We start from the raw sequence: 243793 nt of genomic DNA, 5'->3' as shown, positions 1-243793 counted from the left end.
GTTTATGTCTCTTCAGTCTTTAGTTGGATTCACACACACACAGGCTCCCTGTCATTAAAAGCTGTAGCTACTCATGTGTATATAATACAACTGCATGCCCTGCTAAAGCTCACAGGGAATTATATTACATTTCCCACAGAGGATAGGTTTGCAGGATGGGTGCTATTGATTGTACTCACATAGCACTGGCACCCCGATCCATGGAGCCAGGGTGACAATGCCGATAAGGAAGAGAATTGAGGCTACATCTCATCAATCAATATTTCTTGAGTAAGCAGAACAAAAAGAAAAATATGCCATTGCACAACATGACTTAGTGTATATGCATTAAAGGAGAAAGGCTTTTTTTTTTTTTTTTTTTTTTTTACATCACACAGGAATACATGCTGAAATTAGAAGGTAAGCAGTGCCTGTGCCTGTCCCCTGCCGAGCGTTGTGTTGTATATTCAGTCCAATTGTTTTTCCTTTTTGAAACGCAAATTAGAAAACAGGAAAACTAATTTTTTATTTCAGCTTTCTGAAGAGAAATAAAAAAAATAAAAAAAAAAAAAAAACAAGAATCAAGTTGTTTTCTGATTTACCCGGCACCTTTAATATATACGTACAGAATACATATTCATACATTAGGCTTCCTCACCCCACCCAGTCAACTTTGCAGAAAGCTTTACTGAGTGTTGTAGTTAGTCTCTCTCTTGTTCATTTAAACACCAGTGACATTAAGACATCAATGTCTCTGCAATATCTCAGTGTTGCTAAGATACTGTCCACTTTTTGGTGACGTTCAGGTGGTTGAGGTGATCGCCCAAAAACGTGTGCTGTGGAAAGTTAGCTGCTTTCGAGCTCTTGATACCGACCCACTTCTGAAGACGGCGCTCTGAGGCGTGGCCCTGCTCCTGCTCCCTGGTCATGTAGGGCCGGCTCAGCCAGTACTCGTTTGCAGCTTCGATCTCCAGTCTCTCAATCATATTACGTTTCATCTGCCAGGTCACCTGCCGCGGCCTCCGGTACTTTCCGATCCACTGCTTGCCAGGGATCCCCTTCTTGAACAAAGCTACCGTCAGGAACATCTCAGAGACGTGGCCTTCAAACCTTTGTGAGCAGACAAACAAACACATCTTAGTGGAAGAATTACATGTTAGTTGAGTCACATTAAAGGTATAAATGCAAAGTTTTATATGGATTGACGCAAGAACACTGAGACGGTCATTTTTCCAGTGCTGCGTATCATGCAATCAACCTGCAGTAAATTTCTCAAAAGTGGTGCTTGGAATTTTTTTTTATAAATATCTGAAGACAGTAATAGGATAGCAGAGTTGTGTGCTGCAGAACAGACTTCATGCTACATTAAATCCAACGCTGAACAGTGAGTAGAATATTATTCTGATGCTTTTTTTGAAAAGCTCTCTTCTTTGAATATTTAAGACTCTGGAGGGTTCGCTGCCCCGTGCTGCTCAACACTCTCTCTGCATCCGAACAGCAAAACAAGTCCTCTTAGTTAAAGCAGACTGCAATTGTCCCCGCCCCTCTTGCGGAAATCGTGAAATTGAGGGGTCACCGCGAAATTCACCTCTTTCAGGGGCCAAAGCATACTTATCAGGTACAGACAGGAAAAATAAAAGAAACCTTGTTTAAATGAACTACTGCACAACGCAAGCGATGCAAACTATGTATCTTCCTTCTGTAGATAGTGCTTTTTTTATTCCTTCTCCATCCTGTGTGCATTGCACTTAATCAAAAAAAAAAAAAAAAAAAAAACTCCACAAATAACATTTACAAAAAAAATAATAATAAATTCAAAAAGCGGTTAATGTCCTTGTTTACTACTGAAATGACAACAACGTTTTAATCAGCCTATCAGTGTGTCTTTACTACTTTTCTGTGACCTGTACTGTGCAGTAGGGGGTGGGACAAAGTTGGTGCTGCAATGTTTTCATTTAGTTTGCTAAAATCTTTTTTTTTTTTTCAGCATTGGAGGTAAAATAGTAGAAATGTCAACTGCTGGGCGATGCTGCACGCTTGCCTTTAACACATGACAGCACTCTGTTTTAGTAAGGAAGCAAACACCACTATTTTGATTAAAATACTGTTTTATTTTGACTCTGACATCATAATATGCAGCCCTACCTGATTATCTTGGTCAATCAAAGTCTGATTATTGTGGCAATTACTGGGCATGGTAACTACTAGCTTGATCAAAAACTAAGTTTAAATACTTACACAAAAATATAGGGTGCATTCACGGAGCTCATTCTGAGAAGATTCTGTGCAAACCTGACCAATTTAGCCAATCATCTTCTAAGAACGATCTCCGTGAACGCACCCATTGGCTAAATTGGTCAGATTCTGCGCAGAATAATCTCTGTGAACGCACGCATAATGTTTTTAATGGATGAGGAATAGGGAGAAAACTTAAATCAGTTTATGAAAATTTAAAAGAACACAAATATTTAAAGCATACAAAAAGCAAAAAAAAAAAAAGTGGGTCAGATGAGGCAGAAGACGCATAGCACTGCAAATACTGTTGTACTGAGGTAGATGTTCACGCTGACAATAAAACAACATACAGAAAAATAAGCTACACATTAAACAAACAATAAAGTGAACTGAGAGACACGCAATCCACTTATGAAGCTTTTACATGCTCTTTAATAAAAAGAGGGCACAGAATGACTGTGTTAATGAGTTTGTCAGAGCACTGTGCTTTGCTGGGCAGCCATTGTTTATTGCAGACTGGAGAGAGGTATGTGTTGGTGACTTTGTGCAATGGTGCTGTCCATCAGCTAAAACACTGCCGATCTTAATCGTAAATATTTGACAGAAAATGGTGATGCTTTGGTAAACTTATGGAACGCACCGATGGAAATGTCCAGTGTGATTTTTGACACATCTCCCGATGGCTTGACCCGCCCAGTTCTGTCAATTTTCTTTTCTTTTTATGATTTCAAGGCGAATAAACCTGGCTTGTTTTGTGCTGATGTCATGTTCATACTTTCTGCAGATTACTATTTCCATCAAGCACAGCGGTTGCCCAAACGTTTGCAAAGTACAAGCAAACTTGGGAAAATGCATGTGGACTCGATTCTGCTTCAGTATACACGCCAGGGGCATTAAACTTAATCAGAAACCAGAACTGTAAACCAGGGACATTAAACAATCAGAAAACAGAACTAGAAACCAGAACTGTATTCCACATGTAAAGTGTGTTTACTGAGATTGGGTTTCATCAGATGTTGTTTTAGCTGATTTATGTGCTTTAACATTCCACTTTTTTTAGCCTGAAATTTTTCAGGTAGGAAGGGGATGGCCCAAAGATGGTGCTTTTACTGGTAATACAAAAATATTAATAGTTGATGTTTAAAAAACACTACATTTATAGGGAATTTCTGCAAATGTAAAATGATGAAATGTCATGCATTGTGCAATAGTTAAACAATGCAAGCTCTCAGAGTTCACAGCACTCGGCTTTTCAGGAAGCTTGCTGTAGAAACCTCTTCCATTCACAGTTTATTAAGCACAGATTGTCTTCTCTGTGAAATCATTAAATTAATCTTTTAAATTTGACAGCAGATAGTACTTAAAAAACTAGGATTAGGACTAGGATTTTTGTGAATACTGGCGGTGGTGTTCTTGAAAATCAGATTTCTCCAGCTAAAGTGCATTTACAAAAACTATTATGACATCATGCATTAATTAATAAGAGGGGCTGTTTTCTACTTATTCTTCTATGGGTCTTGCAAGCAGCTTGAAGCATTCTTTCACAAAGGGCAACGTACACAAAGATAAACACATTTGTATTCATGTTCTTTCTGCACCTTTACCAAAATTATTTTTTGTGCATTGCATTTAAATCATCTCATTTTAAATGCATTTGCTTGAAGCAGTGTATTAAATCAAATTTATTACAATGTGAATGCCCAACTGTGAATGTCTTTTTCTTGCTTTGCTTTATGTGTGATGGTGCAGACCACTTAAGTTGAAAATGTTTTTACAACAGTTTTTTTTTTTTCATTACTATTTTATTTATTTATTTGTATTTTCTGTGTGGTCCAGTGGATAAAGAAAAGGTTTGGAACCAGGAGGTTCCTGGCTTTAAATCCCAGCTCAGCCACTGACTCACTGTGTGACCCTGAGCAAGTCACTTCACCTCCTTGTGCTCTGTCTTTAGGATGAGGTGTGAAACCGAGGTCCTAGTCTAATAACCCTGCAACAGTGATTGTTGTTGCATTGTTCACAGCTTAACCTCTGTAAGTTGCCTTGGATAAAGGTGTCTGTTAAGTATACATTATATAATTCTAATATAGTTATTCATTATAAATAACATGTTTAATCAGGAAACCTGTTTTCATGTCTTCTACAATAAAATAGTTTTATAGTTTTTACCCAAATCATTAAGTTATGCTTGAGTTTAAACCGAGTATAATGAAATAGTTTGCTGCTTTACACGCCATGTGTATACATTTCAAACATCTTCAATGTAAGAGCTGTAGCTATAGAGTGGCACATCAGCATTCTTCTATACGTACAGCAGCTGTACGCATGTTAGAATAGAATTCTTCTAACTGCTATGTTTACAATTGTTTTAAGTATTGGTGATAAAGCATGACTCTTTTTTCGTACAAGTTCCTGTATGGTTAAAATAAGACGCGGAGACACTAGCTAACGTGTATTCTTACTTTCCCCTTGCAGTGCAGCACACTATCGTGCTCTGAAGATAATCTAATCGCTGCCTGGAAATGATAAGGATGTCTGCTGCTATCCGTACCTATACCGGTTTAAGTCTGAGTTGTAAAGTGTTATAATTATTATGCGATACGACATTACCACGACTAGTTTTAAACACTGCCGGGATTCACACAAACAACAACATTAATGGACCCTGCATGAGTCAAGTAACGTGTGTCGTTAGGTACTATACCCTAACAGCTAATCCCATTGCAGGATTACATTAGTCAGCGGCAGCAGTTCGCTTCTATAAAGTAAAGAATATTACAATTTTAAGCCAGCTCTTACCTTTACCACGCTGATACAAGGTGTTCAGTGTTGAAGATACTGTGGTGTTTCAACCTGTTTCACCTTCCATGCAGCTTTTGACCTGAACTTCCTGTTTGCTGGGAACACTACGGATAGCGTAAACGTTCAAGCCGTCTCATGAAAGCTCTTGCTGATAAGCGAAAGGAAACTAAGTCAGCGCTATTGCTAATGGCAGCACAGTAACTTGGTGTGTGTGTGAGGGAATGTCACTAAAACTAACCATCCAAGAAAAAACGCAAATTGACATTAAAACCCGTAGAACAGCGACAGTATTTGTACAATCCATAGAATAAAATCTATATGTAAGATCACTGTTTGGAGTGATGTAAAAAAACGGAAGTTTGTCATTATCGAGATATGAATGTATGTACACTCCATTTACTGTTGAGTTATTAATTCAAGTAAATTAACCAATGTTGTTTTTTTTTTAATAAGGTAAGTTAACATTTTTTCGAGGAAGGGGGATAACATGAACGCCTCTCCTCCTCAAATAGTCTATCAGCATTCCAGTTGATGAAACTTGGGACTTCTGCTAGTCTGATAATGTTTACAACACATTTTAAATTAAACCAAACATTCCATTATACAGCCAATCAAACTAAAAACCATCTTATTTTGTGACTAACATTTTAATAGGATAAGTAAACAATAAAATACTTGAGTGATTAATGTGCTGCAATCTTACATTTTAAATGTGCATCGATCTGGGTCATGGCAATTTCCTCTCATGGTATTGATAGCTTTAATTTTCTATTTAACAAGATGAAGCCAGATGTGGGCCATACTGTACTTCTTTAAGTTGCAAAATTAAACACATTGAAATGTCAAGATTATCGCTGTAGGAGGGAGAGCAGAAATATTTTACTTTTTTTTCACGCGATGGTAGTTCATCAAACCTATAACCACAGAATTTGAATCATTGCAATTATGTGGAAGTACTCTAGAGTTCCCAAAATGCCCTGCATCTATTCTACCTTGGTTCTTGTGGCATTTTGTCCTTCTCCCAGTACAGCACAGTAGTAGCTGGGAACTACCTGCAGATCATCTTGTGAAGGGACTGCTTATGTGCAAATCTAATAAAAAAGGTATCAGTGAACATTAATCGTAAGCTAATGAGGAAAATTAACTTTAAAATCTTGCATGAACAAAGTTTAAAAAAAAAAAAAAAAAAAAAAAGCATTGACTTCAGAATGTATATCAGTTTCTTCTCATATTGAGCAGATCCTGCAATGATGTTGATCATTAAAGCTATTTTTGTGTACAAGATTGTGCTCCAAAAAAAGATTTAATGCAGTTAAAATTGTATTAAGGGGAATATATTTGGACTTGTTTGATAAGCTGATTTAAATGGGCCCGTCGCTGTCCTCATAAATGCTTATAGTACATCTATTAAATAGTTTTAATATGTGATTGAAGTTCAAGATGAACAACATGATTATTTTTTTGTTAGGACATTTCTACAGATTCATTGGGGTTGTCAGTCAAGATGCCTAATGCAATGAAGGAGTGCAAGTCAAGAATGTTAAGGAACCCCTGGCTTAGTGTATGCTGTAAAACATCAAACATGTTATTCTTATGTTTTTAATACTACTACCACTACTACTAATAATACTGTGGTGGTATCCTAGAGTAATACACTGGTGTAGAAGTTAAAATATACATACAAACAGCAGAGGAAGTTGTTATTCTCAATATACTATTAAACAGTGGCATGCAATCCCACAATTGAGGACAGTATTTAGATCCGTTGTTGTTTAGATCATTTAAATAGACCCCTTCAAATGAACATCAAGAAACAACTTGAACTGACACAACACACAGCAACACGTTCAGCCTGAGACTCCTTTCAAGTAAGTTTTAATATAGTGCACCAGTGAGACTGAATCAAGAGGACTTGCATCAAACTCCCTTGAATTAACATTGGGTAAAGGGGGTACAATTTACCTTCTTTTTTTCTGAGCATTATTATCAGCTAAGGCAACAAAATGAACGTCCATTCTGAAACAGAACCATCACAGGAAAGAAGCTAAATCACACACTACAATACAGTATTTACAGTCCTTCTCATAGTGTTACAGTGCCACTGCGGGATGGCAAGATCCATGTCCATTCTGATTTAAATCATGGTTCCAAAGATTATCACAGCTTTTTTTTTTTTTTTTTTAACATTAAAATGATGTTCCTATTCTTCACAATGAAGTGTGCTGATGGGGCCCATGTGTCAATATTACAGTAATTACAACATGAAATACCATTGCACAGTTAACCTCTATGGTCAATTAAGTACAAAATAACAAGTATAAAAAGTACCAGCACTAGTGGTTTTTACGTACTTTTATATCACTAATTGCGAAGGGAAAAAAAAAAAATTCTTAAATCATAATTTTGTATAGTGAATGCCTAATAATTACAAAGCTGCACATTACAGGCATAATGTTGTGGAATACATACAAGAAATCTGATAAAATATTCAGAACAAACAAGTTACACTGGGTCAAAAAATCGTACAATCACTGAACAGGTGATTCAACAGCTATTGTAATAGTAGACTGATGTTCCACTGAAAACGGGTTGAGAGGGCTTTGCTGCCAGTTGGTTTAACATCGTGGGGATGCTCCTGAATTATGTGGGTTTTGCTACTGTATTCAGAGTACCGGCTGTAATAATACATTAACACTACTGTATGAGCATGATAACACAGGCCAAATGAAAAACATGAATCCTTTCAAATCAGGCAGGGGTGATACTAGAAAAACTTTGTGGCGTTTTAAATTTAGATCTCTTAATATTTTGACAATTTGTTTTTTTATTAAAAAAAAAATAAAATAAAAATTTAAATAAGTTTAAAATGAAAATAAAAACTTCACAGAGGAGGTAAACAAAACAATAATCTAGCAGGACGCAAATAATATTAGGGAAGGACTTTGTTCAACTCAAAATTACACAGTATTAGACATACAATTTTGTACAGAAATCAAGACAACTATACAAGATGTTAAGCTATAGGATTCTTTTCATATTATACAACTATGAACATAAACTATGAACAGAATGCTCTATTTACTTACCTGTACATGTGAAAAACAAAATGGGAAAAAAAAACTAAGCTACTGCAGTTCGGCATACAGAACTAAATTGTACAGATTAAAAACAAAGTTCTAACTTTATTGCAATGAGGGTCATTTTCTAAGTACAGTATTATTTTACATGGGGTTGTGACGGACGGAGGAGGTTAGACATTTGTTTTTTTTTTTTTACTGGCCAAAACACACATTAGCCGCAATACCAGTACATTTGAATACAGTGGAAACTGTACATAGTGTCTGAATCTATACCCTGATCCCATGAATGAATGCAGTTATCCTGTTTTTACAGCTTCAGCTCATTAGCGATTTTGGATGCAATGTTTTTGAAGGCAATGGAGGTGCCAGATATCCTCTTGAAGCGGACCCCATTGAGGGAGAGGCGGGGCAGCTTGCAGACCTCCATCTCCCATTGGACCAGGTTGTCCTGCCGGGCGTCGCCGTGCACGCAGAACAGCAGGAAGCGCTCCCGCTGCTCGTAGTCACAGTTGTTGGCGTCCAGCACTTTCCTGATCTCCCTCATCATGTCGTTGGGGTCCATGGAACTGGTGGTCTTCATGCTCCAGGTGAACCTCAAAGAGCGCGGCTTCGGATCCTTGCCATCCTCCTTGTCCCGCTCCTTTGGTTCCCCTGAGGTGCTCCTAGAGAGAATCAAACATTTAGTTTTAGGGAAGAAGGAAAGAAAATTCAAGCATCACCTAAACTGTACAATTCAGAAGCCTCATCCTACCCTTTTTTGGATACTGCCTAATTTTAACAAGTGGTTAGTAGTGCCCAAGAGCTGATATTGAACTGTGGTAACTAGGATTTAGTTTAGAAATGTGAGGTACAACAGACAGTTCATTGAGAAGTTCTGCCGTTAGATCAATAAGTAACTTTTCTTATGTGATCTATTAATATGGAGACAACTTAAGGGGTATGGGGAGGAAAATAAGTTAAGCTTGTTAGGCACAAAGTAACTTGCTCATTCCTTTCATCTGTAGTACTTGTCACATTCTATCACTAAGTACGTCATATGCCTTCAAGAAATGACAGGTAAACATAAGTTGCATCTGTCTCCAAAGCGTCTTTGTTTAAAAAATAACATTCAAGTGCATATTGAAGAGGCTGTACATGTCAGATTGAAGCCTAAAGAGAATTATAACCTGATAAAATATTTGAGAACATGCATCAGAGAGTGATGTTTTCATGATGCAAATAAAATACCCAAGCAGAGTCACAAAATTCCCTTAAAAAAAAAAAACCAAAAAACACGATTTTAGACCATAGTTTTTTTCAATTATGGAATCTTTGATGATATGTCGTTATGTTGACTTGGAAATACTATCCCAACTTCTGTTGATGGCATAAGGGATGGCCTATTGTGTTACCCACTACATTGCAACAAAAGAAATGCTAAATCAGCATTAATGAAGGGGCTCCCGAGTGGTGCATCCTGTAAAGGCGCTCCACATGGATAGCAGGATGCGCCCTATAGCCTGGACGTCTGTGGACGAGAGCTCCCAGGGGACGACGCCCAGGGGGACGAGGGCTTAGGTCAGCCAGGGTGTCCATGGCTCACCGCTCACCCCTGTAGAAGTCATGCTGCTGCTTCAAAGCTTCAAAGTTTTGAAATTGTGCTTTGATTTTGTGTCCTCCTTTTCTTGGCTTTCAGATGTCACTATCTTCAAGCAATGGCTGTAATATATGCCAAACCACCTTTTATCACAGGTTTTCAATTTCATCAGTATCAGCATTAACCATTTTATTATCATTGTTATTATTTGTTTAAATAACACAAACATAGGCAAATGTTGACAACAATGTGGCAGGGGACCTAAATAGGACAAAAGGCAGTATTTGTAGAACACAACACAGAAAATACCATGTATTCAAATATAGCACAGTGATTGTATTACTGTAAAGCCAGAAATATTTGCGACCAAAACATTTGGTGAAACACAGCCATGAAACCTGTTTTGCTCTAGAAATATTGGCAACCTGTTGCAATATACAAAGTATGTATTGTTAGTGGAATTTAATATTCGTGCCAAAAATGTTTGAGTTTATTTTTAATAAAAGGCTTGCAAATATTTATGGCTTGCAGTATGTAATTCAATATGTACCTGAAGCAAAAAACAAAAACAAAAAACAAATGTCAGACACCTGTATGGATGCTTTGATTAGATCTATGAGTGTGCCATCTATTGCACTCTCATATGAAAAGGTTCAGATAATGCTACCACTGTTTTGTATACAGAATACCCAGCTTTCCTGAATAGCACTCAGTCATACTGCCACTCCTTCATAAGTGCTGTGGATTACTAAAAATGAACAACTCGCCGATAAACAAGAGAGGCACAGACAGGTCTATTAGATTAAATCACTACCAATCATTTAAAAAAAAAAAAAAAAAAAAAAACACACAACTCCTACATGTACTGCTATTTTCTTTCAGAAATGAATATGAAACAGATATGGCATTTTTATTTCATTTAGCTACATTTAGAAGTGCCTAATTTTAACATAGCCTGACTGCTGCAACCAATTTACCAACTAAGACAACAGAAGATCAGACAACCTTCATTCCTGCTGCCAAACCAAATCCCCCTTTTTCACCAGCCGAACCAGAGCCATGACGTTACCAAGGATGTTACCAACCTACAGAACCCCGAAAGTAATTGCCAAACCTGGCCTGGAATCTGTGGGTGCCTAACTAGCAGGGCTTGGTGAAACGCAATGGTGAATTTGCCCCATCTGAAATTCCTCCCTAACCTTGCACAAAGGCCAATCAGCACTTCCTGTGAGCCTCCAGCCAAGATTGGCACAAGCAGGATTCAGGGCCAAACTTGCACAACTCACCCTGTGCTCCAAGCAGTAGTGTTTTAATAGGGAGCCACTGGGGTGATAGATGGTTACAGGCAATTGAATATGTTTAAGTCAAACTGTTCCATCAGAACAAGATACACCACTCTGTTGTATGGAGTAAATTAATTCACCTCAGAAAATTCCCATAAAACAAACATACTGCATTATTCAGCGTAACAAATTAAGAGGTTTTAGAACACATCTCAGACAGTAATCAACTGCATATTAAAATAAGGAAAAAGAAGCTGACCACCTTGCCTCCCTGGCAGTTCAGAATTTGAAGTTAGGCATGAGAATGCTAAATTTCGACAGAAGTTAAACGTTCCTGTTCTTACACATTTCTAATCTAATAATCTAAATTATTTCCCAAATAATTCCTCTTTATACCTTGCTTCCATTCCACTTATATTGCAGAATGGCATATTTGTAATAAATAAACAATTTTAGATTTTATTAAATCAAATGTTTTAAAAAAATAAACAGAATTTCTGTGATGGGTGTAACTAATTTCCTGATGGGGGTGTTTTTTTTTTTCCTTCTGCTTTTTAAATGGAATGGGACCTAGTAACGAAGTATTAACGGCTTCTCACCTTGACGTGTCAGTTCTGCCACTGGCTTCACCCTCGCTTTGACCCCTCAAGAAACAATCAGAACCAAGGTTCAGTATCAGTGCAGTTATAATCTAGAGAAATGGGATTCAAGAAAACCTGGACAAGCTACAATATTAAACAACAAACATACATTTTTCAGAATCGATTTGATCAAATAATAGTTTACAGAGTTTGTATTTTATTTTAAATATATATATTTAACATCACCTCTAACTCAAAGTCATATGTTAAATGCATTACTGAATTTGATTTCTAATCTGATTTACATTTATAACCAGAAAGGGGGAAGTTAATGTATAGGCTTATATATATATTTGAAAACAAGTTCTCACATTAAAAAAAAAAAAAAAAAAAATTACATGAAACATTACATAAAATGGAGAGAAATGTGGCAAGCAGAACAAAGAAATGGCATTTACACAACTAACATCATCATACCACAAGGCCTTGATCCTAAACTTCCTGTACCAAGCTCAATCCAAATACAACACAGCAAGCTTTCAGAATAAAATAACATTGCTTTCAGCACAAGATTAAGTATCACTTTCCTGCACCAGGTGGTTGGTCTACATTGTCATTTTACAAGGAATGCGGTTCACTGTAAACAAAATTACTGCCAAGCGTTGTCAAAAATACTTTACACAAAAAGACTATTTTGAAAATCATACAAATGGTATCTTCCACACCTCTACATAGACGGTATACTGTATATTCCAGTTATTCAACAGTTATATTCTTCTGCTTTTATTTGTGCTGTAAATGTTGTATTTTAAAGCATTTCAGGTCATGACATGTCAACTGATACTACAACTACAGCAAAATATTACGACTGTGAAAGACTACAAAATAATTTTGCTTTATGAGGATGATTGCATGGTGGAAAATATTATACATGTATGTGGCGTCCGATGTCAACTTTTGTCCCTGTTCACCAATTTTCCATTGATGCAAATGAGCATCTTGAAGTCCTGAACTGCAGGAATCGCAGACAGACAGCTAATTAAAATTACATTTACGTATCTAAGAAGGTCTAACACAAAGAACAAAAAAACCCTTAAGAGGCAGTTAAACCCTTTGTGGTGACGTTCATGGAGTCTTTGACTATTCCAGCTACAATATCCAAAATAAAAAACACACAAATACAAATAAAACATAATATAACCAACCTTTACCTTTCACAACTGCCACACCACATGCTTCAATAAGGGGTTTTTCTTAGTACATTAAGACCGTTAGACACCATGGATATCAGCCTACAGATCCATGCTAACAAACCCCACACTTCTCCCAAAAACGTGTAAAAATACAGAAATTAACCGTTGGGAGCCATGGAATGCATGGAATTAAAAAAAAAAAAAAAAAAAAAAAAAAAAAAAAAAAAAAATCATCAACTGTTCATTAAACCTGATGAATCTTCAGAAGTTTAAAGAAAAACAGCAGGGTAAATAAAAATACTTGATTAAGCTATTTTAAACAATTCTGATCTGTTTTCATTAATGAAAAATACCTTTGCTGCTTGAAGTACGTTAAACCCCTTGAGAATATACCACCTGTTTTCATAACATGACTGTATTTGCGATTTATTCAAATGCAACCTTTTAGGAGCTAAAAATCCTCCAAAAGACACCTGTGTTAGATTCCCTCTTTGGTTCTTGACAGTATACAAATGACTTTATATGTTGTTAAAACAAGACAGAAAGACGAGTAATGATACAGAATGGTTATTAAGATACTACAGAGCATTCAGTGACCATCTAATAACCGTGCAGATCGGGGGGGGGGGCGCGGACGGACGGACGGACACACGGGATATAGTCAAACAAAACCAGGGGTTCTGAGTAAGTTCAGCGCATTGCATTTATTTTGGGAAAGTGGAAGCAAACAAACAATATTTGCTCCTACCTTCTGGAAAACCTGAGAGACATATTTCTACAACAAAAAACAGTAAAATAAATAAATAAATAAAAAATAAAAAACTAAAAAAAAAATATATATAGAGAGAGAGTAACACAGTAGGGAGGGGGTTAAAATCCTCCCTGCCAGAAACATAATTGTTTTTTGTTAATTATTGTTAATTATCACCTGCACCTGGCTGTCATTGTAAATTAGAGCCAGGTGCAGGATAATTAAGGAAGCAGTCAGTCTGCTCAGGGCTGTTGCTGTGTAGAGCGCCCGCATGACAGTGTGCTCAAGTGTATGGGGAAAAAGGTACTGTGTGTAGCCTTTTTGTAAAACTGTTTTTTTGTTTAACAGGTAAACAGCTTAGCTGTCCTGTTTTACAGTTTAGGTTCTTCTTTATGTTTAGTTAGTGCTCAAAAAGAGCTAGGCGTTTGTTTTTGTTTATTTTGTATTATTAAAAATAGCACATCAGTGCTTTAAAACTCAAGTGTTGTGTCCTGGACCCAGTTAAGTTTTTTTCCGCAGATAGGTTTGCGTCTATCCATTACGCGGCCTAGTCACATATAACACACACACACACATGTATATATATATATATTATATATATATAGAATATATATTATTTATATATTAAAGGAAACAATAACAATGTTCCACCAGAGCCAGACTGTTGCATATGCATATAAATAAAAAGCCCTGTAAGCGTAATGTGTTTTTAGCGTTTGATTTTATCGTTTCATTGGTTCCAGTTATTGAGTAGCAGTTTAAGATGTTACATAGTGGTGAAATGGTACCTATTTCAAACCTGAAATTGTCAATATAATGCACACATTAATTTTGAACTTCATAACGCTCAAGTAAAACTTACTAAAAGTTTTACCTGTCAAAATAAATTTTGCTTACATTTTACCTGGACACTAAAAAGAAATCAGGCATTGCATATACAGGGCCGTATGAAATCCGCGTTGCAGAGAACACGGGCGGAAACGCAAGAAAAAAACAGAATTAGGCATCCGAGGACATTACCACAAAATCAGTTTAAAAAAAAAAAAAAAAATATATATATATATATATATATATATATATATATATATATATATATATATATATATATATATATATATAAATGTTTTTTTTTTTTTTTTCTCAATTTAGAATCGGCGATTGTGTTATTATTAACCCTGGTTCACTGCTGCAACCCCGGGGCGACTCGGGAAATGGAGGCTGAAACACGGGTTGTGTTTCTGCTAATCCATCATTTTTCGCACTGCGGATCCACAGCGAAGCCACCAGACCTATAGTGCTGGAGGACAACACAGATCTGAATGATTCCACTGCAGACCCGCAGGCACCATGTCAGCCACAGGGGTCGCTGGTGTGCGGTGAACCGTGGATTGCCCTACCGACCTAAACCCTCCCTACCCAGGTGGTGCTCGGCCAATTGTGCGCCGCCCCCTAGGAACCCCCGATCACGGTCGGCAATGACATAGCCAGGATTCAAACCGCGATCTCCAGGCTATAGGGCACATACTGCACTCCACGCAGAGAGCCTTTACTGCATGTGCCACTCGGGAGCCCCCACCCGTATAAATTTAAAAAATGAAATTGAAATAGCACAGTGTTTGTATGACAAGAGGCCTCAAGAAACACACATCATGGGAATGCATGAAAAAACTATTTTTGCACCTCTCAGCCACCATACTGGACCATGAATTTAACTGTAAAAAAGCCCTGCCTCTTATGCCACCTTACTGCTAGCTACTACTGCAGAATGTAGGGTCTAGTTGCTGCATTTTTTCTACAAAGTTCTCAGGGAGATATTAAGTGCCTTTTTATTAAATTAGAATAAATCAAAATATTTAGGCGTTTATTTACATTGTCATTAACTATTATTTTTTAATTATTGTTCTCTGAATATAGAAATGCTATAGTTCAGCTTGTATTGAAAAGAAAAAAACTAAAAAAAGCCTACATTTTGATTTCTCTAATTTACAATGTTCCTAGTTTGTTTCTATTAGATTGTGCCAATTTGTACCCTTTTTTCTGACTTTGATTAAAACCATTTAGAAAAGGGTTTTTTCTCCCTAATTTTTCATGCATTTCTAGCTTCACTACTGTCAATGTATCAAACACTTGTGGTTATAAAAAACAAACTAATTAACTAACAAAGTAAAGATTTGTTTATACCGAAAAATCAGAAAATTCAAAATAATAAAACAGATTTCATAGGGCCCTATATATGCGGCTACCGAGAGGAACTTTGGTGAGCAAATCCCTGAGCCACTCCATGGTTAGCCCTCTTCAACTAAGGTTCTCTTGTAAAATGTCTTTGTGTTTAAAAGGTAGACCTACAGACACAGCAAACCCAGTTCTAAGGAAGCTGACCTGGAGTAACTGCAATTTGATTAATGTTTTGCAGCCTCAGCTCTGCGCATGCCTAAAGGTTATTGGTCTGCATCATAAACCAGCACAACTGCTGGTTGAGCAGACACAGCAGAGGCCCTGGGATGACAGTGCAGTCACTGAACTCCTCCTCTCTTGTGAAAGGTTCACTCAGGTCACAATGAAACATGTGGTGCTGTACTACTTCAAAGCAGATGCATGTGGAAAAACTAGTCTGCGAGTAATTAAAAAATATAGCATTTTAAAAAAGGATTTTAAATCTGCAAGGTCAGACAAGACAACAAGCAGGATCATTTGTAAATCTAAGCAAGCCTCAAAACACAAATATTGCCAGTTCCCTTTTATTTTATGGTGGTATGATGCCTTTACATTTATTTATGTATCCAAACCATTACAGCTACAGGTTTTACTGTTTTAATTGATAGGCTATTGCTACTCTTAAGGGGTGCTGTAAAAAAGGAAGTGGAAAGTTAATGACCCAACAAAATCTAATTTTGGAAGACTGCTTTGGAGCAAGAAGGTTGTGTTTTTAAATAAACTTCTAAGGGAGTAGTGTGCTTGATTCTCCTGCTGTGACTATTTGTTGTCATCTCAAGTGTAAGGGCTTCCTAACTGGCTGATGAGTTTTCATTTTTACAAACTGTCTATACAGATCTCATCCATCTAAACCCACTCTGTTGGCCTCTTGCTTTGAACATGCCCTTTATACTGTATATTAATTCACAAAAATGTGTGGTCATAAGATACAAATCCAAACACTTCTCCTGCATTTCATCTGTACTGTATGTAGGACATGCAGGGAACAGGCCAGTATACAGAGATGGCATCGTTCGCAACCAGTCCTCCTCCACAGGAACTGCTACACAGCAAGATTTTTATTATGCCCTGCCATTCGTTATGATCTTTTAAATGATTTATTTATAGTACATCCCACCTTATTCCTGTTAAATGCATTTTTTTTTTTAAATCAAAATGCCCAGATTTTATGTTCCTGTGTTTGTCAATCTGAATGTGCAAAGGACAGGAAAGTACTGGATTTGTTCATCAAATCAAAACAGCTAACCTGCGTCCAAACTTGGAAGTGATCTTGCCAATGATGCCGGTGGAGGTGCCCCTCCGGGCCTGTGACAGCGCGGCCGTGTCATGGGACAGAGTGGGCGAGGCGGGCGGTCCGTTGTAGGTGGCGTTGCGGCGGTCTCGGAGCTGGGCCCCGTGGAAAGTGCTTCGGCTGGAGCTGCCGCGGGGGAACCGGGTCCGGTCCGGAGTGGTGCTGCTAATACTGTGGGCAGATGGAGAAGCGGCAGGTGCCCGAGGAGTTGCAGTGCTGGAGCGGAAAACAACAAACAGGATTAAATGAAACGCCACGGTTGGCAGTTTCTGGTGGATGATTTTATTTTTGTTGTAGAAACTGTTGGTTTATATAATCGTTTTTTTTTTTTAATATAACTCTTCAAAACTGCAAAAAAACCCACACTTCAACTATTTAAACAAGACACTATATTTAAATAGTTAATCTTAGGGTTCTATTTAAATCTGTTGTTCATACCAACAGGTAAAGAAATTATAATGAGAAGCGTATGTAAAAGGTGAAGATAGTTTAAAGGTGTCGGACAAATCCATTTAGTTGGCCTGGCTTACAGTACAAATATTTATTTGTCTTGGGTTCCATGCATTTTAATATTGGCAACCGTAAGAAGTATTAATAAAAAGTGTCATGCATTAGTTGTCCTTACTATGGGAATGAGGTTCATCTGACCCCCCTTCCACTCCCTGGATCTCAATTTGATTATTATGCTACAGGTATGAAATGTAAATCACAACATACCGCAATTCATTTAGACAACACTGGATGAATAAAAAAGCTGTTCTGATTAGAATTTGATCACTCCCATGAAGTTAGTGGAAATGTACAGCTATGAATTTGTTTGTTTTTGTTTTGTTATGATCTCTAGCAGCTGCTGCTCCGTCTGGCAGAGTGCACATGGCATGCCAAGACTGTGCAGAGTAACTGGGCGCACACCTCTCCTGGAGACCATCACTGTCCCCTGCAGCTTGCCTGTGCAACTCAAACAGGGCGACACAAAACACAATGAAAACTAAGGACTTTAAGGAGGCAAAAAAAATAACAATAAGTGAGTCATTGTTTTCAATAATTATTTTACCTTCACCATATTGGAGTTCTTAGTTATAGATTTACCTTGCAATAAGTCAAGTAGATACTAGTTTTACCTTAGAATTCTGATTGAGCGTTTTGAAGTTCTGGGCAAGTTCATATTGCAAACAGTATTTCAGACTACAACTATTTGTTTTTACCTCCTGTCCAAACAGGTTCAACTTTTAGGCATTAATTTTTTTGTAATCGACTTAAAATAGCCAAAATCAGACAATAGCCAAAATGCTTTTCTATCTTCTACTGTAACCTCCAAATTATGGACCACTCACTCACGAAATCATCAGTAAGACAAGTCCTTACCTTGGTCTGTAGGCCTCCGTGCCATCCTCGATGGGAGGCAGCGTGACTTTGATGGGGTGCCCGGAGGCAGACATGGACTTGACGTGGCGCGGTCGGGTAGAGGGCATGGCCGATGCTGCTGCGCCAGTACTGCTTGCACAAGTGGACATTTCAGTTAGGCTTTTGGAAGCAATCAAAAGGAAAACAAACAAAACAAAAAAGCGAGCCAAAAAAGTAACAAGAAAACATAAAGAACACAGTTAGTGGGCAAAGTGTCTTTTTATAGGAAAACATCTAACACTTTAGAGCGCTTAATATTACCAGCTGGGTGTGGATATACAATTTTTACTTTTTGAGTTGGCAAATGCCACATGCAAGTAAAATGAAAATCTGATAGTTTTGGCCTTTGCACTGTATAGCCCTTAAATTGTAATGTGAAAGAGTTTGCTATTGATTGAAATATAGCTTAAGGCTGACTTTGGATGCCAAAAGTTACATTTTATAGCGTTTCTCAGTGCTGGTGTGTTTTGGCTGTCATACTGTCTTTACTAAAATTCCCCTGCCAACTGGTAAGATGGCTTGGTGCGTTTAACCACAACCATGATCCCCCAACTGAATTTTATTTCAAGTTCTTGTCTTATATACTTTGTTCCCCTCTAACCCACCTGGGAACTGTCTTAAACCTCAAGTAATGTGTAAGCTTGATGGCATAAAACTGTGAGGCACCTTTGAGAAAGATGTTCAGATTCTTGGCTGTACTACCTGCTGTCTTTCCCATTTGGTATAGCGGAGTATCTGTCAGTGCTGGAGCGCTCGCACACGTAAGTGTTTCTTCTGGTCATCCCTCCTCCAGGAAGCACATTGTTCTGCTTTTTATTGAGGGATTGAAATAAATTAGTCTTGCACAGTGTGGACAACTCCTTCCTCTCAAAACACACTGACAATAAGAAAGATCTGTAGCTGAAGCGCTTCCCACGCATGTGAAAGCCACAATCAAGAACAACTGGATACGCTTCCTTAAATCACTGTTTACCACGTCTTGGGCTGCCCTTTGCAACTCATTTTGGAGCAACGTAGAGCTTGAGAAAGGTGCTGAAATAGAGAGGTCCATGTAAGCCTCCCTGCTCTATCTTGCCTTGTGCCACAAACCTGCCCTTATTAGGTGCAAGGGCAGTTTGGTTTCTTGCTCTTCCAACCACTTTGAGCTCTCTGTGATGCATCAAGCAAATTGCAAAATTCACATCTACATTACAATACTATAAAATAAATTAAAACAGTACAATGGTTAAATAATTTCACCCCCCCCTTTATTAAAGACAGCTATCACTTACAGCAGTGGCAGTGGTAGACTTCTTCCGGTCCGGACCGACCAGTGGACTTGCAGGCATATCCCCTTTGGAGCTTGCAGTCGTGGTACCGAGCTTGCGGGAAGTGTCCCACTCTTCTTTCTGGTCACTCTCCACGCTGTTTGCTTGAGCTCGTTTAGTGTATGACACGGCTGGAGGAATGGTTGGGCCGGCTGCAATGAAAAAGGACAGCTGCTTAAAAACATCTCATCACAGCACTTTCGTTTCAATATTTAACTGCAAAAAAAAAAAAAAGGATTTGTGTAAGCTTGGCAATTTATTTTAAAGTGCAAGGGGGTGAAGCATAAATGACATTTAAAAGTCTTCAAAGAATTAATTCTAGAAACTATGAGTCTTGTTCTTTTCTGGTAACCCTTTACATTTAGTAGCATCCATGATGCAGATGTCTGTGGAAGTAAACTTGAACATTATACAAATGTATAATGCACACTGTACCAGCCCATTCTGATTCATATGAAATCCTATTCCAAGCCCTTATACTTGGTTAAAATTGTATTGTCAATGTTTGTTTGCTCAGCTGTTTACAACACTGTTAAAAGGTACCTCTCTCGTGAAGCTAAAAACAATAAGAAGTATCAAGTCAACATGACTTACACAGTGCTTAAAATATGCCCACAACACATTGTCCAGTTATCATATACTACAGTACATTGGGCAAAAGTTTACAGCATAACCTCCTTGATAAATAGTAGAAACTATTTATCTATACCAAGTTATTGATAAAGAAAATGTTTTCACTAAACAATCTTTCATATTGTTTTATTAAACATAGAAAAGTGATATTCAATGAAAGACAGAAAAAGAATCAATAATATTTTATCAACTAAAGTGGGAGGGAGGGATTGTTACCAGCTAATAAAAGCACCACAGTATCTGAAAGCGAAGCTATTAAAGAAGCAGATTGAAACTTATTACATTGGCATTGCACACAGCCAACTACAGTAAAGAGCAATGCAAACAAGCAACCCAATCCACATGCACAGAACTACTGCTGTCAAAGAGCCTGTACACCACAGGGAGACAATCAAACCACCACAACATGGACATAGAGTAAGCTGGATCAGCAGGGCTCACTAGGACACTGCACACTCAAGTGTTGAAATTGTGCTTGTTACTTTACTTGGTTGAATGTCATCCCCACCATGATCACTAAACCGCCGTTGCTTCTGATTGGCTGAAATGCTGCGCTGGACCTTTGAGTGTGCTGGGGACTGTGTGGAGCTGTTGTTGAGGTCACTGCTGGGCCGTGACCTTTGACAAAGGTTGCTGCTTGATGCTGACTCGCTTCCTTCAAACTAAAGGGCAGAAAAATAATAGAAACCAAATCCTTTACCTCCAACTTCTAAGGAGGAACTGACATTTAACACCAAATTGAGTCCAAGACCACAATTAAGTGCACATTCTGTCGCACCCCCCCCCATTGTTAACATCCCGACAACTTTTTACACTCATAACTTTAGTCTTTTTCAAAGCTCTTATCAAACTGTCTGCTCTAGTGCATTGATAGGGCAAGGATTATTGCCCACATTGTCAAACAAGTAACAAAGCAACAACGATCCATTATGTGGTATGGTAAAGAAAAGCCAGAGCACTTGTTATGCCTTTTTATTTATTTTTTTTTTTTATAAAATCGCTCTTCCTGCAATGATTCGGAAGACAGATCTCAAACCACAGTGCACTAGTCGGCATTTGAAAAGAGCTTTCACACAGACTTTAAAAAGTTATAAGTCAGGATGTGAACATTGAAAAGAAAAAATTACATGTATGTTATTTAAACAGTTGTAGCAACACTTGGGGACGTATAACGCTATATTTTTCAGAACCCTGTTACTTACTCACTAAGACATTTCAATGAGTTGTAAGACTCAACTACTTAGGCACAGCGCAGCTGGGGAGGGGAACTGGTTTAAACTGAATATAGTAACAAATCACTGGAAAATGAAAGTAAGCTAAAGAAAAAAAAACACACAGGTCAGGAAACTGCAATTCAGCATAAACTTGAATCCACCTCTACTAAATGCTGATTGCAGATTGTTAACACTGTGAAATATTTCTAGTTGAGAGGTGTGTCAAAATAATTTTACTGAGCTTCTTCCACTATTCCTACAGATTCTACCACCGACTGTTTTATAGATATGGATGTACTGCTATCCGTCGCACTGTTGTGTGGAATGGTGCACGGGTGTGGGCGTTTGCCTGTTAATAGATGCGTTTAAAAGCTGTAAGTGCAGCTGTTTTGTGTGAGTGTGTGTGTGCGAGCGAGCTCAGTCTAGGAGAGCAATCCAGCCTGTCTGCCAGTGTGTCTGCAACTCCTCTTAACTTAATGTGCATTAAGAAAAAATCACTCCCTCAGTTGCATCTGCTGTGACTGAATCCTTCAGTTTGATCAGCCTCACTCTGAGCCTGTGGGGGTCTCCCTGTTTGAGATCAATATCTTTCTGTTTGTATAGATGTGTGCATGTCACATATTGCTAGATTTTACTTATATACTGTACTTTCTGTATGAAGCGCATTGGATAAGGTACTTAACATGTAGTAATGAACTTGCCTCGGGAGGTTTTCTGCCTAGTAGAAGGTAAGTGGCCATGACTTCATCATACTTCTGACCAATTAAAGACTCTGTAATTTCATCTCTTGAGAACCCCATAGTCACCATTAAATCTGTATCCATTAAAATAAAAAAGAAAGAATATTAAATCAACACAATACAAACTCAAATCTCAGTATACCAGATACACATTTCATTTTTAAGCTACATTACATCAGCTGGAACGCTACCTTGATATTCAGCTAGCATCCAGTAAGGTCCAGTAGAAAGTGCTCTCCTCATAAACCAACTATAGTTAAGATTTAAAAGGCAACGTTGCTATACAAGGGATTTTTGTGAAATGTATCTGCTGGTTTGCAAACTGGGAACAGTGAAAGCAATCTGAGAAGTCTCCAAGTACAAGGCGTTTGGCTTTTACTGTAGAAAAAAGTAGTGCACTTAAATAAGGTAGACAACTGTAAAATTACATTACAGGAGTAATCTGAACTGTTCTTGGCACAGAGTGATTACTGAACACAATAGCTGCTTTCAAGCTTTAAGTATTATGTGCCCTTCATTTTTACACCTACAGATCTTCCTGGCTTAACTTGTTTATCTTGTGTCTGTTATATCTCCTCTTACAATTCCTAGTAGTTTAATATCAATTCCCTAAAAGTCTAAGCTGCACTCAGGCATTTAATTCAATTATACAGAATGCACCGTATAGACATCCAGCTTGCAGAGTAAATGTGGAGCCCTGTTTAAGAAAACAATAGTTCTTATTCATCAAGTTCTACTACATTTGTTTCATTCCCCCTAGATGGTATTTTGTTAGTGATTCTGTAACAAGCAATACAATGTCTCAGTTTTAAAGATAGTTTAGTTTACTAGTAATTGCTATACACTTTTAAAAGTAGCAAGTAATAATGCAACAGCTTGGAAATCCTGTATGAATGAATGACTGATGGAACAATTTAAAGTGTCTGCGTGTCTGCTATGCAATATAGCTGGTTACCACTGCACATAACATTAACTGAGCCTAACCTATCCTCTTAGTGTCACTGAAGTCTGGCTCTGGTTCAGTATGCGGTTTTAACTCCTCCTCTTCGTGACCAACATTCATCCACCGGTCCTTCATGATTTGCTAAGAGAAAAGAAAACATGTTAATTTAGGTCACATTTCTACTAGGGTTATGGTAAAGCCTAACGTTCCCTTTCAAGTACGAAACATAACCATTACCGAATGGGCGAGTGTACCAAAGCTGTCGCAAGGGAAAGACTGCAGATGACTGGAATTTCACAAGGCTGAGCCGAAGGCTGCCCTGTGCGTTACCATTCAGAACCCCAATAACAAGTAGCTAGGGTGAAAAACACTAGTTCCAAAACCAGGGTTTTGAGGACCAACTACATTAAGTCTGTAGAACCTAGTAAAGGTATGGGGAGTAGCCCACACTGCTGTACTGCAAATGTCTTTGCATCTAGCTAATGAATAAAGCCAACGAAGTTCCATGTCCCTAGTGAAATAGCCAGTGAGCTTTTCCGAAGAAAGCAAGTTGGCCAACTCATAGGCAGTCCTGACCATGTCTGCTATCCACTTGGACAGCCGCTGCTTAGGACAGGGCTTGACAATAGCAGTCAAAAAATAGCTCCGACTGCCTCCAAATTTTCGTCCTGTCAACACAGTACGCCAGGGCCCGAGTTGGGCAGTTGCTCTCTATCAGACTGGAAAGGAGGTAGATGGAAAGCCTCCAATTCCACAGACTGGTTGATATGGAATGCTTGGTTGTATTCGGCAAAAAGGCAGGATTGGTACAGAGTGTGACCTTTGTCCTGGCCTCTGTAAAAATTAAGCATGCTTTCGCTATCAAGAATGCCTGCATCTCACTCACTCTGCCCAGGTGACAGCGAGCAAGGAAGTTGCTTTAAATAAGAATTTCAGCTCTGCTGAATGCAGGGGCTCAAATGGAGGCTTCATGAGTGCATTAAGCGCCATGTTTAGCCTCCAGCGAGGAACAATGTCTTTCATATGTGGCCAAAGCTGCCGAACCCCTTAATGTAGAGGAGGGTCCCGCAAAAACTGTAGTATTACTGCCATGGGACAAGTTGTAGGTCGAACCCACGAGGCAGACACAAAGTCTAATAGACGCCTCACTTGTACCCATACTGGGAACACGTGGATGCTGCTCTGGCATTTTGTAGTGTGTCAATATCCCTATTGAACAGACCTAGACAGCTTAAATTCAGTCCCTCCGGGGCCAGACCCAGAGCTGCAGGCTCAATGGGTCAGGATGCCATAAAGTCCCCCGTGCCTGACTTGGGTTGCAGTGCATCAGCAGTCTTCAGGGCTGGCTGCTCAGGAGCTGCATCAGGGTTGAAAACCAGTCGCCTGGGCCAATATAGGGCTACTAAGAGCACCTTGGCCCGGTCTGGCTTGATTTTCTCCAGACACAGTGGGAGTAGGGCAAGCGGTGGGAAGGTGTATAACAGATGCCTTTGCCACTGGTGTGCCAAGGCATCTTTTCCCAGTTGTTCCTTGTCCCCTACTATGGAGAACCAGAGGGGACAATGGGTTGATTCCCAGGAGGCAATGAGGTTTATCTCTGCTCTCCTGAACTTCTCTCATGGTTCTCGTGCACCCACAGCAAAAGCTTGCGGGCCACACATACATAGAATGTACAAACAGCCTTTGCAAGGCTAATGCTAAAAAGCAGTCACCAAAACAGTAACAACAACTGAAGCAAGTATCTTAGTCCTGTGCAGTGCTGCCGAGTCCAGCAGCTGCTGTTGCTGCACATGTGCGGCACACTATGTTGCAGACAGGCCTGCGTGTAGTATCTGTAAAATACAGAAAAAAACACAGAAAATCAACAAAAAACAGTAATTAAACAATTATATAAATAATATAAAACATCTCGTGTGGTGCTAAACAGCAAAAACAAGAAATAAAATAAGCTTCAGCCAGAGCGATGCAGCCTGGGGGGAAAGCAGTCAGCCGACTGATGTTGCTGGATCCCTGGGTAGGAGCGACAAGAGCCACTGGCTTCACGCAAGGCACAAAACCGCAGTGGGACATAACTAGCAACAGGCTGAATTGCACCCAGATACGCGTAATTAGTTAAAAACCATTACAGCAATTAGTTTAAATATCACATAATTTGTGTAAAACACCAAAAATGTGAAATATATACAGATAGAAGCAACAATGTACTTATCTGAACCAGACTCTCTGATCAGGTCAGTCTTGAAAGGAAAAATGGCCCTGAGATCTGGGAGCACAGTCCTTTTGTGCCCTCGGGGGCGGACCATGACTGCGTCACAAACTCAAAGAGCAGCTGTGGTATACAATTTTCAGGATTAGGGTCTTTAAAATACCCATCCAGTAATGGTTACATTTTGTACTTGAAAGGGAAAGCATACATACCTTCAACATGCAATAAGAAGATACAATAGAAATAAAAGTTGACTTCTCAGCAGTACTTTATGATTATTAAAGGAATTTTATACTTACTTCCAGACTGCCTCGTTTCACTGGGTTTAGCACTAGGAGTTTTTTAAGCAGGTTTTCACAGTCTGTGGACATGTAGAAAGGAATACGGTATTTCCCTCGCAACACCCTTTCCCTCAGTTCCTACAAAGAAGACGACATTTACTGTAAATCAACAGATTTTCAAGTATTGTTGCCTGATGAGATGACTTATAAAAAAAATCCAAATGTTAACAGATTGTTTTATTGACTGTGATGGATGTATTTTCCAAATGACCAAACAAGTGAATGGCAAATGTTTGTGAAGATGGAAGGGAGAAAGGCTCCAAAAAAGAAAGAAAAAGAAAATAAACTGCAAACGAAATGCCGCTAAATCCACAGTACTCTGCCAGGTCACATAGGAAGATAGATTAGCTGTCCTTAAAGAGTAAGTAGTGGGGTTCCGAAAAATACAGCGTTATACATCCCCAGCTGTATAAATAACGTAGCTGTAACTTTTCTTTCCTGACAACTTTTTACACTTATAACTTTAAACTCTGTTTAAACTCTTTTCAAAATGGTTGCTTAGTGCACCGGGGATTGAGATTTGTCCTCTAAAATCATTGCTGGGTGATTAAAAAAAAAAAGTTTAAAAGTTCTAAGTATATATCTTCATAAAAAACTAGATTTCAAAATGTCACTTGTCAGTTTTTCGCTAGTACAGTACAAGCCCGGTGATCTGAACAGCCTGGGGGACATAGAAATAGTTTGTATGAATGAACATTCGGATGAACGCAAGTCTACAAAAAAACAGCAATACATGTACATATACTGTACTCATATACACAGACTAAGGTTTATTTAAACATTAGCAATCTTCTCGTAGCCTCAAACACTGTGTTTCCTTAGTGTTACACTGACGCATTTTCTGACGAAATGGTGTTGTATCTGTTTTACCCCTGCTAAGCAATGCTGCCCGATGCCGTGTCTTTTAAAAATCAGTACAGCCTTTCATCACTAGCTTTAAAACGTGCCCTCTAGTCGTCTATAGAATAGCAATGCTTTCTCTTGAAACACTGGTCCTGAGATCGGAGAGCCCTTTTCTCTTTCTTGCAAGAACCACATGCATCTCTCGCATTGTTTTGACAGAGTCGCATAGTTGTTCGCAGTGTTGTGGTGGTGCTTGATTCTATGGTACTCGACAATGTCTCAAGTCTTTGTTTTGCATTTTGTGTCAGTAACTGCTGTCTTTCCCTTAGAAAGCTGAACAGCACGTTCAGCCTTTTCCAATTGTTCAACTGGAGTAGGTACTGTCCCTTTTCATTTGTCAGCCATTTGAATGTGTCAGGGACATGCTTGCAGGGCGATTAATAAGGGGTTTTGGATCAATGGGATTTGAAGTAACATGCTTCTACTGTATATGGAAAATTAAAGAGGTAGATATGTAATTCAATATATTAACATAACATTATTCAGCAGGTTTCATTTGACTTTATGAAGCAAAATTAGTTAATTATATAGGGGATGCTACACTTTTCACCATAGCTGTATCATACACCACCCTGCACAGGCATATTCACTTGCAAAAGCTGACTGACGCTGATCCTCTTTGGAGCATTTCAGATGGGGCTTTCTGCCAGTCTGAGACTCTTGACTCTTGCTGAATATGATACGAGACAAATCTGCATAGTCAGCACAAGGCTCCGTTCTATACTGCAGAACCCTAAGCTGCCTTACCACGAACGTAATGATTAAAAACTAAACGCTTCTTACTGCAGACTTAATGACCCCGGTATCATCTCCATATTGTGTGAATAGCACCCCTGGGAAGAACACCAGAACAAGTAGGATTAGTCTTAACTCATCATCAAAGACACTACTTACACCGAGGGATAAAGCTTTAAAAGGTTCAGCTTTACAGTTTTTGTCCAGTCAGCGGTGCTTAGCAACAGAGTAAAGCAAGCCCGTTTCTGCTACACCATGGGTTTATATTGGGAACGTCATCATTTACCCAGCTTGCACTATGCCTAAGCATTGAATGAGAATGTAAGGTCTGTACTGCCATACTATTCTACACATATGACATGGTCCAGAAAGCTGCCTTTTTTGTAACATAAATAGCAGAGGGCTTTCAGAGACTCACCTTTAGGTTTTGGCCATCGAAAGGCAATGATCCGCTAACTAGTGTATACAGAATGACCCCCAGACTCCACACGTCCACCTCTGGTCCATCGTATTTTTTTCCTTGGAATAGTTCAGGGGCAGCATAGGGCGGGCTCCCACAAAATGTGTCTAATTTGTTACCGATAGTAAATTCGTTACTAAAACCAAAGTCAGCAATTTTAATATTCATATCAGCATCCAGCAACAGGTTTTCCGCCTATAAAAAGTACAGGCATTGAAAAGTTAGGAGACACAAAATAAATTCAAAGAAATTCTCACATTAAATTGTCAACCAAATGTTTTTTTTATTTTAAGGAAACAAAAAACAAACCAACAGCTTCTGTTAGTCCACTGTTACTGAAAAATGTTTCCCAATCCTGGTCCTGGGGGAACCCTGTGTCTGCTGGTTTTCATTCCAACTGAGTTCCCAATTATTTAATCAAACCCCTAATTGAACTAACATGTGCTTAATAAGACATTTTATGTCATTCATAAATATTAAACCTACTGTAAATGTAGAAATACTAAAACAGTGCTCTCCTGAAGACAGACGGGAGAAATATACAGGTTGGGGGAATCAAAAATCGAACAGAGTCACAAGTTTCTTCTGCTTGCTCACCTTTAGATCCCTATGTACAATGCGCTTCTGATGGCAATACTGCACCGCAGAGACGATCTGAGAGAAAAAAAAGACAAGATTGCTAGAGCATTCACCTTCACAGTTAGAAATACCTGCACCATAAAACTTAAGTCACTGAAGAAAATGAAAGTAATATGTACATATTGTTCTCAATTACTGGGACACTCCAGCTGGTTTGTGGCACTGTTTTACCCAAGTCAGATCGCTAACTTAATAAGCATCTTGGGATCCCTAAATAGACAATAGTCAGCTCTTTAATTAAAGAGCAATGATACTCTGAATTGTAATCCCTTTTGTAGGAATGAAGAGTCAGGGGGCAGGGTGTTTACTGCCCTCTTAATTTAGTATTGCGGAATAGTTAATTGTCCCCTGTATGACAACAGACAAAAGATTTTATTAAAAGCAACATGTCCCACAAGTGTACTGGCACCCCGAAAATCACCTGTTTAGTATTAAAGCAGAATGACTAGGTTAGACACTTGTTGTGCTCTTTACACAAAACATGTTTCTATAGTGCTGACTGTCCAGCATGTCAATGTTGTAGCTGTCTTGGCAATCACAAACGCAGAAACTCATTTTCTGGGGTAAATAACAGAACAATATGTGACTTTTGAGGCACAGCAAACAAACCAGTACTATCCATATTCCATACAAATGCTGAAAAAAAGATAGAAAATTATTAAGCAACAGCAAACAGGAATAATTATAATAAAACACGCAACCAGTTCCTCATTGCAAAACATTTACAAGGATTCTAGGAGAACAGGGCTGATAAACAAATTACTTCATCATGTTAAACCCAATGAAACAGCACTTGTACAAAAAAAAAAAAAAAAAAAAAAAAAAAAGAGTAATATCAAAGCCACTCTTTTTTGGTCTGCAATAACAACTTTTGCCACCAGGAGTCAACAGTTAGTGGGCAGTATTCATTTGAGGGTAAAGCTTTTAGCTGAACACTTTACTGAATTCCCTGCATTTCACTAATTGATTAATAATAGGTGTCAGATTAAAGTGTCAATGAATAAAAACAGAATGCCATGACCTGCAAATGAATAGTTTGTTATTAATTGCTCGTCATCCATTATATCCACATGATTTTTTTCTCTGCAAATCCTTCTGCTAAGTGTGGCTCTGTTCTCTTCCATTTCCAAAAACGTTGCCATACCCGTTTTTTTTTTTTTTCGATTTAAGGGGGTCTCAATAGGACATATAGGTATTTTCATCTAGTTATCCCCTAAGTCGTTTTGTGCAACGGTTAACTAACTTAAGGGAAATACTTAAATACAAATATTACTTAAGTAAAACATTAGGGAAAACTAAGGGGGAATTTCACTTAAGGTGTTATGCAACTTGCCTTTATGTTGCAGTTCAAATATTCCAATCTGCAGCATTATTTCACTACAAACCTTGCCCGCATTGACAAAGAATTTCCAAAGGATTCTGAACTTTTGTCTTGAAAAGTTAACGCTAGAACCACCACGATAGTCATGCATTATATGTGCCAATTTCCATTTAAATATGGTGTTTCTGCTAGCAAATGTTAGATATTATGTTCATGAATTCATCTTTTGAGTTATATCTGAAAGTTTGTATTTCATTTTCATATCAGAGCTGATTAAAATGTACCCATTAAAATGACTGCTGTCTGTAAAAAGCAAATGGATAAACAGACGCAAATGTTGACCAAATTTGCCAAACAATCTGAGACTGCGACTCTAGCATTCTCCTAACAAGTAGGAGAGTTTGTGAAAACTTGCCTTAGGGATGTTATTGCTATCCTATGTCCAAACAACAATCAACCGCACAAGCTAATTTCAGACCTGCAGCTCTCACATCACACGGTAGAACGTACTCATCTCAGATCTAAATAGTGACACTGAACTACAGCTGCATTAGAACAATGCGCGTAGTAAAGAATGTCAAAAGTCACACTGAGTACAGATCCTGCCTGCATGTGTTATAAGAAAATAAATGATAGTTAGCTACTCACCCAAATAAGAAACAAAAACAAAACTACACTTTTATATATAGTGAAAATGTATTTGTTTGGATATCAATTTTACATATGTACTGGAAAAAACAAAGGGTCAGCTTCGTTTAATATAGTGTGTGTGTGTGATAGTAACTGTAGTACAAAATAGGTTGGTAGGACAGAATGGTACTTACCTGCCGAAACTTTGCCCTGGCCTCCTTCTCTTTCATCCTCCCATGTGCAACTAAGTAGTCAAATACCTCTCCTGCATCATAAATCAGATATGGATTTAACATTGAGATTTAACAAACATGTTACTGGAGCTAACACTGTTTAGTGCTTTTTCAAACTCACCCCCACTGGCATATTCCATTATTAAATAAAGTGTCTTCTCCGTTTCAATTACTTCAAATAATTTAACTGTGGGGGAGAAAAAAAAAAAAATCAATTTTCACTTAACAGTTCACATCTTCAAAAACACATTTTTACCCCTTGGGCTTATTTAATTCAACATTTCTTCTGTTATAGCTCATACAAGTCCAGTTCATGCCAAGTCACACACAGTATTAGCAGCTAAAATAGACACTTTCCTTTTGACCTCCACTGTTTCCACAAAACATTACGTGGATGTGATTTTTTCCCTGGAAAACTGCCAATGCATCTCAATCTAGCTCTGAACAGCACTAGGTCTCTCAGAAGCAGAGACTGGCAAAAGTGTCACATTGTGCACAACTATTTAGTCATTTTGTAAGGCACAATTATTTTTTATTTTTTATAGAAGTATTTCATATGTGACCAGAGCCAGATTTGAAGCTAGTGTTCCTCAAATAACAAATGGCTAGTTCACTGCAGTGCAAGAACTATACTAGCCCCTTCTGTGCCAAAAACTGCAAAACCTTATACTGTACATATATCTTTTGGCAAAATACTGTAGCAGTTCTATAACAGAGCGAATGTGATGCATCTATCGTGTTAAAAAGTAGCTGGCACATTTTTGTTAAAGCATCTTTCTTTTGACATAAAATCAAAGGGGTTGGGGGCTTTACTGCTAGTAGCGCAAATCAGTGTAAATAAATCGTTCCTGCAATTTGACCTCGTTTTGTTGAACAAATGAACAATGAAGGAAGAGGGTTATTTTTTTTCACCCATCAGTCAACTGTCTCTTAGAAAGAGGGAATATTGTTAAGGACAACAGTAATGATTATATATATTTTTTTTAAACAATCAAATTCAATGTACAACCTGCTACTTATCTCCCGGCACAATCTAAGCCTATGCAGTCAGGCCCTTATTATGTGTTAATAAGCTGTCAGGACGCATGATGAAGGCAGAGATGAATAGTTTCCTTCACAAGGGCTTCAATGAGCTGAAGCTACTAGCACTGGGGAACATGAAAGTAATATTACAGATCAGGGATGCGACAACAGAAGCATGATGACAGCATTAGCAACGGAATATGGTTCAATCCTACCTATATTCGGGTGATTCAAGATCTTCATTATCCTTACTTCTCGGAAGAGCTGTTGAAAGAGGGAGAGAAAGAAAGTGAGGTAAAAAAATAACTAAAACATTAAAGTTTGTGTGTTGGTAAAGAAGAATATGCCATGATTAAGGTTCCAGCTATCTGACCCTCCTATTCATGAGTGTAAGTCTCAGACACGGTATTCTGCAGCAGTTTCAACTTCTGCTTAAGGTCAAGGTGCATACTGTTTCAAGATATGCTGTTCACGATACTTGTGATGGTCCTGGTGGGGTACTTCTTTATGATGTTTAATAATATCAAATTATCATTAAAGATAAGACGAAGATTATCTATAATATGGTTTCTTCACAGGATTATGAATTCCAGAGTGAACTCCCAAATCTCCATTTTGCTTGGTTCAGAACAAACAGATCTCTATCCTAGAAATCATTGCAATATAATCCTCTTTAGTGCCAAAGTACGTACCCTTCCCCCATAAAACCCCCTTCCAATTCAGCATTGTTTTCCAAATTTTGAAGATGGTAAAAATAAAAAAAGGTGGGGAGGGGAGGAGTATACAGGTGTGTGGAGTTCATCATCCTACGAAGAAACCATATTACAGGTAATTCTTTGTCTTCTTGCCTCGTCTGATGAACTCTACACAGCAAACTATACCACAGCAAGTACAGAAAAAGGGTGGAAGGTTAAATATTAGTAGACGATGCCACGGATAACACTGAGTATAGGTTGAGAACAAGAGACATCAAAGTTATAACGTTTAATAAAAGTCTCGAAGGAGGTCCAGGTCGCAGCATTGCAGATGTCCTGTATCAAGACCGACCTTAGTTTTGCACAAGCAGTAGCCAATCCCCTTACTAACTGGGCTTTGATAGATCCTGTTATCAAGGTTGTACCAGAATAAAATTCATGAAGTAATCCAGTTTGAAACTAGTTTGCCCTGGTTTTGTGAGTTAAAAGTGATAAATAGTTGCCCTGATGGTCTGATATCATGGGTCCTGTACATGTAAAAAATGTAAAGATCTCCATACATCAAATCTTCCTTAGATTTATGAGGTTTTGGGTGAAAATCCTGAAACTTAAACTCAGTTGCCACCTTTGGTAAAAACTGAGGGTTAGGTCTGCAAACTATCCTATCCTTAAAGGAACAATGTGTTTACCTGGGGGACTTAGATGGTTAATCCCCCTAATGAATCTAGGTATCGTAGGATGAGAGCCTACTGGATGGCCTTCCCAGCCAGGTAAAATGATGGGAATTGCAACAATATAAACCTTGATGGAGGAAAGAGAAATACCCCTATGAAACAGGTGACTTAAATAGGAAAAAAAGCTCTGACAGAGAGACTGCTGTATGGTGCATGGATTTTGAATTGCACCAGCAGAAAAATTTGCTACATTTGCCTGTATAAGCATGGAAAGTGAAAGGTTTCTTAGATGCAAATATTACTTGTTCTTTTAGCAATTGTTGTTCAAACTCCAGGCAGTCAGTTGAAGTACTGACAGATTGAGGTGGAGTATCTTCTAGTTGTTCTGGGACAGCAGATCATGGTTCCCTGGTAAGAGTAGCCACTTACAGGATTTCTGAAAACCAAAACCTTTTGGGCCAGTAAGGTGCTATCAAGGTGAGGCTGGCCTTATTGTTTTCACATCTGGTTAAATAGGTTGCATGGACTGTAATGTTCTGTGTTCTAAGAGCTGCATGAACAGGAGGCAATGCTCCCAAGACTTGGTGCCCTCCTGGTTGTTGATGTATTTTACTATTGTGGTGGTGTTGGTAAAAATCTTTATCTCCCTTCCTCTTAAAACTGGGCTGAAGTGTCCCAGTGCTAAAAAGACTGGCAGAAGCTCCATGTTATTTATGTGGAGGTGTGTCTGTCCTGGTGTCCAGGTACCCTGAACCTACGTCTCCGACAAGTGTGCTCCACACCATCTCAGGGAAGCGTCTGTGTGAAGACGAAGTGTAGGGGGATTTGGAGATAGTGGCAGCACCATACTCACTGGGGTGAAAGTCGCCACCAACTGCTTTCTGTTGCAGCTCCCGGGGTGACCTTGATGTGAAAGGAATCTGGAAGGGAGGAGTTCCATGAAGAAAGGACTCAAAGATGTCTATACCTCATGTGTAATCTTGTACCACATGAGGGAAACTGCTGCTGCCCTAATACTGCTGGAATAGCAGTGCTGTTGGTCAGGCTCCTATTTTGAAGTGACCTGCCAGTTGACTACTTGTGGTCACGCTCTCCTCCATGAGGTACACTCTTCCTGTTAGTGTATTGAACTGGGCTCTCAGATTGAGCTGGGGTGAGTGATGATTTTTCCTGACTGACCATCAAGTCCAGGTTTTCTAAAAATAGAAGAACCTTGTCCCTGTGTTCTAAGGCTTTTTCCTTGGAGGAAGCTCTCAAGGTAAGGACAGATGTGGATGCCAATACCTCTGAGATGTGCTGCCATCTCGGTCATCACCTTGGTGAACACTCTTGGAGCTGTGGTAATCCCAAAAGGAAGTAACCGGAACTGTTACGGACGGCTCTGGATGGAGAAACTGAGATATCTCCTGTAGCTGTTGTGTATAAGCAGATGGAGTAGGCATCCTTTAAATCTATGGAAATCAACCAACCAGTCTCCTGGTTGGACCATCTTGGTAATGGTGGCTAGTGATACCATTTTAAACCTTTCTGACAGGATGTACTTGTTCAGACCTCTGAGGTCTAGAATAGTTCTGAACACCAGTTTTTTTTTCTGAATTAAAAAGTATTTTGAGTAATGACCCTGCTCTTGTTGTAGGAAGTCTCCTTTTGGCCATGAGCAGTCCATTAGTGTTTTGATGTTGCCTGTTACTGGAGGATGAGGTTGACCCAGGGATCGGATGTTTTGCCAGCTTGTTAAAAAATGAGAAACCCACCCCCCACTGGCACAGACAAGGGAGGGAATAGGCATGGGATGGAAAGAATTGTCAGGAAGAAGTAGAGCGCTTACCACCTCCTCTGAAATGACCACGAGGGTCTGGCTCCTTGTCCATGTTGAAAATGGTCGTCTCTCAAATGAGGAATGTTGTGGCTGATGTTTAAAGAAACGTCTGTTTTGAAAGAGCCTCTCCTAAATGGTGTGCCTCTCATTGCTGTTCAACAGGACTGAACAGCCTGTCTCGCCTCCTTCATCTGGAACACTGCTTCCCTGAGTCCTGTGCCAAAGAGCAAGTCCCCCTCAAAGGGTAGCTCCAGTATCTTGGTCTGTGCATCTGGAGTTAGAATCGATGTCTTCATCTGGATACACCTCCGAGCAGCCACCGCACTTGCCACAGCCCTGGTGTTGGTGTCAATAGCATCACGGCCTGCCTGATATATTCTTGCCTTTCTCTGCTAACTGCATGGCCAGTTCAATATTCTCTGGGGTAGGCTCCTCTGAGTCCTCGTCAGGGGCGGAGTTGATGACGTCACCCCCCACCAGGTCGGTTGCCTCTGCAGAGTAATGCTGACTGTACACATCTCTAGCCATTGGAGTACCAGACCCCACCGCATGGGTTACAGGCTGTGGAAGTCGAGCCTGTTTAAGATTTTTGAATTCCCTCATCCACTAGAGGAACTGGTCCCTGGTCATAGGAGGCATGTTTTTCTGCCTGCTGCCGCACCCAAGCACAGATTTACTGGTGTGCTTCCTTGGGAGAGACATGGCGGAGCTTCTCTGTTCCTTTGGGCTGCCAGGTCTTTTTGTAGCCCTCTAAAAGGATGCAGCGTGGACTCTATCAGATCGCTGAGAAAGGGGTGACCCAGCTCTTCCCCTGCAAGACAGTGATAGTGGAGAGCCACACAACGTATAAACAGAGGTAATGGAGAAGACTAAAGTTTTTTTTTTTGTAAAGAGTTAAAACACAACAAAACTAGCTGACAGCAAAAAGGAAGCAAAATGACTTACTTTTTCTCTTTTCCTTTCTAAACAAAAAAACTCACAAACGCGAATGCCAATACGGAGTCCGCACCCAAGCAATCGCAGGAGAAATTTGGACTACAATGCTCAATTGGAGGGGGGGTTTATGGGGGAAGGATACCTTCTTTGGTGCCAAAGAGGACTGTATTGCAATGACCTCTGGGACAGAAATCCGTTTGTTCTCCTGACCCAAGCAAAAAGGCCGGGAGTTCACTCTGTGTGGAGTTCATCAGACTAGGTAAAAAACTATTTTGCAGGGAAAACTTCAATGGGAAAGGCGGAGCATATCTAGGGGTTGGAATTTGGAGTAATTTAGTCCTCGAGTACTCAAGTGTTAAAAATTTCAAGTACTCGAACATAATGCCAGACAATATTATTCTACATATGCGCCACAAAAATTACCAAGTTAACACTAGAGCCGTTGCGGCTATACTCATACCTAAAAAACGCCGCTAACAGTCATTGATGGTTACATTTTAAACATCAATATTAAAATGAAAGACAACTATCCGATACAACTCGTGTTATTCAAGCACATCATATCAAACATCTGCACAGCTGAAACACTATTTAAATGAACAATTAAACATAAAAGGGTTTATTTTCTAACTTCCCACATATAAAGCACTACTTAAAAAAAATTATAACAAAATAAACATTTTAAAAAGAAACTAGTGCGTAAACAGGTATATGTACATACAAACCTGTAAAAACAAAAGTTTTTATTCTAAAACGAAAGTAACATAGGATTTCTCTTGCGTGTGTGTCACTGGCAGCACAGAATCCAGGTTGGGCTGCTGCAGCCTGCTGCTTTGCAGTTATCTGATCGAAATGTTTCTACTGAAGCTAGCTTCATTATTTATATTTAAATAAACACAAAAACTGACCAGAAAATGATTTATAACAAAGAATAAAAAATGAAAACATTCTAAACCAGGACAAAGCACCATTTAAATGAGGGTTCAAAAGAACACAGAAATGTACGTGCAAGCATTTCTGCACTAGGAAGATGGATGCTTAGTATCAAACAAAGTAAGACCACAACAGGATTAGAATCTGCGCTGAGAATAGCCTGGAATCCAGACTGATGCAGGGCTTTATTTCCTTTATATTATTTATTAGTCAACTGCCAAGATAAGGAGTGTTACTGTAGCACTGCTGACACATTTTTGTTCTTAGTTGCCAGTTATTCTCATGCTGGTACAAAGACTTTAAACAGAATGCACATTATTCTACTGTATGTTTGAGTATATCAGTGCATTAAGTGAACTTTGAAGACAGGAGAATTTTTTTCCTATTTTTATTAAATACTAAAACACTAAATATAACCCACTTGTTTTACTCTGTCATTTACTCAAAATGTGTATAGTTACTGTTGTGTACACATATTGTACACCTTACCATGAATTATAACTCACATAACACAGAATACACCTCAGGGTTTAGACTAGATCTGGTGAATCTGGATGGCTATAGTAGTCATCTCGGATCATCTCAATGGACATTAGTGCAACAAAGCAATACAAAAAATAAAATAAGAAAAATACAGTAATCTGTCGTGTATCCACATATCTGCCATGATCAAGTGAGTGAGTGACAAAGAACCAGAACCAGGGCTGGAAACCGAAGAATGAGTAAGCAAGTCGAAACCGCCGACAGCCGGGCGGACAGCCGGAGGTTTGTTTATTATTGAACAGAGAAGACTAGTTCAGATTGCAGATTCCACCAAGGTTTTCGTACACTGTACTGTATGTGCTCAGTGTGCTGCCATTGCTGATGGTGTTACAGCTGTGTATAACTGTATTTAAAACAGGACTCATTTGTCTGGCTTTTTACATATCCACCCTGACTCTGGTCCCATCGCAGTCAGAAACAGGATGGTTCACTCTACCACTGAACTATTCTGAACTAACAAACAAGTTTGTAATGCTTATTTTCTGATTGCTTGGAGAAATTGCTAAACCAGTACACAACACAAACTAGTGGAGAAAAACATTTAAGACAAGAGGCTTTGAAAAGCACCTTCCTAGTGCTTGACATTTTGGAAGGGTATTCCCTCACTTTCCCCCTTCGAGAAGTAGCAATAAAGGTCCACAATACACAAGCAAAGAATCGTTAGAGAAAGAAACCAGGCATCTCTTGAGTGATGTATCAGCCCAAAACCTAATTCAGAGCAGAGAGATTAGTTTTAAAAGACAAATACAGCATCATCTTCCTAGGTTGATAAAAGCATTGCTTATCTGACTGTGTGCAGTTACTGCAAGTGTCCAACTTGCATGCTTTATGAAATAACTTGAAGGTGCTCTGTTGGGCAGAGATGACCAAGAAATCATTGTATGTGCAGCCAGTAGAAACTCACTGAAATGTATACTGTAATTAAAGACATACTTATGGATATTCCGTTCTTTCACAGGATTTATCCAAAGATGCAGATGAAAAGGCAAAGGCAGCAACAGATGTTCCCTTCTAAACAGATATAAAAGGCAGATTCTCTCAAATGAGATAAGCGGTTCTCTAGATATATTCAGAACTTACATAAGGGGTTTTCACACTAGCCATTTCGACCCGGGTAGACCCTGAGTCGAACAGCAAGCGCTTTCACATTGCCAGTTTCAACCCAAGACAAAAATGTTTTACCAGGGTGAACTCACCCCCGACAGAAACAAGGGTTGAAAATGTTCAACCCAGGATGAAGCGCTCACCTCGGGTTGAAAAATTAAATGTGAATGCAACAGGGTTACGCTAGCCATAGGGTTGAAAACATGCATGACAGTAGCCAAAAACAAAACATCAAAGGGGCAAGGTTCACGCATCAGAGCGCAGTTGTAAATAAAACATTTTTAAAAAGTGTTACAGAGAAATGATGAGGTGCTCCAGGACCAGGACTGGTATAGACAATAAGAAATAACAAAAGTACTTTTGATTGCACAATGAACCCTCTACAAATATGTAGCCTACACACAAAATTAAGTAAAAATAAAGCAAATAATATAAAAAGAGAGATCGTTTTGGGATTGTTGTAGTAGTAACCTGAAAAGGTCACGTCTTGCACAGAGCACACATTGCCTGCTCTTCCTCAGAGCTTGTTGTACACGAGCCCTCCTTCGCAAAGTAATCAAAAACAGCTTGCAATAAAGCAGAAAGAAATGAGCGCCATGTCGGGAGCCATGTTGGACATTTTGTAGAGCACAGCAAATGTGAATGCATGCAGGGCTGAACTCGGGGGGGAGTCACCCCGGGGTGACCCCGTGTCGACTCAACACCGGTTTTGGTGGTGTAGTGTGAAAAGTCCTACAGTTCTGAACAGACAGGCTCATCCTATGCATACGCAGTAAAGGATAATAAATACATTTGCATTCTGTATAGTACTGAATCTTGCCACAGAACACTAATCCTCCTAAATAACAGGGAAAACTAATAATTTGCACAAACCAAGTCACTATTATCAAGAGGCAATTGCACTGCACTAGTACCGTAGAACACAATTGGCCCTAGAAAAGGGATCGTTGTTGTTGTTTTCTATGTTATCATCCTCGACTGACAAAACCCCCTTGGCCATCTTGTAACTTTTGAAGCTGCCAGGTGGAAACCCAATGAAGGCTTTTGATGACAGCAGCAGATGCTCACTGTATGAACCAACAAGCAAGTGTGACTTAATGACATGTCTTCAAAGCCCACTGTGAAAACATCTCCTGACATCTGAGTGTTGCTGTTGCACTATGCCGCTGCACTAGCTAGCAATGATTATTTCTCAAGGGGCCAGAGCCTCTTTGTGTTGTTGGCTCTTCCTGAGGCACAAAAGAGTGAATATTTTAGCAGACAAATGCGATGAGCCACAGCTGATGAAATCTCAAGTGACAAGCTCACGATCCAGGTTGCAAACGTAATGCAGGTCTTTTGCATCACTGCCTCTGTGATGTAGACTCATTTTTCTAAGAAGCACTTTGTTCCTAGATAACTGTGTGTTCTTTACTTTTCTACAGTACATACTGTAAATTATTACTCTTACAGTACTCTTGCAACCTGTAACCACACAAGTTAAAAAAAAAAAAAAAAGCATATTGTAGCACCTGTGAGGAAATCTTACTTAGCTTAATGTGAAATTGTGGCCTCAAAAAAAAGCATGAAAAGGATACGAGTAGCAAAAATATTGAGCATTTCAAAGTTAAAAGGCATCAGTGACTACTAGAAAAAGAAATAATTGAATTGTGCAAAAGAGGTCATGTCAGTCTATACTGCATATATAGGCAAATAGGCTTTTAAATGAATGGATAGGTCACATGCTGCCGCACCTCGCACAATAATTAAGAAGTTGCCTGATATGGAGAAAGTTCAGTGACACACTGATCGCCTGCCACATTTATCTGCAGTGTAACAATCACTTTTCTGCTAAAGTCTAATTAGAGGCTTAGATGTGTTTAGAACTTCGCCCGTCGCTCTGGAGTTCACAGATTAGGCAGCATATTTTTATGGCTTTGTTACTGACTTCAAGCAAAAATCAAACTTCACCTTACAGTAGTTTGCCCTTTGAAAAAAAAAAAAAAAAAAAGTAAACTACTGGCCTGCAAGCAATGGAATACAAAGAGCAGTTTAAAACTTTTCATAAACAGTTTGGCACACAAAACGCAATATTTCATTAAAAAAGTACTGCTAACAAATTATTTAATATCAAATCTTGGGAGCACTATTTCTTGACCCCTTTGTTTCTGTGCTTGGATTTCATACTTTAAATTGGAATATGCAGACACTATAGAAGTAAAGGTTTCTGCTACTTAAATAATGTAGCTTTCTACTTGAATTTTTATATCCTGATTGAAAGAACGTAAAGACAATCAAAGTACCAAAAGAAACGAAGGACCTGTGATAATGCCAATTTGAGGTTTTTCTTTTGTTAAAGAAGTCTTGAATATTAATAATTACATTTTTACCAACTCAGTTAATGCAGACAATAAAAGTACAGCAATTTAAAACACATTCCAGCTATCTGTGTGATATTGTGTTCAGTGATACAACAGTACAGTTTTAATATTCTGGGATTAATAGCAGTGCAAGTGTCAACTTGCATTTACTTTACTGCAAAACACATATAATTAAAAAGAAACTTAGGAAGCACATTTACTACGAAACAGCTGGTTATCACAGCTAATTAATATCCTTGCTTGGGACAGCTGGAATTTGTTCTTTTAATTAGATTTAAAAAAAAAAAAAAAAAGCTTTTTAGGCATTTATGACTCAAGGCATCTATTTGTACAGGGTAGTCTATAACTAATCCATCATACAGTACTTTCTAAACATGTCGGACACAGCTAAAACATAGGGCTGCAGTACAGTCTAGTTTGTAAGCCTGGTTGTCCTTGAGGAGCCTTCAGCCCAGCAGTCGGAAGAAATTTCACCTTTCTCTTTGGCTTTCTGGGATTGCAGAGCTTATTGAACTCAAGTATTGATCTGCCAAGCAAGATAGCAGCGATAATTCAACTGCAAAACATTACAACCCATGCAGAATGACAATGAACAACACGACCACAATTACAGCACTTACTATTATTAAACCCTAAATGCTGTAAATTGTACAGTGTGGAAACAGTTAACAGTACAGTAATTAACCCAGTATTATATAGTTCATACAATACCCTGACTGAAACCTAAAAATGGTTATGATAACCAAGTGTACAATAGTTTGTACATGGTAGCCCACAAAGACAGCTCTGACTAAAGCAATTGCTGTAAAGAATACTCCTAGTACTTGCGTCTGATAGCAGAGGAAACTGATGAAAGCCACAACATAGCTACCATTTTAGATCACACGAAAATAACGTTGTCTATATCTCCAATGACTTCTCAGATAACAGTTGTTGTAGAAGTGGGAGTGGTGATGGATTAACCGAAGCATATAAACTCCCCTTAGAGGTTTGCTTATATAACACAGGAAAGAATGCTAAAAAGTAACATCTTGTTTTCAAGTACTTCCTGTGGACAGAAAGCATCATTTCAACATAATTAAATAATGCTGGTGCACATTACATACACATTAAATTCGTTTCTGATAAGGTATTATATGCCACTGGTCTGGATACTGGCTTTGGTACAAACACCGATCCTGAGACTGGAGCATCTTGGCTGATCAGAAATGAAAGCACTACACCAAAGCAGCAACAAATGATCTGCCACTTTACCCCAGACTTCATATAGAAAGTGTGGGGTAAAGCTGAAGCTTTATGCTACATGAATATGGTACTACTACAGTACAGCATGATTGAATGTAATCAACAAATTGCAATTCACAGTGGAACTCCAAAAACAGACTAACGTTGTGTATAAAAAATAAAAAATAAAAAAAAAACGGTCACCATGGCTTATTGTACAGATGGAGTAACGCCTGGTAAAAAATGGTAATGCAAAGTTTCCAAATTTAACAGAGTACTTCTCACAATGTAGCTGTCCATAGCTCAGTTATTCAGAGGTGAAAGCTCATGAAAAAAGTAGGCCACTATGAGCTAAATTCACACCCTCAATAACTGGTTCTAAAGAATACCCATACTAAAATTCTCCTCATAATATAAATCTAAAAGTGTTAACCATCCTTTTCACTGTGCACATTCATCCACCTTGGAGTACAATAAAATATGTAGATAGACATCTCTGTCTATGCTACCAGGGAAAGAGATTATTTATACTGCCCTGATTATATAATTTACTGAATACAAACAAACACAAACATTTGTGTTGCTTAATGGGATTCCTAGATAAAATGCCTTTGAACAATTATCTAGGAAACAAGAGAAAAGAAACGAGAGAAAGAAATGATCATGCACCTGAATTTCAATTGTACCAGTGACCTAGTTACTGTATCACCATCAGCCAATGGGCAGCCAGCTGCTTGTTCTGTTACTGGGGGGAGATTTGGCCGCACCAGCTTTCATCATCAGCTGCTGATATTAATCAATTCAGTATTTAACAAGCCAGTTACTACTACAGCAACGTGTGGTAATAAGGTATACACTCTTGTACAGTAATTACAAGGGTAATTAATTGTAATAAAATTAGCATAGCATGTTCACTTTTGTAGTTCCCTGAAGGAATCTCAGTTTTCAGCCTCAGCGTTATCTATAGTATTGTAGCGAACCTCGGTTCCTGCAGGCAGGTGCATCACACAGGGTGACGCAATCCACACACAGGCGGAGGGCGAGCATGAACCCAGGGCCTCTCGCACTAATGCATAGCGCTGATACCGCTGTACAAAGGTGCGAGAGGTCCTGGGTTCGCGCCTGCCCTCCGCCTGTGTGTAGATTGCCTCGTCCTGTGTGATGCACCTGCCTGCGGGAACCGAGATCGCTACATTGGTGTCAGAAGTGGACACAGGTACCCTGGCACGCACTCGTCAGACTATAGCCTGGTGAGCAAGTCGGGGACGGACTTGAGGCTGGCAGGGGAGAGTGTAGCGTGCACGGGGGAAGGCAGCAGCAGGGCTGGTAGGTGACGTAATCACATACAAAGCCATAAGCCCGATATACGCTCCTTGCAAAGGAGCCGGCTCTTTTGTACAAAGGTATCGGCGCTATGCTTTAGTGCAAGAGGTCCCTGCTTCGTGCCCGCCCTCCGCCTGTGTGTGGACTGCCTTGCCCTGTGTGAGGCGCCTGCCTGCGGGAACCGAGATTGTTACAGTATTACACCAAATATGCTGGATTACAGCAGCATTGTCACTGAACAGTACTTGTTTGGTTCTTTAGGTTAAAATATTTTAATACGTTTCCATGAATGTAAGCAAAGCAGCTATAGAATGATAAATTAGAATGAGAGCTTAATTAAACAAAAAAAACCTGTAGACCGACTTGTGGGGAAGTGGGTTAGGGAGGTAACCCTTTGAGGAAACAGACAAGCAGAATTAACTGATGATTAGTTTGAATCCATCCTCTCCAACCTATTACAAACGTTTTTTCTTTTTGTTAAATTATGCACCTGGAGACAAACTGCCTATCCTACTTAGCAATGAGGTCACCCATGTAAAGCATTATCCGATCGATTAATTAGTGCAGTAACCTCCAAAAAATGTCTAATCCCTGTATTGATCCAGATGTGTGTCTTTAGCAAAGGCCCGACTGCCTGCTACATCTACCAACATAGTAATGGACAGAAAATGTAACAAAACGTCTACAGAACTAGTCAGACTCGCATCACGGTTGGTGATTTTTTTGATATTTAAATGATTATTATAATATATATATATATATTATATATATATATAGATATATTGGTCGTGAATTTAATTGTAAAAAAATAAATTGACTAAAAAAGTTTACATAAAAAAAATTTAATACCTTCACAAAACACATGGACAGGCATATAATATATAAACAGACTTAAATTAACATTTTTTTTTATTTAAATTGATTTTTAAAATGTATTTATTTTTAAATTATGGAATTGTTTTTGTAGTACTGTAGTTGTAGCTCTACAATACCTCCAAACTGTTTATTTAAGGATGTTGTAAATGGTGGTTTGTGAATAGTTACATAACAAACTAAATTACTCAATCTTAAATCAATACATAAGATAATTATTCATCATTGTGTCATCCTCTAAATGTGAACGAACAAGAATTTAGTGATGAAGTATGCCAGAGAAAAATCCCCCTCACTCATTCCAGCCATTCTTTTACTTTTCTTTCTTTGATTTCCTCTTTCTGCATCAGTCCAAACACACGTAATTGTTACTTAGGACTACTTTACTTTTCACAGTGTGTTCAATTGATGAAGTTCTTGATTGCACCACTAAATAAACCTGGTTTCAGCGGGTCTTAACACACTGCTCTATTGTCTATTTGGGACGCCACTGCACTGTGATCAGAATCACTTTGGCGAATATGTTAATGATGAGGCAGGCGCTCTATAACTGGGCAATACAAAGCAAGTCTTCAAAATAACATTTCAACGCAGTATATATTTTTTTACATCTTCACTCCATTTATGCGTCACAGTCAGGGGTAAGCGCTGTTCGCGCTTGCACTCGCATTTGCGCTGCGATCAGAATATAGCCCTAACAGTTTTAGTTTATAGACAGTAAAAGTTTAAGATAATAAAAGATTTTTAAAACATACTTTGCATGTCTTTTCCTTGTGACACTATATAAAATAGGTAGTAAATAAAACAATGATTCAAATTAAAAAAATATTATTTATCTATCTCTTTTAAATCAAGTGATTTAAAATCAGCCAACCCTGACTCACATATCTGACCCTATAAAATGTTGACTTCAGTGATGTTTAAAAGAGTGTGAGGCATATCTGATTAATTCATTTTGGCCCGTTCCAACCCTTGTCTGTTTTTCAGGGAACAAAAATACAAAGCTGAAAGTAAGTAGGCTTCCATTTAGATGCACAGTAGTTGGTTTTGTTGGTATAGTATTATATTTTCAACAGAAGTGTTTTAAATAAAGAACAATATGATTCTGAAAATATCACTTGCCTAAAGAGACGACTGGACACATGAACTAATACAGTACACACTTTTAAATCCGGTATTGTAGCAGTATGCAAAATTCCTCATTAAAACAATCCAACAGCAAAATTAAATCAAAATGTTACCCGTGCACAGAACTGTGTAAAATGTAAAAGGCAATGTAATTTAGCAAAAGATTCAGAAAAAAAGACAACACAAAATTAAAACAAATGTCCAAGTTAGTATTCAAAAGTACTATAGAACTATAGTGCTGCTTAAAAAGGCTCTAATGTCACAGTTCACTTGCAAATGAAAATGCACAGAAGCAACTAAAGAGCACAGATTTAAAAAAAAAATACATCACAGTATCTGAAACTGTTTAATGATCAACTGTTTCACATTACCGCAGATGGAATCGTTGTTCTAGTTTTGTTGTTGCTGCATTTTCATCAGTTGAAACTGGAGGAAGCGCTGTGTAACTGCACAGTAAAGACAGCTGATTTGCACATGTGAAAAAAACACAATAACCAAATGATAATCAAATAAATTGTAACATTGAACAACTGAGCTTTGTATCAGAGTCGGAAATCGCGCGTGACCGATAAGTGCATATATATATAGTGATCCCTCTTTATACGAGCGTAATTTGTTCCTTGAAAACTGTGTTAGGCGAAATCTCGTATAACGGAAATGAAATCCCCATTGGTTTCCTTGTTATAATCTTCGATTGGTTCCAGAGACCAAAAAATGTCCTCCTCAACACCTCAAATTCCCCTTAATAAAGGACAGAACGGTACCTAAATATGAAATCACTAAAATTCTGTATTAATTATTTAAAAAAATTAGCCTAAAGTTTTTAAGTAAATGGAGCAATGATATACCACCACAGGTTTGAGCCACAATAGGTCTTCAAATGCAATTTGCTTTTAAGGAACTGTGCCTAGTACAGTGGCTTGCGTAAGTATTGACCCCCCTATTTTTCCTATTTTGTTGCCTTACAACCTGGAATTAAAATGGATTTTTTATTTGGATTTCATGTAATGGACATACACAAAATAGTCCAAATTGGTGAAGTGAAATGAAAAAAATAACTTGTTTAAAAAAATTCTAAAAAATAAATAACAGAAAAGTGGTGCGTGCATATGTATTCACCCCCTTTGCTATTAAGCCTCTAAATAAGATCTGGTGCAACCAATTACCTTTAGAAGTCACATAATTAGTTAAATAAAGTCCACCTGTGTGCAATCTAAGTGTCACATGATCTGTCACATGATCTCAGTATATGTACACCTGTTCTGAAAGGCCCCAGAGTCTGCAACATTACTAAGCAAGGGGCACCACCAAGCAAGCGACACCATGAAGACCAAGGAGCTCTCCAAACAGGTCAGGGCAAAGTTGTGGAGAAGTACAGATCAGGGTTGAGTTATAAAAAAATATCCGAAACCCACGGAGCACCATTAAAGCCATTATTAAAAAATGGAAAGAATATGGCATCACAACAAACCTGGCAAGAGAGGGCTGCCCACCAAAACTCACGGACCAGGCAAGGAGGGCATTAATCAGAGAGGCAACAAAGAGACCAAAGATAACCCTGAAGGAGCTGCAAAGCTCCACAGCGGAGATTGGAGTATCTGTCCATAGGACCACTTTAAGCCGTACACTCCACAGAGCTGGGCTTTATGGAAGAGTGGCCAGAAAAAAGCCATTGCTTGAAGAAAAAAATAAGCAAACACATTTGGTGTTTGCCAAAGGCATGTGGGAGACTCCCCAAACATATGGAAGAAGGTACTCTGGTCAGATGAGACTAAAATTGAGATTTTTGGCCATCAAGGAAAACGCTATGTCTGGCGCAAACCCAACACCTCTCATCACCCTGAGAACACCATCCCCACAGTGAAGCACGGTGGTGGCAGCATCATGCTGTGGGGATGTTTTTCATCGGCAGGGACTGGGAAACTGGTCAGAATTGAAGGAATGATGGATGACACTAAATACAGGGAAATTCTTGAGGGAAACCTGTTTCAGTCTTCCAGAGATTTGAGACTGGGACGGAGGTTCATCTTCCAGCAGGACAATGACCCTAAGCATACTGCTAAAGCAACACTCGAGTGGTTTAAGGGGAAACATTTAAATGTCTTGGAATGGCCTAGTCAAAGCACAGACCTCAATCCAATTGAGAATCTGTGGTATGACTTAAAGATTGCTGTACACCAGCGGAACCCATCCAACTTGAAGGAGCTGGAGCAGTTTTGCCTTGAAGAATGGGCAAAAATCCCAGTGGCTAGATGTGCCAAGCTTCTAGATACATACCCCAAGAGACATGCAGCTGTAATTGCTGCAAAAGGTGGCTCTACAAAGTAGAGACTTTGGAGGGGTGAATACTTATGCACGCTCAAGTTTTCTGTTTTTTTGTCTTATTTCTTGTTTGTTTCACAATAAAAAATATTTTGCATCTTCAAAGTGGTAGGCATGTTGTGTAAATCAAATGATACAAACCCCCAAAAAATCAATTTTAATTCCAGGTTGTAAGGCAACAAAATAGGAAAAATGCCAAGGAGGGTCAATACTTTCGAAAGCCACTGTGTGTGGTGTCCCTGAAGCTGCTCACACTGTCTCTCCTCTGAGCCTTTGTGGCTGGTTTGGGGACACAATAACACAACACCAAGACACACAGTTGGAATGTTAAAATTACATTTTTCAGGCAATTAAAAAAAAAAAAGGTTTATTGCTCAGAACCAGCAATAATCCACATTTGCAGGGAACTCTCAGGAGAGTCAAACAGTAAAAGGGGACATGCTGACCTAGATTAAAAAACCAGTTTAAAAAAAAAAATGCTTGCATATATATTTCACTGCTTCAAGGGAGTGGTGTTTGTGAAATCTACAGGTTACACAGAAACAAAAAACAAGCTGTATCATAACAACCTACACACAAATAACAGATCTCTAAACACGGTCAATTCCTTTTAATATCAGTTGATTTAATAAGAAGTTGCCCATTAACAAGCATTAAATAACTCAAAAGTGTTTGTAGAACTAAAATACTGCACACATTACTGCCCGGTTCACTATAACACTTCTCTTAAATATAGAGTCCATCACACTGCACATGTACAACACAAAAAAGAAAGCTGTATGCAAACCCATTGTATGTTACATACTGCTGTACTTTATATCTGGAACACCAATACACTTTAGGCTTTTATTTCCCCAAGTGATATTAGGTGGGATGGAAATCAGTTGTAACTCTGTAAAGGTGAATATTACTAGAAATGTGACAATAACCAAAGTGATACCAGAGGCTTGTCCCCATTGACTCCCAATATGTAATATAATATGTCCAGGACATTTCATCACAGCAGAGGGGGTCATTCACAGGAATGATATTATGTGGGCTTGACTGTTTGCCATTGTAAAGGGATTAGGCCCCTTGTAAACCATAACACCAAAACCATGTCACTGTTCACTTGAAAAAGCAGTTTTGTTATTTAAAAGGTAGGTTTTTGGTACAGTCTCAAATAACAACCTTAATGCATGGTCATGCGTGCTGTGTGATGCACTGCCATGTTGGGTTCTGTCCCCCGTCAGTGAAATGAGATGAGGTAGAAAGAGTATCCCACCACTTTTGCATAGTGGTTAAGATAAATACACTACATTTACATAACTGATTTAAAGTAGTTTGTGGTGTATGCACACGTGCTGTGGTTTACCTAGCCAGGGTAGAATGTAGGTAGTACCACAGAAAAACCCACGGGAAACAATACAAATGCAAATAGGGGCCTCAGTTGAGACCCAGATCACCTGGTGAATTAATTATGTATTAACATCACTGAGTGATATGAATGATGAATGAATGAGTGGAGGCCTCAAAACACAGGTTTAGAATTTCTTATAGTTAATTAACCATGCACATATGGGATTCAACTGGGCTTCGTATGGACAAGTTTGCATTACGTAGTTTTGTTACCCTGGCTGGTTCCGAGGCAGCACCAAAATTCAGTACATTTAAGACAGCTAGATTAAGCCAAAGGATGGGTTCATATACTTCAAGCGACTAGGACAGCACCATAGCTCAGTCTGCTGTTCTGAGATACCTTTTCTTCACTGTAATAGCGCTCTGAAGTTATGAGTGGAGTTATCTTTCTTCAACCTCTGGTTTAGATAAGCAATGGTGACATTTCTAATAAAACGTGGTCTGGTCCTTCCCTATCTCCTTTTAATATTGATAATACTGAAAATACAGTACTAATTATTACTACACAGAGATGTGGAATCCAAAAGTCACACCTGCAAAACTGACACACTAGGTACTGGACACATTTTGGGAGAAAAATCAAATAAATAAATCAGACAGCGAACCATGACGGCCAGGCTCCCAGGGAGTTGCAGGGCTGGTCTTTGTCCTCCAGAGGTCGGATACTCGCTGACATCCGCCCTCGAGTTCCCGAGTGAAAAAGGAAGCTGGTTGTGGGATCAGAGGATGTCCACTGAACCTTCAGGTCTCTTGAGCCACGTGAACCAGTGCTCTAGTCTGTATTGAGCATAACAAACTGAATAGACTTCAGTCCCTGCTGGTTTTGCCTCCCTAATCCACGAGAGGACCAGAGCCAATGTGACGCTGCCTTCAGAATCCCCAGCGAAGACCTGCTACTCCAAATACAAACTTGCTTGCTGTACGACTCGCCCTGCACACCTCGCGGCTGTGCTTTTACTTGGTGAGCCACTCAGGGACACCCCCAGAAGATGAAGATTATCTGTAATATGATTTCTTCGTAGAATGATGAACTCCACACAGTGAACTGGTCTCCACTTTGCTTGGGTCAGGAGACTAAACAGATCTCTACCCCAGAGATCATTGCAATATAGTCCTTTTTGGCACCAAAGAAGGTATCCTTCCCATATAAAACCTGTTATGCTATCAAGGTGAGGCTGGCCTCGTCTCTTTTTACTTTGAATATTGCTGAGATTAGTGGAAGGGTTGGGTATGCATACATTAGGTCCTTTACCCATGAAATGGACAGACCATCTGTTGCCATGGCTGCTGTCTGGTAAAAGCGGGAGCAGAAAAGTACTTTTGAGTGTTCTGAATACCCAGTCTATTACCCTTGGGCAGATCTGCCACTCGTGGGGGGGTATCATGTCTCTGTAGGGTGAATCTGCAATATTATTTTGGGATCCGGGTAGACAAGTTGCCTGGACTGTGATGTCCTGCGTTCTTCACCAATTCAAGATGTTCATGGATAGAAGGCAAAGCTTCCAGGACCTTGTACCCCCCTGACGGCTGATGCATTTTACCGCTGTGGTGTTGTCAGTAAATATCTTTATCTCTGTTCCTCTTAAAACTGAATAGCCTGTCCTACCTCCTTCATGTGAGAGAGTGTGCACTTGAGACCGGTGCCAAAGAGTAAGTGCCCCTGGAAGGGTAACTCCATTATCTTGGCTTGTGTATCTGTAGTTAGCGCTGATGCCTTAATTTGGAGACATCACCGAGCAACCACTGCACTTGCCACAGCTCTGCATTGGTGTCAATCGCGTCACAGCTAGCTTGAAGTTGTATCTTGGATACATTTTTACCTTCCTCCGCTAACTTCAAGGTCAGTTCAACATTCTGCGGTGTGGGTGTCTGCAGAGCAGCAGACAACTGATTCCATACCTTATGTTGGTATTTTGCAGCATACATTTGGTAATTGCTGACTCGCACACCGCATGTTGAAGCCGTTTAGCTCCTTTTCAAGAATGTATCAACCTTCCTGTCTGCGCGATCTGATGCTGGGGGTCTGGAGGATGTAACCACCGCTGGTGTAGATAGGACGGAATCTATCCTGGATAGTTTAAACAGATGGTTGTACTGACTGGCAGGGACCCTATAGAATCTATATACCTTTAGGAGGTATGCTGTAGCAGAGGCCAATCTCTCTCGTATCGCCTCAATGGACTTCCAGACTGCCACATGAAAGGGAAACCCTTCAAAAGGCTGTTTTGTCCTTTGCATCAATGATGCTCAGGAAATCACCCACATCCTTCGTAGCTGTTTGGATATTTATACTGAGAGAGGATGAAATCCTCCTCAAAACAGCATCAGCATTCATATATATTGGCGCAAGAGCCTCTGCATACTCCTCAGCGTCATCATCAGGGGAGGAGTAATGCTGACTGTACCTCTCCATTTGTATTGCAGTATCCCCGGTTGCCGCATATGTTACAGGCTGTGAAGTCTGAGCCTGTTTAAACTTTCAAATTCTTTCATGTGCAGATTTACTGGATCACTTCCTTGGAGGAGAGACGGAAGAGCTTCGTTGTTCTTTTGGGCTGTCTGGTCTTTTTGTAGCCCCCCCCGAGGAAGACGCAGCGCAGATTCTATCCGCTCTCTGAAGCAGGGGCGATGGAGGCCTTCCCCTCTGTGTCGTAGTCTCTGACATGTTGCACATAAAAGAAGCCACTCTGCACTACAGTGATAGTGGAGAACAAAAAGCAAAATGGAGACCAGGAGTTCACACTGAGGAGTTCATCAGACGAGGTAATAAACAACAGTTTATTTTAAAGTTCCTCAAATGGCTGAAGTTTAACAGCCAAATAGCTGAATCAAAACGTAGGAGGTATTTATAGGTTTTTGATGTCATGACAACTACCTGTTATTATCTATATTCAAATCCAGTCTATAATAATAATATATATATATATATATATATATATATATATATATATATATATATATATATATATATATATATATATATATATATATACACACACACACACACACACACACACACACACACACACACACACAGTGGTGAGATTCTATCTATTTTCTTCCCATTGAAACCTTGTTGAGAATGTTACGCATGTGCTGGGACAGAAACGTCAAAACCAAGCAGAACTGAAATAGATTCCATTGGATTGGATTCTGTGAAACCGGGGAGGGGGGAGGGCAGATGTTGCTGTACAGTTTAGTATTACTTTTGACAATCGGCATAAAAACGGCACAGACACACACACCCAGAAAGATGAAATGAAGGGGTGGGGTTTAGAAAAAAAGGTGGGGTGTCACCTACCTGTTTAGAAAGCAAGGTCATGGGAAACTAAAACAGAGGGAGAGACATGAAAAAACGAATTATTGGGAAAACTGCATTGGCAAAACCACCCAAAGCAATGACAAAACATAACCAAAAGGTATTGGACAGGTACAAAAACAGCTTTAATTGATCTTCCCCCATGTGATCCTGACTAGGCATCTCTCCCAGCAGGAGTCAATATTAAATGGCAGTGGTGTAAACAATCACTTCCTACTGTAGCATATGATGTAGTGTTGCCTTACCTTTAGTAAGCTTTATTATTCACTCCTGCACAGTTAGAATTAATGGGCTCCAATTAGTATTGGTTTAGGTGGCTGATTCTCTTTCTCTGGTTTCCAGCAATTCCGAAAATGGATACAGTAAAATAACATCATTTTTTTAATGTAGTTTATTCGCATAAAGCTTTGTAACCAAAATAAAAAAAAAAAAAAAAAAAAATACATAAAAAAATATATTTGAAATTCACTAAACTCTTTCCTGCAATGCCTGAGGCATCCGTTTTCACCAGACAAATTATGGTAGAACTGCACTAAAGAGAGTCAGTACCGTATTACATGATCTGTCTGCTGTAACATGGTCAATCTAGGGCAATAAGATGAATGCAAAGATAAAACCATTAAGAAATACAGTACAGCAGCAATATCTCAGTGGTAGCAGGATGGCTGCTCAGTGTATCTTTAAATCCTCTACACACTACAGAATTGATTGCTATTTTTACTATGTAGTCCTATTTCGTTACTAACAAGTAACCAGGGCTATAGATTACTTGATCCATCTTCCCTTCTGAATCTCTTCCACGTTACCCACATCTATACCTGCAGAGATACAGCAAAGCAGGGGGAGCAGATGGGCTGTCCACTAAAAATGCTGTAGGACTTCACATCAACAGCCTTATTTCTGAAGCGAACACTGCAGAAAGCCGTACCGGAGTCCTCTGATATGACTTAACAAACTCTACACCTGATTCAGTCTCAGTTTAATTTACTTCGGATTTGGCTCCAAACTGGTTATGAAATTGGGTACTTAAATAAAGCAGCTATGCTTTTAGGGCTATGCTTGACATTTCCTAACATAATAAATTGCTGGAATTATAGTGGCACGACAGCAGAGCTGTAGTTATGGCTTCAACTTAGTTTCCATGTTAAACTTTGATTTTCAACCATTAATGTATCAGCAATTTTGTGGTGTGGGGCAGTGTTGTCATTTGGAACATAAACAAACAGATTTGTGACACTGTCTCTTTAAAACAGTCTTTCAATAACATTAATATTTTAAAATTACAATAATGTGTTTTTTCACCAGACCTGGAGGAAAAACTGCAATAACTACAGGTATGGTACAGGGTCTCTGAACAGCAGTCTGCCTCGTCACAAGGGGATATTGATTTTCTGCAACTTATCTCCTGCACAGCACTGCCAGATTATTTTTTGCAATGCCCCACCAAATGTTCCAAGTAACCAGGAAAAAGATGCCAAATTGTGTTTTTTAAAACCAGCTGAAAACAAATATGGTAGTCTCTGCATATAGGAGCACCTCCCAAGAAAACACTTAAGGGAACACCCTTGTGATGAAACTGATTTTTCCTCATTGTAAATGCTCCGGCTAAAGGAACAGGAACTTCGCTTAAAAGAACCCCTTGGTTGGCACTGACAGTGATTCGTTCACAATGGATACAGTAATGTTTTGTAAAAAAGCAACTTGTCATCGCGAGAGTGTCTTGAAGGACACTTACTGGTTTATTAAATCCAGAACCACCGTCATATCATTGAATTGTTTTGTATTCTGATTTCCACGAGTGCATCTCACTGCTATAAAATGGCACGTAAACAAACGGATAAATGCGCCGCTGTTTCTCTTGCTACACAAAAGTTGGAATCAGGCGCAAGTTGCAGAGTAATTTGGCGTTTCCCTTTCTGGTGAGGTGCTTCATCAGTTCATCGTTCTGTTAAACAATGTGCATATCTTGTATATTGCTGCTGCATTTTTTTACATGTCAAGAGGTGCTGTGTTCATTTAGTTTATTAACATTAAGTTAACCCTAAGTAATGGCCATTATTTTTGTCTCTGCCATTGTGATAGACCGAAATACACCCGCCAGCTAATTTCATAGTACATAGTGATTTAAGCTTTGCGGCTAGACATATCTTGCTGTGCACACCCTGTCATGGGTTATTGCCTCCACAACAAATACTGGTATTACTGCAGTTTACAAAAGCCAGGAAATTAATTACAAAAATGACAATTAAATTCAATGGCGCAGCTTGAAGCTACAAAAAAGTCAGGGAATTCCATACCACCCATAACTCAGCAGCATGACAGGGAGGGTAGCATTCAGTGGAGGGGAACAGTGAAAATGTCAGGAGGTAATTAATTTCATTTTCAACCCCTAGCAACAACACCTTTAACAAGGAAAAATTCCACTGAATAAGAGGAGCAGTGAAAATATTTGTGAAATATTTACAAACGCATAGAAAAGTTAAATTAAGAAATACTGACCAGGTATCCCTACGAAGGATGTAAATAACACATTACAGGTATTGGTATAATAAGTAGGTCACCGTGATCTACATCATGTAGAATGTAACATAATGAATGTTAATGCAAAATGTAATCAAATTGACAGAGTTTCCAAGATATTGCCTTAACTGTGCATAACTAATTTAACTGTGCAGGCACAGTAATGATCAGAACTCACTGGAAGGATATTATTTTATTACGCATTCTTAAAATCCCAATTAAAATATTATGTTTTCTACTTTGGTGGAAGGTTCATATGACGAATACAATTCTGCTCAGTCCAAAGCAGTGAAAGTTCCCTGATGTTCCCAGGGGAGGGGAGCATAATAATTTACAGAGATGACAAAAAGGTTAAAACAAACTTTAAAACACGAATTCCTGTGCAAAGCCACATCCATAAAGAACATATCACCAGACTTTTAAACTGAAGCACAACTTCATCATACACAGCACATGAACAGTACCTTTGACAAGAACTTGGTGCTTAATTGATAGCACCCTCTGTTCAATGCTTTATAGACTGCTTGATGATTCCCACTCCCCCTCCCTGCCAGTGAAGTCTTTGTAAGAAGCCAGCAATAAGAAATATCTTCTTGCTTTCAACAGGCTCCGGTTCCCAACGGTTCGAACAAAATTAAATACTGGTTACGTTTTTTTTTCTAGCTAAGTAGGCTAGAAAATTGGTGTTCACAGGTCTTCCTTTTCTTGAATCTCAAAAGGAAAATGGTGTGACAAGTTATCCGTCTGTAAATGCATCCATCAATAAATGTAAAACAATGCCCACGATGCAGCCTTTAAAAGAAAATTACAGCAGTCAGCTGATTTTTTTTTTCTTTTCTCATTTGTAACTTTCTTTTACCTGAGTTCGAGTTTACAACTTGTTTATTTTAAAAAATTCAAAACAACGACATTTCCCAACAATCTCAGTGGGTTAGCTGACTTACATTCAATGTAATAACTTAATGTGTTGTTTGTCTGAAATAAACTCTGCAGCTAATTCGAGAGCATGGCTCCATCAAATAAGCCACTTGCTTTTTATCTCCGTTCTGATCCACCTTTAAAAACTTTGTGGTGTTTTTAACTTAATAAATTGTCCGCATGGAGTGAAGGGAGCGCCCTATAGCCTGGACGTCGCCGTTTCGAGTCCAGGCTATTCCACAGCCGACCAGAGATGGGAGCTCCGAGGGAGCTCAATTGGCCCGGGTGGGGTTTAGGTTGGCCAGGGTGTCCTTGGCTCACCGCGTACCAATGACCCCTGTAGTCTGGCCGGGCGCCTGCGGGCTTGCCTGTAAGCTAATCAGAGCTGCTTTGTCCTCCGATGCTGTAGCTCCTGGGTGTTTACATGGTGAGTCCACAGAGTGAAAAAAAGTGGTCGGCTGACGGCACACGCTACGGAGGACAGCGTGTGTTCACCTTCGCCGCTCCTGAGTCAGCACAGGGGTGGTAATGGTGAGCTGAGCCTAAAAATAATTGGACATATCAAATTGGGAGAAAATAATAAAAATAAATGGCAATGACTAAATTAAAAAAAATAAATTAAATTGTCCAAGGCTCTACACATCTGCCGTATATTTGAAAGGTAATACCAAAAAACATTTTTGTGACAAACACCTCCTCAAAGCATTATGTATTTACCATAATCTACATATTTCTTATTACATCACTACTTAGTTTTAAATAGAAGATATGGCTCGGTCATTTTTAGTACATTTCACGGGCAAGGTTAGAAAAAAAAAAGACGCTGTCTGCGTCTCTACAGAAAACAACTCACTCAATTCTTTTTGCATTTTAGCTATCACCAATTTACATGCTTCCTCGCTCAGCTATCTCATTTGCTGACCTATATAGCTAAACATAAACGCTGTGTGAAACAACCAGACAATTTACAGATACTCTGATGTATATTTTCAATGCATGATAATGCATGTTTTAAAGGAAATAAAGGAACTGCCTAATCAAAACTGTTTTTATATCAATTTTTCAAGATTTCACTGACTTCAACTGACTGACAAATTCATAATATCCATGACCTCAGTGACAAAATTGTAGCCTTGTGCATGAACACTCTTTACTATTAAGCACTAAGGGAAAACTATTATCGGTATACACATTCCACAGTAAGGACATTCCACAAATGCAACATGTGCAACCTCTACATACTTCTTTTAGATAAACAATGAAAATGAAACACTGAACAACTAAACCATGAATCGCTGATTGAGAATACAACAAAAGAAATTCGCTACACAATAAACATTGTTGTTTTTTCACGTCGACTATGACAATGAAAAAAATTGTTTGTAGTTATTATTGTAGTTATATGTATAATATTATAATTATTATAATAATAATTCAAAACACACTACAAAGTATTTCCATCTTGTCAAAACTGAGATTCGCATCATATCCTAGATATGGAAACCATTTTGTTTTAAAAAACCTGTTTATTCCAAAAGGATGAATTAACATTATTACTGCAGGTGATGTACATTAGCAATTAAATATTTATGTAGAGTGCAAACCACAAATGTTTATAGCATACTCTTTTTAGCAGACAGCCAACATAAATCACCTACCTCCTCTGAGATTATTACTTACTACTTAAAATTGCAGAAAGCAACTTGTACTCAGGAGACTGCTACAGCACGGTTTTATAACCTCGTCACTGGGGGCACCTAAAAGTCCCCTCTGCCAATCCGTTTGGGTTGGAAAGTTGCAATAATCTTGTTCAAGCTTGCCGGCTGTAAATACGCAAATCAGTATAATGAAAAAGTAAATCACCATGGTCTTCAGACATTTGCCCTGTACGTGGCAAAATGTACTGAAACTGCGACATTGCAGTACAAAGACATATCATATACTGTACATATGCACACACCACATACAGACAGGACATCAGAACATGAAACAATTACGAACAAGGCCATTCGACCCATCTAAAGCTCCAGTACCTTACTGATCTCAAAAACTGTCAAGCTGGGTATTAAAAGGATCCAAGTGATTCTGTCTCAATAGCTTGCCTAGGTAACCCATTCCATACACTCACTCCCCAAGTCTGTCTACTAAATTTCCAACTGTATCCTCTGATACTGGTTTCTGTGCAGCACTGGTTATGCTTAATGATGGCCACTTCAATCATGTCCCACTAATAATTCTTTGTTCTAAGCTATCTTCATACCTCATTTCTTTTAACCCGAGGATTACCGAGTGGCTGTTTTGTGTCATCTGCAAATTGGAATATGTGGCCTCGGCTACTCCAGTGGTTTCCCCTCTTACAAGTCCTCGCTGCTTTCTATTTTTTAACCAGGTATGTATCCACTTACATGCAGCACTTTGTCAAAGGCTTTTTGGAAGTCCAAGTTTATGATGTCATATGCTCTTTGTGTACACATATCCATATATACCAGATTCTGACTTCCATAAGTTAGTAAAGGATGCCTCTCAAGTTTCATCACAAATAGATTGCAGTTCCCTGTATATGCAGAAATGTAATGTGCCATATGGAAGGACAGCTCCATATGCAGACAGTGACACAAGAATGTGCACATGAACAGATGTCTCAACTATATCCCCTGTGGGTGAAATCATATAAACCCCCCAAACCGCAGTGTATTCTCATTCTGTTGGTGCAACTTCACCAATTGGGGTCAATAGATCATGACATGGATTACCAGAATACTACTCAACAACCTTATACTGACAACCTACCTACAGCAGCTTGGAATTCTCTGCTGAAGCAAGTAACAAAACCCAACAGGCTTATAATCTGCAGCACAGATTGTAACAGCTTGGATTTGACTGGAGGGTACAGATATGAAGGACCAAAGCTGACCTGACAAGAAGAGTATTAAAAGTCATATCCTGGATTCCTACCATGTCTCATTTCTGTAGGTGCTCCTGCTCAATATGATTTAATCCAGCACTACAGCAGTGACCACCACCACATACTGCTGTCATTTTCTGTTTCCACACACAATGCCATAAAGTCAAAGAATCACCTATAAGTACTAGTCAGGCACCTAGATACCAGCTCATACTGCAACAGATGCAGTGTCCACAAAATGTAACCCCTGTCTAACGGCCCTGCACACAGCGTTTTGGCTCTGTGTCGCTGCTTGTTAAAAGATAATACCGGTGCTATATAATCCTCTCTCTGTAGAGCAAAGATCGAAGAGACAAAGCGGGTCCAAAAATCACCACACACTGCAGGCTTTGTGGCTTTAAATAATACATAGCTATACGATGAGCCCCAAAGATGATGTGTACTTCAATCAATCAATCAAATCAATCTTTATTTTATATAGTGCCTTTCATAGTGGAACATCATCACAAAGCACTTTGCAGGATGCAATAAATAAAAGAAAATCCATAATACTTCAAATAGAGAAATGCATAATACATGACATACAGTGAAAGGTGCAGAATACATGAAATAGTACTTCTGAGTAATGATACCCTAATAACATATATTCAACTACACATATAGGCAGTTCCACAAATCAGGCAACCTCACAGTCTAAATTTCAAGATCATCCTTATAAGACACGGGGTGCCTTTAAATACATTTAGTGTGTCTGATTATTTTTCCCCACGTTTTTCTCCAAATTTGTAAAACCCAATAGCTTTTCCCCTCATCGCAGGAATTCCCCACATGGCTCAGTGGGCATCCTCTAATATCACAACCAAGCCAGCTTCCTTTTTCAGGAATGACAGTGGATGTCAACAAGCTATCGACCTCTGAAGGACAAAGATGCCTGGCCAACAGAGTTTGTTGTAGCGCTATGAAGAGAAACGGTCCCTGCCGGTTTTTGCCTCCCAAACCCACAGCGACACTCCCTTCTGAGTCCCCAGCAAAGACTGGCCTACTTTGCTCAGCCAGGATGCAAACCTGCGTTGTACAACTCACCAGACCACCATGCGGCTGCACTTCTACCAGGTGAGCCACTCAGGTAGCCTGAGGGGTCATTTTTAAGGCAATTATCTAATTGTTTGACAATATAGCGGTTTTAGAATTAAGTTAATGGTTTTACACATACAAAAATGTAACCATATCACACGTATCCAAAGATATCCTACAAAACTGGTCTCCAAGTAAAAGGTAGACCGCTTACATTTCATTTACTTTCTAAGGGCAAGTTGAACACAGTCTTCTCATGGAATGTTATGCCGGTTCCAAGGAGTAAAGATAGAGGACAATACAGCATATCAAGCTTTATACGTCTGCGTGCTGGGATCAAATCAATTTTTGATCGACCTACCAAAAGTTAATTTAGTGAAAGTATTTAACAGTGCTAACAATGTGTTTCTAGCAGTAATTAAAAAAAAAAAAAAAAAAAAAAAACTAAAAGAGGAAGTGGAAAAGACAAAACACTACACTACCCCCCCCCCTCCCTCCGGTCCGCATCGTGCTCGTAATGCCTTAAGTTCATTGTAATATCATGTCAACCCATTCCCTATTGTGTCTTAATGCTTCGTTAACCCCATCTGTCAAGTGTCTGAAATGTACATCCAGAATTGTGGAATACACACTAGATATACACAGCATTACATGAGCCAGAAGAGTACAGAAATGTAGTCTAGTATGAACAGTAACACTTCTCTATAGAAATGCCTAATTCGAGCCCAAGTAAAGTACAATCAGCAGCAGGTAACTAAGGCATCATAAAGTGAAGAGAAATCCAGGCAGCAACATCTATGCACTGTACACTATTAAGCTCTTTTTTGCAACAGAAAGAAGTTGTTCCGTCTTGCTCCAGTGGTACATCATGGTGAAGGGAGGAAAAAAAAAAAGTATTCCTGCTGCCGAGCAACCGAGCACAAAACTTATTTCACATGCCGCTGCTCAAGTCTAACAGCAATACAGCTAGGTGTGGATGACAAGGTATCCTGGCATCAAAGAAACCTAATATCATGTGCAACATTAAATATAAAAAAGCTGGGTTTTCTCAGAAAGCAGGTGTTTGTTTACTCTGCTCTAGTTCCTATTCACCAATGAAATACTACCATTCGTGGCAGCATCGTGGTCAAGAAGCACAATACACTACAAAGGTGGACCATTAGTAAATGTGAATTACTGTACTTTAGATCTCATTTGATGTATTTTTGTGATCACTCATGTAATCGTCCTAACTGGTAGAAAACCCCTCTGTAAACACCAGACTTTAGTGTAATTTACTTTCTGTCCCTGTTGCCCCACGCACATCATTTTATCAACATGAACTTCCTACTAATGGATTGATTTGGGACGCATTAATTATGAATGCCAATAGCGTAACATTGTTCTTCAATACCAAGAGGCTAATTTACAATCCTGCCATAGCAGAATCTGCATTGTCTTTTTAGCCAACTTAATTGACTGTTGCTAGCAGGCATTTCAGTCCCATTGTCGTACCACTTCGTCATGTTATCTAGAGTAACACCTACTTAGAACTAGAATATTTACAAGATTACTAAAAACACGATGACATTACTACGCACAGTACAGTCCTCAAATTCTAAATACATGCATATCTCGGTTTTCTCTGCGTTATCTATTTATACACATTAAAGTATATAAACTAGATACAACCCTAAAGTAAAGCAGCACTGCAGAGGGAAGGGAAGGCTCCAGAATGAATCCCGAGATGTATTAAAGAGCACACCAGCCATACATTAGCAGGACATTTCAATCCCTCAAATAAGGAGAAATAAATCATAGTGCTTTCATTACTCTCTGCTCACATTCCCAGCACCTTAGACTAAAAAAAATATAATAAAATCTAAAAGCCTGCAGACCGTACTACATATTGAAATAGGTATTCCTTTTCAGAAAAATTACCCAACATTGTCAAGTCACACTGGCGCCACCACCAAGAACACAGCCTTGAGGTTCATCCTAGTACTTCCAAACATAATTATGAATTATTATTGTGACCAACAGCTTGTACGAAGAAATACTGGACAAAAGAAAATCATACCAGATCCTTTTCATGTACCCCCAAGGAACAGCTCACCAGTTAGGCCCACTGATGTCCCATACTCTGCACAATGTGTCTGTGTCTTCATATGGATCAACCCTTCTCAATATCCTTTTACAGTCACCAGAGTTATTGACCATGAACATCTTATTAAATCCAGGCCAATTCTGGTGTTTGCAATGCATTTAGAGGACAACCCCTCTTGTAAACAGATTCACAGTTAAGCTAAACAAGACTGCATTGCTGCATTTTAAAACTTGTGAAGTGAATAGTCATCCATTTCACAATTAAGAAAATACATGTTTGCTTTGCTTGATGACTTTATGCTTTTTTAAAAAAAGAAAAAAAATGGTCACCCTTTCTGCTTGTGCCATTCACTATATAGGCTTAACATAGGCTGGTTCTAAGCAAAGCATCTAAATTATATTTAGTAAATTTAGCAGCAGTCTACATTACTGTATTCAGCAAAGAAATAGAGACAGTATATCAAGCAAAGGCTTTCAGAAACACACTGAATTATTATCACACACAGACAGATGCATATGAAAATTCCCCCAGGAATATTTTTAGAAATAATTTATGAGTGCACCTTAGGCTGTTTGAGATGAATTAACCACAAAAGCAGAGTTTTTGATTACATGGGAAATGAATTTTAAAAAATGAAAGTTGATTGTGAATTGTTCCTTTCAAGCAGCCTTGGATTGTGTTGTTCATTTTACTTAACTATAACATGTCCCATAAGTTGTTGGTTTCTGACTTCTCATTAAGTGTACTGTAGCTTTGGAACATTAATAATGCGTTGCCTGAAAACAACTTTTGGTTAACCCTTAAAACTGCCACAGATTTTATAATCTCCCAATACCACAGCTCATACAGGAAGACAAAACAATTAGTACCACTTTATTGGACAAAAAGGGGGATAGCTTCTTAATAGGAAAAACATCTTCCTTTTCAACATCTTTGGCATATTTCCCCTAAACATGCTAGTAATCAGTTAAGTATTTGCTTTCAAACAGAATGCAACCCATAAAGATTCAAGGGATTCGAGAAGATGTTCCATAGGCACAGGAGAATGCCTAAAACCTGAGGATGTTGTGAAATAAGTCAGGCGGTTACATTTGAACAGTCAATTATCAGGCTTAGCCTATGTGAAAGAAAAGCTTTAACATAGCTTCCCAGATACGTCCAGTGCCGGTTTGGGTGTGGAAATCAGGCACAACATGAAAACAAGTCTGACGTCAGAAACTCAAAAAAAAAAAAAACATCCAAAGCAAATAGACTCCTGTGTGGTGTGGAGTGGATGCAAACTGTGTATGTAAAACCCCACATAGTAACAATGTGAAGGTGGTAAAAATGCCCTGAGGCATAATTTTTCTCTATGTGGGGGATGATCTACTCTAGTTTGAGGGCAGGGACATGGAGGGAGGTTATGCATATGTGATTAATAGACTGTGACGAATGGTCCAATTTCAGTTGGATGGAATAAAAGAGGTATAGTGTTAACCAAGCTGTGTACTAACAGAAGTGTGTGTGTGTGTATTAGTCTTGACATACAAACAGCATTGCAGGATGACAATAACTAGAAAATCCATTGATCATAAATAGTCACTGTTCTCTACGAGTTCTTTCATTGATGTTGCATAAAATTGTGACTGCCTGTTAATTCTTCATGAAAATGCACAACCTTGCAGACTACCCCATGTTCATGTGACCAACTATCATCAATAGTTCGTCAGTCACAATGGAGATGTGTGCGTGGGGGGGGGGGGGACAGTAATAGACCCATGAAACTCCCATTCCTGCATAAAGTTGATGGGCTGCTGTTGTTATAAATCATCTTGTCAAGTAGAAACCACTGAAGCAAAGCGCAAGACAGTGGAGCTCAGTTCCTGCAAGTAGAAATCAAGAATCTTTACCCTCAATTGTGCTTCTGCTACGTGTGGACTCTTCAAATCACTCTAGCACCTTTTTGTTTGGTATGTAGAGGGTGCCTGACATTTTTTTTTTAACTCGCTCCAGCAGCAACATACACAGACTTTATATCATACATAAAGGAAGAATTAACAGGAAAATTAAATGTGCAGGTACTCAATGATTTCAGAGCACAGGCATGTTAAGCCATTTTGTATGCATGTGTTAAAAAAGGATACTAAATATCAAAAACAATTTTTGAATGAACAAAGTTGCATTAAAAATGCAAAAGCAACCACTTTCTGTATTTTCATTTTACAATTCCCTTATTTTTCCAAATATTAAATATCTGCTACCCTGAGCACACACCAGCGGCACTAACGATCCAAAAACAGACTGTCAGCTTCCGGCCAACCTACCACTACACGTAATTAACTGGCAGTAAAGGACTTCCATGTTGCTTGATAAATGCTTACATTTTTCCAGATGTCTTTAATGATCATTCCTGGACGATCTATATATTGAAAATGTGCACTTTGAAGTGTGACCGTCCACAACGGGGGCAGGTGGCAAATGTTTTCTGTGCCGAGATTAGAGCTTGTTCATTAGAAACTACTATCTACTATCTACTAAACTACTATCACCGCAATACACAATAAAACAGTGGCCATAGGAATATTTGCAAAAAGTAATAACATGATTCCTACTTCCTACTCCTACTGCAAATGTGTCTATAATATATTATGAGACACCTTCAGTTTCCACAGCACAATTCTAAAAATTGTTGCCAGCTGGCTTCCTGTTCCTACATCAAAACTCAACAGTAGATTGTAAAACTCAAAACCTATTCTCATTGGTCCTGCATTTTCAGCCACCCAAATTCCAATATGAGAAAATGTCTCTACTTGGGAGGAGGCCATAGGTGTCATTTCCTAAATACTTTACCTGTTGTGATGAAAGGGTTAAAGTAGGTGTGAAGACAATAACTTGGTATTAACAACCAAAATTTTTGCTGTACAAGAATTTGCAACACCAACTACATCAGCAGTGTATCTAGGATACAAAGGGTTAATTTGATAATGGGACCAGCAGTGTACAAAAAGGTTATACCTAAAAAGAATGTAGTGGAAAGAAATCAAGAAATTTAAGTTAACAGGATGGTAGAAAACTGCAGCTTTAAAATCAACAACATATCTTGTGTAATCAACGTCCTTCACACTTTCAAAACGTCTCCCATACATAAAAGCACTCTACTACAAACAGATGAACAGCAATACAGTGACTGGCTTCCAGTGCAACAAAAGACCTGCTTTACTAGAACAGCAGTGTCGTGGAATAAGACTACCGCTGGTTTCATAGCTACTACAGCAAGGAAACACAAATGCCTTCATCATAGAAATAAGGACTGATTAGTCACCACCAGTGAAGTGCCCTCAGCCAAATTAATTAGCCAAACTAAAAAAGTAACGCCACGCAACCTTGAAAAAAAAAAAAAAAAACTATCAATAAGCATCAGACAATATTGGACCCAGGCTACTTCTAGTTAACAGTTAAAACCAATTGTTTCTTGGTGCAACAGCTACTTGAATATTTACACTAACAGTGTACAGCAGGAGAGCACAAACAGCAGCAAATACATGGGGAACAGCACGTTAGAATATCAATATCCAACTGGCTTTCAAGCAGTCGCAGTCCTGGAATAAGAATCAATGCAAGCTCCAGGGAAAAATGTCCACTCAGTACTATTTCTTGCAAATGAATACTGCGTACCGATGCACATTATGCGTTAGTGATAAAGATCACTTGGTTCAATGGGAACGGGCTGTTCGCTTCCCTCTGATGCCTAATGACTCGGACGGTATTCTGAACCATTCGATAAACACTTCTTGACCTTCAACAGTAAAACAATTTGCACACAGGCCAATTAAACACAAAAAACGATCAATTCCAAAAAATCAAGCAAAAAGACATGCAGCACTGCATTGCAGAATATGTACATTTCTACTGACTTTGACTCAGTGAAATAAAACACACATACATTATATATATATATATATATATATATATATATATATATATATATATATATATATATACACACACGATATAACACGAAAAATACAATAAAAAAAAAAAACAGAAGAAACAATGGATTGTGTATCAAGCTGAAATATTAGTATGATGTATCGATGCCCACTACATGGATTGTTCAGGGCCTTGGAAAATGCTGCACAATTGCAAAATCGGCAGACAGCCAAGCTCCAGTTGACTTCCTTTTATAATACTGTAGTTACTGCACAAAGAAAAAACAATGTATATAATGTCCTTTTTCAGTCAACTGATCGATTTTCTGCAGTGAATGTTGCCCTTTTTTCTTTTATACCTAATAAAAGAGATGGTTGAGTATACAATGCCCTTTTGCAAAAAAAATTTAATAAATAAAGCTGTACTGTGGTAGAGAAAACAGAAGCTGTTTTGCAAAGAGAAATTAGCTAAGTGGGGGTGTAATGTGTTTGTGTTCAAAAGAGGAAAGCCAGAGAACAATGAACCATTTTAAAGTGGTTGTAGCCAACAAAACAATTTCAGAACCGTCTGTGGCAAGACACCACGTTAAAAGAACGCTCTCAATTTACTTGCTTTACATTCAGGAAGTCTAAGTGCTTCACTTACATTTCACCTCAGCAGTTTCTTTTGGATCAAAGAATGTTACTGGCTGCAGACACTGAAGGGGCGGGGTCAATTTCACTCTTGTTTAGTACCAGTTATAAAATCTTCAACTGAATGTTTGTTACTTTCAAAACCGCACATTTAAAACCCATAGGAGAGACAGTTTGTGCACGACGAGTTAGGTTTATGGAGTAACTACAACCACATTCAAACTGGAATATGGCTACTTTTGGTTACGAGACAAGGTTGTCCCCAAAGGAGTTTTGAACAGTGGTTAATATGTAACTACCCTGTTGATTTATACTGAATTCACAGAAACTCATTAGCACAGGTTTCATTTGCAGTTGGACCATTTGGCAGCAACCTGCTGAGTGCAGCAGAAGCGAGAGAGATGTAACACAGGCTTCAGGACTTGCTATGTAAAGTAAAATCTTGCTTAAATGACACCTCAGTATAAAGACCACCTCACAGTTAAGGCCACGTTTTCAGTTGATTTATGTATTTGGGCCAAATGTATCTCTTAAACCTCTCAAAATTACACCTCTAATAAGACCAACATGCAGCAAAGTACTGTCTGAAAAAAACAAATCATTTAAAAATCTTCTGAAAACATGGATGGAACATGATGCAAGTCATGTACACACTTGATACACTTTAGAAAAAAAAAGCCATCTGTTAAACTGAAAGCTGACTATTGCTCATGCTAATTACTGCAAATGTTTCACAATGCCAGCAATGTTTAATAAAGATATATTTTTACTTACATGTAATTTGACAGTTTTAAAATAGTAGTACTGCCGTGAAAGGAAAGGACTGATAAGTGTTGTCAAATTGCAGCCTTTTTTTTCCTTCATTCTGAGACACTGTGAAATACTGGGTATACCTTGCAGCTGCCCTTTTGCCAAGGTCTTTAGAAAGTATCAAAGATATTTTTTATCAATTTTTTAAGATACCTTTTTTTTGATACCGCATTCAGGTAGACAAGATGAATTGATCAGTTGGTTTTTAAATCAAATCAAAGCCCACACAGATGTGATTAATCACTAATCGATCAAACCACCTAGTTAAAATACATTCAATAATAAGACCTCATTTTCTTGGACCACTGACTAGCCTTAGCAGAGAGGTTACAGTACACCATGCTTCCAAATTACCGGTTCGATCTTTCTAAACAGAGGCATGGTTACAGCTTTATATTCAAATAAAGACGTCACAAAAGAAAACAATTAGAAACATCCTGTATTCAGCATTCAAATAATACACAGGATCGATCGCTTGTTTCTTGTCAAAAGGATTACAATAAAAGGCTTACCTTTTGTAGACTAGTGGGGTTCAGTTGTGTTTTGTCTATTATTTTCACAGCAACCTGGAAGGAAAGGAAGATTTATGAAAAATAATGATATTTTTTTGTTAAATTGTCCTTATTAAATCCAACGATCAGGCTTACCCGTAGAACAAAAGTATTTTACACAATTATAAAACGGTCAATTTACATTTCATTTTAGAACACTACGATTTTATTGTAAAATATTGACAATTTTTTGCTGCGGCCTCCTGTAATGTATTATTTTTTGTGGGGTTTTTAATCACTTTTTAAATATTATTTCTAACAAGTTTGTTTTTGATATTTATTATCAGTCAATAATGCAGCCGAATTTTAGTAATTTCACAACCTTTCTTTAGAGGAAATATCCACACACTTTGCTGCACACTCCAATCTAAATAAAAATTCCAACCACTCTGCTGTTTCAGAGATAGCTAAAGGAGATTTTGTCATACGAAAAGCACAATTCAAAAATGGTGTTCAGATAGGGAAATAAATTGTGATGAAGACTGCAGAAGAGGTGGATTACCATTCAGAAGTAAATTATAGGGAGCACTTCAATATCACAGACAGAAAACATACAAGAATATTATTAGAATTATTGCAACAGTAACAACACACAGCAACAATTCACTATGTACTTGCACATGTATTCATATGTGATAAACTAAAATTATTAATCATTCTGTATGGTGGACATGTGGCTACTGTACAGTGGTTTTGGTCATCCTCAGATGCCTAAAAAAGTTTGGTAAAGGTAATAAAGAAAACTGAGGTATACTGGCAGTGTTGGGAGACATTGGAAAGTATCCATTACCAATATTCAGGCAGTATTATTGGACTTTCATCTTTCACACCATCAATTGGGTATTCATCTTGCAGCTGGGCTTGTATAATTGGCTTCCAGGTGCAGTCAAAAGAAATTAAGCAGCAAGCTTCCCTTTTTAAAATTTGAATTTGGTTCTTAAATCGAACAGGACAAAATGACACTCCCTTTCAGTACAGAATTACTTCTCAATCTAGTATGCAAGTTAATAAAAGTATTTACCCTCTATCAGAAACTGAACTCTGTTCAGATGACATGAAACAGGTTTTAATTGCGCTTAACACATGACTAGTGTCTAGCATGTGCATCAGCATACAGTTATTGGAAGCAGGCTGCAATTACTCACCATTGTTACTGACATCCTACCTGACCTCCTGGAAATGACTGGATCATCTCAACTACCGCAATTTCACCATAAGGATGAACAATAAGGCACATTTGGGGGTAAGACAATATTAAATGACCACATCCCTAAGAGTGTGCAGTCAATTATTGTATTTACTTTAATGCTGAAAAGCAGATATAAAAAGGGAACAAAAGCTATGACGAACAAATCATAAGGTTAGAATTCAGTTAAAGGTTTAGGGTATCTGATGAAATATAAAATCAGGCTTAACATATTTATAATTAGTCCACCAAATATGCCAGTTCTAAAATATAAAATGGATTTGACAGAATTCCTTTATGACAGGGAGCATCAGCATAAATTTCTATGAAATACTTCATTAAAATATCCAGCATCCCCAAAGTCAACCTTTAGTAGGTTTGAAATAAAAAGCCACAGCCTCAGGTGGAATGTTTAGCTGGCATTTAATAAAACCAATATACTGAATTTGACATGTGCTGACAGTAGTTAGACCGTTTTTCATAGTGTACAATGTCAGAGGCAACAAGGTATTAAAATGCACCACACGAACCATTCAAAAAGTATGAATTTGATCAGGTGTTTGAAATTATAGCAACCCAGCTAGACAGTTCATTTCTCCAGGGATTATATCCATGCATAAAAATGAGTACTATAATACTGCTAAAATCATGCACTCGTGTTTGGAAGTGATCGGACTGCTGTTTGGCAGCACACTGTTATAATAAACTATGTTATTGTACTCATATGATTAACTATAACACACTTTCCAATGTCTGCAGACAAACTATCATAAAAGTGAATTTAGTCAACTGGCAGACTACAGTATATTTTGGGTGTTTTTTTTTTTTGAGAGGGGTATTGCTGCAGAACAAAGGCTCCCACAGCATAGCTCTCGCAGGGTAGCTCACAACTTGTAAAAGATGTCACCACTATATGCTACAGCCCGATCACATAAGGCTGATGAATTTACATACTAAAACAAAGTTTATTTTATAACAATAACCTAATCCTAAAGCTAAGGTTTGTGGGGTATTGGCCGTGGATCACCAATTAATTCTCACAGGTCACTATGTTCAGTGTTCTCCCCTCCCATACCCTGTTTATCGTCACGCTGTAGGGGTGAATGAAGCACAGCGTAAATTACGAGTTGCGCATGCAGCACTACCCTGTGTGAGCTCCCTGCGAGAGTCAAGCAGTGGGAGCCTTTGTTCTGCAGCAACACCCTGCCAGAGCTACGCTGTGGGAGCCTTCGTTCTGCAGCACTACCCAGCGAGAGCGACGTTGTGTGAGCCTTCGTTCTGCAGGACTACCCTGCGTAAGCTACCCTGCGAGAGGTGCGTTGTGTGAGCCTTCATTCTGCAGCACTACCCTGTGTGAGCTATGTTGTGGTCGCTCCCTGCGAGACCTACACTGTGGGAGCCTTCATTCTGCAGCTGTATTTTTTTTTGCGCCGGTGGATAACATTTTCAATGAGACTGCAGGTGGAATTCAGGTGGGCATGAACACAGTGCTCTTTTATGTTATATTGACAAGTTAAGTGAAAACTTCACCAGTAATTGGTAACTCCAATTTGTTCATAATAAAATGTTGTACTTTATTTGGCTGCTCTATTTTTTTTTTTTTTTTGACCAAACAAAACCTGAAATGTACCGATCGAAAATTTCTAAGAATCTAGGTCTCCTGAGGTTAAAGGTTACATATCATAACTGACAAAGCATATATACAGTACACGTGATGCAGCAATTAATTGTGACAGAGAAGGGCAACGGTGCAAATGGGTAAATTGATTACTTCACAGTTGATTTAAGCTAAACCATCTCAGCTTCAGCTGGCAAAGTAAAAATACTTTGTACTTCCCCACACGAGTAGCTATAGGAGGAGGCTGGCTAAGGAGATCATCAGACACAATCAGTCAACACAAACACCTCCTGGCATTTGTTTTTCAACAGTATATGTGCGATTCTGTGGGCAAAGGGATCTCACTTTTTTGCATCTATTTCACTCCAAAATGCTCATGCACTTGACTAGGAAAAAGGTGATCCTGACAAATCTGTTGTATAAACTCAAGTCCTACGATATCACAAAATACACAGTGCGCCGCTTAAAGCTGGAAAGTATATAAAAGCTTGCTTCCTGTAGTTACATTCATAACTTATTTTTTATCCCTGTTTGGTCAAACCCAGAAATCAAATCTGCACCATACTGCGGGCCAAGACGAGGCAAATATTTGAGGATTTGTGTTGGTTTCATCTACTTAACAGCAAGCCATTCAGTCAGGAAAGGAACAGCCACTGCTATCTCAGAATTCCGCCTCGATTCCAGAACCCACTTTGAAGCAAGTGTGTACATTTGCTGAATTTGTCCTAAAGTAATACCAATTCCAATGCTATATACTAATAAGCACCATCTCAAAAACAATAATCTAAGTGTCAAAAATTGATAACTTTCCCCCTTTCAGAAAACAAATGGGTTGATATTTTGTATTACTTATCTTTAAAATTACTACACCCAGTGTTGTGCAAAAAAGTATTTTTTTTTGTATTGGTTCAGGATTTGAAAATATTTCAAATACACATGAAGTGATTATGCACCAGAAAGCCACATCCATTTATCTATTGCACTGTATTCAACTCTGCATATCCAAAACTGAAGTGTAAAATGCATGCAAAGAACTCAAAAGAAAGTGGTAATTACACCGGTGAAGGAGATTTTGACTTTTTGACTTTCTTATAAGTTTTACCTGATCCAGAAACTCACCTCAACAACTATTACTACTTCCAAATTGAAACCCCACAAGATCACCGTGCTGAGTTTATATTTCACTCACCTCTCTTCCAGTGAGTATGTGTCGGGCCAGTTTGACTTTGGCGAAGTTCCCCTTGCCTATGGTTTTGAGCAGCCGGTAGTTCCCGATGTGCGGCTGTTCTTCAGTGGTGGAGGTGATGGAGTTCCGGCAGCGAGGAATGTTCTGCCGGCTGCTGGACTTCAAAGGCTGGACATGCGGTTCATGGTACCCGTCGACCGACGTGTGCTAAAAAAATAAAAAATAAAAATGTTATCTTTATTTTATTATATATATATATATATATATACATATATACATACATACATATATATATATATATATATATATATATATATATATATATATATATATATATATATATATATATATATATCAACTTGCATTTACAGGCAAAATTCAGTATTCTGTTCAATATCCAGATGTTGGGAATTGATCTTGGCGCTGTGAAAATAAAGAATCCTCAATGCAGATAACAGACCTGTTTCTTGCCCTTTAATACAGTATCCTACCTATCCCTGAAAACATAGAAAACACCCTCTTTATGGACAACAGATGCGTTGTATCCAACCCCACTGCTGCGCAAAACACCAGCTACTCTCAGCCCCTGCTGGTGAATTCAGTATAGCACATGTTGAAACATGCTTCCTTAAAAATGCACACTCAAATGAAGGACTCATTACAATTGGTCTAATGCCGTGGCTCTCAAAATGTTCCTCTGTGTCATGTACCACAGACAATTCTCCCACTCCCCCCTCCCTCCTCATACACATTGAGACAATAACTACATATAACTACATAAGCCCAACACTAACACTTAGGTCACAAGTCAAAGCAAAGAGTACTTTCAAACTTTGCCCAAGAGCAGCAACAGACAATCATTCCTAGCTTTGAAACCTTCATTCAAAACTGCTGGTGAATCTTCTAAATCAAGTCGCATTCCGCCATACAGTTATCAGAGCACATTTAGACTAAATACTAGGCAGGGATCTAATCTGCCTTTATCCAACATAACCTAAACTAGTAGGTTTTACATTAGTTTACAGAAGTATAAGGGTTGTTTGAAACAATATATGTAATGATTTACACACACACACACACACACACACCCCTTGCGAGCAGTGGACAGTTACCATGCATTTAAACAAACTATTATTCTGCTGATCAGCAGATAATAAAGCCTTTAGAGAATAATCGCCTAAGTCACCCCTGATGCCAGCTCTTTACTGGGACTGTTCTCTCTCTCTGATTGAAAAACTAGCAGTCCAGAAAAACCAATCCTCACCCGGGTGATAAATAAGGTGCAGAGCGTTCAGGTCCAGCCATGTGAGGAGACAGGTGAAAGATTTGGCAGATCTGTTTAGCTGAAGCGAAAGGGGAGGGCACAAACTATTTTTTTTTTATTAATTGATGTTGCCAAGAACCAGCAAGAAGCAGTTAGATTGGATGAGTTAATGGACATAGTTCTGTGCAACACATGGTCAAGACCCATCAATATCAAAGCAACCTGCATTTCATTTTCTGAAAAAAATAAGCGAATGTCAAAACCTTCCATCAGGGGAGTAAGAATAGACACAGCATGTGGTTCAGCTCTATCTAGGAGGTACAATGTCTCAATGAATACTACAACATGCACAAATGTTGTGCAATATTGAATATTTGATCCTAATAGTATCCAATAGGGGAGTATTACTGTAAGACCTAGAAGACTGAAACATAGTGAGTTAGCTATATATTCTGACATGCACTGCTGGCTTTTACTATTATGAACACACAGTACAACTACTCTATTTTTATATGTTCGCACTGTAATGTATTTGCACAAAAATAATAGGATTTGGTACAAAGAATGGAGAAAAACACTACTTTTAAATTAAAAAGAGCATTTCCATTCCAATTGGAAAATATCCATCGCTTTCACATGCTAACAGGAAGAGCTATTTTAAAACATATTTTCCACCATCATATACAGTAATAGGCAAGTTTATGGAAGAGAATTATTCTGATGTTAGCAAGAGTTTTTTTTTTTTTTTCACAAAAGCTCTGGACAAACATGAAATCTAGTAACCATGCTTATGCGCGATACTTGATTTGCTCAACAACATTTAGCAACCTTTTCACTATCATTAAATCTGAACAAGGTTTTCAATCCAATAGGTCTTTGTACAACAGGAGCACACAGACACTGTACAGTACCTACAGAGACTACTTTATTGTATATTTATTACAACAGTTTCAAAAACAGACAGTTACATGTAAAATCACAGCCATTCTTCTAATGTGAAACCAATTTTTAAAACACAATGGCAAAATTCCTGAATTAACACCAACTAGTGATTATTACTATAGATAAAGCTGCCAACTTTCTGAAGCACATAGCAAAGAGCACTGTCATATTGCTGCTAATGAGCGTCTACCTGCGTGCGTGTGTTTATGAGATAAGTCACCCTATATATATATAATTAGGGATGTCAGTTAAGCTTCAAATTAGCAATTGATTAATTGGGCATGCAAATAAAATCGTTCAAATAAATATCAATTATTGTACCCCCCCCCCCCCCCCCCCCTCTGCATGATTATTTTAATATCATTGCTGTTAAGTATTAGCTTGTGCACAACAATTGAATGGGAGGGGTAATAATGCCTTGGTAGCATCAGGAGAGAAGAAAGAAAAAATTAATAAATAAAAATATATAAAAATTGACAACAAAATTCGCAACAAGCCTAGCAAGTTTAACATACTACAGGGGTGTTACTAAAATATTTATTCCAAACAGATTACAATACTTTGGAATGCGATCTATATAAACTAGACAAGTTTTTTTTTTTTTAATTCAGTGACAGCTGCAGCATCTATACGATTAACTATAATATTATTATGGTACATTTCTTTATGGGGATTTCCATTTCAACCGCAGTTAGCTGCTTCTTGAAACAACTGACATAATACACAACAGTTACCTCTTGTTTTGCCTTTTAACAATAAACACATTGTAAACCACTGTGCTTTAAAATGTCTTTGTGTTCAACAATACAAAGGCAATGTGAACTTTCATTGTGCCACTTCAGATATCTCATTAGACTAGAGTTTCACCGCCTGGTGCTTGTAGTGCCCTGCAAAAAGGCCAGTGTAAATGTACTGAACACTGGGGCCCTCATGGTCCGCTTGTGTCAGTGGAAACATGGTAATATAGTCTTTAGCACTGACATAGCTAGTAAAGATGTTAGGAAACACTTTTCATCTACCACTTCAGTCTAAGCTGGCTCCTCACATGACTGACTCATTTGTGTTTTGTAATAGTGTAGAAGCCAGATTCAGTCACAACCGGTATGAACGCAAATCTCACAGACTTTGATCGAGATGCTTGCACAGCTAAACAGGATTGGTCTGCTTTGTTAGAGGGAGAGGCGCAGCAGCGAATGAAAGCCTTCACAGGACTCCACTGCAGGTGTTCCTCCCCTTTTGTTTTTTTCTACACAGATCACACAACTTGTCTAATGTCTGTATGTAAAAGAAAGGTATTACTTAAGTAGCAGTTGAATTGTGTCTGTATCCTGAAAACTATGCTATTTTCTCATGAGTTTCTTGTAAGTTTCACTTTCAAATCTGTTTTTAGGTCTGCATTTGCATTAGTTGGTTGATTGTGAGTAAAGTGTTCAAAAACGACATCTTGTCTTTATTAATTTGTTTAAGTCTGTCCATGCAAGAGACTCGGGGCTGCTTCAGGCAGTCAGTGGAGAAAAGCACTATCAGTCTGCTATCTGCTCAATTGCCTCAATAGCCAAGTGCAAGTGTTAATAGTCAGTCCAACAAAATAAATTAAACATTAACCAAACCTGAAGAAGCTAGAATTGTAGCATTGTTCATTTTCTGATTTCCAATCCGACAACTAAACAATAATCAACCAATACAACAGTTTAACGATTCATAAGGTGATCTAAAGCATTTCAGAACATACCACATTCAAAAACAAAAGTTGAGTTTAACGATTCATAAGGTGATCTAAAGCATTTCAGAACATACCACATTCAAAAACAAAAGTTGAGTTAAAGGCAAAAATTGCCCTTAGGTCAAGGGCAACAACCTTGCCAATTTTACCCAAGGTCGTTGTATAACCTGCAAGCGTGAAGTCTGTATCTCAAATGGTTTCTGAGATATGGGGTGTCAAAAGTTCTGTGGTGTGGTGTGTTGAATTAAACAAACACTCCTTACATTATTATAATTTTCATTTTTACAAACCTTCCTGTGAACCATACAATATCTATGTAGACAAAACAAATACATAATCTTTGGTTTTCCTCCAAGATTACCATTGATATGTCAGAATTTTTCAATTACACGATTAGTACCAGAACTTCTCATAAGACAATTAGGGCATGCAGCTGTGCACCTGCAACACATCAGTCATCATTAAACTTCAGAGCATCACTGTACAATGAGACCGCCGGGTGCAAGAAACGAACTTCAAATCAATCAAATTTATTTTGTATAGCACCTGTATAGTGCAAGATTCTAAGCTTATTACAATGCTAGAAAACTTCACACTTTATATGCTTCCCCCGCACCTCCACCCAAAAAATAAATGCAGTTTATTTCAGTGGTTCTCAAACAATTGGTGCAAATTCTTCCCAAAAAGACTACGCATCATATATCACATGACAAATAAAGAAAATAGACACTTGTACATTTTTTCATTTATTTCTATAATAAAGACAAAGTGTTTCTCACTAATGTACAGAAGCCCCTCTTTACTCTGTACTCAAGCTTAATTCCTAGGCCTGTCTAATAATAAACAGGAGACAAAAATCAGGTGTTCTGCTAGATATATACTGTAGACATGCTAAAGTACATTACTAATGTATTGATATACAAACTACTTTCACTTTCCGGTTCCAAATCACATGCTGCACAATTCCCTGCTAACAAAAGCATAACGATGTATAATGCTGTTATATCATAATATGTCTAAAACTGAAAGAAACTGAAGGCCTTACTTTGCCCCACTGCATTAACTACAAAAAGAAAAGGACGTCACACAGTAGTTGTTATTGTGTGAATTTCAGGCAGAAACAGTCTTTAAATCTCTGCCATGGACACACTGTCAAAGTAATTGCATTACTGAGGCTTATTTATGCTTTTCTAGCTGTACACACAAGTTTGGGTTTTGGCTTATTACTCACATCATAAGAGAATATAGGATCACAACAAAAAAAAACATCGATCACTACAGATGTTATCTGTAACATTTACCTTCCAACTTGGGCCAGTGTTTGGAAAGCTTGAAGCATTTTAGAGTGCTGCAGCTGCATCTGTAAATTCTGACTCACTTGCCAAATGTGAAGCAGCACTTTGTTGTTGCTGGTTGTTAATGTTAATCCCACACACAATTTAACACATTGAAACTGTAAATCTGGCAAGGTGGTAAATCGGAGCAAGGCAAAACACATTGTGATAAGTACTTCTAATATCTATCAACTATGGAATTTACAGCGGACTCAGGCGTGAATTTTTGTCTTTGAATTCATGTGCAGCAATTTTCGCTTGAATATTCATTTAGTTTCTCCATACTAAAGAAAACAATATTACTCCATACCACTGTTTTCACATCGCACTACTGAAGTCTTCTCTCGATCAATCAATGGGCACTGACAACGCAAAATGGGATTTGTGACGCGTGCCAAAATGAAATCTGATTAGAATGAAAGCTCAGCCAATCAACATGCTGTGATTATACTGATGTTAATGCTAGCTAACAGAAACAGAAGCAGTAGGGGTGGGTGGGGGTTTGGTGATGTTAAAAAAGCTATTGAGGTGAAAATGTTGATTTTAAAACAATAATAAAATTACTCCTTCGAGAGGCAAGAAGCTGCTATTCAAATAGACTAAGCATATTTGACGGACATTTCTGGTATGGTGCTCAGTCACCCCCTTGGTAGTTCCAAAGCACATCATGAATAGTAGGGATGTAAACATCGTTTAATAAAAAATCTGTTTAAACTATTTGATTTCAAATCGGTTAACCGTAGGTACACCGTCAAAATACATACCGTTTAAATAAATACCCTTTCCACATATATTTAGTCTTTGTCATGCAATGACATTTGTTTACCAAACAGAAAAAGAGGCAGCTTAGAGCACAAATTGCATCACAATTGTACCACACTGACTATGTGTATACCGGTACACCTTTCTAAGTTTCTAGTATCTCCTTCATAGGTAATCTCGATCCACTACAGGGGACACTGGTTTCACAAAAAAAAAAAAAATAATAATAATAATAATAATAATAATACATGTTACCATCCCACAAACTTAGCGTACTAATCAATAATTACATTTTCAAGATTCTTATGAATCAATGCTATGAATCCATTTTAAAAGTAGGTAATAGACAAGTGTTGTTTTTTTTTTATTGCTTGAAATGACCGCAGATAAACTACAACTTTAATAAACTCTGCCCATAAGTACTGAACTAAAACATCTTAGTTTAAAAAAAAAAATAATAATAATAATTTAAACCACTGTACTCAATAATGAACATAAATGTCATCTGTTACCATACAGCAGCGGTTCTCAAACTTCGCTGCACTGTGACCTTCTAGTTCTAGCAATAAAAATGACTACGCAATATTTTAACAGTAAATAAATAAATAAATAAATAAATAATTGCACATGCTTCTAGGCTGCCACGGGTTACGTGATTGTACCATAAAGACAGCTTCTTGATCCCGCTTTCTGTTTTGTCACTGAGAGAAAAGACAAATATATCTCGTCTTTGAAGTGAAGTGTATTTATGTATATGTATTTTTTAAATATCTGCCAGCAAACCATGCAAAACAAGCCATTTACACAAGCATTGTTGTCGGCACTTCTTTTGCTTCAGTGCCACTCGATTCCCCTTCATTACTCCTGTTTCCAATACTTCTTCAGAAAACTGTCAATTGTTTGATATTTACAAAGCAACTTTTTGAACCCTTCACAACAAAAATCACAGAGACTACAGAAGTGCATCGCACTGACATGGCAAGTTGGTTGCTAGGTAACTAGTTCAAAACTTTCAAAGGCAGGTAGGGCGAGGGACTCTCATTGTGAGTACAATCATGTAAAAGGTGGCAATAATAATAATAATAATAATAATATAATAATAATAATGTACCTGCTTCTTAAACAAAAATGTTTTTATTTTGCAGGTATTCAACACAACTTTATTTTGACCACTCCATCTTTACACGCCTTCCTTTTCTATTTTGATGCCAGATGCTGTGCTCCTCGAACAAACACCAGAAATCGACAGCTTGAGACTAGTTTGATGGATGTTTTCAGGTCGACTAATCATGCCTAACCCAACGGCATGTGTTGTCAAATAAAAAAAGTTACAGGCAGAGGAGTTGCAGAGTTCAGATGCAGTATGTAAAAAGCACATCTTTTGTTGTATATTTACTTTTAAAACACAAAATGATGAACACATTTTTATCAATTTGTGTTATACGTTAACTTTTATGCAATGTTCAGAGAGAATTATAGAACTTTATTAACACATATTCATTACAGTTTATTAATTTATTTTATAAGCCGAAAGAAAATTAAAATGTCTAGCTTTTTCTTTTTACTTTATTGATTTTAAATAGTCCTGTAATTCCAATTGCTGATTATTTGTCTGGAGTTTCATGATTTCTTCTTGTACCTCAATAAATATTTCTGTACTGCTAATTTTTTTTTTTTTTTTTTTTTGAAGTGTGACTCTAAAAGACATAATTAGGGCTTCTGATTTTCTGTGTTTCATCCTGACTTTTCTACTCTCCTATAAGAATTACATTGAATTAAGCTAAGCCATTTGTGTATCTCAATCAGAGAATAAAATTGATTTCATTTGTGATTTGAGATACATGAATAGCTTAACAGGAGAGGAGAAAAGTCAGGGTAAAAACACTGAAAATCTGAAGCCCTACACATATACAATGATGTTAAAACAAAAACTACTCCTGATGAGGGTTATAAGTAAATACATGACTGTTAATGATTTTATTTTATACATTTGTTAAACTCCTATCAGTTTAGGTAAAACACAAAGAAAATAACTCTACCCCGGGAGAATAGTGATTTAACTGCTGCAGCACACAGTACATTCAATAAAGTATATATAAATAAATATTTATATATAAATAAAGCATCAAACACACACACAAAACCGAGAGGATTAACAATTTTACTGTTTCGGAACGGGACAACAAATTGAAGCCGAAACTGTGAAATCCCAGTTTTCACAGGATGTTTTGTAACCCTAATGTGTTCTCAAAGACATTTTTAGTTTTTTGCTCTACGTTTCCTCAGAATATCAACTAAATTATGTGCAAAATGTTTACTTCGAGTCAGGTTACTTTGATAGTTCGTTAGCTTCCTATGTGCAAAAGGACCACGTCCAGCAGTTGTTCACATTGACGTTTAGCAAGCAAATCAGACTTGCCAAATAGACCAAGACCACCTTTTCAGGTGGACTCGGTACGGTTCGTTTCCCAAGCGGACTTTGTTGTTCACACCATACGTACTGAACCGTACCGAGTGCAGACCAAACTCTCTACAACTTACCCAGTGTGATCACACCCTTAGTATCAGTTTAGTGTCTTAACAAGTTGTAGTTGAAGCAGTTGAATACAGTAGTGACCAACTTGCTTCCAAATTGGCACACAACATTTTTTTTGGCCCTGTGTAGGTTACTGGCTAACATAAATAAATAAATAAATATATAAATAAATCTGAGCACGTAAATAGCTATTATTAAGTTAAACTGTTTTTCTTTCTGCGGCCAATAATTAGCTTTATATATGAATCGTGAGCAAAATTCACAACATCCTACACTTTGGTCTTGACTGAAGTTCAGTGTCCTTGGTGCTCTCTGCACATGTATTGAACTGAAGGCCATTTTTGGCCTTACCCTTTTTGTTGCCAATTTAGAGCCCTGTAGTATGAACCATCTACATGTTGCAAAGAGTGAAATCAGCTCCTGGTAAGGCTGCTGGCTTAGTGCCGAGACTGCAAAAGTTTTTTCATTGGACAAAAAATAAAAAAAATACGGTTTCAGTTCTGTATGGAATTTTATGCAAATGTTGGTTTCAGTTCAGGAAAATAACAGTCACATGTCCAGGTGAAACTGCTATGCAATAGGAGTCTTTTTTCCCCCCATTCGTGCCATGTCAGTGAAGCATTGTGCTCCGCTTGAGCTTTTCTTTCAGCCGCATATCAGATTCGATTAGTTTATTAGACACTCCTGGTATGGAGCTGTAATAAAAAGGAAAGTGGAGCACAATGCTTTACTGACATGGATCTATTGCAACCTTGCACACTGACGCTCCTACCTGGGTCCCAACCCGGGTCTTGGCTACTGATGTCGCAATCCCACGTAGTGTGAAACCACTTACCTGGGTCCCAGCGACCCACCTCAGTACGTGGGTCAACGCGCTTTGACCCGGGTCGAGCAAGACAAAATGCATGGCGGCCGTTCGTAAACGGACGAAGTAACAAATATCACGCCTGTGTGGAGGTTTTACTTCCGCAAGGAACATTTCTGTTAAGTCATATTTCTGTTTACTGAGACGCACCATGAGCCAGACTGCAGCAGGGATGGAGAAACATTTTATCTAATCAACATTCGAGCCAGGATTTCAACAAAGAGAAACTGAACAGATGAAAGGGTGGTCACGTCAACTTTTCTGCTTCCAGGGCATAGCGTGTGCTCATTGTGTACTTGCTTTTGTCGCCCAGGTCAACCCTGCTTCTTCAGAAATGCTTATTCAGAATCATGACGCTGACCCGGGTAAAGCATGCCAGTGTGAAAGAGGCCAATGATAAGATCCAGGAAGTACTTCTGCACAGTGTTACTACTATATTTTTTCCTTTAGTCTCTTTTTTTTCACCGTTTTATAATGCCGCAAGAAAGGATGCATGTTTCCAGCTAACAAAGCAGTGCCAGGACTGAAGGCCTCCCAGGATCAGATAAGGATCTTTGGGTAGCCATCAAAAAGAGAGACCATTGTGTGCATCTCACAGCAAATGATTAATCAAAATGGAAAATGCAAGGGAGAAAAAAGAGCTCAGGCAACTCCAACAAGAGGTTAGAGTTACTAAATTAAAACACCCACTTCATCAATGCAGAGGGACCAGGTCTCTCTGTGGAAATGTAGTGCCAGCTACAGTAAAACACAGTGACACCAATTCAGTATAAGGGTGTATTCTAACACTAAAACAAGTCTAGTTTGTTAAATTCCACTGTAATAATGTGCAATACACAATGCAATTGTCGTCCGTCAGTCCTGTGCACCAACAGAAGCCCCAAACTGTTAAGCTAACAGCTACTGTTCACTGCTACTGTTTCTTAAAATAATGCTTATGAACAGCACTTCTGAACCTAATCTCCTGCATAACACATTTTCATGCAGGTTGACATTAAATAGTCCCTTCCAGGTGTGTTTTTAGTCTTGACTTAAAATGTAAATGGTCCCAGCTTCCCTGACAAACAAAGGCAGAGCATTCCATAATTTTGGAGCGCTACAAAAAAAAAAGACCTACCTCCCGTGTTGCTTTTGCTGACCCTAGAAATAACCAGCAGCCCCGCATCCTGTGATCTCAGAGTGCGGTTTGGAAGATACATGGTCAGTAACTCCTGCAAATAACTAGGTGCTAATCCTCACATGTGTCTGTGTTTGCGTGTGTATCTGTGGGTGTTGTCCAATGTGTATGTTATCAACCAACAGCTAGGACCCAGGCAAAAAAACGGACCATCACGTTGATAAAAATACTTTAAACAAGTACTATTTCCTGTGAGTGTGCATATTAGCAAGCTCAAAGCAAAGTGTTGTTCTGTTACTCCAATGTGAAAGGTCAGAGAAAAACAATTAGGACCTTGCTTACACCCTATGTTGCAGGTCCTGAAAGATGCAATTGTAATAATATATGGAAATACGCAAGTTTTTGTACACGGTGTAGTAACATTAATTCCTCAAAAAAAAAAAAAAAAAAAAAAAGTGAATTCTCTTTGCTTTATTGTATGTGGGTTTTTTTTGTCTTCTTTGATTTCCATAAAATATGAAACATGTTTGTTCTGGTTTATTTCCTCAGATTTTAGTGATGTGATTTAATAACAAAAAAATTAATTTAACTAACTGCGACTTACTTTCTTATTTATTTATACTCACTTAATGACTGCCAATAAATTGTTTTCTACACTGTGAAAACATATTGCTGTAAAAAGTCTGCTGCAAATAAAGCAATTTGTGTAGTCGAGGGAAAAAATAGAGAGATGAGTCTCTTATTAAATAACAAATCTGCTATAATTGTAATCTTGATGTAATTCAGAAAATAACAAAATAGATGTGGCAACTAATTAACAGTTAAGTGAAACCAGTCAGAGTTTTAGCTTTAAAACTCCTACATAAATTGAGTTTTTTGTGCAATATTAATATTATCATGGTACATGCGTTTAGACACTAAACAGCTTTTTAAAATGTTTTTTTTAAAATGCATCCTTATTTATCTTAAACAAATATGATTCGCAATGATGTATTTGCAACATTAATATCTGAAATATGTCATATTTCAATTTTGACAAATGAAAAACATTGGATTAACCAGGTCAAAGTGAACTAGTATTCATACAGTACAAATTAAAAAACATTGCAAATCTGAAAGTCAACAAACTGAAACCCCTGTGATTTCCACAGCACAGCACTGAGCGCTGCAGAACACTGCCTGCAGAGTTGAATTAAATCACTCTCCAAAACACGTCCGTAGCAGGCAGAACTAACTCGGATGCTGGTATTTAATAAATGGTTCCTGTTTCTGAAGAAGGTGCTTCCCGTGTTTTGGACTGCAATGTTTTACTGTGTTCTATATTGAATATGTATCTTTGTAAATACACCCAACATTGCATCTCAACCTTTTGGGATAAGCCATACCAAAGAAACATTTTCAAGAATAATGTCTACATACAGGCGTGTTAGTGATATGAGCGAGTTTCTGAAAATGTGTTCCTGCAAAGGGTGAAAGGGCTATTTCTGCGTACTGGTAAAACATCTGTACAGAGTACCAAGAAAACAGTTTGTCAAGGTAATTTTATAGTTTGATTTTCAAAACGATTTTAGGCTACATTTTTTTTTTTTTTGTATTTTAATTACTTTCCCACCTCCCAGCTTCTTCTTGGTTGTCCCATTCACGTTACTTAGGGGTGGTCTGTTGGAGAAACATGAACTTTACGAAAACAGAATTTAGTTTAGTTTTAGATTGTTGGGTTTCATTTAGTTAGTTAGTAAAAAGACAATTTGGGTTTAATATTAATTACTGGAGCAGAAAGACAGATAGTAAGGAGGAAGCTTTGAAGTGCACCAAATAGCAATTTAAAAGGGGACCCTGTGGTTTGTCACAGATCATTTTGGGGGACTAAAACCTTCAAAAGTTTAAACAATCTCTTTCCTTCCTTCCTTTAAACTTTATTGTTTCTGAGAGGAACATCAAACATGCTTTGATGTTACAATCACTTAATGTAATAAAACGAAAGTGGACTCACGTGATCAATAATATTACTGGTTCATAGGAGGCTTGTAAAACTTGCATCAGTATGTCATTGTCTTTTCTGGTTGGTTAAAGGTCATTAAAGGGGAATGTCTTTTTCTGATTGGTTAATAAATGGTATAACAAAGTGCACATGTGTATTCGATCTTTGATTCTGTTATGACCTGTGCTTAGGGAAAATGGAATACCCATCTGTTTAACTGTATTGAATAAAATATCTTTGTTGAAATCCACAACGGAGTTCGGAATCACAATAATTATGTATACTAACGGATGCATGAAGGAAAAAAAGAACATTAACTTCTAACTAATCTTTTATTTTTAAAACACTGCGAGCCAACTAAACAAGGACTGCTTTTCTTACCATATTTATTTAAGAAAAAAAAAAAAAAGATTGGGGAATTTGTTTAAAGCAAACTGGAGTGAACGAAATTCAGTGGCTCGAAACTGGACGGGATGACAGCTGAATAAACTTTTGCAGCAAGAAACATCCGACGAAAAGATAAATCTGGAACAGACTACGCGGAACGAACCACATACGTCTGTAAGTATGCGATTATTGTTGATATAATATAGTATAACAGCTGTTAAAAAAATTGTGTAGCATTTTAATGTGACAGAGATATTTTGGGAATTCTTTGGGATACGATTTCTAAACAGCCGCTGAGAAAGTTCACAGACCTTTGCCAAAAATAAGTACGATTTCTATTTTTAACAGTGCTTTGGTCGTTGTAAAAGAGTGATAAAATAATCCTAATTACAGAGTGTAATTGAAAAATGGAGGAAGCCAAAAGCTGGAGGCCCTGGGCAGCAGAAAGTGTGACAAAGCATTGTGCAGAGAGCCTGTACATTCTCTCAGAGGATGCAGATGTTTATGAATGTACTTTTAACGCATGTGATGTGTGCAATCAAAGGGAAAAAAGGAAGAAAACAAAACAAGAAAATTGTGTGATAGCAATGATTCAAACTATTAAATATTTAAAAGGGCAAAGTAGATCAAATACCTGAATTGCAATGTCAAATAAAAAATTTGCAAAGTGAATCAATAATGAATAGACGAGAAATACAGAGTTGCGGGATAGATTAAATTCTGCCTCGTTAGAATTGGGTAAAACTCAGAAACGACTGAATGACATTCAGATAGCACGTCTGGAACTATGGAATGTTTCAGGGGAAAACAAAAATAGAACTGTTGTGCAAGAACTGAGGCAAACAAAAGAAAAAACTGAAAAAGAAAAAACAAAAGAATGAGGCAATGCAGAGGAGAGTTGCAGCGTTGGGGTTATCACAGCATTCTGAGCAGAGCGAGTCAGAGGAAATGACAGACACAGACAGTGACACAGAGGAACTACGTGGGGGTACAGGAACAGGCAAGTGGTACAGCAACAGCCAGTTATGGCTGCAGCGGATGAGGAAGAGGAGGAAGATGAACAGCTGGTAGATACTGATCAGCATACAGGAGGACTTAAAAGTTCTCTTGGTAATACAGCTGAAAGAGTAAAACATAGACATGGTCAGCAACTGTTTTCAGGTTCCCCAAAGTGGAATAAACTGACAACAGTAGTACAAAAACAAGTTGCTTCCACTGTTACAGAAGAGTAAGGACAATGAGTACTGCAGATGGTCCGGGTCCAACCACATACAATTACGCTGATCAGCCGATGACTTGACTATCAGAACTAAACATTTTGCAGCAACATTTGCCAAAATTGGACGGTGTTGGGGATCCGACATAGTTAGTTGACAGGGTTCGCTCCTTACAGCGATCAAATGCTTTGACTGATCAAGATGATGTAAATTGTTAGAAGCAATACTGCGGCAGGATGTTCCTGTTCTAATAGATCTTGTTACACCCCCTCCACAGCCTAATGTTAATGATCCAATTGTCTGGCCAGTGCATGAGAGACGCTTAGAATTAATGTGCCAAGCTGTAGGATACTGTGTCACAGCAGACATTAGCAAAATTCTAGAATGTACGCCAAAGGAAGATCAACACCCTACTGAGTTTAATTCACAGGGCACAATGTTACATTCTGGGGCTTGGTTATTAATAAATATAAATATTGCGTTACTCCCACCTGTCAACATTTTCTTTTGACATTACGAGACTTACAGAGAGATCCTCTCACCGCAAACGTGGGTCGGGATATTCATGAATGCTTTATCACTTGGAGAGAATCGGTAGCAGATACGCTCCCTCCAAATGCAGTTAAAATGAAAGTGTCTCCAGTAGTCACCAATGAAGGTCACATTATGGACAACTGTTTTAATTGTTATAAACCAAAATATATGCAGAAAGATTATATAAGTCCTATGTGTACTAACTGTAAGCGACTTGGACACACTAAACAGCAATGTTATTCGAGAGGAGGAGGTAAGCAGGCAAGAGGACCGAAGCAGGCAGACAGACAGTTTCAGTCAGGGCAGATGCAGCACCAGTGTGCAAGAACTCCTACTGTTCCATCACATGCAGAGCTAATTGTATTGCTCCAGGGGATGCAGGCAAACAGCATTCAGGGGACACAGGCAGGTTTGATGAATCCTTTTCACTATTCAGCCCCACAATGAAGGTGTTGGGCCTTTAACGAGGTGTCACATTTACAAGGAGATTGTTTTGGTCGGTCTATAGGCTGTATCAACCACACTAGGCCAGTCTAGTGTGGCTGATACAGATTCGACTTTAACTATTATACATTCTGACCCACCTGATATTGCTTGTGCCTCCACTATGCACCATTGAGAGCAACAGCTTCCCTATTCAAGTACACTAGTTAGGGTGAGTACAATGGAACAAACCTAATTCATTACTTTTACTGACACCGGTATTTACACCACTTTATGTGTTGCTTGTTTTTTGTTGTTGTTTGTGTTTTAAGACTAATTAAACCACAAACTATTGGATTAACTAATACTGGCAGAGAACTGACTGCTATGCAAAGAAGAAAAACGCTATGCAATAAGAGTCTCACTTCCATTTACATATGTAATTCTGTTAATCAATTTCAGGGAAAAAAAAACGAAAAATGCTATTGAGATTTAAATGGGCACAGGTAGTGTACTCATTTGTTTGTTTGTTTATTTATTTGATAAAGCCATTGTTTGTATACTGCTAGCCTGCAATAAAACTCAAAAGGGTAGCAGCAGACAATGATAGAATTGGGAAAACAAATTGGGATTTCGAAAATAAACTCCCAGAAATTAAAAATAGGCAAATTACAAGATCATGTGGGACAGGAAGGATTGCAGCAATTGTTTAAATTTGTTTTATACTCATTTGAAGCGTTTAAAAAAAAAAAAAAAAAAAACACATGGTGAAGGGGTTCACATTTTACTTTTAGAAAGTTTATTTTTCGATTCTGGGTGATATCCTCAGAAATAGTAGTTTTGTGATAAGATAAACAAAAAGGAAACATCACACTTCTGCCTCAATTGAGGTTGTGAGAATAAATAGCCTTTTTAAAAGTGAAACAGATCATTAAAGCTAAAGCAGCGATCATTTTTTGTTTTTTCTGTTAAGAGAAAGATTATGCAAAAAAAAAAAAAAAAAAAAAGGAGTGAAGGACTCCATTTAAAGTCCAATTGAAATCGGATATTATCAAAAGAATTAATACTGCATTTGATTTTCTTCTAGGTTCTTAAATGAAGTGGTTCCTGATTCTGATGGGAGACTCAAGTACTGGAACATGGGTGGAACCAACAATGGAACATTCAGATAATCACATGATCAGAACCTTTACTCTCAGACAACAGTACCATCGAAACTGCTGTTCTGTTGGAAAAACAAATGCCTGACTACGAGATCACCCACCATGGACATTTTTTGAAAATAATGTGACATTTGAATGATTCACTGTAGTGTTGAATATGTCTAAAATGAATGGAGGGAAATTAATGTTAATATTATTTGTAAGAATGGGTTAGCAATAGAAAGTGCTATAAAAAATGCTTATAAAGAATGTTTTTAGCTGTGCAGACGACCAATACAGTTTGGGAAGATAACTGATAGCTTTGAAACAATGCTGCTGCTCAGAAATAACCTTTAGATTATTTTTCTTTTTTCTCATTTCTTTCTTTAGTTTCTAGTTGAAGTAGTGTAAAGCAATGAAACAGGTAGAGATATCAAGTGTTGTTTATGAAGGAAAGAGCATCTTTTGAAATAGTTTGAAAAGGGACTGTTGGAGAAAGATGCACTTCAAGAAATTACAGTTTAGTTTTACATTGTTGGGTTTCATTTAGTTAGTTAATAAAAAGACAGTTTAGGGTTAATATTAATTACTGGAGCAGAAAGACAGATGGCAAGGGGAAAGATACCATGAAAATATCTGGTTACTTGAATTTGTTACTAAACGGCACAGTAATCAAGTCCAGCTTCAAAACGCAGCCTAACACACCCGCACCCAACGCAGATCAAGCAAGATAAACCAAAATTACAACAGGTAATTCCCACTTAACGTTTAGCGAGCACATAACTCCAACAACATCCAACAAGTTGTTGATGCCCTCTCAGAACTGACCAAATAAAATTGCAAATTAACACACTGACTTTGTTTTATTTGTTTGCATTATTAATATTTAACACAACAGTAAATCAAACACAACTTAAAATAAAGGAAAGAATCTCTGGCGGCAGAGGTAACCTTCACAGTTACCAAGCCCGCTTGCAATAAGCAGAATTGGGCTTGTTTTTTGAGAGTAGTGGGTTGTAATTTGCATAAACACCGACTCTAACATGGGTTGCGCTTGTTGTGAAAGACAGTGCTGCTTTCTTTTTCTCGTGAGACTGTAACCTTCCCCTTCTGTCTCACAGACGGATACAGCAGGCAGTGGCAATTTTGGGAAAGAGTTAATGCACTTCAGTCCACTACCCGTATTTGCCCAAGAGTGGTGTCAGCCGCCGTCCGGAGAGGCAGGGTTTCTAAACCAGGGTATTATATGCAGCATCACCTGATCCCCTATATGCTGTATTGCCTGAATGAAAGGGATATATATATATATATATATATATATATATATATATATATATATATATATATATATATATATATATATATATATATATATATATATATTATATATATATATATATATGTATATACTATATATATATATATATATAATATATATATATATATATATATATAATATATATATAGATATATATATATATGTATATAATATATACGATATGTGTATACACACCCAATATATATATCTAATATAGATACTTATACTATATATATATATATAAATATATACGGTGATTTGGCCAGGGGGCGGCCCCGCCGGTTTTCAGCCAATGTGATCTGTACCTGTTGTATCAGTTTCATTTTATACCTCCGAGTTCATTTTTAATGAATGAGTCATAAGACAAATTCATTTTAGTATTCACTGCCAACCCCACTAATGACATTTGAAAAACAATTTGGGCAAGAGCAGTAAAACCATACCAGGTGTAAACAGCAGATTGGTAGTGCACTGCCCTGCTCTGCCTCATTGATGACTGGGCAGTACAATCCGATGACATCATAACCCCAACTGAAAACACAAACTTCTGGGACACCCGCCTTAAAACTGCATGTAGCAATTAACAGATGAAGATGCACTAAAATACAGATTTTAACTAATTACTCTTTATTACCAGAAAAATAAGTATGCTACTTTTCAGGCAAACCAACCCCCTAAGGGCACAGATGAGATTTACTGTTTACTGTTCTCCACACCAGAATGCTAGGATGAACAATAGCACCTAAAACTACATAAAGCAGGTGGTACATGGTCCGATTGGTTTCTCATAATAACGAATCACTGTACAAAATGCTGTGCACACCCGAGTAGAATATTAAAAGGGTGTAGGGCGGCATCCCCCTTTTTGACTAATTTCATAAAGATTTCAGAAACAGTACAGAACAGGTACCGCGCATACACACACATGCAACAGAGAGGGAATTTTAATTACAATGTCACAGATATAAAAACGCTTGACATCACACCGCTTTATATGGGGCTGGGAGTTGAAATTAGACTGGAAGCCTTGAAGCAAAAAATGAAAAAAAGACTAATTCTGAAGCATTTTCACAATTAATTTCCACAGTATGTGAAATACTGCAGGGAGCAACTCAGGAAGTTGTCTATCTGATAGTACCCAGTCCCCTTGGCTTAATTCCAGTAGGGATCACAGGAGTCCAAGAATAACTATCTATCTACAGCCTACTAGGTTTAACTGCTACTTACTTCAGTTAGAAAACTTACAACCTGTCCATTCATGGATAATGAGGAAAGTAAAATTAAATAAATATAGCTACCTAACCACCAACCTCCTCCCTTCCCCCCTACCCTTTCCTCCTACCTCTCCTGCCCCCCCCCACATTCCCATCTATTCTCCTTCCCCTCCTCCTCTCCTTTCCCCTCTCTCCTCCCCTTCCCCTCTCCCTCCCTCCAGTACTGGCTCTGCATGAACCTCTGACGGAAAACCTGTCAAACTCAAATATTTTAAGTTTTCTTTTAACTTTCATGAGGAGAGAGATTTCAGCAACACATACAATTCTGCAGTCAAACAAATGTCTTTATATGTAGTATAATGATATTGTACACATTTCAGTAGTTGCAATACAGGTTTACATACATATTTAAACAAAAAGCGAGTTGCAGTGTATAATGCACAGTCATCCTGCTTCTAAACATCAAGTCTGCACCAGCATCAAACACTGTGCCACTGGCTCTGGCTCTGTGCACTCACACGCAATCAACAATGTATCAGAATCTATTTATTCAGTTGGTTTTACATTCCTCCTAATACCGTATGAATGAGTCATTGCTCTACTTAACGGGAGAAGCTTCAGACTGGCAATAACATTACTGTGCTGCGATTTGACACGCTATTTATTTCAGAGCATTGCTTTATAATAGTACATAAAAAACAAGCCTGACTATCCAGTTACAATTTTACTTTATTAAAAAAGTGATCAGAAAAAAAATAAACGACCTTATAATCTCCCTAATGTGGGTTACGAGTAGAGGCCACATTCCGTAACAGAGTTTTTTTCCATTCGTTAGGCTTTGCACATGCATATTGATGTAGTCCTACAATTATAATATTATGCCGATTTCGATAGTTTCTAATGTGCATGTTTCTGACGACTGTACAGCAATTTATAAAAATCAGCACTACGTTGTCGCCTCTTTGTATTTTAGTGCCACATAAGTAGGGCACAAAAACACTATGTGCTTCACTGAAAAAACAGCGTGCAAGACACTGTTAGCTTTTAGCACCGGTGAAACACCTTTCAATTACCAGTTCACACACGATTCCAGTACACACCATTAACAAACGTTGTGTACAGTCCTACATAATAAATCAGAATAAAAGCGAACAGTAACTGGGACCAGTAGTAACACCCAAACGCGACCAGCTATTACTATGAATAATAATTACAACAATAATAATGACAATTTTTTAATGCACACGAGTAGGCTACTTTTAGATATTCGGGTTTTTCCCCCAATCAATTAGAAATAACATGTTAAAAGTGAAACAAATCCATAGCAATATTTTCCTCGGTTTCACCGCCTCGCCAATAATTCTACAACAATCTTCACTGTAAATACAACGTCGACATCGGTAATTTTAACATGCACACGGCGCTCAACACCATAATACTAGTTCAAATCAAATAACTGTGGTGGTAAAATTAACAAAAAATCTTGCAATACTTACATTTTCAGTATCGCGCTCATTCACAGTGGGCAATGGCGTTCTGGTCGACATTTTGTGTTTTTAGGCCGCTTCGCAAAGCAACAAGCTTGGGAACGAAAGGGGGGGCGGGTCAAAGGGGGTGATTTTTTTTCTATCTTCTACACCTCCAGCGACATTTCGAGCCCGACCAGTCGAACCCCAGTCTCTTCCACTACCACATACTGCGCTAAGGGCCCAATGTGAGACAAGGGACCTAAACGAGGTTGAAATGTGCCCCCCTAGGTATTGCAAGCAAGCACTGCCGAAAGAGAGACAGAATGGGAGATCCTATGAAACTGAGACGCTCGCATTGATCCACCCTGACAGACACAGAGAAAACGAGCAAGAGAGAGAGGGGAGTTTCAGATCACTGGAGGAATAGCCTCCTGCCCTCCTCAGGAAGACAATCAACCACTTCCAGTATCTCCTCATGGATTGCTGCGGGCCGGCCGCCTCCTCTCGGTTCTGACGAACAAGCTTGGGGATAGTTTAACGACAACAGTATTTACTGTCGCTATTCGTAAAGAGATGTTTCTGTAGTCGTCTACCTTACGGCCTTGCAAACTAAACCCATTTTTTAAACTTTTTTGTCACAAAACACTTTCGCGTTATAAGAACTTTTATTTGTGAGATAGGGTCGTAGTCATCAATCACAGTTATATATTTTAATATTATATATTATTCAATGAATATGATATATTGTGTGTGAACTAAATCTTACTTTTGAAACAACTATTTAGTTGTATTATTATTATTATTATTATTATTATTATTATTATTATTATTATTATTATTAATAAACCAGACTAAATCATATTGAAAAATACCTATATATACCTCTATTCAAACGTACTAGGACTCGGAGCTCCTTCTTCTGACGCAAAGTAAGAATTGCATGGATGGGAGGTCCTGCTGCAAAATGTACCTACCGTATATACTATACTTTTATGATTTACATGACAAACATCATAAAGTCTACCATAATTGTTGCTACGTTATAATTATATTTTTATTTATATTAATATATGTTTAATCCTTTTATACTTTGGCAACAGTAAAACCTTTTTGTCATTTTAGAAATTTTCAAATATAAAAACATATTTATATATATATAATATATATATATATATATATATATATATATATATATATATATATATATATATATAATACAAAATAAAAAGTGGGTAGATCTTTTTTATTATACTATGCTTGTTGACAACTAGCTGGTGATGACATGACTAGCTCATGTGTTCATGTGTCCGTAATGGGGGTACCAGGCATCTATTAAAATTGTACCATGTTTCCTATATATGTTTCTATTTTGTAGTGCATATATGTTTTTTCAAAGTAACTTCTCAAACCCCATAGATTTCAATACTAAAATGTATTCAAAGTCACTTACTATAAATGAAAAACAATATGTTGACCATAAAGTATATTTTATATCCCGTACATTTTCAAAATATTTAATTTCGTACTGGTTTAGTTCCCGTTTGTGAGTATTCTGTTTTAACCTCTACTGATGTTTTTGCTTAGATCACTATTTGATGTTACCGTACTGTTTCAGTGTACGTTGCTTCCAAAAGACTCCCCAATCAAGGCTTTTATGAGAGGCAATGCTGCACAGGCTTCATTGCTAAATGTTCTACAGAACGGTCTCCTCACCTCCCCACAAATTGACCTTGAGTTCACTCAGTTTCTAAAAATGTTACTAAAATGAGAGAAACTAGCCTGTTAGTAGCAGTGTTTTCTCAGACTTTTTATTTGTTATGTTGATAATAGCAATTATTTAAATATCAGCATAGCAAAAGTGACATAACTGGTTGCATTATTTAATAATTTACATTTGCAGATGTGGAGTTTGTTAGAAATTGTAAAACTATAGCATCTTTCATATTAAAATGACTATAATTGGCATGTTATAATATTGAAATTCAAAAGTTAAACACCATCGAAATGTCATTGATTAGAAACTGTTATTGTACTTTGTTTGTCAGTGTCATCTCTGATGGTCAACGAGAGGCATGTTCTGTGTGGGCAACTATGTGTTTAAAACCCGGTTTTGCTCATTAACAGGACTTGCTAATTAGTATTCAAATACAGTAGAAAGGGTTTTAAAATTTTTTAAATAGACTCTGTGTTGCTTCAGAATTACTAAACCAGTAGCCTCTTGGTTAATATCCTAGACAAACTTCAGAGGCAGGCCTTTCATTTTCTGCTGGAATACCTCATCAAAGTGCTTGCTTTAGCAACTGTCAAAGTATTCTTCCAGTCTCCAACAGTGCCTGTATTTCAAATAAAAGAAACAATAAATACAGTGGTAAAGGAGTGCTAACTAGGGGGTTCTCTCCATTTTTTATTAGCACTAGCAATATTATCACTGGACAATATTTTCTTCTGTTGAAAATCTTTTGGTTATTTAACATTTTTTTTCGTTCAATTTGGAACATGTATGCACTGTGAAAATAAGTCATTTCTGCTTCCTGTTGCTGAGATGGTCTAGCTGCAATCGGACTGTGTGATCTACAGCACAGGAAGTCATGATTTGATCAATAATCTTGTACTTGAAAAATCTGTATGTCTCTTAATACAATGCTTTACAATCCCTGAATGGTTCATTAGAATAAACAGCATCAACAGATAATAATGCGCACAAAACATAGATACATTAAAGTCATCAGGGGCACCAGATTCGACCCACTTATACATTTACAATCTAACTTATTTTTACCATGGTTGTGGACCTCGGTACTATATATATAACATGACTTGATGCTGGTGAGTGCACATCATGGTTGCTGCTTAAAGCATGTGTCTGGAAAAATCTTGTGATCATTGTCATTTAAGATACCACTTGTAACATGTTCATGACCACCACTTATTTGATTTGATCTGTAGGTCTAATATATATATACATACATACATACATACATACATATGCAGTAGGGGTTGTAGCATTCTGTGGCCCGTGGGACGGACCACTCAGCGCTGTGACGTCACAGTGGTCTGGACCATTCCCTGCCGCTGTTATATTCTGATTTCCCAGTTGTACATTATTAATTTTCTTTATGGCTAATTATTGTTTAATTTTCTCATACTTACTTTACAGTGATATAATTAATGCAAACGTTTATATCTAATAGCCTAATAATGGGTCCGAGACCACTCCAGCAGTTTTCATTCACTGTCCTGTGTACTGCTGCAGTGGTCCTCACTCGGGGCTATTCAGTAGTGTGTATGGAGCTGATTTTTCAGTAGTACTGTCAGAAATGTTCTTTATTCCACTGGGTAAATATTTCCTTTTTTTTTTTTTTTTTTTAACTCGCTGGTTATAAAGGGTAGTATTTTCATCACGAAAGCTAAAAATAATAATAAAGTTTAATATATAAGTGAAATATTGGCTTTATTATATACTGTATGGTTATGATAGCCTTAAATACAAAAATAATAATAATAATAATAATAATAATAATAATAATAATAATAATAATGCTGTACCGAATTTCCTGTTGAGTTTCACAGAGATATAGGCCTAGTTGTCAAATAAATATTTTAACCATAGACACACAAGTATAATATTGAATGGTTCGTATATTGTTTAAAAGTCTGAATGATCTGAAAGAACAGATCAAGCCTTGGGTATTCTATATAACTTGTTTTTTAAATCAATATACAAACCTCTCACACTTATGAATATTTTGTCAAAATTAATTTACATAAAATAAAACACAAACATGTTAAGAGTTACTGGAGAATGTCAAATGAATGGTTAGTATTGAGGTTGTGCTGAGTCCCACCCATATAAAACAAACCACATGTAATTAATTTCCTTTAATGCTTACTGTTCTGTGTACGGTACGGTATTCATGACAGAAAAAAAAACACCTTTCTAATACATGTGTTTGTAGTGCATAGTGTTGCATTACAAGTAGAAACTCTGAAACACGAACTCCTTATACCAAATTGCTATTTCTAGCTTCGCTTTTTTCTTCTTCTTCTTTAGTGTTCTTGATGCTTTGGTGCCGATTGTCCATTTCCTCTCCCCGTTGTCGACGTAGTGTTGTGTTGGAGAAGTTGAAGATGGCGTCGGAGAGCTCCTCCACGTACCCGGCGGGGCTACCCTATTCTAATGTCGGGGATTACTACCCCAGAAAGTTTGGACCAAAACCCGACGTGGTTCCTTCTGGGGTGACAGAGAGAAAAAACATCCCGCTAGATAAACCGGACATGGTGGCCTTGGATGTCATCAACATTCCAGAGCCTGGTAAGAGAAGGGATACAAACAGCCCCTGGCTGTTGTAGGATCAAAACCGATGTTGTAAGTTCTAAAGGAAAAGCCAGATCTGCCATTGAATGTAACCTTCACTGCTGAAATGTAGAACTATATGGGAAAACGTCATATTTTCTTTTGGTAAAGCAGTACAGTGCACTCTTAACACGACAAAAATGTCCAGGCTTCCAAAATTCATAGCAGCAAAGAAGTACGGTACTTATGTCACTTTTTTATACGCCTCTCGACTGGCGTTCATATTCTGTTCCAACTGACATGTGTACTAGTACGACTAATTATATTGTTACCAGCAGTAGAATAACTGAAAATCCATTACCATCTAAGTTATGTTCGTATTAACTTATTGTTAATACGAATAGTTTGCCAAAAAGTGATTTATTCAGAAATATGTCTGTCTCCATTTCAGAAATATTGTAGGGGTATAACTTAATAGCATCAGCTGCATCCAGTAGTGTTAGTGTTACGCCAACTGACTGTTAATAACCTAGACTCTAAAATACGAAGAACATTTCCAGACACCTAGTCTCTTCCCGTGCTGTAGGTCTGATTGCTGTTAGTCCTTGACATAGAGTACTGTTTTGCTAATGTTAGATCGAGGTAAAAAAAAACTGATAATAATTTTCTCAAACTATAATAAAATGTATGTATTATTATCTTTTTAAAAAAAAAAAAAAAAAAAAAAAAATATATATATATATATATATTATATATAATATATATCTATATTGGTATATATTATATATATATATACACACACATACAGCTATGGCCAAAAATTTAATATTTCTAGAATTGTAGGATTGAGACATCATACTAAATAAATAAATACATAACAAAAAATATATGAACATTATTTAGGTCTTTTATTTAACATAATGTAATCAAAGAAACTTCAAAACGGTATCGCAAAAGTCTACTGGAAGACATAATAGTAGTACAGTATTTCATGTTAGATTTTGAAATGTTACATTTTTAAATTGGTCCGTTTTTTTCATTAAGTATATGGAAAGAGACAAAGAGGTATGTAATTACATATGTTTATGTAAGATTATTCGGCATGTTTTATTTGACTTTATGAAGCACAATTAGTTAATTCTTAGAGTGATGCAAAAACCTTTGGCCATAGCTGTGTGTGTGTGTATGAATTTAAAAAAAGGAAAACTGCTGTGTAACAGAAGGTGCAAAATCAAAAAGAAAAAGTTAATGTAGATACACAAAAATGTAAATAATTGAGAAAAAAAAACAATTATTTCAGGATGTTTCAGACTACAAGTCAATTTTGATTAACACAACAAAAAAGTGTGGGTCAAGCTAATACTTTTTATGGAATGTCTTAACTTCTTTGCAGATGTACCACTTCATAGAAAAAAGCAAGAGACAGACACCTATGTTTTGGTAAGCCTTTGTGTGGTGAACTTTCTGTGTCCTCCAAATTCCCAAACAGTCAGAAAGCTTTCCATTTCAAGCATTATTATTTTTGGGGGGGAGGGGCACAGTTAAACCAAATATGTTTGCAAGGACTGTTTTAGCAAAAAGATATGGGAATACAAGGAAAAGAGTACAGACTGGAAAGAACTTTAGCCCTGGCCTCCAGTATGTGATGTGAGGGTGTTAAACTGTGAGGGCCCATTTCCAGACCAGCATGGGCAAGGAATCGTGTTTGGACAAGTGACTGAACTCTTTAAATAACATATTGCTTGCATAGTATTGGATTACGACATTATGGTTGCTTATTGTTGTATAGAAAAAAAGCTTTTGATTGTTTTTGTTTAAGTTTATACAAATTGTGGCTAATTTAGTGATATGTCATACAGTGTCAGGAAAGATGCAGAAAAAAATTCTGAGGTAAATTTACCCATTGTATCACTAGGTGGCAGCATTGTGTATGATGTCAACAGCTTTTCTGTACTTGCTTTCATTATAAGACTGCAGTTTAAAGTACCACCCATTTTATATATTGTTTTTTATTTTACTACGTACTGTAGTTATTACCTTGTGTTTTTTTTTTTTTTTTTTTTAAAGGGAACTATTCATCCATTCCGGAAGTCTCAAAGATCTTTCTACGGCAAGTTTGTACAAGAATTCCGCTTGGTAACAGGTGACAGACGGGTAAGTACATTTAAGACAGGAAATTATTGAAATTCTAAAACCGTATTGTGTTATATCAAAAAGAAAATGTTGTTTCTACCTCTTAAGTGTATTAAGTATTTATTTGAACATGAAGAACAGTTATCTCTCATAATAGGATTTGAAATAGGTATGAAATTAAAAATTAAGAAAATGCACATAGTGTAGATATTCCTTTAAGTCTTTTTTAAAAATGTCTGTTTTTGCAAACCAACACAAATGATAACAAGGTTACATTGCACAACACATGTCAAAATGCTATAGCCTAGCTAAAATACATAAGGGGAAATTATGAAAAAATGAATATCTTACAGCTGTCTAAAAATACCATATGTCTCTTTAAACACTCAATCATGTGATCTTCAGTAATGTCACCATTTTCAACACAAAGTAACCATACGTAATGATAACTAAATAAGACAGTCATTTTTCTCTAGACCTCTTGTCCTCTATTCAGCTCTGTAATGCTGAAAGAGTTCATTAGAAGAACGTTTAAACAAAGTGCACTTATCACTATCTTTAGTAGTCTTAGTAGCTAAAAATATCCCTGATTAACCACTTAAAATTATCGAACCTTCGGCTATAGTCTAACTATTTGTATGGCGATTAACGTTATGTGGCCACGGCAATGAATGATGCTTTTTGTATCAAATTGAACATTGGACAAGAATTAAACTTTCACCTTGTTTTCAGTGTATTCACTGGCTATTGGTTGTCTCAGTAGGCAGCACTGCTTAGGAATAATCTCCCTGCTTAGGAATAATCTGTATGTACTCCATCTGTCAGCATCCCTGTTTGATATTGTAGGTGCGATCATAATAATTTTACTCTGCACCTCTCCAAAATAGATTGTACATTTGTATTTATCCATTAAGTGTTTATTCTGTTTTTTGGTTTCCAACATTTAGCATTTCATATAAAATCTAAATCACTATATGTGACTTCTGAGAAGGATCTTGTCTTACCTCCCGACTTGCCAAGGTAACAGCTCTTAAGCCACAAGGATGCCAAAGGGCAAAGTGCACAGATTTATTCCATATCCTATTTACAGACCCATTTTAGAATGCAATAAAGTATTAGTCGTTGCTTTTTTTTTCTTTTTAAAGCAGAGAACTGTTGTGATTGTGTAGACATCTTGAAATTATGTGGATTTTAATATAATTCCTCAGACAGTCAGACACTCATTTCCTGCGTAATTGCTGGTAATAGACAATATTACTGATTCAAGGCCAGGTAGACATTGTCAACAGTTTTGAATTGCCCAACTACCTCTTTTTTTACAGTGGTTTGCAGAAGTATTCACCCCCCTGCAAAGTTTTCACATTTTGTTGGCAACTGAGCATACTTCACGATGCTTTCAAATTATTATCATTATTATTATTATTATTATTATTTATTATTATTATTATTATTATTGCTAACATATTGGGGTCTTACTCTTTGTTATTATAATTTATCTGGACATGTACAATTGTTGAATAGACCGTATACTATTGAGTGGGATTGGCTGTTGTGGAAAGAACTGCCAGTTTTGAGGGAGGGTGTTGTTTGGATCCAGCAGATGACAGAAATGTGGACCAATCGTGTATTCCCTGTTGAATTGCTGTCCAGTAGCTGCGAATTGAACCTTCTTTACGATGACTTGTCACACACATAATTTTGCGTGTCTCTAGACCACTGTCAGAAAGTATGTTTAAGTAGCTTTTTATGTTGTCAGATTAGTTGTAGATTAGAATGTTAAGGGGAAAATCATGTATTTATGCACGGATTGATTTAAAATTTAATTCAGAGTTAAGCACTTCAATGTTCCAGCGGGCATCTGAGCAATCTGGAAGCTGATTGGCTGTTCGCACTCAATAGTTATATATGTATATATATATATATATATATATATATATATATATATATATATATATATATACACACACACACACACACACACACACACACACACACACACACACACACACAGACATACATACATACACACACACATTTATTTTATTTTTTTTTACAGTCATGGAAAGTCATGGAAAATTTTGCTGTTTGGCTTCTTAAACTTGATGTGCACTGGCTTGCTATTGATGTGGTGCAGCTCTACCAACAGCATGGGTAAGTGAGAAATGAAAAATTATTTGAGAGGACTTTGTCCTCGGCACGTGTGCAGTGAACGACTGCGTGTTCTGTATTCAAGCTTGTGCAGCCATACTCGCCAATCGTTTTTTAAGTTAACTCTTTCAACACTGCAGACCTATATTAAGGTCCAGGAAAAATAACCACTCCAAAACTGGTCTTGAATACGCCACTATTTCATTTTTACATGATTTGTTTTCTATATAGATGCAGAAACTGTATAATTAATTATAGTGGGGCTGTGTTTTTCCAAAGTTCCTTGCTGTGAAATAGGTTAAAGTGGTAAAGAAAAGTGTTACATTTAAAATATTAACTTATTTAATAAAGTACATTTTGTCTGGGTTTCTACTTGTTCAGACTAAGTAGGAGAAATAGCATACCAATATCCCCTCTGTGTATAGTACTGGCAAGAATATTTGCCTATTATTTTGAAGTTTATCCGGCAATGTGGTTGGTTATGTCAACAATGCAGTTTGTCAGAATCCTAAATGCTTTTAGCGAAGTCCATGGTATAAAAAAATATATTTGAAAATCATTGGATGAAATGTTGGTTCAATAATGTGTGTGTTTCAGATCAGTGTCTTGTATAGTTTAGACCCAAGCTATTTTCAACTGTAAACTTCAATTTGTAAAAATATTTTTTTGTTTTGTTTTTTTATATGTCACTGTGGAAGGGGTGTGGGTAATTCACTGACCAGGAGACAGGCAGGTGTATTTGGAGACACCACACATGTGCCCAGTTTTATTTTAGACCAGTTCTTATTTCTCTCCGGCAGAGGGCACTGTTGACCGTGGGCTGCCTATCAACGATGATAGACAGCACCACGGAAATACCACAGCTGGTAGACGAACAGCAAATGCACTCGCAGGTGCTCAAAGAAATAATAATGAAAACAGAAGGCGAAAAGAACAAGGGAAAATAAAACAGTAATAAAACTACAAATAAAAGGTGCTGCACTCGGCAGCGTTATCCCGGTCGCCGCTACCCGCATGACCCGAATCACCGTCCTACTCTGTCGGCTATCTAGCCTGCTCTTTTACAATACGCCGGGGTCTGCCCAAGGGTTCCCCGCTCTCTCTCTTTCTCGCTGTGAATTTCTTTTCTCCCGGCTGATTCCCGGTCCTGAATCAAAGCTTCCGCACTCTTGGCGCGTCTAAGTGGGCAGACCTGAGGAAACAACAGAGCATTATTTTATAGGACCAACAAACTCCCAAGACCCGCCTCCCAGCCATTCAGAGAGGGGGAAAGTCCACACACACCCTTTCCCACCTCCCCGTGTCACTGCCATGACTCACAGGCGGCTGTTGGGCGACTGCCGCCCTCTTCCTGCAGCCCGTGAACACGCCAGCAGAGTCAGCACAGATCTCTCCCTGTTACATATCCTTCCCCTCAGAATGACACCACCGGTTCATTCGAAAATCTTACACCCCCATGCCTTCCCGAGAGAAAAAGTCTGCGTTTTGATGCAGCTTTCCTGCTCGGTGGACTACCCTGAAGGCATAGGGCTGCAAGGCCAAGTACCACCGTGTGATTCTGGCGTTGCTATCTTTCATCCGGTGAAGCCATGCTAAGGGGGCATGATCTGTAACCAGGGTGAAGTGTCGCCCCAGGAGGTAGTACCGGAGTGACTCGACTGCCCATTTTACCGCGAGACACTCCTTCTCGATGGTGCTATAATTTTTCTTGCGGGGAAGGAGCTTCCTGCTGATATACAGGACTGGGTGCTCGCTTCCCCGAACCTCCTGAGACAACACTGCCCCGAGACCTGTCTCTGACGCATCCGTCTGCAGGGTGAACCTCTTACCAAAATCCGGGCTGCATAGTACTGGCTTACTACACAGCCTCCGCTTCAAGGCGAGAAAGGCCCTCTGGCACGACTCCGTCCACTGAACCGTATTTGGGGCAGCCTTCCGGGTGAGGTCTGTCAAGGGAGCAGCGAGCGTAGCGAAACTCGGGATGAACTTTCTATAATAGCCCGCTAGTCCCAAGAAAGAGCGCACCTGGGTTTTGGTTGTAGGAACCGGCCAGTCAGCCAAGGCTTTCACCTTAGCAACTAGCGGTCTGATCTGGCCGCCCCCTACTCGATACCCCAAATACTCCGACTCACTCTTCCCAATGGCACACTTCTTTGGGTTAGCAGTGAGCCCCGCCTCCCGCAAGGATTGCAGCACCGCCGCTACCTTACACAGATGACTCGGCCAATCCTCACTGTGGATAACCACGTCATCTATGTAAGCAGCGGCGTACTGCTGATGGGGCCGCAAGATGCGATCCATCATCCGCTGGAAAGTGGCGGGGGCTCCGTGCAACCCAAAGGGCATGGTCCTGAATTGGTACAACCCGAAGGGAGTCGAAAACGCCGTCCTCTCTCTAGATTCCGGAGTCAGGGGTATCTGCCAGTACCCCTTCGTTAAATCCAGTGTCGTCATAAAATGAGCCGTGCCTAGACGCTCCAGCAACTCATCTACTCGGGGCATTGGATAAGCGTCAAATTTCGATTTCTCATTGATTCGTCTGAAATCAATGCAAAATCGAGTTGACCCGTCTGGCTTATCGACTAAAACGATTGGACTGTTCCAGTCACTTTGGGACTCTTCTATTACCCCCAGTCTCAGCATTTCGTCAATTTCCGCTTTTATTACCTGTCTTTTACGCTCAGGTATACGGTACGGCCTCTGGCGAACTAGCGCCCCCGGCTCAATATCAATGTGATGATGGGCTACTCGAGTCTGCCCCGGGACGGAAGAGAACACGTCAGGAAACTCCGCCACCAGACCGCGAGCCTGACATTTCTGCGTTGGTGTCAGATTCTCAGCAATCTGTACCGATCCTTTTCTTGCCAACACAGAAAGATCAGGTCCCAGGTCCGTGACGTCATCTGCATGCGCCACTAACAACGCCTCTGGTTGTAACCAAGGCTTTAAGAGATTGATATGATAAATGTGTTTCTCTGTCCGTCGCTCCGGCTGGCAGATCTCATAGTCCACCTTCCCAACCTGGCGTGTAACCTCAAAGGGTCCTTGCCACTTAGCCAAGAGTTTTGACTCAGAACTGGGTAATAAGAGAAGTACCTTATCCCCCGGCTGAAATGTGCGCAACCGGGCTCCTCGGTTATATTGTGTCTCCTGTCTGTGCTGCGCCTGCTGCAAATTGTCATGCGCCCATTTCCCAACAGACTCAAGACGTTTGCGCAGGTCCAACACATACCGGACGGTATTGGTCGAATTGTCCTGCTGCTCCTCCCACATCTCTCTGACCAGGTCGAGCACGCCCCGGGGTCTCCGCCCATACAGCAGCTCGAATGGTGAAAACCCCGTAGAAGCCTGGGGAACCTCTCTGATCGCAAAGAGAAGGGGAGGAATCAGCTGGTCCCAGTAACGCACATCACTACGAATAAATCTGCGCAACATGTTCTTAAGGGTCTTATTAAAGCGTTCCACCAAACCGTCGGTCTGAGGATGAAACACCGAGGTCCTAATGGTCTTAATTCCCAAAAGCTTACATGTTCCGCGGATTAGCCGGGACATAAAATTGGTGCCTTGATCGGTTAGTATCTCTTTGGGAATCCCCACCCGGGAGAAAACCTTCACAAGCTCGTTGGCAACAGACTTAGCGGACATAGATCGGAGGGGAATTGCCTCTGGATAACGCGTAGCGTAATCCAGAATGACAAGTAGGTGGGTGTATCCTGCCGCACTCCTTTCTAGTGGCCCAACTATGTCCATCCCAATACGCTCAAACGGAGCTTCCACTAGGGGCAAAGGCACCAGAGGGGCTCGTGGAACGGCTCTAGGGCTGGCCTTCTGACATTCCCCACAACGCTCACAAAACCGCTTAACATCGCCATCCAGCCCCAGCCAGAAGAACCGTGACACAAGCCTTGCTTTAGTTTTATCCCTTCCCAAATGACCAGACAGGGGAATAGCGTGAGCCAGCTGCAACAAATCCTCCTTAAAGGGCTGAGGAATGAGCAACTGATGACGCACTTCACCGGTCTGGGGTAATTTATCAACACGGTACAGTAGGTCTCGATCAATTTCAAAGTGGGGGTACGTGGCGGCGCGTCTGGGCTCGACCACCCGACCATTAACCACCGCTGCTTGGTCAAAGAGCCTGCCCAGCACGTCGTCACGCCCTTGCTCGAGTCGGAAGTCACGGGAGCGAGCTAAGAAATCAGCTCCCATGGCTTCCAACTCGGGGTCAGGTCGGTCCCGAGCAGAGGCAGCCGAGCCAGACCCCTGCGCTGGCTCCGCAACCTCCCCCCCGGACTCTTCACCAACCGCCCCCACCTGAAACTTCTCCGACTCCCTCCATTGCCAGCCCTCATTCTTAGCGATCCGACGCTCCCGTTTAGTTTTACGGGGTTTAAATCTATGGCAAAACCATTCTGGATCGCGAAAGGGAAAAATCTCTCCAACCAACCCAGGGCGTAATCCTTCAGCCGGTGGGCGATGGTTTGTGGGTGTTCCCCTGCCGCAAACTGCTCCTCCCGGAATTTCTTCCGGTAGCCCTCCGGTGTGGCCCCCACACGATTTAGGATGGCTGCCTTCAGCCGGGGGTAATCCAACATATGCTCCGGGGACGGCGTCCTCGCAGCTGCTTGAGCCTCCCCGGTGAGTTGGGGCAACACATAGCTAGCCCACTGGGCTTGGGGCCACCCGGCCGAGATCGCCATAGCCTCGAACACCTCCAAGTAGGCGTCCGGTCGATCCTCGGCCGTCATTTTGGTGGGTCTCTGGATGGAGTGGTCTGGAGCTGCGGGTCTAGCCGCCCCCTGTACTGCCGCGGTGAGCGTCTGGCGCAGGAGGTCCATCATTGCGGCAAACTGAGTCACATCCATCGCTAGTCTGCTCCTTCTATAGTTGCACTGCTTGGGGCAGTGCCAGTGAATCCCACTTCTGACACCACGTGTGGAAGGGGTGTGGGTAATTCACTGACCAGGAGACAGACAGGTGTATTTGGAAACACCACACAGGTGCCCAGTTTTATTTTAGACCGGTTCTTTTTTCTCTCCGGCAGAGGGCACTGTTGACCGTGGGCTGCCTATCAACGATGATAGACAGCACCACGGAAATACCACAGCTGGTACACGAACAGCAAATGCACTCGCAGGTGCTCAAAGAAATAATAATGAAAACAGAAGGCGAAAAGAACAAGGGAAAATAAAACAGTAATAAAACTACAAATAAAAGGTGCTGCACTCGGCAGCGTTATCCCGGTCGCCGCTACCCGCACGACCCGGATCACCGTCCTACTCTGTCGGCTATCTAGCCTGCTCTTTTACAATACGCCGGGGTCTGCCCAAGGGTTCCCCGCTCTCTCTCTTTCTCGCTGTGAATTTCTTTTCTCCCGGCTGATTCCCGGTCCTGAATCAAAGCTTCCGCACTCTTGGTGCGTCTAAGTGGGCAGACCTGAGGAAACAACAGAGCGTTATTTTATAGGACCAACAATCACCCAAGACCCGCCTCCCAGCCATTCAGAGAGGGGGAAAGTCCACACACACCCTTTCCCACCTCCCCGTGTCACTGCCATGACTCACAGGCGGCTGTTGGGCGACTGCCGCCCTCTTCCTGCAGACCGTGAACACGCCAGCAGAGTCAGCACAGATCTCTCCCTGTTACAGTCACATATTACCAAAATAATTTGTTGATACCCATCTGCCATTGAACTTGAAGGATGCTTGAATTTGCCATGAGAGTTTCAAATTAATTGCAGTTACAGTAGAATGATAAAATACCTGGTTCTATGTGGCATGAGTGTATGTAAATTAGAGTGTTGAAAATTAAACCTGTACTTTTAGTTCCCACTGAATTGTTTTTGTATTAAACTATAGCAGAAACTGAAAACATAAGTTGTAATGGAGTGGTCTTGCTTATGCTTCAGTAGCAGTGCGTTGAGTATGTGTTCAACAGGTAGAACAACGTATAGCATTCTCTTGCTCTATCAAACAATTCTAATACCAGCATGTAGCCTATTGTAAAGTTTAGTATCAAATATATCACTTTGTGGAAAATTCTAGATATTGGTCTTCTCAAACAAAAAGATCAAATCATTTTTGAGATCTAAATTTAGTTTGATTTATGAACTGATGTTGTACCTTAGGTGCCATGTTGCCACTAAAATGTAAAATAGATGACTCTGCAGGAACTTGTGCGTGATATTGACAGTACGTTCAGATCAAATTTTGCACTGACGGATTATATTAGGTTACAATCTGTTAGAAATGTATGTTCTTTAACTTGATCCCAGCATTTTTTTGATCAACACTTCCACCAGAATCGATTAACATCTCGGTCATTGCTCTAAAGGTTTCTCGTCGGTCATACAAAACAGGGAGTGGATTCCCATTTACAAACTTGAGCTTCCAGTAAGGCTTTTGAATTGGACCTGTGCTTTAATAGATTGTTTAGGAGATTTTAGGTCATTTGATCATATAGAACAGGGGTTCCCAAAGTGTGGCCTGCGACGGAACTGTCTGCGGCCCTCGTCAAACATTTCTAAGATTTTTCTATATTTTCTTGGAAACAAGACCTGGGCCATTACAAGATAATTTTCAGCCCAATATTGGTACAAGCAGCGCACATCCCAGCGTGGCGTTACTGTAGCTTTAAGAACATGAAAACAAAACGCCATATTATTCCTTCATTCACCTTACCTCATTTTCAATTACTAGCAACACCATTTATTTGTCCATTTATATAACCTCTAGCCCTACCCATACCCCTAAACCTAACCCCTACCTCTAAACCTAACCGTAAAGCTAACCTCTACCCCTAAATCTAACCCTAACCTCTACCTCTAACACTAAAGCTAACTTCTAACCTTAACCCTAACTTCTACCCCTCCCCTAAACCTAACCTTTATTATTTATTTTCTTAGCAGACGCCCTTACCTCTACCCTTAACCCTAACCTCTATCCCTACCCCTAAACTTTTACTATTATTTCAACCGTTTGTTTTGCACTCTGTAGTGGCCTCTAGTGGCTTCTACATCCGGCACTCCCCGCTCTGAAATGAAAGGTAATACACAGTAATGTTTTCACTTATTTCATAAATGAAATATTAAGGGAACACTGTAAAAATATTAATAACTATAGCCAAGTTTCATAATTTTCTTCTTGATACCTACTGTATAGTATATACCTCTGCACTGCAATACATGTCAACTTTCCTGTTGTAGAGGATCAGTTCAGCTCCTGAGATAAATACAAAAGACACTAATAGAGACAGCTATATGTTAGACTCTGATCCTGGACTAACTGACCCTCGCTAAACAAAGACCCTTTGGCTGCTGATCAAGGATTGTATGCCTTCTATCCAGACAAAAAGAAAGGTACCTTAATTAGATGCAGGCCATATAAATACAGTTTAAATTATCAACCCCTACCCACAAATACTGTAGCAACAAAATTTACATATACCCTAAGGTTGTTTGATGAACTTCTCACCTTATTCAAACCTACCTGTACCTGTAAGCCCAATTTATTTTATTTCAACCCAGTTCACTGCTGCCACCCCTGCGCTGACTTGGAAGAGACAAAGATGGACACATGCGTCCTCTGAAATGTGTGCTGTCAACCGTTGGCTTCTTTTTCACTCTGCAGGCCCACCATGCAGCCACCTCAGATCTACAGCATTGGAGGACCATGCAGCTCCAGGCAGCTTGTAGGCAAGACTGCAGGTGCCTGGCCAGTCTACTGGGGTTGCTGGTGCACAGTTTGCTGAGGACACCCTGGCCTCTAAGCCCTCCCCACCTGGATGGTGCTCGGCCAATTGTGTGCTGTCCCCTGGGAACTCCTGTCCACGGTCGGCAGTGATATAGCCTGGACTCGAACCGGAGACCTCCAGGCTATAGGGCGCATCCTGCACTCCACACGGAGTGCCTTTAATAGATGTGCCACTCGGGAGCCCCTGTTTATTTTTAATTTTTAAACTGATGTCATAGTGTATGTTGACACACATTTTTAAAGGGAGATGCAGCATTTTTAGTCACATTTGCTACTATTTTAGTCACAGCCCGGAGCCCTGAGAAGTGATACCACTATCATTATGCAAGTGGGTTGTCTACCATTCCATTCCATACAACCTAGCTGAAATATTTATGGATTGTGGTGTAGGTAGGTCAGTTTAGCTACTTAGTTCTTTATTTTTTATTTCTTTTTGTATAGTAATAAAAATGTAATACCCCTTGATAAAAGGTCCTGCAAGAATAAATAAATTATGTCTCTGATAACTGTCTGTTCACATTCATACTGTGTTTGAAATATTTGAAGTATTGCCCAACGAGAATGCATCTTCTCGTTTCCAGTGGGCTGCTGTGTCTGCTCATTTGTACATCTGGGTGAACTGAAGCAAAAGGAGGTCAAATGACTGCCCATCACACAGAGATGGCAACTGAGCTGAGTGTTGAACCCTTTGCTTTGTCCTTTCCACCAAACAGCCTCTCTGGTGTTAATTCCTGACCATGCGATATTTGATTCAGATCAGGTGTGCATCTTGACCAAAAATGCTTAGTTCTCAAAGACAAACCTTTACAGAGAACGCAAACCCACAAATAATTACAGTAAGTGATGATTTAGACTTGAGACCAAATAATAACGAAGGTTATACCAGGTAAAACACCCCCGATACAAAAATTATTAAATCGTTGGAAAACCAATAAACACCGAAAAAACAGTGGAAATGGTTAATCTATTCATGTTGACTTTACCCTTTTCCCAATAAAAAAAATAAAACATACAAAAAAAAAAAAATTATAAATACATTTCCCAGTGCTGCTGGGCAATGTCCCGCCTTCCTGACTTGTATCTATCATCGATTTGTTCTGAAACCCGCTTTTAAATTTTAAACCGCCTCAACTACTCAGTGACAGCACATTCCTACGTTCCTATTGGAGACTCCACTTGCGAGATTTAAAACGAGATTACAGTCAGTATGGAGGATTGTTAGCGGTATTTAAAGCTGTATTGCAATTAAGATACTAAGAATTTAAAACAATTGTGATAAAATGTACAAAATTTCCTTCACACAAAAACCCCAGAAGAATGTGATCGTGACCATAGCGATTTCGTGGTGGAAGACGGCAAAGGAAAGAAGGTACAACTTAAGTGTGCATGTACTGTTGATTTTGACACAAAAAACGCTCAAGCATTTTGGAACGTAAATGAAAACAATTTCATACACTATCAAAAACGAAAGCCCGGAAAAAAAACGATTTGCATAAAACTCGAAAATAGCTAAAAATAAGCACCGAAAAATACAATTAATAAAACCCGAAAAACAGAAGCGAAGCCCTAGTTATACCAGTAGTAATATAGAACTGGAGATTAAAAGCAGTAAAACTAATTATTTTAAAACTTCCTCCAAAATCTTTTGATGTAAAGTTGCAAACCCTAATCGTGATGTAGTACATCTACATATGTGCATTTATCGGTCTGCCTGCAACAAATGTAGGACTGCAAGACTAAGCTGAACGCAAGTGCCATGCAGGAGTTGCTGTACATTCAGCATCTTTAAAACTCGAAATAGTTTACTGATAACCATGGTAACCAAGCTTGTGATAGACATCAGTTAGTCTTTCTATAGATCCACTATCTATGTCATGGTAAATAATAAATGGTTCATGTATTTGTTTGTCCATAGTGTCTGGCTGAAGCGTCATACCATTTTAAATACAGAGGCATGTCTCAAATTGTAAGCAAGCAGTTTGCAGCAAGCAAGATTTGCTTTGACTATTGGTGTGCAGTGCAAAATCACATCATGAAAAGCTACATTTGTGGAAAAAACAATAGCATAATAGTTACTGCATTTATGATATATAAACATGTGAAGTTTTCAGTCCACTAAAATAAATGGCTTTACATAATCTCTAAGTAATAAATTGGAGTTTTCAGTTTGAAAACACAACATGAAAATACATTAACGTAGCATCCAAAGTAGCTCGATAGCATTAAAATGTTTAGTACAAAAGAATGACTGAGTTACAAGCTCTTGCAGTGTCAAAAAACACCACTGAACTCCACATCTCCGTCATCGGAGCCTTCATCATTGATGATGCAAACAATGGTCTCATTCATTAATGCACAGAGCAACTACTAGGCAGTTTTCTTCTATTTACATCAGCCACGATATTTCCCCTCAGGCATTATTTGTGCACGGTTCTTAAAAAACAGAAATGAATGGTGAAACCCGTTAAGTAACCAAATAATACATGGTGGTGTAATGCAGAAGTGGTCTCTGTCAAAGTGCTTGTAGTAAGGGCCCAATTTCAACATATTATAAAATAATGACAGATATTTTACTTCAATTCAAGAATATTTTAGGCCTGTTCTGTTCTGAGTCAGTGATTCTGGGTTGCTCTATGGGCTATGGACATCTCTTCTGTATGGCTCTAAGGATAACAGACTCTTTCTCTGATGCTTGTGAGTTTTCAGGTTTCTCCTCACGTCTGTATATGATTATTGTATTTTCGGGACACTCAATATGAGTTCTCTACCCTACAATATGTGGGGACTTCAGGAACAACCAGTGCTACTGTTGTCTCCTCATGTATTTTCCAGGAGAAAGCCTAGCAGCTGATACGTTGATTTTGTTTCCACTTCAAAGTGTCATTTTTGTTTGCCCACACAAGCAGCCAACAATCTGCAAGTCCTGTGGCTAAACAAATATGAAAATATTGGGGGTGATGTAAGGATACACGCAAAGTGATTTGGGGGTGCAAACCCCCTGTAATGCTGCCATAAATCATGTTTAGCAGCCGCATAGTCTGATTTTACCAGTCGCTTAAAATGTGGTGTATTTAAAGAATGGTGTTCCACTGGCATTCTGCACCCGCTATCAATTTTGAAGGTGAAATGCATTCAAATGAAGAAAAGAGCATGGAATTGGGCAGTGTGGCAGAGCAAAGCTCTGCCCTTTTTAAATTGGCAGGGATGGGGTTAATTTCCCCTACCTGCCTGGGTTTATTATGTTCAGGTGGCTGGGGTTGATTAGTTGATTAGGTTAATTAACGATCAATCAGCTCCCAGCCACCTGACATAAAAGGAGGCCTCTGCTTCTCATTTAGGAGGAGGGAGCTGAGGAAGCAGGTTGGTGTTTTGTTGGTTGTGATTTTTCAATTTTCTAAATCCAGTGAAGGCATTGTCCAGCCTGGAAACCTTTATTTTGTACATTTTGCTTTTTTGTCTTTCTTTTTGTGTTTCAATCCTTTTGTTTTGGCCCTTGTGCCTTTTTATTTTTGTATCTATTTATAATAAAAGTATATTTTTTTTGAACTGCAGTCTGTCTCTGGGCCTCTGTCCACTCGCCAGCCTGCCACATATGGTGTAAGTAGTGGGATAGCACCACCTAGACAGATTGCAGTTCAAAAAAACTGGATTCACTGGATTTAGAAAATTGAAAAATCACAACCAACAAAACACCAACCTGCTTCCTCAGCTCCCTCCTCCCAAATGAGAAGCAGAGGCCTCCTTTTATGTCAGGTGGCTGGGAGCTGATTGATCGTTAATTAACCTAATCAACTAATCAACCCCAGCCACCTGAACATAATAAACCCAGGCAGGTAGGGGAAATTAACCCCATCCCTGCCAATTTAAAAAGGGCAGAGCTTTGCTCTGCCACAGGCGGGATCAGGATACTAAGTGGGCACAAATATTGTAATGTGATATAACGATTTTGCCTTGCACTTAAGCATTTGCTGACCCTCCAAACACTTTACATCTCTTCTTACAAGGTGCAAACCATTGTAGAAGTGAGTAACTAAGAGCTGTATAAAAGCACACACCTGCAGAGACCTGTCATTGGCTTCAGGATGGCTGCTGTGGTACACTCCCTGATGCGGTGACACTTGGCTGTTGTTGAGGAGAGGCAGAAAAACCTTTGGAAGAGAAGGGCAAGATGGAGAAGACATATTCAAACCCAGGGTCACTTTGTTTGCAATGCTGGAGGATGCAGTACTAAAGCATTATCGTCTCATTCCGCAGGTCATCCTAGACCTAATTGCTGAATTGAGGAATAAGCTAGACCCCAGCGTCAATATAGGGGCCGCTATCCCTGCACATGTGAAATGGCTTCGCTGCACTACTTAGCCTCTGGTTCCTTTCCAGTTGGAATGTCTGGAGAAATAGCTCAATCCACATTTGCGAGGCAAATTACTGGATGTCTTGCTAAAAAGGGAAGGCCAATACTTATGATTTCTAAAGGATACTAGCATAACTGATGTTTGCTGAAGCTTTTTCCAAAAAATTCTGTTTCATGCTGAGTGACCGTAAGGACTCTCAGCTCCTTCTCAGAAAACGTTCCTTTTCTGAGCGCAAAGAGTGCTTTGCTTCCCTTTCTCTGACATATTTTTTGGTTTGTATTTTTGTGCTCCACAAATGTCAACAAGGACTACTGCTCTGTGTACTGCGACGGCTAAATAGGCCAATGTGCTCAGTGAGACCCTCATCATAATTGCAGATCGTTATTTGTGCGTGTTGAGTAATTTGCATTGCTCTTCAGCTTATATAGGGCACATTGCTAAATAATAGCCTGGCAGCAATGCAATTTAAATTTTGCATCCTCAGTTATTTGCACTGCACCTATACTTTCGTCACCCCACCTAATTTCATCCCTTGGAACACAATGCATTTTTAAATCATAAGGTCTGGATACATTTGATCCCATGTAAATATCTTTACAAATCCAAAATGTTGGTGTAAATTATATAAGCCAAGAAAATATGTTTTCTTTATTTAACCTTTTTTTAAAAAATAAGCCTGAATTGCAGTGCTTGTTTTAGTGTGGTCTCTTCCATTTGAAACATTGTCTTGCTCAGTATGTTAAACCAACTTGCCACACTATGTGAAATGAATAAATCATTTCACCTCCAGTATTGAACATATTTGAAAAATAAAACTCAGCGGTAGCTGGGGATTTAACCAGCTTGGAAGGTCGACCTCAGCTCTGGGCTGAAATGTAAATATGAGTCTGGTGTTTTAGCTTCCTTTGGGACCTGTCCTTTCCATCCATTAATTGCTGTTTGGCTACTTAAAGTCTAGGGTTTACTGTACCATCTGTAGCTTTAAATTACTTATGTGCACCTATTAATTATTGCCCAATCATTAGGCAGGTTCTTGTGTTTTCTACCGATACATACTGGTAGTTTTTGTTTATTCTGTTCAGGAAGACAATGTCAGTGAAAAGCATGAATAATCAAGAGCAGTGTATTGAGCTAATAATGCTTATTTTGTTTAATTTCTCAGGCTGTTTTTGGAGTTATGTTTAATATTTTATGGGACACAGCTCAATATGTGCTACCTACCTACTGACACATCTTTCATTTTTATAGATTTGTTTCTAGGGGACAGCTTGGAAACAGATGTTTTTTTAAGTTCTGTAGTATCATAATATTCTGATGCATAGGACTCAAATAATTTCATAAATCTTACTTGTCGTGCACTCCCATTCACTATGTGGGTTTCACGTGTGCTGTTTTGTAAGAAACTTGTTACTTTTTGCTAAGAGGTGAATTTTTTTTTTTCCCCCAAGATTTTTGTGCGCCTCGACTTTTGTATTGCATTCAAAACCACACAGAAACCTTGCTTTGTTTGAGGTGTATTTCTGCTGTAATTTTGCATAGTTAAAATAGTGGTCTGCAGATTTTACTGAACGGAAGATGCACATGGCATCATAAGGCTTTTGATTCTTGCATTCTTATAGTTGTACTCCCCCAAGACACTTCATTTTCTATCCCTCATTATTTTGAGAAGCAGCAATTCAAGTAACGATAATCTGATTTAAAGACACAAATTAGTGAAGCTCTTCTAATATAGTTCTTAGCACTACTATATGTATTTTTTGGTTTATCTCCGGCAGACAATGCATTCCCTGTGAATTTTGGCTGATCAAATGAGCCCCTTTGTATAACTTGTGGCTTATACTGAGAGTTGAAACATTTAAATAAATTAATAAAGCAGGCTAATTTCTACTCCTTAAAACAGTTCAAGTGGAATGTGAATCATCTTTAGCTGTACAGAATGTACAGTTTAGCTGTTGAATAACACTGCGAAAACATGAAAAATCGCAGTTGAAAAATGCAACATCCACAGCTTAAGTGACAGAACATGGTGCCATGTTATGACCGCCTAATCTGTCTCCATGTCTGGACAGGGCCTAATGTGGGAAGATTTGTGAGGCAGCTCTTTTTACCAACCTGAGCCTTAAGCCACTAATGTCAGCTTGGGCTCGAGCTGTATCGACGTAGCGCTTCCTTTTAAAGTCTTAAATTTCCATGCAAGGGCCTGCCAGGTGGATTCTTGTTTTCAGTCAATAAAGCTTTTAGTTTACATATTGAAGATTTCTGTTTTTAATATGCAACATTTGAAGACACCCGAGCCGGATCGGTCGATATGTGTTTCATAAAGCAATGACAGCAGAATGCTGTAGTTTGCAAATCTCTTCCCTGAAATATGAAAACTGGCTTGAATTTCTTGATCTGAAATCGAACGTTTCTGCTCTGTTCTAATGGGTGCACAGCAGGCACGGGACAGGGAATGAAATGAATACCCTGTAGATAATTAGGAAGAGGACAGGCCCCTTTAACTTTGCTTATTCCCTGGTAACCAGCCTGCAGTTACATGTAATGCTAGAAGTGGATCTGCTCCCTTGGGCCGGAAATAAAATGGCACAAATAAATTGATAGTCGAGTGGCTCAATGTTTGTCTTGTGTTCTGCAGACACTGTTAAAAATATAACTAAAAAGCTGGTTTCATTTACCTTGATTGCACTTGTTTCTTTTATCTTGATTGGTTTGTTCTGTAAACATACACAACTGCCCTTAATCTTACAGTATATTACAAGGCAATACATTTTCTCTTGTTTGGCAAGCACTTTTACTTTTTTTGATATCCTTTAGAAATGCACTGGACTGTTTCTAGATTTAGTGGTAAATTCTGCCCCCTTTACTAATTATGATGCAAGACTTTGTAACAGTTTGTTTTAAGTAAGTGTTTTGCGCACACTTCTTTACTTTTTAATTGGGGGGAAAAAACCTCCGAAAAACCCAAAACACACTGGATAGTTTAGGCTGACCCAAACAGTATCATGTGCACCAAGCAAAACCAGGCCAAGTATGAGTACTGGTAAATGTATGTAAACTAAAGAACATACATTGTCAGAGTTTAAAAAATATATTACTATAATGTACCAGTTCCAAGTGCTCCTGCTCTCCCTATTCCCAACTTAATTGCTCTCAGTAACATCTTCATAAATAATGACACACTTGCCAGTGCAATGGAATGTGCCTCGCCCAGTAGTAAAGAAGCAGAGCTTGATCTACTTTTCTTTTTAAACATTATTATTATTATTGTTGTTGTTGTTATTATTTACAGAGTAAGATAGCTAAATAGATAGACAATAAGTGGGTTAATAACAAACTGTCAGCTTTTTATCTGTTATTGCATAACGAGTATTTAAGTATTCTTCAGGATTGGCACTATATAAAAGAAAGGTTATTCTGATTTTCAATATGATCCTTACATTTAGCATAGGCTTACATGTTGCTAGATTTAAGATTATGAAAATCTGCTGAATTGCTTTTTAACATGATTATAATTAGGTCATTTTAAATGTATTGATCACAGTTGCTTGCGAAAAAGACAAGGAATAAAACTAAAAGCTGTCTCCTTCAATTGAAACATTATAAATAAATAACCTGTGCATTTAATACTGAACAAGTTTGCCATGCATTTCTTTAAATAACTCGGTAAGCTTAACCAGTGACAGCCGTGTCCGTCTTAGAGTAGATCGCTTGAGTTGACTGAAATATGTCAATGATGTGTGAATACAAATTACACAGCAATGCAAATCTTGCTAATCGTAAATCAAATCCAGTTTATACAAAGCAGACCTATATGTCAGATTGTCATCACCTATACTTTGTACAAACCTAACACAAAAGAAGATAAGTGTTGGGTTCTGCTTTGTAAAATTTACATTTTACATTAGACATCACAGAACTTAGTATCTCCTTTTACCCAAGTGAATGTCGGTGTTCACCAGCAATTTGAAGACAACCCAAGTCTTTTTTCACATGAAATATGGTGGTTGTTCTTTTATGCAAGGCCAGAGCAATTTTAATTATTAAGAAAGAACATCACAGCTGGTAATCAAACTGTACCATATTTGGATTTTGGGGAGAAAAAGAAATACTGTGAAACTTGCTGCAATAAAAGTTAATGGACATATAAGCAGCAGGAGACTTTTTGTTTTGTGTACTAGAACATTAAAAATTTTTGTTGGAAATTGTGACATGTGGAATATAGCGGGCTTTAATAACAGCCTGAAAGTGTCTTGTTTTTACTGTAAATCTTTGTTTTGTGGCCGGTTATTTTTTCATGTGATATAGTTAATTAACTGTAATGATGGGTGTTCAAATGATATACAAGAAACATTTGGGGTTTATTTTATACGCATAGCAGGTCTAGTACAATCTTTACCAATATCTCTTCGAGGAAAGTGACCCATTCCTGGTGTCTGTCTTTTATTTGAGCTTAACGTTATTCTGGTGCAGAGTAAATATATATTTTAATATATTATTTTGTTTCTTCTATATTGCATAATCTGTCTCAATCCCTCTAAATCTTAATCTAGGATATTTTCCAATCTCTTTGGACAAAGTGTACTTTTGTTTAGAAAGCATTATGCAGTAAACATTAAATGCTGATTGTCCAAGGATTCAACATTTGATTATAATTCAAATATGATGCATGATGTATAGGTTTCATATGAAACACTGCTGGTAGCTTGATTTAATTTATTTGTTTTTTCAAACAATTTTACTGGCAGACCAAAATGGAAGAGTCTGTTCTGGGTTAAAGTTGGCTGGCTGGCTCGCTTGCTTACTAGTACTTTCTTGGATTATGTACTCAAAGGACTAACGAATTTGTCTGTTGATTTGCGTGTCCTGATGGCTCTTGCGTATGCCAAAGATCAAGAGGCAGCTCGTGTTCTTGTGATCTTGCACAAGATTTTAATAAAAAGTATTATTTTGATAAATAATTTTAAAAACCTTTTTTCAGAAAGGACTGTAATGATGTGGAGGATGTTTTTCACCAGTATATATTAAAAGGTGGTTTTCCCCAAGTATGTAAACAGACTCTGAAAGCAGCTGGCAGAGATCGAGTGTGCAGACTAGACTACAGGTTCAGAACATGTTAATGACTGGGTGTGTGTGTTCAGGGGCCAGACCCCAGTCAGCCTTTCAATTAGTGTCAGCATTGTTGGTCTACTAAAGTTAACTATGGCTTTAATTTTAAAATTGGACATACTTAATATAACTGATTGGATTTGAAATTGAAAAAGAAAGAAGTATGGAACGCAAGACATAAATTATGATTCATCGATCCTATTCTTTTCTACCTTGCAACTAAGATATCTATATGGAGTTAGTATAGCAACGCTGCAAGGCAGGGTTTTAGTAGGGAGTGAATGGACAGCATTGTCAGAGGTGTTTGTACTGTCACTTTTTATTATTTGGGTTGACCATTAAGTATACAGGTATGATGGGGGTGGGGTAATCATTACACAGTTACTTTCCATTTGAGACAACTTCAAGGAGACAAAGTTTTTTCTAGTTATCCATAGTGGGTCTCTTTAATTTCTGGTTAGCACCGTTGACCTTGCTTTATTCTATTTGCATTCTTGATGACATCATGTCCGCAAGCTTAGAAAATAAAATGGCCGGTGTTACATGTTTGTGACACCACAAGTTTCCTCTTGAGCTGCTTGTGTTTGTATGTGGCAAAAACCTGCACCGGACAGCTGTTTCACTTTACAATATGTATTGCGTGGCATCACGTTGCCCAACCAAGCTATTTTTTTCTATGACAGGCCCAAAGAGGTTATACTGAGGTACGATGGGCCAAACTTCAAGATAAATAAGTAATGATGAGCAGAAATGACAGTGTCCTATACGGTATTATGACTGCTTGTTACTTGTGGGATTCACATTTGTTGTGTATCTACATAGTTTAAATACGTTTAAGTTCCCTAAACCACATATGTATTGCTAGAAAATGAAAGATTTTCCAGCTGATGGTACATGAAATTCAGCAGACCATGAATTCTCAGGCACTCTGCTAATAGCAACCTGAGCAATCTGTGTCAGGTGATACATACAGTATCAGAGTAAGTGTGTAAAGGCAGGTTTAGTTCAAGGGTGTACAGTATACACTGTGTAGCACAGTAAATAAAACACAATGATGTGGAATAAACTATATAATGCATATTGGTGGTATTGAAAGAAAAATGAGATATATCATTTCAGTACTGACGATCATTTACCTTTCTTTTACAGCCTTAACAGCTTACACATACTTAATAATCTTTGATCTGTTCAGGTAAGCTTGAATTTAACAAATGTATTCTGATTTTTCTTCATTCTAAAATCTAGTCCTGGAAAATGTTTACAGTATGCTGTGGTAACAAAACAATTCTGACTGTAGTTTATATGTTGATGTCAATTCTAATAATTAACACACACCCAGACCCTAGACACTTCCCCGCTGTTTGCTATACGTTCCTGTTACAAATCCAGGGGGCTACCCCAGTACAGTATTTCTTAGAAGCCATTGGTCTGCAGTGTTTCAATACACAGTGTTTGTATACTGTACAGTAGGTTGCTGAATTACAGGTTAATTAACATTTACACGTCCTTGTTTCCACACCAGATTGATAACGTGCCTAATAAGTTCATGGGTGACTATGAAGAAATCCAGCCCTGTTTACTCTTTTGGGTATGTTGTGTTGTTTGTATTCATCAGTAGTGCATATGAATATATATATATTAATACACATTAGTGTCACCAAACTTTTCTCTGTTCAGTTTTCTTATGCTTGTTATGACCTGGCTATTGTTTAACAGTATAAGGTTAAAGAAACCTAGCACTTACCCATTTCTGATACTTTAACTGCAGGTTCGAGAGGTTCGAAGTCCTAGCAGTGTTTGCTTCAACTGTGCTGGCCCAGCTTGGAGCCCTGTTCATCCTAAAAGAAAGGTAGTAATGCAGGTTGATTCTCTGATTGAACAGCAGCAGTCCACCTAGCAAATGTATCCACATACAATTTTGTGTGATTAAGCGATTACCATTACAAATGGTGGTGGGACATGAATTATTAAAAAATACCATCCAAGGGGCTCCCGAGTGACAAATCCAGTAAAAGCACTGCATAGAGTCTATAGTCTGGACGTCGCTGGGTCGAGTTCAGGGGGCCGAGCGCCGCCCGGGTGGAGGGAGACCCCTGTGGTCTGGCCGGGTGACTGCGAGCTTGCCTGTAAGCTGCCCAGGGCTGCGTTGTCCTCCAACGCTGTAGCTCTGGGTGACTGCATGGTGAGTCTGCAGTGTGTAAAAAAGCGGGCTGCTAACGGCACTCGCTTCGGAGGACAGCGTCTTAAGCTCAGAATAGCTCACTGAGCTTTTTAAGAATTTTTTTAATGAAATCTAATTTTGAATGTCTTTTTGTTTTCTTTAAAAAAAAAAGGAACATAATTCTGCAACTTGTTTGCAGCTTGGGGTAGGTAAATTGTTCTGAGACATATATTCCTGGTTTTATGTTAATTATTTTATTTCTTTCAGAACGTGTTCCCTTAATTGAAACAAAAAACAGCAGCAAGAAACTTCATGCATGTAATAGAATTTTTTTTTTTTTTTTCTTAGTGTGGAACGTTTTGTGGAGCAGCCGGAGATACATACGTAAGTATAAGATCTAATTTACAGGTTTCTTTTCTGCTTTTTTCTGTAGTTTTCAACCCCGTTCTGGGGACCCCCTGTGTCTGCTGGTTTTCATTCCAACTGAGCTCTCAGTTACTTAACTAGACCCTTAACTGAACTCATACTTTGCTTAATTAGACATTTTTAATTGTTTTCAGTTGCAGATTTCAAGTTAGTTTTAACATTTTATAAGTAGCTTCAACTCTGCAACTGTTTAAGAGCTGCAATTTAAAAAAAGGTCTGATTTAAGCAAATGATCATTTCAATTAAGGGTCTAGCTAAGCTAAGCTAAGTAATTGAGAGCTTGTTTGGAATGAAAACTAGCAGACACAGTGGGTCCCCAGAACCAGGTTTGAAAACCACTGTGTTAAATTATACCACAGCAGATAAGCCTGACATTTGACACAGACATTCTCCCTGGGTGGGTTCTGTTTTAGGTTTTATTTCAGTATTGATGGAAAGCAAGAACAAAATATATTGTTATACCACAACAAATTAGTGTAACATTTTTGACAGGGCATTCTTTGTACAGCTTATTTTCAGGTTTTGTTTCATTATTGATTTGAGTGCCAGTAATATTTTAGTATGGTTAAAGGTTAGCATGCAGTTTTATTGTAGTTAAGCCGATGTAGAGTATAATGCATTTTTTTATATTTAATTGTTCAGTGTAATGACAGTAATGCTACAGTAAAACATCATCAACCAGATTGATCTGGTAGAAAGAAAGTCATCACAGTGCAAAATCTGCCACTGTTCATCAGGGACTAATCTGTTTCTTTACTGACCTGTGGCTTTATAATTTTCTTGATCTCTTTTTAAACAGGATTTAAGCAAAAAAATTCAGTTTTGCTTTGGGTGTTGTACTGAAAGTAGTTATTATGAATTGTAGAATAGCAAATGATTATATTTACAACTGGCTTTAGCTGCTAGGCGAAAAATCCTTTAAAATTTTAAATTAGATAAAATACTACAAATTACTTTTTTTGAGAAACTTAACACTGGACCCTGTATAACAATGCAATCTGAACGGTTTTAGGAAAACAATATTTAATACAGAAAATGTTGGAATGCTCATTCAACATATAACAGAAAAAAGTGAATATTTTAATTTAAATAAACATTTAAGGGATTTTGTGTAGATACAGATTTATTTTAATAATTTAAAGAAACTGATTTATTTTAAATAATTTAAAGAAACAGGAGGTGGTTCATTGTCTCCTGTTCTACTTTTATGAAAACAAAAATGTTTACTGGAAGCGTTGTATTGTTGTATATGTTACCCTCATAATCAGGGTTCGGTCAATGACCAACAAAAATAGCCATTTCGGAATTTGAGCACTGACAACTTATGAAAGAACGAAATAAAAACCTATTTAATAATGAAACACAAAAGAAGAGACGGCTTCTTCTGGCTTTTGAGTAAATCGATATAATCAAATTGAGAAATGTGCTTTGAGCAAATGCATAGTTCCTGAACAAATTTTAAAGATGCTGCTCAGTCTGCTAATAGCAGTTAATTGCAGGGTGTTAAAAATGGACATCAACTGAAATACAAATATTTTAATACAATTTTTTTTGTTTTAATTGAATGAACATTAAAATCAATAAATTATATTTCTTATTATTTATGTGTTTATTATTTATGCAGGAAGTTAACCCATTGAGACCGTGGTCTCATTTGTGTTTAGAAATTTAGGAGTGACATCAAACATTAAACTTCAAGCAAGTTTGAAATAATGTTCATAATGTTCTTGCCTTATTTAGAAAATACAGTTTTAGAGGAAAAAACTAACGCAATTAAAATGGATTGTTTTATTCATACTGTAAGACTACTGTATATACAGTGTTTTAAACTTCAAAATCAAATGTCAATCCACATTTATCTAATCACTGTTTAAGTGAAATAACAAAGAATAAACAAAGAATAGTATGCTTATTAAATGTTTCTAACATTCTCATAAATCATAGGGAGGGGTGAACTACCAATTTTTGGAAAACAGGTTTTGCAGACCCGATTAGCCCCAGACAGGGTTGCACAAAGACAGTGATTGCTTTTTGACAACAAAAAAAAGCCTTGTTAAATGTTTTTAATCTTATATATACAAATCACTGGATTTGTTTTTGCAAGGATTGCTGCTGTGGCATTTACAATTGCACTGAACTCCCTTACACACACAGAAGCACTTCCTTGCTTGACAAAAATGAAGCCTTGCATAGCCCCAGAAGCAGCTGCTGCCGCGCTACGAAAAGAAAGTTTGTTTTCTTTGGGTACTTTGTCCAAATTATGAATGAACTATTGGATAATTTAAATTAATTTGAACTGTAAAGGCGCTCCAGAGATTCTCCAGCAGACAGACGAAGCTGTCTCCTCTTTTGTGTTTCGTTCTTTGCTTGTTTGATATTTTCCATTTCGCAATTTGATCAGAATAATTTGCTCAAAGACTGAAATAACCTTTCATGTCATTCTTTGATAATTTGTCAATGCTAAAATCACGAAATGGTTATTTTTGTCGGACCGAATCCAGACTATGAATGTTACCTATACATTAAATGTAGTCAGTTTATCCTTTTAGAGGTTGCTATTTTTTAATTAATTGAAACTAACTTTTTACATTGCATGTTTCCAGCAGTCCTGAAGTTGGTTCAAAAGAAACATAACAATAGCCCCCCATATTTTATTTAAAGTTCTGTGTTTTTTTATAATCAATTTTCTACAAAACCTTTCACAGATTAATATTGTTGTTTTTTGTTTGGTGTTTTTTTCTGTAGGGGTCGTCTCCTAGTTGGGACTTTTGTGGCGTTATGTTTTAACTTGCTGACCATGCTGTCTGTGAAGAACAAGCCATTTGTCTACGTGTCAGAAGGTAGGTCGCCCTTTTTAATACCAGCTCAAATAGGAAAGGGAAATAAGTAATTAACCTATAATTTGTGCCAAAATATTCTAGCCCTTGGTTAATTTAAAAGGCATTTATGCTACTACTTGTACATTTTTTCACACTTCAGTGATGACATATATGTTTCTATACTTGAGGGAAATGAACATGATGGTTGTTTGTTGAGGTTTACCTTTTCAAAGATTACAATACCCAAACTAATTTATTACTATCTACCTGTACGTTTTCCCTTCTTGGAATGAAATGGTGCAAATATTGTATATGTAGAATGTTCACATGCAAGCAGTGTACGTTATGTTATGAAAGTTTATTCTAAACTAAAAAGCTACTGCTTTTACTCCCTTTGTCCTCCATCAACTAGCTCCTCAGCAAAAAACAGTTTTTGACCAAACTTGAACTGCCCAGCTTTTTCCAGTAGAGGTCTCTAAGCTGCTATTTTGATTTGATTCAATTTAATGAGCTGCCTTCTAAACAGCCAGTCCTGTAGGACCACAAGTCGCCTAAATCAAGCAAAGAAAATTATTTTCTTACAAACCAGGACCTGCTAGTGTTGGCATGTTGCCCATTCCCCAGGTACGTTACCAGCTGGACGGGATGACACAATACTGTACTGACACATGCAGCAAGTTAACGTACATTATCAGCTTTGTCTAGGAGACAAAAATGTAATTGAGAGCTAAAGTCTAAACCCTCGAGAATGAAGCCAGTCATCTAGAATTAGGAACAATTGTTAGACCCACATGTGTAAAACAGGGATCAAGTCAGCTGGTGTGTTTTTAAAGGCAAAATGTGTGGCCGTTTTACTTTTAGAAATTTAGATTATGTTCTAGTTGGTGAAGAGCATTTCATATATGTTTCTTGATTTATGTTAAAAGGTGTTCCACACACTCTGAGAATTGCTTTGGTTTTTGCACTTTTCAATGTTGCCTTTAATCCTGAAAAAACTTCCAGTTTCTATGTGCTGTGTTGTTGCCCTCCTCCTACTTTCTTTAGAGGATGTTTCCTTTAATGCCAGCAGAGTGTTCCCTCTTAAGATTGTCTTCTAATACCATGGGGTTGTAACCCTGCTGTACTCTGTAGAAGTGCTGGCAGATTCCTTTCAGATTCATGTTGCCATTATGTGCCTCTTACATTGCCTAACAAGCCCCCGTCATGATTTGTAGCCTCATTTTAAATCTCTCAAGCAGAGTCTCCAATATAAATGTAGGAATGTGCTGTCACTCAGTAGTTGGAATGAATCAATGATAAATACAAGTCAGGAAGGTAGGACATTGCCAAGCAGCAATTGGAAATGTATGTATTATTATTTTTATAATAGGTTTTATTTTTTAACGGAGAAAGGGTAAAGTCAACGTGAATAGATTAACCATTTCCACGGTTTTTCTGGTGTTTTCCTGTGTTTATTGGCTATCAACTGATTTAATTTTGTTTTTTTGTATTAGGGGTGTTTTATCCAAAAATCAGAAGCCCTATTTATAAACAAAACCCATGACGCCTATGCATTTTTTTGCAGTACAGTTTTGGCAGAGTGCCTAATCTGTTTTTAGGGGGTAAAAAACCATGTCAAAATGTAAAAAAAAAAAAAAAAAATATATATATATAATATATAAAATATATATATATATATATATATATATATATATATATTATATATATATATATATATTATTTTTTTTTTTTTGTAAAATTTAAATTTATAATCTAGCTTTTTTTTTTTTCCCCCAGTTATGAAAGCTGAAATCAGTAGAGTGCAAAACTTAAATACAAGATGGTTTTGCAAGAAATGTAGTTGAATTTGGTGTTCACAAACAACAAGGCCAATCCGGTATTCATTATGTGAAGATATTTATACTTTGTATTAGCATTTTGCAAAACACATTTTTTATAGGTCTATTCTCTTTTAACTAAGTAATATAAGAATATGTAGATGTTCGTTTTTATTTCAAAGGACACTGATTTAGTCTCAAATTGGAATTCTATGTCATTCAATGTTTGGAATCACAGAACACTCAATTGTTTCTGATTCTATATTCATGATCCAAATAGTGGCGGCTCTAACTACCGCTGCCCTTTAACACTATATTAATCTAGCTGGATTTCCACCCAGGGGTGAATTATTGACACAGGTATATGCGTTTTAGGGTGGTGGTGGTATTAAAATCATTAAAATAGACCTCAATTTGGAAATTTTAATAACCTTAAAAAAACAAAACAAAAAAGCACCTTCTCTAATACTAAAGAGAAAAAGGTTTCCTTTTCAGTTTAAATGTAGGCTATTTGATTAATACATAGTTATTGTGAACTGACACAGATGGCAGTGGAAATACTAAAAGCATATTACTTTGGTCATCTGGTAGTGTAACTAATACTGTAGGAAGATTCTGCTCTGTGGTCAAAAAGCACAACGGCTACAATTACAGCTGTGACAATAGCAACCCTTATAGTTGCATATGTCATTTAGTGATAATATAAGAATTTTTTTTTTTTTTAAGGTGGATATTTAACAAGTACCTTGTGTTCCTCTACAGCTGCCAGCACCAGTTGGCTCCAAGAACATGTAGCAGATCTGAGCCGAAGGTAAGCTTTGGCTTCAATAACTTTTCCATTGTTTAGTTTTAATGGCCTGTGGAATTCCTTAAGAGCCAAAATGTTGTTGCACCAAACAGCAGCATTACCTTCCCATCCCCACTCAATGCATTCTCATCAGAAACTCTTACTTGCAATGATAAGGAAATTAAGAGATTGGTATCGAGGACAATAAGTCATCTGCTGCGTCGCCAAGTACAAAACAGATGCATCTATTTTAAAGAAGTGCTTAACATTTTTTTTTTTTTTTTTTTACATAGTACTACTAGCAATAGTGACAACACTATATAGTAGATAAAAAGTTGCATCTCTTTCCTGATAGTTCAAACTCACACCGGTACTCATTATTTGCAGTCAGAAGCACCAGCATATGTATCTTTATCGCATTTCAATTATTTGTATATCCTAAATTCACTTAAAAAAAAACCCAAAATAATGTAGTTAGAGGTTGTGGTTTGCGCTGTAGTTTAATGCAATACAGTATATTAAAACATCTTAAAACAAAGTTAGTCATAGATTGATCCGATATTAGGACAGGTTTTCACTATTACTTTAACCTTTAGAAACTTCACAGCGATTTTCACTAAAATCTATTTAATTGGTGGCTGTATAGTTATATCAGTTTAGGCTTCTGTTTGCCACTGTGTTATCCTGTGAGCCAAATAAATTCTGTTTCTGCTTCTAGATGGTTATAAATGACATGTTGGAACCGACTTTTCCATCATGGTCAACTTGCCTACTTCATACATTTACATTTGAGTGGGATGTTTGCCTGTATGTTACCCATAGTGGGAAATATAGGCCATTGTATCTTAGGAAACAAAACAAAGTGTAAAAAAGTAAATAGCCTTTTTTTGTTATAAATGATAACATTTCAGAATATATGCAAATAGAGCTAAAGTTTTCAGCACTTGCATAATACATTTTGAATACAAAAAAAAAAAAAAAAACCATGAACAGAATTAAAAATATAACATTTCTTGCTCAAAATCTTAATGTTTAAATCTTCCAAATCAATGTACAGTATTAGGATAGCATTTGACAACTGCTGATAATGTGCTGGGAGAAAGTGTGCCTCGTGAGAGGCTGTCCAGAGTAAATGCTTTATTTGTCAGGAAAAGGAATAGGGTTACAAGAATGGTGATTGTTCCAAAGAGAAAATAGGTATCCAGGCAGTAGAAGAAAAGGTTGAAGCCAACTTAAACTAGCTACCTCCAACAGTAAGTCTCATATTACATTCATACACTACGTGTTACTTTGCAATTTGATCAGGTTTCAAATGAACAAGATTTAGGAAAATACCGTTGAAAATGTTACAATTGTGCAACAGATTTATAAAGACAGAATAGAGAGTCCTCATGGAGGCAACACACTGAAATGTCTTAATGAGCTTTCACTTTAAATCCTTTTGAAATCGCTAATATCTGACAAAACAGGGTTCCTAAAAGCCTAAAATGTAAAACTAAGAACAGGAAAGTTGAGAGAAACATTAAAGTTTAAACATCTTTCTGTGTATCATTATATTATCGAACTTTCAGTTATGAGAATTCATTTTTGTGTTGTAGTCTGGACATTAAATCCTGTGTTTGTTTCTGTTCTGTAATCCTGCATTTTTAGTCTCAAACCACACAGATTAAAACAGTGAGTTCTTAATACCTTTACTGCCTAATGTACTGAAAAACAGACGATGATGTACTTGCAGAAAAGATTTGACCTCAAGTAGAAGCATTATGGCACAGGCTTTCCAGTGAAGAGCTGGCTGGAAGTATAGATTACAAAATAGGATTTTATTCCATAAAAAAAATAAAAATAAACCCACACAAATATAGATGCTGAAGAAGAATGATCATTTCTATCCCCTGTTACCTGAATAGTATTATAACAATAATAAAAACGTATCTCCTTGTACTGTTTATATGTTGTTGATTAGTTCTGTCCATGCTGACGTTTTTGAGGGATTTTGAAATACTTATCAAAAATAATGTGGTGTTTTTGCTATGAAAGAAAAGCAGTTTAAATCAAAGAACAAAAAAGACAGTCTAAGCAGATATCCACTTGAATTATCAAGCAGCAAGTAAGTAGCTTAATTGTAGTCATTGAAGTGGCTTTGTGTCAGTTTACTGTAACAAACCACTCTGAGCCTTATTTTGTTGTTTGTTTATTTTTTTTAGCACTCATTTTTCTATCACATTTGAAATGCCAGTTTGTTATATTAGTGTTGCAACTAACCTACTGATGAGGACTGAACATCAGTGGCTGACATATGTGGCCTAGCTACTGAACCATGGAGGTGATGTCTAGCCTGGGCTGTCTCTGCCTGGACCAGTAGGGGTCAAGTACCAGATTGTTAATCATCCACAGACGTTCCCCCAAGCCATTGGAGTGCAGAGGCCAAGGCAGCTTTCCATGTGTGCCCACAGCTCAGACTGGCAACCCAGTGAGCTCCAGATCTTATTTATCATGTACTTGCACTGGTAAAAGAAATAAACGAGTGGCGTTATGACTAAAACAAATCCATGCTAACCTACTGGATTTATTAACTATTCAGGAAAATATCACAACAGGATGAGCTTTTTATTTTTAATAATCAAAACATTGTATTAAATGTGTACTGTGTAATCAAAATAACAGGAAGCTTCATTTCATAACTTGCTGACAAAAGCTCAATAATCTTTCTTGGTGATGCACTGCAATCCTGTATCCTTATCAGGGCAGTTGTTCTCAATCCGTGCATACCTGTTAGACCACTGAACTTCACAGGAGGGACAGATTGCTTAGACTAGAACATACACTATATCTCTGTAGAAATTAAAATGTAAACAAGTACACTAGTACTGTAAAGCTTTTGAAGTCTCTTTGTATAAGTCAAGCTTGACTCCTTCCACTCTGCAAAAACGATAATGATTTAATAGACTGACCATTATACTGAGAAAGCAAAACAATGCAACCAAGTTTTACTGATGATGTTTTGTATTAACAACACCTTTTTTCAATCTGTTTTACAGTTTGTGTGGAATAATCCCCGGCCTGAGCAGTATTCTGTTGCCGCGCATGAATCCCTTCGTGTTGATAGACCTGGCAGGGGCAGTGGCTCTCTGTATCACATACATGCTAATTGAAATTAAGTACGTTGATTCAAATGTATGGAGCTGTGATATTTTCTTGGAAAGAGAACCTAGCTACACTATTTTTTTTTTTCTGTCTGAAAATAACTTAAGCGGACTCTGACCATAAAAAGCTAAATTCTAAGGCTCTGGATTCTATGTTCTATAGACTTTTTGTGTCTACACTTTTTTCATAAAACTGTTTTACACAGCTTTGTGCTGTTTGTTTATGTTAGCATGCAGGGGTTATGTTAGTCATGCTGTACATATCAAACAGGAGTTTCTTAAGCCACTAATCTTAAACACTGTACTGTCACAAGAGCTTTTCACAGGTTTTCTACTCTAGAGTTTATAGACTTCATTAAAAGTCCCACGCTTTTTTTAAAGCTACAGTATTGTAATTGAAACTGTTATAAAGCTGATTTTTATTGTTATCCACAATCACGTTTTGATATTCCTTATATAAACAAAGTGTTTATTAAATTAACCACAGCACTAAATTAATTTCATCTATGTGTTTCACATTTAATTATAATTTATCTATATATAATATATATATATATATATATATATATATATATATATATATATATATATATATATATATATATATTTTTGGGGTTCCCCAAGATTATAATCCATGCTTTTTTATTTTTTATGTAGGATTGTTGAATCCCAAGAAGTTTTCCTGGTTTCGTATTTTAATAAATACATTTAATTGAAAATTCTTGGAATTATAAGTCGATTCATGCCTGATCTTAGACATACTAATGAAGTCCTTGTTGTTTTACTTACAGTAACTATTGTGCAGTGGACACTGCTTCAGCTATTGCCATTGCTGTAATGACTTTTGGCACCATGTACCCTATGAGTGTCTATAGTGGAAAAGTGCTGCTTCAGGTAAGAATGCTTTATCACACAAATAAGTGTCATGCATATTTATGTCAGACTTCTAGATATTGATTTTGTACTGATTTGAGAACAGCAGAGATGGAAATAAGACTGCATAGCAGTTTCATCCGTACCAGGTTTTACTATAATTGATTAGCCACACTGTATAGGTAACAAGCTCAGATCTGTCTTATTAAACTCATAGTAATACCAGGAATGGGTCTGGCTGCTGTACAATGGGAGTCTTATTTCCATCCCTTCAAATTTGGTGCACACCTGTGTGCGATGGTTCTCTGTCTCTTTATTAGTGAAATAAAAATGAGCAGTTTTGTGACCACAATGTGCCACATTTAATGTTTTGGTCATGTTTTGGTGTAATTCTGTGTGTGTCAATACACATATATATAGGTATAATATATGATATATATAATATATATATATATATATATATATATAGTATATAATTTTAATTTATATAAAAATTTTTTATTTAAAAAAAACTATGTAGCCATCATACGTACACTGTGAGGCTAAAAAATGAAATGTGTGTGTGAAACAATTCCTACACACCATCTGTTTGTGATACTTGCTTCCATAACATATCTAAAGATCACAATATAATGACCCTTTTTTCTTTCAGACAACGCCGGCTCATGTTATTGGTCAGCTGGATAAACTACTGAGAGAGGTAAGCGAAATTATTGTTGAAAAAAAAAATTAAGTACACTTGTAGACATTAAAGATCACATAATTATGACCTGGTAAAATGGTCCCCAGGCTATCTGGCTCATTGAATTTACTTTTGCTTCTAAACTCTAAAAACAAGTAATAAGAGAAGATTTGATCACAATAGATATGTCCTGTATAAAGAAAGTATCTTCAAAAAATAAATAATTAGACAGACAGAGTCCACCTTCATTTGTGACTTTGGATTGCTGTGTATACAGAAACTCCCTGAAAGGGTGGTTTCTGATGTTACTGTGCTGTTAACAGAGAATTGCAAAGCCCTTTTTATTATGGCTTTGTTATATGTATAATAAAAAAGTTTATTGTTTTTATTTATTTTATATAAATGTAGGTTTCCACTCTTGATGGGGTTTTGGAGGTTCGGAATGAGCATTTTTGGAATATTGGGTTTGGTTCTCTGGTATGTATATTTATTCCTGATTCTCATCTACTGTTCTTGCATTGATGTAAAAGTATGTGGAAAGGCTGAATAAACTTTACAGCTAAGACCAGTCAGTTTTACAGGTGTTTAAAGTAGGAGTACCATATATGAAACTGAGTAAGCCACTTTTGTTTAGGCAATATGTGGTAGTGTGCATTTGGCATGCAATCATCATTGTCCTCCAAAACCATTTCTCATATTTAAAAAAAAAAAAAAAACTAATGAAAAAGTATAGTGTAACTAAGACTAATGAAAATGTAATGCTCTTGGATGATTGGTTGGACTAATTATTTCCTGATTGCGCAGAAATAAAGCTCTTAGCTTTTTAAGAAGCACACACAATCTGCATTGTGCTGGATGTATTTGTAATGACTGAAAAGCAGTATGTATGATCACTCATTTAGTGGAGCTTTAGCTACAGTGAATTTAGAAAGGGTTTCACAGTAGTGTCCTGTTCTCCGAACACAGGTATCCAGTAGACCTGTTATCACTGGCCCACAGAGGGTTGCTGTCAAGATATTGTAACAGAGAACAAAATGCCTTTCTTGAGGTTTGTTTGTACATCTGCCAGGAGCTTTTCAAAGTATGCTCAGGGGTAGTTTCAGAAGTCTCTTGTTTCAGACCTGTAGGCAGCGTGGTTTTCACTACTAAATGATCATCTTCAAGGGAAACAAGTCCCCATGCTTTAAAGGCACTTTGAGAATAAGAGTAACGTCTTGCATTTCCTTTCATGGCTTGCTTTTTAGCTCTAATAGTGTAGACGTGAAATCAGTGATACCTCTGCTTGCCTTTAAACTTCATCCATCACTTCTATTGCATACTAAAATTCATTTTCTTATTTTAAAGTTGAAAATATACAGTACAGTGGCACAAAAATCTGTAGTACTAAGAAAAAAAAACGATTATAAAAGTGTTGTGTTATAATTACACATTTTACACAACTGAAAAAATAAATATCAAACTAAATAGTGTTTTGAGTAATTTTTTGTGCTGGATCGAACATGGAATTTTCATGTTGGCATATCTGTTCAAGATTTAGACAATTATACAAGTATTTGTTCATTTGCTAAATGCTATCAAAGCTATTATTTAAAACACTGTATTAAAGTTGAAAAATATCCCAGAGATAAGAATAGATTGTTAAGGCCTTACTTTACCCCACTGAATTAACTACAAAACAAATAAACAAATGATGTCATGCAGAACTTAAGGTAAAAAAAACCAACGCTTATATATATATATATATATATATATATATATATATATATATATATATATATATATATATATAACGCCCTGCGATTATGTCATGTCTTCGCATCCCAAATCTGAAACAGTACTGGCAAGCTGATGTAGAGATAACTGTGTCTATAACTATTTGTGTTGTGTGCACATCCTAATCTCTACTCAACTTAAAATGTTATGGAGCAAATAGGGGACCAAGAGCTGCTGTGTTGATATATATTTGTGTGTATGTATGTATGTATGTATGTATGTATTTATTTATTTAGGATCCCACACTGTGTGCTGTTTTTTCCCTTTTCACAAAAATAATTTGTGGCAAGGTGTTAATCAGTGCAAGGCAAAACACATTTCTCATTTCTATTAATTATAATTTCTGGCGGGCACAGACATGGTCTTCAGGCTTTTGAATACAAAAAAAAAGAAAAAAATAAGTTTGATCGGATACTTGTTCCAGTGCTAGTAGTATTTGATGTGATTGGATATTTGGCTATAAAAATGACCTAATAGTGCTAGACATTTATGTTCAGATGGAGAGGGTTCACTGCTGGGAATGGGAATTAAGAAAAATGTTTATTCATGTGATAAAACTGGAGGAAAAAAAATGTATGTTCACTTTTTATTATTTGTGCTAATGCATACAGTACTTTACAGATAAAACGTCAGTTCTTTTTATCACTGATAGGTGGCACTTGGTGTCTGGTGGTTATGTGTATCATCTTTCTCTTTCAACGTGTAAAGTATTGTACTGCATCATGTTGGATTACTATACACCACAGTATTTCAATATACATTTCAAATAACAAACTGGAAATAAAAATGGAAATATTTTATTTTAACGTGTGTATTGTATTTGTTTAAATGGCAAAGACTGGAAGGTTTAAACCTACAGTCAGTTAACATAGATTTATAGCCAAATGTACTCTTTTTTTTTTTTTTTTTTTTTTTTTTTTTTTTTAATGTGCATTGCTTTGCTTGTTTTTTTTTTTCAGGCTGGCTCAGTACACGTCCGAATACGCAGAGATGCCAATGAACAGATGGTGCTTGCCCACGTGACCAATCGCCTGCACACCCTTGTTTCTACTTTAACCGTTCAGATTTTCAAGGATGACTGGACCAGGCCATCTCTGGCTACTGGACCCCTTCCAGCAGGCATGCTGAATCTGTCTGAGTACAGCAGCCTCCTAGCAGTGCCGCCTGTGAAACCCACCGGTGATTTAAACCCAGTAACATCAACCCCAGCCAAGCCCAGCAGCCCGCCTCCTGAATTCTCATTCAACACGCCTGGAAAGAACGTCAACCCCGTCATCCTGCCAAGCACTCAGCCTGCCAGGCCCTACGGTGTGGGTCTTGCTTATGGAGCAGTTCCATATAGCAGTACGTTCAGTCAAGGGCTTGGAAGACCGGGGAGTGGACTAGGAATGGGAATTGGAACAGCTCAGGCATTCAGGACTGGTTTTGGCAACGTTCCTGGCAGATACGGAACAATCACTCAGGGACAGTTTAGTCAGTATAAGCCTTGATCTGCTGCTGAAAGCTCTGTAATATCTATTGCTGGAAAAAATGCATCGTCTTGGTTATAAAGAGGGTTTTGTATTCTTTATTTTTTTTCATGACTAAATACAGTATTTGAAAAGTTAACTGACGGAAGTGTTTAAATGTGGATGATCATCAACAGAAAAAAGTTGTACGTTGCTAAACTATATTTTAATACTTTTATTTTGATCTTGGGCTTTTTAGTAACTTGCAACATTACTGTACTAAAAATGTGATATGTAAAGGGAGTGAGAGACATGTATATCTGGGTAAGTGGGCACCACAGTTGCTCCAAACCCTAATGCGTCAGTGTTGAATTGCCCTGTGTAACAAGTATGGGTATACTGTAGGCCCAGATCATTTTAAAATGTTGCATATTGTACCTGGCTCGAACCTGGTCAATCAGCTGATTTCCTCTCACCCAAAATCGAATTGTTGATTATCTGCAGAAATTGCACGAGTACTCAAATACAACAAAAAAAAAAATACTGAGTTTTGGCAAGTCTCTTGCAGTACTCTCCCTGTGAAACTGCAAATAAGGAGGACACCCACTGAGTGAGAGGACGCATCCCTTTTAAACTGTCCCAAATTAATACATTATTGTTGGTAGAAATGTTGTATGTGATCACTCTACACAACTTAACATGTTTTTAAGATTATATTTTTTCCCACAGTAAGGGGATATTTTCATGTAATAGTACTGTACAGAATTGTGCTTTACAGAAATATAAACAATTTTTTTTTGTATTATAATTATTATTATTATTATTGGTGCAGATATGCTTGGAAAGCTACAGGAATTGGTTGCGTTAGCTGTCAGTGCATTTAATTATGGAACACTATTTACTGCACCAATTTTAATACAAAATGTTAAATATTACATTTAATGGTTATTTTTGAAACGGGGATCGAGGCGATAAATAACAATGACAATATAAAGTATATTGTACTAATATCTGTTTTTGTAATGGTTCATTATACCATTCTTGTAAATAAAAAGAACTCAAGAATGGTTTCAAATGTCAGTCTATTTTCCAGAATGACCATTTATTTGACTTACTGATGCAAACCCGCCACTGTGCATGCAGCACAGATAAACAAATCAGTCTACCCAGAACAGCAAGATTTAGTACAAATCACTACTGTAAATGCAATGGACAGGGCTATAGTTTGCAAAATGATAGTGCTTCACATTTCTTCTCAATGTACAGTATATGAAAAAAATTGTAAAAGAAATGTGTATGATTACAATATATTACATTTTTTAACTTTCCTTGTCCTCAATACCAGTACCTGTTTTTTTACATATGTCAATAGTTCCATAATCAAGGTTGTTAACAGATGTTTCTCTGTTCATGCAGAAAAAACTTTAGAACTAGTTAATGTCGCGCATGGTTTACAGTTTGTAGAGATCACGATAAAATACATTGCTGACATTCTTCCACCTGAAAACTTGTGCTAAAGGAAACCAGAAGCTGCAATTAAATCTAATAGAATTCCTCTCCTGTAGCTTTGCAATTGTGACACTGTATGACTGAGCTGTACATTCAGAGGAGCCCGTCAACATCGCTTTCATAAGACTCATCATTTACATTTCCAAGGATGAGCTGGGCAGCTGCAATATTACCTTACAGTGAGCAGTTTTACTCTTCAGAATTTCCAGATGATACAGTACCTAAACGCTACATTTATCAAAATAAAAAAAATGTGAAAATATTTCCTTTTGATACTATAATATCAAGTTTATTTGTGTCCTAGATGATCCACTGGCAGTTTTAAAGTATTTTAAAAATAAAAATACATAGCAGACATTTCAACATATTATACTGGCATGTTTCCATTCCATAATGTTGCATGCTTGATTGTTGGCTTCAGTCTAAATAGGAATTCCGTCTGGTAACTATGGCAGGATTGTTATTATTTGTTTATTTAGCAGACGTCTTTATCCAAAGCGACTTCGAGACTAGGGTGTGTGAGCTATGCATCAGAGTCGCATGGTCTCACCTGGAAGACGGGGCACAAGGAGGTTAGGTGACTTGCTCAGGGTCATACAGCGAGTCAGTGAGTGAGCCAGGATTTGAACCGGGGACCTCCTGGTTATAAGCCCTTTTCATAACCACTGTACCACAGCAGCAAAACCAACATTATTTGATGACCTTTCTGTGAATTCCTGATTCTGGGAGATGCAGTTTTCCATTCCTCATTTAAACATTTCTTTTTTTCCCCTCCCACATCCCACATTTTGTAATGCCTACCTTACATTCCAGCATAAAAATGTAATACTGTTTGGCGTCTATGTATCTCCCTTCTACAATTTTACCCCATGTTCTACCACGAAATTCATTTCCACATAATCACCCCCCTTCTAATTAGTATTTCATCATTTGTAAATCACCATCAATTACAGGGACTGAAATTTAACCATCACCGTATGGCTGTTTACCTCCTAAAGACCCTGAACCTGAGTAGATTATACAAAGCTGCACACAGGGCCTGTGACGTTATTAGAAGACTATGCACAGATACCAGCATCATTTTTCCTTTCAGAGGACTGAACCTGACGGGAGAACCATAGACAGATGAGTATGTTACTTTTTATCTGCATATATTAATTTTCTAATTGTGTATTACACTGATTAATGCAATAATTATTTACATTGTTTTAGTTTTACTAAATGCACGTCATTTTTTGCCATCTTGGTGACTTAATGCTGGTGACCTTTACCATACAGTATACGCTGTTGCTGCTTGCATCATGCCTGGGTTTTATCCCCTTCTGGCTATTTGCACCATACACCCTCTCCACTTGATGGAAGGGTTCTACTCCAGGTTCTTCCTGGTGCCCAAGTGGGATGGCGGCCTCAGACCAGTCCTTGACCTCAGGTTCAAAGTTTTGACTGTGCAACAGCTTTTGCAGGCAATCAGGCCAGGTGACTGGTTCACCATGGTGGATCTTAAAGGACGCATATTTCAACATCCCCCTAAGACCAAGACACAGGTACCTGTGGTTTGCTTCTCAAGTTCGAGTTCCGTGTGATGGCATTTGTCCTCTCTCTAACTCCCTGTGCCTTTTAAAAGTGCATGAAAGCTATTTTGGCCCCATTGAGACTCGAAGTCATTGGTGTGCTCAATTACCTGGACGACTGGCTCATTTGTTCCCAGTCTCTATCTGGGAGTGCGCTTGGACTCCAGGTCCATGCAATCTATTCTGTTGGACGATAAAGTGCAGAGAATAGCCACCTGTTTAAGCTTCAGGAGCTCACTTCCTGACACAGCAATTTTTGAAAGGAGCTTGGTGGCTTCGGCCGCCTATGAAGGATGTTGTTCCTCACTGGAGGCTTAACTTGATGCTTGATGCACTCATGAAGCCTCCATTTGAGCCCTTGCATTAAGCGGAGCTGAAATTTATATCTTTCAAAGTGGCTTTCTTGCTTGCAATCACATTCGCTAAGCGGGAGAGTGAGATGCAGGTGTTTTCAATTGCGAAAACCTGCTTCATTTTTGCAGAAGCCAGCACAACGGTTAAGCTTCATACCAATCCTGCTTTTTTGCCAAAAACGGTATCAGCATTTCATGTCAACCAGTCTATGGAATTGGAGGTTTTCATCCACCTCTTTTCCAGTCTGACAGGGAATGATAACTCCATTACATTTGCCCTGTGCGGGCACTAACGTATTATGTTGACAAGACAGGATGTTGAGTTCATCTGAAATGTTTTTGTCTCTTATGGGGCGAAGTCCCATGATCAAGCACTGTCTAAACAGTGGCTATCTAAATGGATAACAGACACAGTCAGGACTGCCTATGAGTGAGCCAACTTGCCCTCTCCAGAAAAGCTCATTGCCAATTCCACAAGGGGCATGGAAACTTTGTATGCTTTATTCGAGGGTGCATCTGTCAAGAACATTTGCAATGCAGCGGTGTGAGCCACTCCCCCCTACCTTCACTAGGTTCTTTAAACTTAATGTCATGGATCCTCAAAGCCTTGGCTCTGGAACTAGAGTATTGAGGACATCTTCAGGGTGGACCCTTACAACAAAACAGAGGTGAGTTTCTTCCTCAATTTTTGAGCCCTAGCTACTTGTTATTGGGGTTCCGTATGGTAACGTACAAGGCAGCCTCAGCTTAGTCTTGTAGCATTCCAGTCGTTATGCAATATTGCCTTTGCGACGGCTTTGGCACACTTACCCATATTGTAATAATTACATTTCATACATGATAGGGAATGTTAGGTTATTATCACAACCCTGGTTCCCTGAAATAGAAATGTAACCATTAACTTTCACGGTTGCTGCATCAATTATTGCATCATGCTTGAAGGAAAAATGATGCTGGTATCCGAGCGTGCAGTCTTCTTCTACACTCGGAGGGGGTGGAGCATGCCTGTGTCACAGTCACTAGCGTGCAGCTTCGATGTATCTATTCAACATTGAACAAGTATCAGTTAGGAAAAAATGTTTTATGTGGCATTAACAACTCAAAGTTTTGAATTGGCAAGAGAATAATACACATTTTCCTATGCCTAACTCCACTTGAAACAGTAATTATTTTTTACTGGTTGTTGTGTGAAATTTAATTACTTTAAATTTAAAAGGAAGTTGATGTGGAAGTAAATAAGACAATTACTTCACAGAGTAATTTTAAAAGGTCCTTTATTATTTCACACACACACACACGCAGTTACATACACAGATGCTATACTGCGAATAACGATATCCCTAACGGGACACAACCCAACAAGGTTACATACAAAGATTATATTAATCACAGATCAATACAATCCATGAGACGCAACTGAACTAATTCTTACCCTTCCAAGTGGATCGGGAGAACCCTTTGACCCTGGTAAGAGAAAGCAGCTGTCTCCAAGAAATTACCGAGCAGGACTGCGCGCTAATCCTCACGGCTGACTCTCATCAGAGCAGGGGAGAACCCCGTCCTTTATAACTTACCAAGTTAGGCTTTTGCATGTGAGAGAGTAATTGGCCAGATCACTCCCTCGAGGCTCGGCCCTCTGAATAAACCATCCCTTTCCATAGAACATTCTAACAAAAACAAGTTATATAAGATACGGGGTTATTATAGGGCAAGGGCACAGATGAACTCGAACGCATTTCTAGAACTTTCTAGAACACACTTTTTTTTTATTACACTGGTTCAACACTTTGTCGTTGTTTATCCCGTACTGAATCAAACTGACCCCACCAAAGAAGGTCACTGGTTATTCCACAAGCGGCCTTGCAACCTCTTGGGCATTATTCCAGGGTGTATCTGTCTCTGACAAATGGAGTGCTGCTGTATGGGCTGCCCCACATACTTTCACAAGGTTCTATAGACAATGTGTTAGATCCCAAAACCCTGGTTTAAGGACCAGAGTGCTAATGGCAGCTACTCCGTCTACTTGACACACGTATACCATAGTGTATGTTTCCCCTACACTTTTTTGTATCTAATTCTGTACCTAGATGTCATGGATTTCCTAAAAAACGTTGGTTTTTACTCCAGTGCTAACGGTAGCTATTCTCCCCTCACATTTAAATTTTGTGGACCATATGTCACAGGTCCTCAAAACCTGAATTTTGGGACCAGAGTGCTAAAAGCAGCCTACAGATGCATGGATAACATTTCATACTTGAAAGTGAACATTAGGTTATATTTCATAACCCTGGCTCCCTGAAATAGAAATGCTATCCACTACATCTAGAGGTCACTGCGCTCACTCCAACACAGCGGGCTTGAATAGAAAATTGTTGCTGATTTCTTCTGCTCGCTGCATTTTATCCTCAGAGGGGAGTCAGAGTGGGTTCATAAGAGCAGCTTTGACTTATAACTCAGGTTTTTCTGATGTTAAATGTATCAGAATTGCTACTTATCCAATTCTTGAACTAGGTATTTCCCACTTATTGAACTTGGCAGATGTATCACACTTCATTTACCACGAAGTCTGGAAAGCTGGAGAGTTGTGTATTTATGTTCCTCTTGGGTTCAATGTGTTTTAAATTGAACAGGATTGACAGGAACTCTGTGTGAAAACATTGGACTACAAGGTAGTGTATTTAAATTTGGAATATGTTGCATTTTTACTTGCACCTCAAAAAATCTGCATCTATTGTACATAGGAATCAATGGTTACAATAGTAACCACCTCGGCTCTTTTTGTTTTAAGATTGTAGATGCTCACAAACACAGCACTATATAAAGCACTATATTAATACTGCACCAGGTTGACAAAGGTATCAATCAATGTCTGAATATCTTAAACTGCCATACTGGGCTGGCGATTAATTTCTGTTTCATTTCCAAATTTCGTTGTCTTCTGAAAGCCCAGACCTGGTTTGAACTCTACAGTCATGTGGGGTAGTAGCTGTGTCATTGTTGTTTTAGTATTATAATGTAATTCCTCAGAACAGGATGCTTCGACTAGCACGTGTAAGTAAAAGTAGCAGAACTAAAACAAAATCTTCTAACTGTCACACTGATGATGTGATAACTCCTTCAAATGGATTAAAATCAGTACAGTAATGTGATAGGCTGAAAAAACAGAACATGCATAACCAAAAACTGAAAACAGTGGCAGTCTCCCCTTACTGTATATCCCTGGGCAAATGATCCAATAAGGATGACGAACCAGGGCTGAAAGCACAGACACCCAGTCGACTGAAATTTGTAGATAAAATTGTTAAACCTGTAACAATGTGAACACCTATGATTGCAATTGCTGGGGTCTGGTATTAATAAACAGACTTTTAAAGATTCACTTTTTGACAGTATGATACTTACGTTTGATTGTCAATAAAAACATCCATGAATAAATAGTTTCTTTAAATTAAAACATTGCTGTGATGTCACCCTCTGATCTTTTGATTGATTCAAATCTTCTGATAAAGTGGCTGTGTGGTTTTGAAGAGAAAGGTAGTGCGGGGCAAATATATTGTTGATTAACGAATCCACTGTTTGTGCTACAAATCCACAGAAAACTTGATTCGTCAACGAAACGACAGTCAGGACAATTCAACAGAAAAGTTAATGCAATTTAATTACGCAACTATCATTTCAACAATTAGTTAATTATAGTACAGCACTTAGAAAAAGGGCTTGCAATTTCAGTTTTAGCATTTCATATTAAAGAAAAGTAAAACAATGATACAGTAACATAATACTAGTTAAAAAAAATCATTACAAATTCATTTCCACATAAACATCTGCCTTCTAATTTTTATTTCACTTCTAGACAAGTTCAAGAACAGCAGTAATTTCATCATCACAGTAAATCTCCATCAATTACACAGACATTAGATCTTTTGTTGAACCATTGCTCAAACAGACTTACAACCTACTATATTTTGTCTTAGTACTTCTCGAAAACCGATCGCTGGCATTGATATTTAGGTCATCTGTTTTAGCTTCTATCAATAACTTTACTCTCCGTTTCTGGTCCTTTGTTTTTTGCATTTTTATTTTGCTAATGGCTTTTCCATGTTCTACTTTTAAAACATTGTCCTTGCTGCTATCTTCACTTAAACAGGCACTTTTGTCTGTATAAGTGGGATTTCAAATTCAAACTCCGAGGAACTCACGACAACATTCCCACAACACTAACTGTTTGAAGTAAGTGTGAGAAAAGAGCAAAAACCAAATCCAATTACCAAATTATCAATCAATTGAATCTCATTATTGAACAAGTATCAATCAATTAGGAAGAAATGTATTAAGTGGCACAAACAACTCAGTGTTGAATAGGTGAGAAAATCATCCACAGTTTCTCTTATCTAATGGCACTCGAAACAATTAATTATGACCGATTCAACACTTACAGTGTATCCCTTTGTGTATCACTATTGTGTATCGTGTCACCGCAAGGTGCCATAAAAGACGCTTCTCTTAGCTATTATTGGAGTGGTGATGTGACAGCCCTTTAGAGTTTGTTCAGTGATGCTTGCTAACTAACCTGTTGAAACTGCGACAGCCACTGTGGGATTATTATTCGATAAATTTTTGGTAATACAATTAAAAGCTACTTAAAGGCACAGGGTTTATTTTTCATCAGCTACTGCATAACCTGGCAGAACATAACAAGTCACAAACTCCTCAGTGCTACAGCTTTTGGCAAGATGAAAAATGATGACAAGTGTTTACAACTAGAAAGAAATAAGTCAAGAGGAAGGAACGTGAAATGCTTATCTACAATTTTTAATTGAGCATTTAAACTTAAAAGCTCTGCATTTGCAATATGTGCTGTCATCAAACACTAGTATTTTTTTTTTTCCCCCAACGAGATTCGTAATGTGGGGATTATTTAGCATATTAAATGTAATGTCTACAATTGGAAAAAAAGGTCTTCACTATAGCCATCAAAAAAGATATATTATTTTATTAGGTACGAATTATAGAAGGTACTTTTAAGTATTTTGTAAACACAAGTCGCACATTTCCAGTTATTGTCCTTGTTACATATGAATGTCACATAAATACACAATGCTTTGTTTTTGGTCAGTGAAGCAGAGTACCATTATACTGTAGACCACATGGTCAGAATTTACATACTTGGGTTTGATCAGGTGTCTGTTACAGGCCACTTTGAAATGAGGTTGTTGCAATCACAAATTATGGAAAAATAACCCAAGCATGTTAAAAAAAAAAAAAAAAAAAAAAAAAAACAGGTCAGTACACTAAAGACTTATGCTCTAATGGACTGATCCTCTCCTGTTTCCAGTAGAGGAATCGTATAATGGCATTCAACTGATTAGAATACATCATCATGCTGACCACTTATCTTCAGTGGCAGACAGTGTGCCCCTGTCATGTAAATATACCAACTGCTAATCTAGGTGCAGACATTGATAGGCAACAGATATGTCAAACTGGACTCTGAAGCATGTCATTTAAAATGCTGTGTAAATGTGTGTTAACATATCTATAAAATTGCATACTTGCTGAATGATGCTTAACTAAAGAATCAAATTACAAAACAAAAGTGAAAAGAGCACAATGTACTTAACTGAGTGTGGAACCGCAGCTGTGGGAGCTGGGAGAACCCTGGTGTATAGCCGAAAAATAAAATAAACCAAAAAGAACAAAATATTACTTTGGTATTAAAGAACATATTATCATTTTACTTGTAAAGAAAAAAGCCCTATTGTTTAAAATGTGGGAAAAATTATAAGTTTAGCAAGGTAAAGCTAAAAGTAAATATGTATTTGAAAATGTACAGTCTGTTGTTCTCCTTCTTGCCTCAGCAGTCCTTTTCGCCTATGGTCATATTGCTCTCCTTTACAAATATGGTGACAGGGGTGAGAAGTGCAGGAAAATGGCACTTAGAAAAAAACAGTGGAGACCGCGGCACAGGTGCAGCTGGAAGAACTAAAGGTGAAACCAGAACAGAGGTGACTAAATTAGCTGAGGATGTGGTGGATACAGCAAGTAATGTAGCAGGGCCAACTCAAGCCAGAGGTAGTGGAATCAGTGACATAGGAAATATTGTCAGTGTTTCAAGCCTACCTGGAGGTCCAGCAGCGCCGAGAGGAACAAATGGAGTGAGAAACGAGAAAGTAAGAACATCGATGGAAGGTGATGCAGCAGCAGACGGGAGGTTGAGGAACGTCGCTGGGAGGTTGGAGAAGGAGCTGGGGTGAGCTCTCCTGATTTCTTACTAGTAAGGGCTGGGAGAGGACCTAAACCCAAACCACCTGAACTAAAAGACTCAGATGACATTGAACAATTTTTATTGACCTTTGAGCAATTGGCGAAGGTTTACCAGTGGGCAATCCACCTAGTCTCACAGCTAACGGGAAAAGCGAGGAGCGTCTATGTAGCTATAAATGCAGATGATGCCTTGGATTATGATAAAGGAAGCAATCCTACAAAAATCTGAAATTAATACGGAAGTTTACCGAAGTGGGTTCATAAATACCAAAATGCTGGATGGAGAAACTCCAAGGGAACTGTGTGTCCGCCTTAAAGACCTGTTTAAGAAATGGATCAAGCCTTAATCTAGGAATATGAAGGTCAGTGAGATCCTTATTCTGGAACATCAGAACATCAGTCTGGGTGTAGAAGAGGGGTCCATTGACTGCAGAGGAGGCAGCACAATTGGTTGAGGCGGTTGTAGCAGCCCAAACAGGAGCAAAGACATTCTGGTTTGATGGGAGTGCATGTGTCCAGGGGTTCTGTGGGGAGGTGGTCAGATTCCAAAACCTAATGACAGTCCAGTGGTAAAATCTGAGAAAAATAGAATAATATGCTTTTTGTAGTCAGGAAGGGCATATAAAACCAGCTTGTCCTTTAAGGAAAAGTAAAACAGCCAATCTATGCTATATGCTTAGACCAAAATCAGGGGAATCTGTTGTTAGCAGTTTAGAACAAGTGATAAAAGTGACTGTGAATGGGAAGGAAGTGTGTGCACTCTCAAACACTAGTACAGAAACACCTAGTACCAGCCAATTAATGGAACGAAGCATCTGAAGTTAAGATTTGCTGCATACATGGAGATTAAAGGTTGTCTCCAACTGCTGATGTATTTGTTAACTGTGGGCTTAATCCAGAAGCTTCCTAAACCTGGAATTTTAGGATGGGACTTGCCAGTTTTAGTAGAGCTACTAAGGGAGAGTAAACCTTATTGTGTGGTAGAGACACAAAGTCAGGCCAAAGGTCGGGGTGAAAATCTAGATCCCTGGAAGGACTTTTTCAGGTGAAGAGATAGCAGTAGTGTCAACCAGCGAAGCTAGGAAAAGGAAAAAGAGAAGTGTACAATGCATTAGGACCAGGAATACAACAGAGTCAATCAAAACCATTGCCAGTACACTGGGAGATTCCCTATAATTTAACTGAGCTACAGTTAAGTGTTGGAAGACCCTACATTTAAAGGTTATTACCAGAAATCGACAGAGGTAGTGGGTGTAGTGCAGGAAGGCATAGCTCTAGGAGTAGAAGAGTGGTTCATTTTAAGACAGGGTTTGTTGTACAGACAGAAAGGGAAGATGGAGCAATTAAAGGTTCCTAGAATTAGGACACAGTGTTCCGTGGGCAGGGCACCTAGGTAGGAGTAAGATTATGGCAAGGATAGTAGGAAGATTTTATTGGCCTGGTCTATATAGACAGGTCCAACAGTTTTGTAGATCCTGTCCAGAATGCCAGAAATTATGAGGGAAAGGAAGCGTTCAGTCCCCATTGATAACATTACCAATAGTAAATGTCCCATTTAAACGTATAGCTATGGGTATAGTGAGTCCCCTAGAAAGAAACCAGACAGGGAACAAATATATCCTAGTTATTTGTGATTATGCAACTAGATACCCAGAGGCTTTTCCTCTAAGGTAGGTAAAAACTAAACAAATAGCCACAGCCTTAGTTCAGTTTTTCTGCAGTGTAGGAATACCAAAAGAAATATTGACAGACCAGGGAACTCATTTGCTGTTAGGTAATTAGCTCAAGTTTATAGCTTGTTAGGGATTAGAGCTATAAAGACCATCCTCTGCCACCCCTCAGACTGATGGCCTTGTGGAAAGATTTAATCACACTTTGAAGCAAATGCTCTGGAAGTTTGTTGCAGATATGGGGGAAGGACTGGGAAAGATGGCTGCCATATTTACTGTCTGTTTATAGAGAGGTGCCACAAGCTAGCATGTGAAAAGTCTTTTAACCCTTTGTGGTCCTATGTCGGACCAGGTCCGACATTACAATTTGCCCTTTCCAGTCCAATGTCAAACCCTGTCCAGCATCATCAAAAAGATGTCAAGCACAGGTCTCTAGTCATTTTTTCTCCAGAAAAAGCAGAGAAAACCTTTCAATGGCTAAGTGAGATCAATAGGAGCTGAAAAAAGGGGCATATCTGAGCAATACACATAGCCCCAGCACCACAGAGATAACACGGACACAAACAAAGAAGATAGCTGCTTCCGCATCCAACACTCAAAGAATATCACTGACATTTGCAGAGCTTTTCGAGATGTTATAGTAATACAATAATAACTTGGATCTCATTATTGAGATGTTTGATGATAAAATGAATGATCAGGAGAGGATTTATCAGTATGCATGACTATGAAGAGGTATGTGAAAAATACAGCGAAGGGATGGGGCTTGGCTGGACATACAGTACTGATGTCCTTTGCTATGCAGTGCCTTTTAAGCCTGTTTTAAAATAAACTTGTGTAAAATAAACAGAGCATGTGAAAATGAATTGGACCCGACATGCCTGACAAGCATTAAATAAATGGACCGCTAAGGGTTAAAGAATTCATTATGGAACAGCAGTTGTGGGAGCTGGGAGACATTCTGGTGTATAGCTGAAAAATAAAAATAAACCAAAAAGAAAAAAGCTATTATTTTGGTATTAAGGAACATATTATCATTTTACTTGTAAACAAAAATGCCTATTGTTTAAAAAACTGAAAAAAACAGATAAGTTTAGTGAGGTAAAGCTAAAAGTAAAAATGTATTTATTTACCAGTAAATTTGTAAGGAAGGCTTGTGCATGCTGGTGGTTATTAAAGGACCAGGAAAGCACACCTTCAGAAGTAGAGGGGGGACCCTTGACCTTGTGTTTTTTAACTTTGCTATCGGAATAAATAGCTTTTGGATATGTTTGTTTGTAAAATGTATTATATAAAGTAAGTAAAATGTAAACTATCTATTGTTTATTCTAAAAGATTACATTTATTAGTTAGATTGTTCCAAGGGGAGGAGCCTAGCTAGATAGCCTGCTATAAATGCCTCCTGGGAGTTAATTTGTGGGGAGAGACTCTTAGTAGCTCTAGCTAAGAGCTAAGAGAATAGAGTTCAGCTATTGCACCACTAGTCAGTAGAACATTACTGGTATCTTGTTCATGGTTTTAGTTTATTTTGCTGTATATAGTTTTGTTTTGTTTTCTCAATGTTGTTACCTCTTCTTTTCACCTCTGGTCATAGTGCCCCTCTTTACAAAGAGATAAATAAATTATGACAATCTCTGAGTTTTTGTTCATGAGTGCAGACATGTGAAATGCTATAATAAATGTTTTACAGCCATGTCTATTTCCATTAAATGTTGTACAACCAGCAACCTAATTCCGTGTAGCAAACTGAGTTAGCAGACAACCAAGAAATGTGGTCACATTCAAATATTGTGACTGCTCACACACAGCCTCTGCATCACCCACACCTACACAGCTGTGTTTCCACGCGACATTGGATTGGTCTTTTATGTGTATCGGAAAGTACAGCTTTGGCCAAACGTTTTGCATCACCCTAAAGAATTAACACATTTTGCTTCATAAAGTCGAATGAAACCCGCTGAATAATGTTACGTTAATATATTGAATTATATGCCGCTTTGTAATTTTACAAAAACTTAAAGAAAAACTGACAAAAATAGAAAAATATGACATTTCGAAATTGAATATGAAATACTGAAATATGACGGCGAGTAGTCAAGTGTGTTATTGTTGATTTGAATGAGTGTTGTGTTATTTAAAAATACGATGTTTTCTTTGTTATTGTTTGGATGTGGTCTGGCAGATGCGATAGCAGCAGCTCGTATCTGCCAAATAAATCACCTGTTTAAAAAGCCTGCAACTCTCCAGGTTCGAGTTAAGTGTACGGAGGAGAGCAATGAGGAGCGAGTGAGAAATTAGAAAAATTATATAGGATCCGTGAGGGCTACTGCCCAGCCGGACTTGTGTTTTGTGTTAGTGATTTGTTTTTGTTTGCCTTTTTATTTTTGGTGCTCTGTGAGCGTTTATTTTTTGTTAAAAACATTTTATTTATTTTTGTCTTTAATAAACGGCGCCGTAATCGTCTTTTGAACTGCAGTACTAGTGTCGGTGTTTGGTTATATATATATATATATATATATATATATATATATATATATATATATATATATATATATATATATATATATATATATATATATATAAATTATGTCTCAATCCTAAAATTCTCGGTGATGCAAAACTTTTGGCCATAGCTGTACAGTAATTTTGATTTATATAGCATATGTTTAGGATGCATCAGTTGGATAGTGCCTGATAAAATGGTTATATAGAAACATATTTGTGTATTTTTAGTCATACTTTAGGATTAGGAGAAACCGTTTACTTAGAACAAAACCAATAAGAAAAATTACAGGAGTCACAAATAAATATATAACAAAAATTAGTATAGCCTCAACACAGCAATGATGCATTTTTAAATGCCAGAGTATTTCTGAATATATGGTAATTCCTGCTGGGTAATGAACTGAAAGGACTTCTAGGACAGAATGTTCTGTACATATTGGACCTGAGGCAAATCAGAGTGCTTCGTTTTTTACAGAATGTTGAATGTACTTTGATGCTTAAATAGCAGCTAAAATGTGATGCAGTTTGTGACCATGTGTCCATGGTGTGTGCAGTGTCTGTGTGTGAAAATTATTATTCTATTTTATTTATTTTGTTAATGGGCGTCTAATGTACAGGATTCACACTAAGATGATGTAGCTATTTTGTGCTAGTGTGGCTCAATTCTAGAATTCTAGAGGGGCAGGTCCTGCAGGGTAACATTTTTCAGAAAAATAAGACATTTTACCGCCGTCTTTCGTAATATGTGAAAAATAAAAACTGTCTGCTAGTCTGATGAAAAGCAAGGTATTAATGGCCAAGAGTAGCAGGGTGCCCACCCCTGTGCGTGTTTTGTGTTTTATGTTGTCTGTTATATGTATTATTGTAGTGATGCACGGGGTATGAATTGGGCTATGTAGCACAAGTGTTGTTAAAATGCATATTTGTATTTAGGCACGGGGATTGCACAATCACTTCACGTGCACAGAGAGAGAGAGAGAGAGAGAGACTAAAACTAACAGTTGCTACTATGTCAGCACGATACTTGTTCGTCTGCTGCGTTTTGTATGTCGATGTGTGTTTGTTTTGGCTACTGTGCCGTCTTGTTTTACAAAGTCTTGTATAAATCTTGTATTTATTAAAAAGCGCAAGAAGCACATTCACATTCACTTGCAGTGCTGCGTGTGTGTTTCTTCTGGGTTTAACGTCACCACGGAGGTAGAGATTTTTGCCGTGAGAGAGAAAGCAATTCCTCCTCAAAGTTTTTGCCATTGAAGAAATGAACAAACATTGCATCCTGAGCAACGTCAACAATGTCACCAGCACTTCACATCGCAGAATAGTTGAATTATTAGATAATTAATTGTTAGACAACGAAATCCTCTGAAACGTTTCCTGGATGTTTTTATTTGATGGAAAAAACTGAAGCACTTTCTACAATGCACTATTTTATCATTTCCGAGTGAGAGAAAGGAGTCATTTTGAGTCATAATTAGAGGTCTACGTAAGCTGGTACAGCCTAGCACTGTGTACTTGTAAAACATTTGTTGCATTTTGTCAAGGTGATTTTATATTTGATTTATCAAAACAATTGTTTAGGCTACATCATTTTTTATTTGTATTTTAAGTCCTTTCCCGCCTCCCGGCTTCTTAGTTGCCCGGTTACTAATTGTTATTGATATTTAAGCAAATGAACTCAGGTCCAGTTCTGGTGACTCAGGGGTGATCGCCATGGTAATTAATGTTGTGCTGTGCAAGCCAAGTGTTAGCAGTGACGCTAGCTTCTGTATCCGTTCTTTTGAACCTGAGGGGTATTTTTTGTCACACTCTTTGCTGTGTTTAGTTTCATAGTGCCTTTTTAAATTTGAACTTTTGACGAGTGCCACCGTCTTCTTGCATAATAGACACATCGGTTTGCTGTTAGGCCAATCAGGGAGAATGAAAAAAGATCACTAGCCCTTTAAAACACGTTTTTCTAAATCAATCTTTCTCTTTTTGGCATTAGGACAGGATAGCTTGGGTGGTGACGTCAGGCTAGGAAGTACACAGGCAACAGAGCTGGGCTAGGGAAGCCCTGTGGAGCACTGATTTAAAATAAACAAAAAGGTTTTCAACCAAAAACACAAACAAAATGGCTTGAGGGCCAAAACAAACAAAGCACAAAATAAAACGAATGCTAACCCCAACAAGTATCGTGCTGGTTTTAGAGCCAGCACGAGTAGCAATTGTTTTCTTTTCAATTATTTTTCTTTACCTCCTCTCTATTCCCCCCCCAGTCACAGCTGCAGGGTTTTTATAACTGTTACCATCTCCAGATTAGCAATAAATGAATTCATCTGGAGATGGTCACCTTCTGCAGAGGGTTTACAGAGATGAGGCTTCTACCCCCTCCATGCTGCCAAACAACAACAAACTAAACAGATGTTTTAAATAAACACAAAATACATTTCAGTCATACCACGTTCTCCTGTTTAAATAACCAACTGGACAATACATTTGTTTTGAATACTAATAACACACCAATACATCCGAAATCATAACAATACATTAACCCGTGCTAAAAGAAACAATCCATATATTTATATGCAGGGCTTTGCCCTGCCCCCTCTAATTATGTGCAGGGCTCTCTTCTGCTCTGTCACAGGCATCCATTGTGCCTGTTCAAAAGACAACTCTAATCTTTACTGCGTCAACAACTAATGTTAAGCTGCACCAGCAAGAAGGCAAACAACAGCAGTGGGTGCTTAGAAAGTGTGTCTTCTTCCACTATCGGTTTTATCTGTGTGTAATGGGTTATTATCATAATATTTGCAAAAATGCAATAAGAAACACAGAATGGCAGCAAAGTACAAAATCTTTCAAGGCGAATACATACATAATTTCAGGCTACGTATCTCTGTTTGATAGGGAAAGAATTGTCATGTGCTGAAGTAGCTATAATACGTGCATCAAGATCAGTTCAACCATTATCACAAGGGAGGCAAGACATCCCAGGCTGGGAAACAATAAGCTTTTTAAATGAGAATTGTGTTGGTTTTGTAGAGCACAAGGAATTATTTAAAGGCCATCATTTGAAATGGGTACAAAGAACTGGCGCCAGCATCTTGTTAACAGCTTAAATCTCCAACATAGAGAACTGTCATGTTGTATAAAGTAGAACAAGCCCAAGTTAAGCTAATACGAAAAGAATGTGAGGATCTGCCAATAAAAAATGACAGCTTGTTAAAAATATTGTAAAATGGCATCAACAAAAAAACACACACAAAAGGTTTTTCTAGACAAATCATTATTAATGTACTGGAAAATGTCCAGTTGCAGCTGTCTCCTTGTACCTAACAGCAGAGCCTCAATAGGCCAGCAGGGAGGTGAATTCTAAACGGAGGTGATAATTGGAACCATGCAAGTGAAGGTCTTGCTTGTTATGCGAAGATGTGAGGACTGGTTGAAACTCAGGGCAAACATTTTTCTTGTTTACATTTGTCTGTGAAATGCTGGCTCGTGGCAGGGTTTGTACAGGGCTGGAGACTGAATGGCTCATTAATCTAGCAATTGAATACAATGGGGGAAGCATTTCCATTGTACCTTCACCACTTGAGAGACATCTAGTTCATCTCTGCCATTTACCATGCTTTCACTATGCTGTCCTACACTTTTCAGTTCTTTTCATCATGATATATCACAGTAAACCTACGTGAGGATTACGTTGCATCTAACAATGATCTGCCTAAGACCTAAAATGTATCTATCAATAAGTTCCCTATGCATGTGTTTAAATCTGTTTTCTTCAAGGTTGGTGTACTATGTCTAATCACCACTTTCTCAAAAGTGGTCATGTCACCCAAATAGCCACAGGGCACTAAAAGCCCTCAGCATAACAAGAATGCATTTCATGTGCTATATTGCCTAGTACAATAAAAAAGAACATTTTTTTCACCTACAGACAAGTATGACTAATGATCTCTTATGGGTTCCCAGGTCAGTACTGTCAGCCTAATGGAGCAGAACAAGGTGCCTGGGTACAAGAAACCTGTCAGTTAGTTGAAGGGTTATTCGTTTAAACCATTCCCTTTCAGCTCCCGTTCTCTTAGTCCATGTTAAGAGACCCCTACCACTCAACACCTTTCTGTTGAAATGTGCCTGCTACTCAGGTCTGAAGCAAAGTGATGGCTATTATATCACAGTAGCCAATGTTCAAAGTGAAAGGGTTGCTCTTCAGTTGTTGAATGCAGCTCCTCAGACAATGTGTAAAGGTACTGTAGGCAAATCAATGCCATTCCTTAGTAATAGCGATAGGTGAAAAAGCAGTTTCGTCTAGCTATGATGTAAAGGTCAACATTACCCTTTGAGCCTATTTAATTTAGCAGATTTACAAGGCTAACTAAGCAGTAGCTTACACAGCCAAATTGGGAGTCTATGTATATAATTCTCTGGTAAATTTAGACAAAGTTTTTAATAGTGTGTCTAGTTCTGGCCACCTCGCTAGAAGTATATTCCTTTGCATTTTACAACTAGACTATTCCCAGGACTAATAGTAATGAGCTATGAGAACAAGTCAAAATAACTCAATCTTTTTAGTTTTGAAAAAATGTAAGTAAGGCAGTGTAGGGGATCATTTAAGTTTGTAAAATGCTAAGTGGTATAGATACAATTAACTTAAATTGCAACTTCAAACTTTAGTTTGCATCAGGTAAACTTCATCCAATTCAAAGTGAAAATAAAGCTTAAAAAACTAAACAATCAACAGGAAAATTAGAAAGGATTTGTAAGAAAGTTGTTAAACTAGCGAGAGATGTGTTTTTAAAGTTTCACTTATAATCCCTTGTGACAGGGAGACCCTTTCGCTGGTTCTTGAGTGCATGTGTGCCTTTATGGAAGCAGCTGGAGACACGTTGCTAAGGAACTACTTGAGCAGGTTGATCAGGAGGTCCTGATTGGCTGGAGGCTGCGCAGAGCTCAAAATGCATCTGCGCCACAGCTTGGGGCGACTGCACCACCATGCCTCCCAGACGGGTGCTGTGTTTGCATCGAGGAGGAGAGAGTCCGCTCCATGGAGAGACCTCATACACAAAACCATTACACTAACAAGAACGTGCTTGTGAAGGTACTGCCCAGCCAAGGCCGTGCGAAAAAGCTGGTTGAAGAGGCAGCAGTCGTCATAAGAATGCCTGGACTCCGGGATCCCAGAAGTAGGTCAGTTTCGGGAATGTCGGTCCCAAACAGTGTAGAGAGAGAGTGCATAGATTTTGTTTGCGTTAATTTTAGTAGGACTAGTGCTCACCTTGTGTGTCAAACTTTTATTTCTATTTATTATCATTTTCTTTGTTAAATGTGACACTAGGGCTACCATTGCTGGTACCCTAGAGTCAGCACTTGTGTTGTTAATTAAATCTGCGTGCCTGTGCAGCATGTCAACACCCAATGTTCTGTGTCTGCCTCGGTATTATTTAGCAATGACCCACGTATGTAATGTCACCTTGTTACACCCTGTGACAGGCTGGCGAGCGGATAGAGGCCCAGAGACAGACTGCAGTTCAAAAAAATAATACTTTTATTACAAATAAACACAAAATAAAAGGGCACAAGGGCCTAAACAAAGGGATTTAAACACAAATAGAAAGACACAAAACAAGACTTACAAAAATAAAGGTTTCCAGGCCGGGCGATGCCTTCACTGGATGAGAAAATAAAAAAAAACAAAAAACATAAAAACCACAAAACCAAAAACAGCACACAAAAACACCATCTTGCTTCCACAGCTCCCTCCTCATCCTAATAGGAAGCTGAGGCCTCCTTTTATGTCAGGTGTCTGGGTGCTGATTGATCGTTAATTACTCTAATCAACCCCAGCCACCTGAACACAATAAACCCAGGCAGGTAGGGGAATTTAACCCCATAACCGCCAATTTATAAAGGGCAGAGCTCTACTCTGCCACACACCCCTTTAAAGACCAGTGTCTCTATTTTATATACACTTCTAGTATTGTGTCACATCCGAGCACTTCTTTAATTCTCCAGTAGAATAAGGGGAGGCAAACAGGAGGGCAAATAATATTGAATAATCTCCTATAGTGCGTTGTTTGTGTACGGCTTACAGATTTTCACATACCCGGACAACAGCTTATCAATAATAAGACTCAGGTATTCAAAGTTTAACAAATCAGAGTATATATTTACTCTTTCGTTTTATTAACACTTAAATGGCTCACAGACAGTCCAGACAGTTGGTTGTCTTTGAAAACTAACAGCATTATTACTAAATGCAATATGGTTACATCACACACCTCAAGCAGTCTAAGGCACCCATTTATACTAATTGAATACAATATAACAACATCTTCAAAGCTAATAATAATCCTATCCTGTAGCATCATGCTTCAATATAGTTGAGATATAAATTCAAGATTAGACTTACCCTCTGCAGAGAAGCATGTCTTAAAATATGAAGAAGAACAAAGAAAGGACTATCATCCAAATTCAAGGCTCTGGGTATGACACCAGCAGTCAGCAGAGGTCTTCAAAAGATGGACTAGTTAAATCGGTGTTACAAAACTCCATTGATACTTAATTGTAATTTTTCTTTCAATTTTTTCTCTCCTTTGTGTGTCTAAAGGCTTAATTAAATCTAAACACCTGTTCTGTTACACAATCTATGTCTCTAAAATGAATAGTATACTTTTATAGTTTCACTGAGTCTGTCATTTAGGCTATCACAAATTTCTGCAATAATGTTTCCGCATATGGCTTTTTCACATGTTCTAAACCAGTACAGAGTATTACAATAATATTATTGCCCTTAACAATTACTTTCCTTCCAATGATCTAGTTTGCGTACAGGATATTGGAGTGCTCCCAGCAGGATTGGAAATCTTTGTCTAGCTGTACTCTCAGACGTTCCTCAAAAGCGACCACAAGGTCCGGGATCCATCGTTGAGCTTCACAAGTGTGTGTGACAGTTTCGAGTACTTGACATCTGCATAAGATATGCATTCTAGTTTTCCCAGATGAGTTGGTGAGCTGCATCACATCCCATAGATTCAATTCTCCTTACATTGTTTGATTTAATAGTGCAGTAGAGAGGTGTTTGCAGGATGCTGACTTGCTTAAAGATACATTCTTAATTTTAGTTTTTCGTAAGACTGTTGCAATGTTATCAGATATGTTTTTATTTATTCCCTGGTGAAATAAATATTCAGTGTGAAATACATTTCAAAATGATACAAATTGATAGTAGCACAAATCAAATGCTGGGTGCATGCTTTTTGTGGTTCAAAAAAACCAAATTTGAATACAGGATAGAAAGGGGCTCTGTTCACAAAGCTTAAAATTCTGCTTCTGTATGTTTTGATTAATGAAATGAAGATTGATATTTAAATAAAATGAAATTTTATTTTTTACTTTAAACAGTATTTATAATTTTATTTTGTGAAAAAATATTATTATTATTATTATTATTAATAATAATAATACTAATAATACTATTACTACTACTACTACTAATAATAATAATTATTATTATTATTATTTCAGATCTTTTTGACCCTACCTGAAATGATGTATCTATGCTTCATGATGTAATGTTTTGAGTCACTGTTCTGTACATTTATGCTTTGTTCTCAGAGAAAGTAATTTATGTAACGTGAAATCGATTTTAAAACATAATATGGAAGAAAGGGTTGAATTATGTCGGTAAATGCTTTAACAAGTTTAAAGTGATGTTTCAACCAAAGCACGAGTTTGGGTTTCCTTTGGGTTTTCTCACTTTCCTACCCTCAAACCCTTTTCTCAGACACTGAGTACATGTATCATCAACCTCGCTTCTGGGAATTGAGGAATGAAGGACTAAAACTAAAACAAAATAAGTAAAAACGTTTACAAAAAAAAATTATAGACAAGGGTTCACGTAACTTTTATCATTTGGTTCTCCATGAGTAGCAACAGAAATTAGGGGTCATCTTCCAAATTAAGGGTCATCTTCCAAATCGCTGTCTAGCTCCACCTCCACCTCTCTCTCTCTTTTTAAAAATGTTATCCTGGGCCTAAATTGAATTGTTTACTAGACATTATATTTTACTAATACAGGAAAACAAAGGAACATTCATATGTTGCAGTTTTGATTTATTATAAATTTGCATTTATCCTTTCTTGAAGAAGTTTAACCCTAGAATGACCAAGGCAGTCATTTTGATCATTTTTACAATTTAAATTGAAATTGCAGTGTGTATGTTTAGGATCCGGAGCTGTGCTTTCCTGACTTTTCCTAAATATATGTACTAATTACCCAGACAAATAAGAATGGTGTACCTGCAAAAATTAGCAAGATAAAATACTGTCATACCTATTCAGACCAGGAGTGGTCAAATTGACTGATACATATAATCATATTATTGTTTGTATTTATCAGTCAGGAGTTGCAATCATGTATTGAAGCTTGATTATATCAGTCTGCACTCCTCAAGTGATCAGTCGGTTGACATTTCTATTTTTTCAATGAGCCTCCTGATAGCCCATCAATCAGCCTTGACAGCTCATGGCAACAGCCTGTCTGTGTGCACAGGTTACTGTAAGTATAAGTTACTGTAAATTTCTAAGAAATTCATTGTTACCCCAATACACATTGCAAATGGAGCGCTAAGACGCAGGACAGCAAAGCATTGTTTGGAATCACTGCACATTTTACCAAACATCGATTCATTGGCAGCAAAGATGGACAATGACAATCTGGCTTTGAAGCAGACTAGACATCAACATAATCCAGTCAATGCCCTTGGAGTAATTAGAAGCTTTCATTGTACTACTATATACCCATGGAACATTTGGTATTGATTTAGAGAAGAATCTGTTGGTAAAAACAAATCATTTAGTTATAAAGCATGGTAAATAGCTGGTGTCCCAAATGTTAGTAACCCTCAAACCTCTTCTCTCTTGTATAAGGTATTGGTTCCTTTTGAATGGAAGGCCTATGCAGCCAAAGTAACTGGTCCTTCGATCGAACCAACTACATTTCTCGTGGAATATGATCAAATTGAAATGTATGGTTGAATTGAAATGTATGAATGAAATAGTTATGTCCAGAACCATTACTCCCTGTGGGAAACTCTCACTAAAAAAGGGGATAGACAGGCATGTGTCTAGACTAATATGTGGGTGTCAAAAATGTAGAACTGGGCTGTCACAAGCAGAACCAAAATGTGTCCTGTATGTACCCATATGGTAAAGCAATGTAGAATAATGTTTGAATGTAATGATCCACAATGATTATCTTGTTCTCATTTAAATGTTAAGACTGTATCAGGTAATCCCATGTCTCAAAGAACTGATCAGCTGTGAGTCTTGGAAGTAATGACAGTTGGGTCTGTATTTAGCCTAAATGTTACGGGGTCAAGAATGCTCTGCTCCCATTTATTTTACACTTGTATGTTACTATTTGTTAGAATTGTATTTATTGAGTCGATTAGTGCAGGCTTTATGTTGTCTGACACTTTATAATGGATTTGTATCATGTTATGTTGGCTTCTTCACTCGGTTCCCTTTATCTGCCTTATTGGGCTTTGACTAATTGAATTATTGATCAATTTACGAATATAAACAGCCTATATTTTTACAAACGGGATGGTCATCATGGGGTTTGTGCAGGAGTGGGAACGCATTGTTTGGAGTTTGGAGTGATGTTTAAGAGAGAGTGAAAAGGATTGGTAAATGGAGCATCCCGACAAGTATTGGGTTGATTGCATGCCGGTGTTGAATAATGAATGTGAGTGGCTTGAGTGTTTTTAGCCTGTCGGTAACCGACCGGAATTTAGGAAGTGAAACAGAATAAGCTATATTGTGATGTCTCTCTCTCTCTCTCTCTCTCTCTCTCTCTCTCTCTCTCTCTCTCTCTCTCTCTCTCTCTCTCTAACAGGTTTTATTAACATGACAGGAGTGATCCAGTGTTGCCAAAGCATTTCAACACATGTTACATAAAATAAAACAATGTTAATAAAACACAATATCAATCCCTTCCCCCTCTCTCTCCTTCTTAACAGAATGTAAACAATATAACCCCCCCCCCCCAACACACACTGTCTAATTTAACAATAAACAGTGCACTTCTATTGAGCGTCTACACTGTCCCTCAGGCTGTGACAGGCACACACATACTGAGTTGCTGGCTCTGCTCTCAGAGCCTCCTCTCCCAGCAGGATCTGCAGTTTCTCAGGGTCAGGTAGGTGTGGAAACTGGGTCAACTGACTCAAGAATTTAGGGATGTATGTGTCCCTTATTTGGCAGTATTTGGAGCAGGAGAGCAGGAAGTGCACCTCTGTTTTGACTTCTCTCAGCTCACAGTGACAGCACCGTCTGTTCTGCCTGGCCAGCCAGCTCTTTTTATGGCAGCCTGCTTCGATGACCAGGCTGTGGTTACTGAGTCTGTACTTTGTTAGAGTTTGTCTTTGTTTGGGATCTTTTATCCTGACAAGATATTGTGCCAGGGTAAAGCCCCTGTTCGGGGCCTGGTACCATTCCAATTTGTTAATTCATTTTGTTTCATTATGCCAATGCTCAATGTATGTCATTTTATTATTGAGATACATTTGTTTAAATTTTATTGTTGTAATTCTGTCATTGGTGTGTTGCTAAGCTTGTGTTTCTTTGTTAGTTGTCTCAGGGGGTCTCTCTCTGAGCAGAGTTGGTTGCTCTGGAATGCTTTGTGCTGGTAGGAGTGTGAGTCAGACTGGCTCAAGTGGACCCAGAATTTGGCTGCTCTTTTTTCAATGGGTAGCAGTAAGGAAAGTGACCTAGATCATTTATGGCACAGTAGGCTTGCTCGCTCTCTCGCTCTCTCTCCTGTAGGGACACTGTGTGTGTTTTTAGATCGTGTCATTTTTAAGTATTACTATTTTACTGTGTTCTGTAGAAATGTATATTCCCTCTATTTGTTGGTTAGCAGCATTGTTGCATTTGCACAAAATAAATGATTCCCATTAATGCGAACCCTGTTTAATCGTTTGAAATCTTGCTACCTATTTATAGGTGAATGGAATGAATATGTTGCTATTTTAGGGTTTTTCCAATAAACAAATGTCTTTTAAAACATGGGTGATATTCTTGGCTACCTTGTTACTACCATCTGTTTTCTGAATAAAATAACCTAAAGGTGTCTATAACGTCTTCCGTGCCTTACTGCACTGAACTGGCATAGGCTCTGCATTCTGATATTATACAATTGAAGGCATGTGATGCAGGGAGGTGTTACATATGAGTTACTGACTCAGCTGCTATGCAGTACACTGTGCATTATTGGCTACTGACTTAGCTACTGCATAAGTATCAATACCAATCTATTTCTGACCCAGCCAAAGCATTGGGATCTGACCTAGCTACTGGGTCTAAATGCACTATCTATCTATCTATCTATCTATCTATCTATCTATCTATCTATCTATCTATCTATCTATCTATCTATCTATCTATCTATCTATCTATCTATCTATCTATCTATCTATCTATCTATCTATCTATCTATCTATCTATCTATCTATCTATCTATCTATCTATCTATCTATCTATCTATCTATCTATCTATCTATCTATCTATCTATCTATCTATCGGTTGTACTTTGAGCCAATTAGTCTATATTAACTCTATACTAGTTTGCCTGTAACACTCCTAAAGAGGTCCTTAGGTGGTTTGTCAGTCTGTACAGTATTGATGACTAGCACTGGTAAAGATTGTCATCATGAGAGCAATCTTTATTTCAATTTTATTTATAATTCAGCGTAAAATAAAAATAAGCAAAAGCAACTAACTGAGGACAAACTTTATTAAAATGTTAAGGCTGTATAGTATAAAGACAGAACCAACCAAGCGAATGGGTCTGCTTTATGTTAACAGTATAAAACCGAATCAATGATTCTGCTGTATGTTCGCTACCTATACAGTACAGTGAAAAAGTATTTTCCCCCTGTCTGATTTACTGCATTTTTGCACATTTTTCACATTGAATTTGGTCAGATCTTTTTGTGGGTTGTAGTAGTATATAGAGGGAGTCAGAGAGAAAAAATGACACCAAAGTTTGGTGCTTCTTTCATTTGTCTGATGTGCAAGGTAATCAAACATGCAATCTTCAGGTGTGAAAAAGTTATTGCCCCCCTAGTTAATTCAACCAAATTAAAGGGATAATTAGGATCAAATGTTTGAATAGTTTAGTTAACAATCAGACCTGATTTGGGCTAGCCCTGCCCACAGTAAGAGCCATATTGTCCAAATGGAGAAAGTTTGGGACAGTAGTGAATCTTCCCAGGGGTGGCCGTCCTGCCAAAATCTCTCCAAGAGCAAGGAGTAAAATCATCCAGGAAGTCACAAAAAACCAGAGACAACATCCAGGGACCTGCAGGCCTCTCTCGCCTCAGCTAAGGTCAGTGTTCATGACTCCACCATCAGAAAGACACTGGGCAAAAATGGGATTCATGGCAGAGTGGCAAGGCGGAAACCACTGCTCACTAAGAAGAACATGAATGCTTGTCTCAAGTTTGCCAAAAAGCACCTGGATGATCCTCAAGAGTTCTGAACTGTTCTAGGGACAGATGAGTCAACATAGGCCCAGTTATGTCTGGTGAAAACCAAACACTGCATTCCACAGTAAGAGCCTCATACCAATGCTCAAGCATGATGGTGGTAGTGTCATGATTTGGGGATGCTTTGCTGCATCAGGACCTAGACAACTTGTCATCATTGAAGGAACCATGAATTCTGCTCTGTATCAGAGAATTCTACAGGAGAATGTCAGTTCATCCGTCTGTGAGCTGAAGCTGAAGCGCAGCTGGGTCATGCAGCAAGACAATGATCTGAAACAAACAAGCAAGTCTACATTAGAATGGTTGAAGATCAAGAAATTTTAAGTTTTGGAATGGCCTAGTCAAAGTCCAGACCTAAACTCCATTGAAATGTTGTGGCAGGACCTGAAACAAGCAATTTTTTCTCAAAAACCCACAAATGTCACTGAGTTGAAGCAGTTCTACATAAAGGAGTGGGCCAAAATTCCTCCACTGCACTGTGAGAGATAATCAATAACTACAGGAAGCGTTTGGTTGCAGTTATTGCTGCTAAAGGTGGCGTAACCAGTTAGTCTAAGGGGGCGATTACTTTTTCACACGGGGGCATTAGGTGTTACATAACTTTCTTTAATAAATAAATGAAATAAGTATCAACATGTTCTGTTATTTGTTCTCTCAGGGTCCATTTTATCTAATATTAGATTTTGGTTGAAGATCTGATAACATTCAGTCAAAAATATGCAAAAATGCAGAAAATCAGACAGGGTGCAAATACTTTTTCACAGTGCTGTATGTTAATTAATTCTGCATCAGTAGAAACCTGTTAACCTGGCTGCTGTCAGTTCATCTTTCTCCTCTTTTTATACCATGTGGCTGGAGCTTAATTATCATCAATTATCCAATCAGCTCCAGCCACATTTTCACATGTATTTTGTCAGGGATAGGAAATTAACCCCATCCCTGCCAACCACCACCAAAACACCACAAACAATATTACAGGCAGGGCCCTGCCCCACTTACACAATGCATATGCAAAATATTTAGCTTAAACTGGACTTTCCGACTTTGTCTTTCAAGCTGCAATTGTAATAATCTTTCAGTGGTGTCCCTTTTTATTATAAACGAATTTGAACATGAATTCATTTTTGCATAGCTGAGCATGCATTTCGAATGTCAAAATAATATATTTGACATCCATTGTAAGTTTATCAATTACAAAAATGAAGGGGAAAAAAGTAATCTTAAATGAATGCTTTTTTTTAAATCTAAAGACTTTTTTTTTTTTTTTTAACTTGGGTCAGCCTTCATTGTTGACGAGCACAGATTGACAGTCTGATGGGTCTTTAAGCCCCTTTGGGAAGAACATTTCAAAATGATACAAATTGATGGTAGCACAAATCAGATGCTGGGTGTGTGCTTTTTGTGGTTGAAAGACGAATTGGAATACAGGATAAAAGGGGCTCTGTTCACAAAGCTTAACATTCTGCTTCCTTGTTGGGAAAATAAAAAAAGATGTATGTTTTGATTAATGAAATGAAGATTGATATTTAATTTGTTTTTGTTTGTTTTTACTTTAAACAGTGATTATATCTTTATTTTGCACAAAAAAAACCCCCAAAAAGTTACAAAAAACATTAGTTCTAAATTTAAAAAGTGGCATTTGGGAGCACTTTGAGGCTACCTGAAATGTAGGACACGCCCTGATGCATTCCTTATAGAGAGATTGGTCCGCATTTCTGAAAGGCACGTGCTGACAGAACCCCACAGCAGTCACGGTTTAGCTTTATCTTGTCAGCAGATATTTAGCAAGATGAGCAACTTTTAGAAAGGTACAAGTTTCTAGTCTGTCAGCTACAATCAACATGGGATCCCTTACTGTTAAGGAATTTCAAAAGGTACATTTAACACTTCGAGCTGCTTATATCAAGTTGTATTTGCCTTTTTGCTCCAGCACCAGGTCTGTGGCACTAAAAAACAGGTATGCCTGTGTTATGAGTTATAAAACGGCTTGAAAAAATCCAGCGACCTGATTGGTTAAAAAAATTCCATAGCTGTGTAAATATTTCAGTATGAACTTATAGTATGGAACCCCTTTAACCGGTTTTACATACATATGCTAATCTAGCCCTGTCGTGGAAGTTCTATTTGAAACTGGTATTTTTTAATTTCTAACATATTACAATACAAACATACAGCCCCATGTATTTGTATTACTAACATATTAAAAATCACACCTCATTAAATAGACAGACCAGCTCCCCAGGAACAAAGGGAGGTCAATCTACAATTTCAGGAGCATCTGCACATAAATTTAACAATTTTAAGCCAAACAATCAACTTATTCCCACCTGTAAATAAAGTATAAAAATAGCAATTATGAATAACATGAGCAAGAACCTGTGAACAGGATGGCTTTGCAGGGGTGACGTCAGACCAGAAATGGACTCCAAACACTGATGAATGGCGGTGAGTTTTATTGTAAATAATAATAAACAAAAAATTTATACAAAACACACGACTGAAAATAAAGGGTGCGTTGGCCAAAGTAAACAGACATACAAACAAACAAAGTGGACGAACCCAACAAATATACATTTTAAACACTTGTGCTCGTAACCCATATTTATATCCCATGTAATTTATACATAAACACCAACATTAACACGCTACATACAACATAAAACACTAATAAACATAAAGAGGCAGGACACACTGCCACAGAACCGCACAAACAAGATAATTCCTATAGTACACCCATTGCATCCTTTTGAAAGACAGTACATTTGAATCCCAAACAGCTGTTCTGTATGGAACCTGGTTCCTTTATTTTCCAAAGGCACAGCTCATTTAATGCCAATACTGTGGTCAAGCTACTGATAAAATACACCTAAACCTGTGTCTATTTCAATGTGTGGAGATTACAATAATTAATACATTACTAAACAACTCAAATAAGGGCTAAACCAGTAAAAAGATTCGAAATGCTAAAATGCCCCATATATATAACTCCATTGCCTTGGAAACATCACTCTAATATCAATGAAAATGGGAGCTACCATCAGCTGAAAACAGATCCTAATTCACAGCATCTCAGAATAGATCAGCCGTATTTCTCAAGGTGACAAGTAAATTAAAATACACTAAAAACTGTGATGATTTTAGAAAAATAACTATCTCAGGTTTAGCTTGAGCAATGCAGTTTAAATTGAATTATCCCATAGAAAATGTTTGCTGTTTGTATTACAAAGTTGATATTTGGAAATATTATTTCTTGTATTTGAATAAGTTGACGTGCACATCTTTCAGCATGGAACTGGTAAATTTTTAAAATACTTTAAATACTTTTAAAATAGTTTTATGTTTTTCGGAAAATGTGCTTTTGTCCTTGTTGAATGTGGTTCACATTTTATGGAGCTATTGTTGTCTACGTTATAGCGGCACACTTTTTAAAAAATGCAACCCTGGATATTTGTGTCACAAAACTTAATTTAAGATTCTTTATATTGAAAACAACTAGAAATAGCAACCCATTCATTTAGGCAGTTTGATGTTAATTACATTTCAAATGCATTTATATAATTCAATCATACATTCTGAGTAGTTGACAAGCGTTTTACACAAAGTGTCATTTCCCATACATTGGTCAACTCAGTACTGACTAAAACAGCCATCAGACACTGTATTTAATCCATTCAAATACCATACAATATATAAAATACCAAAACTTGACCATTAACAATACAGCATTGTTTAAGGTTACTAAAAGGTCTATTTTTTGGACAAGCTGTATAGACAAAGCATGAAAGAATACACAAGATACCTATGCCAGTTTATTTGTGAGATGCTGTTGGGGCAGCATGAAGATAGATCATGGCCATCTAAAAAAAAACTTGGGGGGGTGGAGATTCACTTCACATGATGGTTGATTTAGTAGATGTTGAAAGGCTCGAAGCTGCACTCTGACACTGGATGCACTGGCACAAGAGGATTACTGTTAGACGACAGTTGTTAGCTTAACCTCCCCACCCCTCACACGAAGATCAGCTGGCCCTACACATGCACCCATCATTACACTGAATTGTTCACAAGTCATCAAGCATGCCATTGAAAAAGCTGCATTGTTTGTAGAAACCAGGCCTGGAGGAATACATTATGTAGCCCATTAAAATAAATGCATGACCTGCCAAAGGTTTTTAGTGTTTGTTGTGGTCCTCTACTACCTCAAGGTTGCCCATCCCAGTCTCAGATTGTTACATGTTGTTGGTGAATTGTGTGGCTCTGTTAGAAGATGTTTGTACTTCTTTATTTATTTCCTCAAACCGGACTGCTCGCTTTCTTGTATTATTTTGGGGATAACGTCTTTGATGTATTTACAGCCAGTGATACAGCAGCCCAACTACGAAAGAAAAAATAACCACTGACTGTAAGAATTATTATGAGAAATGTTTAGTTTGTTAATTAATATACTCCTAGTTAAATTGTATTTACTGTCATTTCCGAACAGTTAATGTTAGCTACTTGTATATCTTGATACAATGTTAATTCAGTAGTAGTTGACATACCTGACTGATTGACTCAGCTTAGGCTAGAGAGGGCACCAGGGAGTGAGAACCAAGATGGTGACTGTAACTACTGTTTACCTGTGTAGAGATCTGCATGAATTATCCAGTAAAGAGTTTGAAGACAATAGCACCAATAGCCCATCTGTTATTTGAGTAGAAGCTGTAAATACAAAGATAAAATGCAGTATGGATTTCAACCATTTACCTGGTTTCTTCTCTAAATTGCAGAAACTGCTCTATGTGTATGATTTAAAACAGGATAAGGGTATAACATGAAATCATACAAGGTACTGTCTGGTTACAGCATTACCAAAAACTAAAAAGATTAGCAAGCCCCTTGTTTATAAGTGGGGGGGGGGCAGGGGCAGAGGCCCTTCTGGCGGTGTCGTGGAGGCATCCCCTGCTGGTGATGACCTGGCAGCCCGGGACGATGCAAGCGGGCACCTTTGGGTGATGGCGAACAGGCACCCCCGGGTGACGGTGATAGTGGCTCGGCAGGTGGAGGTGGGAGCTGCAGGTAATCTTCTTCTGCTGGTGGAGGTGGGAACAGAAGGAAAGCTTCCTCTGCTGGTGGAGAAGGAGAAATTATGTTTGAAATGGTGAGTGTGAGTGAAACTGCAGTGAACAGAAATGAATTGACGGCTACCAGGTATGGGGCGACAAGTGTAAAAAAAATTAAAAAGCACCAATGTTTTAACAGCTGTTTTTTTTCCAAATTTAATGTAAATTGTGTATTTTTCCCTAGATTTAACCAATAAAAAGTCCAGTTTCAGCAAAATACATAAATGCTAACAAGCTCATTCTTAAAAGTCAGAGTGTAGCGCAGCTCTGCAGCATACAATGCAAAATCAAACACATCAATGTGGGCTTGCATGTTTGCTTCAGATTTAGCTAGCAAAATATAAATACAGTGCCTATAGAAGGTCTACACCCCTTTCAAAATGTTCACCTTTTGTTGCCTTGTAGCTGGAATTGAAATGCATTAAAATCTATATTTTTTCATTTATCTACACATCCTACCCCACAACTTCTAAGTGCAAATATTCTAGAAATTTTCAGAAAATTAATTAAAAATAAAAACCGAAATAGCTTGGTTGGATAAGTGTCCAACCCCCTTGTAAAAGCAATCCTGAATTAGGTCAGGTGTAACCAATCGCCTTCAAAATCACAAACCAAGTTAAGTGGCCTCCACCTGTGTTAAATTGTAGTGATTCACATGATTTCAGGTTAAATTCAACAGTTCCAGTAGGTTCCCTCTGCTGGCTAGTGCATTTCAAAGCAAAGACTCAACCATGCGCACCAAGGCTCTTTCAAAAGAACTCCGGGACAAATTTGTTGAAAGGCACAGAGCAGGGGATGGGTATAAAAAAAATATCAAAGGCCTTGAGAATCCCTTGGAGCACAGTCAAGACAATTATTAAGAAGTGGAAGGTGTATCGCACCACCAAGACCCAGGCTGTCCCCCCAAACTGGATGACTGAGCAAGGAGACTGATCAGAGAGACTTCCAAGCTGCCAATGGCAACTTTACAAGAGCTACAGGCTTTTATGGCCAAGACTGGTTAAAGTGTGCCTGTGAAAACAATATCCCAAGCACTCCACAAATCTGGCCTGTATGGAAGGGTGGCAGGAAGGAAGCCATTACTCAAGAAAGCCCATCCGTTTGAAGCATACTTAAAAACAGTAAGGAGATTCTGTAGCCATGTGGCAAAAAGTTTTGCGGTCTGACTAAACTAAAATGGAACTTTTTGGCCTATTCTTCCAGTGTTTTCAACAGACTCACAGCTGTAATTGCTTCCAAAGGTGCTTCCACCAAGTACTAACTCAGGTGGGTGGAGACTTATCCAATTATGATCTTTCAGTTTTGTACTTTAAATACATATATTTTTTTCTCAATAAAAACGTTTTCCCCTTAACAGTGTGGAGGATGGTGTGTAGATAAGTGGAAAAAAAATCCTCATTTAAATGCATGAAACTCTGAGGCACTGACACAATAAAATGTGATAGAATTTCAAGCGGGTGTAGACTTTCTATAGGCACAGACTTATATATCACTATCTATCTATCTACCTCACCCAAAAGACAGAGCAAAAGGAGGTTAAGTGACTTGCTCATGGTCACACAATGAGTCAGTGGCTGAGCTGGGGTTTGAACTAGAGACCTTCTGGTTATTTAACCACTGGACCACACAGCCTCTATAATATATTATGCAGTCTTTTACTAATAATCTCTGTAAACCTTTCTCTACCTTCTCCCTCCTCAACCCCCCCCCCCCCTCCCTCTTCCACCTTTCTCTATCTCAGGTTATTAATACAGGTACAGTCTGCGCTGCTTTATTGGGACGCCTCGAGAGAAGGAAAAATGTCCCAATTAAACAAGAGGCAGTTGAGACAGCCTTAGTAAAAGATGCATTTTTGGAAAGACAGTTTGATCAATTCAAGAGACCTAGACTCTGGTGCTGCTTGTACAACCAAAAACTGTTCAGATAAATTCCTAAAATAGTGCTCCCCTGGATTTAGATAAGTTTAATTAGAAGTGACTCTTCTTAGTGCCAGTGATCCATGCAGGCCATTGGGGTTGTCACGGAATGTTGTAGATGACTCATGATGTCATGGGCTGGAGAGGTCATTCCAGTTTTTTTGATACTCCTAGTGCAGTGAAAAAAACAAAAGGGGGGTGTGGGGTGTGTGACACATAGTATCGCCTTTAATACCCCTGTAAAAAGTCTGCATCATTGCAATGGTATGTTACAAAATCTGAATGAATTTCATTTTAGTTGATTGATTCAGGATTACTTGTTATGTAATAGAAACACAACAGGGTGATTTCAAAGCTGCATTAATACAAAATGTCAAGGCGGATTATTATTATTCAATTAAACACCTGAAAAGATCTTTACGGTTACTTTGTTACTGTTTATTAATTTTCCCTTTTCTCTTAATTTTCCCCTAATTAATTTGCCCTTCTTTAAAATGAAACCATTAGTTTTGACATGCCATCAGCAGAATCCAAGACTGTATTGCTTCATGTTTCGATGTTCTTCGTGAAATCACTGCAAATAACTGGAAGGCAACTGATGAAAACTCTTGTCATTCAGAGTATCAGATTCCTTTTCTTTCTCTGGGTTGCTGCTTACATTAAGTTACAAAAGCTGCTGTTTCAGACCTTTTTTGCAGTAGGAATAACATTGAGGTCTGCAGTGTGTTACAGTACTGGAAGTATTAGGAGTACAAAAGACCAAATAGACACAGTCATTTGTACATTAAATCAACCGTAGTACTAGCACTATAATCAGTGCTTTTATTAATATTAATTTGTTTATAAATTCACAGGATTGAAATATTTATAACGACATTAAACTGTAAAAAAAAAAAAAAAACACAAGTAAAGCTTAATGCAACGTTAGGTACATTAATAAGTGCTGGGTACTGTTTTTAATTTGTGATTGAAAACCCATTCAGTAAACCTTGTTTTGTTGTAGATCTGAACATTAGACACAGGACAAAACATGTTTCATGTTTGCAATACTTACAATATTTACATAAAACATTTGTTCACATAAATTACTCTTTGTCTACAAATTGTTAAGCTATTTGTGATGCTCTATTAAAAAATAAATTGGCAGGTATGTTTAGTGTATTTAAAACTGTTGTAGCATGAATCCATGAGTAATATATACTAATGAAATGTGTAGATTTAGAAGTATGATCATTTAAAAAAAAAAAAAAAAAAAAACATTGCACCAGTAATGTAAGAGCAGCTGTAATGTTTCTGATTTGAAGTGGCATGTCTGTTTGATTTTATTAAATTTAATTATTTGGCCTATTGTATTTATAGTTCCTTTAAATAAAATGTATATAATACATGTATTTATTTAACTAAAGTGTTGAAGAACAATCCCATTAAGACAACGATTCCATATTCAAAATTATATATATTTTATTATGGTAGCATTAACCCTTGAAGACTTTTGCTAATACATCAGTATGTCACTGATGCCATTTTAATACCTAAAGGTACTTTTTATACCTTCTGCCTAGTTGTTTTAATTAATAAAAGAGAAAAGCAAACTAATTTAGAGACAAAATGTATATGCAATTATTAGGCATCCAAGCCAAAGGCTGGGAAGCCTATTGTTATTGTTAAAGTTTTTTTTTTTTAATTTATTTATTTATATTATTATTATTATTATTATTTCACTTCCCACATCTTTAAACTGCTGCTGCTTTGAAGCTGTGTGACTGATCAGGTTCTGACCTGGCAGTTAACAAGCTGGATACATTGGCTGTCAGATGTTGAAAAAAAAATTGCTGCTGCGTCCTTGCAATTGGCGCCGTGATGCATTTTTCGATAAAACCTTTCGAAATCTTCTTTTTGGGAACCGGTGAAGTGATTGATCTGAAACTTTGCATATATCATCAGCATCCAAACCCGCATCAAGTTTGCGAAGAGAAGTTGCTATGATAAATTTTCATGTCAAAATGGCTGCCACAAATCTTATCAAAACGCGCCTCTAACAACAAACTGCTGGTGTTTGAAAACTGTTTGTCCAACAAACTCCAAACTTGGTAGTTATCGTCCCAGTAACAATGGGATACAAATATGTGAAAATGGTGATGTTTTATTAAACAAGATGGCCGCCACTTATACGTTTACATTTGAAATTTAAACCTGCGTCAGTTGACAAGCGATTTACTTGACTAACTCCAAAACCCACAAGCATCTTCCCTGATACTGTATCAATACAACTGACTTTTTAAAAAATTGTGTTGACCGAAATGAAAATGGCCGTTTGACACATATTTCTTAGAAACCTTTTGAAGTCTTCTTCCTGGAAACCGGTGAAGCCATTGATCTGACACTTGGCATATATCATCAGCATCCAAACCCGCATCAATACTGAGAAGCAGAAGTTTCTGCGATAAATTTTAAACTTGAAATGGCTGCCACGAACTTTAACGAAACGCGCCCTTAACAGCAAACTGCTGCTATTTGAACACCGTTTGACTAACAAACTCCAAACTTGGTAGTTATTGTCCCAGTAGCAATGTAATACAAATATGTCAAAATGGTTATGTTTTATAAAACAAAGTGGAAGCCAAGTGTACGTTTACATCTGAAATTTAAAATGGCCTCAGTTGACAAACGGTTTACTTGACTAACTCGAAACTTAACAAGCATCATCCTTGACACTGGAGCAATACAACTGACCTTTAAGAAACTTGTGTTAAACAAGATGGCTGCCTGACACATTTTTGAAAAAAAAACAAACTTTCAAAATCTTCCGTGAAACTGCTGAAGTTGCTGATTTTAAACTTGGCACATTGAGAACTAACATGCTTAGACGGGGACTGATACTGGGGCTTGGGAGCCGTAAAACTGCCTGGCAGTTCTAGTTATTATTATTATTATTATTATTATTATTATTATTATTATATTATTATTGTGTTTTCAGATTCCATACTCTTGCTTAACTTTTATTACCTTACAGATAAAAAGTGGTGCTAATTTTGTACAGCAAACAACAGCCCATGCAGAAATTAAATGTGGAGTGCTTTAATATAAAGTCTCCACTACTGCGCCAGAGATATTTGGTGAACAGTCACTGCTCCATTCAATCTTCAACTTTTTATTGTATTTTAGACTTTGCCTGAGGAAAGTCCTCCACTCGTTATACTGTGTCAGGTATTAAAAAAGAAAAACAAAAAATAAAATTTAGTAAGGGTGGAAAGTAAGGGTTTAGCTTAGACATTACACAGACGTCTGTTTCCTTAACCTCAAGATAAGTCCATTCAATTACTTGTCATTACTGGATCAAGGAATGAGTTTGTCAAGATAAAAAGCAATACCACATACATATTATGTTGCTTATCCTTTTTTACATCAGATTTTGTTCACTTTAAAAGGGAATTTCCATCTACATGTGTATATCCCCATGCCAAAGTAAAACAACCCACAATTGATAATTACCGCATTTTTTTCATTTGTCTTCAGTTCTCACATGAAATGGATACTCACGTAATTCTACAGATCATAATTATCAAAAAACATGAGGGTTGGTTCACTTAGGTATGTGGGTAATATACTGTAAACATGAACGCACACACACACACACACACACACGCGCACGCACGCACACACATTGGATGTTATCCTTTAATGTTAAAACTTTAAAAAAATAAAAAATAAAAAAATAAAAAACAAAACAAGCTAAACAGGTTTGGTTGAAGATGTACCAGAAAACCACAGTCTTTTTTTTTTTCACACACAAAAAAACCCCACAGTTATTTGAAACGTAATCTTGGAAGGATCATGAATGTATTTTATTGTATATGGACAGCAATGTTGAATATCCTGGTTTATTTTCTTTATGTAACCATATTTAACACAGTGGTGTTTCTCACGTATGCAGTAACATTGTGTGGTATTGAATTAGAATAATTGTAATATTGCTATATATCTTCCAATTAAGTGAGAAATTCATAAGTTACTGTGGAAAAAGTACTGCATCATTCTAACTGAAGTACACTTTGTTGGCCAAATTATACATGAAGGAGGTAGTTAATTTATAAAAAGTATAATTCTAAAGACTACAATTAATTATTAAATAGTGTAATAAAGTTTGTCAAATGCTCTTGAATAGTTCGAACCTTACTAAACTCTGGAAATACTATATATATATATATATATATATTTATATATATATATATATATATATATATATATATATATATAGCTATATTAATAATTCGCACACTGCATATTGTCAGATAGGTATTAAGAGGCAAAATTGTGTTACGTGTTAATTGTGCTAGCACAATTCAATCTTTTTAAAAAGATGTTCTAAAGAAAAACTATGAGGCAAAACAAAGCACAGATTGCCCATAACATAATTGAAATGTAATTGCAGCGAAATGCACCTTGCATTGCATTACCTACAATTATCGTGTTTTTAGAAATAGTCCGATTTATTTATTTATTCATTTTTTAACGACACTGGGTGAGAAAGTCAGACTCTCTTAAACCCATTAATTGCCATTGTCCTCATTTAAGGACAGGCTGCTTTGTAATTTTTGTTAGAGCATTTTTAATTGGTCGCGCCTGTTATTTTAATGTTCTCTTCAGCTATATTGTTATGATAACATACTCTAATTGCGTTCATCGTAGAAGTTAATTATAAGTCTAACGGTTAATTCTGCCCCTTCAGATGCTTTTATGATGCCTTAACATAAAATACAAAAAACAAACAAACCAACAAAAAAACAACTGGCGTCTAAAAATGATACATTTCTTGGTGGTTTCCTACCCACAGCAGCCTAATCATAAAAATCAATTTTCTATGTTGAGCTTCATAGCCGACGTGAAATTTCACTGCTCTGTTTACGGGCACGTCTAACTTGACTGTCCTCAAAAAAAGACAAAGAGGTTTGGAGCCAAGCATTACATTTTGTTTTCTATTAACAAATATTGAGTTACAAAATATCAAATCAAAGTACATAAATATTTTTAATTGGATCAGTGTATGCTGCTGTTGTTGCTAAATGTTTGTAGTGACCATAAAAAAAGAAGAAAGAACGACCTTCCTGACGACTCAACCCCATCGCTTTGAATAGGCATAATTAATTATGACAGCGAGAAAACGGAAATGTAAATAGGTCTTTACTGTCTGCTTTAATGTGTTGGACATAGCAAACTTTGAATGTGTTTTTCAACATATTTTGTTTTTATAACAATGTTATATTAGTTTTAAAATATTTAAACTAAACTCTGCCTAAAGAATATAAAAATAAATAAAAGCATGTTAATCTCATTTTGGTATAGAATTTGAACAGATTTGAATAGAAAAGAAAGCGTTCTAGCAATCAGCCTTTTGGTGCGTTCCCCTTTAAGAGAGGCGGGCTGTGTGAGCTTGTCAGTCAGCTGCGTGTATCAGTGACGTCACAATACACCAGTCGAGAAAGTTTTTTTGTGCAATGTGTTTACATGACAGAGCGTTTTATATATACTAGTGTACTGTAGTATTCTATTTGAATGATCTACATGCATGTTTTAAAATGATACAAAGTTCTGTAAAGAAGTATGGGGTTTAATGTGTAACTGTCCCATATTATGTATGGTTACATGTCATGTGTTCAGTGTAATTTTTTAGCTGCTACTTTAAGAACTTTGCACGTGTTTTGGATGCATTAAAAAGCCTTTACCGATTGTATTTTTCAGTTACTGAAGCCAGCCAGTAACCCTTCTTTATCGGATGTTTGTACAATGTTTGACACGGATGTTGTAGCAAGTTAAAACCAATACAGTTTTCTTTAAAAAGTAGTTATCCTTGTAAAACAATTACTTAAAGCACAAATTAATCTTTATGAATTACAATACATTTATGAACCTTCCGTGTTTTCCAAGCGACAAAGCCTGCAATTATAGCTGAATAATCCAGTTTTCGGCAAATGTGGTGCACGATCAATATCCGCCCTAGTCCAGTCAAACGTCCCTGGCAAGTCATTTTTTTAAAATTAATTAAATGTTCAGGGAAGAAAAGTTTCTCACCCCTGGTGCTATGGCAGACACAGTCAAAACCAGATGCAAGTCAATAATACTGAAGATAGGACAGGGATGAAATTCTTCCGGTACTCACCGGTACTCTGTACAGGGATTAATTTTGATGCCGGTACCCTGGGATTTATTTAATCTGCTTTTCATCCAACACTGATGCATTCCATCCACTCACACAGTCCACTAGCGCAACGTTTCTCAAATGCGCATTTCATTCCGCACAGTGCGAGTTGCTTGCATTCTGTTTCCTCATACCGCTTCTTTTTCAGGTTATAACTGATCAGTTATTTTTAAGGCTTATTTTGTATTTATAAATGTACGTGTAGCAATATGTATACATGTTTAAAGTATGTATTCATTGGCACTCAAATTGCCTCAATTTTTAAATGTTTACACCCGGCTGTGCATGAGTACCTGCGTTTTTTGTTGAGAATTTCACCCCTGGGTTAGGATAGAGGTCCGGCAAATTTCCCTGTAGATGTAGTCGAGTATCGCAATAGGCGCGGGCGATGCATTGGCTGGAAACGCATTTATTTTAATATGTTTCCTGGTTCACGTGAGTTACATGGATTTTACTGTCATAACTGACATACTGACATAACATTGCGCACGGTTTTAAACCCCACCACTTTGTGTTTTTTTCTGTTTATGGCACAAATTTAAAAAAAAAAATGTAAAATGGCTAATAAGTCATTCATTTTGGAGCAGACGAGTTGAATTTCATTTATTTATTATTTTTTTTACAATAACTGAACCTCGGCAGCAGGGGCCCCATGCAATTGCATGGGCTGCGTGTGCCTAAAACCGCCACTGTGGACAACGAATAACAACATAAAGCCATATTTGACACAATTTGCTACATAATTTATAAATATTTTGTTGCAATGCCGTAGATTTTCTTTGTATAAAGGAACAGGTAATATACATATTAGCAACGTAATCCATGAAATAGACCCCATATCGCATAGCATGGTGATGTATATTCCTATTGGCTCCCTAGGACATAGATATTGTGGAATGCACCACCTTTGTTCCTTTTAACACCTTCAATAAAGGATATCCCATTATTATTACATTACAGCGGATAGTTCTCTCACCAGCAGAAGCCGGATTTGTGTTTGCTCTTTTCCATCCTTTTTGTCTCCGAGTTTTAGACGACATCCTTTCCGAAGAAGTTTCATATTACCTTTACTTGTAGCGCCAATGCTGTAACTGAAATGACCAAGTTGAAGAAGTAGCAGAAGCGGCCAGAAGAAGCTGGTGTTACTGTAAGCATTTGCTTTAAACCAACAGCAGGGACCGACAGCTGTTGTGTGTGTTGATGGATAAAGAAAGGCGTCTGCCAAATAAATAAATACATAACAATGTTTCGATGAAACCGTCAATACTTCTTTATAAATCAGCATTCGGCCTTGTAAACGATCGATTTATTTACATTATTCAATTTAAGACTACAGTATTCAACCAAATTAGTTATTTCCAGTTCATAATATAATAATAATAATAATAATAATAATAATAATAATAATAATAATATTTTCACAACCCATTTACTCCAAGTTTCTAGTGCTTTATTTTATTTTTAAATACAGTAAATGTATCCTTGAATTGGATAAAACCTTTCTGAATATGGTCCCAGTGTTTATTTATAGTTACGGGTTATTACACTTAAAATGTTGATCAATTTATTTGAGAAAATTAAGTGTCAATACCTTTTTAACTCTTATAATATTGCAAGTGTGAAAATATCAACACTATTTCCATAAACTTAGCGTAGAATAAGGGTTTATTTTACAATACAGCAACTCAGAAGACCAACATTTTGGCCTATTATATTGAAATGTTCAGTTGTCCTATTTTAACAGATGCTATCTTTAAAATCGATTTACTGTGAATGCACATAACCCCCATTTAAACTTGTCTTCTGAATGAGGTCAATGCAATAACTGTGGGATAACCAAATAAAAAATAATGTGTTCCCTTGTACACAAACATTCGTTGAGTAATTCGGAACAACACAAAAATCTGACATAACATAAACAATAAAGGTAGAGAGAGAGAGAGAGAGAGAGAGAGAGAGAGAGAGAGAGAGAGAGAGAGAGAGAGAGAGAGAGAGAGAGAGAGACTGTATATAAAACAATAGCTTTATTATTTATGTTGTCTATCAATTAACATCTATTTTTGTGAGCAAAACATTTACTTAAACTTTAGTCTTTGCTTCATTACATAAGCCAAATATATTCAATTTAGAACCTACTATTTAAAAAAAAACAGTATACTGTATAAAATAAGCATCATCGACTGTTAACTGTGTTCTATTCCAACTAATCTGAAATGCTTTTAAATACTAATAAATAGCCTATTCAAAGTTAAATTGCATTGAAGAAATATTTTCCACAACTGGTCTAACACAAATGTTTAAAGTAAGAATTTTGAACACAGTAATCAGTCTTCAGATTAAGGCGCGAGGAATTTGAATTAATTCTTTCTGACATGGTGCAAAACATATGAGGCTGAGTATGTTTGAAAGCAGCAAACTGTAAAACAGTATTATCTGTGACCGCAGGTCATTTCTGAACTCCGTGTTATTTTACAAGTGTGGAGAGCAACACTGTTAACGCGGATAAACCCTCTCTGCGTGACGTGTAACACGCAGCATAGCTTTAGACGTTTCATCATATGTTATTATAATTTGGAAGAACTTTGGATAATGAGTCCAAAGACAAGACAATACCTTGTTCTCTCGCTCCTCCTAGGCTCCATTGTTTCTCCCGGGCTCTGTAGATGTATTCATCTTAAATCCCAGCCTCAGCGTAATCCTGTTCAGGTCAAGTTTTCCACAGAATGAGCAGCAATGCAAAGCCTACTCTCTACGGACTACAGGTTCCAACGTGAAAGATGGGGGCCCAAGGTGAGCAGTCACCGATCATAGGCGTTACGTTTAACTGCTTATTGGATGGCTTTTTGTAAAGCAAACTCTCTTTGTTTTTCCTTGTAGTATGCGTGCGGTTGTCCGTGCGGAAAGTGTGTGTGTGTGTGTGTATTTTGTGGAGAAGCAATTAATTTCCTCTAAGTGTACCTCTCAATGATTCAATACTCAGAAAAATATAATGTTATATTAAAAATGTGTGATGTAGTATCTGTCAAGTTTTTATATATTTTTTTATTGATATTCAGATCTTAAATGCATATATTTCAATATTGTAAGTACCTATATTTAAATGTATTCAATTCGTCAATATTTGGGGTTATAATTTCAATAAAAGCTGTCTTTTGAAATGAATAATTTGCTCATCAACAGCGGAACAACTCAGCATTTTCGAGAAGCAAATTTCATAAAATCTTACAAAAATTGTTCTAGAACTTATTGGCAAAGAACTAACCCAATTTTCAGAGGTATGTAAATGCATAATGTACAGTATACTGAACAGAAAAAAAACACATTAAAATGTATCTCAAAATAAAATAAATACATGTCTAATTCTGCTTAAAGAGATAATTAAAATAATTAAAATGTATATAATCTACAATATTATTTATGATATGAATCCAAACTGTCAATAGTACCACTCACCTTCTCTGCATATTCATTGAATGCTCCATCTGAAAGTTGAGTATATATCAATTTGATATAATGGACGAAATGCAACATAGGGTTACATTAAACATTAAAAGACTGTTATTGTTTTTTTTTTCTTTTCTTTTTTTTTTTTTTAGCTTGACATTAGCCGAATTGTGATTTCATTACTTCAAGTGTTAAAATAACCACCTAATAAGAGCTGCTCATGCTTTATAAGTTGTGCGCTGACTTTGTGAAGACCTTGGTCTCGTCGTGACAAATCACACGTTTTGATTATTTTAAGAGCTTTTTTCTTTCATTATGTTATTTTATTTAGTTTCTTTTGATTATTTTTTTTCAAGCTCAATTGCCATTGCAATTAGCCTACTGATCTCAAGAATGACCGATCCTATACATAACAAGAGACAAGAAAAAAATGCATATGCAAATGAATGCATATGGCTGTTAGTAACATGCTCCGCTTCGATAGCGTAATAAAATATGTTAAAACAAACATAAATAATTAATTAATAATTTAAATACAGGTGATTGAGTATCAGGGCCTATTTTGTAAAGCAGGCATCAATGATGAATGGTATTTAAAGTCACATGATCACCGCTGCTGTTTTGCGTTACTGGATAAGGCATATTTATTTATTTATTATTTAATATAGCATATATACACGTAATAAGATATTGTTTTTAATGGCGTTTTAAAAGCAAGCCGAACTATTTTCCGAACTCCAAAGGGCGACTGAGGTCGCGGAGGATCTTCTTGTGATATGCATGGCTGATTGAAGAGACATTTCATTATTTGTCCAAACAGAATTCACATAGATCACATTTAAAACAGCCCAGAATCACCACGAAACAACCCAGTGCAGTAATTTGGGTTTACCTGCGACTTCCTACCCCTTGTAACGTTATATATTGGTATTTTTAAAATATATATTTTTAGTTTAGTTTCCTTTTCAAAGCACCCTTTAAATTATGTTCAAAGATAGTCTCGTTGTGGATTCGCAGCTTTTGGGATCGAAAATGTCACAGCCATTTTTATTCATCAATAGTTAATCCACAATGAACAACAACAATAATAATAATAATAATAATAATAATAATAATAATAATAATAATAATAATAATAATAATAATAATAATAATAAGATTCTAAAATTTGTTTAGCAGGCATTGCTCATAACTTGGACGGGCCTATTTATTTCATTGTGATAAGGGCGTTTGAGGTCGCAACGTGTTCGTATTTCCTTTTAACCTACACAATCATGAATAAAGAATAAAAAATAAGAAATGGAGAAATTCTGACATAATCTCTGAGTTGAATGTGTTCATGAGTTCGGACATTCGAAATGCTGCAGTTTCCTGTGGTGTACAAAACCTTTTAAAATACAACTTGTGGAATGTTTCTCCAGCACTGCACGTCCTACGTAGATTAATTATATGCTCATATATCTAACAGGGTTTTTGCATTGTTTTTGCTACAACTTTGGTATGAAAGTCTATAACACGTTTCCAACCCACACCACAGCTTTCACAAAAACAAACACTCAAATAAGAAAACGTATTAAAAGCGCATGCACGCGCATACGAGAAGCCGTGAACATATAGGACACTGTCACAAAATGAATTCTCATCCTCCGTGTTTTACATAAACGTTCTTAATTGCCCTCAAGAAAGAAATCTTTATTCCCTATCAAATTACACCAGGTCTACATATTTATTATATACACGTGCACATCTACAATACTGTAAATAGACAATTCTTGAAATGTTCAGGCTTAGTCGATACATAGGCAAATGATATATATATATATATGATAATAATATATAATATATATTATATATATATATATATATATATATTATTATATATATCACGTGCACAAAGTCAGACTAATTTGCAAGTCATAATCTTACTACATCAAAAGACAATGCATCCCAAATATATAAAATTGCATGTGGAGATAATTTCCCTGGTAAAGGAGATATGCTGTGCAAACTAGTCACAAATAAATCAAAACCGAGTATGTTCTTAACCAAAACAAACTAAAAACATTATATTTTATTTGAGTTTCACTTTACAGAAACATAAACAAAAAACAAGACAATAGTTTGAAAAAAAACACACCTAAATAACTACTGTACAGCGAAAAGTGCAAAACGTTGAAATATAGAAAATAATACTAAAATGCAGCCACTTAAATGAATCCCGAGAAATAAATAACGTATAAAGACATACATGATACAAACAACATCATCCTGTTTGGTGCTATGTGGATGTTAGACACCTTTGGATAATAGTAGAACTGGAGGCATATATATATATATATATATATATATATATATATATATATATATATATATATATATATATATAACATCATTTTATGCTGTGTAAATATAATTTAAAAAACAACAATTGTCTAATTAGAATAATAATCAAAAACATTATTTCTCTTTTATACCCCTTTACAAAGATAGACGTTTATTGTTTGTTTTTTTCTTTTAAAATGTATGGTCACATTGTTCTAGCGCTATTACGTCACGGTCGATAATAATTGGTGAGAATCATATAAGATCCATTCTATGGTGCGATCTGGGCAATAATACGACCACTGTTAAGTAAACCAACATAGCTAACCCACACAGAGGCCTACACGAGGGCTTCTGCTTTTTCTATATATGTTGCTACCTCTAAAAATTTACGCAATCACGTAATGAAAAACAAACAAACAAAAAACATGTATAATGTATAAACGGTGTAATTCAACAAGAATATTGTTGCATCTTTCATTACAGACGGATGACATTACACTATATATATATAGGACTATAAGACTTTAAAATAAAAACACATACATTAAACTAAATATCACAGGTGACACATTTGAAATTGTTTACATCACATAAAAATAATCAGAAATGTATTTTGTTACCTTCGGTATAAAATGAATTGTTTATAACCTAAGGTAACAAAGGTCCTCCCTTTCCAATTTTGTTTATGGATAAAACAAACCAAAAAATAACAATTTTGTACGGGTAAACAATGCAAGTGTTTTGGATGTGTTATCAGACAACAGGTCATGAGAAATAATGTATTCTTCATGTATGCTTTTTTTTTTTTTTTTGCAGCTAGCATTTTTATTTATAGCATTGATTATTATTGTTATTATTTTAAATTTCTTTCTTATAAAAAATAACATAAGTTTGCCAATTTGGGAAACAATATTTTTTTAATTTGCGTGTTATTCTTTCCCCAACCTGGAAGTAATAGGATCAGTTTAAAAACGAACTAGCAGATGTAACCCTGTTTTGATGAGACAGGACTCCAGCAAATCCCGTAGAAACACCCGATGTAAAGGAAGGCAGTGACGGTCTCAGTGTTTCAGAAATCAGCGTAGAGGGCGAGCTGGACGGTACCCCGAAACCACCTCCACTGTGCTGAACGGACTGCGAGTGCTGGGCTCCAGAGACGAAATAGCCAGCTTGTCCTGATAGTAAACTGACAGAAGACGCGCTCACGCCGTAACTGTTTGTCAGGCCAGATCCACCCAATATCGGACGAGTCAGGTCCCCGTTTCCCAACTGATCAATCCCGGAAAGCAGAGAGCCGTAAGCATGACCCTGGCTCAGAAATCCCGATGCAGATCTGTTATAATGGGGGTGATGCAAAGATAAAAATGGCGAGATTTGCCAGTAAAAAGGGTTGCTTGCCCTGTCGTTCAATCCCAGCCCGAGCGGCCCAAACCGAAGACCCTTTTTCAGTGCCAACTTGCCCCTCGATGTTGTTGACCGCCTCCGAAGTTTTCCCGTTGTCCCCCCTATAAAGACGTCGTCGCTCGACGGGTCGAGCATCCAGTAGTTCCCCTTTCCTGGATCATCGTAATGCCTTGGCACTTTCACAAAGCATTTATTCAGACTCAGGTTATGCCGTATTGAGTTTTGCCAGCCTTGTTTGTGCTCTCTATAATAAGGGAAATTGTTCATGATGAACTCATAGATGCCATTCAGAGTCAATCTCTTTTCTGGACTCTGTCTTATAGCCATCATTATTAAAGCGTTGTAACTGAACGGCGGCTTGTCGTATTTTTCATTTTTATTCTGTTCTTTCGGTCCGTCTGCCTCTTCCTCCCCGTGATTGTCCTGGTTAAAAGAACAAGATTCCATTTCCTCAGTCACAGTTTTCTTTTCTGGGGTCCTTGAGTTTGGGTTGTCACTTTTAGAAGGAAACAGAAGGCTCTTGATACTAAACGAAGTGGATTTGGGAACCATTGTCGGCTCTTTCTGATCCCCCATCCCCAGCAATCACAACAAGCCTTGGGTTTTGTGTTTAACAAATAAAAGGTCAGACACGATCTGATCACGACATTGCATGCATGAAGGAACTTCTAGGACAGAAGAGCGGTTGATGCGGAACGGAGAAATTAGTAATTAAGGAGGTTCCCTCTTACTACAGCATCATCAAATGGGCGGCACTAATAACTTGCTGACATTTTTACACGATCCCTTTAATCAAAAGACATGTAGTTTTATTTAATTACATAAAAACTATCCAAGGATGGTTCATATAGCACGCCTTAGAGTCTCCATTTTTATTAGTTTAGATGTGAGAAGCAACGTCTATAAATTAGCCTAGTCACGCATGGAAGTGTGCATGATAAATATGCCATTACTCATTCGAAAACTATATGGTCTCGAGAGACTGTGTTGTTTATTTGTTTATTTATTTAGCACAGTACTGCGTTACGATTGCATACGGCGTTTATACGCATTTTTGTTAAATGTAAATCATGCATGTCATTTTGGATATTCAACTTTGAGAAATCTACTTTTTTATTGCAATAGGCTATATCGTTGCGCGATTGCATCATTATTGTCCACATTTATTCGAGAGAGGCAATGTATACAGTACATTTTCTCGTTTAATACAAAAGCGGGCGTGGATTCATCTGCTGTTCAGTTTGCAAACATATATTTATGAACACAGATTTAAAAACGTATCATGTGGTCATGATTGTGTATATGAGATCATTATGTGTAGCCTATAAATTATTTCCCACAAGTAACCTCCATTTGGTCTGTTATCTCAAACACCCGAGACTACCATATCTTTTAGCACACTGATGACGTCAGAATGGTTGGCTAAATATTTAAAACATATTTCTCCAAACTATAGCTTATATATAAACCCATCTTGTTTGTGGGAGACGATGGATTAGCAAATCGGTAAATAGTAAACATTGCGTGGCTGGGGTTTGCAAAGCAGCCTAAATCATTTCTGTGCGTCCTGCTGAAACACCAAATACTGTTGAAACAAAATCTGCTTTAAAAAAAAGAAAGAAAAAAATGCAAATGCCCCCACAATATAGACCCTGCCAACTGTCCGTTATTTGCCGGGACTCTGCGGTATTTTGACCGCCTTTACGTCATCAAACCTTACGTTTCTGGCTGTCAAGGTACCACCGAATGTTCCTGTCAGGACACTGCACTCTGATTGGCTATCAATTTATTGTTAATAAAACAATGAATAATCCTCTCCCAACACTGAACCCTAACCTTAAGGTCAGTGTCCTATACTGCAGCCATTACACATCTAAAGTAATTCATGTTTGGCTGTGAATACGCGTTTTTGTTACTTAAAAAAAAAAAAAAAAAAAAAAAAGTGAGTGGAGGTGCTGACTTCCTCAGTTGTCCTGACAGGTACATTTTGTGGTACTTTTGTAGGCACTGCACATTTCTGCAAAGGGCATGTACGGTCTGTGGGTACTGCAATCTCAGTCTGTACTAAGAGGGGTTTAGGACCCAGGGGAGCCCTGTAGCAGACATGCATTCATTGCTCGAGGCAAAATGCGACGGCTGTGCCTGCGACAAGCGCTCCTCGTCCGGTAAAAAAAACAAAACAAAAAAACTACAGCATATTCTCACATAATCCTAATTAAGCAAGGTTTAGGAAAATACATACAATGCACGACTGATTTTAACGGTGGCAATGACACTGTTTGTGGTAAGCACGAGAGATCACAAAAACACCAAAAAGCCAGTGATGCTCAGAAAACCAGCAATTCAATAACACCTTTCCTTGTCAAATGAAAAACGGAGATCAAGGAAGTTACATACTCAGAACCCTTTACATGTTGTGACTAGTTCAGCAAATCTGTAGTGGACATGTTCCCAGACTCTCACATTGCATTCTGAAGGGAAGTCAACAAAGTCACACAAATAGTGAAAGATAAGCGCTGCGTTACAATTTCAGCATCTACATTGCTTTAGAAATTCAGATTGATTGATAATATGTGTTTATATACATCAGTAGTAGTTCTTTAAAAGATAGTTGACAATGAAATGTTACTGACAGTACCACAGTGGTATTATTGATTATTACTGCTGCCATGTCAGCCATACCCACAACTGTAGTAGCCTACAATAAGATTCACAGGGACCAAGAGAGAATTGGATTGAGAAGCATTTCTGGTTGTTTTTCTGTTTTATTCCTTTTAAAAAGACGTTAGATTTCTGCAATCTTCCTTTAAGATTTTACCTTAGCAACATACGGAAACAGAAAACTTTGTAAGTGTATTTAAATTTAGGTTCTAAATTCAAAGTTTTCGAAGAATAAAACTTTTGAAGTTACAACCTGTCCACAGGTCATGTACAGATATAAGTGTCATTTTTCAAGTGTATATATATATATATATATATATATATATATATATATATATATATATATATATATATATATATATATATATATATATAAACAGGTGTTCAGTTACTCACTCCACTGCAAAACGAAATCAATTTAACGATTATATAACTGTTTTAAGTCTTTAATTTAAAATTGCTAAAACTTGCAAACCAGATATTGCATTTTCGTTTTTATAACGTTGGTATATACGTCTGTATTATAAAATATTATATATATTATACATTATACGATATAATATTATATTATTATTATAATACTATATGAAAAATCATCCCGTTAAAACAAAATATAGTAAATATACCAATGAACTTTAACGCGTTTATATATGTTATATAGGCTATAGGATATTAAAAACGTATTGGCACAAAATAATAGAACTATTCGTTTTACCAGAAACAATTTTTACTATTTTGACCTATTTCGCCGGCGATTTAAACGACAATGAATTTCATCGAATTAAAAAAAAAAAGAATAGAACGCATAATTTATCACCTAATATCACAGTATAGGCTATAAATAAATGAAGGCTTACAAACAAAATAGAGTAACACAATTCACTATCTATCTATCTATCTATCTATCTATCTATCTATCTATCTATATATATATATATATATATATATATATATATATATATATATATATATATATATATATATATACAGGTATAGGTCACACTTTTGTTCACGTAATGATTTTAACTTTTGTATTCACATTTTACAAAAAGCTGAAAAAGGAAGAGCAATTTCATGTCATTCCTTTTTTACAGAATTGTAAAACTTTAAATGAACCCCAAAGTTACACAATATGAATTATTCTATTAAGATTACAATATGAATTATTCTATTAAGATCCACAATATGTTACATACAGTGCCGTATCCTGAGCTGACATTCTTCTGGGATCACACTTAGGTTTCAAGCTCTAGCTGGCAGTATTTATATACCTGCTTGGTATTTACTATTCAACATCTAAATCCATGTTACACGGCAAACCAACAGAGAAAATGAAGGAGTCTTTTGTACTTTAACAGAATATTTACATGAGCATCAATACTGGTGATAAAAAAAAAAAAAAAAAACAACCGAGGACACGATCTCTGTGCCCTCATAGTTAGTTACGGCCATGGTTACATTTCACAGTATGAATCATTCTATTATTGAGATCTACAATATGTTGCACTACCACAGTATGAATTATTCTATTATTAAGATCTATATATAGTTTGCTCAAAAGAACGTTTTGCTGCCGTCTGTTAGGAAAAATCTGCCGTAAATAAATCAAGCACTTTCTACAGCTAATGGTAAACAATTAGAAAATGATTGGTTATATTGCTTAAAGTATAGCATAGCATAGCAACACCATTATTTGATGTTAAGTAAGCTTCCAATGTTGTTACTAATGAATGTGGAATTTGTAAAAATAAATAAATAAAATGTTTTAAAATATTTACCTAAGTTTGCTTTGACATAACTGAGAAAAAAGTCAATTATCCTGCTGCAGACTTTAATGGAGATGTTGAAACTTGATGAATGGGGTTAATTTTATCTGATACTACAATTGCGTTTTTTCTGCCTTTGTAAACGTTAAGTAACGTAAAATATATTGTGTAATTAAACAAAAAAGAAAATAGAAAAAAAAATCCATTGTCGACTGTCTCTGACTGCAGAGTGTATACAAACTCCGTTCGTAATTGTATTTCAAAGCAATATGAAGCTACAGAATTATAAACACAAGTTCTGCAAGACGTATGTAATTGTAAAAACATATAAATACTGCAATCGTCTGTGCTTTAACTGTATAATTCTATCGATTATCATTATCACTGAATGCCATTTCGTTTGATAATCAAGCGAGCGCAATAACAGTGCACGTCATAATGCTCTTCAATCGGATGACTGGGTACACCGTCCGTAGCGCTTTACTTTTTAAATGTTATTTAGCTGTTTTTTTTAAGTGTTGACTTGCAAAGTGTGTATATTTGTCCCGTTTTTATGTCACGAGATGACAATATCAAGATTGTGCTTGCTGCCAAACACGTTAGGCTGAAGAAGCAGAGACGAAACGAACAAGGATGAGATACTTAAGCCGAGTTGAGTGACAAATATTGGAAGAAGCAGGGTTGGAGTGGCTGGACAGACGACTTAATTTAAGTACTAATTGTAGTTTATTTAACAGTCCCACATTGCAAGGCAGTTGTACTGTTATAAATCAGTGCATTTTAAATGTATGACTAGTGTCCAGTGATATCGTAGTTAAATGCTGTTTCCTTTTAAGAACATAAGAAAGGTTACAACAAGAGGAGGCCATTCGTATGGTTGTTAGGAGCTTATTGATCCCGGAATCTCATCATGCAGCTTCTTGACGCTGGGGTCAGCTTCAATAACATTACTAGGGAGTTGGTTCCAGACATACAATTCTGTGTAAAAACAGTTTTTAAGCCTTTTATATGTGTGTGTGTGTGTGTGTGTGTGTGTATATATATATATAGACACACACACACACACATATAGCTAACCATTATCACCCACAAGCATTAGTGTAGAACGGGGCAGGATTTCAAATCTCGTCCCATTAGAACTTTACTGGACAAGCACTGTTGTGGGACAAGAATTCTGGACATATGTGGTAACAGGAGAGTGGACAGGAAGCCTCTTACAAGTGTGGTAATCAGAGCCGAGCTGTACAGAGTTTGGCTGGGTGAGCAGCTTTCATGGGGGAGGGTGTTAATTGGCTTTATAATTACAATGAGTTTGGCTCATGTGAAATTGTAGTAAATTGTGGGAAACAAGTGGTTGCATGTGTGGCTGCCTGTACATCCCAGACGGTGGTACATTGTTTTAATTATTGTGAACCCTGCACACTTTCAATTTGATTGTATGTATACTCAAAATAAACTGTTAAATAGTTATCTGTGGTTTGTGTTCTCAATTCTGGTTGGTGGTGGATCTCAGTTGAAATACGAGTGAACTTGTGTAAGCTTTGAAGTGAGGAATGCCTATAGAGAACGCATCAGTGTTATTTGTTTTCTGTATTTCGTAGTCTGTATGGGTAACTACCGTTCTGGCATAGTCGGTAGTACATTGTACCACTGCAACGGCCAGGTGGCATTTACAGAAATGTATATCACATTTCTTTAAATTATTAATAACAAAACAACATTGACCAAGTTGAGCTGTGCTCATATACATGATATCTACCGTGGCTTGCGAAAGTATTGACCCCTCCCTTGGCATTTTTCCTATTTTGTTACCTTACAACCTGGAATTAAAATATATTTTTTGGGGGTTTGTATCATTTGATTTACACGACATGCCTACCACTTTGAAGATGCAAAATATTTTTTATTGTGAAACAAACAAGAAATAAGACAAAAAAACAGAAAACTTGAGCGTGCATAACTATTCACCCCCCCAAAATCAATACTTTGTAGAGCCACCTTTTGCAGCAATTACAGCTACAAGTCTCTTGGGGTATGTATCTATAAGCTTGGCACATCTAGCCACTGGGATTTTTGCCCATTCTTCAAGGCAAAACTGCTCCAGCTCCTTCAAGTTGGATGGGTTCCGCTGGTGTACAGCAATCTTTAAGTCATACCACAGATTCTCAATTGGATTGAGGTCTGGGCTTTGACTAGGCCATTCCAAGACATTTAAATGTTTCCCCTTAAACCACTGGAGTGTTGCTTTAGCAGTAAGCTTAGGGTCATTGTCCTGCTGGAAGGTGAACCTCCGTCCCAGTCTCAAATCTCTGGAAGACTGAAACAGGTTTCCCTCAAGAATTTCCCTGTATTTAGCGCCATCCATCATTCCTTCAATTCTGACCAGTTTCCCAGTCCCTGCCGATGAAAAACATCCCCACAGCATGATGCTGCCACCACCGTGCTTCACTGTGGGGATGGTGTTCTCGGGTGATGAGAGGTGTTGGGTTTGTGCCAGACATATCGTTTTCCTTGCTGGCCAAAAAGCTAAATTTTAGTCTCATCTGACCAGAGTACCTTCTTCTATATGTTTGGGGAGTCTCCCACATGCCTTTTGGCGAACACCAAATGTGTTTGGTTATTTTTTTCTTTAAGCAATGGCTTTTTTCTGGCCACTCTTCTGTAAAGCCCAGCTCTGTGGAGTGTATGACTTAAAGTGGTCCTATGGACAGATACTCCATTCTCCGCTGTGGAGCTTTGCAGCTCCTTCAGGGTTATCTTTGGTCTCTTTGTTGCCTCTCTGATTAATGCCCTCCTTGCCTGGTCTGTGAGTTTTGGTGGACGGCCCTCTCTTGCCAGGTTTGTTGTGCTGCTACCTTCTTTCCATTTTTTAATAATGGCTTTAATGGTGCTCCGTGGGATGTTCAAAGTTTTGGATATTTTTTTATAACCCAACCCTGATCTGTACTTCTCCACAACTTTGTCCCTGACCTGTTTGGAGAGCTCCTTGGTCTTCATGGTGCCGCTTGCTTGGTGGTGCCCCTTGCTTAGTGGTGTTGCAGACTCTGGGGCCTTTCAGAACAAGTGTATATATACTGAGATCATGTGACAGATCATGTGACACTTATATTGTACACAGGTGGATTTTATGTGACTCCTGAAGGTAATTGGTTGCATCAGATCTTATTTAGAGGCTTAATAGCAAAGAGGGTGAATACATACGCATGCACCACTTTTCTGTTATTTATTTTTTAGAATTTTTTTAAACAAGTTATTTTTTTCATTTCACTTCACCAATTTGGACTATTTTGTGTATGTTCATTACATGAAATCCAAATAAAAATAAATTTTAATTCCAGGTTGTAAGGCAACAAAATAGGAAAAATGCCAAGGGGGGTCAATACTTTCGCAAGCCACTGTATGCGGCAACTAAAAGAAAAAGATAAGGCGTTTATTTTTGTTTCCTTGATGTGTTTTTCTGGATTACTTCCACATTTCTTTTGTAACACAGGGACACGTTTACACATTTTAAAACATTAAAAAAAAAAAAAAAAAGACAACTGGACATAATATTGTCAAAATATTGAAGTAAGGTTTAGGAGCAGGTTATAGTATAAATTACTTTTTATAATTTGCCTCTGCATATTTTATACACAAATCCTTGGCAAGTCAAAATGCTGTTTCTGTCACATCAGATTAAATTAATTAGTCGTCATCCACCCAAAATGGTCTTAAATGTATAACTGGTATACATGTCATTACAAATAAAAAGGCCACATTTTTAAAGCAAAACAGTCCTCTCACGAATAATACAATCATAATTTCAACAAGTGTATCTAGTCTATTCTCTTAAACTACCCACCAAATGTTTTAACAGTGATACTGTACTTCTGGGGGCTTTCAGCATTAGGTTGCTTATCAAGATGGGGCCAAGGCAAGTCTGAGTAAGAGCCGGAGCAACAGCATCAGCAAATGTGACAGAGTCACACAAAGAGCGCGTACAGTATCCTGGGGTGTCCTATTGTGAGTGAACTTCTGGTGAGAGTTATATATTTGTTATAGCTAGCAACAAGCTTTTTATTGGGGTTTTTGTTGAATGTTAAGTGTTGAATGTTAACAAAAAACTCCCGACCTGAGCTGGTTAGCATCCTATCAGACTAAGCATGCAGACTTAAAGTCATTGTAGCTAGCAAAATAATTCCATAACTCTTACTTACTTTACATTTTCATTAGCTACATTGTGCAGTTTTGAAATGTTAGAGCGTGCATGTATTTTCATTTTAAAACATGGTTTCTGGTACTACTTGAGGATGAAGATAGCTCTCAGCTTCAATGCTTTATTCTTGTGTAATCTGTTTGCACTCAGCAGTGTCTTATGGGTCAAAGTATGTTACTGGCTGAATGTATGTCAGTCAACAGGGGAAACAGATGTTTGGTTATAGACAGGAAAGAAGCCAGGGAAGGGGTGGGGACAAGTTCACTCTCTGGGTGAAATGACCCAGGAAGTGCAAGACAGTGAAGAACATGGCTTGAAAACAGAGATGAAAATGCATGTTTGCTAGAACATGTACTTCTTTCAAAACTGCACATTTAAGATTGGATGTGTTTGGTGAAGATATTTTATGGAATTATATTGTAAGCTACAATTAATATATAATTATTATTATTTATGTATTTATTAGCAGACACTTATCCAGGGAGACTTACAGTTGTTACAAAGTATTACACTAAAAAATATCACAATACAAAATATCACATTACAGATAAGCAGTTATAAAATACAATAAAATCAGTAGTAAGAGGAAATTTAAATGAGAGAAAAAAAAAGACAGTTAATAATTTGATTTCAAATAAGAGGAATTACAAAAAAAGTGAATTTTGTTACTGTGGCATGGCCGAGGAAAAGCCCTGCACATAATGAGGGGGCGGGGCAAAGCCCTGCACATAATGAGAGGGGGCGGGGCAAAGCCCTGCACATAATGAGATTTGTTCAGTTTAAATGTGGTCTGGCAGAGGCAGTGCTAACAGCTCGTCTCCGCCAGACAGCTTGTGTGAAAGCCTGGTCGGCAGTCAGTGTTTATTGACTGTCAGCCACGCAAACTAAAACCCTGTGTTGAATGTGACCATCTCTGAAATTGATTAATTTAGGGTTAATTCGGAGGTGGTCACAATAAGCCTGCAGCTTTTCTGTGTTCAGGATGGGGTGTTCAGAGGAGAGAATGAGAGCGAGCGGAGAAAAGCAAAATGCAAAAACAAAACCAAAAGTAGAACAGACTGCTTGTTAGGTTCAATGAAGGCTACTGCCCAGCCTGACCTACGTGTTGTGTTCGTGATCTGTTTTTGTTTAAACTTTTGTTTTATTTTTGAGTTAATAAAAAACGGCGTCGCAGAGCGCTTTTTCACCCAAGTACCTGCCTGTGTGTTGTTTCTGTCAGCTATCTGGTCTGGGGACGTCACTCCTCGGCTACCCTGTCACAGTTACCTTTAAGAGTAAAATCAAGTACAAGATAAAGAAAATATAATTATGATTGAGAGCAGTAGTAGAATACAGAAAAGTGTGGCACAAGTGCAAGTACAAGATGATGAAGTACTGATACTGATCACGTCATTCCACCACTGAGTGGCAAGGGTGGAGAAGGAGCGGGTTCTGGAAGCGGGGGAGCGGAGGGGGGATACAGCTAATCTGCTGGTGTTGGAGGAGCGTAGGGGGTGAGGGGGTGTGTAGGGAAAATTAATAGTCTGGAGGTAGGAGAAAGGTTGAGCCAGCGATAGGCAAGTACAAGAGGCTTAAATTCGATGTGAGCAGTGATAGGGAGCCAGTGGAAGGAACGGAGCAGGAAGGGAAATGAGGAAGGGTGAGCATCAGAGTTTTGGATGAGCTGGAGAGGGTGGATAGCAGAAGTATGGGGGCCGGCCAGGAGGGAGTTGCAGGGCTTGAACTAGGAGCTTCGCGGAGTAGTCAGTGAGGAAGGGGTGAATTCTGTGAATGTTGTTGAGGAAAAAAGCGACAGGAGAGTGCCAGAGTAGGAGAGGAAGGGGTTGAGGGTGACACCAAGGTTCTTGATGGATGAGCAGGGAGAGAAAATGGTGGATTCAAGAGGAATAGAGACAGAGATATCAGTGGTGGGGGAGGAAGAGGGGGGAAGAAAAGGAGGTCTTATTTGGAGTGGTTGAGGTTGAGATGATGCACGTGCATCCAGGAGACAGCTTAGAGACAGGCAGAGATAGAGGAGGGCATGTGGGACTCAGAGGGGGGGAAAGGAGAGGAAGATCTGGGCATCATCAGCATAGGAATTATACAAGAAGCCATGGGAGGAGATGAGCAACCTTCGAGAAAATTCAATATTTTAACCACTGGACCACACTGCATATACTAAGGAGGATCCTCACTTGAATCACATACGCAATCAAATTGTTCCTACATATATCTATTCGTTTACGTCTCCTTGTCGTTTCTTTCTTTGGTCCTCCTCCTCCTGCCCTGCCTCAACCTTGCAGAGTGCCTTATCCTGGGTGCCTCTTGCCTGCCCGCTGGTGTAACTGTCTCCAATCTATAATAATTACATCACAGGAGGTGGCTATAGAGCTCCAATGGACAAGGCCATGGGCCAAAATATATTACGTCCTCATGGGCATGGCATCTGTCAAATGCAATAAGGAATCGTCAATTCAAATCTTTTGTGGATATTGCCTTGCTGAATAAAGTCGTTTTTGTATTTGTTCATTGTTTGCTCTAGTTAAAAAGGTAATATCCAGGTTGTAGTAGGGCATCTTCACTCTAATCTACCCACAAACAGACACAAACTATGCAACAAACCAGTGGTGACCAAAACACCAAACACTGCGATCCATTTTGGTGGATCTCAACGGTCTCTGCGATCCACCAGTATGCTATGACCAACAATTACAGCAGGACTTAATATAATAGTGTCCACCATGTAAGATAGCAATGATAAAACAAAACAACCACAACAAAAACTTAACAAACGCTCAATCAATAATATTCAGCACAGGTAGCTATAAAACAGAAACTTACCAGCATTTCCTTCTTGAAACCTAGGACTCTGCTCTAACTTTTTTTAAGCACGTGTGCCTAAGTTATAGTGCAATACTTTTCCATCAACAAAATTACAAATGGACAACTTTTTTTTCAAATTTTGTTAATAACACATTTTCACGTTTGAACTTCTGGCTCTTCTGTAATAATGCAGTCTTGAAAGTCATCCGTTTCCCTGCATGCTGACAAAACGTGCAAAACAGTTTTTTTTTTTTTTTTTTTAACATTGTAAAACTTAAGCCAAGGAAAACCTTTTAGCTTCTTTTGGTTGAACTTGTATGTTCTTTTGCTACTGAACACGCTGTAACTAACACAGCCCTTCTCAAAGTTCCCTGTTCTGACATACCTGCATTGCTCCCTTCTTGTAAAGATACCAACATATCTAAATTTTGTTCATCGTGGTTCTCTTGTTTGAAACCTCTCCAATCACATGAAAATAATTTGTTATTTACTCATCTTGGTTTGACAAGTTTTCAAAAAGTCTGGAAACCAGCAACCATCGCAATGATAAAGCAGTGAAATTGGCAGGGTATGGGATTTGTAGTTTCTAACGTGTGATTAACAGTGGGCAGTGGACACCAATAAACCATTCACAGAGCGTATTAGCTAGCCAGTTTGGTCGTATTTAAATAGTATGACTGCCACCTAGTGGACAAGAGATACATACAATTTAGTAATGTTGTTGAAAGTTGCAAGAACATCCAGTAGAGAATATTCAGAAAATCCAGCTTCACCAATAAATGAAGAGAAAAGTGAATTCTTGATAAGAAAACAGCTACTTTAGAAAAATGATTTCTTTCCTCAATATGTTAGGACTTGATGTGAAAGCCTTTTTTTTAAATCAATTCCCACATTGGCTGCCAAACAAATGCATGTAATCTCTGGAACATGAGTAACAGAGCAAGTGTTTACAGCATGTTTTAAAAGGGATACTATCTGATACCAAATAATAATAATAATAATAATAATAATAATAATAATAATCTAAATATGACCTCGATTGCACTTCTTTACGTTTGAAAGATGTTGGTTGTATGTCTAACACCATCGTGTGTTTTTTTACACAGAGAATTGTGAGGGTCTGGAATCAACTCCCCAGTAATGTTGTTGAAGCTGACACCCTGGGATCCTTCATCCTTCAAGAAGCTGCTTGATGAGATTTTGGGATCAATAAGCTACTAACAACCAAACGAGCAAGATGGGCCGAATGGCCTCCTCTCGTTTGTAAACTTTCTTATGTTCTTATGTTCTTATGTGTGCCTCTGCTCCCCGCACGGTACGTCATACGCAGATTAATCCCGTAAGTGCGACGTCACTTGATAGCAGAGCGCTGAATCAAAACTTGTTCTGAATGTCGAGGTATAGAAGTGTTAAATTTGTGTTAACCTTACTTCTGCTAGTATTAGTTACAATGTCAGACGTAGTTAACGCCGATGCAAAGCTGCTTTCCCTAGACTTTGAGATTTTTGGTCGTGTTCAAGGTACGTAAAGAAGACTCAAGTTATTTTTTCCTGTTTTTTTTTCTTCTTGTTCGCTCTTGCCAGGATCAGCTGCATATCCCAATTAAAAATAGAAACTGTCGCAGTGCAGCGCAACACTAATTTGGTCACAAATAATGCTTTGTTGCTACAGTAATAACACATGGAAATGTGTTGCTGCAAGGCTTCAAATTGCTGTGATGTTAACATAGATCAACTTTTTTGGTTTTGGGTTGCTGTGTGCTCGTTAAAAGCATGCAGTGGCAGCGCTAAACAAAAAATACTTTTCAAGCACTGACTGTATGTTCGGCGGGACATGCTCTTGAAGTGTTATCGTGTACTTACTAAGTTTGTTTAAACACGTTGTTTACTCACGCGTCCAAATATTAACCCCCTTCTGTTCATGGGCACAGTATCAAGCAGTAAACCAAAAGACCTGACGCGAAAAAGAAGCAGAACTCAGACTACAACGGGATTTCAGCTCTCTACTGTCCCCATCTGGACAAACAGTCAAATTGCATTCTAGAGGAATTTGTGCATATTCAATCTAGCCATTTTATCCTCACAATATATGTATATGTGTTTCTCTTTGAACAGGTGTCTGCTTCAGAATGGTAAGTAATGTAGTTTAAGTACTTTAACCTTCGGTATCTTCTTTATGCGTAAATAGTTTCAACGTTAACTTGAGAGGAGTCTTGCCTTGTAACTGCACTCATGCATTGGTGCATACCTGGACAAAGTCCTGGTTTAAATTGGGCAAATGCAGCAATCAATACCATTAGTTTCATTATACATGAAGAAATACATTTTAAAATTGAGTGGATTCTAGCTGAAGACCGATGCAGCAAAGGATGCACAATGCCAGCAGTGCAAAGCTTATGTTACACCTGTTAATATATGGATAACTGTTTCCAGTGGAATCTTGTTTCTGCTTTTTCCCAGTAAGACTCAGTTAAAAGCTGCTATTTTAAATCTGCAGTGTCCCTCTAACATTCATTTTACTCTGAGAAACACAGCTGTCTGATTACCAGAGTCTACAGCTGTCTGATTACCAGAGTCTACAGCTGTCTGATTACCAGAGTTGCCTTTAGCAGTTTTCTGGTCCTCAGGTGTTGTTTATGCTCTAGGGACACGTCAGTTGAAACCTCCTTGCCACTACTTCACTGGTGTGTTTTTGGATCTAAAAACTGCAGCTTTTTAACCCTTTGTTAATCAAGTTGGTGTAAAATAGACCCCACTGTGTGATCCAGTCATGCACCAGGTTCTACTTGCAACAATATGAGGTTATTAATGACATTGCTGAGCTCCTCTGTTTAAATGTTCTTTTTTATAAGCTGAAGTTTGGACCCATGCTGATTTCACCTGGAATGATCACTTACCCCAGGTTTCTGGGTTGTTCTTGTGTTGCAGTACACTGAGGAGGCAGGCAGGAAACTGGGATTGTCTGGCTGGGTTAAGAACACCAGACAAGGCACTGTAGTGGGTCAAGTGCAGGGAGCAGCGGACAAAGTAAATACTATGTAAGTACATAACTCAATGCTTGAATACAAAATAAATACTATGTAAGTACATAGCTCACACTGCTTAAATCCACAACTGCAAGGAGCTCATGAACATACATTTTGTTGTTGAAGACAGGAATCTGGTGGTTGGCTTGCACTTCACAGTCCTGTTTAAGACAATTCATAATGCAAACCAGTGAAGTTGATCTGAAGTGGATTAATTCCGGTGTATTGTTGCCCCCTAGTGGCCAAAAAGTACCTCATTATGCTCAAATTCATACACAAGCATCTTTTTTTTTGTGAGCATCCTTTTTGCAACCACATCTGTCTCTGACGTTAATCATATACAGGAAGGCATTGTACAGGGTTAAATATATTTGGCAAGGCTTGGCACATTCTGCTCATGCATTTTATTTGACATCAATACTGATAATGGTATCCTTATGTCAGGGAGTTTCATTTCAACCTTTCCTTGTCTTTTAAACAGAAAACACTTGGGGATATAACAATGTCAGAAAGGTTTGCACTTGTGTGCAGTCTCCCTGCTTGAAAAGCAATCTGACAGATTTAGGTTACTGATTTATGGCAGACACCGAAATGTTTCTTTCCTCATGACTTTTCCTTACCTAAAGCACGTTTTCTGCAGTCATTTGTATTCCCTAAGACTAATAATTTGTTATTGGAAATGGCATGTAATAATTCTAATGCCATTAGCTTTAGTAGTGTGCCTGTTGTCATTTTTTTGCTGCTGGAAGGAAACCTTTGCACATTAATAATTTTAAGTGGGGTAGGGAACAAGGTCTGAATCAGATGATTTGCTTACTTCAAGGTTTGTATTCATTCAGCACCATGATGGACATTTTGTTTCCATTAGGGATATTAGTTTGATAACTATACGAATCTAGTTCATTAAAACAGAATACCAATCTGGTACAAACAAGTCTAAATTAATAAGCAACTACTGGGTAAAGAGCAGAATTAAAAATGTATTATTTTAAGAACTTTTGCTCGTTTAATACAATGAAAACTACAAAATGTACTCCACTATATAGTATCGCATATGCCTGTGAAGGCTTTATTAAAAAACAACAGCACATAGATTTAGACACTTGAAAAGCTATTGAAAGTAAGTTACCAAAAAAAACAAACAGAAGTAACAAAAAGGCCAACTTAATAATATGTCATTTTGAAAACGAAGGTCTGTAGACTTGAGGTCTTCTATAAAACATCCACTGAACCAGATACACTGAAATTGGGAAGCTGAAAGCCCTGTCATGAGCTTATTCCTGGGGATGGAAAGTAATGCAAGGCCAGGGGAGCAAGGTAAACCAGGGGTTGTCTGTGGAGTAGTCTTCTTCTTTAGGTATGCAGGGACCAGACCATGTCCAGCTTTAGTGAGGAGCAAGAGTTTGATCAGGAAACTACCAGACAACCAATGCAAGGATACTATGAAACGTGTTCCATGTAAACACTGATATTCGTTTAGAATCTTTACTTGCTTTTTATCAATCTAATTACTTGTGTGCTAAAAAGAAACAGCCTAAAATGGCAAATACATTACTTTACAATTCTTATATGTTGGTAGAGAATTAACCTGCTAATCCTGTCAGCAGTCTTGCTTGTTTTCAGTGAGGTTTTAAATTACACAGATTAATGGTGTGTCTTTATAATGGCACATCTAAGCAATTTGAGACTAGCTTCTCAGAGTCTAAATCATTTGTCCAGGAATCTTAACGACATGTGAGACTGAATGGGAACAACAGATAGCACAGATAGAGAGTGATGGATTGAGTGGTCCGAAGACCACACTAAACTCTTTGAACTGGACAGCAGCATCCTCTTAGAAAAACCATGCAATGTGATCTTAAACAGCGTTAGTTCTCATTAATGCTGTTCTTGAACTCAGTATCATTGCTGCTGTTGGTTTCCACAGCAGAAAGAATGTGTTCGTTTTTCTAGGCAGATAAGAAGCACATTTTAATCCAGGACATTTATGTCACTATGATGAGCCGATTTGTATTTACTTCTTGTAACAATACTACCTCATAAAGCAATCCTTGTTTAAACAGATGTCTAACATGTCAGTTGCATGTGACTGAGGATGTTATGTTTATTCCCCAGACAATAACACCTGTTTTCCACCCCCAGAAGCTCAGGTCATGCTGTACTGTAGTTAGTTCATTTCTACCAGACCCCTGTTCCCTCACAAAGTTAGTTCAGTTGGTCTGAGTCTACCTCTTAGATCAGGGCTTCCCAACCCTGGTCCTGGGGACCCGCTTTGTCTTCCGGATTTCATTCCAACTGAGCTCTCAAAGACTTAAATAGCCCCTTAATTGAACAGCTAATTTTCTTAATTATACCTTTTTAATTGTGCTCAGCTCCTAAAAAGTTGCAGAGTTCAAGTTACTTATAAAATGTTAGAGTTAACTTGAAATCTGCAACTGTTTAAGAGCTGAAAACAAGTTAAAAGGTCTAATTAAGCAAATTATCAGTTCAGTTAAGGGTCTAGTCATTGAGAGCTCAGTTGGAATGAAAACCAGCAGGCACAGGGGGTCCTCAGGACCATAGTTGAGAATGCCTGTCCTATATGAAACGGGGTGACACCTTCTCACTGAACGGAAGTGTGCATCCTGCTATTATCTGCCCACCACAGCACTGGAGGCCAAACCAAACAGGCCCAAAACAGCTGTACTTGTTTGCTGTTTTAAGGACCAATCGGTGCTTGACTGCAGTTCATCTCTCTTGAGCAAGAAACTGTATAAAGATGAGTGCTGTAGAACTGTGCCAGACAATTATGTTTCCAAAATGATGACAATGGGAAATTATGCTAATAAGCTTTTTTGAAAATGAACTGTTCTGCTTGTCTGTTTTATATTATATATATATATATATATATATATATATATATATATATATATATATATATATATATATAATATATATATATTTTAATGGTTTACAGTATTACAGTATTCAGTTCCATTAGATGTGGACTCGTGTTTAAGAAAGAGGTCACAGTGCTGATTTTCAATTGTATTAAAGGCAGTTTTCAACAGCAGGGGCTCATTCTTAATTCTTTGTTTTAGAGGACTGTCCTTGAGGCAAGAAGACACTGAGCGATTCTGTTCAGGGGGTTGGACAATGTTGTCAGTGCTTTCCAACTTCCTGTCTAACATTCTTTTCCTTGTGAACCACAGTGCATGTTTTCCGACCGGATTGAGATTTACTATAGTGGTATTGTGTGGAGTTATTCACAGCTAGCTGCTTTGAAATGGAGTGTGGGAATAACTCTGCAGCACACTACATGGGTGAAAAAGTCACATTTGTAAAACTTGCTGTATAGAAGCCTCTTTATTCTTCTTTATTATCCTTCGATGATGATGATGATGATAATTCTATGAATTATAGACATGGGCCAGGGGTCCAGATAGTGTTAATCATGCTTTCAAATGAACAAGTCTGCATCAAGTCTTGGAATTAGCTTGTTTCTGTCACTTTTACAGTCATTACTGATGAAAAGTGAGCTTGATATCCCACACTATCAAATTTATTTTTAAAATCCTTCGAAATTACCGCCTTGCATTCTTGAGTACCAGGCAGTTCTGTAAATGTTACCATGGTAGCTATGAAATCATCGTCTAGATTTAAATAAATCGGACATCTGTATTGTTAGGTTATGTTACTGTTTGTTGTTGATTCTGGTGAATCTGTTTTATTACATAAGAGGCAAGGCAGCCAAATAAATATTACCAGCAGACGTCATTTTACATGGATTAGCCAGCATTAATCTCAAGTCACCTCTCATGTGATTCCTGGTCCTTTGTGTCAACTTCATGTTTTTTATCTGCATAATTAAAACAAAGAAAAAAAAAGCCTCCAGTGGAATTTCAAAGCAGAGTTTCATTATGATGTATTTCGTTTGAAACGTTTCATTGTCTGAATAACATTTTCTGGTTTAAGGCATAACTCAAAATGTAAAATTTCTTTAATTGTTTTCCAGCTGAGAAACACCTGCTGCCTGACACGAAAAATAGGCTTGCTCTACAACATCTGTTTACATTTGTATTTCAGCAAAGAGCTGTCTTGAATTCATAGCAGGATGTGACTGTTTTGGCCTGAGAAAAATCCTCTTGTAATGAAACTTCTGAAGTAGAACAGGAAATAAAAGAAGCCATCTTGAAAGGCTGCATCAGACTGTGCTCACATACTGTCTGTGGATATGAACAGAATGGCTCTACAATTTCTGTTATGGAAGCTAGAAGTCATTTTTCTGAGGGTTTAGATTTAATTTCTTCTTTTGTCCACCAGATGTCACTCCATTCCTTTCCACGGCCCTTGCTGTGGAAGTTTCCAGAAGGTTGTTTTATTAAAAGCCCTGAAGTAAAGCTTTGGCAACCTTGCATTAATGGCATTGGGTTGCTATTGCCTTTTATAAAGAATACAAATAATTGCTGTTGACTGCTGGGCTTTTTCCACTGGTATATTTCCATTGTATGCAGATATGTATTTCCAATTAATCTGAATCGAGGCCCTTGTCAGGACCTTTAGAATAGATGATATGAAAAAAACATGTTGCCACAGTTCCAATTTTATATCCAAATGGAACTATTGAAGTGTGTCTCTATGTGAGGAGGAAGCAACACAAAAATAAATAGACCCATGTAATCTTTTCTAAGAGATATGACAAACTGTATGATCAAAATCTCACAGCTACAGTAATGGCAGTAATGCCCTACACATCCAGCAGTTCCAGTACTTCAGATTACTTTGACATAATAATAATAATAATAATAATAATAATAATAATAATAATAATAATAACACACATCGAGGTGTCTGGTGTACCTGAGTGCACCCAATTTGAATACTAAAACTACAAAAGCTGATTTTCCTGTCAGGCCTTTATGTTAAAGTGTGTTATTGCTTGCTATTCTCGGAGAGCGACCGCAGGAAGTTCTGTTTTTTAATCGATGTGTTTATTTTTTCCCTTGAACTGCAGGGCCCCTTGCTAAGTGCCAAGCCTCATTGGAAAACTCTGAATTGTTACTTTAAAAGCAAAGAGGACAACCAATGTAATCAGGGGGCAAAATAATTTTAAATTCCTTATAAGGAACAGTTTTTATCAGTTTACACATACTAGTATCCTCTATCGGAAAGCGATATATCTGTTTAACCCCTGAAACATTTAAAAGGAAACCAGAGACCTGGCAGGCCTGTAATTTACTCAAAATCTGCAGTTTAGCTGCCAGTCAGCCATAGCTTCAGGCAAAAACTTCAGTCCGCAATAAACATAAAAATATTTCAGAATGTGTGATTTATTCCACTCTGCTCTGTTGCTTTCCCCCCCTGTTGTGTTTCACTGTGGGTAAAATACTGTGTACTGTGATCTGTGGTTTGTTGAAAAGAAGGGAGCAGTTAAGAGAGCATGTTGAAGAAAATGACAGTCTTAGTATCTCCATGTAGTATTCTTCAGTACGCACGTTGTGCTGATGAAGGGTGTGGGTGGATATGTATTTTGGCTGCATTTTTGGGTCGTATTGATGACAGTGGAATGCAATGTGTTAGAGTAATCGCTCCTTTGAGTGTGCACATGTTCCTATTGTCTGGATATGCAATCTGATTGTAATTACTGTAGATTTGGCTTTTTTTCTTTTAGTTCTCAGTGCAACTGAGGAGGCACAGTAAGGTTCTGCAAACATGGAGAAAGGGCTAGTGTGGATGACATCAAACCCTTGGGTTTTCATTTCAATGTCACAACCTTATAAATGTTTTGGGTTCCAGTACTAGGATCATCTACAATATTGTTCCTTGTGTAGGACACAATAATCCAGATGTGCATGAGAAGGCCCTATTTTGAACAGCTGTGAGACTGCTATTACTATAGCTACTTTCAATACCATTACCTCTGTCTCTTTGATGTTTCACTGTAATCTGAACTGTCACACAGCCACAGCAAAGCTATCCATGATGTTCGGAAGGGCCTGTGTAGGCAGCACCACAAGGGCACTATCAACAGCAAACTGACAGTCCCGCAGCAAGGACCTCAGACTGTGCTTGTGGGCCTTTAGTCTGGAAAGGTTGAAGACATCACCATCAACCCGAAGCCTGATGTAAGCACCGCCCTCACAGGCGGCAAAGGCTTAACTGCTGTGTAGAGAGCAAAGAGGGTATGCACGGACACACATCCTTGTTTAACCCTATTTCATGTCCTTGTGTAAGGCCTTGATGAAGTTCATAAACCCGGATTAGCAGCCGACCTTTTCTAGTCATCTCTATAGTGCCTGACGGTTGAAAGGATTGCAGATAACAACATAGTTGCAGGAAGGAGCAGTTACATTTTCTGGGCCATGTCAGTTCCACCTTGAGGCTGTAATTGGGTTTAAGTTATAACTGTGCTGACAGGGTAAACATTTCCAATAACTATGACCCGGGATACGGACACTAATGGCCAATTTTCCAGCAATTTATTTTCACAACTAAGTGACAGATTGGGAGATTTCCATTACATGAGAGTAGATGTTAATCTTCATGCTGATTTGAACTCCGCTATCGCCAAGATAAGCACCAACTAAGACGTAGCTTTGCAGTAAACTAATGTGATCCATCTGCATCTCCATCCATTTGCGTTGTTTTCCATCTGATGATGTGGATATCCTTCTGTCTGGTGTTGATTGCTGAAGTGTAATGCTGGCTTGAGGGATCAGTTCTTTTTGCCACCCCAGTGCATCAGCACACACAACGGCTGCGATGCTGGCTCCAGGAATCAACCCAGTGCGGTCTGCCCAGCGCATCAGTATGACAACCGTCTGGATTGAGCTCTCAGGGGTCTTCAAGTGGGCACCTTCCATCCTCGATGTTTCGTCGACTAGCCCACGACACCTCAAGAGGGCTTAACAGTGATTCTGCCGTCCCAGCATCCCCGACTCGGCTCAGCCCAGCTTACTTACCTGTATATCAGCGTTGCTTTCTTTCTATTGTGCTTGAGATCCCCATCCAGAATCTTTCCATCTCAGCTACAGCCAGTTGCTGCTCCTTTCTGCTGCTTCAGATAAGTTCTTCACTGTGTGATGCAACTCTTGGCCACTGAACCTGACATCTCTGAGAAACCTGGTTGTAGAGTGTGTCGTTGTTGTCATGTCATCCATGTATGCTCGAATTGGTGGTAGTCGCATTCCAGAAGCCATGCGCTCTCCTCCCGCTACCCATTTTGATGCTCTAATAATTACTTCCATTGCCATGGTAAAAGCCTGTGGAGAAATGGTACATCCTGCCATTATTGCCATGTAGTGCTGAATTATGAAGTTGAAAAACTAATTTGCAAATCTCCAAAGTAGGCTTTCACTAAATTTGTTATTGTCATTGGTATGCTGAAAAAATCAAATGCTGCCCAAAGAAGTTCATGTGGCACTGAACCAAATGTATTAGCCAAATCCAGGAATGTCACATGGAGCTCCTTCCTCTCCTTTTTTGCTGATTGAGTTTGTTGCCAGACTACGCAGATGTGTTCTAAGCATCTTGGGAAACCTGGAATGCCTGCTTTTTGTACTGAAGTGTCAATGAAGCAGTTCTTTAATAGGTAGGTTGACAATCTCTGAGCAATAATGCTGAAGAAATTCTTGCCTTCTACGTTTAATGGGGAAATAGGATGAAACTGACCGATGCTTGTAGAATCCTTTTCTTTTGGTATAAGGACCCCACCTGCTCGGCGCCATGCTCTTGGTACAACCTGTTTTTCCGATGCCACTTTCATCAATTTCCACAGGATTCGAAGAACTCCAGAAGCACTCTTGTATATTCTGTATAGAACTCCATTAGGCCCTGGAGATGATGACGCCCTTGCTTTTTTCACAGCTTGCTCTACTTCTTTCCACTTAGGTGCACAGTCCTCCATTTGGTATTCAGGTGGATGAATAGGTGGGATATCTGAAGGAATTGACATAGGCTTCTGCCTTTTTAAATCTCTTTATGAATATTTCCGCCAAATATCTCTCCAGCTCGAACTTAGATTTTAGTATGCCTTTTTCCTCACTGGTGAATAGCTTCTTTACAAATTTGAATGGATCTTTATAAAAGTTAGTTCTCGCACTCTCTTTCTTTTTGTAGCGTTTCCATAGGCGCTCAGCTCTGCTCAATGTTGCAAGCTTATCTTTTATGACTCTTTGTAACAGATTGACTTTGTTCTGCTTTTCTTCATTGCTTCCTCAACTGCCTCCTTTCTCTAACTAAGTGGTTAATCGCCTGCTGCCGTCTAGACTTTCCAGGAATAGTTTGTACTTTTTCCTTCCTTTTTTCAATTCCAAACCTGTCGCTTCCATATGTGTAGATGATGTTCCCAAATTTATCCAGCTTCTTTTCAACTGTTCCATTTAACCTTTCCAAAGTAAAACAGAGATCCGGTTTACTGTGTCCCACGCAGTTTTCTCACAAACTCTTGGCCATTTAACTCCAGGCTTGTGCCCATTGAGGTTCTTTTCTCTTACGCTGGTTCGTCTGACCGGGTTCGCAAGGATCATTAGGTTCATCACTAGTTGTATCCACACATGTCCTCCTCACATCTATGATAGGGGTGCTGATATCCTGCGATTGAAGTGGCAAATTGCAAGTTTGTTGGACAAGAGCATTACTTATCAGGCTAAGAATCAAGTGTTACTGGGAACTAGTGTGCACTGCTATTTACACATGCTCTTTATAGTATAAAAAGCCTTATTGAAAGTAGTTCTGTAAGAACAAACAGAGTGCTAGTTAATTCTGACAGCTTGGGTTAATACCTGCAGCATCACCATCCCACTTACAGGTAAAAATGTACAGTAGTCTGATCAGCTTTAGTATGTGCATCGTTGGGGTGGTTCTCATGAGTGAGTTACCATATGTCAGCTGAGAAACCTCAAAGTACCTTAATAACTGTAAAAGCACTGAGAGCAACAGTAGGAACAAGATAATAGGCGTTCATAGTCAAAAATGCCAAATTTGTTAACATGAAGTGTGTTGTGTTGACACTAAATAGCAATGTCAGCAGGCTGCATCAAAACACTTCTGCTTTTGAGGAAGAGCACAAAAAATTCGTACTGCGAAATTCAAAGGACAGCCTTGTTTTTTACAGAATGGAGAAAAAAGAATGCTCACAGACAAAATGTAGTGTTTTGGTAAAACTGTTTTTAATATTCTGAAACCCTGCGTATATATATTGAATAGTTAGCCCAGTGGTTGCTTGCAGCTTCATATTTCTATTTTTAGAAGCATTGAGTGTTAAGAACCTACCAGTTAAGAGACCACAAAAACAGGGTCTGTTAATCACACTCTTAGCAGTCTGTTTCTGGTGTATGTATGACCCTTTGTTAGTATGATACTTGTGATCCTCTTTGGACAGCAGTGTAAAGGCGATCTAGCAAGAAACAACTGCAGTAACGAACTGTTAAATTATTGTTTTGTTTAGTTCCTTGCTAGTTTTATGAAAGTATTTATTATGTCTCCTTGGGTGGCAATTTATATTACGCCAGGTGTCTGCTACTTAAAACTGAAAAATAGCATATTTTTATTAATCCAGGACTGACTGTTGCTTTTGTTTTATTTCACCCGTGAGTTGATAGAGATACAAAAGCAAATACTATCCAGTACTTAGATGTCCTCAGTCCCGCCTACTGATCAATAAAGTAGTCACTCCACGGATATCACATTAGTTTTTGCTTCTCTCAATCAGGTAGGTAAGGTAGATACAACTAACCTCTCCAGTTGCATGATTGATTCTTTGTAAAAGAGCTCTCACTTTGAGTTTTTCTGCTAATTCCACTGCAATTTATTGCTGGAAGTCGGCTTGCCACTTCCTCGGAATCAGAAACTCGACTTCTAAGGACTAAGCTGAAACACTGCACAACTGCACTCGGCGACTGTAGTCTGCTTTCTGACCTACAACATCTGCTGTCTGTGTTTTTTCCTCTGCTTTTTGAGCTAACAAAATAAAAATAATAATAATAAAGGGATGATGACCTTGTCTGCCCACTCGCATACACTTGACCACCCACCTTGGTGCGTAGGTCCAAAAAAAAAAAAAAGATCTCTCTCTTTGTGTCTTTTTTCTGTGTACTTTCTGTAGGCAGTGCTCCACACTGCTGCAAGCTGCGCGCTGCATTGGTTGTGTGACTGCACGCGGTCCAGACTAGACACCCGGCCCAGTAACCTCAGTGCTTTCGTCCCGTTTGCTCGGTGCCTTCATTGCCCTCTGTACCCTCGGTGCCTCAGTGGCCCACCTCAAGAAAGCATATGCAGCTGAAGTGCAGGTAATGCACCTGGCCTACACAAGTCTCTTAATGGCTTGCCTGGATGACATCCTGCAGTCAGCGCCCCTCCCTGAGCCAGTAGCCTCAGAGCTGCACTTGGTCACTGGCACTGGTAGAGGAGACCGTGGGTGCTGGTAGGGTCGATGGACATCCATGCACAAAAAGGCGCTGGACCTGCAAGTAGTTCACATCGCTCTCCAGCACTTTCTCCCAGTGTTCCAGAGGAGACATGTCCTTGTCCACATGGACGACATGTCAGTATTAGATTATGTCAACCGCCAGGGAGGACTTTGGTCCCCAGGGTTGTACTGCATAGCCTTTTGACTACTGACCTGGGCAAGGAGGCACTTGCTATCTCTCCGGGCTGTTCATCTTCCAGGAGTGGCGAACCGCCTCTACAGGGAAGAACCTCACCCATCAGAATGGTGACTCCACTGTCAGGTGGTAGACTGCATTTGGGAATGATTCGGGAGGGCCCAAGTCTATCTCTTTGCCACGACAGGGACGACTCACTGCCACCTATGGTTCTCCCTCCACCACTGTGGGGGTCCAGTAGGTGTTGTACACAAGTGTCCAAGAATGCTTTTATACGCATTCCTGCCAATACCGTTGCTCCCGGCCTTCAAAAGAAAGTTTGAAAATCTTTGCCAGCTGCTTCAAGGCCAGCCCTGGGAGATCCTGCTGCGCATGGATCTCCTCAGTCAGACGAGAGGCACTCTCTGGCACCCAGAACCGGGTAGACTCCAGCTGTGGGTCTGGCCCCTGAATGGGACCGTTTGTCTGCCTAGGGCTGTCAGACTGGGTCGCCAGAGCTTCCTCTACAAGGGCACTGTATGCTTACAAGTGGAGGTATTTAAAAAAATGTTGTATAACCAGTGGCCATGATCCCATTTATTGCCCTATATCAACTATTACAGTTTCTGCAAGATCTGCTGGAGGCAGGCAGGTCCCCCTCTACACTAAAAGTGCAGCTATATCTGCATGCTATGTCCCCATTGACTCAGTTTCTCCAGGTTCTCATATTCTGGTGAACCGTTTTCTAAAGGATGCTCGGCGGTTACGTTCTCCTAGGAAGGAGGTCCTCCTCGAGTGGAGTCTGGACGTGGTATTGGAGGCTCTCACTAAGTCCCTGTTTGAGCCTATTCATTCCATAGAGCTGAAATATCTCTCTATGAAGACAGCCTTTTTGTTAGCCATCACCTCCGCTAAGCTTAGTGAGCTCCAGGTTCTGTCAGTGCACAGCTCCTGTATGCGTGTTTGGGATGATGGAAACAGGGTGTTGTTACGCACAAACCCCGCTTTCCTCCCTAAGGTGATTACGGCTTTCAGGAACTAGAGGCTTTCCATCCCCCTCCTTTTTCTTCGGCGGATGATTGGAGATTGAATTTCCTCTGCCCGATTCGAGAGCGCTGCGTCAGTCTGACCAGCTCTTTGTCTGTCATGGTGAAAGAACCCTGGGTCAAGCCCTCTCGAAGCAGCGACTGTCCCATTGGATTGTGGACAGTTTCGACTGCATATACTAATGCCGGCATACCCCGCAGTGGGAGGGTGGTTATTTATTCCTTGTATGTCAGGTTTACAGTTTGAAAAAACAGCACTGACAGCAACAGCAAGCATGGCTGGAAAGAGAAAAGGGATGCGCATCAGCACGAAAATTCAGTGGAAATAAAAATGTCTCTGTTAGATACTGTAAAGCATGCTTGGAACTCTGTCAGTCAGCAAACAATGCAACGTTGCTTCAAAAAAGCTGTGTTTTCTGTAGTTGAGGAGAGTGCCGACGAAAATACAACCAAATCTGAAACTCTGACAACACCAGAGGATGTCAGAGGAAGATTTCTCAGCTGTGTTACCTTAGTGACCAGGACGTTCTGCCTGAAACAGACACCGATGACGTAAGCGTGCGTGCTGCGCTTGCAATTCTGTGGCGTGCTATAGAGCAGAATCCGGATATAGAGCCGAATTGGGATTTTTTTTGAAAACGCTGACAAAATTTGTCATCCATACTTGCAAAAATAAAATGCCCAGATGCGTATCATAGAGTTCTTGGCTGGAAACAGTTTGCAGTAATGTAGCCTGCCTGTACTGTACAGTTCTACACTGGCATTACTTTTTTGCACTTGCTTTTTATTACGTTCATAGGTTTTAATAAAAAAATGTTATTAGTGTAATGCATGTCTTAATAAAGATTTTTAACTGATACACGCTTGTTTGTGTTGTTTACTGTATTGGTGTGATTGGGGGACATTTTGAATGTCAGGTTATTGTGTGGGAGTTTATACCATCCATTGCTTACTGGGCGAATCACGTTAACACAAACGTGCCCGTTCTAAGCGTTGGCGACAGTAAAATGATTTAAAGGATTGCTCTTCAGGCTGTGTAAATGGTGGCAGAACTAAGAATTTGTGAGAGTCTCTGAAGTGTATTTTTGTCTTTAAAAGGAAAGTGGTCCTAATTTATTATTTTTACACTGAGTCCACGACTGTTCAGATCAATTGAATAAACACCAATATCACATATGGTACTCAACTACAATACAGGGCTTGGTGAACGTGAGGAAGCTTTTTGATTTTTCGACTCCTTTACCTACCTTGAGAAAAAGCAGTCCTGCGAAGTACAACCAGAAATAAATTCTACACTGAGTTATGTGTGCTGGTTGCCACCGTTACCATGGAGACACCACTCTTGATTATAATGACGAGCCTATTTAAAATAATGTAAGATAATGTAATGTTTTCTCAAGATTATTTATACAAAATGCAACCCTTGTTAAAAGAGTTAAAAATCAACCCTTGTAAGGTTCTTCTTTTCAAGATTTTTATAGCCATCTTTTTTTGTTTTACACAACATTGTCTTTTTTTTTTAAATCTAGATACTGTGCTGAATGGGTTCTTACATCAGTAGTTTTTCTAGTCAGCCTGCCAAGTTGTGCTGTGCTTTTTACCACAAAACAATTGCTGGAAACCAATCAATGTTCAAGCTAAGTCCCCATTGTTAGAATAAAGTAATTTCCAGATGTAGATACCCTGTTTTATAAAATGCACTTTAAGAAATATTAAGTAAACCAAAAAACAACATACACATACATTTTTTGTGATTGATCTTTTTATTTTTTTCTCAGTAATCAGGCAGTCCGTGCAGTGAAGGGTTTTAGGGGGGGGGGGGGGGGGGTAGGGGGGGGGGGGGGGCAAAGAATGCATTTAAGAGCTCCCTCTCCATAATAATAAAACTCTGCAACAAACTTTTAAAAAAGCAAACGGCTGGCATTGCATTAATAAACCTAGTGAAGCAGCGGATAACGTATAGGCTTCATTTTTGCAAAGATATCAACCAGGGCATCAAAATCAAGGTTTTGATTTACCAGTGATCTTTCAGTTGCTGTTACAGGCAGATCACTCAGATGAGGATTGGTCATGAAAGTTTGTAAATAGATTTTAACCAAACTTAAAAAAAGAAAACAGATGCGCATTGCTTGCAGTGGTCACTGGAAGAGTGATGACAACCTTGATGATTTTTAGTAATATATAAGTACAAATAATAGCAAGTCTCCTTTTGGAGTTGTACCAGCTCAAAAAGAGAATAAAAACTACCAGTGACGCGAGTTCAGCTTTTCATTCCCCTCTTCGACTCGGTAAATTCTTAATTAATTTTGAGTCGTCTAATTTAAAAAAAAACAAAAAAAAACTGTGCACTAGGCCTATAAACAAATCAAATGAATAACTGTAGCGCAATTTCTTTTTACATAATAAATCTTGCTGCTGCATTTTAGACATTACTGCAAGCTGGAAAAAAGAAACGAAAAAAAGGGGAGTTCTGGAAAGCTTTACTGCTCTGCACGCATACAGCTTAGTTTAGTTCAGTGAAAGCGAAACATTTCAGTCTTAGACTGCTTGGGTAGGATAGCTGGCACAGAAACAGTACGTGTACTCATATTTCCAATTTTATTTCTGTATGTGTGTTGGCCCCCCTCTGGTGTTGGGGCCCCTGGTGCTGGCATTGGCCCTGGCTATTATTTTGCTATTTGCTTAGTTGCTGTGACTTGATAGCTCTTATAAGCTAAGCGTTTTTACTGACAAGTTCCCAAAACACATCTTAAACACTTGAACAGAATTATTAGCAAAACGTACGTACCTTTCACCTTTGCTTTTTGTAACACAATGTACACAACTGCTGCTGTTGTACAGTTTGAATTTCAACAAATGCAAATTATCTCAATAACTTGGGAGAGGCTGTTGCCATGGCGTTTTCTTAGGCAGAACATTTTTAAAACATAGTAGTATTGCAGCTGGCAAGAAAAAAGAGAATATTTAATTCAACAACGTTACATTGTCAGGCTAGTCCCTGCACTTTCGATGTCCCGAAGCATAAACGCTTCTTTAAGTCTTTTAACTTCTAGCAGAAACTGCCAGTCGCCCCTGATTTAAGATTCACTTGTATCTTGGATAGGTCTTGGTTCACAAAAAAGAAGCATATTGGTTACATCGGCCTGTTTGCTGTGTCTGTTTGCGTATTCCATGGAGAGAGCCTCTAAGTGAAATTAGTAACATGTTTAGCAGTGAATCAAGGGTTGGTTTTCTTTGCCAGTCACGGTTTGTCAGTCTGAAGTAAGTGTGCGGTCATATCAGACACCAGGAGGGTAGATCTGACCTGCTGTTCTGTGAAACAAATTTAGCATCAGAACTCTCCGAGGAACCTGTGACCCACTTGTTTTTTTTTCCTTTGCACAGAAACAGATTTACAAGCTGAGCAGGAACAAAAATCTGACCTGTTATAATGTGCTTTCTTTTTAAAGAGGAGATGGCATCCTTTACAGGTGTGTGTCTCCAGTAGTAAATATTACACTTTTTCAATATTTGTGACTGAAATATCTGTGGTATGCATTACTTACAAATATAATTGCTTTTGAAAATCCATGTTGACAAGGATTTGTGTTCTGTCAAATCCCAGCATGTGAGACTTAGGGATGGTCTCACAGTAGTCTAAAGTCAAAAGAAAAACTTGATGTAAGCAGCAAAACACATTTTTCAGTCTGTTACCTGAGCTACAAAACAAAAACAAAAACGGTTCCAGCAGCATTTTGATAGAAAAACCTCGATCCATCTTCCCCAATAAGTCTGATCTGACATATGGTGATGCCCAGGTATCACAGTGTTATGAACTGTATGAACCTGAGACTGTTGTCATTGCAATTTATTAAGAAATTGGAAAAACAGCACACCTGAGACTTCAGTTGGCCAAAAGAGAACAAGACTCAAAGAACAACTACAGCAATTCATCAGATAGATGGGACTAAAGCCGTCACAGTTCCTGGATTGCCTCCACTAAGTCAACAGATGAACATTGAAATCTCCATTCTGGGATAAGTAACACAGATACAACCAAATACTGGCTGCTTTTGGTTTCAAAAAAATAAAGTAATACTTCTGGTAGAAACCTGATTCTTTTCATATGTAACTCAAGATACAATTAGATCAATGCAGTGTTACATATACTTTGAAATCAGTTTTTACTTGGTTGATTTTCTCTTATATACAGAAAGTGATATGTTATATGTGATCATTCTTGCTACAGTACATGTGCCTGCATCAGTTCTGCTCAGTATACATCAGATTACTGTGTAAGTAAAGGCAGGAGACTGCAGGGAATTGTGTAATCAAATATGGAAATTACATTTTATTTTTGATGTTCATTTAAATATTGGTGCATCTGTAAATAAAAATAGAAAGAAATGATCTATTAAAAAAAACTCTAAGGCAAATGCATATATGTTGAAAAAGATTACATTTTCACAGCAGTGAGAAAAGCACATTGGGGAAAAAAAGAACTCCAACCAAACTAAAACCAATTTAGTTTTGTGCGTAAATTCACTCCAAGAAGCTATTGTACCTCAGCCTGTTCAAAATGCACACAGCGACACATATCCCTGCAAACAGTGACTGTGAACAGCTTCAGCATGTGACAGACTCTTCACGTTTCAGCTGCTCTATTCAGAGATTAAATCACCCACCAGCATCCATATGAGAACCATTATACCTCACGCTGGGTCCTGGTAATAATGTATTGGTTTATGAACTTTGTCTGGAAGCACAGCCTTTACTGGGTTTCTTGTCATTCATTTTTTTTAAAGGGAGGCACCGCATGCTCAGAGTCAACATAGCTAAGCTTTTTTATTTTTTTCTCCCATTTTCCAGTTGAAAATCTTGCACAACATGTTCTTTTATGAAATGCCAAAATGGTCCATGCTGTGAATTTCCTAAACCTTTTTAAAAAATGTTTATCTGAAGGGCATATACTTGTATTTACTGCCTTGGAGCCGGTCACTTCAGAGCTGGAACCGGAACTCTGTGGGGATTAGATTAGGCTGCCAGGACAAAACAGAGAATAGAAAATGGGCAGTTCATTAATATTTTGTCGTGTAGCACAGGGTCGAATGGAATATGGCTGTTTAGCCAGCCAGGTCTGTGAGGCTAATGTGTATTCTTTTCTATTTTATTTTAGATTATACAAGTCTTCCTTAGAAAGTGAAGAATAGTGGTCAAGTTTTTACCAAATTAACCAGTTGTTATTTCTTATCTGGTATTGGGTTGCACATTGTATTGGAAATGGATTAGTCTCATTATACTTTCTCATGTACAGTGTGTATTATGTGCAGCACAGTTGCAGTGCTCCTATTGTCCTGGGAATGTACTTTGGTATTTTCAGTCCAATTGGCTAGGTGGGGCGCACATGGCTGCTCTTTCAAGTACCTTCTTTTCCTTAAACGAAAATGAAAGTTGAAGCAGGATCAGTTCATCCTAGTATTGGGTAGATGGAAGTAACCGTTTGTACAGTATAGCTTACATACTCAGTGTTTGAGCTTTCTGCTACAAGAAGGGCAATAACCCTGTAATATCCAACACTTTTTGATATATTAAACTAAGCATCAAAAATAAAATATCAGTACCTATTTGTATTTTGTTACAATATAATGTATGGGCGTCCATAAACTGTGTACTTTAACAATACTGGACCCATGTAATGCATCCTCCATGTAATGCATCCTGCAGCAGACTACTGACTATACACTTACTATTATAGATTTTTGTAATGACAGCATTTAAAACGAGCAACATTTTTATCACAGCAGATGGTCACTAATTTGAACAGATACTGTAGGCTTTACTACAACTGCACTTGGGTCCTAAAATTGAATGTATTCATTGTATTTACCTGTGTATTTTGTATTATTAAATTAACAAACAGAAAATCAACAGTATACCTGTACAGTAAATGGAAATATAAAAGTATTTTTAGGAGACAAAATCATGCAGCTTTTTCAGTTGACAGTCTGGTTTTCTTTTTTTTTACTTGGCAAGGTTCTCCAATTAAGATTTCAACCTGAGTTAATTGCTAAAATCCTTCAAGACAGGGAGGTAGGCTGGCTTTTTCACCGTTATACTCCCTGTCTATGCTGTCTATGCTGTCTCAGCAGTGGCTTGAGAAGGCATTGATTCTAATAAAAATGCAAGACAACACTTCTCTTTTGACTTAGCCCCTGGGAAATGTACTGCATGGCTGTTTTCTGTCTGTTAAATGCCTATGGTTAGAAACTTTACACAAAAATCTTTAACATATACTATATATTAGCTAAAGCATCAACAGTAGTTTCATGACACTGTTGTGTTAAAAGATCTGTATCAATTAACAATTCCTTCTTCTTGGCAATATTCAATAAGAGGTCTAGTCTACAGTCCTATCCTGTGACAAAATATGGATTGATGAGATGTAGCCTCAGTTCTCTTCCTTGTCGGCATTGTCACCCTGCAGAGCAGGCTGCATGGATCGGGGTGACAATGCTATGTGCACACAATCAATAGCACCCATCACACTGGGGAATCCAGCAATCTAGTAGAAGCCCACTTTCATATCCTGTAAGCCTGTTCTCTATGTGCGAAATTTAATATAATTCCCTGTGAGCTTTAGAAGTTTTTTTTTTTAATTGCAGGTTATTAAATAGGTTGCAGTTAAAGCTGAATGACATAGTTTAAAATAAATAGTTAACCCTCTAAAGCAGGGGCGCCCATTAATTTCTAAAATTGCATTGATGTGCTGTATTGTTTTGGAATTCTTCTTTTAAACAAACTGCCTCTTTTAATATAATATGTGTGTATGAGTGACATTCTCATTAAGCCAATCACAGCTCACAGAGGTAGTAAAATAGCCAATCAAATGGCACACAGGATCCGTTTCCTCACCCGCACGTGTAACAGCACACGCACACACACACACACACACACACCATTTTGATTAGGATAGCGAAGCGAAGGCTTGTTTAAACTATTTATTTTTTACTTTGTCTAAAATTTTAAACCAGTTGCCAGAAAGTAGTTGGAGATGTCACGGAAGCGGAAGGTGGAGGTGGAACACGGAAGATTCCAAAGTCATTAACCAGATGATTATTTTTTCACTGAATAATTTTGACGGCAAGGCAATATGTCTGATTTGCAGTGCAACCGTTGCAGTTATGAAAGATCCTAACTTAAAATGTCACTATGACACGCTGCACAAAGCAATGTATTTTGAGTCTACTGGAAATTAAAGAAGCTATGGTGTCTTAACGAAAGGTTTTTCTGACAATGAGAAGAAAAGTGCTGTGGAAGCCAGTTGTATTATTAGCAAACAAATTGCATGTGCTGCCAAACCTTTTTCAAATGGTGAATTTGGAAAAGTGCATGCTTAAAACAGCTGATGTAGTATGCCCTGAAAAAATAGAACATTCAAGTTGATTGGTTGGAAACGAAATGGCAGGTAATGTTAACTTCAATGTTATTGAAGAGCTTTTAAGTTTAAGGATGAACAACTCAACCACAGGAAAATACTTTTTTAACTTCAAGAAGCCATGGAAAGTGCAGCAATAGCTTGGAAGAAACTAAATGGGAATACAACAGATGGTGCACCATATATAACTGGGCAAAAGAGTGGACTGGCTAGCGGAGTGCTGTGAAAAATTAAAGAAAGAAATGCAGAAGTATCCATTTTCTGGATTCTGCATCAACAGGCATTATGTGGAAAAACTGCAGAATTAGAACACATAATGAGCATCGTTATCAAGTGTGCCAGAAAAGAAGTGCCAAGTGTGCGGACAGAATTCATAAAAAGGTGCATCTCATAGTGCTGCTGTTTACTGTTTCACATTTTCACAGGTTTTCAGTGCTATTAAAACATTATATTTTGGAATATACGTTAAATATTGAGCCTTAGCATTATATTCGCTGACTTTTTTTTGTTTTTTTACTGTTTGAGATTGCCAGTGAAAGTAAAATATTATGATTATTATTATTATTATTATTATTATTATTATTATTATTATTATTATTATTACTGTTTGAGATTTCCATTGAAGTATAATACTCTTCTATTTCCTACTATGTACATTTGTGATATTGAGTTTTTTTTGTCAGTGTTCTAGGAAAGCTGCTTCTAGTTATATCTGCCTATTTCTGTACTATAAAATACATGAAGTAATATGTTGATTAATTTAATTGAAAATTGATGACGAGGAATCATGCAGTGGTAATGTGTTTTGTGTAAAGTAGTATATTTCTGTCTATGTATGCAATAAAGCCTGACCGGGTGTCTGTATACGTTTCCCATCCCCACCCAGGGAGCATCAGAATCAATGGGAAACCCCCCTTCGGAGTCCCCAGCAAAGTTCGGCCTCTTTACTGATGCCGTCCAAGCTGTGTGACTCATCCTGCGCTCCCAACGGCAGCGTTTTAACTGGATGAGCCACTCGGGGACCCCAAAAATGATTAGTTTTTTATTAAATATCCTTACGCAAATAAAGTATTCCCATTTATAACTTTGGACTGCACACTAAGTTAAGCTGAGTACATTAATTTAATTGAAACATGCAAAAGAAAGAGCATCTTTATCTTTGATATTGTGTTGAACATTGCCATTGAAAAATTATTAAATACCATGTGAATACAGCTCATCTTATTATTCTGAGCTGGATGCTCATTTAAATACATCAGCATGCATTATGATAAAAATCACATATTCATTCTGCTTACCATAGAGTGAAGCTCTAAATGTAGCGTGCACCATAATATGCAAGTATCAAAATTGCAATAGTAAATATGGAAATCATTAACGTGCACACTGATTGCACCATAATGTTTAGTGCCGTTTTGTAAATGAGGCCCTTAATGTGTACATTTATTGCACAATATAACCCTAACCATGACCCTATCTCTATCCCTAACCTTAAGCCTAACCCTAACTCTAAACCCAACTCTGATCTTAACCCTAACCCTAACCCTTTTCAGATACAATTGTGTACTTATATCTATTTTAAAGTATTTACACATTAAGTACATGGTAACTAAGTCTAATAACATTGTAATTATGTGTAAGTACATATGTAATTGTAACTACTATGTAAATACACAGTAATTAGAGACACAATGTAAAGTTGTGTAAATTACTCCTCTTACAACCGGCAGCAGAAGGAGAATATCAGTGTCATCTACAACCTTAGTAAGTAGGGGTAGGTATTGGGACTGATGATCTGTATTGCAATATATTGCAATACTGAAGGCAATATTGCGTTGTGTATTGTGATACATAATGGAATTCAGCTGCAAAACATATATACACTGATTTTTGGAATTTATAGTATTGGAATGTAATATGACAAATTAAACTCTCATATGAATGCCCAGTAACTAATTTTTGTACTGTATGTGCTTGTGCTCCCAATTTGAAAAATAGAAAAACAGTGCTGGTTTGAAAGCTATTTAAAATTCCCTTAAAACATTGATTTTACATGTCATTTTACATTTGTATTATTAATAATATCTTTTCATTTTATATTAAAGATGTTTTTCAAAAGTAAATCCTATGACTGTGGCCATAAACACAGGTTTAAAGCTGCTGTATATATGGGTCAGTGCAGAGACCCAGGGCTTGGAATGAATGACTGACCTTGCTTTTAAGATTTACTATATGATACAAAAGCATAAGTAAGTGCTGCACATTTATTTAAAATATAAAATACTGGTGTGTAATGTTATAAACTATCTATTTATCTGCTTTGTTGTTTTTTTCTCACAACGTACACTGCCAGAACTTCTGTTGTTTTTTGATCAAATGCCGAGGTCGAGGGAAAAAAGATATAAAAAATATAGTGTAAAATTACATTGTCCAGAACTATCGACAGACAGTCTTTAAAAATACATGCGAAAACAACAAAAATTGCACTGATACAGTTCTTAAATTGGTGATGAATAAAAAATAATTTGAGCCTTTGTGTAATTCGTACTTTCATTGGATGCAGAGCTCCAGAAAAAAAGATGGAGGGGAAAATGTGATATAGTACAGGGCATCCTGGTGATTGAAGTTCTGCGCTGGAGATGACCTCAGAGTCTAAAGGAACAGAAAAAAAACAAGCATGATAAAAATAGCCAAAACACCAAAGACAACATTTACCTGCTAGCTGCTTTCAGAACAAGCCAAATGTAGCCAGGGGTGTAGTGCTGGGGGGTCGGGGGGAGCACAGCCCCCCCTCTTCTCTTGGGCAGGGAGAGCACCTCCGTACTTCACATGTAGAATATATGTATTAATATATGGAGATATACAGGTGTATAACCTATACAAATAGTCAAAGAATACAATAACCTTAAAAAAACCTATGAGAGATAAATATTAGATTTATAGTGTGTCTGGTCTGGAGCAACAGGTATGAATAATGTAGAGAGGTGAAGGGAACCTGTATCAACACTGTGCTGAGGTGTCAGCGTTTTACAATTAGATGTAATAATTGCAACAGTTCTTATTTTTAGACTTGTATATAAGAAATAATGTAGATAAAGTAAACTAAAAGTTTATTTAAAAGACTCAATCACAACAAACAAATAAAGGGTACCTGCGGCCTTATACACATCTTTTTTTGCAAACAGATGCACTTCTGTTTCAAAACCTCTCAAGCGGCTGCTTGACCAAACCATTCTATATACGAGAAGGGGGATGAGGGAGTGTTACGCACAGGATTAATAATAATAATGACTGCATTTTAATCCTGCATGTATTAGTGTTTGAAGCTGGTTGTGAAAATATGTATAGTATTTGTTTATTGATGTATCTTTGATATAAATAGCTGTAAGTCTAGTTGCTTTACAATACTACCTCAATACCTGATTGTCTGAAATTGGTACACTTGTTAGCCCTTTTAAATACAGTTGTCGTATGGAAAAAGTAGGCTGGGGAAAAAGTAGATCACGCAAGCGCATTAAGGTAAAAGAAAGGCGCGGCAACTATTTGATTAAAGGGGAAGTTAACTGCACTCAGCATTTTCTGTCTGATCATTGTTTTTGCCAGATCGTATGGTAATGTGTTCACACACCTCTTTCTTGGTTTTGTTTATTTATTTTCTGTCTGTAAAATATGTGTGATGCAAAGTTTTCTGTTATGTCTTTATACTCGGACTAAAGTGTTAAACGTTTGTCAACTTTTTCTGCCGGTGTGTATTTACAAATGTCGTTGTTAGTCAGATGTAGGCTGTAGTTGATGTGTGATCGCAAAGATTTATTTACTGTATATTATTAAAAGGCTTTACATGTCAAAATGTTGTCAATCTTTAATCAAAATTAAAATGTTTTAATGATATATTCTAATGACATACAATCATACAGTATTATTAGTATTGATTATATTATTTTGTCAGTAGGCCTAGCGGTAACTGTCACAGTTTAAAAAGACAAAACATAATCAGCCTAGTTTTAAAGAAACATAAAAGACTAGAAGACCTATTTTACAGCATTCTCTTATCTATCGTTATACTGTCAAATATGTCCGATCTACTTACTTATGTAAATTTGTTCTTACAAAATCAATTTAAAAGGACTTATTTTTTGTTACCTTATTCCCTGGGCTCGATCTACTAATTCCCCAGATGTAGCACTAGTACAGCGATCTATGCGTAAACCTTAGAAACAATGGAACCTCCCCTTTAAATTCTAGACTGCGATCCACTTTTTCTCCGGTCTACTTTTTCCCCTTGGACACCGTAATTACTAATGACAAACTGTGTATGGGGAAATGGGGAATGCAGGCGGCGTGGAAGGGTTGAGAGAGCGAGAGTGGGGGTGGGGGGGATAGCGACCCCTCACTTCTAAATATAGCACTACACCACTGAATGTGGCTGGAAAAACGCCAATCTGGCAGCACTGGGGGAGTAGTCTAAAAGTTGCATTACCTATTAAATGTTACCTCAAGTTCAATGTACAAATAAAACGTGAATTCGTATAAGTTGTTTTTAAAAAAAAAAATCAATATTTTAAGTGGCGTTCCGGTACTTTAAGATGAAGTACACCACTTTGTATGTAAGGTTGGTGGAACAGCCAGCATATTTTATTTCAGCCTTTTATAAACAACATACCACAATGTTTGATGCGATACAGCCATCCTGTTTAGATTGCTTTGCAGAATTTAAGCAGCTCGATCAGTTTAACCAAAAAAACAGAATATACATTAACAGCAGTGCGGCAAACAGTCACTGAGTTGTGCAAGCATTACCTCGCGTGTTAGTATAAACACTTTGAAGGAAAAACACACCGTTGTGCTTCTGTTGTGAAGGGGCTTAGCACCACTGTTCACTACAGTACAGTAATTCTATATTGAAAGGGTAGCTGGAATACCACCTGTTTGCAGAGTACATGATGGCTGGTTCCAGATAATTATGCTTTGATCCCAGCAGCAGCTCTCATATGGCTGGATGCACTCAGTGTTCAATGTCACTGCATCTACATTGGCTGAAATGTTTGATGGATACTAATCAGGATGCAGCTGACCAACCTAATGAGTTCCTAAGCTTGCTCAGTCAAACAGTGTTTGGAAAGTGCTCTTAAAATAAGAAAACAAATGTCAAACCATTCAATACCTTTTTTTGTACTTCTGTTGATTGCGTATGGAAAGTCTGTCATATTTTTGGAGGATAACTTATAATGATATAAGCGCAGAGACACCTGGAACCCAATCATTTAAGACATTTTGGATTTTAAAAGCTCAGACTAGAGTAAAGTGCTGTATCTAGGTCAAGCTTGTATATACTGTAGCGTACGGTACACCAACAGATCTTACAAGAAATTGAATTGTTTCTGCACATTATTAAGGCATGGACTAAATCAGACAGAGCTTGTTGCAGGCAGTAGGTCTAGCCCATATATGCTTGACTTCAGAATGAAGATGTAACACAAGATCAATATACAATGGATGACTGGGCAGATGCATTTCACCTCTTTTCATATGGCATGATGTATCGTGGCTACTTGCTGTGCAGCTACTGTAATGACCACATTCAATAAGCGAAGATCCTATATAACCTTTTCAGATAAGTTATGTAGTTTGAACCTTATGAGTTATGTTGGATTGACAGAATTATGTATTGTTTTGCCTATCCATCCCCTTAGTGATTTGTAAATATCATTAAATCAGTAAATCATCCCTTAAACCCTAGACTGTTTCCTGTAAATGTGTAATGTAAGGCTACAGTGACAATGCCAGACAATGAGTTTTAGATAAATGAGCCCTTGTCACCTTTCCAGGGTTTCAGTGTAGAATGCATTTGTACAAAACTGATTGGGGAAAACAAGTGCAGTATTTTTAAAGTATTTGAGATTGTTTGCAAATTAGTTAAGTGAAGTCAAAAACATGCAAAAAAAATTGTCACACTGTGATTTGCGGAAAACTTATTGTTTCAATTTCACACTTGTAGGTGGACTTATACCTCCTCCTCCGGAGTTGAGAAAAAAATGAGTAAGGGTTTTTCTGGTTTTTTTTCACTTGCAGGCACTCTTTTTTTTCTCAAGGCAGAATTGAGGGGAAAACATTCCTCCAACTGCCCTTGCAAAACTTGCATATCTTTTGAATACCTGGCCCTTAGTTCTGTAATTACAAGAGAACCTTACACTGTACCAGTTGCCTCCATGCTAACAGCTTGCAATGTTTCTCTCTTCTACAGGAAGAAGTGGCTGAGCACAGTGGGGAGTCCAAGCTCTCGCATTGACCGGGCCGATTTCTCCAATGAGAAGAAGATCTCCAAACTGGATTTCAAAGGCTTCTCCACTCGATTCTGAGGGAACTCACAGCTCTGCATGGGTGGAAAAGAATGTCTTGATTCATTCTCCACATAAAATAAAACCTGTATGACGGCACGTTAATGAATACTTTACTGAGTGAACCATCTCGGTTAAAAATTGTTGCTAATATTAATATAAGAGCTGTAAGATTGTACAGCAGATGGGTTGCTCTTCAGTAATTGTACCCAAGCTGGCGGTGTTGTGATTGCTGCATACTGTAATTACCTATTGTTTCCAACAGCCTTTTCTTGCATGTCTACTTTACCTAATGAACAAAGGCTAAATATATTTTCTTTAAAAATTCTCACCCTGATAATACTTTTTCAAGTTACTGTGAATATCCGTGTGATGTTGTAATTGCTTTAGATAATAAAGCATGTAGAATTTTGAAGTCTATACTTGCCATTACTCGTATTATTTTACGTAAATAACATTTTGACAGGTAAGGGTATAGCTATTATCTTAACCATTGTACAAAATGATTAGGTGCCGCTCTCCTTACCTAATATTTCGCTAGGAGAAACGAATTCTATGATCCATTTATCTAATGCAATGCTCACAAGAGTTGTTCACACCTTCCTTCCTGCAGCAGCAACACAAGTCAGACAAACCCTGATGTCTTTTAGGTATTAATAAATGTTCATGAGAACCCATACTCCACCTCACATGTCCATTACCTGTTTCTCAGAATTTTTTCTCTAAGTTAAAACTTAAAGGATTAATTCCACAGGCTTTGACAATACCTACAACTCACCTTTACTGTAACAGACTGACTTTCACTAATGAAAAATGGAAAAACTCTGCTATTGTATATGTTGTCTATACTGTAACAAAGGTTAATCCTGCTAGGAAAATGTAGGTGACACCATCTTTTTAAAAATCCTTTCTAAGAGCAATTTGCAGATGCGCTATCAATAATTAAGTCATGGCTAGAGACACTAGTTAACAGTCAAGAATTAAAAGCTTACCAGTTTCACTATTAGATTTAAGCTGCCTTTTGTTCTACATAACCTTGAGGTAAAATTGAAATCCTAATTGTAATTGGTAGGCAACACATTTGTAAGAGTGCAAGATTTGTTACCTTCAAAGAAGACAAGCACCTTCTGCTTTGTAAAATAGCGATGACTCCATGAAGACAGCACAGGATTGGCCATTATTTCAGTTTACGTACTCATCAAGCATGAGTCAGCCTAAAGATGCTGTTGTGTTACATAAGACCGGGAGAGGACAGATGCAGCCTGGCTCTGTGTGTTTTCCCATATGACACCAATCTGTCACTGCATATTAAAGTGACATCTATTCAGATCTTCCTCTGCACAGTGAAATCCTCTTACCAGACACAGAAAACCAGGGGTGCATTCAACAGGCAGAGCGCTCCAGAGTGTTAAGTGGCGCTTTCTGTTGAACGACCTGCACGCTGAGAGCGCTTCATAACGTTTGCTAACATTCTGAGGAGCTTATTCAGTGGTTTTAAAATGGCAGAGATGCAGTAACTGTGTGGCAACCGTGGTGTAATTTCACCACAATTATGGTAGTTAACCGGAACCACTGGTTAGAGACACACTCCTGTTGAACAAAAACCGCGGTTTTTTTTTTCTTCTTGCTAAACTATCAACTAAATTTAATTTAAATTAATAAACCAGAAAACGTTTTGTCTTTTTTTTTTTAACATAGTGTATCGCAGCATCGGTACTTGTGAACGGGGTAATGGCGACATGTTTTCTGTGACGACCGGGAAACGCTCCTCACAAATAGCCTGAATACAGCAGAACTCACTAATTCACCCTACCCTGGGACAGAAGGGGGTACACACCACTATATATATATTATATATATATATATATATATATATATATATATATATATAGCTTTGCTATTTCTGCGAGATTAGTCTTCACAGTCTCGGATGAAAAAGCACATCAGTATAGGCTACACAGGAAACTTGAAACCCTTTTTTCGTGTAGAAAGGGGACGTTAGAACAAGAGAACTTTATGTACTGTAAGATTTAAATCATATTGGAGAGAGAAAAAACAAGCAAACGATACTACTTCAATTGTAAGACTTTGCAGAGGAACAGAAAAGGCAGATGCAGGAGCTCATGGAAATGCAGAAGTTTGCAAAGCAAAGAAACTTAACTGCTCAAGTCATTCACAGATGTATTCAAAGAATTATTAAAGAAATAATCTCTTTGGAAAGTTTCTATTTTTTTTATTTTGTTTGCTGTATAAAAATGTTACTTGTTTGAATAATTGTTAAAAAAAAAAAAATTCTGTTTTTGGGAAGTTTTTTTTTTAAATTTCATTTGGCTGTACAACAATACTTACATATAATAGAAACATCTTAATTGCAAGCGTAAACTGCACTGTAGCCACCTGTTAAAACATGTGATATGCAACAATCACAGTACTGAGTTTTAAATTCGTACAGGACTCTCTTGCATGTGTTTTAATTCACTGCCGCTAAAGCCATGGTGTTGGCCTTCAATGCAAGTGCAATAGAGGCATTAAACGGCATATTTTCTGCACGGACTTCCATAAATTAATTCCAAAAATAGCTCTAGTGCTGTGTTTTCCGTCATCTTAAAAGTTCTCTCTTCGTAACACACCGTTCAGGAAGAGCTGAATTATGTTACGTAGTGCCACGGCAGAGCACTCTGCCTATTGAATGCAGCCTAGATTAGATTGGAGGCTTTAATGCTTAGTCGTGCATCGCCACTGGGATGATGAACAAACAAACAGCAGAGGGAAGCCTATAACTGAACACACATAGGGGGCTTTTATTATAATAGAACATTATCACACAGCTTGGGTACTTTTGGGTACGTTTGCATGCTCAAATGTGACCTTAAGCATACTACAGTGTTAAAAACTTATCCTTAATGTGTATCAGTTATGCAGGTTAGTTCTATCGATCGTTTGATGTTTTAGGCACACAACAATAGGCGCCATACACCTATTTTCAGGCTTCAGAGCATAAATAAGGGCACATTGAATGTAATTACTAATAAGCCACACATACAGTAAGACTTCCCTGGTGCAACCAAACCAATTTAATTCCATTGTATCTCCACTACTATGCAGTATCAGCTGTGCTGTCACTCTCTCTCTCCAGGCTATTGCTTTTGTGGGACTCAATGTAGACTTTCACGACATGTGCCAAGTAGAGCCATTCTCTGAGTTACATCATCTAGACCCCTGAACACTATGGACATGGACCGGAACTCATTTTATTGCCCACTGTGTTCCAGTGGTTGCTTATCACAGTACCAGTGGAGTCTAGACCACAACTACATCTTGTGCTTTTCTTTATTCAAACCACTTCGATACAGTCATTTTTTTTTTTTAAAACGTAGAGTTGAATCCATCACTTGCAATGCATGCTTGTGATTGGTGAATAAGCGACTGGATTCTTGATCCTTAGGATTTCTCTGCATCGTTTTAGTCCCGCGTAACCTAACCTACCAATCTAAGTAAAGTCAAAGTTTAAACAAAAACAACATCTCACAATTAAAAATACAACAAAAGCCAGGTCAGGCTGGGCAATTGCCTTCACTGATCCTCTCGCTTTGTTTTACTTTTGGTTCGTCCTCTCTCGCTCACTCTCGTTCTCTTCTCCAAAACACTCCACCCAGAGCAGGGAAAACTGCAGGGTTTTATACTGGTGACCGTCTCCTGTTTAACAATAAATTAATCAGTGAATTAACTTGGGAGATGGTCACCTTCTGCACAGGGTTTTGTGTGATTGGAGCTTCCCCATCCACGCTGCCAAACAATAACAAAACTCGGCTTTTCGCTGTCATATTTATACCTAAATAAATCATAATACTAATACAAAACAAATACAAAATAATACAAATGCACAGGGACTGCCACAGACACTTTTTTAATTGTATTTATTTTTTAGTGTCTGTCAACTTGAAAAGGGAAACCACAGGAGACTGAGAAAGGTTGATTTACAGAAAACAACGAGAAAAACTGTAACTAGTACCAGGGGGAGGAGACCCTGTGAATGCAGTAGCTAACTACAACGAGAGTAACAACTTCAATAATATTATTCATATTATTAAGGCAGGACTAAATGGCTGCGAAAATGGCATTGTTGGATTTTTTTTTCAGGTGGAAAATAAGGAAAACCATATGCACAGTACTTACTGAAAGTACTCATGACTTCAAGGGGATGTTGCATTTTACTCACATAGTGTTTAAATTGAAAAGTAAATTACTCAATGACCCAAAAAACTTTATCTGTTGTGCTGGTACCTTTGGTCTTTAGTACTGAATAGTTAACAGTGTACTCCCAAGGTATGTTAATGAGTTACAATATTAAGTAATTGCTGGCCATTCCACAAATTCCAACTTTGTCAGGCTTTGTTGGGTTTTTGTAAGCAGCACTCTGCATTTTTCCAATGTGCCGAAACAAATTCACTAAACTGAACCAAGTAAATACCTTTCACTTGTAATTATTTCTATCACTGTTGTGAATTATATAAAACAATCTAAATGACACCCTAGAGACAATAACATTTACATTGAGCTGCTTTAATTATTGCAGTTCATGAAACCATTTTCAACTGTTTGTACAGTAATTATAGTATCTCAAATATACAAAAGGATAGAGTGAAAGACTGAGCCCTATTATCCCTATTCACCTTGGGCAGCTCGCTTGGCCTCATGTGCCATTCAGTTCCAGCCAGTTGTAGAACAGGGTAGAAGCTGGATTAATCTAGAAACAGGAGGCTGCATTTCAGTTTGACTATGCTGCTGGGTAAATGATTTCTATATTCATTCGGGAGAAGGAAGTATGTAATAATTTGCCCTGTAATTTATGAACAGTATTGAGGTTAACGAGGGCTCTCAAACAGCAGACAAAAACTGCATATATATATATATGTAACTAAAGAGAACTTTAAAAGGTATAAGGTAATTAAAGATAACAATAAATACTAATCTGAAAGCTTTAAAATCCAACATCCAGATAATATCTTTTCACATCACACACATTTCTTACAATCTTAAATGAAGGCGGTTGGGCCATTCTCAAAAGGGAACAAATGTTGCCATAGTAACCACTTTTAAGATGGGTGACTTGAGTCACTCTGCTAGCATTGTAAACCCTCTTATTGAACACATTTGACATCAGCTGTTATTAACTGATAATTACAGCTGATAATAGACAACAAAGCCCATTACTCTATGACTTCTGCAGCTGCACAAATCATAATGATGTTACCACTTCTGACGTCAGTTTGTTATTTAGCTCAGTAACCACCAGTGGAAACAGCAGATTGGAAGGGAAAAGGGCTTCAGGTACAGTTGCATGTAATGCTTTACTCCTCTGAATGCTTTTCTGCAAAGCTATACAAGGAGGAGTAGAGAAACAGTCACATCAATTACCCATATTTTCAGTTTGGCCCACCAATACCAAATAAGACTCATGTTTTTTGAGGGGTGTTTTTATTTTTGTATTGCATTGTTTTGCATTTTTTGGTCATTTCCTTGCCATTGCTGCACTGATTTTATGACCACAGTGAATTATTTTGCCAGAAACAATTACAGTATTTATAAGTTCATTCATTCAAGCCACTGTGCATGTGGTACTTATCTGAAATCCAGTAGGGATCATATTAGCATCCATTTAGAATCCAGTTTAAATCTAAAGAATTTTAACTTGTGTGTGTTCATTTTACTGTAACCCGCCTTCCCCACTAAAGACCTTTCCTGCCTGTGTACTAATTGATCCAAGTTGTCAGCAATACTTAAGATCCACACCATGTGATGTTGATGCAAAGTGCTTTCTCTTGAATATCTGCTTGAGACATGGGAAGAGGGCATAGTCGCTTGATGCCAGCTCAGGAAAATATGCTGCATGGGCTATGTTCCCATGCCTCAGGTTCATCAGCACAAGCATTTTGCACAAACAGAATGGGTGCTCCTGGTTGTAATGGGATACTAGCACCAGTTGAAAAAAGAGGCTTGCTGACACCTTTCTACAATCGGTACGCAGGACAAAAATGGTGTGGAGATTGTGCGTGAAAGTGCAAAATGCCATTCTCCTTTAGATCCATGCATTATAAAAAATAACAAACAAACTGTAAATGACAATAATTCTGGGGTTACATGACATCATAAACCCAGTCAGAAGTCCTAGTTTGATATTCATTTGTACTACAGGAATTCTCTGCAGCTCATCTTTTATTGTATTTTTATATGCATCATAACATTTCTAATCATACAATTCTGCTTTGGTTTTGCCTGTTGACTTTTGCAATTCATTTGATGTTTGCATTTTTTTGTAATTGTCTATACAGTATATAGAGGAGTACAGTAAAATGATAATGCGACACCGACTTGGTAAACACTTTCTACAGACGGGAAGCTGTATATTAAAAACACAGACCGGATACAAATTCAAAGGCTGTTCCTAAATGTAATTTAAATTACAGGTCTTCAGAAAGTGAATGTGCAGAGCCAGCTACATTGCAAAGATAGAGCAGACTTTTCCCAGCCCTCTTTCCCCAGAGAAAAGGGCAGCTTTTATTTGAGTGCCTTGGCTGCTGCTCACAGAGTGAAGCTTTCCAGGCAGCTACACATTGATCCCTCATGCTGTGCACACTTAGCCCAAATGCAATAGTACTTCCTATGCAAACCTCATTTAAATTGTGTGGGTTAGTAACCAAGACACAGAACAAACTTCTGTCTGTGAACAGACATTAGCCAGTGTAGCTAACACAAAAGCTCTTAGACAGCTGAATGTATAGGACTTATTCTACTTTCCATATGCACTTGCTGACCTTCTAGAAACACCAATGGGAACAGAACCTGATGTAACTTGCATATTAGTTGGTGGCATACACTATATGCCTCAGAACAAGAAATGGCTTACCTGCTATTTGTGTACTAGCCAATTGCAGAAACATAGGTAGTAAATAAAATACTTTAAAAGTTTTTTTTCTTTAAACTAAATTCCAAGCACGTACCTTATACCTTGACAAGTAAGGGCAGCAGCCTCTCCTGCTCTAACAGGTCGGGAGTTGGGTCTCTCCAGCGCTGATCCTGCTCATTTTATGCCAATTCAAACAATTTCTTGATGTCTGTGTTTTCAGGTCCACTAAAGCTATTGCCCAGATTGGGAGGGTCTGGAATGTAGTTAGAGTGTGATACTCTAGGTTGAGTTTGATGGTGATTATCGTACATGAAAAAGGAACCATTTTGGGGATATATTTTTAAGCTTCCATAACCACATTTAAGCTGCCACTACCTCACCCAAATCTCAGTAATCATTTGACACTTTGTGCTAAATGTGTTGGTTGCCATGACATTGATCTCTAACCTTTATGGCTGCCATATTGGGATCCTGAGACCTTTTAGGTAATATAACTTTTATTTACTACACTTTTAGACACTGGGGTCTGTTTTAATATCTAAGTACTGCCGCTCTGTAACATACATAACCAGTAGTGATTTTGTGACCCAGTGAAAATTAACCCTTTCCATGCACCTGCCCTCTGCCCATATCTATAATGCAGGCTACAGTACACACTCTGAGATATCTCTGTTAACTCCATTAACTTTAGTTCACATGTGCTGCCTTCATTCATGGATTTATTTTATTTTGTGGTGGACAGTGAACAATCAGAAATCAAACATGCTTTTTTAAAATACTTCATTAACATGACAATCTAACAATAAAATAAACCTAGATGGTCAGCATTGTGATGTTCAGGAAGTAGCCTAGCACTGGCAAGCGGTGCATTCAGTCCTATTCTTCGATGATATCACCCATTGTTTTGGGTTCATTTCTCACACTGCAGTCATCACTTCATTCTTACTGTGTCAGCAGATCTGTCTCACCACCCATGTTTTGGGATCGCAAACTAAGATGATGCCAAATGGTCAGGTTGAGTACTTGGGTGTCCATTTTTCAAAGCGTTTTTTCAGTGTTGTTAATTTTGAGCACTGCTGTATTTTACAAAGCCAGTCATGCTAATCATTATAAATCTCAGATTTCACTCTACAGAATGTGCACCTGTTTTCTGTAGCATTAGATACGCCTTTTTTTAAAAAAAAATGTAATGTTGTGTTATTTTAACCCTCCTGTATTCATTATTAGAAGCAAGCCCTGGATTCTCACATATTTTAAAATATTGTTTACTTTGCCAGACAGTATTCCGTATACATTCATTATTATACACTTCTTGTGTAGTGTGTGTCTCAAAACAAACTGTGGAGATATTCAGAGGCTTCCAATGACACATAGATTATTTTATTACAAAGTCTATAAGATTAGGATTTTGCCTACAATTAATTACTATGGAGGGTTTTTTTTAAATTTTTTTAAGTTGTATTCTCTTTTTCATCTGTATCAAATCCTGTGTTGACCCACTTTTGCTCATTTTAAGGTATGTTTTTCTAGTTTGCATTCATTTTTTAACATGAGTGGTAGGTCTATCTTTAATAGGGTGATCAGATGTCCTGGACCATCTAGTACGCTAGTAACCCCAAATAAATTGAGAAAATGAGCAGCACATGGAACCCACTGTAGCAGTGGATTCATCTCCCGAATTCCTGCTTGTAAACCTTTATATGTTTCAGACATGTTATTTGCATTGTCGTAACACTGACCTCTGCAATAAGATATGCCAATGAACATAAGATATATCTGGAGTGACATCTACACTAATTGCCAAGCACTTTGCATTCTGCAACTGATTATTTCACAAAGTACTCTGAGTCTGTGGCAAGGTGGTTAATAGTGTACAGGTGCAGGTGATCAAAGAACAGGCAGACAACTGTAATCCAGGTGCAAAGGGTTTTTTTATATTTGTTTTTGTCCAGTGCCTGACGGCAAAACAAACAGTAAATAATACTGCTGGTAAGTAATACAGCTGTGTGTATTACTTACGTTATAATCCCCAGGCTGGTCCCAAAATAATAGTCCCGTTATTGTATCCCCACACATTAAACACAAAACACATACACAAGTCCTTTCAATGCGTGAATTAGTGATTGTGGTACAAATACAGTCTAATACAAGTTTGTGATACAAGTGAAGTGCTGTTCCGGGTTTGTGCTGATCTCTGGCAACAGCTCCGGAACGTGTTAGCTGTCTAGTGATAGCAAGCAAAAAATAAACAGTACAAAACAAACACTCACGATTAACTCACAGAACACAGGTCCTTACTGATCACTTTATATTAACCAAAATGACGGAACAGATTACTTCGCTTTACCAATTTATACTGTCACTCATGACCCCTTGGTAAACGATTGCAGCCGCTCCTCCAATCCGCGGCTGCCACATCATTTCCCTTCCGGGTCAACGAGTTAGTGTGCCGAAGTTCTGCTCCTTTTCTGAATGATCGACTTGTGCCCCATTAAAGAAATAAATTCTTCACACACAGTCGAGGATCAGTATGAAGGCTTTCCTTTACCCTCATTTCCAGTTTGTTGTATGTTCATCAAGGAAAGGATCAAACTGCCTCAACAATTCCAAGATTCCCAAATAATTACCATTATTAACCCTTAGAGGTCCATTTGTTCAGTCAATTTATTTTCACACGTGCTATTTATTTTACACATGCTGTTTAAAAGTATTTTTTCATAGTAAAACAGGTTTAAAAGGCACTGCATATCAAAAGGACACTCAGTATTGCATCTCAAGCGCTGCCCCACTCCTTGTTCGCTGTATCACATATCTCTTTATAGTCAATAATGCGATCCAAGTTATTATTTTATTACTATAACATCTCAAAAAGCTCTGCAAATGTCTGTGATATTCTTTGAGCGCTGGATGCGGAAGCAGCTATCTTATTTTTTTATGTCCGTGTTAGGTCTGTGGTGCAGAGCCTCGGTATATTGCTCAGATCCGCCCATTTTTTTTGTCTTCTCTCGGCTCCTATCGGTCTCACTCGGCCATTGAAAGGTTTTCTCGACTTTCTCCAGAGAAAAAATGACTAAAGACCTGTGCTTGATGACCAGAAAAGGAAAATTGTAATGCTGGACCTGGTCAAACATAGATGATTCTACATATATATATATATACACACAGAGAGAGAGAGAGAGAGAGAGAGAGAGAGAGAGAGAGAGAGAGAGAGAGAGAGAGAGAGAGAGAGAGAGAGGATATACTTCATATTATATAGGAGGGGATTAATGAATGCCACTGGGTATTGTTGGCTAAAGATCATGTGAGTTGTAGTGGGGTCATTGGAAAGAAGTAGGACTTGTGCAAATTTCATATCAATACTGCAGTCTCTCTCATGTGAAATTAAACTAAACAACCTGTTAGGTCACATCAAACATCAACCTGCAACCCCAACCCACTCAAAATAAAAAGCAACCGTGGCTATGGAAACCATGTGAAATAGCATCTCAATCTGTCATCCCATTCAATTGTTCATCTTTGTTTTTAAATACGTCATTTAGCTGAACGAGATTCAATTAGAATTAGCTCTTGCGCAAAGTTTTCACTGCTTTCATGTAAAATGAAAACACAAAGCTTGAAGTGGTTCTTGTGAACAGAATGCATGTCATAAATTACACTTCTCTAGCACTTCCACTGACTTGTTGGGTCTCAGCTGTGACGTTTTGAAATAATCAAGTGTGTAAAGTATATGTTATACACTTTCCATACACCCTGAGCCAGGATCAGAAACAGTTATCAAAACTATTGAAATATTCATTCAGGTCCCTACATGACATTTACCTTTTTCACATATAGGCATGCATAGTATCATACTGAAAAAAAGCTGTTTTAGAGTGTACCTAAATGTTATCATATATATATATATATATATATATATATATATTATATATATATATATATATATATATATGTGTGTGTGTGTGTGTGTGTGTGTGTGTGTGTGTGTGTGTGTTTTATTACACCATGTAACAATTTTTTTTTTTTTTTGTTCCTGGGTAGTAAGTGTTATTTCCTAATTGTAAATACAGTATAATCGTAAATCTCGAAAAACTACTCACTTCTAAATCTTTTGTAGTCATTTTTGTATTACTTTAGTATAAATACATGTTAATTTGGATTCATATGTTGTTTTTTTCTGACTTTTTGTGAACGAAAAGACACACATTTGCCCGTTTTCCCATTGGAAATAGTGATATTTCAAAATATCACTGTCCTGGTCACAAAAGCAAAGTTTGTGGGGAATAATAGCCATTTTCTATACTTTTGAGGCATAAGCAATTAGGAAATAACACTTACTACCCAGGAACAAAAACTGTGTTACATAGTATTATGATATAAGGATAGCAGCGCCATCATTAAAATGAATTCCCACCCACAGACACACTGATCCAAATGGATTACGTCATGAGGTACTGCAAAGGTAACTATGAATAATGCTCACATCGACTTCAGACATACAGTAAAACTAATAAAGAAGCTCAGTACTATAACTAGGGAAATGTTTTGTCAGCGTTTTAATAACGGAAACTCCACCACAACAATGGAGAAGCTGGGTGTAACATGTATTAAAAAATGTAGGCATAAAAACAGCATTAAAGTCTGTAAAACAATCATTGGTTTCTGTATAGAGCCGACTCTTCTGAGGAAAACTGATGGGCTGGAATGTCACCTGAATCTGCAAATCTCCCAGCAGTTTCTAAAATGAGCTCAGTGGATTTTGCACAATGTATTAAAAAATCAATCTTGACTTTCACCTTTTTCTGCTCAAAATGCATGCTGGCTATTTTTTGCATTCCTTAGCCAAACAGTCAAATTATTCTCCACTGTGGCAGCCAAGTATTTGTATTCCTCCTCTGTGAAGATTTTTTTTGTGCTTTCTCAGTGCTGCAGGCTGCTAGCATGATATCATCCATCTTAAACAGGAAGCAGCTCCCAGATGATTCAATGGAAAAACAGAGCTCCGAAGGCTGGAGTTCCAGATTTCATAAACAGGGTGTTGAATGCTGCATTTGAATTTGTGAGAAATTAATTGCTAGATGATGTTATGAATTATGTCCCTCGTGTTTTGAAAGTTGAACTTGAATAAAACGAAGACTAATTGTGCTACAGCGATTTGAAACATAAGATAAGCTCTGTAATATCGGCATTCTATTGAGGAAGAAACAACTGATAGATAGACAAATAGACAGGCAGATAGACAGACCTATGTACGTACATACATAGGATTGATACATCATATATATATATATATATATATATATATATATATATATATATATATATATGAACATAATTTAACATTATGTAATAAAAAAAAAAAAAAAAAAACTAGAAAATTATATTGTAAAAGTCTACCTTAAACCATAATAGTCCTCTACAGCTGATGTTGTCTGCTATCTCCTCCTGGATGCACTCACGTCACCTGAAACTCAACGTCTCTAAATCTGACCTCCTTTTTGTCCCCTCCTCTGATCTCTTTATCTCCATTCCTCTGGAATCTACCATGCTCTCTCTCTTGTCCTCAGCCAAGAACCTAGGAGTAACCCTGGACCCCTGCCTCTCCTACTCCCAGTACATCCCCACTCTAGCACGCACCTGCCGATTCTTCATGAGCAACATACGAAGAATCTGACCCGCCCACCAACTACTCCACACAACTCCTCGTCCAGGCCTTGGTACTCTCCCATCTAGACTACTGCAACTCCCTCCGGGCCAGCCTCCCTGCATCCACCACCTGTTCACTCCAGCTCAAGCAGAACTCCACTGCTCATCTGGTGTTCTCTCTGCCTCACTTCTCCCATGCTACTCCACTACTCGGCTCACTGCACTGGCTCCCGGTCACCACTCTCATCCAGTTCAAGACTCTTGTACTCGCCTACCGATGCCTTGACCAGACTGCACCCAGCTACCTCCTGACCCTAATCTCTCTCTACACCCCCTCCCGACCTCTATGCTCTGACTGCACTAGAAGACTGGCTGAACCTTGTCTACGCTCCCCTACCTCCAGAGCCCATTCATTCTCCACTCTTGCCCCGCAGTGGTGGAACTACCTTCCTACGGATGTCAGGACTGTCCAATCCCTGTCCTCCTTCCGGCACCTCATCAAGACACACCTCTAAAGACAACACCTGTAAAACTCAACTCTTCCCTTCTGGACTATAAAGCACTCTGCCTTTAATGCACTTTAACTTGCAGTTATCTGCTCCCTATTTTACTGTATTTAATTCTGCACTTAACCCAATCTGTAGTATTTTGTATTCCACCTGCACTAATATCTAACCCTGATGAAACTATCAACACTGTTATCTGCTCTTGAACTGCCCCGATATCAAATCATACTGTGTTTTGTATTTGCTCTTATTAAGACTCAAGTCATTGTATTTTGTATCTTGCTCTTAATTGTACTGTAATTCTTGATATGTATTTTTTGTATACAACTGTAAGTTGCCCTGGGTAAGGGCATCTGTTAAGAAATAAAAAATAATAATAATAATAATAATAATAATAATAATAATAATAATAATAATAATAATAATAATAATAATAGTGTTGTGTGCAGCTGCCACCTAAATAAAGTAGTACATTATTTCATGTTACATTTTGAAATGTCACGTTTTTCGTTAAGTTTTTTTTTTTTTTTCTTTAAATATATGGAAATTTACAAAGCGGTATGTAATTCAATATGTTAACTTAACATTATTCAGAAGGTTTCATTTGACTTTATGAAGTAAAATGTGTTCATTCTAATTTATCACTTTTTAAAAGCTACACAATGCAGAGGCCTTAGCGGCTATACAATGTGGAATCTAGCAGTATACCTTGCCAAATACAGGGGTCGAACAAAATCCCACCTAAAATAAAGCAAGACCTCACAATGAAATTGTGGCTCATCATCAGGTCCACTCAATGCTCTAATAAAACCCTTCCTGAGATGGATGGTTTTAGGAATATTCTCTTTTATACACTGCACGAGTTGTGATATACTGTTATGAACACTTCTTGGCCTACCCAGTCAGCAGATATAAATGTTACATTCAATTCCATATGAGCACAGACTAAGCTACTCTGAAGGAATCAGAGGCAGTGTTTATTGAGAGATATTCATGATATATCCCTCCAGAAACAATACAGGCCTTTCAGGCATGAAATATGCCTTGGCTACCCAAAGTAAATTTTATTGGCGGCTACGTGCTTCCATTTTTAACGTTATTAATTAAAAAAAATAAATAAATAAAAAATACCTGGTCTGTGTTCCTGTGTGCTGAAGGGGTCTTCTGTTATACATTCTGTACATATTTTGGTTATTGCAATGCATATTCATTGATTTGATGACTGCCCCCATCCCCATAATCCTAACAAAGGAGCTCAGTCTGGAGGCATTAATTTAGATTAGGCATCCCTGGGTCAGGTTTATATCCCAGGGTGATTGGGCAGAAATGGGATTTACACTCCGAATTCTGTGATTTAGAGGGATTCTGCTACAGACTGTTGAATCATTGCAGTGTGTCCCTGGGTGGTGTGTGGTGTGTAAACAAATACACCGTCTAGTCTGGTGCAATCAGAGTGTATAGTGTTCCAGTGAACAATGCAACACAAGCACAACCCCACAGAAAACAGTTCCCACAGTCCCCGATCACCATTGTATACACGTGAAACATTCCAGCAGATAGCGAAATTGCTGCTGGCTCTCCGCCCTGCCATGCTCCATAGACAGCTGCTCCCTCCTGCTACTCCCTGGAGAACTACAAGCCACACATACGCCGGGTTGAACACCACATACTGCAGGCACTTCCGGGTTGCGCTCCTTCCTACCTTGTCTCTCTAAACACCATCAACACAGTTCCCTTTTATGATCCAAGCCACGCCCCTCGCTAGTCGATTGTGTCCATGAAAAAACACTGGCTTTGACAGATGCACAGCTCAAAACACCTGTCTGATTGTTCTTCTCGAGATGGCTGCCACAAACCGACTCTATACAGATATGTTCCATCTTGGTGCCCACAGGAGCTCTAGTGTCACCACATGTCCAGAGGCCAGATTTTACCTCACCTTCTTGCCTTCATCCTGCCACACAGTGACTTCTTAAGCCAATTATAGGTTATTTGACCTTGAAGTCAGGGGTGCATTATTCAGTTCCCCCAGGCCATAGTCTGTAACAGGCAGCTATAGTCTGATCTTCAGAGTGGTTAATTGCTAGGTCATTTATATAACAATAATATAGACAACATAATCAGTCCCTCTAGTTATCACACACCTTGAAAATGTTAAAGGTTCAAGTTTTTAATTGACTGATTCATTTTTGTTGTGTCTTCAATCATACTGATTAAAACAGAAGCAAGGAATCCTCCAGAAATAGTAAGCATGCCTTGGAGGACACAATCATAGACAGTATACACTACTATAACTAAAACGTTCTAAAACTATTGTTCAGTCTTGTCCAATAGAACCACACAGCCTCTGTGTTTCAAAGATTAAGCCTGTAAGTCAAATTGGATGTTTGATTTCATAACCTTGGGCCCTCAATTCATTATTTAAACAGTGGTGGTTAATAGATCTGACTTCGTCTTGATCAACTGAAAATACCCCTTGGTGTATAATACAAGTCTGAGGAGCAGAGAGAGGAATACAATCATTTTAACAGTATTTAATTAACAAGAAACTGCTCACATAATTAACAGTAATTTAAATGATCCTTTCTGTTTCCTTGGTTGACAAATGAATAATTGTTTGCCTATAATGATGTGTTTCGAAGGAGCAGCTCATTATTAGACCATCAAAGTTTACAGAATATATACAACATACCTCAGCCTTACTATTCTAAATGCATCACAACTAATGTCAGAACCTTTAATGATGCAATTCATCACATAGAAACAGAATATAAAGAACAGGTAATTTTTTTAATGCTTTTTCTCCTTAACCCTGTTACTTGTGTCAGATCACTGTATTTGTATGTTGGGGGGGGGGATCTTAATTGGATCAATTCTGTGTGAATTCAGGGCATTAAATCGCTTTAAACAATTAATAATTAATTAAATAATGAGGGGTCCAAGGTTTTGTAAATTAGACATCGTACATCACATTAGTCTTTTCAGTTATTTAGATCTGCTTCTGTTAAGACCAATTGAATCAACCTCATTGACTTTAACTCTTTTGATTGTCGGATCTACTCGTAATTGAGAACTGGAGATTCAGAAAATGCCACAGACTTGTTATTGTTTAAGCTCATAGAAATTAAAGAAAGTTAACCAGCTGCTATCGGACCGAATAGAAGAAGATTCGATTTTTTTATTCTGGCATGAGCTAAGTATATATCGAAATGAATACAAGTTTAGTGTTGTGGGATTATGTCAAGACATTTTATATAAAATGTCCAAACTTAAAAGCTTTTAATGTTCCATTAAAAAACAAACAAAAAAAAAACAACACTTTTTGTTTTTCATTTCACCTGCTCTTGTAAAAATGTAATTGGAGGCAAAGCGCACCAGACCGTAAGTTGCATCATTCCCCACCAATCTGAGGCAGCACCCGGAGAAGTGATTTCACGTCCTTACCGCAGACACATAATCTCAATACAAGAACGGAGCAAGACCAAATAAATCTCCAGCTTCGGGAATTGGTAAGCAGCATTCCAACATGAATTGACTAAGTACATGTTAGTAATTATACAGATCTCTCTTTGTGTATCATAGTTTATACAACAGGTGTTTCATGTCTCAAGATTACTGTAGACCAGTGGTACTCAACTCTGGCCCTTGAGATCCAATCCAGTCTAGGTTTTTACTCCAAGCATGTTCTGATGTAGATACCTGAAGCTGCTAAGAGGCAATTAACTAGTTTGGGAATTGTCATTTTGTTTAGTAAGAATTCTTATGTAAAGGATCTTTTTGTGAGCATTTTCTATTCAGTTTAAATGAAATAAAAAGCATGCAAATTCAAATCAGAGTATTTTCTCTTGTTATCACAACTCCACAACTAGAGCTAAAGGCTCCTAAGATTTTTAAGATTCTGAACACAGAGAAGCTCAAAGCTGCATCCCTTCATTGCCATAGTAACTCACATAGCTATGCTGGCTGGGGTAAAATACTTCAACTGTAGGCACTCAGCTTGTATTTGACATGTGAGTACAAAGGATATTTCCAAAAAGCAAATTAAATATTGGTTTTATTTTCCAATAGATTTTAAACTCTTGAAGACATGAAGGTAGTCTTTTATGAATCATCAAAATGTTTCTGCGCAAAATTGTTTTTCGTTTAATTTATAACCAATTGAAAAAATCAATAATATCTTTTACTATTAGATATTCATGGTCTAGAATATTCTGTTATATATCTTACTATATTATATTAATATATATATATATAATATATCAATATATATATTATATATATATATCTATATATAGTTCTAGGATGAAATCATCAAGTCCCTACTTTAGGAAAACTATTAGTCAATCATGTCGTTTCTATATGACGTCATTTATATGGATGAATTTGACTGAAGAAAATGTTAAACATGTGCATTAGGCTTTGGTTTAATATTCCAAATACTGTAATTTGAAATGCATATTGTAGACTGCTTCTACATATGTAATATAAATAATAATTTGAGATTAAATCAGTAATTAAATAATTAAATCAGAACAGAAAGCTAAAAACAGATGCTCGGTTGGAAAAAGGAAGGAGACGCCTTCTGGCTTCTTCAATTGACAAGAGAATTGTTTTCATACTAGCTCTGAATTTATGGTTTGGCAAAGTCCTTCTTTTTAGTCACTGTTAATGTTTGGCTGGACTGAGCATTCAGACAAGGGGGATATCAAATCTGTAAATAAAATAACATTAAAAAGACATTAAATAATAAACAGTGAATTATTGCTTTTTATAATTTGGATTAGTTTGCTTTAGTGGAGACTGTGTCCAATAGCTCCAATACATTTAGTTGAATTGTTCAGTTCAAGTCGTGTACATCTGGAATCTATTATAATTGCATGATATATATATATTCTTAGTAGTTATTTTTGAAAAAGATTTAAACTCTAATATGTTGCTGGATAGTGTTTACATTCACTAGATTTACCTTGGTGAATGCTTAAGAGTGGAACACAGTTTTTTTGTCAATAAACCACAGGCAAGCTAAATAACCACTACACATGATCACTAGACAGCTACAGGTCATTAACATACTGTAGGTCTTACAGATGTACCAGTATGTCAAATTAATTAAAGGTTTTCAAAGTGATCTACTTTGTAAATTAGTTTTACAAATTAAAAAATCTGCATTGTTTACAAAAAAAAAAAAAAAAAAAAAAGTTTAAATGTGTCTTGTTAAAAAATGGCTACTATCTTGGATAATATCCCCAATGTTTACCCTTGGAACACTTTTTTGTTTGTGAAGCCTGTGCTGTGAATAAAGTTTGTTTATGAGAAAAAAGTGCTCTAAAGTGATTGGCTTACCTTCACATGGTAGCAACCATAGCAACTCCTTATGCAGCCAACAGAAAAGAAGTGTGAACAAATTGGTGTCTATTATTATTATTGATTTTCCTTTGAATTGTCAATGTTAAAATCAAAACTGCCTGTAAAGAAGTTTACAAATGTTGATGACAAAGCCAACAGGCACTTTGAAATCAGTAAACGAAAGGTAATTTTAAAGGTTTGGGAGTACTCCTTCAAGTACATGCCAAATGTTTCTTATAGGGATTACAATAAATATGTGCCAAGTACTGTTTTTAGTATGTTATTTCACTGTTGAACTGTACTTCGTGTAGCCTACAGCCTAAACGCTTAAGAAAAACTATTTATTGTCCCATGACTTATCTATCCCCTGACATATCAGAAAAAAGCATGTGCCTTTAACCCTGCACCATTTATTAAAGTAGTCTAATAAATTTACTTCTGAAGAAAAGTCATTTTTATAGTTTTTAGCCAAAAAGCATTAGCATTGCATTTAAAAAAAAAAATGTAATCCTGAGAACACATCCATCTAACGATTTTCTTCTCAGTATGTTAAGCATCTTTGGCTTCACTTCAGGACACTTAACTGCTTGAGTCGGAAATTTCAAGATAAAAGTGCTTGCTGCAGAAGATCTTATTACTTAGTTATAAGATGGAATGGATAGCATTGTACCTTACAACAAGACCTGAAAACAATCATTCTCTAATGTTCTCTATTATCATTCCTCATACTGTAATTCTTTTAAAATGTTTAACTGTGTATAAAAAGAGCTATATACAAATCTTTTTGGGCCTCTTTTTGAAGCTAAGTTTCCCCAATTTCCTTATTACAGTTTTTCTCAAACAGTACAATGCATAAATCAAAACCCTTGACATAAATACTAAAACAGGTAAGATAAATATCTAAACTGCTAACACATTTGCAAAACTAACCACACATTTCACTTGTAAACGCACACATCACAACTTTGAACACACCCTCTGATTCTATGAACACAATTTTACTCATAACACGTTTGTTATCTGAGAGATTCCTCCTCAAAATGCAGGTGTATGCAACTGCCAACAATCAGCACTCCTTCATTTAAACAAACACACATGGTCTATATAAAAGGAAAAGCTAAGGTTTCTATTGACACAGGATAGCTGCAATGATATTGTGTATCTGAAATGATGGCTGCTCGAGATGGTCGACAGCAGAGAGAGCCAAGACTAGTGAGACCTCAGAGTACCTCTGTCTCAAATTAAATGCAGACGACAATTCCTACTGAGACTAGGTGCAAATCATGGTACTTGTATACATTTCTTTTTATATTACGTAACCTACTGCGTTACTGTGATAAGTGTTTGCATTTTTTCTGCAATGTTTAGAATTGAAAGAAAGTTCCAAGTGGTGGCCGTGGTCAACGCTTGACAGAGATGGCTATAATAGATATACAGATTGTTGACCATTGCCAGAAACAATTCTCAAGAAACATGGCCTACAAATGAAATAAATCTACCGAGTCCCATTTGAGAGAAATAGTGAAAAAGGTAAAGTTATTATATGTTCAAGTAAGTTGATATACAGTGGCTTGCGAAAGTATTGACCTCCCTTGGCATTTTTCCTATTTTGTTGCCTTACAACCTGGAATTAAAATGGATTTTTTGGGGGTTTGTATCATTTGATTTACATAACATGCCTACCACTTTGAAGATGCAAATTATTTTTTATTGTGAAACAAACAAGAAATAAGACAAAAAAACAGAAAACTTCAGCGTGCATAAGTATTCACCCCCCCCAAAGTCAATACTTTGTAGAGCCACCTTTTGCAGCAATTACAGCTGCAAGTCTCTTTGGGTATGTATCTATAAGCTTGGCACATCCAGCCACTGGGATTTTTGCCCATTCTTCAAGACAAAACTGCTCCAGTTCCTTCAAGTTGGATGGGTTCCGCTGGTGTACAGCAATCTTTAAGTCTTACCACAGATTCACAATTGGATTGAGGTGTGGGCTTTGACTAGGCCATTCCAAGACATTTAAATGTTTCCCCTTAAACCACTCGAGTGTTGCTTTAGCAGTATGCTTAGGGTCATTGTCCTGCTGGAAGGTGAACCTCCGTCCCAGTCTCAAATCTCTGGAAGACTGAAACAGGTTTCCCTCAAGAATTTCCCTGTATTTAGCGTCATCCATCATTCCTTCAATTCTGACCAGTTTCCCAGTCCCTGCCGATGAAAAACATCCCCACAGCATGATGCTGCCACCACCATGCTTCACTGTGGGGATGGTGTTCTCGGGGTGATGAGAGGTGTTGGGTTTGTGCCAGACATAGCGTTTTCCTTGATGGCCAAAAATCTCAATTTTAGTCTCATCTGACCAGAGTACCTTCTTCCATATGTTTGGGGAGTCTCCCACATGCCTTTTGGTGAACACCAAACGTGGTTGCTTATTTTTTTCTTTAAGCAATGGCTTTTTTCTATCCACTCTTCCGTAAAGCCCAGCTCTGTGGAGTGTATGGCTTAAAGTGGTCCTATGGACAGATATTCCAATCTCCGCTGAGGAGCTTTGCAGCTCCTTCAGGGTTATCTTTGGTCTCTTTGTTGCCTCTCTGATTAATGCCCTCCTTGCCTGGTCCGTGAGTTTTGGTGGGCGGCCCTCTCTTGCCAGGTTTGTTGTGGTGCCATATTCTTTCCATTTTTTAATAATGGCTTTAATGGTGCTCCGTGGGTTTCTGATATTTTTTTATAACTCAACCCTGATCTGTACTTCTCCACAACTTTGTCCCTGACCTGTTTGGAGAGCTCCTTGGTCTTCATGGTGCCGCTTGCTTAGTGGTGTTGCAGACTCTGGGGCCTTTCAGAACATGTGTATATATACTGAGATCATGTGACAGGCCATGTGACACTTAGATTGCACACAGGTGGACTTTATTTAACTAATTATGTTACTTCTGAAGGTAATTGGTTGCACCAGATCTTATTTAGAGGCTTAATAGCAAAGGGGGTGAATACATATGCACGCACCACTTTTCCGTTAATTATTTTTTTGAATTTTTTTAAACAAGTTATTTTTTTCATTTCACTTCACCAATTTGGACTATTTTGTGTATGTCCATTACATGAAATCCAAATAAAAATCCATTTTAATTCCAGGTTGTAAGGCAACAAAATCGGAAAAATGCCAAGGGGGGTCAATACTTTCGCAAGCCACTGTAGATGGTAAGGAGAGTGAATGACATTCTCATGCAACGTTCTAACAATTTATTATAAATATCCAGTTTACTGCATAGAAATATACATATGTGGTGCTTATATCCCACCTGATATAGAAGAATGTAATTAAGATTTTAAAAGTGTGTCTGGATTTGGGGGGAGTTGGTGGGTGTTTTTGTGGGTGAAATCCTTTGAGAATGCACAGCCCATTTTATAACTTCACAAACTTTTGTTCACAAAGAATTATGGAGCTGGATGCTAGCATGCAGCCTGTAAATTATATCTCCATTGATTAGGCAGGTTTCAATTTGTGCAAAAGGTGCTCGCAAGCCAGGAACGTAATTGGACAGTGTGCCACTAAGGACACACCTGGCCTTCGCGAAGGGAACATCATCAAGTGCGCTGCTATATCCCAAGATGGCATCATTGCATGCTCTCCGGTGATTGGCCCATATAATACAGAGCTGCTCCTAGTGTTTCTTGAAACTTTATGCACAGCTTGTTCAGTCTTGTATAGAAAACCAGGGAAACAGGGAAGGAGACGAGCCCACAAAATTTGTCATTGTTTGGGACAATGTCAGTTTTCATCGTGCACTGTGGTTGCAATGGTGGTTTGACAGACAGGATAATTTCTAATTAATCTTTTCTTTCTCCTACTCCCCCTTCCTCAACCCAACAGAGGAGTTTTTCTCCTATTGAAGATGGAAGGTATATGATCACCAATCCTGTGACCAGACCACACTTATCTAGGCCATGGAGGCGCTTGTGAAGACATTGTGGCAGAAGCCTATCAAGACTGGATTCGTCATGCCAGGCAATTTTTCCCCAGGTGCATTGCCAGAGAGAACATCCATTGTGATGCTGATGAAATAATGTGGCCAGAGAGAAAATAGACTCTATGGAAATGATACTGAATGATGTCATATTAAACTAGATTTACTTAATTGTTAATAAATTCTTTCACATTACTGCCTTTTGTTCTTTTTTTATTTAAAAAATAAATAAATATATTTGTTTGACGTATTGACATCAGCATTATGTTTTGCAAGATGTGTGAATAATTTGACATACTTACAACAGCACTTGTGTATTTGAAGAATGACTGGTATCTATTCTGGGATACAAAAATATTTAGTGAATTTGAGTTGAGTAAATGGGCAATGAATGCCCCATCCCCAGACATTCTGCATTCCCAGAAACTAGATAACATTTTGGGGGTAAGGCTGCTTTTGTAAGACAGCTTGCTCAACAAACTATTTTGCCTATACTGTAAAGCCATAAATATTTGCAAGCCTTTTATTATGTCTTTTTCATGTACGAAAAAAAAATACAAACATTTCTGGCGTGAATATCAAATTCCACTGACAATAAATTCTTTGTATATTGCAACAAGTCAGCAACATTTCTGGAGCAAAATAGGTTTTATGGGTGTGATTCGTTAAATATTTGGGTCACAAATATTTTTGGGTTTACAGTATTTGAAGTGTAGACCATAAGCTATTTAGGGATACCAAGATATTTAGTCAGCAAATGGTCTGAGTGTGTTGAAAGATAGTTCCTATAGCAATGACTCTGTGCTTTTACGAAGCCCGTCCAAAACTGTAGTCCATACTCAGGTGCGTTAAGCTCAAAATATATCAATTTTAAAAAAAGTCTAATGCTCGCACACTATCACAAAATGACACAAAGATTTAAAAAAATCCAAAGATTAGAGTTAATCTTATTCACACTCACATGTGCAAGAAAAAAAAGTGAATAAAGTGCTCAAAAGTGGTAAAATGCAAACGTTTCAACAACCCCTGCTGCTATCATTAGTGCATACATATGCATACATGAACAAGCCCCAGCCCCAAGTTCTTCTGCATTTACTGATCTGTCCCAGTACTTGTCTGAGGGTAG

General features: G+C 37.8%; 5 protein-coding genes across 18 annotated transcripts; 2 read left to right on the top strand and 3 right to left on the bottom strand.

Annotated features, from left to right (window-relative positions):
- Positions 1-568: 568 nt before the first annotated feature.
- mrpl57 (mitochondrial ribosomal protein L57) lies at positions 569-5117 on the bottom strand. Its single transcript, XM_041249352.1, has 2 exons — positions 5011-5117; positions 569-1089 (listed from the first exon to the last, which is right to left on the bottom strand). Exon 2 carries the CDS (start codon positions 1065-1067, stop codon positions 753-755), a length of 315 nt encoding a protein of 104 aa, XP_041105286.1. The 5' UTR covers positions 1068-1089; positions 5011-5117; the 3' UTR covers positions 569-752.
- Positions 5118-6872: 1755 nt separating this feature from the next.
- LOC121316157 (serine/threonine-protein kinase MARK1) lies at positions 6873-92423 on the bottom strand. Of its 13 annotated transcripts, none has more exons than XM_041251007.1 (19): positions 92016-92423; positions 71764-71967; positions 67732-67785; positions 52348-52374; positions 31930-31978; positions 30813-30878; positions 30653-30723; positions 28466-28522; positions 27827-28063; positions 25729-25848; positions 23265-23364; positions 22242-22354; positions 20814-20988; positions 19658-19845; positions 19089-19195; positions 18348-18479; positions 16938-17198; positions 11552-11596; positions 6873-8755 (listed from the first exon to the last, which is right to left on the bottom strand). In XM_041251007.1, the coding sequence occupies exons 1-19, from the start codon at positions 92064-92066 to the stop codon at positions 8401-8403; spliced, it is 2412 nt and encodes an 803-aa protein (XP_041106941.1). In that variant the 5' UTR covers positions 92067-92423; the 3' UTR covers positions 6873-8400. The 13 variants fall into 13 exon arrangements, with proteins under 13 accessions (XP_041106941.1, XP_041106936.1, XP_041106939.1 ...); XM_041251002.1 differs by having other exon boundaries at positions 18348-18506; positions 19089-19192; positions 92016-92421; XM_041251005.1 differs by having other exon boundaries at positions 18348-18506; positions 19089-19192; positions 20835-20988; positions 92016-92421.
- Positions 92424-96078: 3655 nt separating this feature from the next.
- On the top strand, positions 96079-134781 carry slc30a6 (solute carrier family 30 member 6). The gene is made up of 15 exons (XM_041251000.1): positions 96079-96300; positions 97676-97722; positions 98350-98436; positions 100482-100566; positions 118922-118964; positions 119295-119360; positions 119541-119621; positions 120282-120317; positions 123105-123199; positions 125758-125806; positions 128821-128940; positions 129717-129819; positions 130451-130498; positions 130889-130957; positions 133213-134781. Exons 1-15 carry the CDS (start codon positions 96117-96119, stop codon positions 133741-133743), a joined length of 1644 nt encoding a protein of 547 aa, XP_041106934.1. The 5' UTR covers positions 96079-96116; the 3' UTR covers positions 133744-134781.
- Positions 134782-175948: 41167 nt separating this feature from the next.
- LOC121316155 (acylphosphatase-2-like) lies at positions 175949-220714 on the top strand. 2 transcript variants are annotated; one of them, XM_041250998.1, is made up of 4 exons: positions 193163-193438; positions 194033-194049; positions 194846-194955; positions 220210-220714. In XM_041250998.1, the coding sequence occupies exons 1-4, from the start codon at positions 193309-193311 to the stop codon at positions 220322-220324; spliced, it is 372 nt and encodes a 123-aa protein (XP_041106932.1). In that variant the 5' UTR covers positions 193163-193308; the 3' UTR covers positions 220325-220714. The 2 variants fall into 2 exon arrangements, with proteins under 2 accessions (XP_041106933.1, XP_041106932.1); XM_041250999.1 differs by lacking the exons at positions 193163-193438; positions 194033-194049 and adding an exon at positions 175949-176111.
- Positions 179947-181332, bottom strand: foxg1b (forkhead box G1b). The gene has a single exon (XM_041250997.1). The coding sequence runs from the start codon at positions 181068-181070 to the stop codon at positions 180051-180053; it is 1020 nt and encodes a 339-aa protein (XP_041106931.1). The 5' UTR covers positions 181071-181332; the 3' UTR covers positions 179947-180050.
- Positions 220715-243793: the final 23079 nt, after the last annotated feature.

The sequence above is a fragment of the Polyodon spathula genome, chromosome 5 (assembly GCF_017654505.1).
Source record: "Polyodon spathula isolate WHYD16114869_AA chromosome 5, ASM1765450v1, whole genome shotgun sequence".
Lineage (NCBI taxonomy): Eukaryota > Metazoa > Chordata > Actinopteri > Acipenseriformes > Polyodontidae > Polyodon > Polyodon spathula.
The sequence above is the reverse complement of the archived record's forward strand: the minus strand, read 5'-3'. Positions and strand labels throughout refer to the sequence as shown.

Coding starts and splice junctions, on each gene's coding strand:
- mrpl57 (XM_041249352.1), bottom strand. CDS start 1,067: ATGTTCCTGACGGTAGCTTTGTTCAAGAAGGGGATCCCTGGCAAGCAG.
- LOC121316157 (XM_041251001.1), bottom strand. CDS start 92,066: ATGTCGACCAGAACGCCATTGCCCACTGTGAATGAGCGCGATACTGAA. Junction 30,724..30,812: donor AATGGAATATGCCAGTGGGG/GTGAGTTTGAAA, acceptor TTTATGATGCAG/GAGAGGTATTTGACTACTTA. Junction 23,365..25,728: donor TGAAACGAGGCAGTCTGGAA/GTAAGTATAAAA, acceptor CTTTTCTCTTAG/CAAATCATGAAGGACCGGTG.
- slc30a6 (XM_041251000.1), top strand. CDS start 96,117: ATGGCGTCGGAGAGCTCCTCCACGTACCCGGCGGGGCTACCCTATTCT. Junction 100,567..118,921: donor CAGCTCTACCAACAGCATGG/GTAAGTGAGAAA, acceptor TTTCTTTTACAG/CCTTAACAGCTTACACATAC. Junction 119,622..120,281: donor CTGTTCATCCTAAAAGAAAG/GTAGTAATGCAG, acceptor TTTTTTTCTTAG/TGTGGAACGTTTTGTGGAGC.
- foxg1b (XM_041250997.1), bottom strand. CDS start 181,070: ATGGGGGATCAGAAAGAGCCGACAATGGTTCCCAAATCCACTTCGTTT.
- LOC121316155 (XM_041250998.1), top strand. CDS start 193,309: ATGTCGAGGTATAGAAGTGTTAAATTTGTGTTAACCTTACTTCTGCTA. Junction 194,956..220,209: donor GCGGACAAAGTAAATACTAT/GTAAGTACATAA, acceptor TCTCTTCTACAG/GAAGAAGTGGCTGAGCACAG.